Source organism: Podarcis melisellensis (genome assembly GCF_964234715.1).
Source record: "Podarcis melisellensis genome assembly, chromosome: 7".
Lineage (NCBI taxonomy): Eukaryota > Metazoa > Chordata > Lepidosauria > Squamata > Lacertidae > Podarcis > Podarcis melisellensis.
The window spans coordinates 35775354-36019275 of record NC_138539.1 but is presented as its reverse complement, the minus strand read 5'-3'; the positions used below and the strand labels follow the sequence as shown (position 1 = coordinate 36019275).

The window sequence follows — 243922 nt, the reverse complement described above, 5'->3', positions numbered from 1 at the left end:
CTAATGACCACTGAAATCAATAGGCTTAGGTGTGCTTAACTCTGTGTTGATATGTAGCTTATCCTGAAAAAATACTTTTTGTGTATACTTCGTTAAAAGGAGTAATTCAAACATTGTTTTGACACTGCTTGCTGCAAATGCAGTCCTATACACTTTTACCTGGGAGTGAGTCACATTGTGCGGCTTCTGAGTAGGCATGTATAGGATTGCATTCTAAGACTATACAGTGGTACCTCGGGTTAAGTACTTAATTCGTTCCAGAGGTCCGTACTTAACCTGAAACTGTTCTTAACCTGAAGCACCACTTTAGCTAATGGGGCCTCCTGCTGCTGCCGCGCTGCCGGAGCATGGTTTCTGTTCTCATCCTGAAGCAAAGTTCTTAACCTGAAGCACTATTTCTGGGTTAGCGGAGTCTGTAACCTGAAGCGTATGTAACCTGAGGTACCACAGTACAGTATATGAACACACTAATCAAGTATACCTAGAATACTTTAAGAGAAAAAACAAAACCAATTTCTCTTCTAGATTCTATTATATGAACCTGAGAACAACTGCCAAAACGGTCTGTTTCTCTAGCTGTCCGTACTGCTAATTGTTTCAGCTACTAGCATCCACCCTGGACTCAATATTAACAGGAAATAGTTGCCTAACATAATCTGCAGATTACCCATAGAAAGTTACATGCATCTGCTTTGCATCCCCTCCTACTGCTCTGTCATCCTTTGCTCACTTCCTCCTTTGCACACTGTGGGGCAAAACCAAAGTTCTGATTGCTACAGTCAATACTAGAAGAGAGTAGGCGAAGTGATGAATGGAGGAATGGATTGAGGGGTTGGGGATTGTAGCATCCTGTCTCTGCCTGGGATCTTTTGTAAGCTCAGCAATAATTTATGGGCTAATATTTGGCAATCCTAGAACAGAATCTTCTGCCCACTACAGTTCCAAATTCTTCTCCATTTTGATGTGATGGATTTTAATACTAGAGGCTTCCAGAGTACCCAAGGCATGAATTGATGGGGGCTTGTTATACACCTCCCCTCTCTCCTTCAATGAGCATTGAGCACATTCTTAACTGCTTAATCAAGAGTTTGTTTCTACATATATGCTGATTTCCAGTTTAGAAAAAGTAATGCCTCTGTGTGAAGATAACATGGCAGAATCTAAAACTAAGCAGCGTAAAAATGTAAAGTGCTACACTGTACTTTTCCCACCTCTTGGCTTCTTCAATTTCAGCCAACAATGTTTCAAGATACAAAATTTGTGGTCTGGATTTTGAAATTCAAAGAAAATTAACTGATTTAACAGATTATAAACTCATACTGAAAGTAGCAGCTAGTATAATGGTGAGCTTTCTTGATGCAGACTAGAGATGTTTCAAGATGTATATTCAGAATTGCTTAACACATAAATGAGTTGTTTAAAACTCTTTACTCACAACAGGTGTTGAACTCACAATATATGTAATTAATGGGTGGACTCACCCAACCCCCTTCCAGAGCAGGATTATGAAAGAATTCTAAATAGTGTACATATGGAACAAGGGAATAGTACTGTAATGTACACTTATGATCTTGTTCGTATATGAAGTCCATGGAAACCTAAAATGGTGAACTTTAACCTCCAAAGACTTGCAATGAAATCTAGTCTAACCATGCATCAAATTATAGCAGTGCTTGAGCCACTAAACTAAGTTGGGTATCTACTTATCCAGTGAGTGCTCTGGTGCCTTTAATACAGTAATTGTGTGGCATGCAGATGTTACAGACTTGCACCTGCTAGATATGCCTACCATATGTGTATATATAAAGTACAAGAACACAGTCTTGAGTCAGAAATTAAAACTGCATTGGAGAGCTGCTGGGAGATGCAATGGCATTCATGTGTGATGGGACTTCAGAAACATGAAACCTGAGGATAAGCAAATGGCCAGCACGCTTATGGCCTATTCACATGAACACTTTACATTAGCAGATAGTTTTGTCAAATATTAACCTGGATGTGTCATCCCTACACTTAAAAGCCCTGTTTTAGACCTTTCAAAGGTACAGGCCTGATCTAATTAGACTCTTAAATAGCATTAATTATTTCACTGTTCCCTGGAACAGACTTGGATTCAGAGAAGCAAGCAGAGTTCATCCCCACCTTCACAAGTTTATCGAAAAGCAGTGGTATTTTCTGTGGAGACTGGCTCTATTTTTAAAAATTTGGTCGTTCATGGGCTCCTTGAATTTAGAAATTATTCCACGCTTTATCATTTTACAGTAAGGACGAATAATCGCCGCCCACCCCCACTACACACGGGGGAAGATCCTGTCTTTATATATCGCCATCAATTGCTAAATTTGGGGGGGGGGGGAGAGACACGGGACATCCCATGATGCAGGCAGGAGGCGGGCCGTGGTTCTCGGACAATTCCAGCACAGGACACATGGCGGTTGTTTCATCGCGTGCACAACGAACACTGTGCCCTTCAGGCGGACGCGGTTTTAGATGATCACACGGATCACACGTTTAAAGCGAGATTGGCAGCGGCATGTTGGAAGCACGACTGAACACACCGGGGCGGGCAGGATTCTCCCCTAGAAACGAGGCGGCGGCGAAGTCTTTTGGAGAGTCTTTCGGTCGCAGGTGCTTCTCCCACCCCCCGCGCCCCCTTCTTCTCCCATAATAACTCTGCGGAAGGAGGGTCCCTTCTTTTCCTCCCGGGCGCCGCCGAACTTTTCCACAACACCGGCGGGAGTTGCTCCGCTCGCCTGAAGCGGCGGAGGCGGCGGCGTGTTCTGTGCGGCCAGGTTAAGCTGCGTGAGGCCCCGAGCGAGCGGCGGCTCCGTCCTGGGAACGCCGCCCCTCTCTAGCCGGCCATTCGCCCGCGGGCGAGGCAGGGCGCCACCTCGCTATCTCCATGTCGATATCTGGGTCTTGGACGCCGTCCTCCTCTCCTCTCCGCCCCGCCTCCCTTCCCCTCCCGTCGCTTGAGGGCGGCGGGCGAAGAAGTGGGTGTCGACTTGTCTGAGCCCTTGTGTACCCGGCGCCCTGTCAGCGCTTGACGCCCCCCTCCCCCAACCGTCCATCTCCCTTTCCTTCCTTCTTTCCTGAGGGCGGGGGGGGGGAGGAGGAGGAGGAGAGTGTCCTCGTGGAGAGCGGAGGCGGCGGGGGGGGGGAGGAGAGGAGGAAGGAAGGAAAGAAAGCGGAGGAGGGAGTTAGTGACCTGACCCCCTCCCCCCGCTGCCCTTTTAGGAAGGCTGGATTCTTGCATAAATTATGCCGGTGGCTGATGACGTGTAACCTTGTGGGGCGGGGTTTGCGGGCGCGCGCACTCTCCCTCCTTCCCTCTCTCCCCCCCGCCCCGCTCGCTCGTCCGCGGGAGGCAGGCAAGGAGGGAGGGCAAGTGGCGTCGGGGACGCGCCTCGTGGCGGGCGGAGGGAGCGAGCGAGCGACGGGGGCGGGCGAGCGGACAGGCAGGGGGCGGTAGCAGCAACGGCAGCCGCTCGGCTGGCTGGTGTGTCGCTCGGCTTTTGCGGACGCGCTCGGGAACTATCGGATTAAACTTGAATCGAGTGAAATTACACAAAGGAGCGAAGCGGACCCGGGACCCGGTGGAGACCCGGAGACCCTCGCTGACCCCCCTGCCCGCCCGCCCGCCCTTCTCGCCGGCCCTGGTCAGGGATCTCCGCCCGCCTCGCTTTGACCGCCCGGCCGAAACCAACTCCCGGTGCGTGTGCGCGTGTGTGGGTCTCTCTCTCTCTCTCTCTCCGTGTTTGTTTGTTTGTGAGGGAGAGGCGCTCGCTCGCTCGCTCTCCGGCTCTCTCGCCCCCCCCCCGGTCCGCTCCCGAGGACGCCGCGCCAGCCCTGACCCCGGTGAGTGACCCGCGCCTCAGAGCCGCCTCGGAGGCAGCCTAGAGGGCAGCGCCGGCGCGCCGGGCGAGAGAGCGCGGCTGTCCGGCTGGCCGCGGCCCACAGCCGGTCCGGCGGAGGGCGGGGGGAGCGGAGCGGAGGGGCGCGCGGTGTGCCGGCGAGCCTCGCCTGGTTCTCTGGTCCATGTGCATCCCTCGGCCGAGGAGCTTCCCAGGATGTAAAGCGGGGGGTGGGGGTGGGAGAGAGGCAGGAAGGAAAGAAAGAGGAGGAAGAAGAAGGAGAAGAAGAAGCGACGAAGCCACACGCCGGTGAGAGCGGGAGCCCGAGCGAGCCGGGCGGCTCTTCTCCGCCTGACCTCTCTCCTCTCCCTCCCCTCCCCCACCTCCCTTTCCTCGAGCGCAAGTTTTGGAGGGCGATTAAAAGGAGAGGAAAAGTTGGGCGAAAGTCTCCGCGGGAGGAGGAGGAGGAGGGGCGGCGGGGGCCGGATCGCGGCGAGCGGGATGAGGCGACGGGCTGAGCGCGGCGGCTCCCCGGGAAGGCTCCCCCCCCTCCGCCCGCCCGCCCGCCCGCCCTGCTGGCCACGCTGAGCGCTCCCGGCCCTGGCAGCACAACAAGCGCTAACAAAGTGCGGGGGCCGCCCGCCTCGCCCCCCTCCACCCTCCCCGCCTCCTGCTAGCTTGACCCGGGGGCTCCTCGCGGACACATGGAGCCATGGGAGGAGGAGGAGAGAGAAAGAGAAGAGAGCCCAAGGAAATGGAGGTGATGATAGAGGAGGAGGAGTGGTGGTGGCGGGGGGGGGGGCGAGAGAAGAGAAGAGGCACGAGGTTGTGCCGGGGTTATTTGTCTTCGCTGGAGAGGAGCGGGGAGGCTGGCGGTGGGAGTGAAACGGGAATCACACGGGGGGGGGGGGGGAGATCACGACTGTTTTCCAACAACCCAAGAAGAAAGCGTGTGTGTGTGTGTGTGGTTTTTTGTGTGTGTGGGGGGGGGGGAGAGACGTTCCCCAGGCAGCCTGGATTGGGGCTGGTGGCGGAGGCGATAGCAGTAGCAGCAACAACAACATAATAGGAGACTTAACCCCGCGGACCAAGTCTGCTTCCCTTTCTGTGTGTGTCTCTCTCTCCCTCTCTTCTCCCCCCCCCCCGCCGGGCGATCTCTTCCTTTCGCCTGCGCGCTTCCCCCTCTCTGTCTTTTCCCCTGATCGAGAGCGGGTCGCTGAGAAGGTCTCCCTGGTGGCCGTAGTTTTCCCCCCTCCCTTCCCGAAACCAAGGCCATTTTGAGGGTGAGCGGAAAAGGTGGTTTGAGGCCAGGCGGTCAGGGAGTGTGTGTGTTTAGGTTTGATTCATAAAGGGAAATGGGGTTGGCCGGGAATTTTGTTTCTCCTTTGGCTCTGGTGGGTGGGTGCTGAATGTGGGGCTGGTGGAAGTGGGAAGCGGACGCTGGGGATGTGCCGGGGGGGGGGGGACACTGAAGGTGGGTAGGGAAGGTTGTTAGTGGGTCACAGGGAGAAGGAGCAGCCATCATTATATTGCATTCATTTTTCCTGATAGCATTATATAAGGGGACACCCTTCTGTATTAGGAGGCACCCCCTTAATCTAGCGGTGGGGTAGGCGGGGGGGGGACATTAAGCTCGTGGGATTTACCACATAGGCAATAAATCAGATGAGTTTCTCCAGATCACTTTGGGATAGTGCTCACGCCTTCCTTTTAAAGTACTTTTAAAACGGACAATGGACAAAAGAAAAGTAGCAACGCGCTGGGAGTTTCCTTTGAATTACTAGAGATTTTTTAGATACAACAGCCAACTCATTCTACTTTGCCTTTGCTTTTGTTTGGTGTAGTACTGAATGTGCTTTCCAAGCAGATCTTGGTGAGGTTTTTTTATTTGCAGTGAGCTTTTTGACCACTTGCTACTCATAGATTTCGGTTTGCAAACTTAAAATTTCAAACCGATATGGCCCTTCTCTCCCCCTCCCACTTAGGAGATGTGTTCCTTAGAATATATATATATTTAATAGAAGCTCATCAGCTTTTATCCTGGTGGAAATACACTTTTATATCTCATATTACAATAACTACAAATCTGAAGACAAAAGTTGAACAATTTTTTGTTTTCTTGCAGATCATCCATTCTAACGGAGGCAAAAAATCTTAGTGACTGTGACCCTAGCAGCATGGGTAGCCGATTTATCCCAATTACAAATTCAGTTAGTTTGCAGTAATGTGTGAGTATTATTTTGTTGTTGTTGTTGTTGTTAAAAAGCACAGTTGCTAACTATTTTTTGTAGGAATTGATGTTGATATTTTTTCCAATTAGAGTGCTGTGTCTGTTGCTTAGAGTATTTTTGTATTGCTGTTGCACAACAGAGGCTCTTGTCTTTAACCTAAAATGGCAGCTTAATTTGACTAGGGCCCCATTCATTGACAGTGATAATAAAAAGGCTGAAAGCTAAATGTAGCTGGATGCTTGGAGTACATTTGAGAATTCTACCTTGCAATATAGGATGGCACAGAAAGAGCAGTTTCCATCCAGAGTACAAACATTTACAACAAAACATCTTATTTTGAAGTATTTGTTAATAAACAGTGGACAGAAAGTTGAATAATCATGAAGGAGCTTGGAAGGTTTAGCATTTCCCTCCCTCCAGACCCTGTCCAAAATAGAATTGAACTGCTCTACAATATTCACTATTGTTTGAAGTAGTGGGCTCCATTTCTGAAGTATGAAACAGGTGACTGTCATTCGTGTCCATATTTTTAAATGGGGCATTTACTTTTTCTCATCACAGTAGTTTAATACTAATTTGGGGTATAATTTATTTCCTGACAAATTGTTACTTAAGCATATGAAACATCTTGTACATTGCCAAGTTTTTATAGGACATGTCCTATTTCAAATCATGTATTGTAAATTGTGCTAGTTATCAAAAGATTCTACAAAATACCAACTATTTCTGGAAGATACAGATATCTACCTTATTTTTGAACCATTTAATTTGCAAAGGGTATTCTATTGCTTATTTTAATCCTTGAAATTTGAGATAACAACAAAAAAGAATTTGGGATTCTTGCTAGCTTCTTAAAAATCCTGCAAGATTTCTTTAAATAGTAAGTCTAGGAAGGGTTTTTATTACCTTTAAAAACTAATACGTACTAAATTACTTCGGTGTAAGGATTTTTTTTCAGCTTCACCATGGTCTTGAAGAATATCAGATATGATAAAATGTAATGGTAATGCATTGTACTTGTATAACACAAGGCTAGAATACCTGTGGTTTTTAAGTCAATTCCAATAGCTTATTTTAAGGTCCACTACTATAGCTTATTTTAGATATACGTTAGAAATATTTTTCAGATTCAGTTGGATTCAAAGGTTCTTTTCTATAAAGAAGGGTTCATTTGAGCCAATCCACCAAATCTAGTCAGTTACAAGAATATTTTCAATTTCATAATACATATTATTTTGTAAGCATCCAGGGAGCTTATATTGGTTGCTGATTACTTTTTTATTGAAGCATGTTGACAGAATTTTTTTTGCAGCTTCTAAGTATGGTGCTGGGGCATGGAAAATTTAATATATTACACTTTTCTAAATACAGAAGCAAGGTAATAAAGGAAAGTCCCAATCTATTCTTACTATTTGAAGGGGATAATCTGCTGATTTATTTGTTTTATTTTGCCTTAAAATGTTTGCTAAGTTACAAGATTTGGAACTTCTGGAACATCGCCCTTTTCATACGCTTGTATAAGAAAGAGCATGAAAATCAAGTGTGGTGTATTTTTTTAATGGCATGTATGATTACTGGGAAGGAACATCCAATCAACGATCAACAGTTTAAAAGTTGAATGTGGCGTGGTCTGAACTCGGCTCTGGAAATACTTGGTCCTTCCTCTTATGATAAGCTGAGCCTTAAAAAAACTTGAAAACCACTGAGAGTTTGCTGCTTTTTGAATGCTCTGAAAGTCAGGACAATCATCACCCTTCTCTTTGGCTTGGCACTGGAGAGAAATGGGTGACTTGCCTCCATCCTTATGCTGAGCTTTAGATGTTCTGCAACCACCTGCCTCTTATTCTTCGGGGAAATGTGGCAAGCATAGATTTTGGTCAGCTACTAAGGCTATCCATAATTTGTGGGCCTCTGGAAGTAGCTGTATATGGATATATTTTTGCAATAAGCCAGTGCAGAGTTTGAAGTTTTTGAAGGAAAAATAGAGGTTGTAAAAGTGTGGCTTCTAAGTAGTTTTTGTCTTTTATGAAGTTTGCACTTTCAGCTCCACTTGGCGATATGCTGTAGTAGGATCAGGTCTATTTGAATGTGGAAACCCAGGATCAGGTCTTCCGCTTGGTCAATCTATACTTTATGTGGAAACCACATTTGTTACTGACACACAAAGGTTGTCCATAGCAAGCAAGTAAATCATGCACATGCATGTGCGTGTGACCTAGCTGTCTGATCTCACAAACTGCTTTCAGCGACATGTTGTTTATTTGAGAGGTATTGTACTTCTGAATCCTTGGAAGATATTCTAATTTTCAGACAAAGATGCATGAGCCAGAACAATATTTTATTGCACAGGCTGACCTCTTAGATAGTAATACTGTGCTATAGAAGTAAGGGCTTCACATAGGCCCTGCCTAATAGTAATGGCTTCAGTTGTAGATCACCTGTGCTCAGGCACAGATGAGGTACCACTTTTTATAGTTTGGTGATTGCCCCATCTCCTTTTTCCGGAGTCCGGAAAAGGCCAGGAGCTCTCTCTGATCTCATGCTCAGCCTCCAAGACTTGGAAAGCAGTGGGACATCTTGCACTCCTTAATCTGTCCGAGATACAGTATGACAGGGACACGCCCCTTCCCTTCTATCCAGCTTGGATATGGGAGTTGGATTTGGGATCGCCTTTGAAATCTTATGAATCTCAGGTTAGGTCACAGTCAAGACTTCTCCCATCAACTCATTGTTGATGAGTGAAAATGTTTGTTAGCTATTTTGTTAGCTTGGTCCAGTTTGTGGGCTGCTGTTCCAATAAATCACAGAGTGGCTAGAAAACGTATGAATTGCACTAGTCTTTATTTCAGAACTCAGGTTTATGCATGTTCCTATATGTAACAGTGCTGCACAGAATTAGTAGGCTATTGTTGGATCTGTATGAATGAGCCCAGCTTTCTTTCCATATGTAGAGAAGGCCAAAGTCATAAGCAGATAAGACACCATTTACTATGTTGATTTCAAAATAGTTAGTTGTACCATACTGCTCTGATATTTCATAACAGTTTTTGTTTCAAAAATAAATACCGTCGTACCTTGGTTGATGAATACTTTATCAGTTGAACGTTTGGGCTCCCGAAGGCCGTAAACCCGGAAGTGAGTGCTCCAGTTTGCGAACGTTCTTTTGGAAGTCAAACGTCCAGCGGGACTTCCGCGGCTTCTGATTGGCTGTAGGAGCTTCCTGCAGCCAAACGGAAGCCATACCTTGGAAGTTGAACGGACTTCCCGAACAGATTCCATTTGGCTTCCAAGGTACGACTGTATCTACTAGTGAAATGCACTAGTGAAACTTCAGTAACTGCCTAGGTTACATAGGCCTGCATCCTGATACTATCCAAGTCTACTCACAAATCATTACCACTAGCACATCAGTGAAGATTTCTAACAGGTACATTAGGATTGCAGCCTTGTGGTATCCAGTATTGTCCATCTGGTGACAAAGGGCATCCCAATGGAATGGGGTCAGGTGGCAGATTTCAGGTATTCCTGTCCTGCATCCCTCATGTCACATTAAATTTGCTAGAGAGTTTCCCCCAGCCTGCAGAAAGATTACTTTCTTCTTCCCCTGAAAGATGGCTTTGGACACCACCCATACAGTAGCTTTTTATGTAGAGATCATATTTGGTCCAGTTTGTTGTGGCCATTTACCCTAATTCCATATTTTGCTGATTATTATTATTATTATTATTATTATTATTATTATTATTATTTGCTTGCCTGCAGACCAAGACACATCTGTTTCATGATATACTGCAGCGCAGAACCAAAATACAACACATGTTTTTTCTGAGAATTAGTGGTTGGTGTAGGGGAGTGGTACTTATGCTTTAATCAATTACTGATTTCTACACATCAATTTTCTAAATTAAGTATTCTGTAACTTAGAATACATTCCAAAGCCTTAAATATAATAAACCTCTTAAAGATGTTCCTAAGTATACACAAGCTGATTAGCTCCTAGCTTCTAGCACTTTTTGATTCAGTAAACATAAAACTAGGGAAATATGTAGTGGTTAAATGTTTTAAATCTTCTGACACTCTATAAAAGTCTAGATTACATTATAGACATCAGAACGTATTCTGCATACAACATAATTTTGTTGGAGCTCCTTGGTTCTAAGCTTACATGGAACGGAGCATAAGGAGCACAACTGAAGGGTGGAAGTGCCTTGGCTATTTGCTGAGAGATGCAATTATCTGTTATAAGAATCTTTGAGCAGTTCTTCAAGAACTTCTTTGTATTAAGGTGCTTTACGCCAGGTCAGACTGTTTGTTCTTATAGCTCAGCGTTTCCTCTGATTGGCAGTGGCTCTCCAGCTTCTCAGACCGACATTCTTCTCACTACCTGCTACCTCACTCTGTAGCTGGAGATGCTTGGGACTGAAACATAGGAACTTCTGCATAAAAAGCATGTTCTTCCATCGAACTGTGGTTCCGTTGCAGTAGGAAGTGCACTGATTACAAACATCTTTTTTTAGCAGCATAATCCCCTGAATTCAGTTTCGGTGTCTAAAATTTTAATAACAGATTCTTTTTCATATACTTGGTGTGGGTGGGTTTCCTGTGGTTAGAAGCTACTTTCCTGGAATTTGGCTTGCTGCTGGTAGAGAATCCAGCAATGAATGCCCTCCAAATTTACAGGCTAAGTCTCTTTCTTGGCTGTTTATATAAATTCAGAATTTTGTGACAGTTCAGGTCTTGAGAAATTAAGTTTTTAATAGATACCCAAATTATTATAGATTATGTGATATTCAACACTGTCTGTTTAAAATAGTTTCTGCAGTGCAATGAATGATGCTATTGAAGGTATAATTCAGAGCTAATCGTAGTGTGGGGGGTTGTTTTTAAGAAGATACTCGGTACTTACAACATTTCTGCTTTTTGGTTAGTATGCTTTATTAGATTTTTACTTTTAAACCTTTGCTTACAGTTTATGATGTTTGCATGACACAGTTTGCAGGTGCTGAATATTTTTTAACAAGCAGATTTGAAAGACTTTTCTGTTTTAAAAAAGCAAATTCTTGTTGAAGTAAGAAATGAATGTTTTTACCCAAAAAACCCATTTATTTTTTGCAAAACCATTTTGTGTGAAAGTGTACAGAGATTATTATGTTGTTTTGATTTCTAAAAGTTTCAGCTGCATCAGCTGCAATCTGCATGCATCAGGTTGCTGTGTGTAAGGAAAGATAGTAGCACTTCACATGGGATTTAGATGCAAATATCATTTTAAAAAAACCTATCAGAACAGGTGTTGAGCTTCAGAATCTAAAGACTTAATACATGTATACATACAGACAGGAACCATTTTACGCATGTCTGATTGACGCACAATCACACACATCCTTGTTGCTGCTGACCTGGAAGTGGCCCCAAAATGGGTTTGTCTGGTCTTATGTGCACTCTTCCAATGTGTGTGGGGAGCAGGAATGGAACCCCTGCGCAAAATGGTCACCTACCTGTACAACTTGACAGTGACTACAGAATAAAAGCCAATTGTAGATGTTTGTCTGACATCAGCCCTTGTTTTATGACATTAGATTGTGCAAAGAGGTTGCCCAACTTTATATTTCTTGACGTAGGCAGAAATGCTTTGGCACTAGTGGAAAAAACATGCTGAATTTTTGTGCCAGGATTTTCTTTTACTTAAATTTTACGTGCAAGATATGATATATTATATGGAAACTAGACTTGGTTAGTTGCTTCATAGAGCTAACTGTAAGAATATAAATAGTATTGCATTGGATCAACCAGATTTGCCTGGATAGGTATTTGAGGTTACCAGTATTTGTCCCTAAATTGAAGAAGACAGCTGCTAGTATTTCAAGCTTGTCTGGCTTGGCCATCATTGTGTATGCCTAACTGTTGACAAAATTGGAAATTATGTCAGCTGCCCCTTCTACCACTGACCTGATTCTCATTTCAGTTCCCAGTACTTTGCTTCTTCCTCTTGCCTACTCTTCCCCCTTTTGCTTGATCACATCTCTTAACTTTTCAGGCTCAGACATGTGCCAGCCAATTATATCACTGGATATATTTGCAAGGTACAGTCGTACCTCAGTTTACGTATTCCTCCAGTTACGTAAACTTTGGGATAGGTAATCGGCAAGCCCGGAAGTATATTTGGGATCCGGTCCGCAACCAGACGTACCACTGTATACAGCCTTGCCCACACCTCTCCCCAAAATGAGGGAAACGGAGGATAAGAAAAGGCTGTATATTATTTGGTTCAGTCAATAACAACAGGTGAAAGTACTTTTGACAAAGAGGCTGTGGTGGGCTGTGTGTGGTAGCAGGTGTAGGGAACCTTTGGCCTGCCAGATGTTGCTGAACTACAACTCCCATCAGCCCAAGCAAGCATGACCAGTGGCCAGGGATGATGGGAGTTGTAGTTCAGCAACACTGGATGCCCACATCTGGATGCCCACGTCTTCAACCTAAAGCTAGAATTAAAGGAAGAAGCAACAGCTGCAGCAGAAAATTCATTAGAATATCATTCTAGATAGAGAAGTAACTTGGGGAAAATATTTTGTGTCTTACCTGAGAACAAAAGCAAAAGAAACTTGCCTGAATGAATATTATTGAGTCATATGTTCCACAAACTTCTGTCCTAAAAAGAGAAATGGATATTACATGAAGAGTAAACAGTAGATTCGTTGGTACTTTTTTGTTGTGCCTTTCCAGGGCAATTGGAGAATTCTCATGGCAGCAGGGAGCTTTTACTCCCTAATCATGCTGTTAAAACTTTTATAAGGGCTGGAAAACGTTTAGGTGGGAAAATGACATAAAATGGACTGTCAGACTATAGTTCCAGTTTTGGCGGATATCTTTTCCAGCTCTGCCACTGGAGTTGTTTAAACGAGTATATTTGGATGTTTTGTTAATGGAGCATGGAAAGATATCATTGCTATCATAATTTAACCTGGTGGTTTATTTCCAGTTGTTTCCTGAAGGACTGTTTGTTTATGTTGTGTTTGCATGATCTTCTGGTCTTTCTGGTAGCAAAGAGATGACGGACCTCTGGGCCAGGGCTGAGTTGATGAGCAGTAGCTTCCTTATGTGCCTGTTTATGTTGCTGTATTGCTCCATTGTTGGGTTAACGAAAACATGTGCCTTGGTACAGAAGAATGCCTCTTTTAAGATGGTACCTACTATGACACCCACTACTTTGTATATATTCTAAAAGCAATGTGTGCTTTTCTTTAGAATAGCTTTTGTTTATATGTTAAATTCTTCTGGTTTTATTAATTGAACAAAACTTGTGTGATCAGCCAGTCAGCTGATATGTCTTTTATTGGATAACAGCCTTCATTTGTGCATATCGTAAATAAACTCACAAAAGTTGCTAGCTGCAAGTTTTGTTTGGGCTTTTTTCTTCTTTTTTTCCCTTACTAATTTGCTCATACGCTAATAGTCCAAATATCCATGCTAGAGTTGGAAAAAGAAAACCCCCTCGCCCACAGCCAACATGGAAACATAGGACACTTGTAATGTTAGGAGGTTCGTTTTAAAGGTTTTAAACTGAAAACGCTCATTGGAAATGAGATCTTGTTTTACAAGAAGAAGGTGGTTGGAATGGCAGAACTTGTTTCATCTGAATATAGAGGGGGGTAACGAAAGAGGACCGTTTTGACCCTCCCCCCAAATTTGAAGAACGTTCTTCCTAAGGAGGCTCATGTAGCACCTATTTTAATGTTGATTTGGCACTAGGAGAAGACTTTCCCTTATCCCAGACATTTTAATCATTTTTTAAACAGTTCAATATTTTATCAGAATTTACTTTTGCCTTGCTTAATCTGATGATTACTGTTACTTCCGGGTTGCCGCGGAGCACAACTCAAACGCGCTCAACCCGAAGCACCTTAAACCCGAGGTATGACTGTAGAGTCGTACCTTGGTTGTTGAATGCCTTGGTACTCGTCCGTTTTGGCTCCCAAACACCTCAAACCCAGAAGTGAGTGTTCCGATTTGCGGACGTTCTTTGGAAGCCGAATATCCGATGGGGCTTCTCCTGCTTCCAATTGGCTACAGGAGCTTCTTGCAGCCAATCGGAAGTCGTGCCTTGGTTTCCAAACGTTTTGGAAGTCGAACAGACTTCCGGAATGGATTCCGTTCGACTTCCGAGGTACCACTGTACTAATATGCTGTTTTGGCTTGCCATATACGCTAGATGTCACATAGTGCATGAAGAAGAGGTAAAATGTGATTGTATGAATTGGAAAATCTTCTGCTGAAAAATCCTCGAGGCCACTCTTGGATTTTCCTGAACGTGGTTGGTGCAACTGTAACATATTTCAGTATAGACTGAGCACTTGCAGTGTTATGTAGTCATAGTTCTCTAGAGTAATAGAAATTGACAGTAGGTACTTAAATAACATTAATATATCAGTCAAGTTAGAGATGAACATCTTACATAAATTTATTCTAAGCATTTTAATGCTGTATTAAGACCTGACTGCTAAAGGCTTCACAGTCTTGAAAATAGGCATTCAATGTAGCAAGTAGTTGTATAAATGGCTAAACTGCTAGTGCTAAAAGGTGATACTTCTTAGTGGGGCAAAACTTGGGACAGACGTACAGATTCAACATTTAAGCAGGATGCAGTCAGCCTGATAAATTTTGAAAATTGAAATCGTCTTCTGACTAGTCTAGGAAATGGTTAGAAATGTGGATATCTTGCTTTGTGGCCTAGAAGTGATAAAGGTTGCCTTAGAGTGAGCACCGGTCATACTGGAATGACTATGTGACTACAGTGAGACTAAGCTGAAAGCTAAAAGGGGATTGTTTACACATGCATATTTTTACTTGATGACTGAAACATCATGATCCACTTCCCTTTGTGAATGATCCATCAAAGATCAAGTACCTTAAATACAACTTAGAGTTAGTTCATCTTTTTAGTCTGAATTATATAGACATGCGTGAACGATCATTAGACAAAAAAAGAGTGCAGTTCTGAATTGTGTCCCCAAGGAATCAAGGTGGCTTGATATGTGGAAAGTGCAGTATACTCTAATATTCCTATTTTTGTATAAATGTATTTGAATTAAGAAGTAGCCTGAAATAGTTATTTGAATGTGTGAACTACTCTGTGACTATCACTCATTAGCTATAAAGTCTACCTTATTTGAACTGTTTCAGTAGGTTTCACAAAGCTGATAATATTGAAAGTGCTACATATGTGAACTAGGGGTTGGTAGAAATGAAACATATGTTGGTAACAATAAACATAACTCTTCATTTTATTGCGTAATAGATAATGATCCTGAATTGCCTGCTTTTGATTAGCTGACCAATAATGCAATTCTCAGTTCAAAGCCAAAATAATAATAATAAATCAACTGGTAGACCTTTTTTGTATTGTATAAAGAAGTTGCTATAGAGGACTGCAATTTGTAGCTTTAAAGGTTGTAGGGAACTGTGACTAAGTTGCTTCCATCCAAGTATGGTGTGGAGTATCCCCTGCATGGAAGGCAAAGTACAGTACTGTATCAGTGCCCGACAGGATTAGTATATGTAGGAATTTGTCTGACATAGTTAGCAACTTCTGCATGTTTTATGAGCATGTCCTTGAATCACTAATACATGCAAAAGTTACATTTCCATAATTAGTAAAGTGATGCAACAAGTCGGGCACCACTGCTTTTGCTTTATACAAAGTTTGTGCTGAGTTATGGAATCTTTGAGGGATAAGAGTTGATATTTCCATTCTGGGTTACCTTAAGAGGAAAAAAAGAGATGAGCAAATCTTCTGTGAGAGTGGTACAGCTCTCACAGCCCTTCCTTCCTGACGAAACACCATGCACAGGCATATTGTTGCAGCTCTTTTTACCTGAGCTAGGAGGAGCATCATATGAATTTCCTTGTTTTAATTACTAACAGATGGAGCTGGGATACAATCTCAGTGCTACTTCTGTCTGCACCAAGAGGATAGTACCAATGGAGGCAGGAATGGGCAAGTGGCGGAGGGAGAGGTGAATGAGTGGATGAGCAATAGGGACTGCAGGCAATAGCCAAGGCTTGAAAGATAGGAGCCTTTTCTCAGCAATGCTCGTGGCCAAAATAGCCACACATGAGTTTGATCCACTGCATGTACAGAGCACACACACAGACACAAATGCAGGAACTTACCACATTCATTCCAATTGCTGCATTGGGCTGACATGGGACTTGTCTTCCCAGCCAGGAAACTGCCACTATTTTCCTGTAAATGGTGTGATGGAGAGAGGAGAGGAGGCTTCCATCCCACAAGTTGCAAAAAGCCACAGGAATATTCAGCTGGTGCTTCCTCCAAAAGCCTGCTAGGGAGGGAAACTTCTCTCAGTGGAGAAAAGAAGGGTGCTTCTTTTTTTTTAAATTATTATTATTATTATTATTATTATTATTTTGTTTCCTTTAGCACAACTTGCAGAAAGGAAGCCATATAGTCTTTCTTTCCTATTCTCCATTGAAGAAAGATGGTATTTTCCCCCTCTCACCATGAGTTGAGGTTTTGCAAAAGAGACAGCTGAAGGGGGGGGGGACTAATGGGAGGGAGACAAACCACCACTTTTCCTCATGGGTGCATCAAATAAAGAAGGTGGCTTTTATTTCCTTTCCTCAGTCGTCCCCACCAGAGGTAACGGAGCAGTGAGGTTCAGATTTTGTTTTTTGTGAAAGCCTCAACTCAGAGCAAAGCCACGTTTTCTTTTCCTAAGAGTTGGGCTTTTCACCCTGCTGCACTAGCCGCAGTATCTCCTTGCTGTTTCCTGTAAAAATTGAAGAAGGGACACTGTCCCTTGTTTTCTTCACAGAGAAAAAAGGGAGTGTGGTCTCTCTCCATTCCTGTCAGACTTCGCAGAAAGCAACTGTGAGGTGCTGCTGTGCTTTAGGAAAAGCAAAGACATAGAAGTCCAAGTTTCAGGAGGAAAAGTACCTTTTACTTTCTTCCCGGGAGAACCAAAGAGAAAAGGAGAGGTATTCCCCTGCCCGTCCGCCAAGCAGGGCTTTGGGTGGAAGCACAGGTGTTTGCCAGATGAGGGAAAGGTATTTGCAAGTGGATTTATCGAACTTTGCCATCCTTGCAGCTGCGCTCTCTCTCTCCCCCCTCCACATCCTTCCAAGAGGTAGCTGTGTAAATCTAGTCTATTGCAGAAAAAAACAGCAAAGACCAAGAGATGTATCAAGTAGTGTTGTGTATAATATACGTATAGCACTTTTTAAGTGTTCAGCATTGTTTACGTGATTATCTGGTTGTAGTCCTTACAGCCTGCTACCCTTGTTTCACCTTCAAATTATTTTGTGCTTTTGCTATAGCATTCCCTATATCATTTCGCCCAATTTCCTGTTCCTGAATCCAGTCCCTATTGGTTTCCCTGTTGTTTCACCCAACTCTGCAAAGGAAGTAGTTTGGACCCAGAGCACTTCCTCCGGCCCTCTTGGCTGCTCTAGGGAGTTCCCGATGACGAATTCTATAGTGCAGCCAATCCCAGTGGGGCTCTCTGTCAGCAAGTATTAGCTGATTAGGGCTGACAGGGAGCCTTGCTTGCAAAGGAATAATCTGGATCTCGTTTTAAACTCCCGTTGTTTCTTTGTAGCCACGTCTGTACCTCTTCATATGTGATGTCACCTGTGAGGTCAGATGTGAGCCAAGTGGCCGAGTTTTGTGGGAAAGGCCTTGCTGGCCAACCTGCATCCCATGCCTGGCCTAATTAGGCCCACAGGCCAGAGGTTCCCCACTGCTGCTCTAGCTACTACCCTATGCCAGTCATTGCAAAGTGTATGAGATGGGCACACTTCATCAGACACACAGTCCTCATTTCTAGCTGTCACACCAAGTCTTTTAGTTAAATATAACATCAGACATATCTGTTTTTCCTTTGATGATTTCAAATGTTGGCTGACCTGCAGTTCCAGAGACAAAAATTAAAGGAAGCTTCTTCAGTGAATTGTTTGTTTACCTTGCTTGCTTGTTAAGTTACAATTCATTACAATTTTTAAAATGTTTTTAAAATTGTTTTACAGTAATGAGCTAACTTGGTTTTTTTTGTAATTAACATAAATACCCTTCTGAGCTTTGTTTTAGGGAAGTTAATGCTATAATTTTGTTGTTGTTGGCATCCATCTGCCTGGAGAGACAATGGAAGAGTGCAACACGGGGGGAGGGGGCGCATTTAAAGTCAAACCATTTGAGAGTTAGTGTTTGCTGTGACTGTAGAGACCAATAAGGGAGAGATAAACATTGGCACCCGCCTGTGCTAAGGTGGCAGCAGCCTCAGGTGGTGGTGCCGCCTTGGCATGGGTGGGTGATTTCTTTATACTTCTCTGCTGAGGGGCATACGGCTGCCTGCACCCTCCAGCAGAGCAGTTTAACAAAGCCCCCACCTGGCTTGGGGGGGCGGCTTGATCAGCTGAAAAGCCCCCTTGGCAGAAGTACTTGAGTGGCTGCTGTTTCACCTGAATGTACAGCCAGATGAAACAGCCTCGCGGTCTGGCCCTCATATCAGTCCTGGGTGATGTTTTGATACATATTGAGACCCTTCATTTTGTTGACTGTCATGTGCATTTTTAAATTTGGTTCCTGGACACTTTGGGACTAAAGGCATTGCGTTAGCTGTCAGGATGGCAACTCAGTTTGCCATTAGGCACACAACATCCCATTTAGCTTTTCTTCAGTCTAAGCTAAAGTTAACAGTGGCAAGAGCTGTGGCAAAGCCCAAAGAGCAACATACTCTTTGAGCTCAAATCAATAAGCTAGCTGTGGTCAAGCATCTCTCTTGACATACAGGTAGCAGGTTTTCTTGATTTAGCTAAGAGTCAATACAGATCTATATTCACCAGTATATGCTGTGGGGGTGGGGCATGTGTGCTTTGCAGGTCCCTTCTCACTGTTAAATATGTTGCTTAGGTGGCCATGCTTTTAATGCTCACCAAACTGTTGCAAACTCAGTCAGCTTGTCTGTACTATGTGACCTAGCTTCCTTTTTATGCTGCTGTTGTAAATCTCTACTCTACCTACTAGTCCAGCAATAATAACCACTCTTGTTTCATCTTCAACCCAATATAGATTCAGCCCATCATTGAACTAATCCTTTGCAGTGTCATAAAACAAGCTCAGTATAGGAACATCTGTGAATCACTTTACCACAAATAGGATAATTAAAAAGGAAAACTATCTGGATAGGTGTCAGTGGGATTTGGGAGCTATCTGCCAAACATATACACACACATACAAATATATATACAAATATACATGTCTTACCATGTAGTCATAATGGACTGAATTTAGTGACCTTGATACAAAATTGTTTTTTCAATGTCTTGTGACTTGAAGAGCATATAATGGTTTATGAAACAGAAATAAACCCTGATTAAAATACTATAAAAATAGTACATAACTTGCTTTTCAAAGAAGGTCAAACAGCATTATTTATAATGACACCCTATAACAAGCATTCTGTGGGTTGCTTGCAATGTAAGTATAGCATGGATGCATAAAGTAAAGGGAACTGTGTTGGCCTATAAGAAAACTTTTTAAAATCTACCTTAGAACAACACCTTCATTAGGCCAACAGAAAATGTATGCAAGTGTGTTCTTGTGAGAGTTCTCTAGAACTCTTCATCAGGCTAGAATAGATGGTAAACCAAGTTGGGGTGGCGATAGAAGAAAAATCTGAAGCCACTCTGAAGATTAAATCTGGGAGGAGGCAGTGGACATTCCAATGGCTAGCTGCACATTTCGGGTTCTACCAAGGTCCTCTAGGGCAGAGAAACATATAACTGTCAACAGATGTATCTCTATTCTTAGGGGAAACACACAAGTTTTTTGGTAGTTGGAAAATAGGAATAAAGAGAAATTACATAGTTTTTATATTAGGTAGTGTGCAAGGTTAAAAATCAGTAGAAATCGTAACTTTACCAGCAGTTGGAGAGGGTATGGCAAGAGCGGTTTTTATACTCTGACCAGATGCAGGCTTGATGGCTTCACCCTAGCCAACATTTTTCTTCCCCCGGCCTCTGTTCTGTTCACGGTCTAGCCTGGTCAAGAGTTTTGGACAACTATAAAGCTCTATATTTTCCCCAGGACAGGACAAAGAGAGCCTTGAACCTGGAAGCATCTACATACATATAAAGCATGTGTTACATCTGCTATGGTTCTTTCCCACCAAGGTCTCCCTACACTGGGGTGGCAGCAGCTAGAAAAATCACAACTTGTGAATGGAGTAAAAAGAAGAGATGATCTCTCGAACTTTATTCCACCTGTGGAATGAGAAAATGGTTGAGCTTTATTCCATCTGTAGAGGAAGAATATGGCTCTCTTTGCATTAAAGAAGAACAAGTTGATTTGCTTCCAACCTTATCTGCATGTGAACAAGGAATGGGAAGATTAAGATGCTTGTTTAGAGGGGTAATATAATCAAGATAGGAATGTTTAAGGTTCAACTGAGATAGATTTGATTAGGGTTACAGGCATATAACCATTTCTGAAGAGTTCTGGGGGCAGACGTGAGGTGCCTGGACAAATATATATAGATTGTTAGAAGCATCAGTATTTCCTCCTTATGAGGTTGCGTATAAAACATTTGAAATTTCTATTAGCTGGTTAATAACATCACCATTTTATCTGTCACAACTTTGTAAATAGCCCCATAGAGACGCTTTTAACTAGCTGGGAGTGGAGGGATAACACCCTGGTGCTCTAGCAGGAGCCCACTACATTTCGATAAAGGGCATGAAGAAGAGGGGTTCCATTTGGTGGCAGCCAGCCTGCTTGGTTTGTTTGTTGGGCACAGAAAAGGAATGCCAGCTGCTCACACACCATGCAGTTTGTTGTTGCCTGTGATTACCAGGCAAGTGCTTAAATACAAGACTGAACTATTTTGGTGAGAGATTCCTAATACAAAATATGACATCTTAATACCCTGTTAACCAAATGTACCATGACCCCTTGTAGTTATATTCCATTTCTGATTTTGTAGAATTTTGAAGATTTTTTTTGCAGAGTTGGGAGTTATACACACAGGGAGAAAGTTTGTCTTAAATTTATATCATAACAACATTCACACCCCCTTGCCACACTTGGTTGAGCACACTTTTCCTTTAGGTTTGCTTTACTCTTTTAAGTCTTGGTGCAAATTTCATCATTCCTGTGGATTTTTGTGTATGGTTATAACTTGGACGTTTGGGCTGCTTTTTGAAGGATTGGTTCAAGCACTGGCTAGCAAATGTGGTAAGTGATTTCACAGCACTTGATCTCAGATCTTTTCTCTGTTACCTTTCCCTGCATAGCAACTACTTTCAAGTCTTGGCTTGGGCTTTTCTATTTTCATTTTCCAGATTGTTGTTGCTTGCTTTTTGCATTTGAGTCTGTTGTAAATTTTATACATTGCTGTGCATTTTTTTCAATGATCGGCTGGCTTCAGCACTGGTTTCCAGCCATGATAATGTGTATCAATCTTTTGAGTAAGCAGTTAGGGCAATTATGGAGTGAATGGGCATTATTTACCCAGGAATTGATTATATAGAATCATAATAATCTGACTCTTATCATGTTGAGGAAGGTGGTGCATATTAATGATACAAAATAAATGCTACCTTTCTGGATGAATGCTGAGTGTTAAGAGCCTAATTGCTATAGATGCCATGAACAGGGAACTGAATCTTATATTTCTTGTTAATGCTCTATAAAACAAACTTCTCCCTGCATTTGTTTGTTCCTGGATGTTGGGATACCTTTCATGTGAGGAAAGGCTAAAGAACTTGGATCTCTGATTTTTTGGAAATAGATAATTAAGAAAGGATGTGATTAGATAAGGGAGAAAAAAAATTCTTTCCCTCTCAGCTTGGAATCTTACTATGAAGTTTATTGGCAGTTAGTTCAGGACAGTCAAAATGAAGACTTTCACACAAGTCTTGTGAAGAGAAGCTTATTGTAGTACTATGGTGTGGCGAACAAATGTAAAGATTTTCTAGTCCTAGATTCTAAAATTTCCATTGGACTGCCAATGGGAGTGTTCACCTGTAATAAGCTTGCTGATTTAGAGAGATCTTTCAATTTAGGTTCTTGTTTGTTTGAGTTGAGTGGTAGCTGCATGGTGATATTTGATTGTGATTCAGTTCTATGGTTTTGTCCGCATTTCCCAGCATAATAAGCTCTAGACAACATAGTTATCATTCATACCACAGCTTCCTGTTCACTAGCAGCTGTTTGGTCTCCAGCATAGCTCAGCTGGTTCCTTTTTGAAAGGTTTTGGACCTATCAAACCAGTATCTGAACTGGTCATTAATAAGAGTAAGTAAAGGTGTTCCAGGTACAGTATTGTTGTTTATTAAACTTACTAGTCACTTTGCACAGGCATCACAAAGTGACTTAAAATACACAATGCAACATATGAAAAACAAGAAAAGTAAAAGTGAAGCACCATATGTGGTAACCAAACCATAGGAACAATTCCACCATCCCCTACCCTAGATCTGACTACAATGGTTAGCCTCCAAAGGAAATTTATACACCACCAGCTGTTGCAAGGGGGGGGGAATTAACACTCAGGGGTGTGGGATAAAAGAAATGTATTTACCTGGTGCCAAAAAGATGCTGGTGTTGAGCCTGCAGCCAGAATATAGGCAGAACCAGCAACTAACTGCTTTTGCATTTCATATTACAGACTGTATCAAGTGTTGTAATATTAATGTGTGGGTGAAAGTTGTGAACTTAGCTAGAATTGTAGTCAGTGACACAAACAAGCTTGTACATTGTCCAGATCCATTTCTTTCATCAGGCAGCAGTGTTGAGGCTGCACTGCTACTTAAACTGGGTTTCAGTGTATGTGCTTCATCATAGATTGCTCCACTTTTTTATATGTAAAGACAATCCCCCCCAACTTCTCTAATAACTTGGTGCTGTATTTAGCATAGTGATTCTTCTGTATGGAAACTGCTTTGGTTGCCCTGTATGATTACATCTTTCAGGAGAGAGACAGGGGAAATGTTTCTTGACCACCTGTGGCTTTTTAAGTTGCTGCAGTTTCATCATTTGGAAAAGTTTTTTAAAAGCCTGAGCATAAGCATTTTGTTTAAAATCAGAAATGTAGCTGTTCCAAAATGAGACCAGGGAGTGATTAAAATGATCTATTTCATTGGGTCTACTCTTAAGCATTTGGATCCAATCCATAAGACTGTGCTTGCACATGGTGATTTCCCAAGGCTTCGGCTTACGTCACAGTTTTCTTTACTTTTTAATAGCGGAGGTAAAGTATAAGTTTTTGTTTCTTAGCAGCAATTTAGTTGGCAGCAGATATTTCAGATGTGGTTAGCATGAATGTCAAAAGATAATTGATACTTTCTATAGCCATATTTCATACAGAAATATTATTTAGTACTTGGTGTGTACAAAAGAATATTTGTTGTATAATCCATATTGGAAAAAAGTGCTCCTGGGCAACTTAGCTGAGCTGTTAATGTTTTGATGTTTAGGGTTTCATCATATGTAGTGTTTCTTTCATAATGAGTAATATGAAATGCGAAATTATGCTTAATGCTTCTGTTTTGCATGTCAGAAAACGAATGAAGCAGCCATGCATTAACAACCACAGCCCAGTGCAAAGCCTCCAGCTTACTGTTGTGACCTCTGCCCCTTTGTATCCTGTGACACTCAGCTTGTCTTTGTGCTCAAGTTTATTCCTGATGGATATGTTTCCCTCCCAATCACATATGTGGTGCTCTTGTAGAGAGAACAGATAAATTATTTTCAGCTGCAGCCCTGCCAAGCTTGAAAAATGAATGTTCGTCGTGTGCACAAGAGGAGCTTGTTTGAGCAGGGCCCTCTATAGCACGGCAAGGACAGAGAGAAATCTCAGTAGTCTTCTACAATGTGAAAAACATAGGCTTTCAGATCCTTTTTAAATGCAGGAGAGGTAGGAAATTGCCAGATGATTTAGTTAATGAGTGACAAATGCAGGAAATGTACAAAAACTTTGTCCAATAATGAAAGTAATAAGTTGTGCTTGATGCTTTTTCAGGGCCTTGGGATGGAGCTATTAGCCTTGCCTCTTGAATTGTCCCCTAGCTTAGTGTCAACTTTATTACGACATTGTAATTGCTGTGAGATTTTGATGTTGGTTGGCAACAATATAGCTTTTCCTGTCCCCACACTCCATTTTGTTCTGGTCATTTTGACATAACTGTTGCATATTCATTGGCTCAGTAGCTTGAAATAGATAGAAATAAGGTTTATTTCACTGCTCACTTTCTTCTTGAGAAATGCTGCAAATGTAAAATACTTAGGAGTTTAAACATATGTATTCTGAATGTTTAACATTCCTGTGAAGGTTTTGAAAACAATCCCTGACACAGTTTTAATGTCTCCCTTGACCTCCTGGTAGCTTGTGTTACCAAAGCATTTTAATATTATAATCAATTTAGCATTGTTCTTTACTGATGAGCTTTCTGGCTCTATAGCCTAGTTTTAAAAGCTCACCTCACTTTTCTATATTTCTCAGTGCACTGAAGTGTAAGGGCTTCTAACTTACTTAAAATGTTGATACTGTATTTCTAATTCAGCATTATTTTAAATTATTTTTAAAATTTAATTTAACTGTTTTGATTTTGGGGGATTGTTAAACTTTGGGTGGTATTCAGCTACCACATCCCAGCAGCACAAGTATTACCACTTGCACAACATGAATCTCCTTTGTTCTTGCTCCATGCCGTCCCTCAGATCTGCTCTGAAGGGTTGGGGAAAACCCTAGAAAAAAAATTAAGTGTGTACAGAGGGAGAAGAGGGAGCAAAGTTCCATAGTGCAAGCAGAAATACTTGTGTTGAGAGAATTGCTTACTTAGCACTACATTTAATAGGATCCCTAGTTTTTTCCTGGAGTCAAAAGATAATGATTAATAGTATTTCCTGTTTAGAGCTGTGGGTTAAGGTTAATTGCCATTGGGGTACCAGGTTTTTGGGGCCTGTGGATACATCTGTACACACAATATTCCATTGGCTGCAGTGGAATACTTCTTTCAAACATAATTTCAGTGAGTGGAGGGGCTGCTATGAGTACCAGGGGCGGCTTCTTTGGGCACATGAGCAGCTGTAGGTGCGACATTGGCAACCCCTTACAACAAGCATAGGCAAACTCTAGCCCTCCAGATGTCTGGGACTACAATTCCCATCATCCCTGACCACTGGTCCTGTTGGCTAGGGATGATGGGAATTGTAGTCCCAAACATCTGGACGGCCGGAGTTTGCCTTTTTTCTGCTTTACAAGAATATGGTGTATGTGTAATACAGTCTCATAAATAGCCACTTGTCTGGCAAACTTTGTCTAGTAAGAGTTGCCTTCAGGTGACTTAACAAGTTCCCATTCTCCTGCATATCAGGCTTTCTGTCGTCCTGCAAAGGGACACATTCTGGAGTTTTCACACTGGGATTTACTTGTCTTAGTAGCCCATCAAACATCCTATTGTGTTGTCAAGCAATCTGTGCATTTGGCAATGCTCTATCCCATTGAGAGAAATAGAATATAGTGCCTACAAGCTGCCAGAATGCCATTCTAAGGGGGAAGCAGAAAGGGGAAGATACTTGGGAAATCTAGGGCACATGTATATACTTATTTTCTTATATTATTATTCTACCTATATGCCATCGTGGAACCCAAGGTGGTGTAAATGTGGTTCTCAGACTGACTCCCACCCAGGTCACCTGACCAGACATAGACCTCCTTAGCTCCAGCAAAACAGTGCCTCATGGTACCTTAAATTGAGCCCAGAAACAAAGTGGGGAACCAGTGCAAAAAGAAAACAATGGGAGTAATGTGTGACTAATGCCTAACCTTATGTGACCTGGAAGGGTGTGTTTGTGTTTGTGTGTGTTACTTCAAGAGGCAAGGCCTACTCAGTGGTGATAACCCAGCCAGGGAATTCCCTCCCTGTTGAGATTTGACTGTCACTCCCATTATCTTTATTCAGGCAGCTGCTTGAGACCTATTTGTTCTGGCAGGCCTTTGGAGCATAATGGGAGTGGCATCATTTGTTTAAATTAATGCTGATTGTTACATGATTTTGTACATTTATTTTGTTTGGTACCCAGTGCTCTTGTGAGAGGTATTGTTGACACCTGTCTTGAGAGACAATAGTGTACCTCTGGGGGTGAAGTCACAACACTGCTTTAGCAGCACTGAAGTGACCTACTTCTAGTGCAAGCCTGAACAGTGTGCATGGGGATCCTGGACTGCCCAGACAACAACAAAACCCCCTCTCAGCTTTTCCAAAGGAAAGCGGAGCAATACATTTGGCACCGGCTTGGCTGCAGAAGTTGCCAGGAGGAGGTGTACAAGGCACCATGCAAGCATCATAGGGACGCCACTCCAAATTTGTATCGGGTTTTCTCCTTAGCCTTTTATTCTTCCGAAGATATCCCGCAGTGTAGTGGAGGTTTTCTCCTCCTAGATGGGTTACCTTCCCAGGTTGATGAGCCCCATCTGCCCCTAACTTCCCTCTACAGCATGTGCACAAACTGCCTTTTTGACAGTTGGAACAGCTATTGGCCTTGTATGCTCAATCTGCTGGAGCCTGTCTTCTCATGCAGGGGAAGTCCCTAACTCACCAAGGGTTTAAGACCCATCGACTACCCTCACTTGTTTTAGCTGGCCAGTCAAAGCTCTTTCCTGGGGTGTGGCTGCTGTTGCATACTGACAGCCACAGGTGAGGGCTGGGTGGGGGACCAAAGGTGGACATACTACCCCAGAAGGAGCATGATGTGCCCCCACCAGAGGTACTACCGCTCCTCTTAACACCAAAATAACATAAGTAACTACAGCAACCCCAGCCAACAACTCTGTGGCAGAATATCATATTTTAGGGTCACACTCCCCATCTTTTCGGGATGAAGCCAGTGATTTAGAGGCCCAGAAGCATTTGCACCAGAAGATCCTGCTGTGCTGATGCTTCTCCAGCCTGAGAAGATTGTTTTGTCTTGTGAGTTCAGCTCGGTAACCCTAGTGTAGTCTTCCCCAACCTAGTGACCTCCAGCTGCTTTGAGCTACAGCTTCCATCCTGCTGCTTGGGGGCAGCGTTAGAAACTCAGATATATAAGCAAGGCACCAAATGGAACCTTAAAGCCAAGTTAGAGTTGCCAAAACAGAATTACTAATTGCCATTTTTTGGCAAGACAGCTCTAAAGTTTTAGTTTTCAAATGATGATTGATTATCAGTTAAACACCAGACTACTTCAGATGACAACCTTAAGCTGGGTTAAGAACTTTGAGAACTTAAAGAAGAAAAGTCATTTGACCCAGGGACAGTCCACATACGGGTATATATTGGCCTATTCTTACCTCTTTTTCTTAATGGTAACACAGATCATTCAGAATATTTTTCACAACCGTGAACAAGGCAGTGGCATGGGGTATGTGAAGACAAGCTACAACAGTTAACTATAACATCATTCACCACTCCTGCTCAGGTTGCACAGAAAACACATTTTAGTTCCTGAAATTCATTCCGATTGTGCAGATAAAATATATCTGACAGAATTCTACAGGATGTGGCATTAGTGTGTGAAAAGAGTCAAGATCCAACGATCCCCAGGCATGCACCTTCAGATGGTTAAGATATCAGGTGCTATACAGGCATCTTCACTTGGTCGCAAGTGGCTGATAGCCAGGCGCCAAATGCATTTGGCGCCTGGCTATTTTCAAACACTTCCTGGAGACCTTGGCTCAACCTACTCTACCTTGTCTTTCCTCACTTCACTCTGCCCAAAGCTGAATTGTTACCTTGGGTCACAGGCCACATACTGTTGAGGCCATCACTCAAAGCAGAACACAAAGATATCCAGACCATGCTGATGTGAATTCTGTAGCAACTGTCTACAGTTTGAAACATGTATGGAGGGCATGTGAAAGAGGCAGGGGAAGCTAAGGTGGAAAGTGGAATGGAGATCCCTTACAATCTTATTTACAAGGCTGATGCAATGCTTGCTCACAAAGGGATATTATCAAAAAGTTAGGTACCTTGTTTTAGATCTTGAAAACTGTAGGCACCTTGTGGAATGGGGATCAGTGCTGAGGGCAAGAATATTTTCCACCATGTTCTCTTCTGTGTGGGGGAAATAATCCATTTCCATGCATGCTTTTTCATAAATTAATAACATTATACATATGTTACAAGTTAAACTGTGCAGTTCCAAAGTTGTGCTCAACCTTTTCCCAGCGACAGTTCTTAAGTTAGGGAGGTGGGTGAGAGAGAAGAATTTCACACTGAAGAGTGAGTGACAATTTCTAAAATAAATAAAATTGTTATTTCACTTGCTCACATCTTTTGGCACACCAAGATTAAGGTTACAGTTTTCAGTGCCTTCATTTCTTGCCATTAAAATTTAAGCTATTTAAGGAAAGTGTGCTATTGAGTTGTCATTGTTTACAAGCATTGAAAAGGATTTCTAATACTGTAAATGCTTTGCATTTGTTGGAATAGAACATTCAAACTAAATTAAAAGTTGTTTTATTCCCCCCCGCCCCCCGGCAATTGGAAAAAGTTTTGTGATACTTGTATACCACTTATACTTCAAGTGGGCTAGGCTACTGTAATGTGCTGTATGTGGAGCTACCTTTTTGCCTGGTTTGTGCAAAATGCCGGATCTCCCACGAGCAAGCACGCTCACGGGAGTGTGCACCCCCGTGCACATGCGCCCCCGTCCACCACACTTTCCCCACTGGCTTTTGGAGCCATGGTGGTGGGGGGGTGGGGTGTCTGCGGCTTCCTATTGGCTGCAGGAGCTTCCTGCAGCCAATAGAAAGCCATTGCTGCCTGCTTGGTCAGTCCCCGCGCGGAGCTAAACTGGCACACCATGCTGGTTGCTCTGCACGGGGACCGACTTCCGGGACGCAGCCACAACTTCCTGTTGGCTGCAGGAGCTAAACCGGTGCTCCGCGACTGACCGAGTGGGCGGCAAGGACCAGGGGTCAGTTTAACGACCCCCCTAGGCCGTATCCGGCCCGCGGACCGTAGTTTGCCAACCCCTGATGTAGTTGCTAGGGTGCTTATTACACTAGTATTAAAAGATCTGCACCGGCTGCCTGTTAACCACTGAGACAGGTTCAAGAAATCAATAATTAGTGAGATTTAGCTCTGAAACTACAGTAAAGATACAAAATAAATAGTTTCTGCAATTTTATGTATTCAGGTATTTGAGAGAAGGTATTTGCTAACATGCTAGGTATGTTAAGTGCACGTTTTTACAGACATATATCATTTTAACTGATTTTCATAGTTATAAGGAAATGATGAATTTTGAAAATGTCAGTACGGAAATTTCACCAGCTGTTATATAGACAAGATGGACTAGTGGCTTTTTAAAAAACAACAACAACCTCTTTTCTGTCTTTTTCAGAAAAATAAATAGCCTCTCTTTTAGTTAGCTAAAGGATAAGTTTATTTGTAGCACATTTTTTTTAGAAAGTTAAAAAGGGTTAGAAGTTTGATGCTTAAGATGCGTTGCTGTTAATAGTCTACACATTGTACAAGTAATAACAATATTTTTAAAAAAGTATGTATCTCTTCAGCGCACTAAGGTTAAAAAACAAACAAACAAACAAACAAACAAACAAACAAACAAACAGGCTATTGCAGACAATTCCATGGAGCTCAAGCTGAATGCTGTTTAAGAATGTGTCAGGTTCTCTTGTATAAGGCCCACAATTCTGTATCTACTTAAATCAACTTTAGCTAAATGAAAACACTTGTGTTTTATCCCCCCTCCTTCAGCAAATAGTGTAGAAGATAGGCCTTTAAATATTATGTATCCGAGAGTCTTGGACCAGTCAGTGCTCCCAGATGTTTAAGCATCTGTGTAAACCCATTATCTCGTTCAATTTTGTGTTCACTGTTTAAAACTGGAGTAACACAAGACTGGAGGTTACTTTTGCCTTTAAAAATATGCAGTTGTCTTTAAATGGGAAGACAATGATATAAATCTTTTTCACTTTTATTTCAGGCAGCCTGAACATACATACTTACACAGTATTACTTTTTTGCAGCCAGATTTTAAGGGGGAAAAATAGTTGTAAATAGAATACACACTTCCATCATGCTTGAATGGTAAGCATGAGCTCTCAGATACTTCAAAGTGCAAAAATTACATTTTCTTATCTAAACTTTATGCCTCCTCTGGGATGTTTGAATTTGGTATAGATAATCCATGCGATTTCATACTCACTATTTTTCCTCTGTGTGTAGTGTTTACTTCAGGTGGCCACTTAAATATTTTATTTGTTTAGAACATTTACACTTCACATACTAATTGAAGTTATTGCAGTGGCTTACAAGATATCTGAATACAGTAAAACAAGTGAGTTATTAGGGATGGGCAAAGATGTACACACGTTTCTCCCAGTCCTCATGGCCAAACTACATATGTCATTGATCATGGTGGTTTCCCTCAAGTGTAGGGTTTTTCTTGCAGAAGTGGCCAGCTCAGAGACTCCTGTCTGGATTTGAACCCGGGTGTGTGAGTTGGGTGGCTTTAGGCCTTTGTACCTTGTTGTGAACCCTATCTAGATCATCTCACCTCCACTCTTGGCTCTTGGTATTTCTGCAGTAAAAATTCTATTTAGAAGTGCAAGCAACATAATTAGCACCATGTGTAGGTTGGCTCTCAGATGTTCCAGCTGATACTCTGCTTCCCATGAGTTTATTACAATTTTTTTATATCCGTCCTTTCAGGGTACAAATCCTTCCAATCCCCTTTACATGTAACATTAAATTACATTGAAAAAATCCACAATAAACAATACTGTAATAGCACATAATCAGCTTCTTTCCCACAGGACAGTTGGTGGTAGAAAGATGTGTGAATGTCTGCTCAAGTGTCCCACTGGGTCCAGTAGGGCTTTCTCCCAAGAAGCTAAGTAAAGAATTGCAGCCACAATGTCAGGGGTAGGTCGGGGAGAAAATGATCTGGTGGATCAGCAAGATACTAGTCTGTAACAGAGTGGGACATCTTCACCCAGGCTACTACTTCTGCTATGTCTTGCGGTTTCTGGCTCCAGATGGAAGAGACACTGAAAGCAAAGGTGTTGACAAGTTCCCCCCAGATGTTACAAACACTTATTACCACACATGCTTCAGCATTGTACATAGACCTGTATAGACAGCCCCCATTATGCTTTTTTCTTGCCTTAAAGGTATTGGGGGGCAGTGGCATATATACATGTGAAAATGCAAATGTGCAAATATATACATGTGCAAATGCACACTGTTGGGGCCAGTAACAATTTCCAGAAGAATTTTACTGAAATTTTACTGAAGTTACTTCTTAAATTTATTAAATAATTAGATTATCACATACATAAATTCTGGTCTCTTCACATTTTCGAACTTCCACTTCTCCTGTTACTGATCGTTTTTCTTATTTATGTATGTACTATGACCTGATTCTGTTTCTGAGCCCAATTTAAAGTGCAAGTTAAAGCCCTAAACAGCTTGGGACCCAGCGAATCTTTGGGATTACTCTCCCAAAGATTACCCAAACCTCTTTGGAGGCCTGCTGTGGGTGCTGCTGCTGAATAAAATGAGACAGGTAACTAACTACCAGGGAGAACCTTCCCAGAGAGGCTTGTGTCATACCAGCTTTGTGATCTTTCTGTTTACCCAGGCCTGTTAAATAGTTTAGGTCAGGGTAGCCAGCATGGTGCCCTGCAGATGTTGTTCGACTACAACCCTAATTAGACCCAGCCAGTGTAGGCAATGGTCAGGGATGGTAGGAATTGCAGTCAACGCATCTGGAGAGCACCACATTGCTTACCCCAGTTTAGGTAATCTTGGACCCCATATTTTAAATTTGATTTTAATTTTGGGGGTTCGGCAAGATATGGGTTCTTGTATTTAAACAGTCTTCTACCACTTTTAATATTTTTGAAAACATGTATTTTGTAAGCTGTCTAGAGAATGCTATGCTAGGGGGTGTAGTAAATAAATCCTTTAGTTTGTGGTACTGATCCATGTTCTCATACTTATCACTTGAGCTCCGCATTTGTTTAGACTCTGTTCAGTATGCAGTTCCAGAGGTTAGCTTTCAGAGAGAGATGAAAGTCAGGAGGCAATACTTGGCTCTGATTTGCAAGACTTTAAAGAAAATCTACAAGCCATGATGTATAAACTTAAAGAGGACAAAGATAAAGGAAAAAATATTCACTATTGGATTCAAACACTGCATGTTGATTCCTTGTGATTCTATATATTGAGCTGGCTGGCTGGACTGAGAACTGGGGATGAAGCATAAGGTTGGGTCTTACCAGTGTGGTGTAGTGGTTAAGGGCGGTTGTCTCGTAATCTGGTGAACTGGATTCTCTTCCCCACTCCTCCACATGCAGCTGCTGGGTGACCTTGCGCTAGTCACACTTCTTTGAAGTCTCTTAGCCCCACTCACCTCACAGAGTGCTTGTTGTGGGGGAGGAAGGGAAAGGAGAGTGTTAGCCGTCTTGAGGCTCCTTAGGGTAGTGATAAAGCGGGATATCAAATCCAAACTCTTCTTCTCCTCCTCCTCCTCTTCCTGAATAGTTGCTGAACGGCTTTGCTCAGTATCACCACACAGCCTATAGAGAATGTTATTCATAGGTTTGAAGAGTATTGTATGTAAATATACAAGCAATGCCCAACTCGATAATGCTGATTACACTGGAAATCCCACCCCAGGAGCACCACTAGATCCTGCATTTGCTTTTCTTATAGAAAACTATGTATGCTTACCTCATTCCAAAATCATTTGTTGTCATCTGTTAGCTTTTAAACTGGTGATGGTTTTGTAATATTTTATTATAGATTGTGCTGGATTGTATTTGTTTGGTTTTCATAATTTGTTACCTATTTTTGACCTGTGTTTTAAAGAGATGTAGGTAAGAAATATCAATTTTAGGTTAATATTTCCAGCAGATACAAGTCAACAACCTCGGAAAGCTCTCAAGTGGGTTTTGAAGACAACAGTCATCTCCTGTTCTTAATCGCTCTCCTCTAGAGGTTCCTCTTTGCTCGCATGGCTTATAGGTCTATCACTTTCTGTTATCCACAAATCTGTCTTTCTAAAGCCATCTAAGCTGTGCTTCTGAATTCCATAAAACTCAGCATTTATATAGCACTTTGAATGTTATAAAGTGCTTCATAAACATTATTCAGTAATCCTTGCAATATCTCTGTAAGAGAGGTCACTATAACTATACAAGTGAGACATGTAATAAAATGTTGCTTTGCATTCCCACCCTAGGAAAATTCTTGTTCTAGTCAGGCTGGAGCCCTTTGGTGCTGTTCAGGGCTTTTGGGGTGCGGAGGTGGGGAAAGGGAAAAGGACCCCCACTTCTAGGCCTTCCCCAGCTGTCCTTTGTAATGCTTGATAGCTCAGGTTTGGGGCTAACTGTCAGTCCCAAACCTGAGCATTCACCCTCTCCCTCCCTCCTCCATTTCCCTAGAAGCTAGAGGTCCACTTCCCTCCTTTATCTAAGATCCCAGGAGAACCGCCAAGCAGTCTGCCCAGTCTTCCTCCTTCACATCAGTGTCCAAATGAGCATCTGGAATGACATTTATTTCCAGTTGGGCTGGGCAATGTTTGCTTTCCAACATCGTAATATATTGCCAGCTAAACCTCGCTGATATAGTATGATGTCAGAAAGAAGGAAAGAAGGTGGGGAGGAAGAAAGCAGTTGCTGGCCATACAGATAATCAGCGTCACCGTGCACAGCTTCTGCTGCTTCCTGGTGAGGCCAGGTGGGCGGCGCTACCCTAGGCAGAGTGCATCAGCTGGGGCATGGCATGGCACCTCATGCAAACGTGGAGCCCAGAGCTGCCAGTCACAGCTCACCCTGTGAGCCACCTGTGAGCTCACTGGGAACCACCATTCCGCTCAGCAATGGGGGCACTAACAAAACATGTTCTGCTCAGTGATTAGTGCAAGAAAGAAGGGAGGAGGTAGCCCATCAGCTCTCATGCAGCCAAAGAAATAAGTGAAGGCACTGGCTGTAAGGCAGGCAAGCCCCATTCACATCTCAGCCTACCGAGGTTGGTGGCTGGGCTGTGGAGGAAGAGGGTGAGCAACAGGTGGCCTGACTGAAGTGTCAGGAGCGAGCAGGAATTCATGATTGCCTTCTCCAGAATTCTGAAATCTCTCACAATTTCAACAGTTTAGTTTCAGGCAATATTTATATCCCCCGGCTTTAATTTCCAGTTCATCGGTTCTTTTTAGTGGGTATTTCTTCAAATGGAGGGTTTTCCTTACCTGTGGGTTTATCTGTTTTATGCCATGTTGTTAATGGCTTCCTTAGGCCTAGGTGGTGTTGAGGTGATAAAACCAGCAACTAAATTGTACCTCTTCAGGTTGTGGGCGGGAATTTATTTAGTTAGGAAAGTTATTTTCTCGTTCTAGTTATTCTATCATTCAACATTGGACTCCAAGTCAGGTTGCAAGTGCATAACTATAATATATCATAACACACAAGAGGCACACATAAAGCCAGTACTCAAATCAGTTAAAAATCATAAAACTAGCAAATGCCATGGATCAGCCTTCAACTGAAGCCCTAAGGATAACACAGTTTCCAGCAACCATGTTTGTGAGAGAAGAACAATCCCCTTTAGAGGCACCACCTCTGAGAGAGACTGTTCTCATATCACCACATAATACACCAGCTCTGATGTAAGAGGTTGCATTTAGTAAATAAAGTTAAAGCTTTGAAGCTGCAAAGCTTGCCCAATATTGCACTTGCAGTTGTTATCCATTCATTGTTATTAATGAGCTTATGATACAGAAAAGTTCCTCAAGGTAAAGTCCACAGCACTGAATTTTTCACCTCAGTCAGTATTGTACCATTTATATCATGTCAGACTAAGTCAGAAGGTTTTTTTTAAAAAAAAACAACGCAATTTGCTTTTTATTTGCTTGCTTGTGTTATTTTTTTTAAAAAAACACTTGTAAGATGTAGTACAAATCAAGTTGGAAATCTTGATGACATCTAGGCCTTCAGTGAAACTTGATTACTTGTTTTAAACATTTCTACATTGGTTACTCGTAATTACCTGCATTTTTGCCAGGGAGTTCAGAAATTACGTTCTTCATTTAAAAAATTGTTTGCAGAATAAACTAGTCTGATTCCTGGGTGCTGTCTTCCCTGTCCCCATAAGGATATTGGCTGTATATGTCTTCTATGACCTTAACAATTCTTTATTAAATAATCAAATAATCTGGTACTAATCAGGAAGTTTCCAGTTCGAATTTCACTACTGCCATGAACATGCTAGGCAGCTGTGGGCAAGCCATATGTTCTCAGCCTTGGTTACCTTGTCTGCAATATGGCAGATAATACTGACTTAGCTTTACAGGGTTGTTGTAAGGATTATGTCTATGGCAATACTTGAAAGCAGTAGCTGGTATCCAGTGTTCTCTGTCTGCTAGCACAAGACCTGTTGCATTAGTGGGTTGTTGAGCTTTAACAGAGGAATCCAGTGCAGCACTTGCACTAGTGGAAACTCGTTGTGCAACAGATTGCGCAGTCCATTGTGCCACAGAGTTACCAACAACTTCTTTATGCATTCTGGTGTGCATCAGTGTTCTGCTGGTGCAGACCCTTTCACCAGCAGAGCCCATGTATTCATAGAACCTTTGAGTTGGAAGGGACCCAAGGGTCATCTAGTCCAAACCCCTGCAATGCAGGAATCTCAGCTAAAGCATCCATGACAGATGGCCACCCAACCTCTGATTAAAATCCACCGAGGAGGAAGGAGAGTCCACCACCTCTTGTAGGAGTCTGTTCCACTGTCAAACAGCTCTTACTTTCAGAAAGTTTTTCCATACGTTTAGTCATAATCTCCTTTCTTGTAACTTGAATATTGTTTAGTGACTTAACTTAGTGCTGCATTGGATACAAATGTTAAGAATTAATCCTGAATGTTGCATTAATACAGAACTCAGTATCCTGTTTGCAACTTCATTGCGTATCAAGTGTGCCTTATAATTTATTTAAATGTGTAGTTAGTTAACTGAGCAACAGGATTTTGTGACTACTAGAAGAAATTAACCTTAAGAGCTAGGCATATAACTGACTTAGCTTATTGTAGTTCTTGCTGCTGCTGCTTGCTCACTCATCTGATTACTCTGCTTGGGGGAATAAGGTTAAGGACATGCTGTTGGTAAGTAGAGCATTTTCAGGGTTTTAGTTCAGCAGATGGGCTGTTTGGCTATATTCATACATTTGACTGCCTGCTGTGGCAGCTGCCTCAGCTGCCTGTTGTGTTCTTTTGTTCTGTTCTATCCAGGAATGGAACACAAGGAAGTGTAGTGAATGGATTAATTTAAGGTTACTGTTTCCTGGCTTTCTAGTTTCTTATCATAATCAAGCTTCATATGAGTTTTTTTTAATGAAATATTAAAAGCTCAGGATTTGTAAAGGCTTCATTTAGAATTGCAGAAAGCTGTAGTGTGTTTAAATACAACATGTGTTTTTACTTTCAACCTGATTTTTAAAAATTCTTTCTCTTCTTTTTTTTAGGACTCGTAACACGAATTTGCCTGACACTCTGTGGTCCAAAAGAATTAAGGAAATATGGAATGACATGAAGGCGATTAGTTGAGGATTAAAGGCTTTGAAGACAAACACCTCAGTGAGGTGAAGCACGAACTAGTATTCTAGTTGTGGCTCTGAGACGCTGCGTGCTGGAACAAAGATGGCAGATCCAGGAATGATGAGCCTGTTTGGAGAAGATGGGAATATTTTCAGTGAAGGACTGGAGGGCTTGGGTGAATGTGGATACCCCGAAAATGCAGTAAACGCTATGGGGCAACAAATGCCTATTGATCAAGGATTTGCCTCATTGCAATCACCCCTTCACCATCCTCCTAACAGTCAAAATCAAGCAAAGTTGACCCACTTTGATCATTATAATCAGTATGAACAACAGAAAATGCATCTGATGGATCAGCCCAACAGAATGATGAGTAATGCCCCAGGGAATGGTATAGCATCTCCTCACTCACAGTATCATAATCCTCCAGTTCCTCACGGTGGGAGTACCGGTAGCCAAATGGGTGTCTATCCTGGTATGCAGAATGAAAGGCATGCACAACCCTTTGTAGATGGTAGTTCTATGTGGGGGCCAAGGGCAGTTCAAGTGCCAGACCAGATAAGAGCACCATACCAGCAGCAGCAACCACCACCCACTCAGCCGCCACCACCAGCACCATCAGGACCACCTGGACAGGGACATCCTCAGCACATGCAGCCAATGGGAAATTATATGGCTCGTGGTGACTTTTCAATGCAACAGCATGGTCAGCCACAACAGCAGAGGATAAACCAGTTTTCTCAAAGCCAGGAAGGTCTTAATCAGGGAAATCCTTTCATTGCCACCTCAGGACCTGGCCACATGTCTCATGTGCCCCAACAGAATCCAAGCATGGGCCCTTCTTTACGACATTCAGTGCAGCAATTTCATCACCACCCTCCCACTGCTCTGCATGGAGAATCAGTAGCCCATGGTCCCAGATTCTCCCCTAACCCTCCTCAGCAGGGTGCTGTTAGGCCACAAACACTTAATTTTAGTTCTCGGGGCCAGACAGTACCTTCACCTACTATAAACAACTCAGGGCAGTATTCTCGTTATCCTTACAGTAACCTTAATCAGGGATTAGTAAACAATACAGGGATGAATCAGAATTTAGGCCTTACAAATAACACTCCAATGAATCAGTCTGTACCTAGGTACCCAAATGCCGTAGGGTTTCCATCTAACAGTGGTCAAGGACTAATGCACCAGCAGCCCCTTCACCCTAGTGGCTCACTTAACCAAATGAACACACAAACTATGCACCCTTCACAGCCTCAGGGAACCTATGCTTCTCCACCTCCCATGTCACCCATGAAAGCAATGAGTAATCCAGCAGGTACACCTCCTCCACAGGTTAGGCCTGGTAGTGCAGGAATACCAATGGAAGTTGGCAGTTATCCAAATATGCCCCATCCTCAGCCATCTCACCAGCCGCCTGGTGCCATGGGAATTGGACAGAGGAGTATGGGCCCTCGGAATATACAACAGAATCGGCCGTTCATGGGCATGTCTTCAGCCCCACGGGAAATGGGGGGCCACATGAGACCAAATGGCTGTCCAGGTGTTGGCCTTGCTGATCCACAAGCAATACAAGAACGATTAATATCTGGCCAGCAGCATCCCAGTCAGTCATCTTTTCAGCAGCAGATGCCAACCTGTCCTCCCATGCCACCTCACCCAGGCATTCACCACCAGTCTTCACCACCACCACATCCTCACCATCAGCCTTGGGCGCAGCTTCACCAGTCACCGCAGAACACACCACAAAAAGTGCCTGTCCTTCAGGTAGGTAACATGCTATTGAAAGTAATTATCTTCAGGTATTTTTATTTTAAGCAGTTTTATATTGATCCTTTTCTATATTTATGGATATATGGCTATCCTGTTTTGCTTGTGGTAACTAAATTAGATAGCTATCATCTGCAGATGACTTCACTCGCTCTGTTAGTTGATTTGTTTGTCAGTGTTTTTAAGAATCAGTTGTTTTTTTTTAATTTTCCTTAAAGATTATTTTATGCTGCACTCTATCCTGGTATCAGTAATGATGGAGGATGGGATATAATTTTAAATAAATAAAATTAATGTATTCACTGAAATGCTTTGGTTCTATAGAATCTTTGGAACCATCTTTGGGGCTAATTGCTTAATATTTCAAAATGTATCTTAAATTGGGGTCCTGTAATTAAATATAATTATATTTTTCTGGAAACCAAGGAAAAGTCAAGGTGAAGGAATAATTAGATGTTCCCCTGGAAATAAGTTTACAATACAATTGGAGAACAATAGATCTGGTATTTCCTGTTGACTGCATGTTAATTTTAGTGTAAGAGAGATGGCAAGACCAGGTCTCAGGTTTGGGAAAAAGGTTTGTCTTGGGTTAGAGAAATGGTTTATTTGTTTGCTCCCTCTTTCTTCCAGTAATAGCAAAGGTTTAACACTCTGACCATATTTTTCTCACTGTTAATAATGAAGTAGAAGCAAAACTGAGCAAAATGTCATTTTACCCTTCTGTCTGCAATGCATATGAAAGGACATTAGTGCTTGCTTAAAATAAAATTGCTGTGGTCAGAATCTGGGCTGTCAGTGGAGTTTTTGTTTAATCTTATATATAGAAAGCACACAAAAGGAAGGGGCAATATGATAAACCAATTTTACCCCCTTCATATTCTAAAAGCTGCACTGTAGTCATTATTACTTGTCTGACTTTTGCTTTGTTTGTGATACAATAAGGAATGAAAAAGTTTCTCTTACAGACATGCATGCCATCTTTTGGGATTTTCAAGAGCAGCAAACCTTTCCTGCTTTTGAAACTAATAATTGAAAAAGTTCCGAACAGTTTGTTCTGTCACCACCCAGGCTGTAAAATGTCCTCCTAGGTGCTTTGAACTTTTTCTTGGTAGAATAGTTTTTTTGTTTTTGTTTTTTTACTGTATTGCTGAGGACTGATGTGCTGAAAAGTTCAGTTTATTGCAGTTTTAATCAACAAAGACAGCTATATTCAGAACCGATTTTCACAAAAATGGCCAAAGATGTATTAAATGCAAAGTCTCATGAGAATAACACTTTCTACTAGAGATGGAAACTTTTATGTAGCTGCAGAAACTTGTCTTTTGAAATCAAGATAGGTCATTGACCTTTGTATGAATTGAAATGGATGACCTGTGGACATGAAAGATACGGTGTGTGTTTTGTATAAATGGAATGAAAATATTTTTAGTAAGCTTCTACTGAAGGACCACCAATTTATTTTATTTCAATTATAGTTTTCAGACTTAGAGACCAAATTGTCGATTAATTCTATACTTTGGGTTTACAAACCACTCATTTTACAAGTTAAATATAGCAATTTCATCCATCAGTTGACTGCCTAGTATACTTTGCTCAAATATGCCACCAGGCATTGTGAAATGTGTAGTGGTTGGTGGATTTGAAACATGCCCCCCCATTTGATGGCCTTGGCAGATAAATTCTGTATCAGCGTGGGCTAGGGACTACATAAAACTGCTCACACCACACCCTTTAATTCAATGTGGTCTTTTGGTGGTAGTGGTCAGCATGCCAGACATCTTGCTATCATTTTATCCCGTTTCCAACTGAGGTCAGCAATGCATTCATCAGTGAAAGGCCTATAACGGTGATAAATCACATATCGTCATACAAAACTGCCAGGCACATTTCCATTGCTTTGAGTTCTTTTGCTGTGAAAGAGAAATAAAAGCCAGGTTTCATTCCACCATGTTGCAAAATTTCTAAGCAGGCACATAGGATTGTGTGGATTCATTGATAAAATAAATATAATGTTAACTGTTGTAAATTGAAATTATAGAATTTAATTTCTGTAATGAAGACATTCATAAAAATGTGAATTGAAAAATTTCCCTTTGCACAGATTATTCAAATTTTCATTGGAAAAAATTCAGTTTGCACAAGATGGGGAACCTCTGGCTCTTTGGATGCTATGGGACTCTTAACTTCTACCAGTTTCAACCAGCATGGCCGGGGTCAGGGATGGTGGGAGTTTTAGTTAGATGACTTTTAGGTAAAGGTAAAGGTACCCCTGCCCGTACGGACCAGTCTTGACAGACTCTGGGGTTGTGCGCCCATCTCACTCAAGAGGCCAGGGGCCAGCGCTGTCCGAAGACACTTCCGGGTCACGTGGCCAGCGTGACATCGCTGCTCTGGCGAGCCAGAGCCGCACACGGAAACGCCGTTTACCTTCCCGCTAGAAAGCGGTCCCTATTTATCTACTTGCAGCCAAGGGTGCTTTCGAACTGCTAGGTTGGCAGGCGCTGGGACCGAGCAGCGGGAGCGCACCCCGCAGCAGGGATTCGAACCGCTGACCTTTCGATCAGCAAGTCCTAGGCGCTGAGGCTTTAACCCACAGCGCCACCTGTGTCCCTAGATGACTTTTAGAGCAGTGTTTCCCAACCTTTTTTGGGCAAAGGCACACTTGTTTCATGAAAAAAATCCCGAGGCACACCACCATTAGAAAATGTTTAAAAAATTAACTGTGTGCCTATATTGACTATATATAAAGTAACTCTCTTTAATAGGCATCAAATAAACACAAAGAAAGTATTTTATAATTACTTTATTATGAAATAGGACGCACCTACTTTTTGGGGGGGGGGAAATAAAGGAAAATTTTTTTCCCTTTATTTCCCCCCCTCCAAAACCAGGTCGGGGAACAGTGGGATGGCGGTGCTGCGCCTCCCCGCTCTCCCCCGAGCTTGTGGGGCTGGCCCATGTCTGCCTGGCGCGAGGGGCGCTCTGCTTCAGGGCGCGTCGGGCGGCAGGCTACAGTCCGCAGCATGGGGAACCCTCTGTTTCAGGGCGCCCCACGCGCCCCCGGGTGCACAAGGCTTGCCAACACGAGCGCGGAGCACGGGGCGTCCTCCGAAGGGCGCCCCGTGCTCCGCGCTGCCAGCTGCCGCCCGCAAGCCTTGCGCTCCTGGGGGGAGATCCCCCGGGTGTGCAAGGCTGGCCAACACCAGCGCGGAGCACGGGGCGTCCTCCAAAGAGCGCCCCGTGCTCCGTGCTGCCGGCTTCCGCCCGCAAGCCTTGCGCTCTCAGGGGGGGAGATCCCCCGGGTGCGCAAGGCTTGCCGACACCAGCGCGGAGCACGGGGCGTCCTCCGAAGGGCGCCCCGTGCTCCGCGCTGCCAGCTGCCGCCCGCAAGCCTTGCGCTCTCGGGGGGGGGAGATCCCCCGGGTGCGCAAGGCTGGCCAACACCAGCGCGGAGCAAGGGCGTCCTCCAAAGGGCGCCCCGTGCTCCGCGCTGCCAGCTGCCGCCCGCAAGCCTTGCGCTCTCGGGGGGGGGGGAGATCCCCTGGGTGCGCAAGGCTTGCCGACACCAGCGCGGAGCACGGGGCGTCCTCTGAAGGGTGCCCCGTGCTCCGCGCTGCCAGCTGCTGCCCGCAAGCCTTGCGTTCCTGGGGGGAGATCCCCCGGGTGCGCAAGGCTGGCCAACACCAGCGCGGAGCACGGGGCGTCCTCCAAAGGGTGCCCCGTGCTCCGTGCTGCCTGCTTCCGCCCGCAAGCCTTGCGCTCTTGGGGGGGGAGATCCCCTGGGTGCGCAAGGCTTGCCGACACCAGCGCGGAGCACGGGGCGTCCTCTGAAGGGTGCCTCGTGCTCCGCGCTGCCAGCTGCTGCCCGCAAGCCTTGCGTTCCTGGGGGGAGATCCCCCGGGTGCGCAAGGCTGGCCAACACCAGCGCGGAGCACGGGGCGGCCTCCGAAGGGCGCCCCGTGCTCCGTGCTGCCGGCTGCCGCTCGCAAGCCTTGCGCTCCCGCCGCCCAACTCGCCCGCCTCCCTCCCACGGCACACCAGGCAACGTCTCGCGGCACACTAGTGTGCTGGGAAACACTGTTTTAGAGGACCACTATAGAGAAAAATAGATCGTGGGAAGGTAAACGGCATTTCCGTGCGCTGCTCTGGTTCGCCAGAAGCGGCTTAGTCCTGCTGGCCACATGACCCGGAAGCTGTACGCCGGCTTCCTCGGCCAATAAAGCGAGATGAGTGCCGCAACCCCAGAGTCAGTCACGACTGGACCTAATGGTCAGGGGTCCCTTTACCTTTACTATAGAGTGATCTAATTTTGCATGCTTATTTTTACTTGTATTTAGTAAACAAAATTAAAAACTTTGAAGCTGCCAAGCTTGCCCAGTATTGTATTTGAAATTGGTATATGTTCATTAGTGATAGGTGACTTTAGTTACCCTCACATGGACTGGCTACACATGTGTTCCAATCACAACAAAAATGTAAACATTTCTGGATTCTCGTAAGGGATTGTGCTCTGAAACAGCCCTGGAACTAGTCAGAGGGCTGGTGACCCTGAATTTAATCTTAAGTGGTGCCCAGGATGTAGTGTGAGGTGTAGTTTTAAAAAGGAAGGTGAAAGGCAAAGTCAAAATGGTCAAATTTCCCAAATACTTAGGAGTTGTTTAAAACCACAATATCAGAAGTTCCGCTAGAATCTATACTGTAGATAAAGAAAGATAATCACCAGGGCCAAGAGGATGCCAGCATGGTCAACTGTGTGTCTGCTTCAAGTAACACTTAGCTGAATAGTAGGGCTAGGCAATAACTGGTTTTCAGTATCGCAATATATCACCAGCTAAACATAGGAATACTGTATATCACAATGTCTGAAATAAGGATGGAGCTATGTAAAGGCATTGCCTGGCTTCACAGTTTTTCCAGCATCATTATTTTTGTGTAGTGCATATGTGCTTGTGCGCCTGTGCGCGCACGCGCGCGCACGCACACACACACACCATGTCTTGCAGGTTTACCTTGTGGGATTCAGTACACCATAATCGCATTGGCCACAACGGCTTCCTCAACATCCAGCAAGGTTTAAGTGTCCTCTACCTCAACTTTTGATGCCTGAAGGGGCCCTCCAACAGTAACCTCACCTTGCTATGGTAGTACAGTCGTGCCTTGGTTGTTAAACGCCTTGGTACTCAGGCTTTTTGGCTCCCAAACGCTGCAAACCCGGAAGTGCGTGTTTCGGTTTGCGAACTTTTTCCGGAAGCTGAACATCTGACACAGCTTCCATGGCTTCCAATTGAGTGCAGGAAGCTCCTGCAGCCAATCGGAAGCCGGACCTTGGTTTTCGAACCATTTTGGGAGTCAAACAGATTCCTGGAACTGATTAAGTTTGACAACTAAGGCACGACTGTAGTTAATGTTATTAGTGATGCCTGTCCTTGGGACGTGTAGGCAGTAATCAGCCAGTTTACAGTGGGAATGTCTTTGCTGTAAGGATGAGGGCATACACTGGAAACATGTTTATCATCAGTACACAGGCAGTTTTGTGGAAGATCTTATAAACTGTGGATTTACCCACTTTGAAGATGGTGTTGAGAGCCAGTTAACCTACTGTCAGGTTGGGGGGTGGTTGCTAGTGAGTAACCAGGCAGGACTATGACGTGTCTTTTACAGGTTTTATTGGTGCAAACTATTTACAGTACAGAACCCTACAATTCATGTACGTCTTAGTCACTTGCAGATTCCGGGCGTGGCCCCTTCAGGTTTCTCCCCCAACATAAGAACTTAGACACCCCAAATCTCTGCCTCCCCTCCTTACGTTTCACCGCTCTGCGCAAGCTGGGCAATGGAAACGGCACATCTGTTTCCTGGCCAGCCGGGCTAGGTGAGGCGCTTGGGCTCTCAGTAGCATCTTCGAGCCCTCACCTTGCTTGGCTACCCCCTTCCCCCTCTGCTCCACTGGAGGTGTGGCTTTCCCCACCGCTGGATGAGGCGCTGCTCCTCAGCAGCTTTGGAGGCTCTCTGTATTCACCTGCCCCCTCCCCTGTTCCGATGGCAGTCCCCTGACACCTACCTCAAAGTCCTCCTTGTGCAGGTTCAACATGAGTCTTCTTCCAGGACACCGCATTATCTTAGGTTGTGCTTGACATTCGGAAACTCCTTCTGAATGTGCATCGTTCTCAGGAGGATCCATTTCCGCATGGACTTGCCAACTTCAGCATTCAGCTGAGACGGTAGCGGTCGCAACAATCACCCTTCCAATCTCCAGTGCACGTTGTAATCAAAAACCCCAAAGAAATGGGTTGTAGCTAGCAAGAAGTTCTCTTTCTGAGCAGAGGGTGGTGTCAGCTTCTCTAAAACAACCTCTGAACATTGGACTGCATGAAGGTACATATGGACTGCATGTGGATCTCCATCTTTTCTTCCCTTTCATTTGCTAGGGCTTGAGCATCTGCCATCCTTTTGTCACAGTTTGGTGTAGGTTCTTTTTAGATGTGTAAGTCTATGTTATTTCTAAGATAGTGTTTCATTATGTGAACAGGTTATGGGGATTGTGCCAAAAGCTTCATGGAAAAGGTAGATTTTTGAGGAGGGACCTGAAGCAAGCAAGGTCTTGTTAAATCATGGGCAACTAATCTTTTACCATCCATGTATTATTGGACTCCCAGCAGCATTGCTAATGGTCAGGAAAGTGAGTGTCTTAGTCTAACAATGCCTGGTGGGTCATAGGTTAGCCAGATGTCAAAACATATGCAAATTAAAATTAACCTCTTCATCCAAGAATTGGAAAATAGGCAATGAGCAGTATTTTTTTAAAAAAGGATATGACTAATTTCTTTCCCAGATTAACCGGAAGAGCACACTATTAAAGTGATAATTGTTAAGTAAATAGAAGAACAAGCTTTTCTGAAGTTGAAGGTAGGAGTAAACAGACATCTTTTACTTTGAGGGAAGTCTTAGTAAAGAGCCCTTCCTCCAAATATCTGCATTGGATTTGTGATATTTAATATTCACAAATAACCTGAAATCAGGAGTGAGCTGTGAGTTAGCCAATTTGAGTGTGACATCAAGTTATTCAGGGTAGTGACAGGTTTGGAAGGACTTGAACTCTAATAGGCAGATTAAAAATATGTTAAATAAAATAAAGGAATTTTCCAAACCGAGTGAATTGCACCTACATAACAGTAAAGTTTAATGTAAATAAATAAAGTGTAAATAAGTGAGACATGTTATTTAGGCAATACTGATATGGTCTCATATCCTGTGATAAGTTCCATCTTCAACATTTGGAGCTAGATGGCTGTTGGTGGTGGTTTGGTGAATTTAATTCCTAATTTATCCACTGGAATATACACATGGAATCTATAAACCTGTCATTTCACTTTATAAGCATCCAACTGGGTTGTGTTCAGACTGTATTTTGGGAAACATTGGGCTCTACATTCTTCAGTGAGAAGATAAGTAATGGAGGATACACTTATTTGAAATTTAGCTTTCCATTCATTACCTAACTTTCTGTGCAATATGCAGGCAAAGGGAAGTATGAAGTATGTTTTAGGAAATGTTCTCAGTTCATGTGGGGTGATGGCAAGCTACAACAGGTTAGGTCAGAACTCTGCATGAAATGAGTGCAGCCACACCCCAAAATCATCTGCATCACTGTTGTGCAGGGTTCTTTGACAGGCAAGTTGATGTGAAAAGGCAGAAAGCTTGAACACTGCTGCCTTAAAACTAGTGCATAATTGGCATCTTGTCTTTCCCGTGATTTCTCTTTGACACCTTTCAAAACTATACTGCAGCAGTATTTAGCTAATTTAGAAGTTTCAGTCTTTCTGCTCGCAATTGGTACTTTTAATTTTGAGATGTATTTTAAGATGTGTCACCTATTCACAAATGTTTGAGAAAAGATGAGAGTAAAATAAGCTTGTTTGCTTTGATATTGATGTACTCCAGATTTTCTGTGCAACCATTAAAGTCTTAAGTGCTACTTTAAAAAGGTCAAAGGACTACCGTAGGTTAGAACTGAGTTGCAATAAAGTATAGAGAGCTGTTAGCTCACCCCTTCAACATATCTTCTTTCCAGATAAATCATCCCATTCAACAATCTCAGTACAGTGGTACCTTGGGTTAAGAACTTAATTCGTTTTGGAGGTCCGTTCTTAACGTGAAACTGTTCTTAACCTGAGGTACCACTTTAGCTAATGGGGCCTCCCACTGCTGCCACCACTTCGCTGCTGCGCGATTTCTGTTCTAATCCTGAAGCAAAGTTCTTAACCCGAGGTACTATTTCTGGGTTAGCAGAGTCTGTAACCTGAAGTACCACTGTAGTTACACAGCATTTTATAGTGTTAAAGATGCTTGATCTGAATATCTAACTGATAATCTAGTGTCTTCCTGGCATTTCACCAGTAGGATATAATTATTTTTAGGTTTTCATTGTAAATTTTTTATAATAGCCATCATTATATGATTTCTATGTTTCAAATTATTCAAATGTAAAATATGTACCGGTAGTTTGTTAGTTATATTAAAAACTAGGCAGACATTGGTGTGTCCCCCCCCCCACTTGCATTATCCTGTGTTTTATGTTTGCATTCCTCTCCCCTTTCCCTATTTTAGAGAGGAATCACCAGTGTCACTCATTCACTGTCTGGTTATGGTCTGATGGTTTAATGTTGCAGCAATACAGAAGGAAGTGGCTCAGAACTCCTGCATGGTTGAATGTTAGGGCAGTGAAAGCTCTCACCTGCTTCACAGCAATTCATTTAGAGGTCAGCATGGTAGCAAGAAAAAAATGGTAATTAGACCTTTTCAGTTAATAGAGGCTGTACTATAAACTGGCTTTCTGTGGAATGTGACTTCTAAAATCTGCTTCTGCTGAACAGCTGGTATTGGAAGGGACCAGAGATGTGGAAGGCTGTCAATCCATCCACCAACTGGAGGTTTCCAACCCATGTTGGAACATGGACAGTATGTGAATGCCCCTCCCATCCCCGTTTGCTATTTTACTGGTTCAGCAGCTTATACTTCATAGTTTCTAATATGCACACAGTGCCAATGTTTGTTTGCTAACATCAGGCCATCTTGTATGTTTTGAAGTGCAAGTTTCAGTGTGTTCATTCTATGTTGCTTGACACCTTATCAACAGAAAGGGAAATCTGTTCCTTCTCACCACCTAGATTCAAATTCTGTCATTCACATGTTTTTGGCACTTACCCTTGCTGAAAGAGAGGCTTACAAACCAATCTTAACAATAGATTTGGCATGATGGTAGCCTTCCTTCTTTACTTTTGCCTGTCTTGTACCCTGCCCAGAGGGAAATGCTTCTGTATTTTCCCTGCAGCTTCAGTGGTTGCATCTATCTTTACAAAGAAGATATAAGGGCAGCTGCTGCTGGAGTGAATGACAAACTGGTTCCTTGGGGAAAATAGTCACCATCATAGAGAACTGGGCAGATTTATTGTGGGAGGGAGCACAGAAGTGGCTGGATAAGCTGGGAGAAGGTTACAGTTAACTCCGTGCACGATTTGACTTAGTGACCCTTCCATTGCAATCCTAAGTGGGAGTTGGAGGTGTGTGAAGTGGCAAATCTACTGACACTTCCAAAATCCTGGTGACTTGGGTCTGGCCAGAAGGCTTTGGGAGTGGCAAACTTGTTTTCCTCACCTGCATGTTTTTTGTTGGTTTGTTTTTTGTTTTTGTGGGGAAAGCTCCATTCTGTTGTGGTGGAGGCTCTGATCCTTGGGACTCTTTAGAGAATATTGGGGCTTTTGATCAGCTGATCCAGGGCTGCATCTGTCTCACCTCCTTCATGCTCATGGAATGCCCTGTTTGGGGGCCTAATTTCCATTGAAAACCCTTCTGGCAGCAGAGTCAAGCCCCCAGTGTTCTGTGGGTGCAGCGGGTTCACAGTGGTGGAGGTGGCCCCTCAGGAATGCATTTTTCCACTGGTGGGGTGCACTTCTGAACAAGCATAACCCCCTTTTGATTCCTCTGTTCTTTTGAGTTCAAATGGTGTATTAAATATGTAACCAAGCTTATTTCTACCTGTCTCTTGCTTCCTTGTTCAGGAACAATAGATTATTTGAGGTTGCACCATTGCAACTGCAATCAAATATAAGATGTATAAGTAGTGAATATATATTCCAGACTACTGTTAATAAAAAACAGAATGGAAACAGTTGTGGACTTGCTCAATATTCTTTTTAGCTCCTCCCTTCTACAAATATAATACTTTGTTTTTATTTTACAAAAATTTATATAAAATGCAACCTGATTTTTTTATATTAATGTGCTTAAAACTTTAATCTGGAGATATTTTAGCTAGTTTAACATGAATATAAACAGTTCCTTTTCCTTGCCCTCAATTTAATTTACAAAGAACTAAATAAATTGCTCTTTATAAGGGGCTGGAGTTTCCAAATTGGGTATCAAAATTGTTAAAAAGAAGATGGTTGTGTTGAGTAAGTAACTTTTGTTAAACTAGTTAGAAGCATTCTATCACATCTTGTGTCTCAGCTTGAAAAAAAGTATCCTGTGCTTTTGAATTATCTATTCAAAAGGCTGGCTGAAACTAGTTTGCCCAATTAGCATAAAAATAAGTCTGCAACAGCAAGCTGATCTGGTAGGCGGCAGCATCATCACCTAGGAGGTTTTTGGGTTTGAATGTGCTTGAAAACCTGACCTGGATTTCTTGCACTGGAATAGTTACAGTTCTCAGTTAGATTCCAAAATCCTGGCTCCAGATAAATGTGCCTCCTTGTAATTATGAATATTACAAATTTATGTAGGTATTTAAAAGTTATAGGGTGTTTATGGCCATAATGAATTGCATGCCAGCTTCGGTTACTTACTTTTAACATGTGCTTACTTGGCACAGGATGTGCATCTCCTATACTGTTGATCCACAAAGATATATCACATATGAGCTTCCGTCCTTAACAAATGACCTGTAGGCCCCCAATAGCCCTTTTCACAAAGCAAGAGACTTTATAGAGTGATGTGGGCTGAAGGGGAGGTTGTGTTCTGGGGAGGGATTTTCTGGTGGTTAGAGAATGAGCTATTAAATCATCAGTGAACTTACCATTTTGCCCTTAGAGAAGTCATTCTTTCAGCCTCTCCCCTCCCCCTTCTGCAATACAGAGACAGTACTGACCTTGGGGGGAACTGTTAATAAAATTGCATTTTAAACACTTTACCACCACTTGGGAAACATTGGTAGTATTGTATCATTTCTTCTCTCTCCTCCCACCTGAGAGGGAGGTGCGTATTCGTAGAGATCTGCTGACTTCTGCATAATGAGAACATCACAGTGGATGTAATGTATATGGGACCTTGGATGACTGTAGGATTGCTTATACTTGCAGATTAACTGCAACATTACTTTTTCTGGGCCAAGATTTTGGTTCTCATTAGCCCAAGCTCTCAAAATATTGGTGGCGACATGCAGATCTGTATAAAGTGGAAATGCTACCTCTTCATTGTTTTGTAGGTTGTAATAGCATAGGAAAATAAATATAAGCACATACAGCTGCATCATGTACTATGGTAACTACTGTAGATCTTTGATAAATGGGGAGTTTGAATTGCTGCTAACCTGTCAGAAGAGCACTTAAATTGTAGGTTTTGGAAGGCCTGTAGTTTCTTGTCTGAACAATGCTGGTAACAATCCTAACTTGTAGGTTAGTTTTATCCATTGTCAGGCACCATGTGATTGCTTCCTGTAGATCAGGGATGGGAAATGTGTGGCTCTCCAGGTGTTGCTGGACTCCCATCAGCCCCAGCTAGCATGGCATGTGGTCAGGAATGATGGGAGTTGGAATCCAGCACCATTTGGAGGGCCATAGGTTGCCCATCCCTGATTTAAATGGTTTTAATTTCTATTTTTATCAATTATGCATTCCTAGAGAATAAACGTACAGGAAATGGAATCCTACATTCAAACTTCTGCAGTTGCATACAGAAAGAGTTTTTGAAACAATAGTAACGTATACCAGCAAATCTCTGCCTTAATTTATATTTCAGTAGCAAACTTTTATGTAATGTTTACATATTTTTTTATCTTTCTTCACATTTGGTCTCTGCACATTTGATACAAGCAGTTGATACATTTAGTTTAATGACCACACTTCTTCAAAAGGATCCCAGAGTCGCATACGGCAACTAAAACAATACATACAGTACAATAAAACCATATCAGTATTAATAAAAACATTAATTAATTACATTAATTAAAAACAACAAACTATAGGAATGTATCTAACTTTGAACCATACATAAGACTCCCAAAACTTGAGTGAATATATTCAGAATTCATTTTCATCATTTGTTCTCATGGACAGCAGATAAATTAGTTGTTTTACATTCCTGCTGAATATGCATTTGTATTGATAACTCTCATATAGATTAATATGTCAGGTAAAAAGGTGTGGTTTAAATATTTGGTATAAAATATGGTGTTGCTGTTGTGCAGCAGTTAAAACTGCTCATTGAAGTATTTGTGCAAGGTCGTCTTTCTGGCACAGCCATGTAGAAGTTTTTGGCTTATAAATGTTGTTGACCTACAATTCCTGTCAGTCCTGACCATTGGTCATACTGGTTGGGGTAATGGAAGATGTAGTTCAGCAACATCCAGAGAGCCAAAAGTCCCCCGCTCCTGCTATAGCACATTTGGCACATCTAAAATCATGGTGCGGTATCTATGACATTAAGTTGCTTTTTCAAACATGCATGTGAACTCTCAAGATGAAATAATAGTGTCCTCTCTATTCAGTTTTATAAATTGGATTGTATGGCGGGGATATCATGAAACAATTTTTTCTAAAATACAGTAGTAAGGAGCACCCCTAGATTGTGATAAAGACTTTGAAAGAACTTAGTTCCTTTCTACAGACGTAGTAGAGACTTCCCTGCATTAGCTGTTCTTAACATATTCAGAGAAAAACAGGTGGTGTGTATGTACACATTATTTGCCTGAACTTCCTGTGACAAAAATTTTGCTTGATGGCATATTTATTTATCTGAATGTTCTTTTTGTTCCCTTTTGCCATCCACACAACACAATTGACTTAACTTCATAATTTTGGAGAAACATGTGCAGATAAACAAGAATTTAATTGACATACTTTCCGGTGTAGTGAACAGCCCTCAGACACAAATAAAGGAGCGTTTATGGATCAGATCCTTTGACCATTCTGACCATGCTCATTCAAAAATATTACTTCCGACCCTATTTGGAGAAGCTTCACTCCAGGGAGAGGTTTAAGGGGACGGCACACATGTGAACTCCTTGATTGTCCCCAATACCTTAACTATATTGTTGAGAAGGCATTTGTTCCAACTTGATATACAGCATATACAGTCACTCGGGTAATAATCCTTCCCAAATCACTTCTCATTGAGAAATGAATTATGACTTTAATGATAGTAAGTGTTCTGGGAAAAATTGCATAATGTAAAAGAGACACTAGAGCTGATATGCTAAAGTAAGGCTTAGAGGGAAAGGATGGTATTGTTACTCGGGAGCAAATCTAGAAAGTGACATAGTAAGTAATTTTCTTTGTGTTTGCTTGTGTGTTGCTGATGGGTACATAAAATAAAATTAAAAAGAACGTTGAGATAAAACGCCAAAAATGTTTTTCAGTGCATTTAGTGCTTCCTTCTGGCTTGTATTTTAGATCTGTGTATCACTTGAACTTTAGCTGTTTAAATTACCCGTGAACAGTTTCCAACATTCTGTTTATCCCTCCTAGTCCCATTTTCTCTCTCTTCCAGATGGCCTTGCATCCGCTTGCAGTTCTGGTACCCCATATTTTTTGGCCCTGTTAGATAGTGATAATGCTGTAGTTCTCCTTGCATGGGAGATCAGATCTGATCTGAAGTGGTTTGTTTAATTTTGAAAGAAATATTCGTGTGTACCAGCCAATTGTTGCTAAACACTCTGGGCTGTTTATAAATAGACCTTATGCTTCTGGATATAAAAATATTTACCATTAAAGCTGGCATCGTTTTCATTTGTGCAAACTGTCATCTGTGTATTCCCAGTAGCTATTGTTCATAACTTAGGGTCATGAGATAATGCAAAATCTAGTTGCTAGAAATAGAAAAAAAATAAAGGTTCATCTTTCTTTCAAGTTATTTCTCTTTGCAGGAAATGAAATGCCTCTTACTTTGAGCTCTCAGTTGTGTAGGAGTGTAAAATACTTTCTTTGATGAAAATTTTCAAACAAAATTCTTTAAACATTATTTGGCAAATAATAGATGCATTTTACAGAGGAATCATAGAGTGCATAAGCTGAGGTGTGATCTTGGAGCTGGGATTGTAATACATAGAATTCGTAAAGCATTTGGGATATCTAGAGTGCCTTCATATAGGATTTCTTAAAACAACTTCATATGGCTGGTCAGGAGTATTATATCTGCATTGCAGATAGGGATCTGAGAGAAGACCAACTTTCCTAAGACCATCTATGCAAGGGTAGCCAACAGGGCACCCTCTAGAAATTGCAGAATCACAGGCCCCATCATCCCTTACCATTGACCATGTTGGCTGGGACTGATGGGAGTTGTAGTCTAGCAAACATTTGGAGGGCACCATGCTTCTGCTATGTTTGTAGAATGTATGTGGAGTGATTGAGCTAGACACTTCCTGTTCACTGCTTGTACTATTGACACATTCTACACTAGCCAATGTCTTGCTGTGAGACATCATCTTAACTTCTTTGTGCCAGCAAAAGGGAAGAACATCATGGGGGATGTTTATGGTTTTACAAAAATGAAACAGGCAGGTCTGGTTAATTTGTGGTTGATTTAAATTTATTTTGAAACCTCTGTACAGCTGTAATTCTAGCTCAAATGGGAGAGTCTGTGGTAAAGCAGTTGAAAGTCTGTGGTTTTAAATTAATTTTCAGATGTTTAGAAATCCAGATTTCAGTGGCATGGGCATCTGCCTTCCTTTAAGTTTAAAGCTAAATGAGGGTTCTAAGCATGTGGGGAGCAGCAGGAAAATTGGAATGCTGGCTGGGGAGGGGACAGAGGAACCGACTCAGTCTCATCTATGCATGGACAGATCAGCCTGTTGCTGCATATCCCTGCATCTGAAATCATTTCTGGGTGGATTTTAAAAAGTTTTTTTTTAAGTCATAAAAACTATACTCCCCCCCCCCCCCGCATTCTCAAGCACAGTATCAAGGAAAATATTTGTTTAACGTCAGCTGAGTCTATCTGAAAAATGGTTTGGATACTCAGAAAATCATAGAATCGTGGAGTTGGAAGGGATGCAACGATTATCTAGCCCAACTCCCTGCAATGAACTCATCCCACCGCCTTTATTTCATATTTTTTTTACTTGTAATTTTGAAGGGAGTTCTTATTTCCACTCTTTCAACTCCACGTGCTCCCCAAAACCACACCAGTTTGCATACATTTTTTTTCTTAATAAACAAAAGCTTACAGAGGAAAACTTGACCTTGCATTCTACAAACATAGCAGAAGCAAAAGACCCAAAGAGGTTTTCCCATTAATTTTATGGTTCTGAATTCAGTCATGCTTTGGCAGTATTTTAATAGCCACCTTTTTCTTTGCTTTGTGTGTAACAGTGCTTATTGTTACAAGTTATATTTTCAAAGTTTGTTCTGAGTCCTACGGGGTAACTAATCCTATTGTCTTGATTACTTTTTAAAATTTTGTGCTGTCGACACTTCAGATTTCTCGTCAGCCGATGCTTGTAGTCATTATCTTCACAGAACTCTAGCCCAATGGTTAGCCATCAATTTGATTTGAACTGATTTTATAATGAATTGATTTTAGAATGCTGTATTATTTTACTGTTAGCCGCTCTGAGCCTGGCTTTGGCTGGGGAGGGCGGGATATAAATAAAATTTTATTATTATTTATTATTATATTTCAGTGATCATTTATATTTATGCTTATAACACAAACACACTCTCTCTCTCTCTCTCTATATATATATAAATTACTCAGTCAATATATTTAGCCTTCCCAAACAAGACAGGTTTTTTATTATTGCAATACAGTGATTTGACTCTGGCTTTGATCTTCATTCTTATCATCTACTCCAGATTTTCAAAGATGCCTTCCATATTAGATTTCAGAATAAGTCTGTATTACATGGTCCTAGCAGTTTACATGTATAAGTATAATTAATATTAGAAGTACTACTAGGCTCCTTGTGCTAGAGGAATTTTGTTTCCTGGCTTTTAAAATACGAGGTTCCAGTTGAAGCTGTTGAAAGCCATTAGGAATCTTGTTGGGTGTTTAAAATGCTGTTGCTTTAAAACTGTTCTCTAATAATAATCCTAGGGCTCATCTATAGAACTAGTCTATTTAGAATCTCAAGTTGCCTTGAAACCATACCTATATAGTGTAATAAAAAGCAGAAATATGGACTTGAGAGAGCCAGCACTTTTTGCTAAAAATCCATATCCTATTATGAATTTTTAATCTATTAAATAATGTATTGCTTTATGATAAATTGACTAAAATATTTTCAAGATGTTATAATTATTAATTAGATTTCTTACCCTGCACCATGAGGTTCCAGGGTGGGTTACAACAATTTAGAAATACAGTATTAAAATCAGTCAAAACAAATCAGTAAAGAGAAGAGGGCAGGTCCTATAAAAGCCTCTCATGTGCCAAAGGCCATGATAGAGAAGTGTGTCTTCAGCATACCATGAAAACGACATTCAAAAAGTGCCAGAGGGAGGGAATTCCATGTCTTAGGGGTTGCTGCACAGAATGCCACCTCCAGGACCACCTTTCTTTGAATTGAGAGCATTGAAACTACCTCAGACCCCTTTGCCCAATCTTAACACTCAAGAGGGTCTGTAGCAGTGTTAGAAACTGGGATAGAAAAGCTAGGAGCCAAATGGCTCCTGGGACGTACTGTATTTTTCGCTCAATAGGGCGCACCGGACCATAGGGCGCACCTAGTTTTTAGGGGGGGGAACCAAGAAAAAAAATCTTCCACCCCCCACCAGCCCCAAAGAGCAATGTACAGGCTGCACAACCTCTCCCTTCCGGAGGGGTTGCGCAGGGCTATGGCACAAGCCAAGGCAGTGAGCGGGATGGAAGCCATAGCCACATGCAGCCTCTCCCTGCCGGAGGGGCTGTGCGCGTCTATCCCTGAAGCCTGGAGAGCAAGAGTGGTCGGTGCGCACCAATGCCTCTCGCTCTCCAGGCTTCAGCGAAAGCAACGCGAAGCCTCCAGAGCGCAGAGGGAGCGCTCGCTCTGCGCTTCGGAGGCTTAGCGTTGCTATCGCTGAAGCCAAGGAGCCTGCATTCGCTCCATAGGATGCACACAACATTTCCCCTCAATTTTGGGAGGGGAAAAGCTGCGTCCTATAGAGCAAAAAATACGGTAGGTTGTGGGCACCAAAACAGAATGTCTAGTCTCCATTTGGGGGGATCAGCAGCACTTTTTATTTATTATTTTGATAAGCATGAAGTAATACACAATTCACATAAGTGACACATTGTTAACAATATTTTTAGCAGAAATTGGTAATACATATTTAATTTGGTGTTTACAATAAAAATCGGTATTATACTTGAGTTTTCAAAACACTTTTAGATTGGTACCTTGGGTTAAAAACTTAATTCGTTCTGGAGGTCCGTTCTTAACCTGAAACTGTTCTTAACCTGAGCTACCACTTTAGCTAATGGGGCCTCCCGTTGCCGCCGCGTTGCTGCCACATGATTTCTGTTCTCATCCTGAAGCAAAGTTCTTAACTTGAGGTACTATTTCTGGGTTAGTGGAAGCGTCTGTAACCCGAGGTATCACTGTACTATTTATTTTTAAACTTCTTAAAATATTGTCTATCCTTAGCATATACTTCGAGGCTTCAAAGCCCATACATTTCAGAAATCCATGAGTGTCCGCCAACCAAAAAATGGCACCCAGATTTTTTGAGGTGCTGGCAAATGGAAAATCTTCAGGTGCAAAATGTGCCTGGCACCTTGCTAATTTTGAACCCTAGGGAAAGAGGTAGCCTCTCACATCTTTGAAACTACTTTAACTTGATAAAGCAGGGATATTTCTAGTAGCTGAACAAATAAACTGGGCAAATAAATAAAGCATTAAAAATCACTAAAATTAACAGTAATAGAGATTAAAACACCTGTGTCTTGATATATAGATTACACTGGGCAACAATTTTTTACTTTTTGAATGTTATCTAGATTTCTACAATTGATTTAGTGGATTTTTGCACTGCTAAATCAGGAAATGGCATTCTCTCCATCAGGTCAGGTTTTTGTGCTATGTTGATTTGAAAAAAATCAGATCTTGTGACAAAATTGATTACATTTTTGTGGCATTATCAGCTGATTTTTGTCAACACATATCATTCTAAATATGTTTTTAAGAGAAAAAAATGTTTTTCCAACAACATATATTGATTACCTGATAGAAACATCGATTACTGTAAACTGAATGGTGGGCATTGATAAAGGTAAGTACATGTAAATTGCATGTTGCTTCACCATTTTTCAAACTTCAGGGCTTGAACTTCCGTTTCTTGGAACTCCTGGAATGCTCAGCGGCAGGGAGGTCTCTCTTCAGAGTCCAACAGTAGTCAGCCATCATGACTGCGTCCCAGCGACCCTGTTACCTGGTGTCCATCTCTTTCATGTCCTGATGGAATCTCTCCCCCTGCTCGTCACTCATTGAACCCAGGTTCTCAGGAAACTGGTCCATATGTGAAAATAGGTAGTGCATCTTGACACTCATCTTGCAGCCCAGGTTTCTGAAAGCAGTCAGCATGTTGTTGACAAGTTCTGTGTAGTTTCTGGCCTTATTGTTGCCAAGAAAGTTCTTCACTACCAGAACAAATGCCTTCCACGCTTTCAGTTCCACTTCGTTCATTGACTTTCCGAACTCTGGATCTCTGATGAGCTGACAGATCTGAGGACCGTCAAAGATGCCAGCTTTCAACTTCTCCATGGTCAATCCTGGAAAAGCCTGGCACAAGTAAGTGAAGCAGTCACCATCCTTGTCCAGAGCCTTGGTGAACTGCTTGATTAAGCCGAGCTTGATGTGCAGCGGTGGGAAGAGTATTCTGTCTCTGTCCACCAGAGGGTCGTTGATGACATTCCTTTTTCTGCAAGGCACCAATTCCTCCCGCACAGGCGAGTCCTTCTTCTTGTAATGATGAGCACGGTCCCTACTATCCCACATGCACAGAAAACATAGGTACAATCTGGATGCCAAGAGTTTGGCAGAGTCCTTTGATAAGCTGAGGTCGTGAACTAGATCATTCAACTCCTTTTGGGAAAATGGATGTGGAGCATCATCTTCAAGAACCACTTCTTCTTCATGCCCTTCAACACTGGAGGCATCTTCGTCACTAATGTCAGGAAGATCTCCGAAGATAGGCACTGGAATTTCATCACAATGAGCTATAGGACGACGTGCTGATTGAAGATCACGATACTTGAGGCTGCTCCGATTCTTTCTGTTGATCCAAGTCACACCAGCAGTGCAGAAGTAGCAATCAGTGACATGATTTGTCAGCTCCCTCCAAACTATGGGAATTCCAAAGTTCAGACTCCTCTTGCCATTGGTCCACCCACGTAGAATCTCGGTGCATGCCTTGCACACCATGTGTGGCGCCCAAGCTTTATCCGGGTCACCGAGTTTAATACCAAAATAACTTTATGCTTTGCCACACCAATTTATGGAAGATTTTGAGGTTTTATGACTTCAAACTGATCCCTTTTCGACATAATCACCCAGAACTATCGGACCTGAATACTTCTTGTCATTAAAATAATCATTTCCAATCAAAACAATTATTCAACATGGCATTTTACCCCCACCAACTTCTTCTAAAATGCTCCACACAAGCGTACATGTGAACAAAAATGTAAAAAAAGCCATGTGGCCATAGCTCAAAAACTTGACCTGATTGAGCAAAACCAATGTGATTTTTTGATTCAGCGCATCAGATCCGTCCTAAATCAACTGAAAAAACGCAGACAACAAATTTGTTGTTGACCAGAGTTATAGTAATTATTTAGCCTGAAACTTCTTTGCATGCATCTTAAAAACAAAAACTTATCTAGAAGTTGTTTCCAGTTTTTACTGTGTTCTAAATAGATAAACCTTGCCTTTCAAGTAAAGTACTTGGGCTGCAGTCTTGCTTGTAATTACATATGCAACTGATTTAAGCCGAGGTAACAGGGAATGCTGTGAAAGTACACGATGCAGTTCTAATGCTGAAGGTAAGCAAGTATGGTTCTGAAGCTGCCCAGACTAGCAACTACAGTGTGATTTCAGCTTTACATGGTTGAAGGCCAGCCAGTTGAAATCGAACAAATTAAATGCACAGAAGGTGGAGAAGTAAAATGCTCTTATTGTGCAGGGTTTCCCCAGCGCAGAATAAGCTCTTAAGCTCTCCATCTTGTTTACCGGGCTCTCAGAGACTCTTGCACGGACCCTTGGAGGTTCTTGCAGGAACTTGGATGTGGCCTCATGATATCGTGCAAGAGCCTTCCAGGGCCTTGTAAGCAAGACAGAGCTTAAACCACTCTGCCTAGTGGGGAGGAGGGGAGAGAGCAAGACCTGTTTGGTGTGCTAGCTCTGGAAGGTAATATTGCTTGCCCAGGGGTGGTTCAAGGAAATGGTTGGACTATACGTGTTCCTGCATATACACATAGTCCCCAGAAAATAACCCCCACTCAAGAAGCCACTGAGCAGCAAGGTATAAGCGTTAATAATACACGTGTGACTTAGCACAGGACTTCAGCTTATATTAGTCCGGGTGAACACTCAAATTTGAGCATGGTGATATCGGTTATATATGAACAATGCTTAACCTAAGAAGTGCCTAAGCTTTATCAAAATGTTCAATCAATTTATGCTTATCTGCCTTACTCCTTCCTTTGAAAATAATGGTTCCACTTGCAAAGCGTCCTTTAAAAAATAAATATAAAATAGCACCCATCTTTTAATAAGCTTCAGAATAGATACTTCTTTAGTTGCACTTGTTACGTCACTTAATGACATTACCTTGGTCATATAAAGAGAGAGACTATTTTCCAGCCGTGTTTGAAATACTACTAATTTCCCCCCCGTCTACCTTAACCTCCATTTGCGTTTAGGGCTATAATGGAACCCATTATAGGTAAAAGGTCTATGACTTAGTCATTGAGCCTCTCAAATCTTGCTGCTTTAAAAATTGCTGCTATTAAAACTTTACTAGTATTGATGTTAAATTCATTCATGTTAACATACTGTATTACCTTTGCTATCACCCGTTCAATTTCTGTGTTTTTCTTCTGGAAATTGGTATCCTTGATTTAATATCAAATCTACTTATACGCAACAAAATCTTAACACTGAAACCGCTTCTTGAATTAGATTTTCATTCTTAACCTGGTGGAAGAATTATATTGAACATAGTATTTGGCCACACTCTTAAGAGATCTTACTTGGATTTCAGAGTCTGACCATCTCAATATATAACTATCAATGTTATTGAAGTGCTAGGAACCTCAGCTTATTTCTCCTATTGTAATACTTACCTTTTAAAAAACCCCACTAATCTTATTCTGTATTTATTGTTGAGATACCAGAAATGGACATTGCAAGCATAGCTTGAAGCGGAAAAAATGGAAGTGAGGAAATTCAAAGTGAAGGTTAAATTTCAAATGTTGAAATCTGCTTTGTTCTTCTGCCTCTTTCCAGTAGACTACAGCTTCACATTAATTAATCATGTTGCAGTGAATAAACAAGGTATAGTGTCTGCAGAATAGTCGTGGAATTGAGAACATCTAAAGAACTCCTAGCTGCCCTTCACATATGTTGTGCATTTTATTTCTAAAGAATAGAACTATAATCCTATTTGCACTTACCTGGGAGTAAGGCAAATTAATACTTCTTACGCCAATGCCTAAACACAGCAAGACTTGCTTCTAAGTAAACATGCAAAGACCTCACCTTTCAAAATTAAGGATTTACAATTTTAGAATTCTGTTGCAACTTATATCATTTTCTTAATAGATAAAACAGCTGTTCTTTACATGCTTTGTTATTTAACAATTTCTCCCTCCTCTTCCTCCCTCCTACTTAATGATACACATAGCCAGTATCTTCAGTCTTCCCTCCATTGACTTACATTTAGCAAGGACATTATTGCTAGCCCAACAGTGTACAGCATAAATCTGGCGAGATACCAGCCTACTATTTCCCACTGACTGTAGAATAAGCTTTTGGTAGTAAAAGTGACCCTCAGGAATTTTTTAAGTTGTAAATTCCTCCATATGAGTAGCATGGATTTAATATCATCCAACTTTCTGCAGGTGAAAATATGGACATTCATCACACACCCCCAAAACTGACCCTCCTCAACCCCCCATTTTTTGGGGGGGGGCAGCAGAACATTCCTATCAGATGAAAGGCAAGAGCCACCTCCACTACACCAGTGGGACACAGTGTAATTCCTCTCTGCTATCTGGAGAAAACTCCTTAATCCCCATTTTTCTTTTCTTTTATTCTTTCGTAGATTTACAGAAAGAAATAAACACATTGATAAATAAATTTTAGAAAGGAGCAAGATTAGACGAGGATGCACAAAGCTGCATAATAATAATAATAAGAAGAAGAAGAAGAAGAAGAAGAAGAAGACTTACTGTTCACTGCTCCGCTCCCTCTTTCTTCCCATGCAGGGCGATCCTGTACCTGCCCCTAGAGGCAGCCTCTCTTCCTCCTCGCCCACTCTGAGTATGCAGGATTACAACTTCAACTGAAGTTCCTCATACTTTTATTATTGGAACTCTGTCCATATATTAAACTGGAAGTCTTCCTTATTCCTGTAATTCCACATCAATTTCCCTTTCACAAGCTTCTTTCCTGAATGTTTTTAGTGAATGATACTGTTTTCCCAAAGATTCTCAACTCCTTTATCCTAAGCTTCAGTTTTATAGGCCAATCATAATCCTATGTCAAAGAAAGAATAGATTATTTTTTTCTTGATGCTTATCTTTTAAAACCAGGGCTCCACAACTCAAATCACTAGGGTCATATTACAGTTTTTATGGCGAAAAAGCATTTTTGTTGCTATTTAATTGGTTTTTAACCCATTCTCTTAACCCCCATTTTCCCTTTCTGAACTCCATAGGATGTGAACCTCATTTTCCTTGTACCATAATGGGTCTCCTTTCTGATGCATTTGTTGCCTGAATTTTTTGTTTCCCTGTCCCAAACATTTCTACAACACCATCTCCACTTTTTCTTGTTCTCTTTGCAGCCTATAACTCTTGATTTAAAAAGCAAGAAAAGGGGTGATTTACATGGTAGTTTTAAATCAAGTTTCCCATTAACACTACTTATATGTTTCCTAACTAATGGTGCAAATCAGACTACTAAACAGTGTTAACAACTAAATACAATATTATTTTCACTGTTGTTTCATTCTTGCAGTTAAAGCTTGTGTTTCTTTGTTGCATTTGAATCTTGTATACATTTTGAATCATTTCCGCCTATAGAGCAAGGGTCGGGAACCTCCAGCCTATGGGCCAGATGTGGTCCACCGAGGGTCTCTGTTTGGTCTCTGAGGCTGCTTTGACCAACCACTCCAAACCTGACAACATATGTAATGTCAGGTCTGTAGGATAGGTATTGAGAGGACTTCAGAGGAACAATCGGAAGTGAAAAATGAGCTCTTGATTGTTCCTTTGCTGCTGGAGCAAGGTGAACTGCCAGTGCCCATCAACTTGATGGGCTGCGAGGGTGCATCTGGGTTCACAAAGCGATTTCCATTAAAATCACTGTTGGGGGTTTCAAGAGTAGCATGGGCTGTTTGCAAAACTGGGATATCTTTGAAATATTGCCATATTGAGGCTTCCATAAAAATTTCTGAGGTTAGCAGTACAATCTTAAATGGCAACTTAGAACAGTGTTTCCCAACCTTTTTTGGGCAAAGGCACACTTGTTTCATGAAAAAAATATCGAGGCACACCACCATTACAGCCCCGTGACGTCAGCGCGCAGCGTCACGCCGGGAGGGACGCACGAAAGTGTAAGTTTCAATTTTTTCCCCTCCCCCTTGCCTTCCTTCTGTGCCAACCGCCAAAAAGCCAAGAAAAAAGCCAAGACTTTAGGGCAGCAGGTCAACACGGAAGAAGCTCCTACCTAAGGACAGGTGCAACGGCCGTGTCCTCTTCTGCCACACTTGGCAGCCCTGCCTCACGGTCGTGACTCCCACCCTGATTTCTCCCCGCAGTCTGTCCCCCAACCTCTTCTGAAGGCTGGGGGGGGGGACAAGGGCTTTTCTTCCGACCCCCAGCATTTTAAAAAACCCCGGGACAGCGGAGGACGTCTCCGCTGTCCGGGGCAATCTTAAAATGCTGGCGGGCGGCATTTTAAAATCGCCCGGGACAGCGGAGGACTTCTCCGCTGTCCGGGGCGATTTAAAAGCCCCTGGGAAGGCAGGCAGGGGGGACAAAGATTTTCGCCCCCCGCCCGCCTTCAGAAGAGGTCCTGGACCTCTTCTGAAGGCGGGCGGGGGCGAAAGCCTTTGCTCCCCCCTGCCTGCCTTCCCGGGAGAGCGGAGAAAGGCAGCGCGTTTCTCCGCTGTCCCGGACGGCTTTTGAAGGCAGGCTTTTGAAAGCCGTCCGGGACAGCGGAGAAACGCAGCGCGTCCTTGCCGCTGCCCCCCGACTTGGCTGGAAGGCTGGCGGGGGGAGAAGCCTGCTCCTTCCCGTCGCCAGCCCCGCAAACTCGGGGGACAGCGGGAGAGGCGCAGCGCGCCATCCCGCTGTCCCCCGACTTGGCTGGAAGGCTGGCGGGGGGAGAAGCCTGCTCCTTCCCATCGCCAGCCCCGCAAACTCGGGGGACAGCGGGAGAGGCGCAGCGCGCCATCCCGCTGTCCCCCGACTTGGCTGGAAGGCTGGCGGGGGGAGAAGCCTGCTCCTCCCCATCGCCAGCCCCGCAAACTCGGGGGACAGCGGGAGAGGCGCAGCGCGCCATCCCGCTGTCCCCCGACTTGGCTGGAAGGCTGGCGGGGGGAGAAGCCTGCTCCTCCCCATCGCCAGCCCTGCAAACTCGGGGGACAGCGGGAGAGGCGCAGCGCGCCATCCCGCTGTCTCCCGACATGGTTTGGAGGCTGGCGGAGGGCTTCCTCCTCCCCCAGCCCCGCAAGCTCCCAGAGCGATGCCAAAGCTGCGCGCAGCTTCGGCGTGGCTCTGGGTCCCGTTCTGGGGGAGGGGGAAGCTCGGGCTTCCCCGCCCCAGCCCCACGCCTGGCGGTGGGGGAATAAATTTTTTCCCCTTTATTCCCCCCCCCCCCGCCAATTTTTCCCGCGGCACACCAGGCAAAGTCTCGCGGCACAGTAGTGTGCCGCGGAACACCGGTTGGGAAACACTGACTTAGAAGAAAGTCAGTTGAGCTCATTGGGTTTTATTCCTAGACAAGTGGGTATAGGATTGCAGCTATGGGAATATAGGAACTCAAACAATGAATTTTTTTTGCCTTTTTTCACTTTCTGGTATTGTTCCCTTTCAGCCTCATTCTGCCTTGACCTAGTGTAATCTTCTCAAGCCAGTAGCAAATGAAAACAAACTGCCCGTGACTAATAAGTTGAAGCAAGATTTGATAGTTAATGAGTAGACTAGAGCGGTTTATTTTTGCCAGGTGAAGATGAAATGCCTATGTTTGGTAAGATCTATGGTAAATATCCATGTTTGAAAAATGATTGGATTTGTACTTAAATTGAGTTAAAGACATCATTTCTATGTATCTGGTAGAGATGTTGATTATGTTTAGAGCTCAACTCCGAAATAAAGCTCCAAAAGTAACCAACCTTCCCCCACAAAGAAACAGCTTATTGGGGGCTGGCTGGAAAGAAGTCTGCATTTCTGTGTTGGGTGCAGAGGCGGTACAAAACCATCCAGCCTCTTCCACTAGCCCATTCACTTTCAATGAGTTGGCCAATATGCTTGTATCCTCATTATGAAACTTAAGAAAATATCAGTTTTGTTTGTGAATGCCCTTCCCCTGGAAGCATGCTTAGCACTGACACTTACTTTCATTCTGGGGCCAAGCAGAAGTGCTGCAGTTTCCCCATGCAAGCCAGGAAGACAGGCATAGCTTTGTAGTCTAAATGAGTGGATAAGATAATGGTTTCAGGATGAGGGGTTGTATTTGTTAGGCACTGGGGAACTGAGGGGGTAAAGCTGAGAGGAGCGCAGGAGGCAAATCTCCCCCTTGCTGTCAGCTCCAAAGTTTAAAGTCGGGGTCAATCCAAGCAATCAGAGTCCAAAGGTCAGGAGACACAGTCCAGAGTCAAACCTAAAGCACAGCCCCATAGAGGTCTAGGTGCACCCAAGCCAAGGTCCATCAACATGGGCAGCACCTTGGTTCCGCTTCCCTTTTGTCCTTTGCATGCTGATTGCAGCACCTGGGCTTGATGAGGCATGTGACCCTCACCTGCTCCAAGCTGAGGAATCACACACCTCCCAGAGCTAGCAAGCCACAGACAGACAGCTAGGAAGCTGGGCTGTGGGCCCTTGCCTGACTCAGCCTCCTAGAGTGCCACTCCTGCTGCTATCTATGCCTCAGAGCCCACTGTGTTTGTGGGGACAGGGGCGCCTCTGTCTCTGCCCCTGTGTGTCATCACCAGGATCCTTTTCCTCCTCCCTGTTGTCCTACCAGTTCATAACACTTGGGATGAAGACTATAAAACTAATGAAAATTTAAATGGAGGTGGTGAAGAACTAGGCATTGTATGTTTCTGGCTACTCTGGGGGATTTTCCAGTGGATAGAGCAGGGGACCCTGCTGAGGATCTGACTTCACTATGGAGTGGTGAGACTCATACGGCTCATGCAATCTCTCCTTGGTGCATGCTCTAGTGCTGTGGCATCTGTTTTGCTCTTTGGTATACTGAGGAGCTGCAGTTGAAGAATTTAAGGGTTGGAGTGTCAGTGGCATAAATCTCACTCAGAAGCCAACCAAATATGTGTTCTGGTTCATAATCAGGCCTGCCACTTTGCAGTGAGGGCAGCAAAGAGATCCTACTTGACTGCCTCCATTGCATTCACAGGGAACCTTCTGATGTAGTTCTTCTATGTGGTCCGATGGCTGGTTACTCCTATCATAGAGGCAGACCGCTGGGGTTTGTTGTTAACATCTGTCTGTTTTGAGAGACAATAGAGTGCGCCTCAGGGGGTGAAGGCAAAGTGCTGGAGAATCGCAGTGTCTGTTGTGGATGCAGAGACTAGTAACTGCTGCCTCCTATGTTGTTTTTGTGGCCTCTCTGAGACTCAAGGATGTGTGTGTGAGAAGGTCTTGGGCTGCCTCACTGGTGTGGTCCAAAGGAAAACAGCAAGATATTTGGCACCTGCTTGGCTGCAGGAGTTGCAGGAAGGAGGCAAGCAATATGCCATTCAGCCATCTTAGGTCCTCCTCTCTGGATTTATGTAGGGTTTACTCCTTATTTAGCCTTTTCTTCTCCGCAAGGCAGTGAGTACTGATTTTTTCTTGGGGTTTATTCCCAAAGCCTTTCTCATGAATGAGGATAGTCGCAAGGCAGCAGAGGTTTAGACCAGAGTTTTCATCCTCTGAGATGGGCTACCTTCCCACATCGATTTGCCCTTCATTTCCAATAACACCTCTCAATAACTTCTGAAACAGGAGATGCTATAAAAGCCTCTGGATTAGTGTCTGAATGCAGTGATGGACTGGAAAAGGGTCAATAACTGTGCTTGTGTGCTGGACCCAGTGCTAACCTGAGTAACGCGGTCCAGGTCCGGTCCTGAATCCCAGGGTTCCACAATGAGTCAGTCCAACAGGGCCGAGGCAGGAAACCAGGCAAGGTCAGGCACAGGATCACAGGCAGGTTCTGACAAACAGCAATGTTACTCCCGCAACCTGGGGCGGGGTCCAGCAGCCTTTTATCTCTGTCGGGGTAACGGCTGGTCCTGATCCCCCGGTGACTCATGTCCCTGTCTCGCCCGAAGGCGAGCACTCCTCCTGCGAGTACTCAGGTCTCTCCTTCTCTCAGTCCTCAGTCTCTGCAGCTCGGGATATGTCGGTGGGTTACTAGACCCAGAGGCTGCCTCAGCCTTTCCTGACCCAACTGGTAGTAGAGCAGCTGTAAGTGATTGCACAGCTGAAGGCAATGAGGTAATCCCCACATCTGGAGCCAGGGCAGGCTCAGGCCCCTGACTCGGCCCAGCTGGTGCTAATTGCAGGGGAACCTGTGCAGACTGGGGCTCTTCAGAATCAGGCCCCAGACTAGGTTCAGCTGCTGCCTGAGGCAAAGGATTTGGTGTGGACTGAGACTCCTCTGGCTCCGAGTCTGACCCCGAGTCCCAGGCCATCACACCTTGAATCTTGGGAAGACAGAGGTTCTTTGGGTGGCTGGTTCCCATGTTCGGGAAGTTGGCAATCTACCTATTCTGGATGGAGTTGCACTCTCTCTCTGAAGGAACAACTCCCTAGCTTTGGGGCTACTCCTGGATGCATCTTTGTCACTATAGGCCCAAGGGTGCTGTGTGGGTAGGAGTGCCTTTTATCAGCTTTGTCTCGTTCGCCAGGAATAGCCATTTGTGGACAGGAATAACCTGACCACGGTACTTGGTACCCTTGAGACAGGACTACTGTGATGTGCTCTATGTGGGACTGCTCTTGGGTCTGGTGAGAAACTCCAGCTGGTACAGAATGCAGTAGCCAGATGCTGAAGTGGGCGTCTGACTGAAAATGTGGGGTGCTTCACTAGCTGCCTATCTAGTCCTGGGCCAGGTCAAGGTTCTTGTATTTTTTCTGGATCCTTACACCTAGAGCAGGTATCTTCAATCTTTCCAGACTCAGACTCCCTTTTAACCCAAACATGTATTGGGGACCCATTTCTTAATATTTTACCATATATTTTCATGGTGGTAATGTTCCTGCTCAAACTCAGCTTGGATCGGGCTGTGACTAACTAGTGAAGACCAGTGACCTAGAACAAATGATATATTGTTTTGAAGTAGCTTAGAATACATTGACTAAGGAGAGAAGGAGGAACACTTGCACACTCATGTGAAAATGACCTTTGCAACCTGACTTGGAACATGATTTCAGTGGGACCTGTATTTTAGATTGTCCCACAGTAAGGTGTAAGCAAACAACCATTGAATGGATGGAAGCTTAGTTTGTTTGCCTTGCTTGAAATACCATGTGGTCCTTCTGCAAGAGACAAATAAAATGCTGCTTTTGCTCCCCTTACCCAGTGTGTCTTGACATAGAGTCGGCTCCCTACCTAAATTTATTTCCTTCTGCTGCTTTGCTATTGGAATCCTAAGGTAGGGAAGGTGTTCATTCACTTTGTCAATAGATGCAAATTCCATCAGAGGAAGTGCTTCAAGCCTGGGGAACAACCCCTGACCAATCAGAGTCAATGGGCTGGGGCTTGAGCTGTAGACAAGGAGCAGGTAGTTGGAGGGAGTTAGGAGCTGCTGTTGGCTGGCTGCTCTGGAGCATCCCTTGGAGAGGGTAGGCACAGTAATACCACAGATCCTCTCAAAAAGGAGCCAAGTTTCAATTTGCATTGCCCTTCCTCTTCTGTTTATTTTTCCTACTGACCAACACCACCTCCTCTAGCTGAGCTCAAGAGCTGGCTTTAAAAGAAGATTATACAAATTCATGACGGAGAGGGCTATCAATGGCTACTAGGCATGATGGCTATGATCTGTTGGAGGCAGCGATGCTTCTGAATACCAGTTGCTGAAAACCATTAGAGGGGAGAGGACTCTTGTGTTCAAAATCTGCTTATGGCTTCCCCACCGGCATCTGGACTAAATGGGCTATTGGCCTGATCCAGCAGGCTCTTATGGTTTTCTTACTTTCCAGTTTTGGCTGGGGACCAAAGGGCATTGCAATCTGGACACTGATAACTTGACCTCAGTAGTTTGTGTTCTATTAACTTCACAGTTAGATTACGTCAGTGCCTTATGCAACAAAAGATAGGAAAATTATAAGCATGTTTGTGAGAAGAATATTATGGAAGATTTTGCATCATAACCCAAGGATCATAAAATGAGAATTAAGCGAGGTCATGTTCTGCTCAAAATTCTAACCTGATGGCAAAGAAAAGACATTTTGTATACATTTTTAATGTTTTCTACCAATTTTGCAAGTAATGCCGAAACTTGATAGTTTTTCCTAAAGTTTCAGTATCAGTTAACCATTGTTTCCTTCTGAGCCATGTTGCTGGGATGGCACTTGGAGGCATGGTGTTAGCGGAAGTTCCTGTCCATTTGGGAGGGAGTGACCTAGAAGGTGGTGCTGGGGAATTTCTGTTCCACCACGTGGTGGGTTTCCTCGGGGTTCTGTGCTGTCAACATCTACATGAAATAGCTTGGAGAACTCATCCAAAGGTTTTGACTGATATGTTTTTTTCAGTATGCGAATAATTCACAACTCTATCTCCTCTTTTGCATCTAAAAGTCCCAGGGAGGTTGTGAAAAGGCTAAACAATTGCTTGGTTGTTTTGAGGTGGATAAAGGCAAACAATATGATGCTTAATCCAGGTATGACAGAGGTACTGGAATTAGGAAGTCTACTGACCTGTTTTATATTGGTTTGTACTTCTCCAAAGACCCAGTTTGCAGCTTTGGGGGTTCTTTTGGACTTGACAGTAAAGTTGTGCCTTGGATCCCGAACATCTTGCAAGTCGAATGTTTTGAGTCCCAAATGCTGCAAACCCAGAAGTGAGTGTTCCAGTTTGCGAACGTTCTTTGGAACCCGAACATCCAGTGGGGGTTACGCGGCTTCCAATTGGCTGCAGGAGGTTCCTGCAGCCAATCAGAAGCTGCGCTTTGGTTTCCAAACGTTTTGGAAGTCGAACGGACTTCCAGAATGGATTCCATTCGACTCTCAAGGTACAACTGTATTTGTGAATCCATTATGTAGCACTGTTGGCTTGGAGTGCCTTATACCAACTTAGGCTGGTTCACTAGATAGAAACTTTTTCCAGAGAAAGTGGACCTTGCCTCAATCACACACTTCCTCGGTTACACATTCAGATTGCATTGTAATTTATGAAACTTAAATTAGCACAAGATGTAGCTGCTTGGATGCTTATTGGGCCAATTGTTCAGAGCATATATCACATATACCATGCCATTTGCATTGATTGCTTATGGGTTTCTAGACCTTATTTAAATAGTCAATGTTGACCTTTAAAAGCCAAGATCTTTTGGTACCACATTATTTCAAACCCTGCTGCCCCTATATGAGGCTGTTTGGCCTTGTACAATATAGAAAGTTGCTCTAACTTAACACACACAACCTACATTCTGGGATTCCTTACACTATGCAAACAAATCTGGAAAGTAACTTTACAGTCATACCTCGTGTTTCGTTAGGTTCATGCTGTGTCTTTTTGGCTCGCGAACGCGGCAAACCTTTAACTGTATACTTCCTGGTTTTGCTGTGTGTGCATGCGCAGAAGCGTTCTGCATGCTTTGCACATGCGCAGAAGTGGCACTCTTGTTATGGACTTTTTGGGATGCGGAAGGCCCTCCCGGAACGGATCGAGTCTGTAACTAGAGGTACCACTGTATTTCACTACCTTCATTGCATTGCAACCTTACTTCAAATGGGTGGAGAATTACGAGGCAGAATTAATATGATTATAAAATAAAAATAACAAAAGTTTTATAATAAGCTTCATTTGACAGAATAAAACTTGTAAGGAGTTACAAATTAATACCGGAAGTAGATATTTGTGTGCTAAAATGGCCTTCATGATATGGGAATTTCCACCCTTCTTTTAAATGAGATTTTGGGAGAGCCCTTAATTGTATTGAATAAGTGTCATCCTGGAAATGGATGACAAAACAACAACTGTAAAATTAATAGCATTACTGAGGAAGGTATCATGCGGCTGGTTAGGGAGGTGATGCAGTCCAGTAGTCTGTTATATGAGTATTAATGTGAGCCCCAGGTTTTTTTCACATGATTAAAAGAGGCCATCTGTTCTTTGTTAAATGTTTACAAAAACAGCTTTTCTCTAAAAGACTTAGGGTTATGGAAGTCTAATAAATACTGAAATATTTTTGAACACCTTTCCCATTTCAAGTAGTACAAAAATTTTTTTTTACTGCTAATCAGACAGGATTATTGACTACTTGTGTTTAATCTTTACTGATTTCTTTCCTGTAAAAGATTAAATTTTGAGCCAAGGTGTTGAACTGATTGCTTAGAGTACAAATCGCAAAGTGAGTTGAAATAAGAAGATACCATGATAATTTGTAGAATATCGCTATGGTAAGGTGGCTTTAAGAGTTTTTAAAAAAACAAGTAGGAAAGGTAGGTGAAGTGGCTGGTTGCTCACAAGTTACTGGAAAGATAATATGCAGAAAAATCTGTGTCCCTCCCCTTTAACCACCACCACCACCACCACCTGCCTGGAAAAATGACAGATGTGGAGAGCAGCACATGGTTTAACTTTAGCAGGAGAGCGCTGGGTACAGGTATGTGCCCTCCATTATCTGGGAAGAGAAATTGGGATGAAGCAGTCCTTTAAGCTGTCTCACAGAGGAGACTTCCAGTACCCTGAAACTATATACAGTGGTACCTCGGGTTACATACACTTCAGGTTACAGACTCCGCTAACCCAGAAATATTACCTTGGGTTAAGAACTTTGCTTCAGGATGAGAACAGAAATTGTGCTCCAGCGGCGCGGTGGCAGCGGGAGGCCCCATTAGCTAAAGTGGTGCTTCAGGTTAAGAACAGTTTCAGGTTAAGAACGGACCTCCGGAATGAATTAAGTACTTAACCTGAGGTACCACTGTATCTTTTTACCTTTTGCAACTTTTTTGGGAGGGGGCGGGGTTATTATTATTTTAAATTATAAGGTGCCCTGAATGCCTTAGCAGAAAGTTGGTGCATGAGTGCAATCAATAAACAATCCATACATTTGTCCAAACTGGGCGGTTGGAGTTCACCAACAGTTCTATGACGAACATATTTTCAAGAACAAGAAAAGCCCTGGTGTAAGTATTAACAAAAACCAAACCTAGGTATGAGAATCAGACAAAAAAAATAGAAGAAATTGAAATAAGATTGGAATTAGACAGCGGTGACTAGGAATAAGAAGTGTTGTATGATAACAACAAACAAATAAGAAAATGGGAGTGTTGTATGATAACAACAAACAAATGAGAAAATGGCTGTCTAATCCTAGTACAAGTAGAGGAAGCAGAAAATGATAGCGGTTGCTTCATTAATTGTATTTATAAGGATAGATGGGACCCAGAAAGCTGCTGAATGCTTTTGGTACTCCTATGAGCAGTCACTTTGAGAAGCACCTTATTTGGAGAACTTTAGTGAACTTTACAGCTATACATGTATTTTTATTCAGAATCACATACATTTTAAAAATAAATGGACTTTTTGGTGGATGAAATACTTATTTTTTCTCAGCTTAATTTTTTTTAATCATTTCTGCCCATGCCTTAGTTCATAGCATCTTGTCTGTGTATTGTTCCATCAGTCACTAAATATAATTGGAACAAATGGGTCAAGGCAATTCTTATCAGCTATTCATTTACTTTGAATAAAGCAGTAAATAGGTCATTTTACACCAATGTTGGCAGAAAAGTGCATGCATCCTCTTGCTATCATACAGATCACCTGTCATCTCTGATCACTTTCTGTTTTCTTCCAATCATACCAGGGTATTAGTGGCCCCATGTGCTCTGCTGTACTCTGTTGTAATAGAAGTAAAGCCGTTTCTAATGTGACTTTTATCATTAAGTAATTATGATATAATAATTCTCTTTATAGGTGTAGACCTTACATATTAATAATTTAACATGACTGTTCTAAATGTTGGATTAATTTTGTTTTCCGAATGACTGCCTGGTCTCCTGGAAAAAAAAGTGCAACATTTTCTTTAATCAGTAAGATTTCCAAGGCTGAATTTTCAAGTTGTATTAATTTAATGCCTCATTTGTTTCTCCTAGCATTCTCCGTCAGAACCCTTCCTTGAGAAACCAGTGCCAGACATGACTCAGGTTAGTGGACCGAATGCCCAGCTACTGAAAAGTGATGATTACCTTCCATCAATTGAGCAGCAACCACAGCAGAAGAAAAAGAAAAAGAAAAACAATCACATTGTTGCAGAAGGTCCCAGCAAAGGATTTGGCAAGGATGGCTTTCCTAGTGGGCTTGATAGCCAGGATCCTACCAGGAAATCTCTAGACTGTTCCCAGGAAGAGAAAAAGAAAAAGAAAAAACCCAAGGTGAAAAAAGAGCCGAAGGATCCGAAAGAACCTAAGGAGAAGAAGGAGCCTAAGGAACCCAAGACTCCCAAAACCCCTAAGATCCCTAAAGAGCCAAAGGAGAAAAAAGCAAAAAACACCACACCAAAACCCAAGGCCAACAAAAAGGCAAGGTATGTACTAGTATTCCAATTTATTTTTAAAAAAATCTTTTATATGTTCTATTTTTAAAATAGATTTATGTGCTTTGAAAACATATAGTACGTATAACAAATGGAAGATCTTTTTTTTCTTTTTAGATTTCCAGAATACTTATTAGGATTAACTGACATGAACTAAAGTGACATTTACCCTTTGTTGTTAGTAGTGGCACTCATTTTTGGTTTCCTTGTTTTATGTATGAAATGGCAGATACTTTAGGGATATGTATTAGAGGCACAGTTCTAGGCAAAGAATCATAGGCTTTGATTTTAATCAATAATGCAAATTTTTGAATGAATTAAAAAGGAGGAATGCTGTTGTCACAAAGCCCCTCCCCATCCCTAATTAGAACAAGAATTGCTTGTCACACATAGCACTATAACACTTTAAAGGACGGTTTCAGATTCTGCTCAGTTATGTGAACAAAGATGTACTAGCTCTATTCTGTGGTGTGCATAGTTAATACAAAAGACAACTAACGAAACTAGCATAATCTACCCAACTCCTTACCTTAGAAACATAATTATAAGTCTTAGGTGATGTCAACTCTTGGAGAATTGGAATGCAGTAGATGAAATTGTATCTTCCATGTCACAAAACATTAATATCAATCATTTTTATTGTATATAGCCAAAGGCCTTTACAATGGACGACAGAGAATAAAATGAAATTTTCATCTAAAATATTACACGTAATCACAGTTTACAATATAAAAATAAATATACAACATTAAGACTTAAGATTGGAGTGCATTCACATAGCTGGAATGGAGCTTCTTGACTGCCACTGCAAATTTGGCTATCTGGTGTGTAATATATAGATGTTTATCTGCTAGGAGTTCAACTGTCACTTCCTTTGCAGATTGACCTGGAAGCCGATTAAGAATTGGCAATATAAATGGCCATTGTATACAAGGGGCAAGTCAGCGGGTGGTGTGTGATGTCCTCTGCCTGATTACATCCATGAATACATTTGTGATCCCCTCTAAATATGCCAAGGGCATCTGTTGAAATCTTCGTTTTACTAAGGCTCTGTGTGATTGTGGGAAAGTCAGAGTCTCAAGGTAACAGGGCCTGGAATGATTGGTCTTGAATGTGGGGGTACCAAGTAGAGTAGTGGACAGCAATGATGGATGCTCAGTCTTGGTTGGCATCCTGATCAAAAATCCAATTTCTAAGGTCATGTGGGCTAAGGGTTAAGTAGTTCTCTATTTGGAGATTATAAGCCCTAATCTTATCTTGGAACTTTTGTGCCCAGCCCCCTGTCCTTAGTTGCTCTAACCAACAGAGCTTAGTCCGAGTATGATCCTCGAAGGCATTTAGCCTGTGCCAGTATCTCAGATGGGCTAGATCAATTCTGGCTGCTAGCGAGGGAAGGCCTAAGTCGGCTCTGAGGTGGGCTTCCGGTGTACTGCAGGGAAACCCCCAAATCTAAAGTTATTTTGCAGAACCTCTATTTTAGATTTGACAGCAATTCCCCATATCTCAGCTGGGCGATGATTTTAGAGACAAAGATCTTAATAGCTGGGTTGATTAACTGTCCGCCTTTTGAATGGAAGAACCTATATAGCTGCACAGTAGAACGGGAAAACATCAATAAGACTTTATAGTTGCCTTGGAAAAGAAACAAGTTTAATAAAAATTAAGTGGATTACAGTTTTCTCATATATGTAATACACTTGGAGGAAGTAATTTGGGCTTTGAAAACATGACTGACTTTGCATGAGCACAAATTGAAGAGAACCTACGTTATTTGGGGACAAGAACTATTACAGGTTTTGTTCTATGGAAATGTTAGTTCTTTTGTACCTTCATTGACACCATGAGAAAAACTGTCAGTGTAGGGGCCTAATCTTCTATTGTGGGGAAGGGATATGATATTTCATCCCAATGAATGATGCCCTTGAATTTATTTATTTATTGTTTTATTTAAAATATTTATATACTTTATATTTCAAAAATACAAACAGAAATAATAACATGCAAACTTGACTGTTTATTTGTCTTTATGAATACAAAAGATATCCTAAAATGAGGTTGATTTATGTCACTCTGTCAAAGTTTGTGTGGAATTTCAGAACTTTCTATTGGCTGCATCTATGGAAGAAGCTTTATATCTGTTACTTCCAGGGCCTACCTCTTAGCTGCATGAGTGTGTTGCTGTACTTACTCTGTAATTAAGTGTTCTATTGTTAACACTGTGTATTGTCTGATAGAGAAGGGAAATGGCTAATGAAAGCTTAGGCCTATTGGAAAACACCCTTAACCATTATACAGGTAGCATGAACAAATTAAAAGTGTAGTGTTAATCATGGGTTTTAAACCTATTTATAAGTGCACATTTTAAAGCCTGTGCTAATGCTAGCTTACTGAATTAATGGAAACTGTGTTGAAAGCGGTGCAACATCTGTGAGGAAAACTTGTTTTTATATGCCAGGTAGTGCCAAAGGCTAAGAAACTCATAATTGAATCAAGGTTTTAGGCTAATCAATAGGCTAAATCATTAATCTGCCAAGAACCAGTTACGTACTGAACTGATCAGACCAATCATTTATTTTCTTGATAAGCTGCAATGCTACAGAGAAAGAAAATAATAAGAATACTAAAATCTATTCAACTAAGGATAAATTCTGAGCACTATAGCATAACTAAGGGTGTGAGGCAGTTCTTTGCATGGGTAGCGAAGTGCAGGTGTACAGCTGTATCTGAAGCCTGTCACCAGCTTGTAAGGATGTGTCCTTGAAAGTGGCAGTTGACTTACTTTGCTTCTGCTCAGCCCCTAGGATGCATCCTGTTGAATTATTGATCCTCCCACCCAAGTAAGGGTTGTATCGTACACCTTGTCAGTGACTACCCTGAATTGAAAATGGCCCTTCTCCCCCTATGGGAGCAACCTGTATGTAAGGGTTGGTCAGGGGGTCTGCCTAGCATGGCTGTGGAAGGGGCAGGAAGAAGTTTGATATATATGGCAGCAGGATCTTTTGGACAGTTCTGAATGCTACTTTGTGCATATGAAGCCACCTCATTGTGTCTTCTGTATGACCGGAGGGAATCGTTTATAATATATTGATATTTGAATGAGAAATACTTTGGTTATAATTATTATTGGTATATAAAAACATGTAAGCCCTGCTTTATGCTTATTATCTTATTCCAATATTCTGTGGAAGAATTAAGTGAGCATGCATGCTATTAATGTCCATTCGTAATGAATTACAGCAGTTTCCAACCGAAAGAGGCTTTAGGGGAAAATAACATAACTCAGTGGTAGAGCATATCTTCTAGATTCTGGCTCTGGCATCTCCAAGGTGGTCTGGAAAAGACCAGTGCATGGAGAGTATGCACTGAAAGTCCATGCAGACTAGGGGCAGGGAACATAACCGTCCTGAACACAGAGAGGCACACTTTGCCATTTTGACAGGTGGGTGAGGTCCCCATCTGTTAGTCACAATGTCATCAGATGACTTAAAAGTGAAAAGTTACTTTGTGGCTGCAGCTTGAGCTCCTCCTACAGAGGAAGAGCCTTTGCATCATCATCTGCAATTTAAGCCAGCAATGCAAAAGGATACTTGTGCTTACAGCAAGCCCCAGTAAGTGCAAATCCGTCTATGGTACTCAATCCCATGGGAAGAAATAATGCCCACCAACTTGGATGGCTTTAAATGAGGATTAGACAAATACATGGAGGTTACGACTGTATGTGACTACTAGACATGATGATTATACTCTACCTCCACAGTTCAGGGCAATATCATTCTGAATACCAGTGCTTGAAACCACAGGAGGGGAGAATGCTCTTTGGCTCAGGTCCTGATTGCACCTGTTTGGCCATTGTGAGAACAGGATGTTGGACTAGATGTGCCGTTGGTCTGATCCAGCAGTCTTTTCTTAATGTTCTTGCTGCAAGTGCCAATCAGCTGCTCATGGCTCCCAAGAAGCCTACTGGAATTACCCTTGCTATGGAGTTCCCAATAATATTACAGTTGATCATTGCTAGTTTTCTTTCACTGCCGACCAGTACTTTAAGGCTTCTGATCATTCCTTGGCAACCCTATTTCACATATGAGGTCAGTTGGACATGGTTTGAGGAAAACAGCCACACAGACAAAATTGGGACCCATGCTGGAACCCAACAAAAAATCATGTTAAGAACAAATTTCTGTTTTCTAAAGTCTACGGGCTAAAGAACTACTTCTAAGAAGGATGGGTCAACATTGCTGGAACAGTTTCTTCTTCTTCTTCTTCTTCTTCTTCTTCTTCTTCTTCTTCTTCTTCTTCTTCTTCTTCTCAAAACTAGTATAGATATTTCAGTATTTTCCAGTGTTTTGACAATCTTATTTGGCTGTTTTTAAAATGTTTTCTGCATTTAAATTTGTAAGCTAAGAAAACCTGCAGTGTTCTGAGAGAGTACAGATGACTATGAATTGACTCTTGTTGATAGCACTGAATTTGAATAGACTTAACCTTGAGAAATTGTGATGAAACCTATCAAGTAAAGGCAGAGCATGCTGGGAAAGTAAACTCTTGTGGTTTTCCTTGGTGTTTGTCACGCCACATTTTTCTTATAGTATTTAATTGCAGAGGTAATATAGGAAATAATTACTGTGAAACTCAAAACTAAGAGAAAGTTTGTTCACAATTTTAGGACAATTTGTGATCAGACTGAAGCATCCTTTCTCAATGGTGTTTTACAACTCAATGAGACATGTGAAACTAAATATCCAACATTTATTTATGTAAACAGGGATTGCAAATTGTATAATTCTTCTGCCTGTTGTGTATCCCAAATGTTCAGTTCAGTAAGTCTTCCAACTGTGCATTCCATTGCAGCCAAGAACTGAGTTGGTTGAGTGATCTTCTGGGTTGAGAAGTGTGTGGTTTTGTATGTGCCAATAAGCTTATAGTTACTGCCCCAGAAGGGCTGCAGAAGTTTCAATAGAAAGCTTATATAGCTGGTCCAGTGGTCCATGAAGGTTAAGGACATGCAACCCTAGGCAACTTTAGAGGAAGTGAGAAAGAAGAGCATTTTCCTTTTTGCTTGGGGATAGCTAGTAGGCTTGCTTCTGTTTTTGCACTTGAAGGGTCTCTTTCCCTTCTGACCTGTAGGATGGAAGGATGGAAAGTGAAGTAATGTGTATCTATAGATTTGTGTAGTGTAAGGTGGACCAGGTAATCGTGTTGAATTCATTTTCTGGGATAACTCAGTGTGGGAGAGCTCAGTTGGTAGAGCAAGAGACTCTTAATGCCAGGGTCATGGGTTCAAGCTCCACATTGGGTGAAAGAGTCCTGCACTGCAGGGGGTTGGACTAGATCATCCTCAGGGTCCCTTCCAACTCTACAATTCTATGATTCTGTTCCAGTGTCTCCTTTTCTTCTATCTTTCTCCCTAGATTATTCATTGATTATTCATGGGAAAGAATGCATCTGAACAGCATAGTGGTCTAGCCTCTGAATAGTCTGAAATTTGCACACCCAAACTCTGTAGCCTTTTACCTGTGGAAAGTTGGGGAGTATAAGTGACCTAGGATAGATTTTGCAAGATGAGAGATGCACCCTTATAGGTAGAAATATAATTTAATGTATGCATGTGACTGTGAATATAAAACTGCTGTGAAAATTAAGTTAACTTACATAATTCTGAGCTCTGAATGGGTGCCATAAAACTTTTTAAAACACAGAATTCTCTTTGCATTGGTGCAAACAGGGCCCTTCACACATTCATGGAAGATGCTTGGTCAGTAGTGACCCCTTAAAATGGGATTTGACAAATTCATTGAAAATGAGGCTGCCAAGGGTCACTAATCACAGTAGCTGTCTTCGCATGCTAGGGAAGTCCCTAACTCATCAAGGGTTTGAAACTCATTGGCTACCCTCACCTGCTTTAGCCAGCCAGTCAAAGCCATTTCCTGAGGTGTGGCCACAGTCACATGCCGACAGCTTCTAGGAGCCACAGGTGAGGCCTGAGTGCAGGGTGGAGACCTAAGACCAACAAACTACCCCACAAGGAGCACAACATGTCCCCCAACATATATTCTATCCCTCCTCTAACACCCCACGGTAGGTTATACATACTAAAAAAAGTCCTCCTTGTGGTCTTCTCATAGGTATCTAATTAAACACTCTGGGTAACAGGACACTGGAAAAGACAGGCCTTTGGTCCAATCCAGCAGGATCCTGCTTACAGTCTTATGCTTCTCTACAAGTTTAACATAGCTGGGGTGTGGGTGTGAATAAGTGAGTGTGTGAAAATATCTCAAGTACATCTCTCTACCTGCTATGCAATCTACTGAAAAGATGTCTGAAAGATCTATGCACTTAGTATACCTATATCATTGCAGTGTCCTTTAATATATGTTATTCTATGGGATAGAATACATCTTGGTGAAGTGCAAAGGGAACCAAAGAGTGCCAGCACTCTGGTTGTTGTCTTTTGTAAAATCTATCCTGCATGTAAAATCCTTATTTTTAGTATCATCATGTTTAAGTGTGAAATGATGCTTAAGAGACATGAAGTTTAGTACCATCATAGTGTTCGAAATTCCTGTTGTTCTAGGCACATTTTGCGACAGGGAATTTCATTAGTGTGAGCTATTTCTGAGCTCTGAGTATTAGTGGGGGTGGGCTGGGGAAGGACTAGACCATGTGAAAAATCAACATAATATTTTAGCTGCTGTTCATTCATTTTCTGTTTTGTATTCCTATTATTCAAAAAACGCCTAGACATTCCGTTGTGCTCATAACCTAAGTTTAAGGGGCCATTTAGCTCCTAGCTTTCATATCTCAGTTTCTAAGACTGGTTGTTAGAAGCCATAGTTCCATTTTTCATTTGATCCAGCTTCTGATTCATCGGTGCTTATTCAGTGTATCTGACTGGGGTCTGGATGCAAATAAACCGATTTCTAATTCTAGATAATCTCATTCTAAAGTAATCATAGTTGTCAGGCTTTTTAATATGTTGGGAAGGGGAAATTGGGAATACCTGACACTGATGAAATTTATTTTCTCTGTAACTTGACCTTATATCTTGTGGGTTCATTCTGGATCTGCTCTTGACATTGCCACTTTGTGAATAGGAAAACTTCTCATCAATTCCATTTTATGAGAATTCTTTAACCCTCTGTCATAGATAGCCCCTGTGAGTTTGGTCCTTGTAATATGCTTTACGTGTTTCTTTCCTTGATTTTCCAGAGGTTCATAGAGTTGGAATGGGACCCAAGGGTCATCTAGTCCAACCCATTGCAATGCAGGAATTTCAGCTAAAGCATCCATGACAGATGGCCATCCAACCTTTGTTTAAAAACTTCCAAGGAAGGAGAGTCCACCACCTCTTGTGGGAGACTGTTCCACTACTGAACAGCTCTAACTGATGCAGATCATTCTGTCCTCATTCATACACTATACTAAACCAAACCATGGCTTAGCTGCTTAGCACAAACAAGAAAATGTACAGAATTCCAGAGAGATTGTCACTGCTTTGTTCCTTTCTAGTCATTCTGCTGTTGTGCTGAGTTATACCATTGCATTGCTTAGTGTGTCATCCTAATCCAGTCTCATGGTTTAGATCTCGCAGACAAACCATGAGCTTCAAACCATAGGACAAACCTTGGTTACAACTTGTTATTTCTCTGGAAAGAACTAAACTATGAGCCTGGGTCTGGGTGACACGCTAAGTCAAACCATGGTACAGCAACAGAAAAACTGGGGAGAACTGGCTGTAGTCTCCTCACCAGGAGCCCACATACTTTCTCACTCCTGCTAAGTCAGGGGTTGGCAACGTAAGGCCCATGGGCCGAAAGTGGCCCACGGAGGCTGTTTAACCGGCCCATGAGCCGCCCCCGAACCAAGCTGCCCACTCGGCGAGTCCCCGCACACTGCCCTATACTGGCACAGCATAGTCCAGGGACTCTCTTCCGTGGCTCCGGAAATCTCTTCTGTGCATGCCCAGACGCTGGTAATCACTTCTGCTCAGGCGTGATTTCTGGTGCCATGGATATGTGGAGACACAACTTTCTGCATCGTGCTGCGCCAGCCCGGCCCACGAAGGATCTCTGTGGGAGTGATCCGCCCCCTGCCTGGTAAGCCTTGCCGACCCCTGTGCTAAGTCATGGTTTGGCTTAGGTGAAAGCCTGATCACACACAATCTCCTAGCACAGAATGTTTGCTGATATTTTTGTACATTTTTTTTTGTCTCCTCTGACTACTAACAGTGTTCTCAGCAAAATTTAATGTGCTGGTCTTAATGTACAGTCATACCTCGGCTCCCAAATGCCTAGTGAGTCGAACGTTCCGGCTCCCCAACGCCGCAAACCCAGAAGCGAGTGTTCCAAACATCCTAGGAGGCTTCTGTGGCTTCCGATTGGCTGCAGGAGCTTCCTGCAGCCAATTAGAAGCCGCGCTTTGGAAGTTGAATGTTTCAGAAGTCAAACGGACTTCTGGGACGGATTCTGTTCGACTTCCAAGGTACGACTGTATATATTGAGCCCATTTTACCTGAGATTATGCCTAGTTTCCCAAAGTATTTTTTAAAAAATGGTTTATGGAAGTATAGTTATCATTACTGACGATCTCACCATCACTGACCATTACAGTAGCAGGGTATTACAGCATGCCGCATGCAGCATACAATATACCCCCAAGCGGTAACACACCTATATAAATCAAGGCATCCATATTTCCCAAGCATAGGAGCTAACTCCTAGGGGTAGATGTCCCCTCACTCCCCCATAAACTACAGTGGTGCCCCGCAAGACGAAATTAATTCGTTCCGCAATTTTTGTCGTCTAGCGAATTTTTCGTCTTGCGAAGCACGAAATCCCATAGGAATGCATTGAAAATCAATTAATGCGTTCCTATGGTCAAAAAAGGTCTAAACAAAGCCAAATTTGGTACAACAACAGTTTATTAACTGCTCTTTAAAGTCACACATACTGTAAAGAGCAGTTCAAAAACTGAAGGGAAAATAAATTAACTTTATAAACAAAACATGTCTTTGTTTTTAGACGTCGCGAGACGTTTTCGTCTTGCGAAGCAAGCCCATAGGGGAAATTCGTCTTGCGAGGCAAATCGAAAACGGAAAAACCTTTCGTGTAGCGAGTTTTTTGTCTTGCGAGGCATTCGTCTTGCGAGGTACCACTGTAGTTGAGGGGGCCAGGCCCCCACAAAGTTGGTTTGCATTGCCATTCAAATGGTGTGAAAACACCACATCTTGTGATCAATTAAGTGGGGTGGGGCTTATCTCTCCCTCCCCCCCCAATGTTTTATCCAAGTTGGCACCCCTCAAGCTGGCATGGATGGTGAATGTTGACCATATAAGCATAAGAAATAATACCCCACTAGATGATGCAGAAGACCCACAATTAGAGGCCCACAATTGATTTGTCCCTGTCCCCGCCGCAGCAATGGCCAAAGTACAAGGTTTATTGACCTATTAGTGTTTCCTGTATATAGGTATAAAGACATTTTGTATTAAGCAACTAATAAGATGAAATGATGATGATGTTCTCAAGGTTTCATAGAGTGCGGCTCTTGGTAAGTGCCTGAAGATTGTAGAATTCACACACACGCACACAAACCCACACACAGAGAGAGAGAGAGAGAGAGAGAGAGAGAGACTCTCAAACTAGACTCTCATACTTGTTTGGCTAGCCTTTTGAATGCAGGGCTTGAGTAGTAAAGAGTGTTGTGTTTTAGCACCTGTTTATTTAATTTAGTAATTACAAACTTGTTTAATATGTGAATTCTTTGTTTTTATGTATAAATGATGATGGCAGCATAGCCTGTCCTCGAGCTTCGGGAAATTTGTAGGATAAGCATGTAAACAAATATATTTCCAATTACATCAAATGCTAAATTTACTGCTTCAGGATTGGTTGATTTGGCCCTGTTGGTTGCTTCTGTCTCAGCTGCATGTTTGGCAGTAGTTGCTTTTGTAGTCCCTGCCATTGACGCCTTTTCTGCTGCTGTGTTGCTAACTATTCTTTTTAGTGTTCCCTGTATTTCTTTATCTCTAACCTTATTTTACTAGTGTGCTATTTTGTCCATTCCGCATCATTATACCATACTTGACATAGCTTATCCATGTTGTATAGGATGTCTTAACTTAGGCTTGATTCTGTGCATGTGTGAAACGTCAACATATCTTGCTACAAAATACTTGTAATTTCCCCTCTACAATTTTTTTACAATAAATAATACTTGTAAGAGCAGTGCAGTCTCCAGTTGTCCCAAATGTACTAATTATGAATACAGTGATTAGGTGTATGAATGTTATTGTGTGCATGCAGATAATGGCTATGTTTTTTTTTGGGGGGGGGGGAGGGTGTATATGCAGTAAAGGTAAAGGTAAAGGTACCCCTGCCCGTACGGGCCAGTCTTGACAGACTCTGGGGTTGTGCGCCCATCTCACTCAAGAGGCCAGGGGCCAGCGCTGTCCGGAGACACTTCCGGGTCACGTGGCCAGTGTGACAAAGCTGCATCTGGCGAGCCAGAGCCGCACACGGAAACGCCGTTTACCTTCCCGCTGGTAAGCGGTCCCTATTTATCTACTTGCACCCGGAGGTGCTTTCGAACTGCTAGGTTGGCAGGCGCTGGGACCGAGCAGCGGGAGTGCACCCCGCCGCAGGGATTCGAACCGCCGACCTTTCGATCGGCAAGTCCTAGGCGCTGAGGCTTTAACTCACAGCGCCACCTGCGTCAAATGTGGCTATGAATACCTTTAGGATGCCTTTGAAATTGGACTATAAGTAATTGTTGCCCATTGTAGACAGTTAATGTTCCAAATCAGCAGGTGAAATCTCTATTGTTTATCACCAAGCTGAAGACCAGGGATGTAAATGCTCTGAAGCTGAGACAGAGCATATCTTCAACTTTTCTTTCTAAACTGCCTGCTACAGAATGCAGACAATCCTTATCAAACTGTTTCCTTTAATTTGTCAAATATTTTATTAAACAGATAGGTTTCCTGGGCTTGGCTATTTGTCTGAAATTTGGAGTTGAAATAAATTGGATTCTAGGTGTGTTGTCATCCCTCTTGTATGAATAGTGTGCGTGCTTCTGTTTAGAAGGAATATAGCAACTATTGGAAGTCCCATGTCAGAATACTGCATAGGGAGGGAAGTTGAGTTATATAGGTCATGGACGAGCAGAAGGTAAATCAGCATCTACTGGATGACTTGCAGTAGATTTATAAAGATTCCCAACTTTCCATCAGTCAACAATAGCAACAATAAAGCAGAAACAAAAAAAATAGGCTGCTGAAATAAAGCTTGGGCAGAAATTAGGATTGAATTTTTGTGTGAAAGGATAGAGCTCAGTCCTGTGAACGAAAACAAATTCCTGGGCTGAGCATGTGTTTGAAGGCACCCTGCTTTTTAACTGTATGCCTGTCTCCCTGAGCCAATATTGTGCACTTTGCTATGGATGGTGGACACTGAGGTTCTAGTAAAAAAACAAAAGTAGATTCTGCAGAACTGAAGTCTATCTACACTTGAGGTAGGTCGCCAGTGATGAAAATGTTTTAGTTCATACTCTTAGCTATTACTAGCTAGCTAGAAGGGAGGAAGCTTTCTGAATATACAGATTTTCTGCTTAAATTTCACTATGTGGCTTGCATGAAACCTCCTATGTTGCAAGCACTTGGAGATTCTTTATGTCCTGAACAATAGAAAAGACGGAATCATTAGCACTTTCTAGCCTTTCAGCAAATTGACATTTTATCAAACCTGCCCTGTGCTGTTCTTCAATATGTTACGCCAGTTACTCAAATGCAGTAGTGCACCCAGGGTACACTAACTGTTATTAAATTAAATGGTATGCTTAGCTCTGATTTATAGAGGTCACCAGCAAAAAGCACTAGCCTGTCAACTTGCTTTACCTGGCAGCAGCTCAACTACGACAGGCTTACCTTTGATTTAAACAAATTTGAGAAATATGTAAAGTTTGGGAAGCAGTTTTGCACTGATTTGATAAAAGAAACCACAAAATGCTGCAGCGCAGGTGTTGAGAATGTTTGAAAGCTGATTGAGGGAAGCAGATGGCTTTAGTCAGTGGCATCCAGCCAAAAGAGCAGGTGCTGGTCATGTGACCACTGGTTACCAGGGTAATCTGATTGCTCTTGGCGTGCAGATGAAAGGAAAGGGGCCCAGTGTTCAGCTGTAGTATTGTATAATTTGTGGCAGTTAGAGCGGAAATAAATGCTGGAAATGGAGCCTCATAGTAGGGGAGACTTCTGTCCATGTGTAGTATACACACTAGGGCAGTTGCAAAAGGAACTGTTGTACAGATTGATTAAAAAAATGGTCTTGTATCCCTTCTAAAGATATCAAACATTCTTAGTAATGTCAGGTTCTCATAGACATTGTGTGTGTGCGTATATTGTTCTTCATAATCTGAGTTTAAATAACAAATATTTAAAATTTGTATTCTTCAACTGCTATATTAAAAAAGAAATGGAGCACTTAATTAAGGTACCTTATGTTATAGACTATTTTATGAAACACAGTGTTTTCAGTTTATAAATGTTCAGATATCTCCTGTCTTTTTTTTCTTCTGACGTTAATTTTGAGTATTTAGGTTAAAAGCCACAAATATGTTTCGCAGAAGCAATGAATATAGGTGTTTTAGGAACTTAAAATTGGGAAGGGGGACAGAAGTGAATATTGGATATATATGTTATTTCATCTTCCTGATACAGTTGCACTTTTACACACAAGAACCTGTATTTGTGTGAGAGAGAGGGAAAGAAAGGGAGGGATGGAAAGAGAAAGAATGAGAATTGCAAAATGTATCAGAGGAATGACACCTGAGTATTCATAAGAATTTAGATAGGAAAGCTGCTTCCGTAGAAAATACTCCTAACATTCACATTGAGCTGACTCAGAATTTTATTTCTTTATTGCTTTCTACATTGTGCATATGGTGTTCAAAAACCTCAAGTTGAAGATAATGGTAGCTTTGAATTCTAGCATGGCTTTGATATGTTGAAGGGGAAGCACCTAACCCTGTTCTGGCAAGTAAAAACTTCTACCTGCTTGCTGTCGGCATTCTGAGGTCAGAGTGAATGTATAGCCTTCAAACCTTACTGGTTTTAGGAGAATCAGGACTTTCTTTACTAGGGCAGGATTTTCTTGCATGTCATCCAACTCTGTCCTTTCCCCCATTTTAATGGCAAGGCACATCCTGTGGTATGATTTCCACTTTTAGAAATCTGAAGACTTATAAAAGAGAAAAAAAACAAGAACACAAGCCCTTAACATACACTGGGTTTTTTTTTTAATACAGTGGTACCTCGGGTTAAGAACTTTGCTTCAGGATGAGAACAGAAATCACGAGGCAGAGGTGCGGTGGCAGTGGGAGGCCCCATTAGCTAAAGTAGTACCTCATGTTAAGAACAGTTTCAGGTTGAGAACAGACTTCCAGAACAAATTAAGTTCTTAACCCGAGGTACCACTGTACTGTTATAAATCATCCCAGTCTAAGCTCCTGTGTGTCTAATAGGCACTGGCTGTTGAGCTAGCATGCTTTTTTTCTTTTAGGTTTTGTGCTCTACTGGATGAATCTAGTAGAAAAGTGTATTGCAGAGATTTAACAGGTAGTAGTAATTGGATGCATTTAATACATTTTTAAAATGTTGAATTAGGTTGGAGTTATTGAAGTAGCTATGATGAAATGGTTTCAAGTATGTTCCATTCCATGTGGTGTAAAAAGCTTTGTTTATTCAACCACTCACGTTTTAGTAACAAGAAACCAGAATTGGAATCCAGTGCTGTGAAGAAAAAGGTCAACAAGGGAAAAGAAGGTTCTGAAAACTCAGATTTAGAAAAAACGCCACCAGGATCACCACATCCTGAAGAAGAAGATGATGCAGGAGTTCAGGTAATACCACTGGTTATATTTTCATGCATAATTATAGAATACAACAGCCTCATTCAGAAATAACACTGAACTATGGTTTAGTGTTAGGAGAAAAAGCAACAGTGAGCCTTGAGCTTGTGTGCTCCCCTTCCTTCTCTAGCACTGCTAGGATTCTAGAAGGGAGCCGCTGTGCTTTCTCCTCTCCTATTATTCCTACCGTCTGCACCACATTTTTAAAGAATTTCTATAAGAATTTCTCAATAAGAGGACTTGTTCTCTTTTTATTTAACTAAATTATCTTACTGGCCTTTGATGAGTGGCTCTGCCAAAAGCTTTTTCAAAATCCAAGTATATAATGCCTACTGAGTCACTTCATATATATTTTGATTGACACACTCAAATATTCCTAAAAATTTAGTGAGTCAGAAACCAATTCTCTCTTTCCAAGTCTTGTTTAAGAACGGTCCTCAACTTCAGAGTCTTTTCAGTTGCTCGGCATCATCTATAAAGATGCAAGTTAGACATGAGACCTCAAGCTTTTTAATAGATCCAAATATTGTACAGTGGTATCTTGGTTTTTGAGCGTCTTGGAAGCCGAATGCTGAAAACCCAGAAGTAATTGCTTCCATTTTCAAACACGCCTCGGAAGTCGAACAGCGTTCCCCCCCCCTTTTTTTCTCCATTGACTTTGCTGGCTGCCCTTTGCGCCTCAGTTGTCAAAACATTTCAGAAGTCAAGCGGTCTTCTAGAACAGATTATGTTCAACAACTGAGGTACCACTGTATATCTCTTGTTTTCTCTTCTCTGCCCTAAGTACAAGCAGCAGCAGTTTTGAAGTGAAACACTTACAACAGAAGGGCTCTCCATCTCCAGTCACCAGGTTTCAGGGGACAATAGGCTTCTAAGTTAGATGGCTTCAAAATTGGCTATTGGAGCTGTTCAGAAAGTTGTGTTGAATGCAGAATCCAACATTCTCCATTTTTATTCTAAAAATGCAGCAGTATATACAAATTTATATTTGAAACAGGGCAACGCTTGGAAAAATGGGAACACAGTAGTGATCAGTGACCAGGCGGTTTATAAAAAGATTTCTAAACTAACTTTCAGGATATAAATGCTCTCACAAGACAGTTTACAGTTCTAAAAACAAATGTGATAATATATAAAAATAGCAATTTTAAAATGCATGCATCCTGTAAAATGACCAGTAAATCTGAAGCACAGCAGTTAATGAAGTGCAGAATGGTCCTGTCTCCTCCTGCCACTGGTGCCTCCATGGAAGGTAGCTAATCCAGGAGCGGCCCCAAGTTGCACACCTGCCTCTTCATAGGGAGTTGCTGTATTACAACAATATCTGCAGGGCTGCAGGTTTCCCAACTCTGGTGTAGATGTTGACAAACCATGGGGAACAAGGTAGAACCTCGAGGCACCCTGAAAGCCTCTGGCATAGGAACGGAACAGAAATCTCCCAGCACCGCCATCTAGATCCATTCCCCAGAAGCGACCATAACACCATTTATCATCCCAGACAGGATACCATGGTCAGTTCTATACAAAACTGCTGTGAGGTGCGGCAAAACCAACAGGGTCACACTTTTCACATTGATTCCCTGGTGTAAATCATCCACCACGGTGGGTTCTGTCCCAAAACCAAAAATAAGATAAGTCTGTAGCTGGGAACATTCCTCTTGTTCTTGGAAGGTCATTAAAAATGGTAAATTTGAGATTGGGTGATTAATTTTCCAGAGCCAATGGATCTAAATTTGTCTTCTTTATAATGATTTTACCACTTCCACCTTCAAGGTAGCTGGAATTAGACCTGGTTGCATTTCTCCTGAAGGAACATGTATGTAATCTGTTCCTTGATTCACCTTTCAGGCATATCATAGGACCACCGGCCCTAAAGAAGCTGCATTGGCTGCCAATATGCTTCCAGTTTGCATTCAAGGCAATAATGAAAATGCTGAGACTAAATAGCTTGGGACCTCAGTACCTGGGGGAACACCTCTCCACATATATTCCTGCCCAAGAATTATGGCCTGCTGGTGGGTGGCGGCCCTACTGACATCCCACCTCTGGGAGCTGTACAGAGCGTTCTTTTTGCTGTAGTGACCCTGTTATGGAATGTTCTTGCCTTGGAGGCCCAGCTGTGCCTGTTGTTGGCTGTATTTCACCACTAAGTTAAAACCTGGCTTTTTACTCAGGCATTTGGGTCATGTGGGGGGTGGTTCAGTGTTTGACCTGCTAAAGTTATTCATTGGTGTTGAATATTTTTATGCTGAATATGGCTATTATGAATTAGGCTATTACAAATGATTATATTTGTTTTTTTGGTGTGCAAGAATTGTTGCTGTGTGCCATCCTGAGATGAACTAATGGGCTAGATTAGAAATATTTAATAAATATCTAAACATTTAAATAAATAAGTAAACAAACTAAATAAGTTACTTAACAGGGTATGTATAGATACTCAGTCGTGGCAGATTTTATTAGCAAAGATGAGCAAGAATCCAGTGTGCCAGGTCATTGATTTCAATGCTCCAAGTAGCTTGTCAACATCCTCAGGCTGCACAAGCTGAAAATAATGATAATGATAATAGCAGGACCATGTAGTGGTCTGGCTGCATCCCTATGGGGTTCAGACCATACTAATAGTTTTCTTCTGCAAAATGCAGCAAGTAGGTACATTGATTATTTAAGGATCTTAGATATTAATTTTGTTGCTCTTGTGTTAAGCAGGCATCTGGTCACTTAAAACAGCTACAACACTGTGAGGATGCAGTGGTGGCAGAAAAGCAGGCTTTCATTGCTACCATCAGTGCCACATGGTTGTATGTATGATCGAATCCAGTCTGTGTTTGGCCACATTCATCACGATTTTTTTCTGCCACCTGTGCTCCATTTGTTGACTTTGTCACTTAACAACCCTCAGATCCTAATACAAAGGAGCTGAATTAACACTATGACTTTGCTGAAGACATTCAGGAGCGATCGTACTGATAGCTCTACTCATATCCTGATTCAAGAGCCAGCTAGGATTTCAATAAGATCCCTGGCCTAAACTTCTGGGAAATTCCCCAGCGTAGGAGCCAACTTCTAGGGGCTGTGGGGGCTTTGGCCCCCACAATAAAATAATTTAAGGAGGTGGGCATGAACTGCATCATGTGATTATGGCCCCCCATAATATTGTATTCAAGTTGGCACCCCTGTTCCCCAGGGATAACAGTAAACATTCTGGGTCCCTAAATCTTCTTGTGCAGACCATCAAAATCATTTCCAGAGACTGGATGCAGCATTCCACTCTAATGTCCTACCATTGAGCAAATAATACTTTAACTTAGTTGGTATATTTCTTGATAAATGGTAGCATGGAAATCTCTATATGGAATCTTCTAAAGCGAAATTTCTCCAGTAGGCACACTCTGGCCTCTTTCCTGTTGTGCTCTTTCACCTGTGGCATCTAGTATATATTTCTTCTATTTTTATTTGATTTACTGCAAAAATTTAATTGTGCTTCATAATGAAAAGGAGAATCATTTCCCATTCTGTAGAATGGGAAGGGCACCTGCTTTTGTGATAAGGCCCTTGAATTCCTTCTTTCCCTCTGCTTTCAAAGGGGAATAGATTTCTCTCTCGAGGACTATAGTCCTGCTAATCAATAGGATGAAATTTTACAATGCAGGGTGGTTTTTTTCTTTTTCAGAAGAGGCGCTCTAGCAGGCAGGTTAAGAGAAAGCGTTACACAGAAGACCTTGAGTTCAAGATTTCTGATGAAGAAGTTGATGATGCAGATGGTGCTGGAAGAAACTCCCCTTCAAATACTTCTCAGTCTGAGCAACAGGTCTGTTCATATTTATGCTCTTCAAATGGGTTAGACTGAAAATTCTCTATAACCATTTAGGCTGTAAAACATTTAAGTGTTGACTTTGCTTCCAAGGGACTTCCATCTCAGCTTGGCTCAACATGCCAAAGGAAATTAGTTGTTTAGGTTCTTAAAGGCTGTGCTCATTCAAGTTTTCTTTACAAGCCTACAATATGTAATTCAACACAATTTAGTGAAATTAATGGTCTCTGTTGTAAAGCCTAAAACTAGGCTCCAAGGAGACTGAATTTACCTCTGTGAATTCAGTGGTCTGGCTTCTATGACTTAATAAACCACTTAAGCTTGTCTCCTGCTGTCAGGCACTATAAGAACCCCTTTATGAAATTACTGTCTTGTAGTAACCAGCAGGATATGCTTTATTTTCTATGCAATGTAAATGATGGATAAAATAGGTTGAATAAAATGAAGGGCGATAATGTGAAATGACTCCTTTAACAATTTTTTTTTTGTAGTAGTAGTTTTTTAATGTCGCTGCTTCACTTAACTAACTTGGGAAACCATTGCTGAAAGTGCGCACACACTTAAATATTAAATTGGTAATTAATATGTTAAGTTTTCTTAAATTTTATTTCTGATATCTTGAGCTGAATATCTCCAAGAGGAGGTGTGTGGATAAGGGACATCAATATTGTTTTGAAATTTGATGTTTTTGATCAACTACAGAAGAATTTATTCCTATTCTCTGCAAAACTGAGGGTGTCATTATTACTGCAAAGCTATGTAACAACAAAATGACGGCAACAACAAAATTCCTTAAGATGCTTTCTGGGTCAGATCTTTGGTCCAGCTACTCCAGAACTTTCTTTCCAACAGCAGTCAGCAAGATGCTTCCAAGCAGGAAAGCTGGATATGAAACTGGAAGCAAAATGCTTCTGAACATGAAGATACCATACAGCCATGTGACTAGTAGCCATTCATATCCTCATGGATCTATCTGACCTCCATTTAAAAGATACCTGAGTGACTGTTACAACATCTTGTTTTAGTGAGTTCTATAAATTGTGTGAAGAAGTACTTCCTTGTTTCTATCCCAAAACAATTACTAATCAAATTTGTAGAAAGCAGTGTGGGTTAATTGTGTTGTGCTTATTTTCTTGCCTATTAATGCTCCTCTTTGTAAAGTGGTGACTGTGAATTCTAGTATTTGGAGTGAAGAAGAAAAACTTCTCACTCATCCTTAAACGGTCTTCACACCATAAATAATTTTATGAACCTGCATTATGTGCCTTTAGACATTTTTCTCCTGGTAGAGAAAGGCTAAACCTATTGGCTGTGAATTGGTGGCTAACTTGGAGCCACCCAGTGAGCCTCATGGCCAAGTGGGGATTTGAACCTGATCTTAGTCATAGTCTGGCTCTAACTGCTCTACCACAGTGGCTCTTACAACTCATAATGGCTATATATTACCTCCTGTATCAGGCATTTTACATATGAATGCTGGTTGCTGGGGATCACGAATAGGAGAGTGCTATTAACTCATGCACGTCTTGTAAGCTTCTCATAGACATTTGGTTGCCTACTATGAGAACATAGTACTGGACTCAGTAGGCCTTTGGGCTTCTCCAGTATAGTTCTTCTTAATGTTTGTAGCTCCAGAAGCATAAGCTCTTCCTCCTTTTTTTCTTTTCTTCCAGTTCTTTATCCTTCTCTTTCAGTTTCTCTTGCTCCTTTTTCGCATGTGAAACACTGCTAAATATATATACATAGGGAATCCTTGGAAATGTGGAAAACAAGAGAGAGTCTAGGATTTATATATTTATTTATTATTTTGCTTCTTGGTGGTTTTTCATACATAGGGGAGGAGTCAGAGAAAATGGGAGGGGGGATAATACCATGAATATCAATTCTGCCCCAGCTACCATTAATTCAGCAACACCAGAAAAGGAGTGATAGGCTATTTTCTTAAAATTTGTGCCAATGAACTAAACTCCATAATGTTCACCCTCATATTGAAAGAAAGCATTATAAGTTCATCAGGATCTCTATAATCAGATTAGTTGCTCCTTTGCACTTTTTGTCACCTATGTAACTACTGTGAAATGTTTAATTGTAGGAATCTGCTGATGCTGAAGGTCCTGTCGTAGAGAAAATCATGAGTAGCCGTACAGTCAAGAAGCAGGTAATTTAAACAAAACAAAACTTGATATCTCAGTGCTTGTTTATTTCATATTTGCTAAACAAAAAAATGGATTTCACAAGTGGTTTTCAAAACCTGTATATGCAACTGAAAATGCATGTTTAATCTGCCTATCCCACTAGATTAAATTAAGGTGATTTTTAAATCAGTGATTTAAATCACTACTTAATAATGAGCAAGATACTGTGCAAGGAAACTGGAAAATGGGAAGCTCACTGTGGAAGATCATGAAACACCACAAAACAGCTTCCTTAGACAAATAGCAACAAAATACTGGGGGAAAATACTGATTGGGACACTCCATTATTGTAATAGTGGGCTCTTTATAGGGAGGTATTATTAGATTTGTATTTTTGCAAGTGTTATCATCGTGTCATGTGAATATTTGAGACTCAACAAGTTCTGCATGCTGCTTGTTCACTGCCTTTTGTTCCTGTGATATAACTCACTATTCCAAGAACATTTAGCCTGGATTAATGTTTAACTCACAACATCAAATACTTTTTCTGCATTGGTGCAAGGAGGCAAAAGATAGAGGCATTCAGAAACTTTCATTTTTGCTTTGAAGCATTAAACTGTGGTTAACACTAAGTAGTGTAAGTTTTGCTCCAGTTTTTAGAATATTTTTAGTATAATTACTAGTTTCTGATTGCAAACATTGTTTCTTAATTATGAGTTCTTTTCATTTTTTGAAAAATATTATACATATTACTGTCATTATTTTGGTGAATAATCTCCTTCGTCCAATAAGCTCCTCTGTTGACAGTCTGGAATTGTTTAACCTCTGAGGTATCTTATATTGTGGCCTTTTTCTATTGCTTCTGCTAGATTTTGACTATCTGATGCTCAACTTTTTCTAATATTATTAAAAATTGTAGTCCCTTGATTCCTCTAGGACCATATACTCTACTTTTAAAAAATGGGAACCTGAAGGCTTGTCATACTTTATTGTAAAGTTGTTGCTAATTCTTCTCCCAGCTATGACTACTGAATTTGTCATTTGCCATAAATCAGAATGGGCCTTTTCAGTGGTGACCACCTGTATGTGGAATGCTCTCCCCAGTGAATGCCTAGTGCCATCATTGTCATTGGGCCTATTGTCTCAGTAACTCCACGTGGTACATGTCTGGGATTACCTCAGGTATTAATGCAAAGAACACGCACAAGACTGCACATGTCTCCCTGGGGAGAGCATTCCATTGCATGAAAACATTATGTCAAGCACCACCCACTGCTGTGTGTTGGAAACAACCAAATGCCTTTGAAAATGTGTGCGCTCACATGCCAATCACGCACATAGACCCATATCTAAACAACCCATTTCTGGTAATAAGCTGAGATCTGGAAGCATCCTGGTTGCAACCCAGTTTTAGGCCTGATTTTGACACCAAAATTGCCTTGGTCACCCTGTTTGGTTACCTGTGCAGGGAGAGAGAAAAGGGGAGTGCAACCTTCTTGGTTCTTCAGACTCTTGGCAGCTTTTGATACCATTGGCTCTGGTGTCCTACTTGCATGGCACTATGAAGTGGGAGTTGAGGGCATGGTGTTATGGTGGTTGCCCACCTCCTGCAGGACAGCTTCCAGAAAGCAGCATTGGAGGGCTTCTGCTTGGCCCCATTGTAATGCTGCAAGGTATGAAAGGGTTCCTTTCTCTCCACTAGGCTCTTTAATATTAATATGAAGCCACTTGGTTGAGGTCATCTGGGGATTTAGGGGCATGGTGTCATCAGAATGCTGATGATACCCAGCTCTGTGTCAACCATATTGGACGAGGCAGTGCAGGTGCTAGACTGCTGCCTGGAGGCAGTATCGGACGAAGGCCAATAAACAGCCTGAATTCTGACAGGTTGGGGGCACTGTTGGGTATGCCACTGAACACCAGATGTGATGGTTAACAATGGGGGAGAATGCTGTGTTCTGATAGATACACAGGGTTGTTCTTAAGGTTGCATAATTTGCAGAAAAACAGATGTTAAGATTCTTGAAGCTGAGGAAATGCCCAAGTGAACAGAATAAAGTATACCTTTTTATCCCTCTGATTATGTAAGTTAACCCTTTTTCTTTCTTTTTTTTACAATATATGGCCTGAATTACCAAAAACCAGTGTTTCCCAAACTGATCCATGGAACCCTGGGGTTCTGCGAAGCAGTCCCAAGGGATTCCATGAAGAAAAATGTGTGATTTCCATTGAGCCTCGGCCATGGGGATTAAATGCAGTGCTTGGGCAACTGTATAGGGAATCCCTTCCCCTTCTTTCCTTCCCTCTCTGTGCTGTTGGGGAACCAGGAAGGCAATGCTGGTTCTCCCCCACAGCCTTGCTACTGAGTTAAATGTACTGTTCAAGGACTTGTCCTTAGAATCCCTCATTCAGCTGCAGCCTGACGCAAGGGTAAATTTTACTATGGGGATTAATTCTACTCTTTAGTAAAGTGTTGGCTTTAACACTCTCATAGAACCAACTTTAAATATTGTATTCATATTTTTAATACACTTTGGGGTGGAAATCCTGTTAAGACTATTGAGGGATAATAGGTCCCTTTAATTATTTACTATGAATCCAGTATTTTTTAGTGCGTTTTAGGTTTCTGTTTTGCTTTCTCTTCTATTTTCTCTTCCAGAGCTTCCTGATAGCCCAATAAGGAGTTTTAAGTTGTCACTGAGGAATACCGTATTCCCCAGTTGTTTATAATTTGTGTTACACTATTTTTATGAATATTGAATATGACACCAATAAAATATAATTAGTTTGTCAAACTAGAGTCATATTGAAATCAATTATTAACTTTATTTCCAGCTAAGAGTTGGGTGTGAGACCAATAGTGTCACAAATTCTGTAAAGGCATTAGAAGGAGGAAACTAGCTAGGGAGAAGGTTGGATCTTTGGACATCAAGGGAATTAAGTGTATGCTAAAGGTGGAAATAGAGATTGCCACCTATTGTGGGTATCTTGAGTCGTGTCTAAGTCGGTGATGGATCTGGCAATGATCTTGGGCTACTGTACATGTTGATGCATACATGCAGTCACTCCAGCCTATTTCTGATGACTTTACACTGTTGTAGATTGGCCAGGATATTTAATGTACTCAAAAGTGAGGGTGCTGGCATTCCACTACCAATCTGAGTATGTGTAAAATGTTCCTGAAGATGTTGTGGCGCCTTGAGAGGGGGAATCATTGGAGAGGGCAGTGGGTGCAGCACTAGAAAGGCATGTACTTGAAAGTAGTAGCAGTGCTGGCCCCAACCCTGTCCTGAAGTTGAAGGAATCATGGAACCCAAGGGTCATCTAATCCAACCCCCTGCAATGCAGGAATCTCAGTTGAAAGTATTCATGACAGATGGCCATCCAACTTCTGCTTCAAAACCTCTAAGGAAGGAGAGTCCCCACAATCTGCCATTCTATTGTAGAAAGGAGTCTTTCTGGGATGGCCAGGTGGCTTGTAGTTGTGGTTTCTTGGGAACAAGCAAGTCTTGGTTAAGCTAGTCGACTTTGTTCAAACTGTCAAACTATGGTTAAACTATTCAAACTATGCCTTAGTGTTTCGTGCACACCAGGTCAGAAACTTAAAACTAATGTTGTGCCTAGTGCAAGTGACTTGGTTTCCTGGATGATGTTGATAATGATAATTTATTTATAACCTACCCATCTGGCTGGGACATTTGGCTGGTCTGGGTCTTTCCCCTGAAGAGGGTGGCATTGCAGTGGCACATTTCCTCAAAGAGCCAGGGGAAATGGCATCATTCAGAAACTGATCTGCAAGGCCTTCCTGTACATGTGTAATTGTGACCTCCTCATCCCATGCCCTCTGAGAGTCAAGGGATGCTATAAATTGGCTATCCTATCTGTCCTCTTCAGCCAGCAAAGGCAATAGTTTTTAAAGGTTTGGGGAAGCCGTTCTGGAGGGTTGCTACAGCTGACCAACACATCATTTTGCTAGTTCATTGCACTAGAAAATGGAGCAGATGGAGGCAAATTTCAGAATTCATACTGTGGGTCTGGGAAGCCCACCTCTTAAAGAAGGTGCAGAATACACACAGAAACACCAAGGTCAGGGATTATTGTTTCTAGGTTTGTGAAAACAGAATGGAGACTTCAGGGCACCATGTGGGTTGTAAATCAGATGTTTGCACAGAAAGTGCTAATTACCCTGAAGCCATGAGTTGCCAGTTGCAAGCAATAGTCCTTTCTTATGGGCAGTATTGGGTGTTGATTGCCAGCTCACATGAAAGTTTTTTTTGGTCCAGTAATAGTATTTCCCCCAACAATTACTGGGTATCCCTGTTTTTAAACAAATCATATATAAATGGTGCTACAATTTAAGAAAGTAAATTGGTGTGCGGTGTATGGTTGGTTTAACTTGGTTGCTTCCTTATTCATCCTATTTTAGATGTTAGTAGGGTGAACTGGCCTGTGGTCACTTTAAATTTCCTCCTCTTTGGCAGCAGCTGCAAAGCTACCTGCCTTGTGAGGGAGGACGTAGAGAGAGGCAGGGAAAGAAGTCTGTTGGTAGGCAGAGTTAGGAGTGAGTTTATGAGACAAAGCACCAATGAGAGCCACTGAGCCATGGGAACTGATTTGTTTTTCTACCTCTCTTGCCACATGGTTTCAGTGAGCATCTGGGGCGGGGCAATAAATTATATCAGGTATGCACATAATAAGCCAAGCTTCCTAAGTCACCACAAACCATGGCTTATGATTGTGGTTTGTGGGGAAGAAACAAGCTATGGATAAACTACAGTCATACCTCAGAAGTTGAACAGAATCTGTTCTGGAAGTCTGTTCAACTTCCAAAACATTTGGAAACCAAAGTGTGGCTTCTGATTGGCTGCAGGAAGCTCCTGCAGCCAATCGGAAGCCCCATTGGATGTTTGGCTGCCAAAAGAACGTTCGTAAACCGGAACACTCACTTCTGGGTTTTGATCGTTTGGGAGCTAATTTGCTCAGGAACCAAGGTGTTTGAGATCCAAGGTATGACTGTACTGGGTTGGGTTCACACAATGGAACAAATAATGGTTGATCTAAACAAACCATACCTTAGCATTATGTGGAAAACAGGCCAGACTTCAGGATGAAATTATACCTTAAACTGTATCAAAATCTGAGGTTTTCTTTCTGGTTTTTTTTAAAAAATGTTGAAGTTGCAGAACATGCCATACAGCCTGCATAAATTTATTTTATTGACACTTAGTATTGGTTTAAGATTTTTTGTCACAGTTTTAGCCTTATTAAATGTTATATTTTGGGCATTAATTTAATTTGGCTGCTCTGCATGCAAGGTCACTTGTCAGGATGAATTTAATTGCACCGTTGAGTAAAACTAACATCATGAACAATAACATGTTAAAACTACTATTTGAAGTGAAAGGTTCAGTTTCATACAGTTTCTTATTATCAGTGCTAACAATATGGAAGTATAAACACTGTTAAAACACTACTTGAACATGTTACAAAAACCACAATATAAAGTTGCCAGGCACCAGCCAAAAATAATACATATGGCATTCACGAGTGCAGTTGCTAATTGGCTGCTGCCTGAGAAAATGGTACACTTGGCTTCTCCTTAACACTGTTGGTTTGGCTGGAAGCCAGAGTTGGGGTCAGCTTGTTGTGAATGAAGCTGCATGCGGTTAGGGAGGAGTTAAAATGATTCATGTCTTGGGTGTTGTAATAAGTAGTGCAGAATGTTCATGGGCAGACAGATGTAGAAAACCCTTTACCTATACCATTCTTCCCCTTTTCTTTAAAAAAAATGCCATACAATAAACCTTCCTATTGTTAAATTCCAATCTGTGTTGCATTATATATAAGTTGGAGGTGATATCTTATAGCAGAGTTCATAATTAACATCGTGAGTATCTTTTTACAGATGGAGAATGGAGAGGAAGTAGAAACTGAAGAATTCTATGTAAAATACAAAAACTTGTAAGTAAGCAATAACTTCAAAATTACTTGAAGTACAGTCAACTCCCACCTTACACACATTTAACTTGTGCAAATTCAGCTTTATGTGCTTGGCCAGAAAAACCCCAAAAATAAATAAAAAGGGACAGGCATCCAGGAACAGAATGCCAGCAAGCTAATTGCCATTGCACTCACCTTGGAGAGCATTCATAGGTTCAGGGAGAATGTTCAATAGCCTTGGAAGAGTACATGCAGCCTTGGGAGAGTATTAAGAGTCACAAGTAGAGTGTGTTTTTTCTGTATGTGAGTTTGGCTTTACGCACTATTCCTGGAACGTAACCCCAACGTAAGTTGAGAGTCGACCTTGTATTTTAATTTAATCTATCATTGCCATCTAACATAACTGTTGCTACTGTGCAAACCTTAATCACGAAAAAGTAAACACATTTTTTCACCCATTCAGTTTAGAATTACTGATCTTTATTTTCTCTGTAGCATTTTTAGGTAAGAAATTAATTTTTTATTTCCATTTTTTAAAGTGTTTTTGTTCAAGGCTAGTGCTTCTGCTATGACTTGCAGAGACAAAATTGGGGTAGGGCTCCAAAGGTTACAACCTTACAAAGGTTCACAAGGAAGTGGGTGTAAGCATCAAGAGATGCACATTCTAATGGCAGAGGAGACCAGACCAATAGTACATTTGCTAAGCTAGTTGTGTAGTTAACTAGTTGTGGCAGAATAAGGTGGGGATACACCTCCATCCACATTCTGTTTCAGCTAGTCATGTAACTGAATGCAGCTGGAGCAGGATTGACTTAGAGATCATGCTCTGCAGCACTAGTGCAATGGACAATGATCTCACCAGTTTAATGATGCAATACAAGGATCACTGTCTGGTTGCCTGGGATGTAGTCCACCTCTATTTCCCCCTCCTATTAAGGGTGTGGGTCATCAGAAGGCTTTACATTTAGTGGTTATGACTCATAGCCAAATGTGACTGACTGTTCAGTGCCTTGATGTTGCAATGTTCATTACATTATCCTCATTAGCTAGGTTGACTACTAAAGTTTCACTTTTCGAAAGCCTACTTTTCACCTAAAGAAAAAAAAATCACAAAAAGGCAACATGGCATTGGTTTTCTTTGTTTTTGAGAGTTATACTCCACTGTTAAGGCAGGATAGTTTACAAACAGATGTAATTAAAATACAATAAAAATAAAATATCAATACAAGTCATTAAAGTAAGAATGAAACGTGGCAGCTCATAATAAGATTAAAAGGCTGTTAAATGACATTAAAACATGGGTTTTTATGACTCCATACTCATCTTTTATTATTTGAATTTATTTAAAGCAACTTGCAAATTAAAATTATAATTATAATAGAGCAGCATGTTCCAAAATTGGGCTTACAGTCAGTCACAACTCAGGCAGTTCACACAACACATACTAGATATACTACAGCAAAAGTTGTAAAATCAGATTAAAATCAATTTGTTTACAAATATTGAAAAGAACTTTAATTCTGTTGAAATACTTAGTCTCTTTGATTTCAGTGGGACAAGGCAAATTAACTATTGTTGGATTGTACTTTTTGCCACAACAGTCACAGGAATTGTCTCTTGTTGCGCAGGCTTTACAGTACTTTTCTCTGCACAGACTTATGCCTGTGGAAGATCAGTGCTGTTTCATGAACAAAAATGTATATTGTGAGCTAATTCAATCATGATGATGATGATGATTTATTTGTACCCCGCCAGAGCTGGGCTCAGGGCAGCTAACATCACAAAACTAACACAGTATACAAAGAACATAAGAACATAAAAACAGGCAATCAAATAATTAAAATACATCTTTAAATATGTTCGGAGCAAATTAAAATCTGGACAGATGGCAGTCCACGGGTAAAATTGAGAGTGGTTAATATTCTCCAGGGCCAACTGTTACCACTGGTCTTTAAAGGACCTGTGAGTAGGCTAGGAGGCCTCTTTAATGCTTGTTCTTATACAGAAAGAAAAGAATCAGGCTGAACCCTGACCAAAGGCCTGGCGGAACAGCTCCGTCTTGCAGGCCCTGCAGAAAGATGACAAATCCCGCAGGGCCCTGGTCTCTTGCGTTCCACCAGGCTGGGGCCATGGCTGAAAAGGCCCTGGCTCTGGTTGAGGCCAGTCTAATCTCCCTGGGGCCTGGGATCTTCAGGGTGTTATTATTTGCAGACCTTAAGGTCCTCCATGGGGCATAACAGGAGAGGCAGTCCCGTATGTATGAGGGTCCTAAGCCATATAGCACCTTATACCTGATCCTGTACTCCACCGGGAGCCAATGCAGCTGGTATAGCACCAGATTAATGTGCTCCCGTGGCGAGGACCCCGTGAGGAGTCTCGCCATGGCATTCTGCACCTGCTGGAGTTTCTGGGTCAGTTTCAAGGGCAGCCCCACGTAGAGTGAGTTACAATAATCAAGCCTGGAGGTGACTGTCGCTTAGATCACAGTGGTGAGGTCAGGGTGAGAGAGATAAGGGACCAACTGCTTAGCTTGGCAGAGATGAAAAAATGCCGCCTTTGTTGTAGCTGTAACCTGCGCCTCCATGGAAAGGGAGGTGTCTCTTGGCGGAAGGCGCTGGCACTAATTGCACCCCCGCAAGGGATGGGAGTTGCCCCCCCCCCAACCCCATATAGTCCTGACCCAGCCAAAGGACCTTGTCTTTGAAGGATTTAACTTCAACCCGCTCCCATGTAGCCAGCCAGCCACAGCTTCCAAACATCAGATCAGTGAGTCTAGGGCCGATGATCATCATCATCATTCAGAATGAGTAAAAGAGGAAGACTCCTTGACCCAGTTCATCTATATTCCAATGTGTGTGTTGTGTTTTTCCTCAGAAATTAAATAAGGATGCTTTAAAATGGAGTTATTGTGTCCTAATTTGTACACAATTATTTTTCATAAATATCAAGCTGTGACTAAGTGCTTAATAGCTGGAAAACTAGGATATTGCATGTTTGAATTTGTGTTTTCTTCCATTTATCTTTTAGCTCTTACCTTCACTGTCAATGGGCATCTGTGGAAGTATTGGACAAAGACAGGAGAATTCAGCAAAAGATTAAGAGATTTAAGGCAAAGCAGGGGCAGAATAAGTTCCTTTCAGAGGTATGTTGGTTTTATTGTTTTAAATTCAGTCTTGCAACTAAGCCCCAAAGGTTACTAGCATTTTTTTTAAAAAAAAGAAAAACCCAGCCTGGTAGGATTTGGCAGTGTAAGGACAGGGAGCTGCAACATGCAAAGGAGAGAGCTTCCCTCCTTGGGTAGTATGCCGGGTGAAGAGGAGGGATAGAGTACTTTGTTCCTTCATGTACCTGCATTCAGTTCCTTGGCATCGATGGTTACTAGCTGAGCGCTTAAATACAAGGCTGTTTTAGTGATGTACTTTACATTTGCATAATTCTTCAAACCTGGTGACAGTTATTTGCATCTCTGTCGTCTCAGTGCTATGTATTGAATGCTCAGTTGCTCTTGAAGACTGTTTGAAAGTTTCAGCTGGTTCAGAATGTGAAGGCCCACTAGATATTAGGGGAAGCTTTTAGGAACATATTACGCTTCAGGTTACATTCTCCGCTAGCCCAGAAATAGTGCTTCAGGTTAAGAACTTACTGTATACTAGTTGTCAGATGTCTTCTTGCCTCCTTGTTCATTTTTTTTGCTGCAAAAATACAAAGAATTGGTTTTAACCTAGAACCTTCAACAGTTTAGGCCCAATGTACCACAGAGATGGTAAGCTCCCATCATTACTTTAATGATGCCACATATACACTGATTTTAGAGCACTGACATTCTTGATGGGTGACTTTCAGTAATGGAACTGTCCCCATTACATGTTCACTAACCCATGCCTGTACGCTTTTTGGATACTTTGGGGCCTAGTCAGGCTGGCAATCAAGGTTTGCAGTTAAGTCTGTATGCAAAGTGGGGAAGTTCTCTGATACTTCGCTACCAGTGAAATTTTACTGGTTTGCAAGTGGGGTTGGAGTTGCTTTGGATACTGGTCTGGACCTTCAGAATTGGGCAACTGTAACACTGAATTAATTCTATGCAATCCATATGTTCCTTTCTCCTTTTATGAAATATTCTGATTGCAGAGACTTAGGCACTGTATGTTTCCCTTTTTGTTTTGTTTCCCCCTCTAATAAATTACACACGGCATACTTCAGTAAACAGGATGCTGCTTGTTCATTTCCAGAAATGTTTGTGCTATTGTGGTTATAATGTTTTAATGGTTACAGCGGTGTTTTGACCTAGGGTTTATATTTGCTTTTAGTTATTAATCTCTGTACAAATTAAGAGAACAGCATCAACTTAGAGATGGAAATGTTGGAATGTTAAGGTTCTCATACAGATAATTACAAACTTGCGGTATTATAGCTATGGCTTTTGCCAGATTCACATTTTGCGTTGTGTAAATTAGTTTCATCTGGGTTATCTTCTGGCCTTTCTCTCTTGTGTATTAATTTTGCCTACCCTTCTGATAGCTTAAAGTTACATCTGCACTAAGTATGAGGGTTTGCAACCCACGCTTCAGATCCTCATTAAATGAGACACTGGTTGCTATTAACCATAGTTAGAGGAAGAGGGGCTAAGGGTATATATAACCCCACTCTGCTCTGAGCTTCTTAACCATTGTTTCATCTGCACCATGGAATCATTTACCCCATGCATTGCCAACTTTCTGGACCCATGCAAATTTGTTGTAGGCATCACTCATCCCACACTGCAACCAAGCACACACACTTATCCGCCCCACCCCGCATTAGGTTTGAAGAAAGTCTTTTGGCCTGTAATGAGAGTAGAGTGGTATGAAAGCAACTGATGAGGAGTTAATGCTTTCTTCGCAGCTGCACTCTCCATGAAGATCTCCGCTGCCACCCATTAGGCTTGAAAACAGTTCTTCCCTTATTGCAATTAGGCTTGGAAGAAGCCTTCTACTGTAACCAATAGGACACTTCTTAGAGGCTTAATTGCAGTGCAGGGAATTTTTGGTTGGGAGATGGTACAGTCACAGCTGGGGAGGGTTAACGCTTCTCTTTCCTTCTGACATACCTTGAAATTAACCCTCCCTGTTGAAATTAAACCTAATATGGTAGCCAGTACAAGGCTTCTTTCAAGCCTAATTGCAATGCAGTGGATCAAGGCTGAGGAGCAGAGTAAGCCCTTCTCCAGCTGTGGCCACTCCTGAAATTGGTCTCTGTACCACAGTTAGTCTTGAAAAAAAGGCTTTTCTTAGATAACATTTTTCAAGCCAAATTGCACTCAAAAGGGGGGCAAGGTGTAACAGGTTGTCTCAGTGACACCAGGTGGGCTTTGGTAGGCCCCAAATTGGCAATCCCCTTAATTTTACCTATTTAAACAAAGAGGTTTTATTTTTTATTCTTTTCTTTCTCATATTATGTATTGTAAATTGTGGGTAATTATTCAGATATGACATGCGAGTGTGGTGTTTGGAAATGTGTCATCTACATTTCATGCTTTTAAACTGTGTGAGAAACGTTAATAAACAAGCAGAGTGGATACATTTTAGAATCAAAACAGTTAAAAACCATCATATAAACAAATTACTATAACTAATAATAATGCATAGTATTTTTTATATAGAGTTGGATCCAAAGTTCCATGTCAGATGCTCCTACTGGTGAATATTTCCCCCCGTATCATTTCTGCACTCAGGGCTTTAAAGGTCACCACCTTTCATTCATTTTCTAAAAGGGGGGAGCGTCATTGTCACTTTAAATTGGGACTTGATATGCAGTGGCAACCAGTGCAACCAGTACAATACAAGTTTAATATGACATCTTTCCCTGCCTGAAAGAGGTGCATATTCTCCTAACTAGCTTTGACACATCAAAACAGACTTACGTCCTACTTATTGATAGCCCAGAAAAGTGCACCCTTTTCACGACTGGGCAAGAAAGATGAAATTGATTGAAATAAACAGGTTCAGATAGTGCCTGATTTTGTTAGTTGTGACCCTTGAGCCATGCTGAAATCATGCAATTTTCTCCACAAGTAGCTAGCAAATTCACCACAGTGGACTGATTAAATTTTTGGTGGAGACAGTCCAGATTTAAAAGGCCATTCACCATCCAAAATAGCTCAGCTGGATAGAACTTTGCAGAGGCACTGGCAGCTGAGAAAAAGGGGATTTCTTCTCAACTGTAGTGATATAATCCTTTAAAAGGGATCTAGGCCATAATTTTTCATATTTGGCATGAATCAAGAGCATCTGTACTCTAGGCCTCTCTGTTTCATGCACCTTGGGTCCCCTGTAAAGCAGCATAGTGAAGAAGTGGAGGGAGGAGAGGATGTGTTGAGAGACAAAACCACAGATGAGACAGGCTAGCTGTCAGGGTAGCTGCCCAAAGCTAGTGGGCAAATTCCCCAAAGACCTCAAAGACACCTGGTTCTTTTCATCTGAAGACAGAGCCTCCAACTAGTTCTGATGGGCAAGGAATAGGTAGAATCTCTTTTTGGGGGAGACAGCAATTCTCACAATGATGCTTGTGTCATATAAATACTACCAACAACTACAACTACTGGTTCCAGGCCAGTTATTTGTGCAATACCAGTGTTACTATGGAGCCATGACATGCTTATCCAGAAGAACCATGCATGTATTTCAGTAATCCTTAGCCATGTATCTTAGGTCAATATTATATTCCCATGTTGCAGATGAGAATTGCTTAGGTTAAATAGTGTATTTTGAGGTGAAGTGAGAATTGGACCAGGGGCTTCGTGGCCCACACTCTTAGACACCACAGTACACCAGCTCTCAGGGAATACTTGAGCACACATCATAAATAGGAAGCTTACTGATAAGATAGAGAAGGAGAAAAGAGTGAGAATTCTGCAGTGGTCTTTTTATTTACTTGTTCAGGAATAATAATCTATTTTATACAGCAATTATGCAACTTCTGTACTTGCGTTTTTATGTCACTTAGCATACATGGCTCTAGTTTTTTTGGTTTTTTTACTGCAAGCTGCAATCTTCAAGAATTCCAAATGCATTGCATGCTATAAGCCTTTTCGATTGCTCATTAGTGAATTGTAATTTCACACTTCATTTAAAATATTCTTAAACATTCTCTCACAGTAAAAGGTTTCACACAGTAATTAAGAGGCCCAGTTAACAAAGTCTGAGAAGTCTGATTCCCTCATGGGGAGCAATCTTACTGAATTGTTGCATTTCAATTAACATGTTGACATTTGTCAAATATACATTACGTATTACTGTGGCCCCCATTTTTTTTTTTTTTTGTTTTCTGAGAATATTTGCTAATAGAAATTTCTGATATTCTATTTATGCTTTTCCCTCTTAAACAGATAGACGATGAACTTTTTAATCCCGATTATGTTGAAGTTGATCGAATACTGGATATTTCACATAGCAAGGATGATAATGGAGAGGTAAGGGAACCTGACAGAAGTGTGTATTTATGAAGTAGCTCTGTAGAACTAATATTAGCAAGATGACATGCTTTAGTTTAGCTTGTAGTTGATAGATGTTGCCATGTTGGTCACAGAGATTGATATACTTAATGGGTTTTGTTAGTGTATAGGTATAGAAGTCTAAATTATAGAGAAGCATTCAGCTTGAAAACATCCGTTTCTTTGCTAGTCAAAACATTGCCTTACCTACTTATTTATATTACATTTAATAGTGGTGATAAGAATATGCCTAGAGAGAAAGCAGAATATATGTTTTATGGGGACAAGAAACAGAGGAAGACTGTTTCAATCTGAGCACTGTTTTTTCCGTCTCATGGCACTGATCTTTCTAGTTATAGGATTTCATAATTACCTTTTTTTGCAATAATAGTATTGCATGTCTTACTTGAATATTTTTGCTCTTTAGCTTATAAAAATTAAGTTTGACAAGGTGAATCTCATTTTGCTAGTGAACTACATGTGGCAATATATTAAAGTACCAAATATTCTCAAATTTAGAAATAGCCCTAATTTTCCTTTTTAGTGTTGTTCTCGTTTGTTAATCAATGCAAGCATTTCTTCAAGTCCTGCATTATATGGTAGCCAAGTAATTGTTAAAATAAATGTCAGTTTCATCATCATGGTATGTAGATGCCAGTTAAGGAGGCTTTGGGCAATGAACTAAATATTTTGTTATTCCTTTATAACCACTTTCCTTGAGCTGCATCTCTTCAAAGAAACTCTAGTGGGTTATTTTAAATAGAAGAGCAAGTAGTTTTATAAAGGAACTGTTAACCTTTCTTTATCACTGTTTATTTAAAAGTGACATAAATCAACAGCTGTCATTTTAATTATTGTAAGTTGCCTCCTGGGAAATTTTTGCTTATAAATTTATGGGGAAATCTTGTAACTATTTGTATGGATTTTCTTCAAAAATATAAGTCTTATTGTAAATCTTATTCGGTCTGCAAAGTTCCAGTATAGTTATGCTTTGTTTCTCACTTAATCTCATTTTTGTTTCCTAATTAAAAACAAAGCCTGTGACTCATTATTTGGTGAAATGGTGTTCACTTCCATATGAAGACAGCACATGGGAATTAAAGCAAGACATAGACCAAGCTAAAATAGAAGAATTCGAGAAGCTTATGTCCAGGCAACCAGAAACAGAACGTGTGGTAAGATTTGGCTCTGAATAGATGATGTTACTTAAAAATAACATAATAATGTGGTTTTTGTAAATCACTAATGTATTTTGCTGTAATTGAAACAGGAGCGACCTCCTGCTGATGACTGGAAGAAGTCAGAAAGTTCCAGGGAATATAAAAACAACAACAAACTCAGGGAATACCAGTTGGAAGGAGTAAACTGGCTTCTTTTCAATTGGTACAACACGTACGTGTTACAACTTCATTGTAAAAGAAGAGAATGAATAGCTTAATTGTTGAAGTTTAACATACACCGCTATTTTAAAATGTGTTTATTTTAAATGTCCCAGCTATATAAAATAGCAAATTTTGAGATGGAATATATTTGTGTGTCTTTTGCATGCTCGTATAAAATCTAGAGATTATTTTAAAAACATACTTTATAGTAACAACTTCCTTATTTTGAAAGAATAGTATTCTTTCCACATTCAAATAAGCAAAGCAGTTGCATTATGGGAGTTCCATTTTTTTGAGAACAGAACATTATTTATTTTATAATGGAATATATGTGTGTGTTTTTAACACTTGATTGGAAGCCGCCCAGAGTGGCTGGGGAAACTCAGCCAGATGGGTGTGGTATAAATAATAAATTATTATTATTATTATTATTATTATTATTATTATTATTATTATTATTATTATTATTATTTATTCCAGGCGAAACTGCATTTTAGCAGATGAAATGGGATTGGGAAAGACGATCCAATCTATTACATTTCTCTATGAGATATATTTAAAAGGAATCCATGGTCCTTTTTTGGTTATTGCCCCATTGTCCACAATCCCCAACTGGGAAAGGGAATTCCGTACCTGGACAGAGTTGAATGTTGTTGTATATCATGGGAGTCAAGCCAGTCGAAAGACCATTCAGTTGTATGAAATGTATTTCAAAGACCCACAGGTAAATGTTTCTACTCTAATAATAACATATGACTTCTTTCTTATATACTTTATTCTGGATCATTATCCTCTATTATTTAAGGTAGACATGGGCAGCCCTCTACCTTATTGTATAAGGCCTTGGTTGTGCCCCCTATTTCATCCTTTCTATTATCCATTCTCTCTGCCCCACTTTGTGATGGGGGGGCGGGGCGGACAGAGAGTTGCATGTATGAGCTCAGCCATGGAGCATGGCAGCAAGAACAGCGTAGCATTCTTCAGAAAGGTGCTCTAACCATACATCTCATATTCAAGCCTCCAGGCTCATGTGTGTGCCTACCTCTCCGCTTTCCATAGCCTCTCTGAACCACACCTCTGGGTGCTGCACATAACAGCTCAAATTGCCACTTGGCAAAGAAGGCAGACATGGCGCAGTGAGCCAGGAGGACAGAGAGCCCAGAAGAAGGCAGGCATGAGCAGGGGAGTGGTTAGAACAAGCTCATACCTCTTCTGCTTCTGCTTCTGCAGATTTTAGCTCATGTCTCTTGTCTCTTCTCTAGTTCCAAACCTATTCTATCTATGCCATGTTCTTACGGATTCTTTGAAAGTGTCCACCCTTCCCATTGAGGTCCAGCATTCAGCATATTCTGTTCATTCTAAATAACATACTCTTGCATCTACACTTGAGCTTAGTCAAAAGACCAAAAAGCATCCATCAGTAACACATGAATATATTTTGGTAGATGATAATAGGTAATTTTGGTAGATGATAATAGATAATAGGTTGATTCATTTTCAGTGTTGTGTAACCTGATAAAATACTTTCTGTACTTTTAGGGTCGTGCAGTTAAGGGGTCATACAAATTTCATGCCATCATCACTACATTTGAAATGATTTTGACTGATTGTCCTGAGCTCCGTAACATTCCATGGCGCTGTGTAGTAATCGATGAAGCTCACAGGCTGAAAAACAGAAACTGCAAACTGTTGGAAGGGCTCAAGATGATGGACCTGGTGAGTACTAATACTCTCAAAGCTCCAAGAGATGTCTGTACAGACCATCCCATTAATCCGATGGGAAAGTGGGTTTATGTTTCAGATGGCTTTACTTCAATTCTCTTTTTCAGTATAAAATTATGAAAATGCAGAGATCAATTAACAAAAATCCTTTTTCATTTAACATGTTGTGTTAAGAGCTTTCCGTGCTCACTCAAGCTCCAAAATGCTGTGAAATTGCAGCTTGTAAGGGTCAAAAATGCATTATTTAGGCAATATGGATATGCTATGGTATCCTATATTGTGATTAGTTCAAGCTTCACCACTACCTTAGAGGTGGATGACTGTCAGTGACAGATGAGTAGACCTGTCACAGATTTGTGTGTTCACTGGAATAGAAATATTTTTTCTATTTTTTCCATTTTATTAAGTCTACACAACTGAAGCTACCATTCCATGCTACAAGCACCCAGCTGACAACCTAAACCATTCACACAGAATGATAAAATCTAGAAGAGACCTTGAAGGTCATCTGGTCCAACAGCCTACCACAAATAAAGCATTTTATTAAAGCTTCTGGAATTGGAAAATATGAAATATATGACTAGATCATAAATACAGCCTAATAATTTTAGGATAGAAACTAGAAAACTTATCTTGGAAGAATATGCAGCTTCAGAGTTCAGGATTGTAGACTATTTCAGAGTCTTTGTTTCTTGCAGGAACACAAAGTGCTTCTTACAGGTACTCCATTACAAAACACTGTTGAGGAGCTCTTCAGCTTGCTTCATTTCTTGGAACCAACTCGTTTTCCTTCAGAAACCACTTTCATGCAAGAGTTTGGTGATCTGAAAACTGAAGAACAGGTAAATCGCCCAGTATTAATTTACTTTACTATATGGAACAATTGCTGATTACTGCAAAACTTGTGTGGCTTTAAGCTTCTTCAGCACCATTTTCTCTGCTCCCACATGATCACTTACACAGTGGGGGACAAAGCCTTCCTGGCAACCCCTGAAACAGTCACTGGTCCAGAGTGGTGGTGGACTGAGTGAAGCATGCCAGAGGGTAAATATCCTCTGAAGGCTGACTAAATTTCTGATGTTCAGTTTGTAGGCTGAGGATGCCTCAGCATGCTTAGCTAATCTCAAGTACTTGAGCCTGAGACTCATTCCAGAGGAAAAGAAGTAGTAGTTGAACATGACTTATCTAAGCAGAGTATGATACTGAGACGAAAAACAAATCAATTAACTTGTGAAAAAAGAAATACAACTTTTAAAAATGTCAAGGAAATTCTCGATAAAAGTGAACAATCTGCATAACATTTCTCTTTGGCTTTTTTTTTGGAATACTAAGATCCACCAGTGGTTGTTGTTCTTGTTGTAAAAACTGAAATCTAAATAGAAACAAAGCAAATTAAAAATCAAGAACCAGTTTTTATTAAGAACTAAGAACAGGAGACCAAGTAGTCAAGTTGCAGCTTCAACTGGAGGGTATACTCTGTGGGTCGTGTATCAAATAAGATTGAATTCAGGTGACCTTTGCCATTGATTAGTGCTTTTCCAGTTGCTTTCTGGAGGTGCCAGCAGTTATAGCAGGTGGCCAGTAAAAGCTTTGCTGTGCTCTATATTTGCCCTTGACCTCTGCAAGACTAGGGGGAAGCACACTTCACTGCTGACCTTGCTAACAAATTAAACCATAATGAAAAGAGAAAAAAAGAACTTCCACCTGCAATGAGGCATTCTTAGCTGTGTGAAATATTTGACAGTCCATTGACTGGAATGCCAAACCTAATTCCCCAACCCTTTGTTTTAATGTATCTATATGGTTTGTTTGTTTGTTTGTTTGTTTGTTTGTTTGTTTGTTTGTTTGTTAGTAAGTCACTTTGGGTTGCCTTGGGCAAGATAAATTGACTAATAAATTGTAATAAATACTAACAATTTCAGTATCTTACATTCCAATATAGTAAACAATTATGCAGACCTATGCAGAATAATATTACATATTTACTTGTTTATTTGCACATAATAACTAACATTGTGACCTGTTTATAATCCATAGAACTTGCTTCCACATACTGTAACATGCTTACATAAGAGAGAGAATAAAATTAAGCTCTAGAAGTTAGAAAATCTTTCCTGTGCAATCATGTTTAACAGCACAGCATTATATCTGCACAATGGTTACCTTTAAAAGCAAGGCTAGAAACTGTTATGCAAACCCTCCTTTAAGCTAGTCAGAGTTAGCACCCATGTAAATGTGACACTGCGCCAATTAGTGCGTACCAGGGGCTAAAATTCCTGCCAGGAATCTTTCTTGTGGCTGTATACAGGGGACTAAACAATACATAAAGTGTACCTTCCATAGATTCACAATCATTTATACAGGAATGTCATTTGACTAGAATGTTTTTATGTGTTCCTTTCAGAATTTCAACTGTTCCTGCTGCAAATACTTGTAGAGCCATAAATTCCTTTCTTAATTACCTAAATGTTAAATCATACAAATAGGTTTCTGATTGATTATAGAATGTAAAGAAAGGGTACCACAGAAAAAAGTGTTATTAATTATATGTAACAAGTGTGACTGAATTTGCATAGACAAGGAAAGAAAGGAAGGAAGATGATAATTTGAGGCAACTGTACACTCCCAGTCTTCTAATCTTAGTTAGGAGATGAATCATTAATCAAACTAATAACAAGTAGTGCAAAGTTTAAGTATCATATGAAAAGTTGAGGGAGGCATTAACAAGTGAAGTTTACCAAAATTATGAATAGTGCAAGGTATTGGAGTTGCTAATAACGTTTTAATTTATTGGTGTATTATCCAAGGTCACATCAGTACAGTTCCTAGAGTTCCATCATGGAAGACAGGCAGGAAATCTATAAACAAGTGGTGGGCCATGAGCATACTTGAAAGTTGTTGCTTATATTCTGACCCTGCCCTCTGCCTATAGTGAAGCCATTGGTGTCAGCACAGGACACTGTCTTTAGCAGTACATCTCCCTTGCCATATGACAAAAAGTTATAAATGTTGTGGTCCATCTGGCTCCCACTGTCTCAACTTTCTGATATCACAAAGAATATTTACACTGTGGGGATAGAACCAAAATATAAAAGAGCACGCAAGATTATTATTTTAAACTTCATTCATTTATTTAACTAGGTGCAAAAACTCCAAGCTATCTTGAAACCAATGATGTTGAGACGACTCAAAGAAGATGTTGAAAAGAACCTTGCACCCAAGGAGGAAACCATAATTGAAGTTGAACTGACAAATATTCAGAAGAAATACTACAGAGCCATTCTTGAAAAGAATTTCACTTTTTTGTCAAAAGGTGGTGGTCAAGCGAATGTACCTAATCTCTTAAACACTATGATGGAATTAAGAAAATGCTGCAATCATCCATACCTTATCAATGGTAGGACTGACTTTTTTTAAAATAAGAAAACAATGAGGGGAGTTTGGCATGTGTGAATAAAAGCTAGAAAGCGTTTTTCAGTTGAGCTGAATATATTTTGCTAAATTTTCCTTTTGCATTTTAGACCAAAGTATCAGGACCTAGGCTGCTCTAACTCTCAAAACACTAAAAGGGTAATAGGACAGGAATGAATTCTCAGAGCTCTAGGCAGCAGCAATAATTTCTAGCTATGTGAGATTGATTAGATCTACTGCAATTTACATGCGCGTCCTCATGCATTGGAAACTATGACCGCACTGAGGCAGGACTGTGGTGTCCTAGGAAATGCTGTGTGGCTTCTTTGTGACATGATGTTCAGTGATGGAGAAAAGGACAACCCCATCTGTTCAGTCATGACAGAAACAGCGTAGCAGTTGAGAGACTCACCTTTCCCCTTCCAGTACTGGGAAAAATTCAGCCTTCACCACCATAGCTAACAATCTACCACAGCTAGCCATCGGTGGCTATCATCCCGATCCTATTGGTATTGTGGTTGCAGGTGTCAGGATCCCATTTCACTTTGATGTCCAGCTAGGTTCCCACAGCAAGTGCAACACTTAACTCAATATTTGCTTTGCTGCGCTCCCTCTTAGAGGCTGCAGTCATTGAGGATGCTAAGTGGAATTTCTCTGTTTCTACTGCAGAAGTGAGCTGCATTCTGCACTGGGAACAGAGTTAGGGTGACAGCAGACTGGGATTGTGCCCAGGATAGATAGGAAAAAAACAGACATACTTTAGCAGAGAGCATGGAAAATACTGACATTACTATTGAGGCGGGGAGGCTGCAAAGACCAAGCCTAGTCAGTACACATTCTGTGTATGGACTGGAAATGCAGTTCCTCTTTACTGCAGTTTTGCAGTGTAAAATACCTTGTGGGGTTGCAAAGAATTGTAGGGTTATGGTGATGGAATAAACAGTGGGGAAATCCCCATAGACCATTCAGGTTTAGGATGTGGCAGCCATCCTTAAATCTTCCCATGAATAGAGGATTTGAAGGTGTTTAACTTACGAACCATTCATCAGGCACACAACCCCCAAATGGGACTACTCTCTTAGCAGCTTAAATAGCCCTTGCTGGGGGTGGAAAGTGCTTTTATTGTCTAGTCCCAATTAACTACCTACCATGATTCAGGGGTGGGGTGTCGCATCCCTGATTCCAATTTCCTTTTCTCCATTCAGACCTAGAATGAAGGGAGGCAAATGGTAGGCTAGCCAGCATACTGAAGTTTTGTGCTTATGCTCAGCCTTCATGCTGTTCGTACTCTTGGATTTGGTTTTACCCCTTATTTAATTTTTTTAGCCAATATTTTACTATTTGCCTGCCTAGTGCTACCCAGTAAATTATATGTTTGAGCAAAGATTTAAATCCTTGTTCCTGCCTTGCTCACTGGCCATTTAAAGAGTTTGATATGGTACAATAATAGAAACAATATTTCAAAAACCTGTATACCATTTAATCACATTCCTCCCTAAGTGAGCTGTATATGCAAGCTACCCTTGCTGCTCAGCTGTTACTAATTCCATCAGAGTTGTAGGGGAGGGAAGGAAACACTTTCTCTGAGCTATGAAATGTTTTTTATCCCTCTGTAGGCTGAGGGTTCCTGAGGTATGAGTTTTATAGCCTGTCGCAAGTGGCATAAGTCTCGCTCTGAAGCTTGACTGAACCCAGTTAGAGCACATAATCGTACCTACTATGTGGCAGTGCAGGCTACGAAGAAATCTCATTTTTCAGCATGCATTGCAGCCTCTAGTAGCTGGCCAGTGGAGTTTTTTGGGACAGTCTGGAGCTTACTGACTCCCACTGTGGGAAAGAAACCTCTGGAGCATTCGAGGACCCACTGTGACCAACCGGCAACACACTTTGAGGTAGCTCCACTTCAGAGTGATCTTGACTCTGCACTTCCTGCAGCCCCAGTTGAAGTACTCCGTGCCAGAATTGATAATGTGTTGTGGGATTGGTTTCAGTTTATACAGTCAGCTGATGTGGACAAGGTGCTGGCAGCAATATGTTTTCAACCATGTGCCCTCTTGACCCCTGTCCCTCCTGTCTTATGAAATCTGGTCTGACTGGTTGGGTACAGAGAGTGGCTTATATTTCACTGTGTGAGTGAATAATCCCTTCTGCCTTGAAAGAGGTGGTGGCATGGCCGCTTCTAAAGAAACCAGCTCTGGACCCCTTGGACCCTGAATAGAGTTGCACCTTCACAGCCTGGAGGTACTTCTGGAGGGAACATGTCACTGGAGGCCCAGGTAGCCTCAGTGGCTAGAAGCACCTTTACCAGCTGTCACTGGTATGACAGCTAGGGCCGTTTATGGGGTGCAGGATTTTGGCTACAGTACTTCCGACATTGCTTACTTCAAGTTTGGATTACTGCAGTGTGCTCTGTGTGGGGCTTCCCTTGTGCTTGTTCGGAAAGCTATAGTTAGTGCAGAACGATGCAACATGATTGCTGACAAGAGTGAGACCCTGTCAGCATATAACACCTCTGCTCAGAGACCTGTACTAGTTGCTGATCTTCAACCAGGCCAAGTTCAAGATGTTACTATAAATATATAAAGCCCTTAACAACTTGGGAGCAGGTCCCTTGTGAGATCATTTTACCCTACAAATGCCCACCCGACCGCTTCTATCTGCAGAACTGGCACTGTTGCTGGTGCCACATAATACTTGTTCTGCACTTACAAGAAATTGATCTTTAGTGTGGCAGCACCTATGCTTTGAAACTCCCTGTCTATTGGTGTCAGGCAGACACCTTTACTGTACTCTTTTTGGTGCCTGCTAAAAAGTTTTTTTTTTAAAAAAAAATGCAGCCCTATCCAGACATGTAGAAGCTGTTGTGTGTTTTAATCTGTTTTTGGCTTATTGTTCATTTCAGTTATTTTTGAAAGTTGTAAATACTTGCTTTTACTGTTTTTAACTGGTCATTTTATTGTTTTTATTCTTTTCATAAACTGCTTTGAAGTTTTATTACCATTAAACAGTATATGAATGTTCTGCAATTAAATAAATAAATAAAATTGCCTTGCTGCTCAGCTGGCTAGTAACACCTTGTCTGAGTTATAAAATATTTTTATCCCTCCATAGGCTGCGGATACCTGAGGTATAATAGTTTTATAGTTATTGTACATTTAAAATGCTCTAAAACTCAATATTAAGGAGTTTGGTTTGTTGCTTATTTAAATGGATTATCCCTGCTTTAAAAACCTTGTTGTTGAGGGACAATTTTTTGGATGTGTTTTCTGTATCTAAACCTTCCCCCCAGTTACATTAAAACCTCAAAAATTGGTTGTAATAGCGCAAGTGGTACTAGGACTGTATGTGAGAGATCCAAATAGAAAATAGGAACAACATGTTGGCAGCTGATCTTCTAAAACTTATTTTGACAAAGTTAATTTAACTAAGCTGATAAAAAGGCCTGTCAGTGTTCCATGTCAGAAGATGCGCACATACACTTAAATGTGGCAAAATAAAAGATCATAGCACAAATGTCCTTTATATTTATGTTTCCACCACATAACTTGCTATGTTTGCAAATGAAATGCATGTTTGTACATGCTTTGTGCTAATGTTTTAGTCTTAATTACTACTTATCAGATGTAAATAAGATGCGAGTCCTCCAGTTCCACTAGAGAAGAGGGAGTTTCATACTTGTAACACATTCTTGCTTTCCATAAGTTTGTGTGTTCATGTTTATCTTGTTGATTGATAATTAACATATTTATATGCAGTTGCTTTGTTTCTTAAAGAAGCATGTTACTATCATAGCAAAGCTTTTCTGATCAACTGTGTTAGCCACCCCTGCTATAAAAGTTAATGGCTGGAAAATTGTCAGAATTAAATATTGAGTCAGTAGTGTGAGATGCTCAATGTGAAGCTGATTTTTTACAAGGCAGTACTTTCTAGACATATGAGGACACCGGAACAATCAGAGGAAGATTTTGCTGTGTCTTTTTTACATGATATAGACAATTATAGCTGAAGATACTTGGTTGGTTCGCCTTATTTCGTTTTAGACTCTTAGCAAGTTACTATAATTTGTGTGTGATTTGAACCAGTCAGACAGGCTAGAGCACAGGATAGTCATAGCAACCCTCCGGTGTGTATATGCTTCTGCAGAGCCAGAGTGGTGAGTGGCTAGTATGTTGGAAACCCAGATTCAAATCCTTGTTCAGCGCAAGACATTATCTCTCACTCAGTTGTCATTCTAAATGCCTCTGAGGAAAGGAAACATGTAAATACTAAAACCGGCAGTACAGTTAGGGACAGAAATAATTTCCTGCATTTTTACTGCAAGAGTCTCTGGCATGTCTTAAGTAGGAGTACCTGAAAGTAATCACTTATTTAACTTATCTCCTCTCTACTGAAGTTGGCAAGACTGGTTGGCAAAGCATCCTCCATAACAATATTTTAGGAATTCTGGAGACTAGTTCTTTCCCCTTAGAGGCACAATATGGCCTAGCTGCCACCGTGCGTCATAAACTTCAGTGTACTTTGTTGGTAGAATGTGGTGGTATTACTCTGGCTTTAAAAAGGTGTTAGATTGTAACTACTTAAGGAAAGGTAGTGATAGAGCACCTGTCATTCATGCAAAGCACCAGGTTCAGTCTTTGGCATCTCCAGGTAAGGCTGGGAAAGATTCTTCTTTAAAAACCTGAAGAGTCACTGCCAGTCAGTGTTGAGCCAGATAGTCTGACTTCATATAAGACTGATTTCAATGTTTTAAGTACTGATCAGAAACTTCGTTAACACCACATGTGTGTTTTCATTGAAATAGGATACAAACTGAGTGTGTGTTTTAATAGGAAGAAGCAACATCAGCACAACTGTCTACAGTGCTAATGAACATGAAACATGGGCAGGAAATGGGTTGTTACTTTGTTACTTCATGCTTGATCCAACTGTTAGGCACTCCCTGCTGGAAAGGTGATAGTGCCTGTTTGGACCAAAAGTGGACCCATGGCTATTGGACAGTGCTGCCACTAAAGACTTGGCATTAACATTAGAATGCATAGTATTTCTGGGGGGTCTCCCCTGAAATTTTTTAATAAATGTCCCTTTGGAAGGGGTCATAAGTGTTTTTGTTGGGACCCCCTAATACCCAAGCACACCAAATTTATGTACATGGCTTGTTCCTCACTTTGTAAGCTAACAAGTGTCCATTTTGCCTCACACCAATCTTTGCCTTGTAAAAATTTGGGACATTTAAATTAGAATGTGTTTATCATCAGAATACTGCTACTGTAATGAACTATTACTATAGCACTTTGACTGTTAATACTGATAGGTTTCTAAGACCCTTTTGGAAAAAGGATTGGCTTTGCCATTACGTCTTTCAACCTAGCTGTTAGATATTGTCTTTATATCCTCAATTTACTAATTAATTATTCAATCACTCCTTGCCCCCTAATTTGTTATGACTTCTGGCTTGGCACCTCTTTGTTGTTGTGAAACTTGTTTGCTGGAAGCTTTTGGGTTCATTGTTCATTTGTGCTTCCATATTTTCCATGTTATTTTTAGCTAAGCAAATGCAGCTATGTAAATATTTCTTCACTTATAAAATCCATAGACATTGTATAGGGAGCTGGAAACAGGCTCGTAGTTTTATTAATAAAACCTTTAGAGTATTCACATATTGCTGTCCAATCTCTGCAGGTGCTGAAGAGAAAATTTTGGAAGAGTTTAAAGAAACACACAATCCTGACTCTCCAGATTTTCAGCTCCAGGCAATGATCCAGGCTGCTGGCAAGCTAGTACTGATTGACAAGTTGCTGCCAAAACTGAAGGCTGGTGGCCACAGGGTGCTTATCTTTTCCCAGATGGTGCGCTGCTTGGACATACTGGAAGACTACCTCATTCAAAGACGGTGAGAAAAATATAATCCAATTCTAGGAAATAGCAGTTATTCAACGTGCTATCAAGTATTTAACCTGTATTGCAAAATATGGAAACAATGAAACAGGCGCTTAACATCATGAAATGGGAAAGTGGATAAGTATAGCAATAATTGTTCTGTTGGTTGTAACCTTTCACTCACAATCATAACAGACCACCATTATATTCATGGTTAGGCTTGACAACACTTTTAGAATAACTGGTTCACATTATGAATAGGATAAAAATGTGTTTTCTACTAAATACATATTCTGTAGTAAATATTACTCACAAGCTAACCAAGCTAATACAAAAATATTCTGTACCTTTATTCTTCTGCTGCCTCTTAATGCAGGCTGAAATATTAAAACAGAGCAAGAAATCAATAGCTTGATTATTTTCATAACAAAGTTATTTTGTTAACTTGCACTCCCCATGTTTTCAGGAAAATGCAAGATTATTGTCAATGTGATTTTGAAATCAAGTTTGAAAACATGGGAAACATTTGCTAAAGGCAGAAAATGGGAGTGAATTCTATCTCCTCTTTATATTTGCTTCCCTTTACACTCAACCATTTGAGTCTGGGCTGGTTGGCACTCATCTGTCTCAGAAGACAGGAAAAGAGGGTGCCTTCAGGGGTGAAGTCAAACTATTGGAGAGTTACAGACTGCTGTGACTGTAGAGACTGATACGAGAGAGACATGTTTTGTTGCAACTGGGGCAGCAAGATTTAAAAGTTATGGGGTGAGGAGCACAACTATAAATATTGTACTTGTTTAAGTACATAATGTTGATTTCCCCCCCTAAATTATTTGCATAGATACTCGCCTTGTTTTTAGGTTCTGCTTGTAATACAGTACTGCTCTTTTTCCTAGGTATCCATATGAGCGAATTGATGGAAGAGTAAGAGGCAACCTACGTCAAGCAGCTATTGACAGGTTTTCCAGACCTGATTCTGACAGATTTGTTTTTCTATTGTGTACAAGAGCTGGGGGGTTGGGCATTAATCTTACTGCCGCTGATACCTGCATCATCTTTGATTCAGACTGGAACCCTCAAAATGATCTTCAGGTATTATTGAAAGTGTCAACTGACAACCTTTTATCTTACTGCTGTCTAGAAAGGAGTAGTCTCTTGAGAAATATTATAAATTTGCAATATACAAAAATAGTTTCTTTTAAGATTTTATTTGAATTAAGAATTGTTCTAAGGCTTATACATGCTGCTTTTCTACAAACTGAAACATGGTAACCATTCCATATTTTTCCAGGCTCAAGCTCGATGTCACAGGATAGGACAGAGCAAGTCAGTGAAAATCTACAGGTTGATAACAAGAAATTCTTATGAAAGAGAAATGTTTGACAAAGCAAGTTTGAAACTTGGTCTTGATAAGGCTGTGCTTCAGTCCATGAGTGGAAGAGAGAACGCTACAAATGGGGTAAGAACAGTATTCATATATTCATTCAAAAGCCACTTAAATTTGCAGTGTACTTTCCATATATTCTAGTTTCATCGAAGAGCTTGAGTTGTGCACATAGCTTTTATTATTTTTGTAAACCGCTTTGAGGTTTTTTCTAACAATTAAGCAGAATATAAATTTTATGAAATAAAAAAACTAGACATGATGTATTTTTACATTTAATGTACTTTTTTAAAAAAATGTGAAAAGCATCCGTTGGGAGGGCTGATTATTACTGGGATCGTGGCAGGCAGAGCTTCAATATTCCTCCTAAACTGTGTTCTACTTTTGTCTCCCCATCCCAAAAGAAGACTGTTAGAAGTCTTTTCTTTGAATTTAGTAACATTTCCCCCCCTTTTTTGGTGGAGAAAGCTGATTGTAAACTGTTTAACATAATTTTAACAAGAGCTATTTCTTTTGCACACATATTACAGGTACAGCAACTATCTAAAAAAGAGATAGAAGATCTTTTGAGGAAAGGCGCGTATGGTGCTCTAATGGACGAAGAGGATGAAGGTTCCAAATTCTGCGAGGAGGATATAGATCAGATTCTTTTGAGGCGAACACACACAATCACTATTGAGTCTGAGGGCAAAGGCTCTACATTTGCAAAGGTGAGCATTAACATTTATGGGGTTGTTTTTTGTATAAATGGAAACGTACATTGAGTGATCTTTTGTCTCTTGGTGTGCCTCCTTATAGCTTAAGACCCTTATATCCCACAAGGCAAGCAGGACCTAAGGAGTCACTATGCCAAAATATATTCCAAAATTTTCCTTAGTCCTGCACAAGTGTGTGTTGACACAAATGCAGCCTCAGAATCATGCTCTTTGTATGTCTGTGAGCCCCACAGAAGACAGTTTGAAAATTTCAAAAGAACATAAAAAGGTCGTGACAGACTAATTCTTCTCTTACTTTCTTTAAAAAAAATTATATACCACTTAGATGTAAAAATAGATAAATTTCAAAGCAGTTTACAGATTTCAAAGCAGTTTAGATTTCAGATCTAAAGCTGACACAAATGGCCGTAGAGAATGTGTGTTTTGGTTATTGGAGCACTTAACCCCATTCTTCATGGCGTATCAGCAGTGTGCATTGATGGTAGTTGCAGACAGGAGTGTAGTCTGTTGCATCTTAAAACTAGATGGAAAGTGGAGATGGGCCTAGAGCTTGCAGACCCTTATTGCAAAGTTCTGTGTACAGATAAGCAGTAGCAATTCATGGAGGCTTCAAATGTGTCTCCATCAATGGTTTATAGAGAAGGCTACAACCCTTTGGAGTAAAATGCACATGTGTGCACACAGATAAGCATGCACATGCACATATCAAAGCAGTCATCCAACCCCCTCTTCAGTTTTTGCTGCTCTGCAAAAGATCTTTGCCCTGTCACTGAGAATAGAACAGGTCTTTTTTTCCAAAGGGAATTTTACATTTTAAGAGAAAGCATATCTACCCAACATTCAGAGACTTAGTTATTTACAGTCTCAAGCACCTGCAGGTGCTGCAGGTAGCCCATCAGAGTACCTGACTTTGTTGTCAAAAAAGGGGCCCAACCATTGCTTAATTTATAACTTGATACCTGCAGCACCTAGCAGACTTTTATTCAAAATGCAGGCCTCATGGCTGCAACATCCAAACAGTTGATTTTATTCCCACCCCCCACACATATCGAGCTTCACAGAGCTGTAGAGAAGTCAAAAGGTTGCTCATTGTTTTGTGACGTTTTGGTTGGTTCTAACACAGGTATTGCTCAAGTATGGATTTTAGGGGGAGTTTTTCCTTATAAACACAACTTGACTGCCTTTATTTTTATAGGTCTTTTACAGTGGACCCTCTGGATACGAATTAAATTCGTTCCGGAGGTTCGTACTTAACCTGAAAAGTCCGTAACTGGAGGTGCCGCTTCTGCGCATGCGTGTGGCACGCAGAGCACTTCTGCACGTGCGCGGGCGGCAAAACCCAGAAATATACACTTCTGGGTTTGCCGCGTTCGCAACCGCAAGTTACATATCCAGAGCGGCACGTAACTCGAGGGTCCACTGTACTTACATTGTTATACCATAAAAAAATATCAAGGTGAATAAATGCATATTTATTTATTTATTTTTGTTAATATATATCTTTGAATATTGATTGGAGATAATTGTTGTATTTTAGGCTAGTTTTGTTGCATCTGGTAACAGAACAGACATTTCACTGGATGATCCTAACTTCTGGCAGAAGTGGGCAAAAAAAGCTGAGCTTGACATTGATGCCTTAAATGGAAGGGTGAGAGAATGAAACCATTAAATACTTTTAGATCACTATAATGTTATTTTTTAAAAAAACAAACAAAACATCTCTTTTTTAATTATAGAACAACCTAGTTATTGATACACCAAGGGTAAGAAAGCAAACTAGACTATACAGTGCAGTGAAAGAAGATGAACTGATGGAATTTTCTGATCTGGAAAGTGATTCTGAAGAAAAACCCAGTATAAAACCCCGTAGACCACAGGACAAATCTCAGGGTTATGCACGAAGTGAATGCTTTAGGGTGGAAAAGAATCTGTTGGTTTATGGGTAAGTAAAACGAGCCTCAAATGACTTACTGCCGTAAATTTAGCCAGACCGCCTTAATGAACTACCATTAAGGTGAGATTAAGAGCCTCTGTCTAAACTTTGCTCCTATAAAGTTGTATACAGTTATTACAAATAAAGGATTACAGGATCAAGCTCAAATTGATCCCCAAATCTCAAGACTGCAGAAACAGCTCTGGAATAGAATTTCCTGAATAGATTTTCCTGCTCTGAGCCTATAAGGGCTATTGGCATTAAACATGTGTATTTTATTATTTCCAGTATAGTTAAATTGTGGCTTTTATGAGCAGTGAACTTGCTGCCTGCTCAGTAAAATAAATATTCTTAAGTCCTTGGTGCTAGAAACTGGATTCCCTGATGTGACCTGCAAATTCAAAATGTATTTAATGCTAACACCAGAAGCCCCATTCTAGCTATCATTTGGGAGCTAATGTCAAAATGTGAAATCCAGTTCTAGGTATGTGCGCTTTCTATTTTTCTTGTAGTTGGGGACGATGGACTGATATCCTCTCACATGGGCGCTATAAACGCCAACTAACAGAACAAGATGTGGAAACCATCTGCCGAACAATCCTTGTGTATTGTCTCAATCATTACAAAGGGGATGAAAACATCAAAAGTTTTGTCTGGGATCTAATCACTCCCACTGCAGATGGACAAACACGAGCCTTGGTTAACCATTCTGGTATGCTTAAGCACATTTTTCTTTTGTATCAAACTCTGTAGCATGCCTAGCACAGCGTTCTAAGGCTGGGATGGGGAACTTGTGGCTCCCTAGATCTTGGATTCTAGCTCCCATCAGCCTCGGCCAGCATGGCCAGTAGTCAGGCATGCTGGAATTTGTGGTGCCATAACAACTTAATCACCATATTTGGTGCGGTGGCTTGGTGTTGACTTTGAGATGGGAAAACCAGAATAAACTCCCTGTTGTAACATTTGTTCCAGGCAACCAACAGATCCATGCAGTCCTTTCTTATAATGCTTTGGGGGGTGCATGAATGTACAAAAGTTGTTCCCCCCCCCAAAAAAAAAATTCACAGTGCTCTTGAATTGGTACAAATTAAAACCAAATTTATGATGGTGGCATTTTTTTTACCACCCCCCCCCCCATTTTGAGAAGTTGTTGTGGAAGAAGTGGACCCTAGTTAGCTGACTTAGGTGTTTAGCAGTTTCATTTCTGACTCATTTCAATAAGGGTAAATTGGACTGCTAACAACTTGGAAAGTTAAGCATATTTTTTTGAAGAGAGTGAACCCTGAAAGGGCAGGAGTGATGGCTAACATCACAAGGCAACTAAATTGGTTCCAGTCCCCCCCCCCCCTTTTTTCTTTTAAAAAGGGTTTAACAAATATTTAAAAGAGCTACTGGGGTCGCCTTTATAGCACAACAGGATTGAAAATAAAAGCTGAGACTATTAGGATATTGAATTGTGCCACAAGTACTACATTCTGTACTTTTCTTTGTTTCTGCCATATCTTCCTGCACCTGCAACCCTGATTGTAGTCTCACGGACAGTAATGCAATAGTGAATGAGAATTAGCTTTCCACATGTCACTCTGTGCACACTTTGCAGTTTGTCAGGAGTGAACGCTGAAAGAAGAGCTATATGAAAGTGATTTCACAGATGGGTGTCCCCCTTTGACATAGAATCAGTGCTAATGCTTTCTGTTGAAAAATCATGCATGTGTGTGTTTCTTAGGCTTGTCTGCTCCAGTGCCCAGGGGAAGAAAAGGTAAAAAAGTGAAAGCCCAGAGTGCACAACCTGTGCTGCAGAACGCTGACTGGCTTGCAAGTTGTAACCCAGATGCCTTATTTCAGGAGGACAGCTATAAGAAACACCTCAAACATCACTGTAATAAGTAAGTTTTTTAATTTCCTTGCTTTTACCCAATGACCTAGACTTTGATGTTTTCTCAGTATCCATATCTTAGTACCATGCAAAGACCCTATAGATTGCTGTGGCTATTGCATTTAATCTGTGGTATATCACTAATCAGCTCCAAAGTTGACTTGGCTGTTAACAAGCTTTCTCTGAGTGATTAGTTTTAATCAAGCCTTCTAAGGATGCAGTTTTTATTTTATCACAAGGAAGTGTTGGTAACTGTCATGGCAAAAATGTTCCTTGCATCTGTTATCACCATCATGATAATCATTTATTGCTTGCACTTCACCCTATTGTGAATAAGATTGGTCCTAGAAAAAAAAACACCCCAGGTGTCAAAAACCAGGGTAAAGAGCCAAAATGATTTCTCTACAAATTTATCTGTATAAATTGATACCTTTCCTCTTGCTTTCTCTGTTTATTTAAATACTTGGTAAGATGCTTTCACAAGTATACCAGATTGATTTATGGTATTCTTATGAATGATACTGATATGTAAAAACGGGGGGTTGTAAATTCATTGGAGCTTACTGCTGCTCGTGTACCATGTGTATGACATTAATCCTATCATGCTACTCAAAGAAAGTATCAAGCGATGCAAAGTGTCGTGTGGGTGTTTTGGGGAGAGAACAGATATAGGTTGTAATCTTACTTGGAAATGAGTGTTATTGAAATCAATAGAAATTTAAAGTAAATATGAGTGGGATCAAGCTGAAACTTTTATAAGGATTTGTTGTCTTGAGCAAAGAAAACATTTCACTTAACAACCTGATGATGAGTTCATAACAAACCCACTGTATACAATTTAAGCAACTTCCATAAAATCCACTTGTAGCATTCAGTGCCTGTTCAAATGTGTGTCTTGCTGTATAGACTTGGTGTCCTATCCTCTTGTTGCATTACAGTATATGAAGATCTAAACTACAGATTAAAATCATTCCAATCTCACATTTTGTAAATATTATTTCTGTAAGTGTAAAACAATATAGTTTAGAGTTATGCAGAAAACTCTGTCAGAGCATCTTCTTTGCCTACTTACTATTTGCTTCTTACACCAAGAAGGGTTAATTGCCGTACAGAAGCAAATTAAATCCTGGAAGAGTGAAATGGGGGGGAATAGCCATCTCTTTTCTAGAGTTGCTTAAATTGGTGAATAAAGCGTTTACAAACCTTAATGGAAAAAGTTTGTGCTTTTATCTGCATGCTATATTTCCACAGTATTAACCTGTAGTATCGTATATTAAGCTGCTTAAAAATGCTGCTGCTGCTCCTTAAAGTGCCTAGGTGCTATATATAGACTATTTAGGGTACTTTCCCAAGAGGTACAGCTGATAGATGCATGCCTTGGACTTGCTTGTGTTCCTTGAACATCTCCTTCCTCCCTTCTTCCCTTCTCTCCATCACTCCCCCCCCCAAAAAAAAATCTATATGGCAAAAGATTTCTGAAATTGAGCAGAGTTATAAAAGCAGTTTGTGATATGGCATGAAGGTTTGGCATTAAAGAAAAACAAGTCAAAAATTCCACTGGGTGAGCAGAAGCCCTCGGGCATGTCTAATGTTGCTCTTTGTATCCCAGTCATTGTGCTTGTATGCGTATTATTTATTGGGTGCCCTACTGAATAACAGATGTGGTGCTTTTCCTATTTCACATCCATAGACATTGGAAACTTGTCTTTGGATTGATGTACATTCAACCTGGTGACATGACCCTAGGTGAACTGCATGTTTTGAGCACAGAAGTAACTAAATAAGAAGTTTCTGTAGAGGTAAAGAAATTATAAGAAGTTGTGCCAATGCTTTGCATCCAGATAGTATAATGTATGAAGCAGAACTTACGCAGCTTGCTGTATTCAGATCCAGAAGCCCCTCAGGGTCATGGATATTTCTGCAATTTTTACAAACCCAAGAAGATAAAAGTGTGATGGTACTCATTTTTCTGTATCATGAGCACCATATTGTTATAAATTATTATATATTTTTAGAGCTTCTCAAGATTCCACTGTATCTTGAGCAGGCCCATTCTGTGAGTAGTTGTATTTTTATCTGTGCTAAATCAGGAATAGCCATCTCCTTCAGCCTGGGGTACAGGCTTTCCCTAGCCAATCTGCTGAGGGACCATCACCCACTCCTGTAATCCATCCACATTGGTACATTGGCTTGGATAATCCAAGCATCTGGTTTTGGGACTGAATTGGACTTGGTCACCCTTAATCAGGAAAAAGACAGAGGAAATGTGGTCCTGTTGCTTCTGCTAGATCTCTCAGTGGCCTTTTGATACTATTGACCTTGGTGTCATACTGGACTGGCTTGGTAGGTTGCAAGTTTAAGGCACTGTATAGACCGGTTTCTATCTATAGGGAGAGTTCCAGAGAGTGAACTTTAGGCGACTGCACCCCTGGCAGCGGTGCTGTGGGGTGCTACAGGTAATGTATTGTCCCCAGTGCTGTTTAACATCTATATGAAGCTGCTGAAGTTTCAGAATGCTGAAAACACCCAGCTCTATTTCTGTGTTATGTCTAAATAAGGTGTGTGTGGACATGCATGTCCTGGGCTAGTGTCTGGATATATTGGTGGGCTGAGTGAGGTCCAGTGAGCTGAAGTTGAATTGTGATAAGGTGGAGGTCCTTTGGGTGAGTGGTCTCCAGCTCTGGGAATTAGGTGTATTGCCTGTTCTGAACAGGGTTCCTCTCCCCTTGAAGGAATAGGTATGTAGTCTGATGGGTGCTTCTTGAGCCATCATTGTCACTGAAGGCCCAAAAGAAGCTTTTTACCACCTGCAGCTGAAACATAGGTTACAGCTGTTCCTGGCTAGGGTACCTTGGACACAGTGATCCATTCATGGCTTTTTCTCAGCTGGAATTCACAGGAACTCAGTTCCGGAACCTCTCAGTTGGGCGCCGTTGCCATTATAAAAGAACAAGGTTCACGGTGGGCTCCAGCACCTCTTTTTCTTGAAAAATAGCACTGGATCCATGCACTGGTAACCCTAGGACCTACAATGAACATGTGATACACCATTAAAAGGAATTGCTTTAACTACCAATCTGTTGCTGACCCAGGTTTAAACCTAAAGAACCTGGGAGCCATATTACATGAGATTACACCTTCTTCCATATAGACCTGCCCATTCATAAAGCTATTTAGCTGATACCCTCCTGCTACCTGCTGAACTCCATCCTGTGGCAACCCAGATGAGTGCTTTTTCTGTGGTAGCACTCAGTTTGTGGAATAGTCTCTCTTCTTAAAGAAGGCAGGCGCTAACTGTGAAATGTTTTCAGCTCTTGGTAGAAACATAGTTATTTGCCCAATCATCTTCCGGCCATTGATACCCATTTTTCAAATTGTTCTGGTTGTTGATGTATTCATGTAGTTTTAATGTTTATTTTATTGATTTGTTTTATATTATTGTTGTACACCGCCTTGCAATGTTTAATAAATGCAACACAGAAGTATTTTAGATTAATACGTAATAGTTTTTCCCATTTTCATATAGTTTTCTAGCATCATTGGGAGTGAATATAATTGTGTGTTTGGTTATATCAATTTAATCTTTGACTGGGAGCATATGATTATAGCTCCAAAACAGTTTTACAGCATGTCAGAGGTGTTACATTGTAAATTTGAACTAGGTTACGTTCCGTTGTCATCCAATCTAGGCAGGTGAAATAGTAGTAAATTTGGCAGAACTTTTTTTTTTTTTTTTTTTTTTTTGAAATCCTGTCTTTAGGAAACACTGACTTTTCCGTTCTCAGAAGCAAAAAATTGTACAATCGTAACAAGCCTGACATTCCATATTGGGGGTTTATTGTAAGGTAGTAAAACCAGATTTTATATCTCGTTTATTCCTGCAACTTCTGATGTGCTTCCAAAAATGGTATTAAGGCAGCAGCTGAGGAAATTTTATGAGATAATGAAGCAGAACAGTTACTGAAAGCCATCTGCTCAGTTGTTTACAAACTTGCTTCAATACTTCAGAGGCAGTGGTAGAGTACGTGTCTAAACTTCACAAGCTGCACTAGGTAGAACTAAATGAAATGCGCCTGGGTTGGGCTGAGCTCGATCCCTCTCTGTGCAGTCTAAGCGGTTGCCAGGCAGGCCTGTTGGAAGCCAGCAGAAAGCACCACACAGAGGTGATTATGTGCCACCATCTGTCACGCTTCAAGCCTACCATACAGCATGGCTAATCAGCCTTGGCAGGATGATGGATGAACAGCAGCAGCTGCCAAAAGCCACTGTTGGCAAACAGTCCTGAAGTTAAGAACTTTTTCCCCTCTCTGTTTTCCTCTCCAGGGTCCTGCTGCGTGTCCGCATGCTGTACTATCTGAGGCAAGAAGTTATAGGGGACCAAGCTGACAAGATCTTGGAGGGTGCTGACTCAAGGTTAGTGCAAATTTAGGTTGATATGTTGCTTTATGCGAGCTGTAACCTGTGCATATTTATTTTAGATCAGAGGAATTTAAAGATTTAGCAGTTGCATATCTGTTCAGGGCATTTTATCATTTCATGCTTTGAATGTGGCTGGTGAGGGTGAATATAAGATGGGTAATGGGGATTTTTCACTTCATAGTGAGGAAAAATTCACTAATACCTGCTTTGATAGGGTGGGTCAGATTCTAATATTTAATATAAATATTTTAGAGAGGGGAAAGTATTACTAAATAAATAATATTAACACTTCCATTGTTTATAACCACTTTGGGTTTTTTCAAGTATCTCGATGCCTTGTGTAATCAAGTTTGCTCTTCCCAACACTTAGTGTGAACACATTTAAATGAGATACCTAACCTTCAGAGGTATTTCCAAATGTGTAATTCTTTTTATAGTGAGGCTGATATTTGGATTCCTGAGCCATTTCATGCTGAAGTTCCTACAGACTGGTGGGATAAGGAGGCAGATAAATCCCTTTTAATTGGAGTGTTCAAGCATGGTAAGTGATGTCTCACTTCGAACAGAACTCCTTGGTAAAAGCATTCTGTGTATACCAATATTCAGTCACAATATTAACAAGTGTAGTTCCAAAGAATTGTTGGCTTCTCGCTCCTTTTTTCCTTCTGCATTGAAAAAAAAATCTATTTGAGTTGTAAATATCAGATGCTGTTTTTAAATGTTTGCAGAACATTTCTGGATAAAACATTACTTCCTTGGCTGTAAATAACACAAAACCATATTTGTTTAAATAATAGCCAAGTAGTATTATAGATCTCCATAAACTCTGCTTCCAGCACTGTTTCACTTGCTAACTCTGCCAGCCAGTGTCAAAGTGGACGGTGGGCTTAACCTCTGCTATTAATCTGTACAAGTGCCTCCTGGGCTTTGTTCCAAGCAATATTTCACAAATGTCAGTGCTGAGAACTCCCGGCTCCCTTGAGTGGGATGCAGCCTTGTTAACTTTGAAAGGCTGGGGATGCAGAGCTGGCATGATATATACAGTGAGCAATTCCTGATTATAATCCCAATTCTCTGGAGGTTGCAGAGGTATTCTCAGCAGCCCAGCCTGACTAAAGGGGAGAATGATGGCTTATAAAACCTTTCATGATTACAGTTTGGCTTGAGGCTCTACAGCAGTTAAGGACAGTGTGTTGTAGTACAAATCCTAATTGAATTGTGCTGTTCTGCCTATGTACAGCAGCTCTGTTTTGTGGGCTCAGCTGAGGCAAGTCTAGTCTAAAAATCATTTTCTTGCTGTGCACTGTTGGGATCTGCCATTTTCCATCTAGTCAACTTGGATGGTACAGAAAAGTAAACAGCAGTTTGAAAAGCATGGAGGGAACGGTGTCATCTTACTGACATGCATCATCCTAAACCAAATAAGACAGGTTTGCTGGCCTTACGTATTTTCCCATGTATGCATTTCCAACTGTAAGTGCCAGTTTAAATAGGGCTAGTACCATTGAAAGGAAGGTGAGTTGGGGGACGTTAAACCTAGAGGTGAAAGGGTAACTAATAAAAAGCTTTGTGCATGGCTACTGCTCCCATTTTTCTGCCTTTCTTGCCCACTCACCCAGCCAAACACTGCCTGGAAATCTTTAATGTCTCCATACTTTCCACAGGTGTATGGCACATTCTTGTTTGTAATGAAAGGAAGTAGAAATGTGGAAGTAGAACTTGTCTTCACACATTCTTGTATGTAATGGGAATGGAAAAGTAGAAATGCAGTTTTCTCGTTCTTCATCAGTATAAAAGTGTCATTCTCATGGAGCTATTTTGTTTATACTTGTGGGTGCTTGGTGTGTTTTTCTGTCTGGGTGCAGGCTATGAGAAGTACAATTCAATGAGAGCCGACTCCACTCTCTGTTTCCTGGAACGTGTTGGTATGCCTGATGCCAAGGCCATAGCTGCTGAGCAGAGAGGAACAGATATATTAACAGATGGTGGTGATGGGTAAGGACATTATAAAAATTTAATAAACTTTACAACACTATCATAAATACTGGCCTGGCTTCACCTATTGCATCACATTTGAGATTCTCTTTCTTATAACAGTGTTTCCATATATATGAAGTAGTTAAAAAGCAAGTTTGGGATTCATTTTAATGGATATATAATTAGACATTAAGAAGCTTTTTTGGTCATTTAACATTGTCCCTCATGATACTGCAATATAAGGTTTGGAAAGGATTTGTTCTTTAGCTCTGATAGTTGTGTTTCTCTCCCCCCCACCACCATCATATTTCCTGTAGGGGTGATTTTGATAGAGAAGATGAAGATCCAGAATATAAACCAACCAGGACTCCATTCAAAGATGAAATTGATGTAAGGATCTTGACATGCTAATACATGTTTTTTTATTAATGTGTAATTTTTATTAATGTGTAATATTTGAAGAAAGGTTATTTGAAATATTAATGTATTGTCTCATGTAATGTTCTTGTGTGTAACAAAAATTTATTTTCAGCTTTTTGAAAGGTCATTTCCTCTGCTTCCTCAAAGCTAAATTTTTGAAAAACAAATGCTGAAGTAACACTCTTTTTTTCTAAAGGAATTTGCAAACTCTCCTTCTGACAAGGAAGAATCCATAGAGCTCCACACAAGTAAGCCTGGGAATGGGGTGAGGGAGAAGTGTTAATAATTGACATATTATCTAATGTAGATTGTGGTACACAAGGGACCAACTTTATGTGCTTTAATTTTCAGAAAAATTAATGCCTTTATATCTTTTTTGTAATAATTTGCCACCTACATATACTGTTGCTTTGTATATGCTTTATTCGGTTTGGTTACATAATGGGATATGTGTAGTGGCAGAGCCAAAGCTATAACACTGAGATCCAGCGCCGAGGGCCTTCTGGCAGTTCCCTCATTGCGAGAAGTAAGGTTACAGGGAACCAGGCAAAGGGCCTTCTCGGTAGTGGCGCCTGCCCTGTGGAACACCCTCCCAGCAGATGTCAAAGCAATAAACAACTATTTTACTTTTAAAAGACAACTGAAGGCAGCCCTCTTTAAGGAAGTTTTTAATGTCTGATGCTGTACTGTTTTTAATATTCAGTTGGAAGCCGCCCAGAGTGGCTGGGGAAACCCAGCCATCTGGGCGGGGTATAAATAATAAATTATTATTATTATTATAACCATTTTGGAGAGGGATAACCATTTTAGCTGTGTGTTGTCACCAGAACTTCACTGAGTGTGTTGTTCACAATAGTGAAGTTCGAGACATAAATGTTTCAGAATTCATCTTAAGAGGACTTCAGTGTTAGATATTTGATTTGTGGGGTTTTAAACTCAATGTGCTTTTCATATATAGCAAATTAGCATTTGACTATAATTGCAAATGTCTAATATTAGCTTTGCTAATATTCTGTAGGCAAGCACAGTGAAAGCAATGCTGATTTTGGCCAACTCTACTGGCCTAACACTTCAACCCTGACTACCCGCTTGCGCCGCCTCATTACTGCCTATCAGCGTAGCTATAAAAGGCAACAAATGAGGCAAGAGGCGCTAATGAAGACTGACCGACGCCGTCGACGACCTCGTGAAGAAGTGAGAGCATTAGAAGCTGAAAGAGAAGCTATAATAACAGAAAAACGTCAAAAGTAAGTTTCTTTAGGCTTCGTTCTCATAGAAATGAGCATCTGCTTGCAACATCGCTCATTTTCTTTGAAATAGATCCTGGTATCTGGTATCAAATTGGGGTGTGAAAAGCTCTTAGATGTGTCCTGACATGCTAATCTCTTCCTTTTTCCAGATGGACAAGAAGAGAGGAAGCAGATTTTTATCGTGTTGTGTCTACTTTTGGGGTTATTTTTGACCCTATAAAGCAGCAGTTTGATTGGAACCAGTTCAGAGCCTTTGCCAGACTTGATAAGAAGTCTGATGAAAGTTTAGAGAAGTACTTCAATTGCTTTGTAGCTATGTGCAGGCGAGTGTGCCGAATGCCATCCAAGCCAGATGAAGGTAGGTTTGCTGATAGCTATAACTCTAATAAATGGAAAGTTATAAACTGAGACAAGTTCCAAGCAAAGATGCAAGCGGATATTTTAAATACATCTTCTATCTTTGTTTCCCCTTCACATATACTCACTCTTTTCAATTCACGCACACACGCAGGTATTCATTCAAATGTAGAAAGTATATAAAAATCCTAATGTGTGGAAGATGAAGTATTTGGACTGGTCTGTTTCTCTTGCACGAGACTCAGGCAGGAGCAAAGAATTGTGGGAAGTAGATAGCTCCTCATTTTTTCCCTCCTGCCTGGACGGAGCAGCTTGACCCTCCCAACTCTCCCTGTTTTGTTCTCTGTTAGTCAGCTGAATCCTCTTTAACTCCTGTCTTTGTTGTTCTAAGTTACTTAGTAATCTTTCTCTTGCTTACTTGTTTGTTGGATAAATTTTCCTGTCTTTGTTGCCTTTTGTGTCCTTTTTTTGTCCGCCACTGAGGTAACAAAAAAAGCGAAAGAAGTATCTTACTCACTCATAGATGACTAATGCTACAGTCCACTCTTCTCTGCTTCACCTCCCCCCCCCCCCCAGGCCATTTGGACCTAGTGTTGACACTTCTTAAAAACTATTGAGCACTTGGAATGTTCATAATTATTCCATAATTTCTTAGCAGCTGACCCAGTGATCTGGGGTATTTGAGTTCAAGTACCTTAAATTAGAGATCTTAGCAAGATATTTAAGAAAACGCAGGTCAGTTATTTTTAGGGTTCTCTCCCCCCTTTTGTTGAGTAAAATGTAGCAATTTTAAAATCTTCCTAATATTTACTTATTTATCTCTTTTCCTATAGAACCCCCTGATCTTTCTACTGTGATTGAACCAATCACTGAGGAACGTGCTTCTCGAACTTTGTATCGCATAGAGCTCTTGCGGAAAGTCCGAGAGCAGGTTCTCCATCATCCACAATTGATGGAAAAGTTAAAACTGTGTCAGCCAAGCTTGGATCTGCCAGAGTGGTGGGAATGTGGCAAACATGACAAAGATTTACTGATTGGTGCTGCTAAACATGGAGTCAGCAGGACAGATTATCATATCCTGAATGACCCTGAACTTTCTTTTCTTGATTCTCATAAAAACTTTGCTCAAAACAGGGGTGGAGGTAATCTGAGTACTTTGTTAAACCCATTGGGTGTCTGCTGTAGCCAGACAGCCTCTGTTATCCCATCCACACCAGCACAAGATGAAAAGTCTGCAGAACAAGCTGAAGTTAAACTGGAAGGACCTGAGAAAACATCAGCCAAAGAGGAGTCTGATAGTAAAGAGGAGGAAGATGCAACAGATACTGCAGGAAAAAGTGATAAGGAGGAATATGAGGCTGAGGCTGAGGCTGGTCCTGTTAAATGTGAAATAAAGGACATGGAATTGAGCACAGAGGTAGAGCCAAAATCTATTTCTGAGAAAGGTTCAGAAGATGATGAAGAAGAAAAACTCGATGATGATGACAAATCAGAAGAGTCATCCCAACCTGAAGGTAATCGTGAAGAAAATAAGGGTTGATTCAGAATAATATTGTCCATATTTGGTACACCATATATGTAGTCTCCCATCAGACATTTTTGAGCTGAAAGGAGATCTACCTTTAATTTTATGATCTTACTCATATTTTTGAGTATGCGGTTTTAGGATTGCATGAATTCAGTAGGGTTTTTTTTAAGCATTCTGACTTCAGAGAGCCTGTCCATATTGACTTATCTGCCAAGGCAATCTCTACATCTGACTACCTTGTACAATCCAGAAGATTTTGGCGTATGTTATAAGAACCCTGCCTGGATCTGTTTTGGCCTCGTTATTCCTCTGTAAGACTGTTGCATCCTTGAACAACTAGCGCTGGCCTACAGTTGGATACTGCATAGGGGAGATCTGTAGTTGTAGTGGGGAAGAGTTGCATAGGATGCAGTTTGAAAACCAGTGTTTTATTTGGTTCTAACAAAGCAGATTCCTCTACAGTGCAGTATAAATGTTTTTGTTTTTTAAAAAACAACACAGAATTGCCTCAGTTGATAGATAATCCTGAGCTGACTGCAAAACTGGAATATTATTGTAATAAATATGGAGCACAAAAGAGAAGATATATATCATACTCTGTTCCAAACACCAAAGTCATGGAGCATAAGAAGAGTAATGTACAGTGACATGGCAAAATAGCATACTAAAGTTGGCTTGCTTAAATTGCCATCCAATTGCTGCTTTTGGGATCTTCATCTCATTAACATATCAAAGAGTACATTATCAACATGAGTGAATGTTCAACATCTTTAATGTATAGAAAACTGCCCGTAAAGATTTTGTCAGATCAACGCTACAATGATACTGTAAATAATAGTGGCTTACTTCTGTGACTAATTCTTAGTGATTAATATTTCTCAGCAGGAACAATTTCTCAGGGTAAGAATTTTGATGAAGAAAGCAATGCATCCCTGAGCACCGCAAGGGATGAAACACGTGATGGATTTTATATGGAAGATGGAGACCCATCAGTAGCTCAGCTCCTTCACGAAAGAACATTTGCTTTTTCATTCTGGCCGAAGGTTGGTTCAATAGAGAACTGATCACTTCTGAGGAGTGATGTGCTTGATGCTTTACTTATTACAGTAGCTTTTCTCAAACTATGAAGCAGGGGTGCCTTTCAGGGGACATGAGAGACACTCAAGGCATGGCAAAGGTTTGCCAGCCTGGTCACCAGTGGCTCAACTGCAACTGAGTGGCCTGCTGGGGGCATACACCCTTTCTAATATAATAGCAGTAGAGGAAAGCCAAACTGCCTTTGCATTTTGCCAAGTCTTCCTTCCCTTTCCTACTGGCTCCATTGTCGCATGGATAAATTTTCCATTGCCCCTGTGGGGCAACCTGTAGGCCAGATGTAGTCCATGTATCCTTGGGACTCTGAAGTCTAATGGTAGATAGCATGGTGGGGATATTTGGGCAGGTGGTAGCTACAGGTGGAAGGATTAACTCAATATGTGCTGCCACCCCTTAAGAATCCCTCCCTGGCATAGCAAGAGGGCTTTTGGGTAAACTTTATTACCATGAAGGATGGAAAGAGAGGATGGGACGTTTAAATGACTGTATGTGAACAGGGATTGTATAGATGGCTGTGCAAGGAATCTCCTGCCCACTTTTGGTCTCACTTACCATCACTATTCAGTGCCAAACCCATTTCCCTTGTGGTGACTCATTCAGAGGCAACCCATACAGAATTGGGAACTTTCCTAAATTTCCAGAACAGGTTTTGGAGAAGGATGTTGAAGGAAGGGATATCCTTTTAAATTTCTGTGTAGAGTTCTGCATGCTGCTCCTTGGATCTTGTGTATTTTTGGAGAGGGGGCGGGAGTTGGCAAGGGGGGGAAAGAGTACATTTAGAAGAGTGGAGCCAAGTTCAAAAGTACTGGAAAACACTGACAATACAGCCTAGGGATTACATCCAATGTAGTGCTAAGTTAAAGTCATTTGCAGTGTACTTGTTTTGCCGGCAAATCTTTTTTTCTGGCAGTGGAATGTTGTGCACAAGAGAATGCATGAGTGGGTTGCTCATAACTTTCTTTGCACAACAGATTGCCCACTCTGTCGCTTGAGTTTCCACTAGCACAACTGTTGCATTGGATATTGTGCATCATCATCATCACCATTCGATTTATATTTCACTTACATGTCACATTATTAAATCTTGCCTGTTTGCGCAAATGCCCTTGCACTAGTAGACAGAGAATGTTGGATAGAGCCCTGTAGGTTTAGATAGTTGCCCCCCTAAAAGCAATTCAAATTAGCATGCAGAAAGAGATGGGATTGGAATTATGATATTATGTAAATATTCATGATCATACTTAATAGAACATATAAGAATATAAACTAAAATTTGGCAAGCTCTTCCTTTATGAATTGAAGGAAGTAAAATAAGGAATTACTGTAATCCTAAATAGCTTGTAATATAAAATAGGAGAACATTTGTCTAGTAGAGCTATATCTTTTATTTTTGCAGCAATTAAAAAAACAACACTTTACTGGACAAAATGCAGCGGTGATAATTGTACTAGTTCTATATACCACTCAGGTTCTGGTTTCAGAGGGTGCTGGAGAGAAATAAAGTAGTAATAGTCTTAAGCTTCCTAATCACCATAACAGGGCCATCTGGTTTGGGGGGGTTGAAATAACCCCTGCTGTAATAGGCTTATTCCTGGGCAAAGCAAGCAGCTGGTTGCAGCTGCTGAGATCTGCTAGTGGCTTTTACACTGTTCAGGTAACTGAAGGTTGATTCTATTTAGTAATCAATAGCCAATTTTCAAAAGTTGATTGTATATGCATGTATGTATGTGGGTACATGTTTGTGTGTGTGTATATCTAATATGTTTATATTGTGTTTCCACCAAATTTGTTCAAGGTGATTTACAATTATGTAGAACAATTTAAATAAATCAATATAATGCAGCAATATAAAACAATTAGTAAAACAACAGGCAGTCAAAGCAGCAGCAAAGATAACATGTTTATGATGCCATTAACCAACAACTCAGGAGAATAAAATAGTCTTCACATGGCACCGAATGACAAAAGAATGGATGGAAAGCAAATGTTTCCAGGGATGGTGTTTTGACTCCCCAGAAAGGGAAGTGATGCATCATTATTAACTAGTGAACTAAAAGACCATTAAACACATTTTGAAAATTATCCAACTAGGTTTCAAAGCCCTTTTCTCTATGCAGTAGCATTCATATTGTATTTGCCTATATTCTAAGAGGGCTTAGCTGTAATTAGAATTTTTTAATGTACACGCTTCAGTGGAACCTGAAGTGATAATGGGCGTGGAATGAAAATTGACATTTATTAGATGTCCCTAGGTTGGTGCCCGTTTCATAACATTGAACTTTATTAATAGTGACACTAATGAGGAACCACTTCCTGGGACAAAATTGCAGATGCAGCCTGTTGGCTCTGACATACCCAAGGCAAAGATGTTGAGTTACAAGAATTATACTACTAGTGGTTTAACTGATGTTTTGTTTTAGTATATGATAGCAGTACTGAGAACTGAGAAAATGTGTGTCTGATGGCTTGTAAAAAGCTCATGCTCCTCAACATTCCCAATAATTTAAATGACAAGTGCCTGTAATATTTCTTCTGATCTGGAATTTCAGTTGCAGTTTTGTCAAGCAATGCAGCCTGTTAAGCTGTGTGTGCATGGCCCGACTGAGCTCAAATGGCTACTTTCACATGACATTCATTATGTATTTCCCTTTCTGCAGGATCGAGTAATGATCAACCGATTAGACAACATCTGTGAAGCAGTGTTGAAAGGGAAGTGGCCAGTAAATAGACGCCAGATGTTTGATTTCCAGGGCCTTATACCTGGGTATACGCCAACAGCTGTGGACAGCCCTCTACAGAAACGGAGTTTTGCAGAGCTCTCCATGGTTGGTCAAGCCAACATCAGTGGCAATGAAGATATCACAGTCTCTCCTCAGTTGTCCAAGGCATGTTTTGTATGAGAGTCATAAAGTTGCTTTTAAAGATATAAAACCAGAAGGGGTCAAAAACAGTAGCAGAAAAACACCCATAGCTATAAACCTACTCTGAGAAAGATAGTAATAAATATATTAAGGTACAAAATAGGTCTGATGTTACATTTTTTATTAAGATTAAATCTGTAATCTCTTCTTAGAACTAGTTGATCTGACAAGATTGCTTGTGCAATCCTATCTAACTTTTTCCATCATTTTTAAATATTTAGAAAATTGAAATCACACCAAAAAGCAAGGGGTATTTCATTGCTCATAATGATAATATGTTATTTTTTCTTTAGGAAGATGCACTCAATTTGTCAGTTCCACGCCAGCGGAGGAGGAGGAGAAGAAAGATTGAAATTGAGGCTGAAAGGGCAGCCAAAAGGAGAAATCTCATGGAAATGGTTGCCCAGTTGCGAGAGTCACAGGTTGTCTCAGAAAATGGACAAGAAAAAATTGTAGACTTATCAAAGGCCTCACGAGAGGCAACAAGTTCTACCTCAACTTTTTCAGCTGTTCCTTCAAAGTTTCTATTACCTAATGTTTCCACACCAGTGTCTGATGCCTTTAAAACTCAGATGGAGTTGCTACAAGCAGGTCTTTCACGCACACCCACAAGGCATCTACTAAATGGTTCTCTAATTGATGTAGAACCACCCATGAAAAGGAGGAGAGGAAGAAGGAAAAATGTAGAAGGGCTTGATCTGTTATTTATGAGCAACAAGCGAGCATCGTTGACAGCAGTAAGAGAGACTTTTTCTTTGACATTAATTCTGCATTATGTGAGGCAGAACACCAAAATTGGCACTTTATTGGCAGATATAAATATTCTATTTTGTATTTTCAGTTCCATATTAACATTTGGGCATGCTCCTGTTCTAATATACAAAACACTGGTCAGTAATAATAAATTCACAAAATACCTCTTAAGAACTAAACTCACTGCAAAAGAAGAATTTCATTTTAATTCACCAGATTTGCTTTGAGCTGATGTAGAATAATAGCAGCACCCAAAGGAGGAGCTGAGTGGATGGCAGCCGAGTCAGGGGGTGTGAGGAAGGCACAGAGTTTACCACCAGCTCCCTAGGTCTGCCAAGATGCTGTTTCTGGGAGATGCTTTAACATCAAAACGATGCCCCACTGAGGCTGTGTTTAAGACACTCCCCAGATCAGCTCATTTTGCATTGGTGGTGCTGGGGAAAGGGAATGATATAAGCCAAGTCTTCTAGACATGGTAGGTTGAGCCATTGGCAAGGGCAACCCCAAAGAGTTTTTTGTTTAGTTCTCTGCTTTGGAGTGCAACACAGGCTTGAGCTCACACACCTTCTAATTCATCTTATTTGGCATGGTTGTGTGATTGGGGGGGGGGGGTTCCCTCTGGGGAAACAAAGCTCCTCTCTCTGGACCATTGCACAGACAAGAGGCTGGAGATGGCCTGTAGAAGTGAGAGACAAAAGTTGTTCCATGCCCCTGGAGAGCAAGTCAGTTATAACATGAACCTTGCCCATCCTGGCCTGGGTGGGAGACAGTGTGGAGTGGTTTTAGTCCCAGGTGAGAGCTGGGGGTGGTCTGCCCTGATTTTGGGGTGCTCTTGGATCCAGTTCTGTCCAGCATATATATCCTCAGTGACTAGGAGTGCCTGTTGCCCACTTTAGTTGGTAAGACAGCTATGATCATGAAGGCATCACCACAGTTGTCCAAGCACTGGTAAATTGAAGATTGGATTACTATCATGTGCTCTTTGTGGAGCTACCCTTGAGGTTGGTCTGGAGGCTGGAGGATGCATAACATAGTAGCTGGCTGGCTTGTGGGGGTGAACTTCAGCTAGCCCCTTGCAAGCAGGATTTGTACTGGTTGCTAATTTGCTACCAGACCAAGTTCATTGTGTTGATTCTGACATATAAGGCCCTAATCAGTTCAGGACCTGGTTACTTGAGAGACCACCTTAATGCTTTAATACCCAGAAGGTCTCTGGAGTATAAGGGAGAGCTTCTCCTTCAAGATCCAAAGATATTAGAAGCCTGCTCTACAGTCACTCAGAGTAGGGCTTTTAGTGTGGCTGCCCATGTTCTGTGAAGCAACATTCCTATCACTTATACAACATGTGCCACTCTTTGCGCTTTCCAGAACCAATTGAAGGTATTTCTGTTCCAACCAGCTTTCCCAGTTGGACAAATTGGGCCTCTGCTGTGAGGGTCTACTTTGTGTTGTTTTAATGTTTGTCTGATGTTATTTTCTGTGTTGTTCTAACTGTGTTTTAGCTGGTTGTATTGCATTTTATACATCGCTTTGAGACATTTGGAAGGCGATTTAATAACAGCAACTGAAGGCTGCATGTCACAAAGGGTGGGGCCAGGGCCAAAACGTGGGCAAGGCTATGGACACACAAAATGAGCCTTCTTCAATCTTACCTTTTTAAATATAATTTAATGCATTTGTTAGTATCTTTACATGGAAAAGTCTTCAAGCAACTTAATATAAAATACAAACAGATAAAACATTTGAAGAGCTAGAACATTTTAAAACAATGTACAATACAAAAAAAAACCCCAAATGCTAATGTGAATAATCAATGGCGCTATTTGCCTAGAGTGCTTCTCAGGTGGCTCTGAAGATGGTTCTGAAGGAAACAGAGATTTGAAATGCCCAAATGCAGCCAAACGCTTGTGGAAATCTCTTCTTCAGTGTTTCCAAAGATATATTTTTTCTGAGGGCTTGAGAACACTGAAGGAGTAGCAGGGCACAGGAGGACATGCACAGTAGGGCTGATTGCCCGAGACAATGTATGACCATCATAGTCATGGCTGAATGACACTAGCAGATTGGTGGAGCAAAACCAAGGAGAGGGCAAGGTTTCAGAAAAGAATCTGGAGACCTGGACAGAGAAGCTGTCTATGCTGGAGCAAGCTTGTGGGCTGGTATTGCCTCACTCCTGTTATAAGGATTATAAGATGATGCACATGAATTGTTTTGAATAGTCTGTACAGTTTCCTGAAATTTGTCCCTTTAAAAAAAGCATCTATCGACTCTGCAAACTGTATTCAAAGTAGAAAATATTGTGGGTAAACTACCGATTAGCTTGAGTAATCAGTATTCTATGTATAACTGTTGAATGCTTATTAACCTGCAGGGATTCATATTCACATATGTCCTGGCAAGTACCTCCGTAGTAGGCATTTACCTTTCATACCTACTCAGCATGACCTCAGCATGCACACATGGGGAAAAACCCTGCCCATTCGGGTTTCCATTTGCCATACTCTTGTCTGTGTACAAAGTGTATGGCCCCACTAAGTTTAATTGTTTGATGGAAGTACAGTTGTACCTTGGAAGTCAAACAGAATCCCTTACAGAAGTCTGTTCGTCTGCCAAAATGTTCAAAAACCAAATTGTGGCTTCTGATTGGCTGCAGGAAGCTCCTGCAGCCAATTCAAAGCCTCAGAAGCCCCGTCAGACGTTTGGCTTCCAAAAGAATGTTCGTCAACCGGAACAATCACTTCCAGGTTTGCAGCATTTGGGAGCCAAAACATCCGAGTTCCAGGGCATTCGGGATCCAAGGTACAACTGTATTCCCATTTTAAGTTGTATGCTTTTTGAAGCAACTCTTGTAATGTTCTCCTGAAGGTTGATATAATTGTCACCTTTCTCCAGGAGGATGCAGAAGTGACCAAAGCATTTGATGAAGAAATGGAAACCCCCCCATTGAGAAACATTCCATCTCCTGGGCAACTGGATCCTGATACTCGCATCCCTGTCATTAATATGGAGGATGGGACCAGGCTGGTGGGAGAGGATGCTCCTAAAAACAAGGATTTAGTTGAATGGCTTAAATTGCATCCATCATACACTGTGGATATGCCAAGTTATGTACCAGTAAGTGGATGTTAATCAAGGGTGGGGGGGATTAGTCCAAAGCTTTAACTGTCTTTCAATCACTTGGGAAGATTTCCAAAAGCAATAATTCTTAATCCTTTGTCATAATTCGATTTGGATTTATTACATTTCTAGTTGCTTTTCATTCAAATGAATCCCAAAGTGGCTTATAACAATAAATAACAATTAACATGATAGAACATAATTAATTGTTCATTCGTTACTTTTTTTGTTTTGTAATGACTAAAAATGAAAGATGTACAAATTCTAATAATGTTTTGTTCCAGTGCTGAACCCGGAAAACACTATATACATACATGCCTAGTGGGTTGAAAAGTTACTTCTATAGATGAGATAATAAAACTCCCCAAGTAATGCACTGTACTTTTCCTCCTCTCTTAGAAGAGTGCAGATGTGCTGTTTTCCCCATTTCAGAAACCGAAGCAGAAACGGCACAGATGTCGAAATCCTAATAAACTGGATATAAACACCTTAACTGGAGAAGAGAGGGTCCCTGTTGTAAATAAGAGAAATGGCAAGAAGGTAGTGCTTTTCCTAGTTTGCTCTAACTCCAAATTCTGTTTTAGACTAGCACTTGCATTTTTAGTAGGATGCTTAGATTAAAGATTATAACCTTTAATTATATGATAAAAATTAAATAATAATAATAATAACAATAACAATAATAATAATACCTTTAATTAGTTGACTTAATAGGTTGATGCAAGTTCTATAGATTTCATCACTTTGTTCAAAGTAGTATTCTGAATTTTGAGTTGCAGAAATCTTAGGATATTTGGCAAAGACTTTTTCCACACTTAATGCATGGTTGAGTTGAACTTTTGTCATGTTTTGATTACCAGTTCTGTAATTGTTCTCTAACAAAAAAATATACTTTTGATAAGTGGCATGTAAAGTATGTACTAGTAAGTTTTTGTTAATAAAACAAAAATGTTTCATTAGATGGGTGGAGCTATGGCCCCTCCAATGAAGGACCTGCCAAGATGGCTAGAAGAAAACCCTGAATTTGCTGTTGCTCCAGATTGGACTGACATCGTTAAACAATCTGTAAGGAAAACTATATTTCTGGATAGATTTTGCTTTTCATTTTTAACTGTTTTTAGAGTCTTATGATCTATATACTTTAAGAACATGTTATGTGGCTTGATCCTGTCTTCCTCTCTCGAGAAGGGTGGAGAAATGTTTCCAGCCAGCGGGCCAGATGCTTAGGTTCCCCAACAGTCATTTTGACTGTCACCTACCTGTCAATCACCTAACATCACAGTGATGGCACGTAAAGTGTTTTCTTTGCCTGTACAAATTGTCTGCACTTGCAGAGCTCTTTGCCTTTGCCAGCATTAGTGAACCTGGTGGCACTTGGAAAGGCACAGGGCTTTTTAAGCATGAACAACCATCTGATCGGCAGTGCCTGCAAACACAGCTTTTGACAGGGAGCCACTTCTTTACCTGCCCAACATCTTACATCAGATACAGCATCATATGTAGGGTGAGTGGGCAGGTGTGGCTTGTCTGAAACAGCCTTGCAGGTCAAATGGGGAGGCCTGCTGGGTCCATTTAGGCTGACAGGCCAGAAGTTCCCAACCACTGCTGTGAAACGGTAGCTACCCGCTTTGGTGGACATTTGTAACAGCTTCATTATTAGTGCACGACTGTCTTAGGAATACATATTAAATACAAGATTAATACACAATTGATTATGGAATAAAACCTTCCATGCTTGTAATAAAACTCGTTCTTTGATTAAGTATGTAGACTGCCTTGTTTGAGTTCTGTGAGGAATTTCCCTGTTCTCAACCTCAGGCATTGGACATGGTGTGTACAGAGGCATTCTGTTTCTTAAAACCTAGAAGCCTAGTACTTGTCAGACAAAGGACCACATCATGTTTAATTTGCTTCGGATTTTGCAAGGCTGGATAAATCTGGTGTGTTTATTGTATCAGATTTCTTTGGAAGTCTCGTCTTCTGAGCATTACCTACTGTTTCTGGTTTCTTTGTTTTTACCATTGTTTTGTTTGCTATATCATATTGATGATGTTGAAGGGAGAGCTTATTTACTGGACAATGTTCAAATGTATGATCTGGCCTTTAATGGGAGGAGGAAAAGGGCTGCTTTGTGAACAAGATCTAATTGGCAGCATACCTGTTCTTTTCCTTGCCCTTGGGATTGTACGCTCTGCTTTGTCATGTGAGCCGCCCTACATGAAATTCTAAATCGGTAGGCATCCCTGTAGGTGGAAGCGTAACAGCATGGAATATTCTTTCTTCCCCATATGCAGGGTTTTGTTCCAGAGTCCATGTTTGACCGTCTTCTCACAGGACCTGTTGTGCGAGAAGAGGGAGCAAGCAGAAGAGGGAGAAGGCCAAAAAGCGAAATTGCCAAAGCAGCTGCAGCAGCTGCTGCTGTAGCTTCAACTTCGGGAATTAACCCACTGCTGATGAACAGTCTGTTCGCTGGAATGGATCTCACGAGCCTTCAGAATTTGCAGAACCTACAGTCTCTCCAGCTTGCGGGTCTCATGGGCTTCCCTCCAGGACTAGCGACAGCTGCTGCCGCCGCTGCTGCTGCTGGGGGTGATTCTAAAAATCCAGCTACCATGCTGCCTCTGATGTTGCCAGGTATGGCAGGGTTGCCCAACATGTTTGGACTCAGTGGATTGTTGAATAACCCAATTACAGCTGCTTCTGGAAACACCACTATGGCTTCCAGTCAAGGAGAAACTTCTGAAGATGGCACTTCAAAAGTAGAAGAAAAGAAGACTGAGAATGAAGAGGAGAACAAAGACTCTGAGAAAAGCACAGACACTGTTTCTGCTACTGACTCCGCAAATGGATCTGTCAGTGTAACTGCTGCTGCCGCTGCTGCAGCAGCAGCAACCACCACCACCGCCGCCACCACTGGATTGCCTGCCAACCCTCTGACCTTCAATCCTTTCCTTCTGTCCACCATGGCTCCTGGCCTGTTCTATCCTTCTATGTTTCTACCTCCAGGACTGGGAGGATTGACACTACCTGGTTTCCCAGCATTAGCAGGACTTCAGAATGCAGTGGGCTCCAGTGAAGTGAAGGTTACTGATAAAACTGAAGGAGCTGCCTTTAAAGATGAAGAAAATCTAGAGGGCAGTGATGCAGAGGAGAGCCTTGATAAAACTGCAGATTCCTCTGCTTTAGAAGATGAAATAGCACAGGGTGAAGAATTAGACTCGCTTGATGGGGGGGATGAATTAGAAAACAATGAAAATGATGAGTAAGCAGTACCAGTTACTGTTAAAGTGTTTTAAACTTTTGACAAGTGGTAGTCCTACTGTTTACACTCACAGTTAATGTCCATAATTAGTTTTTATAAGCTGTTCTGTAACATAGTGTAGCAAACAAAAAAGTTCAAGTCATGTTATACAGATGTGTCAAAAGGTATCTTGGTCATTAAGTATTGTGCAGTGCATTATTTATTATCCCTAGGAGAGATGAAATTGAGAGGTGATCATGTCTTTTTAAGGAAATTGACATAATGCTCTGCTTTTTGTTTTCCCTTTTGGTACCATTGGTATTATAAAAGCAGCAATTTGTAATAGAGTGGCACTAAATAGAAGGAAGTGCTGCTTAAAAGGAAGTATGAAGTTATATATTTAATTTTTTATTTTTATTCTTTGCTGTGAAAGTCAAGATGAAATTTACCACACATATCATACTCGGGCATCATTTTGACTGTATGGGGGGTTGCTTGTGCATGTACACATACACACATTCTCTGACAATCTCCATGATAGTGTGAATGTCTCTCTGTCTTGAGACACAGCAATAATAAGGCAGCTGTTGAATGTGAAGAGTACCTTTTGGAAATTACCCACTGAAAAGGTTCTTGCAGGATAAAACTACAGTTAAATCGTCTCGTGATCTTGTAATGCACTGGTAAAACAAAAAAAAATTAAAATCAGGTACCTTTTTGAATTAAAGGACTTTGTTACTTTAGCCACAAAGCTAAACAGATTACCTCAACTCTAAACTAGCCTTGAAGTTTACAGACATGACTTTGTAAATGTATTTGTTTTTCTTCGTTGTGATGTCTTTTTTTTCCCTTGGAAACTGCTATCATGTAAGATAAGATGTAAATTGCTGCCAACTGTAGTAATGATGCTTTTAATAAAAGTGACTCATGATATGCAGAGATGTAATTTATAGAATGTAGTGATTAGGGAAATCACAACTGGTGTTTACTATTTTTTGTATTCTCAATAGAAGCAAATATATAATTGTGTTTCTTTTTTGGTACCTTTTTAAAAAAACTCTGTCTTCCTTTGCCAGCTTTTTCTGTCCCTAAATATACTGAATTGGTAGGTTGTGAGAAATAGACAAGAAGAAAAATCCTGAATTATGTTCATATTATTCCACTCTAGCTAAAGCTTCAGAAAGACACACAAAACCCTGCATTACTCTCTCAAAAGGGCTTGTGAGACTAGGAATACTTTCAAATGTGTTCAGCGTGTGATAATGTGGTACATTAAAGAACAAAAGGGTAAAAGAGAAATGAGGCTTTGATAGGCACAATATCTAGGTCATTTATCCTTGGTTAATGGGTAGAAAAACACAATGCTGTAGTTTGAGCAGAGGACATAAAGGCTCTGTGGTTTCCTGTAGACCAGAGCCTGTGATGCCAGAAACCACTGTCAAACAACCTACAGGAAACTACAACTGACCCACTTTAAAGAAAACTTAAGCTGCTTCTGGCAAGCTTCTGATTTGTAACTTCATATGACCTTTGATAATGTATCAATTGAGAGTTATTGTTTTCATTGTACTGTGTCGCCAGGATGAGCACACAGCAACCCTGACATAAAGTTAAAGGGTGAGGCACTTCACTGTGGAGGGTGAAAAGCTGGATCTGCTGGGTGCAGAGCTCTCTTTAGAGAAATACTTCAAGCACAATGCTGATGGTGTACTCCAGAATCCAATAACAGTTGATAGAGGAGAAATCTCAAATAATTTATGAAGCTCGTTTGCACATTTGTCTAGCTGCTGTGCAGCGCCCAATAATGCAAACTTAAAGTGACCTTTATTCTAAGGACCAGTTCAGTTAAAAGCACATGCGTATGATGACAGGAGAGGGCAGAATGTGGGAAAGAGGAGTCTCTGCGAACAATGAAAACAAAGTTAGTAATGAACAGCTGCAAAGTGAATATTGTGTGAATGAAAGATGGGCACCGTTTGAATTAGTGAAGATCAAAATGTCTTGTTACCTCCACTTTAATAGATCATAGAGAGCTAATAGAGGTCAGGAAAGATTTTTTTTTCCTGTACACATTATTGCACAGTTGACTGAATGCATTATTCTTTCCTGTCAAGCCTCACATATGGAGCCGATCATAAAAATCTAGAAACCAACTTGGAGGGGCCATCAATCTGATCAAGAGTGGCATATCCTGTGTGTGCATTCATATTATCAGCTTGTTAAATTTTTCACTTTTTTTAATGACTCATTTTCAACAAACTCTGGAATTTATTGTAAAAGTACCACCGTGAAAGATTCTTTGTCTCTATTCCTAGTAATGCATTAATTTTTATACTCCCAGCAAGGAACTTAATGAAGGTTAATGATATCCCAGGGGAAGGAGTTTTAATTGTCAAGAGCAAAGGCAATTAAAAAACAAATAACACACACAAACCACCAACCTATAGCATCCTTTATTTCTGGCGGCTGTGTGTCCATTTTACGATGGTGTGAGCCCTCACATATTTAATGTCCTTGGAGAAGATGTCTGGTGTGAAACAACTCATTCCCTTGCGCAGCCAATAGAAACAGTGCAGAATCTATGAGAAGGTTCAGCACAAGCCCCGCTTCTCTATCTGAAAAGGAGGAGGTCCTGATAAATTGTGACCATAAAGTCTATATGAATTAAAGAAAGCAATACTGAAGCCTTATCCTTCTTGATGCAGACACATTTAATATGATTGTGCTTTTTTCTTTTGGTAATGGCATGAGTGGAGGGACGCGGGTGGCGCTGTGGGTAAAACGTCAGAGCCCAGGACTTGCTGATCGCATGGTCGGCGGTTCGAATCCCCGCGGCGGGGTGAGCTCCCGTCGTTCGGTCCCAGCTCCTGCCCACCTAGCAGTTCGAAATCACCTTTAAGTGCAAGTAGATAAATAGGTACCGCCTTATAGCGGGAAGGTAAACGGCGTTTCCGTGTGCTGCTCTGGTGCCGGTTCGCTAGAGCAGCTTCGTCACGCTGGCCACGTGACCCGGAAGTGTCTGCAGACAGCGCTGGCTCCCGGCCTCTAGAGTGAGATGAGCGCACAACCCTAGAGTCTGTCAAGACTGACCTGTATGGGCAGGGGTACCTTTACCTTTAATGGCATGAGTGACTGAATGTTCCATGGAGAAGGGTGCAGTATCTACAGGTAAAACTAAATTCCCCACTAAGCTGTCATATGTGTGCACAAGCTACATACCTGGGCAGTATAGGGAGACAATGTATATTCCTCTTATTCATACCATATAGCAGGGATCAGCAAGGTTTACCTTGCCTGGGCTGGTTCACTCCAGCAGAGATCCCTCTGTGGGCCTGATTGCACCCGCAATTTCCGGCATCTGCGTCTGCACAGATGCGATTTCTGGCCCCACAGAAGTGAGTCCCTGGGCCGGTTTAGCGCAGCGCGTAGGGTCTTGCCAAGCAGGTGGCTCAGTTCGGGGGCCAGTTAAATGACCCCCGTGGGACGCTTGTGGCCCATGGGCCTTAGATTGCCTACCCCTGCTGTATAGTCTTTGTGTGCTGGATCTTGAGTGGCTTGCATAGCACAGGGCTGGATGTAACTAAAGAAGGCACACAACCACCTCTCATTACCCCCATGCTATGCCCGGTGTGTTGCCATCTATGTAGGCTGTGGGGGGATGAAATGGGGAAATGTGCCCCTCTTCTCATGTAAACGTAGCCACACTAAGAAATTGAAGCAGCAGAAATAAACAGGCCTGTTTAGGGAAGTTTTTAATGTTTGAAGTTTTATTCTGTTTTTAGTGTTCTGTTGGAAGCCACAGTGTTCTGTTCAGTGTTCTGTGTTTTAGTGTTCTGTTGTTTTTAGTTTTCTGTTGGAAAACACAGCCAGATGGGCAGGGTACAAATAATAAAATTATATTAAAATTGGGGGAGGTAAACAGAAAGAGAGAGTGGAATTGAGGCAGAGTTGTGGGACATGTTACGGTGAAGTGGGGGGGGGGGCACAGCTTTCCTTGTGGACATACTGCCATCACCCATGGAATGATAGGTTAAGGATTCTAACCTGGAGGTATTTGGTGATTCCTTTTCTCCTAGCAGCTGGTTTCTAATTAAAACCAGGCACATGTGCTTTCATTTTAAAAGAATGGGATTCCTAATGGGAGCATAGCTACTTTGAGGGGTGGGGCGGTTGGCTTAGGATGAAGTTTAAACCAACCCAGGGGACTGAGGGACTGAATCTTGATATGAAAGTGTTGGTGACTGGGATTGAACCTAGTGATCGGGGCTGAATCTTGGCATTAAAGTATTTCCAGTGTGAAAATGCTACTTGTTCCTCTTTAGAAAAGCAAATCTAGTGAATGTGTGTCTTGAAAAATGGCTGATTCTGAAAATATTTGGTATATTGACATGGGTTGTTAGAACAGGAAATAATGATCTGCACTGACAGTAGGTTTTCATTAGTTACTTCAAGAAATTGCAGTATTTATATAATACTTCAATGTACTCAATTATTTGCAAATTTGTGGACTCCAAAAACCCATTTAGCAATTTCCACTCTAATTTCTGCCATAAAGAAAAATCCAAAATCTATATGAAGGCCCTATTTGTAAAAGAGATGGATTAGAGAAAGTACAGTGGTGCAAATGTGCATAATTTGCACAACTCCTGCTTTATTTCATTTTTTTAATGTTTTAAAAATAAATACAGTTATACTGATTTCTAATATATAACAACAACTACAAAAAAGGAAAAGATACAAAAACAAAATCCCAACTTACTCCCAACTCCAGGACAGATTGATCTAGTTAAGTTTGCCAAAGTCCAATATGTGATTTTGGTGGTCGTGTAAGGTAACTCATTCTTGTAGAATTTTGGGGACAGATTTGGTTTCAAGGGTAATCGCATACCACTTGAATGCCGCGAGTCTGGGTAAGTGTACAAAATTGAGAACGTGGTTACATAATGATGTTAACATTCCCAATATCTATTATAATTCATTTACTATACTATACAAACTTTTACTGTAAGTGTTTTGGGCCCCAAACTGGAACTTTTGTGGCTTTCAAATTCATAATTCTATTTTCTCCTTGCTTTTATGCAAACAGACGTGATGCGAGAGACCTCTGACAAGTATCCAGATGTTCTCTCCACCAGCACCATTTTAAATAGCCATGGAGATGAAGGGTTGAAATTTTGACAAGGGTAGTAGTTCCACAGGATTCTTAACCCTTTCCCCCTTGGAACATTTTCCTAATGAAATCACACCACCTAAAACTGCTATTGTTGTTGTCGTTTAGTCGTGTCCGACTCTTTGTGACCCCATGGACCAGAGCACGCCAGGCACTTCTGTTTTCCACTGCCTCCCACAGTTTAGTCAAACTCATGCTGGTAGCTTCGAGAACGCTATCCAACCACCTCGTCCTCTGTCGTCCCCTTCTCCTTGTGCCTTCTATCTTTCCCAACATCAGGGCCTTTTCCAGGGAGTCTTCTCTTCTCATGAGGTGGCCAAAGTATTGGAGTCTCAGCTTCAGGATCTGTCCTTCCAGTGAGCACTCAGGGCTGATTTCCTTAAGAATGGATAGGTTTGATCTTCTTGCAGTCCATGGGACTCTCAAGAGTCTCCTCCAGCACCATAATTCAAAAGCATCAATTCTTCGGCGATCAGCCTTCTTTATGGTCCAGCTCTCACTTCCATACATCACTACTGGGAAAACCATAGCTTTAACTATACAGACCTTTGTTGGCAAGATAATGTCTCTGCTTTTTAAGATGCTGTCTAGGTTTGTCATTGCTTTTCTCCCAAACTGCTATTAGCTCTGTTTAAAAATCAAAACACAAGAGATGCATTGTACAGGTCCCTATCTTCTATGCTGTCAGCAAAACAAGTCTAAAAGCAACTTCAGTGTTACGTTGTTGTAACTGGGAAAATAACAAGAAGGGCAAGACTAAGTTCCCGCTCTCCATAACAACACTGTTGCTGCCCATGGCAGATTTTAAAATACAAATGGCACATCCCTCCCACCCATTTGTAAGGGATGGGAAACTTGCGTTCCCTAGATGTTATCAGACTGCAAGCCTCTAATCCCTGATCACTGACCATGTTGATAAAACTAGAGTGATACTGCATTTGGGAAGCAGGTCCTTCATTCTGTACTTTCTCCCCTTTCAGTTTGGTGGTAGTTCTTCTGAATGTTTGAGACATGGCCCATTAGAAAGTATAAAAGCACTTCCGTAGGCTGTGTAACTTCTTTGTGTCATTTGCCTTACATCTTCTGTATTTTGACTGAACGAGGAAGCAGATTGCTGTCCCATTGCACCCAGTTTGTTTTCAGTCATAAGTTACAACGCTACCATATTTAGGAGGACGTTCTACTGAGTACTGTGAAACTGTTCCCTCCTACCTCTGGTTTATTTTGCTGAGATGATTGTTTGCATCCTGGTTTTGCTGTAGAGCATGGGTAGGCAAACTAAGGCCCAGGGGCCGGATCCGGCCCAATTGCCTTCTAAATCTGGCCCGTGGACGCTCCGGGAATCCGTGTTTTTTACATGAGTAGAATGTGTCCTTTTATTTAAAATGCATCTCTGGGCTATTTGTGGGGCTTGCCTGGTGTTTTTACATGAGTAGAATGTGTGCTTTTATTTAAAATGCATATCTGGGTTATTTGTGGGGCATAGGAATTCGTTCTCCCCCCCCCCCCAAAAAAAGAAAATATAGTCCAGCCCTCCACAAGGTCTGAGGGACAGTGGACCCGCCCCTGCTGAAAAAGTTTGCTGACCCCTGCTGTAGAGTTTTTCTTCCATCCTTTCCCTGATTCCTCCATTTTTATTTTGTTTTGATTTGGCCTAGGAAGAGAAGTTCCAGGGATCTGGCTAAAGAGTGGCCATCACCAACTGACTGAATACTTAATCTCCAGAGAGAACAGCACTGAGTAAAATAATAATAATAATTAAGGATCCCTGCTCTCGATTGAATCTTGTCTGGTTTTAAGCACAAACAGCACACTCAGCTTTGTTGACTCAGTGATGCATTTGTGTTAGTGGCTGCTTGAGCTGTACACCAATTTACAGTGTGACCTTCAACAAAATGGCATTATTCTTAAATGCTGCCTGGAGAGCCATGACAGATTACATCAGCCTAATTCATTTCCAGTTACATTCACCCCCCTCTCCGACAAGGAGGAAACCATGCTGCCACCTTCAAAGTGTTCAATGGCAGAATCCCACAACTGGAGCCTTGGTTGTGAAAATCATTATTGATTTCTTGATCATCCCTGCAACAACTCCCACATTCTCTTTTTTTAAACCGGGGGGGTTATGTGCCAGTTACCATGTATACAATATTAGCTTCACTGGGGAATTAAAACTTCATTACAACAGAATGGAGACTTGAAATGCCATTAAATATAAGTGCTGCACCAGATTTTGCATGCTGCTGAGACCATATATTTGTTTTTTTCTCTTTTTAGGCAGCACTGATTACCAGGACGATCTATTGAAGACTAGTCAATACACCTTATTGTTATTTTTGTGGGGGCTGAGGGTGGAATACTATTCATCTCTATTTGAAGAGTACATTTCACAGATTGCATTTTTTACCCTTCTCCTATTGAGCTTTTTTTCAATTCCATTAGTTGACACCTATCTCTTCTCCTGCAACTGTGTGGATTACAGGGTTTATTTTCCTCAAGCAATTGTCAATCAAATGGTTCCTTAGTTTCTTTTTGATCTGCCTTCATTGCTTCATCTTGATGCCAATGTTGTTACAGCTTTTCATGTCGTTTTGACAACCCTGGGCACCATTTTTCTTTCGCTGTGACTACTGGGATCAGAATGGAGGCCAGCTGCATCTCTTGGTAGGGATGGTTGCGAATTGGTGTTTGGCTAGAATAGGATTTTGCAAATTGTGTTGGCATGAACCTCCACAAGTATGTGCGGCTGGGGTTTTTTTAAGCGTAAGCCAGCTCAGCTTCTTCTGCAGAGCCTAGAGACAACAGATCAAAGAAAGAGAAGGAGATCGGTACCATTTGGTCCATAGTGTGTTTTGAGATTCTGGCAGAGACTTGAGGGAAACATAACAGCCATAAAAAGGGCATTGCGCTAAGGACCACTTTACTGCATCAGGCCCAAGATCCATCGAATCCATGAGTCTATTTCCATCACATCCCAGTAGATGCCTGCAACGCACACATGATGTCTGTTTCCAGCATCAGGTATTCAAAGAACTGCTGTCTCTGAACATAGATGTTCCATTAATGGCTAACAGAGCCACCCTCTATGAAACTTACAAACAAAAAACTTATAAATGAATGAGCACCTCCAACTTTTGTGGCTGAAAACCCTGCAAATCAATGTGTTGTGTGAATAACAGCTTCTCTGTATCAGTGCTGAACCTACTGCAAATCTTCAATGGAGCTCCATTTGCGTGTTCAGTACTTGATGTGTGCAGAAGATATGAAAATGCTCTCTAGACCATACCAGCTAAGCACACCCTCGGTGTTCAAAACTCCCATTGTCTTAAGCGCATTTTGCGACAAGGAATTTCATTAGGGCGAGTAGTTTCTGAGCTCTGGGCACAGTACTGCACCTGAAATTTCAGATCAAAAGAGCAGAGTGGAAAGAAAGGAGAACCTTTTCTGCCTCCCCACTTCCAGCTACTCTCTGAAGACTGGAGAAGAGACCCTCTTAAGAATATTAGAGGGATGAGCAAGGGAAGGACTAGACTATGTGAAAAGTGAACATAATATTTTAGCTGCAGTTCATTCATTTTCAGCTTTGTATTGTTATACATAAAGCATGCCTAGACATTCCGTTGTTGCTCCCATAACCTAGGTTTAAGGTGCCATTTAGCTCCTAGCTTTCATACCGCAGCTTCTAAGACTGCACACATCACAGCAGATACACTCTCTGCATCATTCTGAAGGTGGTTTCATGCTTGTAGCTCTTTCTGTGGGGATGAGAACACTGGTTGAACCAAGTTTGTGTCCCCACAGTGCAGCTGATCCCAACCATGTATACCTGTCCCACATATGACAGGGGTGGGCATGGTTCGGGGGAAACCACCTCAGATACTAATTGGATTACCTGACAGGACTAATTAAGCCTGTGGGCTGAAGGTTCCCCACTGCTGCCCTACAGCACTTCCTCCAACCGAGTGCCCTCCATATGCTGTTAGACTATGGCTCCTGTCATCCATGCTGACTGGGGCAGATGGAAGTTATGTTACCGAAATATCTATTTGGAAGGATGCTGTTAAAGAAGCTTTGTACACATGCATCCAGGGTGTGGAGCTCATTTCAGACTGGTGCTAATGGTGGACTGGCCATAGCAAACATGACATGTCAGTCTCTAGTCTCTAGGGTACAAATGGGAAGTTTCTAGCAAGTCTTTCAGGTGTTCATTCTGAATGCCTGAAGGGGGCTTTTGTGACTCCCTATGTCCAGAAAGATGGAGGGCACAAGAAAAAGGGGATGTCAGAGGACGAGATGGTTGGACAGTGTTCTCGAAGCTACAAACATGAGTCTGACCAAACTGCGGGAGGCAGTGGAAGACAGGAGTGCCTGGCGTGCTCTGGTCCATTGGGTCACAAAGAGTCGGACACGACTAAACGACTAAACAACAACAACATGTCCAGTAGGAGAAAAGGCATAATTTCTCTTTGTTGTGTACGATTTCATAAACCCTTGCATTAGGAGAGGAGTTGATTTAGCAATTAAAGGTAAAGGACCCCTGACAGTTAAGTCCAGTCGTGAATGACTCTGGGGTTGCGGTGCTCATCTCGCTTTACAGGCCGAGGAAGCTGGCATTTGTCCGCAGACAGCTTCCAGGTCATATGGCCAGCATGACTAAGCCACTTCTAGCGAAACCAGAGCAGCGCAGGGAAACGCTGTTTACCTTCCCGCCGGAGTGGTACCTATTTATCTACTTGCACTGCGTGCTTTCAAACTGCTAGGTTAGCAGGAGCTGGGACCGAACAATGGGAGCTCACCCTGTCACGGGGATTCGAACCACAGACCTTTAAATCGGCAAGCCAAAGGCTCAGTGGTTTACACCACAGCGCCACCCGCGTCCCTGATTTAGCAATTAAAAATCCTCAAATGCTTTTCCTCAGAGGGAAGGTGTCTCAATTTATTTTAGTTGCCTTTTATGTTTCTTTCAACTCTTAAATTTTGCTATGAGGTGACCAGAATTGCATTTGTACTAGATTACATATGGTTCCCTGCACACCAGGAGTGGTGGTGGTGGGTTTACAGGGGGTTGCAGAGAGAGAGGGTCCGGAAATGCCTTTGTGCATATGTCCATTTTTTGCCACAACTTCTGTTTCTATGGAATGCCAACACATATGACATTAGCCATTGTTGAAATGGTATGGGCAAATTCAGTAGTTTAGAGCAGGGAGGCGGAATGTGTGACCATCATGAATATCCTCCAAAGGGAATGTTCAAGGATCCCATTCCCTTTGCTTTTAGAACTTTTCAACTTTATATTACTCAACTTCACGGCACTAAGATCTGTAAAATGACTAAATTCAAATTCCCATCCTTGAAGTACATGCAAACTGACCAGTGTAAATCTATTCAGGAATCATCGTATTTGACTTTTAACACAACAGCTGAACCATGGACTCGGCAATTCAGGGAGATATAAATGGCTGCATTATAATAAGCAGACACCTATTTCCAGCATGATCTATGTTTTTGTGAAAATTCATTATAATAAGTCTTACAATACCAAGCTCTTCAATGAATTTTTCATGTCTGCATACCTAGATATATATATATATAAAACGATGGTAATCATACACCTTTAGGGCAATGCTGAGCACCAGCTGTTTCATAGATGATTTATAGGTTGCCATGCTCAAGGTTAATAATCAGGAGAAACAGGTTAGAGTATGCAATGTATTTATGTCAGGTTAGAAGTTCAGGAGTGGGAGGGGACAATATTAAAAAGATGTGTGCTGATTTAGTTAATCAGACCTGTACTTTGTGGCCAATAAAATCTGTTAACATATTTCACAAAGGTAACACGAAGATAGAAGTAAAACACCCAACTTGCTTTTAAAGTGCAACAGAGAAACACTAGTTGAACACTCTATACTTACACTTCCATGACATTATATAAGCTGGCCAGATTTTCATGTTCTGAAGTAGTCATTTAAGGAAAGAACTTCCCTTTAGGGGAACCAAAAAAAGAGAGTACAAAATCAACACCTTCCCACCTTTTAGTGTAGTCATCTCCTTGGTTACAGGAAGGAAATTACCATAAATTGTTGATGAAAATAATTATATAATATGGTACACCTTTATATTAATTTTGCACAGCATGAAGAATGGTCAGTATAAGCAGCAATCTTATTCCTTACTAATTACTGAAGAGTGATACCTCCAGGATTGGGGTAGGTGTGTGTGTAAGATAAGTGGAGATTCAGAGACTTGGGGTGGGTGGGTGTAGAATGACCTACATTGACTTAGTTTTAAATCAAGTGTGGGGAAGAGGACTGGGCCAATGGGCTGGGCCATAGCCAAACTAACTTGCAATCCAGTTCAGGAAGTGATCCAATGGAAACGGCAGGAAGGGCTGCTTCCTAGCCTTGGTTGTCTGAACTATGACTGGCCAAGGACTGAGAAACACACATACATTGTATGACTACAAACCAGGAAGATGCGCTGAACAACAATTCATAAGGTAAGACCTAAAGAGTGGCACATAGCAGCATAAATTTAGATTTCTAAGCTGAAAGCAGTCATTAGCCAGTGTGCGCCGATGATGATGGCATTGCTGTATTTCTTGAAAGTTTGATATATACTGTACCATGTATTGGCATTTAAAGCAGCAAAAAGTTCAATTTAATTTTGGGATTGTCCACAGCAGGGGCGAGGAGCCTGTGTCCCTCCAGAGGTTGTGGACCACAACTCCTCCCATATAATGCCTGTCTATTGTTCACCCTGGTCTGGGGCTGATGGGAGCTATAATATGACAGCATCAGGTTTCCTACCCCAGGCCTATAAGGACACCACCTCTAGCTCGCTAGCAGTTCCTGCTAGGTGAATTAGAGAAGTTCCTGCAAGTTTCCATTTTGCTTACCACAGTTTGAGTGTATTTTTTACCCTCTACTGGTAAACTAATACATATAAAGAATATAAACACATATAAAAAAGTGTAGTTCTTTTTTAAAAATCTAGTTCTGCTATTGAAGAGCAAGTAAATAGTCCTTTCACTAATATGCCTCATTAATAGCTCCAAAAAAGATGGCAACAGTGGCTGAAGGAGCCAGGATAGCTGCTCCTCAATTTTTAATGCCTGCTGTGTGGCTCTGTTCCATCTTTGGAGTGATTTAGGTGGGTGGGGATGGTAATGATTGATTTAGTAAAATAGGGAGGGTAACTAGTACAAACCATGTGTTCCAGTAACCAGGGCTAAGGTACGGTAATTTTTTTTAAAAAATGTGTACATAGGAGGGGGATTGTCCTACATATTCCTGTGTTGCAGGGTGTTGAACTAGGTTTCCCTTTGGTTCCCTTCCAACTCTACAGTGTTATGATTCCATGATTCAGTTCTTCATCTGTTTGTACAATTCCATTCCTAGAATTGACCTGTTGGTTATTTGGCTTTCAGTCTTTGCAGGGATCTCACATCTTTGCTGATTTGAACTGAACATAGAAAAATGAAAACTTTACTATTATAGAAGGGAAGAGAAATACTTTGTTATAATACAAGCATCCTGATTTCTAGCATCTATTGGTGGAAATGGAATCTCCTATTTTTATTGAACTAAGTATTTTGAAGTAGGTATTTTTTAAAAAAAATGCTTGCAGATTTCATGAAAATCACACATTCACTTGGCTTGCCTCCTATGAGCCCCTTGTTTGTATTACATAGTAGAGTGTACCTATTTCCTGTTGTCAAACCATGCTACAGAGTAGAAATACAGTATTTCTCTTTTAAAAGGAGAGTTCTTTATTTCTGCATTAAAAGATGCAAGCGATACGATGTGCAAGTACCTTAAGAGGTAAAATGTTATGCAAAGTGATGGTGCAAAATGAATACTCCACATGCTTTCATGAGATGCTGGCACAGCTTTGTGAAAATCCTTCTGTATGAAAAAATATAACATGGAGTGACTTCAACCAGAGACACTGGGATTTGCCTATCGCAGTAGAAAGCTGTAACCATTTTGGAATTATTGTTTCATGACACATTTGATTACAAATAATATACACCCTTGTGCAAATTAATTGAAACAAAACATGTTTTCTATCTTACTCGCAATCCTGTACTCAAAACAAACACGAAAAGACAGTTGATCATTATGGTATCAGAAGCCTGCAGCCAATGGAAGGAATGATGCGCTCGCCACAATATATTGAAGTTCTACGAAAGAGAGTTATACCAGAGCTGGAAAATAGGTATTATTACAGTACTGGGATATTGCAGCAGGATCTAGCCCCCTTCCACACTTCGAAAGTGGTGAATAAATTCGTGACAGAGCAGCAAATACAGGTACTTGATTGGCCAGGGAATTCCCCGGACGTACATCCCATTGAGAATTTGTGGGCTACATGCAAAAGTGGCCTCTGTGCTGTAGACTGTGGAGAAGCTCATTCAGGCGCTGATTCAAGTGTGGTACAGGGATGTGAAAATCAACAGTGACTATTCACAACTAGTAGACTCCATGCTAAACCATGCTCAAATGCTGCTTAAAAATAGTGGAGATCATATCCGTTACTAATGTACGTATATGTGAGTTTTGTATATGTATATGTGAGTTTTGTACAATAAATTACATTGTTTGTTTCAATTAATTTGCACAAGGGTATATAATGTCCAGAACTCCATCCACCTCTTAGTGTTATGGGCTTAATGGGGAAGTACCTGTGTATTTAGCGATGCACATACAGTATGACACATGGTTGCTTATTCTGCCCTGATAGAATAGCTGCAGTGTGGAGTGGACATCCATTTGCAGAACCAACATTGGATCATGCAATGGAACTTTCTCCCCTCCCCTCCTCTTCAGCACCTTCAAAATCTGCTCCAGGGGATTGAGGGAATAATAGATTCCATTTGCTTTATCATGTCTTGGAAATTAATTAGCTCAGTGTGGGCAATATAAATGAGTCAGGCAAACCTGAGTACAATTCCCACCTGTCCCCTCCTCCAGCAGAGCACTCCTTTCAACAGCTCTGTAGAAAGCTATGCAAAATTTAAAAATCTGACCCTTGGATCTTCATACTGTTTTTATTTACATCTGTATTAATTTAAGTCTATAGGTATTATAATTTGAAACCGTAGGGTGGCATCTCTAGCTAAGTCATACTCAGAGCGGACACACTGAAATTCATTGCATAGTTGGAAACTATTCTAACCATGTCTACTCAGAAGTAAGTCCTATTGAATTAACTGGGGCCTACTGCTATGTAAATTGGGTTAGAATTTCAGCCTTAGTAATTATTGGGGGGGGGGAGAATCCTCATCACAGACAAAACTTTATATCCAAGCCCTGCCCTCTAATAGCCCCACATGCGTTTCCAAGTCTATATAAATGCCTGCTGAGCAACCTGTTGAGCTTTCCCCAAGTAATGAATGGTATCTGTCCTCTAAACAAATGGGAAGAGGAGACCCGACATAATAAAGCCAGAGCCTAGGACACCGAAGAGATTTCATTCCCATAAATTGCCTCTCTATTACACTTTGAGTATATTCACATTGAGAATGTCCAAATAAGATGAGGAGAGGACCTAATTCATTTTATAAGCAGGGCTTTAAATCTCAACATGAACCTGTGCTGCAAAATTAATTATGGTTGAGAAGGATGGAAGGGGAAATTCACACCAATAATGAAAAGTCCCATATCCTGCTTTGGCAATCCCTGTAATAGTTTTTGACAAGACAGGGGAAAGCATTCATAAACATTAAAACATTAAAAGGGAAAAAGAAAAAGCTTACATTCAAAGGGAGGAGTGGTCACTTACCAAGGTTAAGCCAGGTTCAAGGTGAGGCCAAAGAAACCCCATCTCCAACCCCACTCAAATAATAAAGGACTAACAGAACCTGGGGAGAAGACACAACTGGCTCCCTCCTCGTCTCCTCAAAGGACAATTCTAAGTAGCATATTCATGATGCCAGTCAAGGTAGCTAGCTTCATGTATAAGCTTAGACATGCATGTAAGCATTTTAAGTGCATACAAAGAACACGTAAAGTATAAATGCAATAGGTAAATACTGAAACTTCAGTATGAAGAATACTCATGGGAGACTGTGGATTGGTTGCACCTCCCTGTCAAGTATGCTGTTGGACCACAGCAACTCTCACTCCACCCGCCCCCATCCTGTCATCTGTGTGAATGCTGCATTCCATAACTCAGTGGACAAAGCTGAGCCAGGCCAATCCTGCCCAGTTGGTGCACCCAGGTCTCAGTGACACAGAAGAAATTAAGTATCTTGTCCATTATTATAGATAAATGCTTTGTTCTAGACTGACCTGGCATTAACTAGTACCACCAGGCACTGGGTGACAGGACAACATAAATTTTGGCAGAAGGAGAGCGTATTGGTCAAGGAGACAGCTTCCAAGCCAGAGGTTTTCAACCTTTTTAAGTCCATGGCTCCCTAGACCAACTACATTCTTTCTACGGCACCCCTGTGGGACTCAGGAGCCCTGTTATGCTACCCCTTGCCTCCAGAGCTGGCAGCCTCTCACCCTTTTCCAAACATCCTCTCTTGTGGAGTGTTCCCACAGCCTCCTCTCCTCTCTTCTTTCTTTGGGAGTCCTCTGGGCAACTACTGCCCAGATTGATTGGTTTTACCTTGTGGGCTTATAGCCGAATAAAGTATTATCTATCTATCTGTCGCCACCCCTGGTCACTGACCTGCCCCCCACCCCAAAGAGAGGTGCCTCCACATGCCACACCCTAGGGGTCTGGGAAGAGGATGCCCCAGCCTCAGTGGCCCGATGGAGACTGGCCAAAGGTGAATGTGAGGTTAGCACCTTATTCACCTTGGGAGGCAGCAGTGGTGGCAGCAGGTGCTGCTGGGCCTGCATGGCGGAAAAGCTCCCCTTCAGTACCAGGCCCTCAGCTCCTAGGAAGACCTTGCACACAGCAAGTACAAGAAAGGCCAGCACAGAACCCGCCTGCCTGCTTGGTCTCCCACTTGTCTGTCCATTCCCAACAGCAAGGGCTGGTGGACTGGCTAACAGGGATACCCCACCCATTTGCATGCTTACTCCAAGGCCACCTCAGCTCCTAGCAACCAGCTCCCCCAGAGGCACCATTCGCCTGGGGAGCTTGTAGCCAGAGCTTCTGCAACAAACAGCTGTGCAAGCCTTTGGGAGGCAGAGATGCAAGAGGGCATCTCTGCAAGAGGACAGAGAGAAGGAAAGAGGGACAGAGGCCGGTGTTGCCACTGACCATTGCATCCCAGGGTGCCACGGCACACTGGTTGAAAACCACTGTTGTAGGCAATTCCTGCCCACTCTCCTTACCCGAACAAGCCCACCACCAGGACCATATCTCCCCTTGCCTGTAGCTGTTGGAATTATGCTGTCCAGACATGTGTGCGTGAACCACAAAATTAACACCCCACAATACACTAGTGCTAATTTACTACTTCTGAAATTGCTACTTTTATGCCCCATAATTTTAGGAAAAGAGCAACAATTTACCAGGGCCACTATGAGATTCAGTGGGAAGGACAAAAAGCAATGAGTCCATATTGTATTAAGACAGATTTAAGGTGGGATGTCAGGGGAAATTTACACTTTAAGTTGTAAAGATTGTTAGGGAATAAGACAAATTATGCAGGGGAATTGGACAATCCTTTTCAATGAAATGTGCCATTGCAGAAGATCACACCAAAATATCTTCTGAACCTGTATAGAAAAGAGGTTCTAAAGAGCTACTTACAGCTTAATCCTAAACAGATTTACTCAGAAGTAAGGTTCTCCAAACTCAAAGGGACACATTCCCTAGTACATGTGCAAAGGACTTCAGCCTTAAGCTCATACATGGAGCTTGTAGTAGCTTAGAACAATTGCTAACTATTTTCTTTAAAGCGCTGACCTCACTGCCATAACACTAACACATTTTGAGCTATTTAGCACTGCACTTCTGAAATTTTCCAGCGTTGGAATTAAAACAGAGATTCCACACAGAGGTTAGTAAAGTGCTGTATTATCCAGCAATGCCCTTCTGCATGGCCAAGATCCTTCTGTAATGTTTACTCACAAGTAACTCCCAGCCAGCAAAGGCCTTGTCTTCCAGTTTCTTGAAGGGTTTCTTGCCTCTGTGAAAAAAGGATTCAAATTTTCTGTCTCATTCTCGGGACACTTGAGAAGTGCTTGAGAATTTCTGTGGGTGTGGGGTTTTGATCTTACCTTATTGCTGTGAGATAGTGTGTGTGTTCAGTAAACATTTCTCCAAAATTTTGCAGTCTCTCTGGCTGCCCATGCTTCTTAAATCTAAAGAAGTATAATGGGGGAAGTTAGCTCACAATGTCTTCCCCTGGGCCTTACTTGGAGTGAGGGCATCTTAGAAGGATGTAGTGTGAAGACCACAGGTGAGATGATTTGTAGAATAAAAGAAAAAACTCTCACAAACAGCCTTTAGCTACTTCAAAACCATAACACAAGTGCACACCATCCTAGCAAAAGAAAAACATCCCCTTTGATAATTTTCTGATGCCATTTATTTTTTCTTTAATTGATAGTGAATGGTAGAAAAATGCAGGAGAATTTTTCAGCACATTACTAGTCCTCTAAAATATTAATTAAGAGTTTCCTGCTTGCAGGCCCTGCTATTTGCTTTGTTTTCTGTTGTTTACTTCTGAGAGATTAGTGATAAATAGTCTCTTAATTGCCCAAATGTCAGTTTCTGTTTCCATGTGTGTTACTGGGGTGGGTGGAGTTAATTGCTGGCTTCCTTGCACATTATTTTTAATACCAAAAAGTACTATTTTGATACAAATTTTAAGAAATCAGAAATTAAAGCTTTCAGCTGTCTTGTGTAACAGGAACTGAAATTGTGGCAATAAAGGGAGGTTATTTAAGGGACAATTGAGGCCGTTCCTTACTAAATCCCAAGCCAGGAAAACAGGAAGCAGTAAAATGGGGGAAACTTGCAAACAGGAAACAGGAAACAAAATTGTAACATGGCACCCTTCCCCAACCTGCTGCCCTCCAGATGTTTTGAGACTCCCATACCTCCCATCCCATCAGCCTCAGTCAGCATGGCCAATGGTCAGGGATGGTGGAAGCTTAATCCAGCAGCATATGAAGGACACTATGTTGGTGAAGGCTGTAATATGGGAAAGACGCCTACTTGTGTCAGTCATGAAACTAAGAAGTATGGTATATTGCAATGTTTGTCAGGTGAGAACTCTCACAACTGCAATTGTTAAGATTTGAAGTGCTCCTTATGAAGGAGAAACACCACTCAGTAGTAATCTCTTTTTGGCTGAAAGGGTTGTTGAAGATGATAATATTAATGTCTTAAGCATATCTAAGTAATCGTCAGTCACCTCAAATGTCAAAAGCAAATCTTACCTTTATAAGAGACCTTTGGTTTCTGGTTTTATTTCTTCTTTCAAGGAACCTACCACAGGATAGGTTATTAGCTCTAACCTTGAAATAAAACACACAGCCTTGAAATAAACCAGAATTGACCCAATGTTGTGCTTAGGAGGCAAGAACAGAGGAGAGGTGTCTCCCTTCTTAAGGGGAAGGAGCTGCCTAAGTCCTCAGACGGTGAGGCATGAGGCATGACTCGTAAATACAGCAGACCTAAAGGAATCTGCACTAATGGAAATATCATTATTTTCAGGGGGCGTTTAAGTCGGGGGTATATTTATATTCTTTTTTTAAGCAAAAGAATAAAAAAGTCACATGGTAGTTTGAGGTTCAGTGTGGAGGGTAGACCTAAACAGCTGGAGGAAGAGTTGATCAGAAATTAACTCTTGAATTAGTCTTGGCTTATTTATTTATTTATATAAATATTTATATATTGCTATAGCATAAAGATATTTCACAGTGGTTTGCAACAATATAAAACATAAAATCAGACAAAATCATAAGCTGAAAACAACTTGGTTGGTACTGTCTCAGTATCCTCCAATTGTTTAGCCATCCAGTGGCAGCTAGTTGCCATCTGCTCCAGAGGTCCACCCCCTTGGTCAGGAGCAACCAAACTCTGGACCACATGGAGCAGCTCTGCCAGAGGGCTCTCCAAGGATGCAATGGAGGCAGCAAAGGAGGATCTCTTTGCTGCCCTTGCCACCAGATGGTAGGCCTGACTATGAGCCTGAACACGACTTTTTAGGGATGTTGCCATGAATAAAGCAGAACATCAAGAGTGGCTAAGAAATGCATTGAAACAGAGGAAGAGCTTTGCTGGGAGCATTGGGCTGCCACGGATTTTTGCCGCAATGTGCAGAGCGTTAAGAGTTCACACAGGTCTGCCTAACTTACATTCTTATCTCATTTTATCCTTTGAGCAGATGTAGGACTGAGAATGCCCTGTAGTGCCTGAAGCTTCTCTGGCTAGATTTCTCTGCCAGTGTGCTGATAGAATGTAAGAGCTTAGAAGGCATTCCTTAGTGCTTTACAGGAGAGGGACGGAGATAAATTACAGCTCTTCAGAAACCCTCAATTTGACTTACAGTGAAGGTTTTTTTTTTTACAATAAAAAAATATATCAGGAATCATAGAATTGTAGAGTTGGAAGGCACCCCGAGGGTCATCTAGTCCAAAGCCCCTGCAATGCAGGAATCTAAGCTAAATCATACATGACAGATGGCCATCCAGCCTCTGCTTAAAAACCTGTAAGGAAGGAAAATTCACCACCTCTTGTGGGAGTCTGTTCCACACTGAAGCAAAATAGATAATAAACAACAAGATACAACCACTCATACAAATAGGAATTCCAAAGATACAGTGCCACCATACAGAAGGCTGGCCCCCTTTCCAGTATACCCTTGTGCAAATTAATTGAAACAAAGCATGTTTTCTATCTTACTCGTAATCCTGTACCCAAACACAAAAAGTCAGTTGATCGTTATGGTGTTGGAAGCCTGCAGCCAATAGAAGGAATGATGCGCTCACTACAATATATTGAGGTTCTATGAAAGAGAGTTATTCCAGAGCTGGAAAAGAGGTATCCTGACGGTACTGGTATATTGTAGCAGAACCTAGTCCCCTGTCACACATTGAAAGTTGTGAAGAAATTAATGACAGAGCAGCAAATACAGGTATTTGATTGGCCAGGGAATTCCCCGGACGTAAATCCCATTGAGAATTTGTGGGCTATATGCAAAAGTCGCCTCCGTGCTGTAGACTGTACGACTATGGAGAAGCTCATTCAGGCGCTGATTCAAGTGTTGGTACAGGGATCTGAAAATCAACAGTGACTGTTCAAACCTAGTAGACTCCATGCCAAACTGTGTTCAAATGCTGCTTAAAAATAGCGGAGGTCATATCCGTTACTAATGTATGTATATGTGAGTTTTGTACATGTATATGTGAGTTTTGTACAATAAATTACATTGTTTGTTTCAATTAATTTGCACAAGGGTGTAGGTACCTGCCTCACTTCTGAAGGCAGGAGAATCTGGATAAGAGACTCGGAAGCTTAGCTTAATTGACAGGCAGGTTTGTATGGGACAAGATAGCACTGCAAAAAAATGGTGAAAACCACCATACCCCTATAAGAAGAACTGACTTGGGTGGTTTTCCAGAGGATCAACCACTAGAGCAGTCCTTACCAACCTGATGCTCTACAGATGTTTGGGCAACAGTTGTAGTCCAAACATCTGGAGACCAGGTTGGCAAGAGATCCACTGGAGTTTGAAATTTTCACCCTTCCCACGTAGGCCTTCTCAGTTAACATGTAATCTCTATGGCTCCATTTTGTAATAATCATTTATTTTTAAAGCCTTGGCGAAAATCTGCATGAGATGTGGCTGACAGCTGTGTGTAATGTCACTTCACCTCTGGCCTTTAGTTTCATGACTGTTTGCCCCTCGGTATATCTCTAAGTCCCACCATACCTTCCTTGTGAGTCTCCCATTATCCTGAACTGACCACATTCCACTTGCATATAGACAAGTCATCTCCTAACTCCTAGAAATTATTCTGTCATTGTGGGATATGACAAAGCCAGAAAAACAGTGCATTATTTTTGCTTTAGAAGTTGCTGTTTGTGTTTGGAGAATGGTGTTTTATTAGTGTGACTCCAGATAATTTTTATCTTATGCTTAGAATGCTCTGAAGTGCTTCAGTTTAACAATAACATTTTGAAGGCTTTGAGAGTTCAGTAGCTGCAGGCAAACACTTTAGGAAGCCCTAAAGACAGCAGGATCTCTGGGGAAGAGCAAGAGGCAGGGGCTTCTGAGAATATAAACTGGGAAAGGAGCACAAAGCTTGCAGCACTAGGCTCCTGAACTCTTATTCCCAACAATGCTGTTATTTGGTTTTATGGTAACCAGCGACAATGACACTGTCACGGCTAGTGACAGAGGAGTGCTCACATCTTCCCTGGAGGAAACTGAAGTGCCAAAGCTGGGGAGTCCCAAAGCTTGAGTGGTGCTGTATTGCACTCTAAATGAGATCCTTGCTTCCCAGGGGATGAATCAAAGAATAAAAGCTGTGGCTTTCTGTATGGATTTGCACGAATTGAGGAGACCTGAACAGCCAGAATGTCTCCAGGACACCCACGCAGCAGAGCATTTTGTGAGGGTGGGACCCGACTTTTCGACGTGCTCGTGGAACACGCAAATCTGCAAACATATAAAAAGCAACATAGACCACTGTTTCCCCACCCCCACCCATTTCTTTCTTGTCCGAATGGTTTTCTCTAACACTAGTTCTTCCAGCTCTGATGTTCCTAAAAAGAATAGCTCAAATTTCAAGTTGGTGTGGCTTGCTCTTCAACAAGATGATAATGGATAGTTACTCTGGTTTTCATTTGTGCCTCTGTGCGAGGTTATTAAGTATCACTTAAAGGGCTGGTCGATGACATGAAGGCACATGAAAGCAGCCCTACGCAGATAATGCACGCTGTGACTGCGTAGCTCCAGAAACCATCTTGTGAGAGGGTGGACAACTGGGCCACACGATATTCTTCTCTACGGGAACTTTGTACTGTTTCTGAAGCCATCACAGGGAGTTGAACAGAAGCTGTTTGGAGCTCTAAGGCAGGTTCTGCCCTGTATCACCCCATCTTTGCCTGCAAAGAATACCTCCCTTTATAGATGAATCCATATTATCTGGACTTGGGTGTTTGGTTTCTTAAATTCTCAGTAGGGTGGTGGTGATTTGAGTTCCGAGGAGGACAATATGTAGTTCCTTTGTCATGAACTGGAGCAGTTTTTCAATAACTCCTAGTTTTTGCAGGGATGGGGAACCTATTTATTTACTAGATAGTTAAATATTCTCTAGAAGGCTCAAAACATACAACTTTATTTGCTTGTTTTCTTTTAGGAATTGCTTCCTATGAAACATCAAGAGCAACCCACATGGGAATCAGGGCTGGTCGGTTCACACATGCAGACTTAAAAGTCTCCTCCTGTATGGATCCACTCAGGCAGGGGTGGGGAACTTGTTACTCTCCTGTTTACCTTACAAGCATTTTTGCATCTCTACTGAGATAATGTATGTAGAACTCTTTAAAAATTTAAGGCAAAATGCTATAGTAATGCCAAGTGTTTGTTACTACTCTCACAATCCTAATAATCACAATCTAAATAAAAATAAAAATATGATATTACTGTGGGAGGATTTATCATGAGGGAGAAGTCTGGGGAACTTTTAAAAGCAGATTTTGTGGTACACCATTCTTGGCTGCTGGGCGTGCTGGTTGGGGCTGCTGGGAGTTGGGACTAAAAAAACCCAAAAAACAAAAACTTGAGTGACCACAGGCTCCTTGTCTCTTCTTTAAAGAGTGGCCTGATCACACCCTGAGATGTGACAAAAGAATGCTAATACTTCCTAATGGTCCAGGATGGCCAGTAGATGCCCCTTTGTGGGAGCTAATTGTTAGAAGATGGTTTCTTGGGACAGAGACCTCTCTGGAATGTTTGGAATGGGAAAGCTTCAGACTTTGAAGAGGGGTGTCTGGGTAGTGTGAGGAAAGGGCAATTTGGGAGGATAGTCAGCAGGGAGCTGAAGGCACCTAGTGGATTATGTGTATCCCCTGGGGATCAGTTGCAACAGATCACATCTGCACCTGATAGGACTGCACATACTGTTTGCTTCCATTTATACCGTATATTACAGAAGCCTAGTAAGTCTCCCCTTTGGGGAAGGACCATGGTTCAGTCACAGAGCATCTGATTTGCACACAGAAAGTTGCAGATTCAATCCCTGGCAGGTCTAGGTAGGAGTGGGAGAGAATTGTGTCCGAAATCCTGGAGAACTGCTGCCAGTCAGTGGTGCCAATACTGAGCTAGAGGAGCCCAATGGTCTGACTGAGTCACTTCCCTATGTTCCTGGCTTCTGGTGCTCTCTACTTCAAAGGAAGCTAATTCCAGGTAGCACTTGTCCCTGGAACACCTCACTGGTCAAGGATGTAAAGTGGGAAGCACTTTAACAGTGTGCAGCTATGAGAAACTTTTACTTATAGGGTGGTATCCAACTAAGTTTTACTCAGAGTAGATCCACTGAAATTAATTGATCTAACTTGGTCATGTTCATTAATTTCAGTGGGTCTACTCAGAGTAAGACATAGCTGAACACCAGCCATAGCATACTTCTCTATTTCCAGAAGCAGTTGAGAAGAGTTGCGTGGAAGCCATTTATCTCCTTCTGCATCCAGATATGGTGTGTGTGAACTTGACTGTGGCTCAGGGTGCACATAATGTATAGATTTCCAGAGAGAAGTTTGTGGCTGTTGCACACCTCCCTGGGTCTTGCTGCACTACCTGGGGCTAAAGCATGATTTGGCTTAGCATTACATCTGAGCCCAAGCTCATGGTTTGCCTCAGACAAACCAGGTGTTGCAACCACGGTTTGTTCTTGCATTTTGTATTGGCAAGACAAACAAGGAGACGGAGTTCAGATGTAGCACTAATGTTTGGAGCACTGAGTTCAGATGTAGCTTAACTCTGGCAGCAGCAGAACCAGGACATGATATTCACTTGTGGGATCTCTACACACTTGCTAATTTTTGCGAAGCCATCGTTTGACTTAGCACTACATGTGAACTCTGCCATTTACTCACATATATTTTGGGCCAGCAGTACTGGCTCCCACTATCTCTGGGATTAATATCCCTGATTATTATGGTGCTTTGTCCTTCCAGAAACTATTCCTCTCTTCATGCCTAGGCACAAGGAAGCCATTATACTTGAGAAAACACAAGTCCTAGGGAAGAACAAACCCATGTCACTTTACTCTGCTCTAGAGAAGGGTTTGGGCCAAGCAATGCACTTCAGAACGCTGCATGTTCTGCTCTAACAAGTCTCACAACATCCAGAAAACTGGCTCATAGATAACAGTGGCCATCAATAATAAGAAGCAGGAGTTGCAATATGTCCTCATGCCCCCCCCCCCCAGCCCCAACAAACCCTGGGCCCTGATAAAATGTAGCTGTCTCCCTCCTTCCATTCTTGGGCCTGAGGTAGTGATGGTGCACTGCAGCTGACAGCAATTTTACCTTTGGTCTCCCGGGCGAGAGGCCGGTATACAGAAAGCACGGCTGTGAGATGGCGATGACGACTAAGGAGTGCTAAGTAAACATCCAGAACAGCAGGTCCCGGGTCCATTGGGAGACAATAGATTATTCTCACCAAACAAACAGAAGAGGAGGCAGGCTTATAATGGAGAGTCAAATGGGTCCACCTGCCCCACAGGAGACTCTCTAGGGTCGCTGGTGCATTGGCTCTGCTCCTGAAAGAGGCCACCATTTAAAATGTCCCCATTTACTAATGTCACTGCGACTTTGTGAAAAGGAGGGAAATAGCAGCAGCAGCAAACAAAAAGCCCAAAGTCCAGTCCCTTGCTGCGCTCTCCCCTCTGTGTCCTCCTTGCGCCTGGCAGATTCGGAAGGCTCTGGAGAAGAGAAGGGGACCTTGTTGAGGAAAGCAGCTGCCCTTCCCTCTTGCGGGGCGAGAAGGGGGGACGAGGGAGAGAGGAGGAGGGGAAGGAATCAATATGCAGGGAGAGCCCTCTCTGGGAATGAAGGGAGCCTCTATTCTCATCCTCTTCATGCTGCTGGCACGCAACAACAAAACGACCGTGGGTGTGGGGAGGCGATGCATTTGGAGGGGGGGGAGAAGGGGGAGGCGAGCCCAGTCTCTGCAACAGGGTCGTGGCTGAGCAAGGCCCAGAGCCCCCCCTCTCTCCCTGAAGCAGGAGGTGTATTGGGGGGGCACATATCTCCCTCCCCGCCCCGCGGCTGCCTCACCAAGGCGCTTGATGGCGTAACTTAGCAAAGTTTGTTGTGGCCCCAACGCTGCGCTTAGCATGACGCAGCTCAGGCAGGCTGTATTATTTTGGTCTACAGGTACCAGCTGTTAAGCGTTGAACAGCTGACAGGACCTCTCTCCGTCTCTCTCCCTCCCCCCTCTTTTTCTCTCTTCCTCTACCTCCCTCCTCTTCTCTCTCCCCCCCCCCTTCCCCCTTCTCTAAGCACACACACAAAACAAAGAAATCTCCCAGACCTCTCTGAGGGTTCCCTCTCTCCTCCCACCCCCCACAATTGGGATTTCAGGACTGGTTTTCCGGGGGTGGGGAGGCGGGAAGCAAAACAAAATAGCACTATCTCTTACTTTGAAACTCTCCATTTTGCCTGGAAAGCTCTGGTCATTCTCTGATTTAAAACAATCCGGGCCTCTGTTTCTCTGTTTGCAGGTCAACATTCTGCTCTTTCATTCCTTATAATGGCCGCCTTAAAAAAAATTTAAAAATCAAGATAAGGTTTCTGTTATTCTCTCTCTGTGGGTTTTTTTCTTTTTCTTGGGGAGGTTTTTTTAAATAGCAAGCTGATAATTAACCCTTCACACAACAAGGTTTTATTGCACAAATCACCACCCAGCAAATGTGGGGGGTGCTGAGGGGCAGCAACATGGCACAACAAACATGAGACAAAGCAGCTTGTTCCAGACACAACATCTGCAGAATGAGTCCATTTTTCTGTAACTCTAATCTCATAATTCATTGTTTGTGTGGTGTTGGTTACAGTAGCTGAAAGGGAGAGAACAGCAGGTCAATTTGGCAGCGATTCACATTTGAATCTGAAATGAGGGCCTTGCTCACCTTATGACAAGCAGTTGAAATGTTGCCAAACAGGGAAGGGAAATGTGTGCCTTTAGAAAGTAGCATAGCCAAGATGGGACTGTATTCTGAATAGGAAATGCATGGTTTATTCATGTCAATAACAGACCTTAGCTTACTTAAAAGGGACATGTGTCCTTCTGGGGGAGGAAAAAGAAAAAGCACAATCTGTTTTAAAATGCCTGACTTCGGAGCCTCGCAATTCACTTACGGTCTTTGAAATATGTGAGCTGTGATTTTATAGTTGATCACAATATTACTTTCCTTTAATTGGAAACCTCCCCCCCCCCCCCCGATTCACACATTTGCCTAGTTTTTAATGCTGCATTTTGGCAAAGGGATTGCTGTCCTCTCCACTGTTGGAGGCTGTGCTTTGGAAGCAGAGGCAGGATGCATGAAGTCCTTCCCTCCTTGCTTCTATGGGTGTGTTTGCTCATATCCTGAAGGAAGGCCCCCAGGAGAGTATTGTGCCTGTGAGTGAAACAGAGTGTGTCATTCCTTGGCTTCTTCCTCCACCCCCCACAAACACTTCAGTGCACCACTTCTGCATCATTGTTTGACCTTGAGTTTGTTTTTGTTCCCTCTTTGAAGACTCCCCCCCCATTCCTGCATCTGGAATCAAAAAAGTACAGTGCAGCTGGGCAGCCCCCCCATCTTTTCCTTACAAACATTCTCAGTTTCTCACTTTGATGTCTTTAACTCTTTTAAAGAGCTGCTGGGTGCAGGAACAATGCAATGCTTTAGTCTTAAAACACACCCCTGAGCCTGCCTGAAGGTCATGCCCTTTCCCCTTCGCCCTCTGGAGCTGCGTAGGAGGAGTGTGATAATGGAGAAATCACTCTGCACATGCTCAAGTGTCCCCTCTTCTTTATTATTGACTTCAGGTTTAATCCACGGCTGAGCCCTGGCTCTGAAAAGAAGTTCCGTGAGCAGAACTCTTGAGGAAGCCTTGCTCAAATTCAGCATTTGAAAGCAGTCTTTGCCCCTGCTGAGCAGGAGGAAAGGAACAGCACATCTCTCCGCGTTCCTTGCTTCGCTCAGCTCCAGGCGTGGCAGAACCATGGCTGTGCCTGCGCCGGGAGCGCCTCTTTCGCATAGCGCACAGAGCCGCCAGTGCCACTAAAACAACCCAAATCTGTTCGCCTTTGAAACTAGTCCGGAACAATAGCCAGCCTTGTGCTTTCTTGGAGACTCTGTGTCCCTGTCCTTGCAGCTGGTGCTTCTACCAGTACTAAGCTCCAGCGAACAAGGTCAGCTGAAAGCCTCTCTCCCCTTCATCCTCCCCCCTTCAAGGGCTTCCCTATCCACTGGGGCCACTATCAGTTACATGAAACATTTGGTTTCCAATGGACTGTTTGTGCTGGAAGGCACAGGTCCATTTGAACAGCAGGCAGTGATCCTAGGCAGCAAAGGCTTGCCCTGTGCTAGCTGACAACAATTTCGCCTGCACAGAAAAGTACAATGGAGACAGATCATGCACAATGACAGGCTGCCGGCGGCTCCAGGGGATCCATAATTCATGATGTTTTTCTTACCAATCCGGTTTTGGATTTCACAAGCTGGCCAGTTTCCTTCCCATTTGTTGCTTCCTTTCGCCCCTCTTTCAAGAGATTTAACTCTGTAACCCAAACTCAGCCCTAGGAATAGGCAGGGACAAAAAATGATGGCGAAGGGTGCAGCTTTGTAAGACACGGGAGAGATTCCAAAAAGCCGATCTTCTCAGTGTGCTTATTACATGGAATAATCCGAGCCCTGCTCATTAGTTTGTTAGCTTCTTTATAGATGGGTAGCAGCAGCAGCGGCAACAGTAACTGGCTATGTACCGTTGCCTTGAACTGCAGCTGAGTTCATCAGGTCATCTGGTAAAAGCAGGGATACTGGGCCTTTCAGCAATTGGCTGATTAAAGAGGTTAATCGGAGCTTTTATGGATTGTTCCTGCACAGATAAGAACCAAAACCTAATCTTCCCCATCATTTGCAATTGAAGGGTCATATCCTTGCCAGACAGAAAGTTGCCACAGATCAGATGCAACAATCTTATTGTTTTTACTGTCATAAATTATCCCTTTACATAGCAAGTGCCTTCCAATTTGTGAAATATCTGTTTGCTCCTCCAAGGGCATCCCTAGCTAGCTATATGACTATGGAGGGCAGATTTGTATTTAAGGACTTGCTGGCTAGCTCTAGACTGCATTGCAAGCAGGTGAATCCACAGGCTAGCAGAGAGGGACTGAGGACTCCATTCCAAGTCCATGCTTAGCACAGAAGACAAAATAGCCGTGGAAGGGGGGAAGAAGACCCCCTTCTCTGCACCCAGCCCAGAATGCCGTGTGTTGCTGTGGGGTGGGGTGGGGTGAGGATTAACCTCTTCAGTTCCCAGTAGGCTAGCACATTTTGTTGTTGTTGCAAAGTCTGCTGGTGATTTTATTTCATGTAACAATTGTTTCCTATGAAACATCTCAAAGTGATTTTGAAGTACAGTGGTACCTCAGGTTACAGACGCTTCAGGTTACAGAATCCGCTAACCCAGAAATAGTGCTTTAGCTTAAGAACTTTGCTTCAGGATGAGAACAGAAATCGTGCTTTGGCGGTGCGGCGGCAGCAGGAGGCCCCATTAGCTAAAGTGGTGCTTAAGGTTAAGAACAGTTTCAGGTTAAGAATGGACCTCCGGAACGAATTAAGTACTTAACCCGAGGTACCACTGTACAATAAAAACATAAAATTGCATATATAAAAACATATATATCTATGTAAACAATTTCATCCAAAACAGATACCGTTCAGGATATAAATTTTCCACTTAGAAGGCTTATTGAAATAGGAAAGTCCAAAAAGACAGTATAGATTGGTGCCTGTCTTGATATGTGTCAGGAGGGTGGTGTTGCCACAGGGGCTGTATTCAACTAATCCATTGCACTAGCAGGGTTTCCCAAACTTGGCTCTCCAGCTGTGTTTGGCTTACAATTCCCATCATCCCTGACCAGTGGTCCTGCTAGATATGGATTATGGGAGTTGTAGTCCAAAAACAGCTTAGCTGTTTGGGAATCCCTGTAAAGGAAGCCAGTGCAAGGATCCCCACTGGTGCAATGGAAATTCCCCTTCCTTGCACACCTTCCCCTTCTCCAAATCTGCTCTGGAAGACTTGTTAAAGTGCTATAATGTACTTTAAATGTATATGATAAATCTTTGACACCCCCCATTTATTCTGCTTTTGGCTGTTTTGTGTGATTTTATATGATGATTTAAATCTACATTGTACCTGTTTTAACTGTGATGTTTGTGTAACCTGTCCTGGGACCACTTGATGGTCACTTCTCAGAGCTTGGTAGTCCTTTCAGCCAGCAAACCTCTCTCCTCAAAGTATCTGCATGTCAGCAGGCAAAAGGTCTGCATGGAGAAGGTTTGCAAAGTGCCATCAGTTCCTATCATATCACTGTCCCCTGCTGGCGGCTGCTCTGTGAATGAGACACTTTCAGTTCCATTTCATGGTTAACGGAAAGAACAGAACACGAAAGCTGGGCTCCCTTGGACACAGTGGGGATGGGCCTGTGTCGCTGCAGATGGCTGGGTCATCTCTGTGGTTTAGAAATGCCCAAGTAAGGTTAAAACCACAGTCACTGTGGTTACAGATGACTGTGATTATTCACACAGTAAGTGATCCAATTATAGAAGTTCCCTCCCCCACCTCCATTTCATCTGTTTAAGAAGTGCATCACAGGCCTTTCTTAATTTGATTTTCAAGAAGACAGAAATGTGAAAGGAGGAAGGGCAGGGAGAAAGGTGGGGAGGCAGAGGGGACATCAAAGTCTCCATGAGGTTTTCTTTCTGAGACCTGCGTGTCTTTAAGGTTTTATTTCCTGACTTCAGAAACGGAGCATGTCTCTGAGGGTTCACACTTGGTAACTGTCAGGCCACTCAACCGGTGTGAATGCAAAGGCACTGTGCTTGCTGCCAGGATCCCTGAGAAGCGAAGGGCTGTGTGCTGTGATTTTCTTCACTAGGAACAAATCCACAGAAGTGGAAGGAGTCTGGTAGGAGCTGGGAAAGGCCTGTCTCCACACACAGAAAGGCCTTTTGGGATGGAAAATGTGAACCCTTATCATGCAATAAAGTCCAGATAATGTACAGGTGCCTAAACGAAACAGCAGACTTTCTGTTGACACAAAACAACACTTGCTTTCAGGATAAGCAGGTGTGTGTGTGAATCTCTATTTGGCCATAACAAAATAGTTGCTTTCTCCTTTCCAAGAAGTCGGTTATCTTTTTGGCTTCAGTTTACCTCCTCATAAGGCAGCCCTGTTTAGGGAAGCTTTTAATGTTTGATGGACAACTGTATTTAAATATTTTGTTGGAAGCCGCCCAGAGTGGCTGGGAAAACCCAGCCAGATGGGCGGGGTATAAATAAATTATTATTATTATTACCTATCCTGCAATTTTAAAATATTCAAAGAGATGGCACTTTCAGCTGGAAAAAATGGCTGGTTATTAGAGTTTTTAAAAGCCATTGTTCTTTTATCTTCAACCCTGATGAATGAGGCACCTTCAGATGCCCCCACTCACCATTACTTCTTGATGTAAATAAGTAGAAGAGGGAGGGGATGTTATTCCCTGGCCTCTTCCACAATTGCCATTCCCACAACCCTACAAGTATTAGGGACTGAACTTCTGCAGTAGGGAGCCTCTTTGACATGTGTAGACTCCCCACCACAATCAGAACCTCTGGGAGACATTTCTCAATCAAGCTCCCTGCTACAGGTGTCCAACCCCCCCTCCCAAATACCTGGAGGGTTGTGGGAATGGCAACAGTGATGTCATGGAGTGGGAGGGCCTGGGAGGGCTTCTTGCTCTTTCCATTGGGCAACACAAGGCAAGGTGTGGGGGAGAGAATGCTTGAAAAGGGTTTCAGTCTCTTGTTTTGATCCCTTTAACTTGGTCCAATCTCATATTATCTTTTACATTACCATGTGGAAAATCCAAGGCTGGAAGAAATCAGAAGCAAGAGTAAAGATGCCCAGGATAATCGGGGCGGTTTCCTTGCATTTTAAACTTCATAATAATTGACTTTGTAAATTTTATTACAGTCGTTATTCTGGGTAGGCTGAGTTGATGGAGTTCATAATTCATAGCAAGTACACAAGAGGATCTAAGAACTATGCCATAAAGAGTGAATATGTGTGGCTAAAACATCCTGAAATTCTTCCCCAACTTCCAGAGGTTATGATATTGTTGCAGGAAAAATCCATATAAAACTGAGAGCTTACCAAACTTAGATGGAAAGGTCTGATAACTAAAAAGAGAATTTGAGGAGAACTGGGTTGATATTTGGGGGACAAGGGTTCTTGTGTATTTTATAGTTTTTATGTTTTGTCAGTTCACCCATGATGTTATGTAGCATAATAATAGAAAATTATATTTGCTTTATGTGTAAATGGTAGGGGGAGGGAATTGCCCTCACAGCAACAGATGTGAATGCAAGGTCTCACTTTTAATGAAACCATGACAACCCTAGACTACTTGCTGCTGTTGTGCTCTGCAGTGTGGCAAGGGCCAACCAGGGTAAAGGATAGGCAAGGCAAGCAGGCTCCCTTGCTGGGTTCAGTGCAAGGCTCAGTCTGCTTTCTGGAGAACAGAAAGCTCTGAAGTTGCTCCAGGAAGCAATAAGCTGAAACTGAGCCCTTATATAATAAAAGCTGAAACTGAGCACTTATATAATAATAGCAGCAGAAGCAGAAGCAGGTGGTGTGGTGTAATTGTTAGCACCACTTGTGCTGAAAGTTGCTGCTCTATGTCAAGGGCCCAGCCTTCTCCAGTAGCCTTCTCCTGCAACAGAGTGTCTTCTTGTGTCTTCTTCAGCAGAGCCCTCCAAGTCAGAGGACTGCAGTGGCACATAGGGTCACTGGCCCAGTAGGTGCATCTGGGAACACTTCCAGGACTGGCCTTCAGAGTTCTCACCCTCAGCCTCTGAAAATGAGGAATTGGACTCCAGGGTTATACAGTGGTACCTCGGGTTACATACGCTTCAGGTTACATACGCTTCAGGTTATAGATTCCGCTAACCCAGAAATAGTACCACCATTTTTATTTACCCTTACTGTGTCCAGGCCGTGAGCTTGCTCACTTCTCAAAGGGTTTAAAATAGCTTGTGAGGTCATAGTCTTTAGTTCTGCTTTTTCCTGGTATCATGCCCCATTGTGGGCTTTGCTATTTGTGACGATTGCATTTGTTTGTTTTATGTCCTGGAACAATTTTAATGAAAGGGGGCTGGGATGTTCCCACTTAATACCACTATTTTTCAGGCATCCGGCATCTGCTTCCCTTGTGACATTTTAGTATATTTTAATATTTATATTTCCCCCATGTTGTGTTTTATTGTTGCTTTGGAACTTTGTGACAAGTGACATATACATGAATAATAATACTAATAAAATATAATAAAAATAATACTTATGATAATGATTGACACGTGAGGCATTCTGGGAAATATAATGGCTGCTGATTCCATCCAATGAAAACAGCAGTTTTTCTGTCTAACATGAGGCACAGAGGAACAGGAAGCCAACACTTGTTCTTTGGGAGAACCTTTCAGACATAACTATATATCCTGTCCACCGGCTGTCATTAACTAGGGTTGCCCAACCACAAAAATTGTTGGGCTTTTAAAAAAAAGAAACCCACCTTGTTGAGCTATTTTCGGGAACAAACTCAAATTGTTGAGCCTCCCCCATTGCATTGCCATATATCTGGATTGTCCCTGACATTTTGCCAATTCATCAAAATTCCCCCCTGATGCCATTTTTACACCCCAAAACCAGGACCTGTCAGTAATTTCCCTGACATATGGCAAGCCTACATTCACTCTCAATATTTTTAATGTCACGTGTATGTAAAGTTTGTCACAGGAGTTTGATTTTAAAGCCCCAATAAATGTATGTGCTTGAGGGCAAGGTGCAATAGTATCAAAGCAATTTGGGCCTTTCTTCTGTTTCCTTTGAGGAGTTTTGCCATTCACTAGCAAGCTTAATTACTTCGGCACATAATGCCATGGGCAAAGACACTCTTCTTGACGGTTCGAAGGGTTAAAATAGCTAAATTAAATTTGAGGCCAAACAATAAAGTCACAACTTTGTCCCTATGCCGCAATAGGTCGAGTTCCACACCAGTGATCAGGTTTATGGTTGAGCTGTAAATCCTTGGGAAACTTTCCACTGGAAACCCTGACAAATGCATCCCTCTGCATTGTACAGTGAGCAGTTCTATCTCCAGTCTTTTGTTTCCTAGCAGACACATACGCTTTGGCTCCAACCCTTCCCTCCCCCACCTTCTTTTTCATGTGCAGTTGGATTTTTATTCACTCAGGCTTGATAAAACTCCTATAAAAGCAGTTGGTTCTGCCTTGCAGGGAATCAGCTGAGGACAGCAAGAGAGCAGCTCTGAACGGGAGCCTGCGCTGGGAGCTGAGAGAGGAACTGAACCACGTGTTAAAGTTCCATTGCCAGGCTGAGGACAGAGCCAGGGTGATTTCCTTGGTAGCAAGGGGTTGTCTGCTCTGCAGATATTGCTAAATCATCCCTCCTGGAGAGGATAATGCCCTGAAGCCCTGGGAAATAATTATGGAGTGCAATTTTGGTGCTATCAAGAAAAGATCAGGTGTTGATATTTTCAGTGATCGTCCTGGGGGGAAAGCACCCCTGTACACATCAGTAAAGTTGATCTTGCTGTCTATCAGCAGCTATTATTTTCACAGGAACAAGGGTGTATATGGGGGGGGGGGGAAGCATCCTATCCCAAGCTCTCACAGCTTTTCAAAGTTTCCCCTTGCTCCCCTCTCCAAGACTCAATGACACATTTCTTGCTGCTGATTTGAAAGGAGGGAGGAGATGGGCCAAGAACAATGGATAGGATTGCACCAGTCTTTTTGATGCCTTCTGTGGATGTTCATACCTGTAGCACCACCACAGATTTCTAGTTTAGCTCCCTGGCCTATAAGGGCGTTTTTAATATAGAAGAGCCCTGTATTCCAAGCATTACTGCTGGTGACGGGGAGTGCTGTGCATTGTTCCCAATCTAATCAGGTGACGTGAGAGCAGGGGAGAGTGCGATGCAGGGGAGTGGACAAGCTGACCAGAACACCGTACTTTGCATGTGTCACGTGTCACTGAGCAGCTGGCTGAGACAGCTACAGTTTCTTGGGGATCTTTGGAAGCCTAGCCACTGAAAAAGTCTCCCCCACTCTCACTTTCCCCTCCAATGATGTTTTCCACACTTCCTGGCAAAACAGGGCATATGGCAGGAAAGAGGAACTGGGGACAGTGACATTGTTTTCTACTTGTATCATTAGTAGCATATCTGCTAATGCATGAGTCCCTGGCCTCCCGCCTGCTCTCCTCTAGCCTTGAGCCTCTATTCCATTGCAGTTTGGTTGTTAATTTATTGTCATACTCTCTACACTTTGAATCATACGATTATAGCATTGGAAGGGACCAGCGAGGCGGGTTCCCTTGGAAAGGGGTCCTTGGGCACTTGGAGGAGAATGCTTTTTCATATTTGCACTTATTTACAAATATACAGGCAGCACCCAAAGATGCCTGCAAGCCTCAAGAGTAAGTGCTCAGTGTATTTCTTTGGCAAACATTTATTACATTATGCTAGTCTGGCAGCTCAGGACTTAGCAGGGGGAGAATCCCATTGGCACCAATAGATCTCCCCACCTAAAACAACTACGGTAACTATACTGGACAGTAGGCACGATTTCCATTCTGACCTGGGCTGGAAAGGAAAGAGATACAGTATTCCTTCCTGCACTGCTTGCTACGTTTACAGTAGGAATTGCACCCAGAGCCGACCCAACCATGAGGTGATGTGAAGCAGCTGACTCAGAAAGCACAGGAGGTGGCTCCCCACCCACCACACTGCTGCTGCTGCTGCTGGAACAACTCCCTCTTGCCAATTTTTGGCAAGAGGGAGGTGTTCCAGAGTGTGGGGGAAGGGAGTTGGTTGCAGCAGAGGTTTGATCTCTGCCTCTTGGCTCCCCCACCTTCCTCTCCACCCTCTGCTTCTGCCTCTGATTCTGGACTGCTCTCTGTCACAGCCTTTCCTGCTCACTAAATCCTGTTACCTCTTCAGCTCCTGCTCCCAGTCTTCTCCCTCTGACCACTCAGCATTGTCCCACCACCACTCCCTAGGCTCTGAGCCTTCTTCCCCCGGGAGTTCCTTTGGGGGTTCCCCAGCTGGTGCCTCTCATCACTTCCTTGCATGCATCCATCCATCCATCCATCCAGACATGGTGTGACATTTTAGCTACACAGCCAAAAGGACCTTACCGAGTTCTCATCCTGCTAACCTGGGACAGCTTCAACCTTTGTATCAGCTTTTCCCAACCCTTGGGCCTTCAAATGTTGTTGGACTACAACCCACAGCATCCTCACCATTGACTATGCTGGTTAGGTTTAATGGGGCAGTTACAGGTAGGTAGCTGTGTTGGTCTGCCATAGTCAAAACAAAAAAAATTCCTTCCAGTAGCACCTTAAAGACCAACTAAGTTAGTTCTTGGTATGAGCTTTCGTGTGCATGCACACTTCTTCAGATACTTCCTGGGTTTAATGGGGGTTGTAGTCAACAACATCTGGGGGCTGAAAGTCGAGGAAGACTACTCTTAATGCACGTGGAATGTTGTGCTGGGGAATGATTGATACATGAATCCTTCTACCCATACAAATTGGCCTGCTTCCCAGGTTGAGTTGCCATAGCTCTGCATTTTACAAAAAGATCATGAAATCATCTTTTGTAAATGGGGAATCTTTTAGTTTGAATATGATTTATGTTTATATTTTAACAAACCACTTTAAAATCATAATGGTGCCTTGGGATTTCCTGCCCTGTCTATTCATCCATCCATTCTTTAGCAAATTTAAAGGGGATACAGACAGCCATATTCTGCAGATCAGGAATAATTCTTTTAATATTCGCAATTCTCTGTATTTAGCACCACACAGTGGAAGTTTTAATATATCAAATCCCTTTGACTCTCAAGAACAAACATGAATCACAGATAATCAGATGGAACTTATCTGCACAAATGAATGTATACAAAGTGCCCATGATACAGATGGCCCTTTATACACTCTTTCCTGGTATCTTCAGCAATCTTTAATATTGTGTTTCAAGTGTATAGGCAAAAGGGGGGGGGAGCCTGTCTGTATTTTTAAGGGAGGTCAATATTATAGGATGTGTCACCTCAAATATCTCTGCCCTTTGGAGCAAACTTCCTGAGCTGGCAAAGAATTTCAACATGAAGCTTTAAATATTTTCTATGTCAGCTCTGTTCCTGCTACCTTTTGTTTTCACTCCTCTTGTCTGATTTCTGCCGAACAGCTGGACTCATCACTGTTCCATTTTTCTATTGGTTGTGACTGAAGTAGCTTGAGGTCAATTATTTCCCCAGCAATTGACAAAGAGTCTTGACTAAGAGGAAAGTGACATTGTCCCTTAAATGCACACGGTGTCCTCCCCCCACTCTCTGTCCCAGGGCCAAAGAAGGCCAATCCATTCTTTTCCCTTTGCCTGCGGCCTAGCGTATCTGTGTCAGTGGATTTGGCGGAGTACACGTGTAGCCCAGTATATGCTGGGTGAGGAAAGCGTTCATATTGCTGGAGAGAGAGAGAGAGAGAGAGAGAGAGAGCACAAAATGAACTTGACCTAAGCAGCTCACAGTGACAAGGAGGCTGGTCTCATGTGCGGAGAGAGAATGTTGCGCCTTAGAACACCATCAGTGGGGAAACAGCCCTCAAAATTCCCTGCCCTGCTGCTTTCTCACACCTTTCTTTATTTTAGCAGGATGGAGCCCCATTTCTTTGAGGAGCAGCACAGCAGAATTTTGTACAGAAGAGGAGGCAGGGGCCCCTCCCCCTCCAGCATCCTTTTCTTTGAGCAACCACATCAAAAAGGAGTGCGCAGACTACAGCGCTCCGGGCTTCCCCTGAGACCAATGCAAACTCTGATGGCTCAAAATCGTTTCTCCGCCCCTCCCTTCCCTTTCCCTTCAGGCCCACAAGTCAAAGCTGTAGTAGGAGGTGATCCCTTGCGCCTTGACAAGGAGGAATGACAATGCAGTGAGTGCAGGCACTCAGCGCATTTTGGGGCTACTTGTTAAGGCTCCAGGGGGAAAAAACCATCCTCGCTCCGATTATTCGCATGGTTTGTCCCAAAATTTGCTTCCCTGAGAGTTTTCGAATGAATTTAACAAAAGTCTTTTGTTGTCCCATTAGGGTGAGAGAGCAGCAACAATCTAGCACAGAGAAGTGCGCTGAATATAGTTGATTGAGAAACTCAGCGTTAACTCGATGTGACTCTGGGGGATCCATGACCAGATCCTTCCCCCTTTCCACTGCCAAAGATAAATGCCACTGTGGGGGATGGGGTGGGGAATTGTTTTGTCTATAAAAAAAAATGGTTGGATTATAATTAGTGGGTGGCACAGAGCCTAGGGCTTGCCGATCAGAAGGTCGGTGGTTTGAATCCCCGCAATGGGGTGAACTCCGGTTGTTCGGACCCAGCTCCTGCCAACCTAGCAGTTCGAAAGCACATCAAAGTGCAAATAGATAAATAGGCACTGCTCTGGCGGAAAGGTAAACAGCGTTTCCGTGAACTGCTCTGGTTTCACCAGAAGCGGCTTAGTCATGCTGGCCACATGACCCAAAAAACTGTCTGTGGACAAATGTCGGCTCCCTCAGCCAGTAAAGTGAGATGAGCACCACAACCCCAGAGTCTTTCGCCACTGGACTTAACTGTCAGGGGTCCTTTACCTTTTTTTATGTATATCACTATATCTAATAGTATAGGCAACTCCCCACTTATGTGTGTTTGAGGCACGTGCGGCCGCACCTAAGCTCTAAGAGAGTGCAAAAATGACAAAAATTGTGCAACAATAGTGTCTAGCAATCCTACGAGCCTTTGCAAGTGCAGTCCCAGGAGCCTTTGCACCAAACTTTGAGGCGAGTTGGAGTTTGAGCAAGGAGGTTTGGAGAGAGCGATTGTGGTGGAGTTTGGTGGTCTTCCCAAAAAACACAATTTCACTTAAACGTGTGGTGCCTCAGAATGTCAATGGGGAGTTGCTTGTATGCTTAGGTGCTGCTGAGTGCCAACCACTATGCAGCCAAAACAGGACCACTGAGAAAGGAAAAGAAGGTGTGAACAAGCTTGAAGGAAACCCAAGGTTTACAGAAATACAAAAATATTTCGGCAGTGGCGATGGGGGAACAATGCTGAGAAACCACCAGCCTTATGAGTATGCTTAGTGGCTGAGGAATGCTGTTGGTGGGAAAAGAAGAAAGCTAATGGGCATGGGGCAGGGCGGCGGCGGCGGGGGGGGGGGGCAGAGAGTGTTGGAAAAGGCATGGCTGATTGGCAGGAACACTCCACGCTGCAAATTGTTTGTTGCAGGTTCCACTTGTTCTAGAAAATTTGCATGATGAGCAACTTTATATATTGATATTTAAATTGTGGTTTCAGAAGCCTCCTCTTCCTCTCTCTTGTACAGTGGTGCCTTTGTTTAAGAACATCTTAGTTTTTGAACAACTTGGATTAAGAACACTGCAAACCCGGAAGTAGGTGTTTTGTGAACTTTGCCTTGGAAGCAGAACATATTCCGCTTACTGTTGAGTGTGTTCCATTTATAAATCGAGACCCCCGCTGCTATGGGAAAGCAGACCTTGGTTTAAGAACGCTTTGGTTTAAGAACGGACTTCCAGAACGGATTAAGTTCGTAAACCAAGGTACCACTGTATCTGTTGCTGTCCCTTCCCAATATATTTCCAGGAGAAGGGTTAGGCAGTGTTGTGATATGTCTCCGTTTCTCATGACGCCCTTCCATCTGACTGCTCTACCATCCTTGGGCAATCATCCACTCTTTGGAAACCCCTCGTTTTTGGCACAAGCTGGCCCTGCTGCAACCCAGAGGGTCTTAATAAGAAGAGTGTTGCACGCCACTCCAACCTCTGATCAGTGTGAGAGTCCAGGGGTTCCAGAAGCTTAGCCAGGGTCCATGTTTCCTTTTGTAAATGAGGCACAATGGAGACTGTGGAGTCTTTATGATAGTTAAATCAGCATGCCCCAGTTCAGGTCAGGAATCAGCTAAATTGCCTTTGACTCTCCAGAGGAAATATAGATAGATGTTGTAGTAGTAGTGTAGTAATGTTTTGAAACTGAAAACACTGCATAAAAACCATTTGGAAAAGCCCTCCACTTTTAAATTCATGCTTCTAGATCAGTGGCCCCTAACCTTTTTCGGCCCAGAGGCACATTTGGAAATTTGAGAAATGGTTGTGGGCACCATGCAATACCCATTTCACAGAAGAAAAACTGCTCAGGGCAAACAAAACACCTATACCTTGCTACAAATACAAATAAAACATAGACCAAAAAGCAGATACCCCACCCCAAACAAACAATCCCACCAAAAGCAAAACCATTTTTATTAGAAGAAAATAATAATTAGAATTGACAGGAAGCCTTGGTAGGCGCACCGAGAGTGCCATGGATGAAGTGGAGATTCTAATCAATTTGGAGAGCCTTGATGGGTGTGATCTTTTGTAGGTAGCAGAAACTTCCCCATTCCAAAACATACACACACCATACACAGCTCATGCAGGCCAAGCAGTCAACGTGGATTTGGTTCCTACTTACTCTGCATCCAGTGCAATCCCACAACTGGTTTGGGAGGGGGTGTATACATGCCATTAGCCACAATCCCTGCCTATCCAGTGCCAGATTTACATATAAGTAAAACAAGCCTAGGGCCCCACTCTCTTGGGGGCCCCAAACAAATTTAAAGGAAAAAACCCCTGGAGTACATTTCCAAAATATAAGATAAAAAATAAATAAAATAAAACCTACATACAGCAACAGTGTTTTGTGTTGTGTTGTGTAGGCTCCTATGATGTAAATAATGGGCCCCGCCTGCTAGCCTGCTCCCTAAAATATCACTGGTTTGCTCATTTCTATATATAGGGTGCCTACATTCTGCATGTGCAAATGGCTTTAGATACCTATTAGGTCCATAAATTATCATATAGTATATATTCAACACAAAAACAGCGACAATTTATTGTTTACAAGGGACCGCTGGACATACAAAGGGCCCCATTACCTTCAGTAGCTTAGGGCCTCATCAAACCTAATTCCGGCCCTGTGCCTATCCTATTGTTTTTAATCAAATGCTGCATTTTGATGCATTCCCCCCCCCCCCGAAAACCCAGCTTCGAGGAAAAGATCAACCTCAATCAGAACTGAGGAAAAAGAACGTACACACAACCTTCTTTTAAGTTCAAGCTCCTTGCCTTCACAGTTCTCGAAAAAACCTTTTAGGTGTGAAATTTAATTCATCAAAAACAACTAGCAAGTTTTTTTGGGGGGGGGTTGGAAGGGCAGAAAAGGCCATAAAGGTGCGTTACCGTAAAACATGCTTACCACACTATTTCTAAGCCCTCGAGCCCTCCTTGCGGGCGTCCCATAGGGGCATCCGGTTGGCAGCTGTGAGAGCAGGATGCTGAGCTAGATCGCCCATTGGCCGGATCCAGCAACTGGGCTCTTCTTGGGTCTCCCCTGTTGAGTTCAGCAGGGCTTACTCCAATGCAAGTGAGTGTAGGATGGTAGCCCCAGTTTTTTTGGTGGTGGTTTGGTTTTTTTAAAAAAAGGAAGATTGCCCCTTGATGTGTTGTTGTTTTTTTACAGCTGGAGGCTGGCCTTCTTCTGTGCGCTCTCAGCTGGTGGTGGGCTTGTTGGGGAGGGGCTGGCTGGGGGCGGAGGGGCTGCTTGAAGCATCAGAGTAAAGCAAATAACTGAGGAACAGGAGGGCTGGGGAGTGGGGGTGGGGGTGTAGGCTGATCTCTGGGCAGCCAGAAACTCTTAAATGGATTCTTTCAGATAAAAGAGCCCCGGATACCTTTCTTTTCCTATAATGGCCCCTGAGGCTAATGTCTTAAAGAGGAAACAAAAGAATTGTTTTACATCACACAAGTGGGGCAAGGGACACAGTGGGTGAAAGAGGCACTTGAGTAATGCAGGCCTGTGCAGAGAGGGGTTAGGGAAGACAGGGAGGGGGGTGGGGAGGGGTGCAGCTGGGTCTAACTTCTGCTTTGCTGTGTGGCCTCTGCTGTTAAACCTTTTAACACCTTCTTTGCCGTTTTTTTGGGGGGGCGGGGAGAGGCTGGGCCATTGGCTGTGCCTCTGGGGCTTTTCCTACCACTTCCCCCCAACAGATGGGCCCTGTTGGCATAGCCACTCCTGCCTCTTCAAGGTCTTTCAGGCTTGTAATCCTTTGCTTGCTTGCTTTTTTCTGGTTTAAAATGCACCCTATAAAATAATTCAGTTCTCTGAGTTGTTGTTTTCTTTTTAAAGGTGCCAATCTGAATATATTAGACACCGGCATCTTCAAGGAATGGTGGTTGTGTTTTATTTTAAAAGGCCCTTCTCTTTAAAGCAGGCCTTTTTGGCCAGGACATGAGAGACTGCGTGTGAAATTACTATCCCGTGTTGCTGCGAGAGCTGGGCTCCTCCGAATGGCTTCATCTGTGCAGCGCATCCTTTGTCTCAGCTGTCAGCTTTCCAGAGGTGGGAAGGGCAGGTGTGACAAGAGAGCAGAGGAAGACAGAGCCGAGAGAGGCAAAGGCAGCTCTGCAACTGCAGGGCAAGGGGGAAAGTATCTTGCGGCTGCTTTTCAACTGCCTCCCTCTTGGCTTCCCCACCTCCCTTTAAAATGAGGGGCTGGATTTCGGCCTCCTTGGGCTGTGCTTTCCATCTGTTTTTGATTAATGCAAGATTGAAATGTCAGTGACAGCTGTTCACACTGAATTGCAAATTTTTGAAAAAGGAAGTTCTAGCCCTTTAGAAAGCATAAACATCAATGACCGTATTAGATCAGCTCCAGTAACCTACCCAGTGCACTATTTCATTTAGGGCTGACAGAACCAGACCCTGAGAGGGCTTCTGTTTCTTTAAAAGTTTCGTGGAAGGGTGACAGCCACCAGATGAAACTTGTCTGTCATAGTGCTGTAGTGAGAGAGGCAATACCTGGAGGGATGTCCCCTTTTGTGCAACTTTGCAAAGTATCAGTATCTACTGGGTGCTGCCCTCAACCTTAATTTCCCTAATTGGGGGCAAGTGGTATAAATACTTCTTGATCATGTTGGACTAGGATCTGGGAGATCAAGGTTCAAATTCCCACTCACCTATGAAGCTCACAGGGTGACCTTGGGCCAGTGAGTCACAGTCTCTCAATCTAGCCTACCTCCCAGGGTTGTTGTGAGAACACAACCGGGAAGGGAAGAACCATGTATTCCACCTATTTCTCCTTTGAGGAAAAGCGGGATACTGTATGAATGTAGAAACAAAACAATATGATCCCGGTTCTTTTTCCTTTCCAAATAGAGGACCATCCCAAAGGACTGGTTATCTCGGTTCTGGGTGTAACTGTGCTGATTCTAATTGCTTGATGGGCTGCATGAAACCTAGCAAAAGCAATGATAATTGGACAAATTAGCTAAACATACTACATAGATCAGATTTTGATGTTCTTTTGGGGAACCTGAAAAAACAGAAGTAAAAGCAAGCAAGTTTTAAAATGCTAGATACTGCATGTCCACGCTGGATGAATCTGCAGGCTCTGGGAACAATGAAAACAGAAGGTTTAACAGACTATGCTAATTAGATTACAAAGAGGCCTGCCTCAGAAGTTTCCAGTTATATAGGCCTTGCAGAGACAAAGTGGTGAATTTGGAGTGAGGTGGGGGGGGGGGGAATGCAGCAAATGAAAATTAGGAGTTGCTTCTTCATTTCTAGTTTCACAATGCCTATATGGTGCTTCCCCCACCCCATTCCCATAACTGGGTGCATGCTTGTTATCGGCATGTTCTTTCTCTCTCTATTTCACACATGCACTAATCTCTCTTCAGGAGGCCTGCTTTCTTTCCCTGTGCTAGGCAAAAGTAGGGCAGAAGTCTCCAAACACCTTCACCTTCTCTGGGACCAAAGGCATCTGTCCTTATGGCACAGTCAGTGCTAACTGCTGCTATGTGCTGCCCAGTGGGGACCGACATGTGAGAAGGTCTTTATGGTGGCTGTTCCCCATTTGTGGAATGCTGCTCTCCCTCCCCACCCCCACCCCCTGTGAGGTGTGTGTCTGTCTCCCTCCTTATTTACTTGCAGGAAGACTGTAGAAACATTTCTGTTTTCCCAGGCATTTGAAGGATGCAACATTCCGTTCCTAAACGCCTTCCCATAATTAGCTGTGCAGGTACGTGACTGTTTTAAATGTTTCCAAGTGTTTCAAAATATGTTTTTGTTTTATTTTTAATTGATTTGTTTTATCACTTCCATGTTTGTCGCCCAAGGCTCCTATGGGAGGAAGGGCAAGGTATAAATTGAAATAAATTCATGCCCTAATGCATTTGTGAATGAGTCAACACCAAAAGAGAAAGAGGCATCAGCAGAAGACCATGGCATTGCTGTTCCTTCGCGTGTTGCTGCAGAAAGGACATATTTTTGCCTCCCGATGGCATCGTATTGAGCAGGGATGGTGAACCTCGGGAGACCAAATGAGGCCCTGCAGATGTTGTTGACTCTCCCCAGGCTACATATCCACCTGAGCCACACCCCTCAGCAGCCCTGCTTTACACCCTCCTGGAGTGTCTTTGCAGGACTGGAATGTGCTTTTGAATTCTGGCAGTGCTTCTTGTTTGCCTGGATGCAGGTCAGAGAGGAATCTGAATGAGAAGGAATTAGCCCCTTTTCCAAAGGTAAAATTCACATTGATTGTGCTACCCAATGGGCTGAAACAGGCAGCAGGTGACTGAAAACACGGAAAACATGGGGACATTTGTTAGTCCCCCCCCATCATTAGAGTCGCCGTCCTCCACTTTCTTCTCTCCCTATCCTATCTTCCTCTCCCCCCCCCTTTGTCTTCTATCTTTAAAAAAAACACACAAAGGAAAACATTTCCCCATCTCTTCTAATGTAAGGCAACACACACTGCTGTCATGTTTAAGCACCATCGCCTCCAGGAAAGTGCCTTCATCCAAGTGATAGGAGCAGTTGCAGCTGTGGGAATGCACTTCAGTGGAGTGTGAACTTTATTCCTCCCCTTTGCAACTATTTAAATACTAATATCGAGGTTTAAAATGTTTTTCTTTTTTAAAGAGGAGGGAAGGAAAGAAACTCACAGAGGCCTGCCTGAGGGTAAGACCCACTGAACAGAGTAGGACGTAGGATTTGGCTTCCATGTATACGAGGCATAGGACCAGGCTGTCAAATGCCTAATAACTGTTGATAAACAGTTAATATCATGGAAGGTCAGGAAATTCATATGTTCCTGTCCAACAGCCTCACTAACCCAGTTAAAGCTGCACGTGTGCTGCAGTTTCAGTCTGAGCTGTTGAGATTAATATGCAATATGTAAGTTATGTTGTAAAATGTGCCATGATATTAGGAATATCTGTTGAGCTAACACTGCCAAAGGACACTGGCGGTCTGTATTTCTTGGCTCTGAATTTTTCAAAGTGCAACTTTAATGTTGTGCCGAGATGTGTGTGTGTGTGTGTGTGTGTGTGTGTGTGTATGTGCAGTGTGAATAGCCATAATGGAGCTGAGATGCAGCTCTGCTAAACAGAGTACAAAGAAAGCTTCTCAGTTAGGCCACTGGACACAGACCAAAGAGGTAGTTTTTCCTAGCTGTCTTGTTTCCACACTGATTCTCACAGTGTGGTGCCCAAAGTCACAGCAAGAGAGATGTTAAAAACCTGGTCTGGATTCTAAGGATGAGATGGATGGCAAAGGAATCGAACGTTAACTGCATTATCCATGTCTTGCTTATTTCAAGCCAATTTGACCAAAAAGCACTCAATAACCCATAAAATATTTAAGATCATTATGTCTGCAAGCTGCCCAAACTGGGAAGTGGGCTGTCTGTGTGAAAGTGGGCTGTGTTTTTGACAGCTGTTTTGTTTATATTTTATGTGCAAAAGCCTGCTTGAGCAAGATGTTACGTGTGCAAACGTGCACACAAAATCCAGAACGCAGTTAAAAATACTTATCGGTGTGCTTGGTCGTGCCCATGGTTTCATACTATGAAGAAGTCATTCAGATCCCCATCGAGCAGAGATTATGCATGTGTTTTCCTGTTAGCTGTTCATCAACTGAATATGCATAATACGATCTGAAATAATCTGCATGACCAGGCATCATGTAAGTGATAGATAACAGTCCTTGTATGGAGAATGGGCCCACACCTACTAGTCACACCTCTTCTGTCAGCTATGCTCCTCCCACCTTGTATGAATTGGGCAAAAGGTTTAAACCAGGCATAGGCAAACTCGGCCCTCCAGATGTTTTGGGACTACAACTCCCATCACCCTAGCTAACAGGACCAGTGGTCAAGGATGATGGGAATTATAGTCCCAAAACATCTGGAGGGCCAAGTTTGCCTATGCCTGGTTTAAAGAGGAGAGTTTGCTTTTCCTGCATAAGCTCCGCCCCCTGCTGCCCACGACTGAGACTCCTGCATGATCAGGATTCTAAATACCAAGGCAGGTGGGGAGCAGTTTCCCCTCATCAGACTGCATGGAGTGGGGGTAGGAGCTGGTGGGGCTGAGACCAACAAGCCCAAGCCCAGTCTTCCCCTCCAAGCGCTTGGAAGAAAACACTGCCAATAGGACCGGCAGATCCCAAATGGGACAGTGTGCTGACAGTGTCTCCATCAGTTGTTCCAGAGGGAGGATCTTCCAAAACAGCCATTTCCCTTATTTGCAGCAACTATTAAAACCACAGCAGCTCATATTCTATCTGGTAATATGGGTCTGAAGATCGACTCTGCCACCAGTAGGAGCTGCCATATATCAAGCCTGCTTCCTCTTCCGCAGCCTCCAGTGAAACATGACGTGGCCTTGCCACTCTCCCATCTGTTTCCCCTGAAAAAGATCCACTTTCCCACCCCATTATTTGTTGCCAGGGCTTCTGCCTCGAAACCTTCATCTGGCCACCATATCTTCTGTCGACATCTGCCCACCCCCCCCCCCAGCCCCGGTGCAGAGTTCTGGGTCGCTGTCTCCCTGGCATTTTGACTTTGTTCTCTCCCCTGCTTCCCTACGCCTGTGATCACCTCATTATTATGTCATCCCTTTCCTTTCCTGACTCGGCAGGAATCGGCAGCAACTTCCCTCTCCATCTGCTGCTGCAGAAGGTGCCTGTGTGGTGCAGAGAGCCGCCCTTCCCCCCAGCGCTCTTTTCCCCTTCCTCTTGCTACCCTCCACAACCTTTTAAAGTGTCAGCTGTCCCTTATACCCCCCCCCACCACCCAATTTCTTGCTCCTCTAACACAGTCACACGAGATGGGCTGATGGCATTCCTCTGCGGCTCAAAGGAAACGTGTCCAAGGTTTAAGCTGATATATCTCTGCACACCATCCTGTATGTCTTTTGCCTCTCACCAGGGACCCCCCAAAGGCTGTTATTCCACGGCCTCTTCATCTGTCCTTGACTCAGCTGCAGCTGGCAGCAATAAGTCTTGCAAATCTCGCCCTGCTATTAAACCACCCCTTTGCTTGCAAAAAAAAAAAAGCAAGCGAAATCTGTTCCGTTGGGCCTCGCTTGTTAGACACAGGAGCCGTCCTCTGGCTTTCCTTTCCTTGCCCTTCCTCTGCAATCTTGAACCCGCCCTGAGTGCACTTATTGCACAGAGGGAGGTAGCATAATTGGACAAAATGCATCCTAAAACAATGTGTGTGCTTGAGAGGAGCGGAGTGTTTGGGATAGGAGACGGAGGTTTCCTGTTTCAACAGGAGGGGCAGAGTGCCTGCCATTTGTCACAGATGGGGAAGCATCCGGTTCCCCTCCTGAATTCCACACAAACACACACACCAGCGCAACAGCTCCAGCTCTCTGTATGGGGCTGGCGGCGAGGCACAAGCAATCAGCTCCACACTTGCAATCTGGTCGCCTTATCTCATCAAGTGGGAGCCCTCCTGACCTCAGATTCCGGAAAGGGCTGTAACTCTGCTGGCCAGGCTCCCCTGGTGGACGGGGACTGGATCTCCTCCTTGGATCTCCTCGGGTTTGTCAGTCCCCTAGGAAAGCATTTAAGGGGCATCACTCAAGGGATGGCAATTTAATGAATTGGCCCTTTCCTGCTTCCACATTTTTATTTTATTGCCCTGGAGCCTGACTAATTCTCCTCCTGCTTTGAATAAACAGGGTTTCATTCTGGAGGCCTTCCAAGCTTCCTAGGCAGCCCTTCCTGTCTCTTTAACCCTTTCCGTGCACTCACTGTGGTAGGAAAACCACAGGACAGGCTGCTGTTATCACTCTCCCATCAGCTAAAAATCTGTTTTGTGCTTGCAGCCTTCTAAGAGCAATAGAGCAAGCCCTGTTGCTTGTCTGACTGCACACTTCTCCATCTGTGCTTGGCTTGGATGGTTGTTTCCAGAGAGTGATGCTTGAGGAGAGCTGTTCGGCCCTGTGGAGCCTTCAATGGGGGGTTCCACAGGATTCGATTTTATGCCACATGCTGTTTAACATCTGCATGAAACCACTGAAAGGGGTTATCTGGAGTTTTGGAGCACATTGTCAGCAACATGGTGATGACAAACAGCTCTACTTCTCCTTCACATCTGCAGGTGAGGCAGTGGAAGTGCTGGACTGTTGTTTTGCCTTGGTAATGGACTGGATGAGAACCAATAAACTGAAGGTCAATCCAGATAAGACTGTTACTGGGTGGTTCCCTAGACGGGAAAGATGGGAGGCTGCCTGCTCTTGATGGGGTTACACTCCCTCTGAAGGAGCAGGTATGCAGCTTGGGGGTACTTCTGAATCCATTTCCATCACTTGAGACTCAGGTGGCCTCAGTGGCACGGAGTGCCTTCCATCAGTTTTGTCTGGTGGCCCACTTGTGCCCCTCTTGGGACAGGGAAAGCCTAACTTTTGTCATCTGTGCTCTGGTAACCTCTAGGCTAGATGGCTACAATGCATTAAGCGCGGGGCTGCTTCTGTGCCCCCCCCATTTTTTTATTGATTTACCAAATTTATAAACACACACACACACATAAATCCTAACTGTAATTATTCCACTATTATTAACATTGTTAAGTGACTTCCTCAAACCCCCCTGGTTGAGTTTCAATGTATATCATTGTAACGGATTTCCAAAACTAATTTCTCATAAAACTTACTTAGTCGAATAACATCTTTCTTTCTTTTCATATTAACTTTAAACGTATTATTCTATAAAATCACATATTTAAATCCTAAGCCAATCTGGTACTTGCAAGTATTTCTGTTTAAGTTATCTTAGCATATTTAGCTAAATAGTCTTTGAATTTCATCCATTCCTCCTGGTACTCCTCCTCCTTCTCGTCGCGGACTCTTCCGGTCAGGTTGGCTAGCTCCCAAAAGTCCATCATCTTCATCTGCCATTCCTCCACTGTTGGCACTTCTTGTGTTTTCCATTTCTTAGCTAACAAAATCCTAGCAGCTGTTGTGGCATGCAAAAACAATCTAGCATCTTTCTTGGGCAATTCCAGACCATTATTCCAAGAAGGAGGGCCTCTGGTTTCTTAATAAATGTATATTTCAACATTTTTTTCAATTCATTATAAATCTTCTCCCAGAAGTCTTTCACCTTGGGGCAGGTCCACCACATATGATAAAAGGTACCTCCTTTTTCTTTACATCTCCAACATAGATTATCACTGTTGTGATAAATCTTTGCTAATTTTACAGGAGTTAAGTACCATCTATACATCATTTTCACAATATTTTCCTTTAACAGCGAACATGCAGTGAACTTAACCCCTTTCCTCCACAACCTTTCGCAGTCTTCAAACATTACGTTATGCCCAACATTTCTTGCCCAATCTATCATCACAGATTTAACTTGTTCATGTCACTCCAACAATAAATTATACATTTTAGGCATGGGGCTGCTTCTGAAGATGGTTTGGAAACTTCAGCTGGTGCAGAATTCGGCGGTCAGGTTGCATATGGGGCAAGATAGTGTAAGCATGTAATGCCAGTCCTGGTCTGACTGCACTGGCTGCCACTTTGTTTCTGGGCCCAGTTCAAAGTGTTGGTTTTGATCTATAAAACCTTATAAAACCTTTAAACCTATAAACCACAATATCTCAAGGACTGCCTCTTTGCATACAAACAACCCCAAACCCTGTGATCACCATCTGAGGTGATCATCATTGTGTGCTTCCTCCGTGGGGCCAGTGAGTGGCAACACAAAAATGGGCCTTTTCTGCTGTGGCTCCCCAATTGTTGGAATGCTCTCCCCAGGGTGCCTTCGTTACATATCTTTTTTTTGCTAGGCAAAAATATTCCTCTTCTCCCAGTCCTTTGGCTAATTAAACAATCTATGGCCTTTTAAACTCTCTCTCTGTGTGGGAGGGGGTTGTTGTTGCTGCTGCTGCTGCTTTTGCCTGGCTGAAATCCGTCCTTGAATCCTGATTATGGTTCTTCCTTGCCTGGATGGAGGATAAGGAAGAGCTGTGCTGAAAGCAGCCTACAGTACAAAGGCAACATTCGTTGTTCTGCCCACTTCTGCCTCTGGCCCCATCTTCCGCTGGCATGTGGGCCCCAGAAGGCTGCTCATAAAAGATCTAAGGCTGCAGAAGGTTGCCCAGTGCTGTAACGCATGACCCAAGAGAGAAGCACGTTCACCCTCAGGCACACGTTTGTCAAGGGGAAGGACCATGCAATTTGTGCGCATACACTGAGGCCCGCATTGCGTTTCGCACGCACAGTGGCAGGTGTGGAGCTTGAACTCAGTGCCCCGAAGCACAGACAAAAATTCTGGTTGGCTTTGGTGGCAAAGAAGACAGGAGTGCCTGGCGTGCTTTGGTCCATGGGGTCACGAAGAGTCGGACACGTCTAAACAACAACAACATGGTGGCAAAATGGCTGTCATGTTTCTTCAGGGTTGGAGGTGCTGCTGGCTCCCCACTCCTTTTTGCTGTTTTTTAGACGTTTGCTGCTAAAAATAATAAGCATCCTTCCCCCTCCCCCACTATCTCTCATGCTCTTTCCCCCCCTCTTTCTTTCTTTGAAACAGGTCAATGGGCCCTTTGTGGTTAGAAGCTGAGAATCGTACAGCTGCTCTCCTTTGCAGAAAGAGGAAACATGCTTCCAACTCAAACAACACTGATTCTGGGAGACAAAAATCACTCGCAGCCACCCCTCCCCAGTTTACTTCAGGTGACTCATTCTGCACTTGCTGGATGGCTTGTGACTCACTACATTGTTAGACATGTCAGTGTGATGGAAAATGATCTGCTTGAGCTCTGATCCCGGGAGACCGTTTCCTGCTTGCAGCCTCCCCACTGGGGAAGTCTGAGGACCTACGGGGGTTTTATTTCTCTCCCTTTCCCTCCCCCCCTCCCACCCCTTAGACAAAGTGGGTGGATGCAGATAGAGAAGATCTTATTGGAAGAAAGAGAAGAGGGTTGAGGTCAATGGAATCTGTTCCCTCTAGCTGACTGTGTCCTGTGCTGGCTCTGTGTGTGACTTTATCTGAATAGTAATTAGTTGGCAGGAAAAGACGAGCAGCTGAAGAGACAGGATGTGGTTGCTGTGCAAGATCTGAGGTCTGTTTCGGATGGGAAGGAGAAGGGACAGAGCGAAATGCAAGTCACACCTGCCTGATAGACGCTGCTGAGATCTTCAGCGGGGAAGCATACTAGTCGCTTGTAGGGAGGATTCAAGCAACTGCTTTTTTGCTTTACCTTGAGGCAATCCCCACCCCTACAAAACACACACACACACACCACATCATGGTGTGATCTGTGTGAAACTAGGTCAAGTGTAGGGTTAGTAGTGCATTCACTTATGCAGCCACTCAGCATTCGGCTAACCTGAGAGCTGATGGTGGTTGAATTCCCCAAGAGGACCACTTGTCTTTTGGATGAGCAGTACCTCAACACACAGGAAATTATCTTTCCTTCCCTGCACCAAAGCGTCTATATGGCACAGTTACTAACTGATATAGCAATTTATCTGTCTGTCAGAAGTAAGTGTTCTGGTTTGCGAACGTTTTTCGTAAGCCGAACATCCGATGCGGCTGTTGGCTATTGTATCTGGGGCGCCCGCACCAATTGGAAACCGTGCCTTGGTTTTCGAACGTTTCGGAAGTCAAACGGACTTCCAGAATGGATTAAGTTCGAGAACCAAGGTTCCATTGTATGTCAATACAGTAAAGGTATGGAGGATACGGCAGCTCCTTAAAGGCAGCCAAAATGCAGAGCAGAGTATTGCGGAGGCTTTTCCAATACAGTGGTACCTCGGGTTAAGAACTTAATTCATTCTGGAGGTCTGTTCTTAACCTGAACTGTTCTTAACCTGAAGCACCACTTTAGCTAATGGGGCTTCCCGCCACCGTGTGATTTCTGTTCTCATCCTGAAGCAGAGTTCTTAACCCAAGGTACTATTTCTGGGTTAGCGGAGTCTGTAACCTGAAGTGTCTGTAACCTGAAGCGTCTTAACCTGAGGTACCACTGTATGCTGTTTAGAAGGGGAAGTTCTCAGGCACTGCTGGGGCTTAATCTTGGAAGTTCCCTCTCACTCAGTGGTGGGCTTTCTATTTTGGCCTCCCAGGCCTCCCTGTTTGACCCATGAGGCCATTTTGGCCAAGCCATGTCCACATGGCATCACATGACATTGGCATGGCTTGAATTCACTGCTTATCCTGACACACTTTCGGCAGGGACCAGGTGCACTCTGGAGCACCTTGTCATTCCCAAGTGCATCTTATTCCTTCCAAAAGCAGCACAGTAGGGAAAGGCACCCAATTCAACCAGTGCTAAAGCAACAATCAGAGCACACCTGCAATTGTTGCTTTATAGCCATGGCTTTGCCTTTCCCGTGCCTGATGTCACAGGACATCAAATGACTGGCAGCTGGACAGCCCCATCCACCTGCCAATGTGGCTCGCAGAGACTACTTTCAGATCCAGTCCTCTGGCCAAAAGTGGTTACTAACCCCTGCTCTAACTAGATTCTGCTGCTGCTTACAATTTATTTTGTACCATTGGTTATTCTGCCCCTAAAATAAACAGGGGTTATGTAATCTACATGAGCTTCTTTGTGAATGTTCTTCTTTACATAAAAGGAGCCATATTGGATTATACTGGATCACACCAAAGGTCCGGCTAGGCCTTCATTCTGCTGTCAGTGTGATATGGTCTTACTCCTTTCCAGTGCTTTTTAGGTGTTTTGTTTTGATTTGTTTTGTTTTGCTTTAGGAAAGAAGGGTGCTGGTACTCACCCTGAAGTTGTTACAGTAAGTGCCGTACTTTTTTTTTAGTATATAAAGCTACCTTTATTTAGACTTTTACAGAACAAGCCAATGAATACACTTGTAGGAAGTTTAAAAACAGTATGTCACCTTTTTACACCAACTATATTGCCATCGACTTGCTTTAGAAGTTACAGAAATTCCAAGTTTTGAATCCACTTTCCTCAATCAACAGGTATTCATAAATACAACATCTTAACCCCCGATTAATTTAATGGTATACAAGTGCCATACTTTTAACATTTGAAGAAAAAAAAAGGTGCTGGTATTGCATACTCTTGAGTACCCCCAGAAAAAAAAGAACTGCCTTGGGCATTTTGCATCTTCTAGATCAAGTGCAATGGAAGCTCCACACAGGGTGCATTGCATTTCTCCAGCCCTGAAGTCACCAGCGCTTGAACGATGGCAGTCAAGCTCTCCCAGTCCAGTAACGACCATAGTTGTCACACCAGAGGCAGCTGGTAAAAGGTGCTTCTAGCTCCTGAAGCTACCTGGGCCTCCAGGGACAGAGCTGGATCCAATAGCAGCCCTAAACTGTGTACCTGTTTCTTCAGGTGAGTGTGACCCTGTCCAGGACAGGCAAGTGGACCAATTTCTTTGTTATGGGAACCCCTCCCCCACAGTGCCTCTGTCTTGCCAGGACTTGCTTGGGTAATGTGTCTCTGTGTATCCAGGCCCGGATTTATTCCTTCTACAAACAGATTGCTAATATGGCGACCCAGCCACGGGAGGCACTGTGCACAAATGGAGCCATGGGAGACCACTTTTATCTTAGCTTCGGGCTGCACCTGCTGGATTTTCAGCTAGCATCCAGTTCTTGGCAACCTGGTGCTACCTCTCTGAGATCTAATGGTTTCTGACTTAGAAGCTTCCCTTTGAAATTAATTGATTTCCTTCCCCTCACAAAGGGCAGCATTCACCATGATTGAGATATTACAGATATAAAGCATTACTATACCTGCAGCCCAGTTGGGGGAAAACCTTTTAGGGTGGCTGAATGTTGGGGCTGATATACATATACATATACATATACATATACATATACATATACATATACAAACCATTTTTTATTTTACTGGAATACTTCCTTCTGCATGATGCTCACATTTGTTTTATTGTTAAAATCTTCCACGAGCTCACATATGCATACCTTTAGGACACTTTTCCACGAGCTTTTAAGTGTGCCAAATTTGGGGTTGTCATCCGCAAATCAATGCCTTGCCTTTGACCTGGTGAGATAGACAGGTAATCTTGGGATCTTACCTACAGGCTTGTCATTGCTTTTCACTTGCTTCAGTTGCATTTTACTTGCGCATGGATGTTTACATAAACAACTAAATTCTAAGCCTAGACAGCATTGGAAAGGGGAGCAGGCACCCCCACAACAAGCAGTTCGCCCCTTCAGTGGCTGAACCTTTGCGGTTATTAGAAAGAAATGTATTTTATCCACATGCAAATTATAACTAAATTAAAAGCTAAAAATCAACAGAAGGCTACAATCCTGAGCACACTCCGTCAAGACTTACTTAAAATAAGATATGATTAGGATAGGGACATTAGTGAGAAATATTATTTCCCCATGAGGAGTCTAATGTAGCTTGACTCGCTGGAATTTACTTTGCCCCTTCTCTGCTGGCCAATATTTTCCCCTGGGGTCTCTACTGGTTCTGTGAACCAGACAAGAAACTCCATGTGTGCCTAGTAGTATGTTTAGCAATTGCAAAAACTTTTGAAAACAATGTGATAATCATTTATTTATTTTTTAAAAAAATGGCAAGGTTGAATCCATGGCAAGAATCACCAGCTCTAATGCAGGGGTAACTTGCCTTATGGATGTTCTTGGAGTACAACTCCCATCAATCCTAGTCAGCAGGTCCAATGACCAGGGATTGGAGGAGCCTGGAGGCTACCATGTTGGCTACACCTGTTCTGATGTTTGCTTTATTTTCCAGCTGCTTTTGCCCCTTACGCCTTTGTAGTTTGGGGAAAAGGAGAAAGAAATGTGTGAAGCTGTCCGCACTGAGCACAGACACTTGCAAGCTGGGTTTTTGTTTTAGATAAGAGCCATTTAGTTTTTACTTGTGTGCCACAGATTCAAAGGGGCTGTGGGGCTACATCACCACATGGCTCATTTTAGCTCCCCATTCTTTTAGGGCAAACATCTATAGTGTGGTGGTGCTTCTTTGCATCTAGATGAATAAGCACTTTGACACACCTTCACAGAGGTTAGGCAAAAGCACCCCATTATTCTCACTTCCATTTCATAGCACACAGTGCTATGGATCTGGTGCTTTTACAATCCTTGGGGTTTTTTTAGTCAAAGGTACACAGGGTGTCTACTGTTGTTGCCATACGTTCAGAATTTCCTGGACATAGCTGGGATTTGACCATTGGAAACAGCGTCTGGGCAGAAATTGCTTAAATGTCCAGGGAAATCCGGAAGTGTATTTTTTTGTGAATTTTTGAAATATGGCAATCCTAGTGTCTACATTGAACTCAGTGAGACTCACTTCTGAGTTGACACACATAAGGCTGTGCAGTGAGGGGATCTGTTCATGCCTGCTTTGGTGGGGTTTCAAGTGGAAGTCATTCAGCTCTGGTGGTCTATTAAATGTGGAAAAAGCTGCCCATAGCACCCAACCTTCACCTCTGATGTTGCCCTTCCCCCCTTCTGCTTACAGCTTGCTTTGCTTTTTTAGATGGGGAGATGTGTTCATTCTGATGGGCCTTCCAAGCTATTTCTATGTGATGTGGAAGTAGCATTTCAAACAGAGTGTGGCGTAACCTCTTTCTAACATATGATACAAACCACAACTGTCTGGCATGGGCATGCAAGCCAGAACCCGAAGGGAAACGGCGCACAGAGCCAGACGTGATCTTTGATCGTACGTTGTGTAAAATTAACAGCGCCAGTCATGACAAGCCTTAAATGCCACATCTGTCAGGGGGTTTGGTAGCTGCATAACAATATGTTTTTAACCCCATTATTGCTTAATTATGCCTTCAATTATTTCCCCAACAATAACAACAACAACAAAACCCATTGCAAATAACAGGTGGTTTTCTGACAATTCTGTGCGCTGAAAACAGCCCAGAATGGAGTTTGTGGCATTTTATCCTCCAAAGGGAGAAGGCACCTGAGCACCTGAGCTTAATGAGTACCCAACTCTGATTAACTCCTTAGCTGCCAGTTTTCATCGCTCTTCTTGCTACAGGTTTATATACACAGGAAAGCACTTCAGCAGATAATACAGGACAGTGACACATTCAAGAAGTTTAAGTGGAATAGGAGAGCCTTGCTGGATCAGACAAAATACCCATCTAGTTCAGCATCCTGTTTTCCATGATGGCCAACCAGAAGTGCATAAAGAGAATGTGAGTGCAATAGCCTTCACCTGCTTGCGTTGCACCAAAAGCATTTCACCTATTCAGTAGCAAGTGAGCAGGACTTAGTGAGGCAGCAGCTGCTTTTGCTATTTCCGTGCAGACAAAGGCTTGTAGTTCAGCAACCAAGCCAGGGATAGCTTCAAACAGCGAAGTTCTTTAGGGTGAAATCCAAGGAGCTGAACACCATTTAAATTAGTGGAACTTGCTTCAGAGCAAATAGGCACAGGCTACTAAGGAATGGTCCACCATGTTGGATTCATCAGTTCTAAACTTGCAAAGAAACAAATGTATATACATTGATGCTTTAGAATGATCTCCAGAATAAGAATTCCTACCAACTGGACACTCTTTCCTCATCCTCTGCTGTCGAATTTTTGCTTGGTGCAGGGAATCATAGGGCTCATTCAAGTGGGCTTCCTCTCCATTTTCACAGGGAGCAGGTCAGGCCAATTGAGCCTGGAGACTGAGTTGTCATCACCTGCAGTGAACCCAAAATGTCTGCTAAAATGCATCCAGCCAAGACTTCCATGAAGTACAGTAGGAGATCAGTACAGTGGTACCTCGGGTTACAGACGCTTCAGGTTACACGATTTTGGGATGGTTACTTCCAGGTTTCGGCGCTCGCGCATGCGCAAAAAACCAAATTGCAACCCATGTGTGTGCAGATGCGGCACTGCGAGTTCTGAACGCTGCAGGTTGCGAATGTGCCTCCTGCATGGATCACGTTCGCATCCCAAGGTTCCACTGTACAGTGGTACCTCAGGTTAAGAACTTAATTCATTCTGGAGGTCTATTCTTAACCTGAAACTGTTCTTAACCTGAGGTACCACTTTAGCTAATGGGGCCTCCCGCTGCCGCCACCGTGCGATTTCTGTTCTCATCCTGAAGCAAAGTTCTTAACTCGAGGTACTATTTCTGCGTTAGCGGAGTCTGTAACATGAAGTGTCTGTAACCCGAGGTACCACTGTAATGTGGTGTGAGCAGCCTTTCATATGATTCCTCAGCCATTATCAGTCTACTCCTTCGTGGCATCCCTGATAAGCTTCTCAGGAGACAATTGGGGAAGGGAACACTTTAAAGAGACAGAAAGGAAAGGAAAAGAAATTTAAAAGTTTAAAGAAATATGGTAGACGGACAGGACACCATGCTAATACATTAAGCATGGTAGAATATATATTTCATTTGCTTATTACCTTTGTATCTTGACTTTTGTCCAAGTTTAGAGCATTGTACATGGTTTCTCCAAAATAAAGTGGTGAGAGAGGGGGCCTGGAAAAGCTAGCTCCCTAGGAAGGCAATTCCGCAACTGTGGAGCCACCACTGAAAAGGTCTTGTTCATGATAAGTTATCTACTAATCTCCTCTTTGCTACTGGCAGGCCAGAGACCAAGCCTTCAGAAGCCAAACAGAGCAAAGGTTGATTCATGTGGATGCAATTACTAGATGCAAGGCTATTTAGGGCTTTAAATATGTAAACAATTATTTTTAGTTGAACCCATGAAGGACTGGTAAGCATTGATCTAAAATAGGTGCGATCTGTGCTTCCTGTCTTGCTTCTACTAGCAATCTGGCAGCTGCATTTTGAACCATTTCCAGTTTCAGAACTGTCTTTAGAGGCAGCCCCAAGTAAAATACATACATACATACATACATACTTATTATTAGTATTGTTATTAACTGAATTTTTATACCACCCTATACCTGGAGGTCTCAGTGCAGTTCACAGAATAAAATCAAACTATAAAGCCACAAAATACACAATCAAAATAAAAACAACAACCCAATAATCTCCCCACCCCACATTTTAAAAGGGCATAGGATGTCAATAAAATAAGCCAAAGGCCTGGTTATAATGGAACTTTTTGCCTGGCGCCAAAAGGTGTATAATGAAGGCGCCAGGTGAACTTCACAGGCGAACACTGAGAGTGTTCCACAGATGAGGGGCCACTGCAGGGAAGCCCGTTCTCATGTTGCCACCCTCCAAACATCTTGAGAAGGCACACAAAGAAGGGCCTCAGAAGATGATCTCAGGGTCCGAGTAGATACTCGTTTAATTCTGGATATAATCAGTACAGGGGTAAACGTTCTCCAGGTAAGATCACAGCAAATGAACCTTCTGTGAATTGTCTTCCAAAAAGGACCAGAGCCACCATACCTTTAAGCAGTGCTCCAGCAGGGCAACCTAGTTTGTCAATGATACCATCAACAAGGCAAGTCAGCAGGATCACTTTGTATACCTTCCAGGATAATCATCCACCAAGATAACCAATACAATTTCAGTCCTGAGACCAGGCCAGAAACCAAACAGGAATGGCACCGTCCAGATCTACGTAGAGTCAAGATGCTACCTCCCTCACCAATGCCTTACCTCAAAATACAAATTTGGGTAGCTGTTCAAATTTGCCAGATTCAATGTAGATTCCTTTAAAAGGGGTCACACAACTGCCTCCTTTAAGACAGAAGGGCCGCATGTAACTGGCCTGTCAGGTCTCTGTTTTTCTCACTTAGCCTTCTGTAACACATGCCCTTTGACTTGCCCTTTCCCAGGCCACCTTGCAACAAGATGGGGACACTTCTGAGACTGTCTTGAATGGGAAAATGATGGAGGAGTCTTGAGGCAGGCAGAAACTAAAGGCATCGGTGAAAAGGGGAAGGTGAGTAGAGAGTTACTCATGAGACACTGGGTGGAGCGGGCAAAAGAAAGAACGACAGAAACGAACCCTTCACAGATGACCATATTGTCACACTTAGTACGGTAAGTATTGAGAGTCCCTTTGATTTGCTGAGAAACTCCAGTGCATATTGGCCCTTTGAAACAGAGGACAATGCCCCACTTGGAAATAATTTTAAACCATGCTAGACACGATGGCAGCAAACGCAGGTGAAAATCAACTTGCGTTTGCACAGAAGTGCTTCCTGATTCACCTTGCATGCCGAGCCAAGGCAGGCCAGCTCTTCGTAATGCTGTCCCACAGAGCATCTCCGATTGCTCACCGCCTGGACCACGTGGTGCTGTCCCCAACGCAGCAGGCGCAGAGGCCTCTCTGGCTAGTGTGCCGTTATTGGATTTGAGACTGCAGGCAAGCCTGGTGCCTGCCGGACTTGACAACCACTCAGTCAGTGATCTGTCTCCTTTAAGAGAGCAGACAGGCTCCAAGGCTGCCGTGTTACTCCCACCGGTTCCCCTCCTCTCCCTGCCTCTCTGAGTGCAGCACAACATTAGAACGCAGCTGTCAGTCAGGCTCCTCGGGGAGCAGTCTGTATGTTTACATGAATGATCATATGGTAACCTCTTCCAGCTCATGGGCAAGTCGCACGGTTACCTCATCTGCAGTCAAATTACCTCATCCATGTGAAATGTAGCAAGTGCAAGACAGGGAGCAAAGCACGGCGCTCTCCAGGGTATGGCTCCCTCATTAGGAGACGGCAGAGGAGCTGTCCTCCGTTGGACCACTCAGGAAATAAACTTGAGATCTGTTAGTCTTATAATTATCCCTACTCATGGGCCCCTTCATAAATCAACGGGGCTTATTTCATGACAGGGAGAGGGGTGTGTCCCTGTGTGCCTGGGAGCCTCTTGTCTCGGCGGATTTACATTTACCCTCTGGAAGGCTGCTGAGAGTCCTAGGATGATGAGCACTCGGATGGGAGGTTAATTTACCCCTCTTTAAGGAAATAAAGAGCAGCAGATAAGGTTCAAGCGGGATGGGATGCTGTGCAGCACAGGCCAGGCTCTGAAATCTCATGTGCCCTGGCTTACCATTTCTCCCTTTAAAAAATATGGCATGTGATGTCTAGGAATATAAAGTCAATTATCTTGGCCATAGGTGGCTGGGTTTATTAGACGCTGTCAAGTTATTCACAATGTAAAGGACATGTTGACCTACAGTGGTCTCTCCCTTCCAATCAGCGCTTACAACTTACAGAATCTCCTGTATTCTGTGCATCCTTCATATTAACCCTTGGGTTTGCTGGGCAGATATTTGCTGTAGCGTTTCCTTTGCAAGCCTTGCCTTGGAAGAACTCTTGTTTATTTTGGGACAAGCCTTTTAAAAGCACACGGTTGGCTGGAAAGCGGTGTGTGTGTGTGTGCGTGTGTGTGTGTGTGTGTGTGTGTGTGTGTGGAGCGGCCACAGTCTCCTTTCTTTGCCAACGAACACCCTGGAAAAAAAAAAGCAATTTATGTATCATATATTTGTTTCAGGCTATTTATCATTTCTGGTTTGCACACATCGTGCGTGAACAGCTGTCCTTATCTGGCATGGGGCAGCATAATAAAAGGGAGATTATGAGCACTCTTTCCCTCTCCCCCTCCGCTTGCTTTCTCAGGCCTATGAATGTGGAGCTGCTTCTGAATGGCAAGGAGGACAGGGTCTCATGGCAGTAACTAATGCACATCTGGAGTTTTGCAGCATTCTAGAGATAGTTATTAGGGTCCCAGGAGCACCAGCCAGACTGGGAATGGGAACCTGGTATCCATGGTGAGGCTCCCTATCTCACAGCACCAGGTGTGCTTTTTCTTGGAAAGGCTGTCCTCGGAGGGGGAGAAAAAAGAATCCAGGAGAGAGGTAATTAGGAGCTACCTTGCACAACCAAGCCAGCTCCCGGGAAGGACAGTGCAGGGAGCGGATGATGTGTGCAGAGATTTCCGCCTTATGGAAGGCAGCAGGGTTTTTGTCTCTTTCTCCAGGGGAGTTGAGAGGAAGAAATACAAGGGTAGATAGCTACACGTTTTAAAGAAACCTGGAAATGCTAGCATGTCTGTGTTGGAGCGCATCAGTGCAGGTTGTTCGCTGTCTTGAAATAAGATCCATATTCAGATCGATAGAGATTTGTGCCGAGGGGAAGTGTTTCTGATTATTTCTTTGCCGTCGCAATGTGGCATAGAGTGACTGAAAGAGATACCTTCCCTGGGCTGCTAACTGGAGACTAATTAATAAAACAAACCCTTTCCTGGCAGCTTCTGCGCACACATTCTCTCCCCCCCTCCACCCCCAATTTCTATAATACTGTATGTGATATGACCATAAAATGGGTAGGGCTAATGCCCTGTTGAAGCCTGGTATTTCATTTGTGAGGAAGTTTGGTTGGATGCCTCTTTGATATTGCTAGAACTGTTTCCAACAATGTGTAATGGCAGTCAGAAAACAGTAGATAATTAAGCTCACAACAAAAATTGGTGGTTGTTGCTGGTGATAAACACATAAATAGATTCTCAGATGCATCAACAGAAGTATAGTGTCCAGATCAAGAGAAGTAATAGAACTGCTCTATTCTGCCTTGGTCAGACCATACCTGGAGTACTGTGTCCACTTCTGGATGCCACAATTTAAGAAGGATATTGACAAGCTGGAACGTGTGCAGAAGGGGGTGACCAAGATGATAAAAGGTCTGGAAACCAAGCCTTATGAGTAATGGTTGAAGGAGCCAGGTATGTTTAGCATGGGGAAGAAGAAACTGAGAGGAGATATGATAGCCATCTTCAAATAGCTAAAGGGCTGTCACATGGAAGAGGGAGCATCCTTATTTTCTCCTGCTCTGGAGGATAGGTCCCAAACCAATGGCTTCAAGTCACAAGAAAGGAAATTCCGACTAAATACCAGGAATAACTTTCTGATAGTAAGAGCTGTTCTACAATGGAATGGTCTCCCTCGAGGGGTTGTGGCCTCTCGTCCCTTGGAGATTTTAAAGCAGAGGTTGGATGGCCATCTGTCATGGATGCTTTAGTTGAGATTACTTCATTGCAGAGGGTTGGACTAAATTACCCTCAGGGTCCCTTCCAACTCTATAATTTTACGATTCTATGACTCAGTAGTGGTGGGTGGTAATCTTTTTCCTGTTCAGGACTTTCATATGCTGGATGGAATGAAGATGGAGGTATGGTTTATATGGTTACATGCCACCCCAATCTCTGCTGAGCAGCTGCATGAGATTCCAAAGGTTACGGGCACTCACCCAGGGTTGTGTTTCTGCTGAGACAAATGTCTTCTAAATATATGGCTTGCCGTACACGTATTTACACCTGGGCCTATACCTGGGGGAGAGTTCAGAGCACTGCATCTCAAGAGGGGCTTGTTCCCCACAGCAGTGCAGCACTGGAGTTCAAGGCATCCTGCACCACTTCTCAGGACCTCTGTCCCAGCCTGCCAAGATCATTCTGTCCCGCATGACCTCCACCTGGAGCTCTGGCTCCACCATTTTCCTTCTGAAAGACCCTTGCCAGAAAAAAACCAAGCCTCATGTAAAACAACACTTCCCCCCTGTAGTCATAGCCTGCCCAGCCTCCCCAGTCACCTTGGTAACCTCCTCCCCTCATGGCAGAGCCTCCTGCCTGGTTTATGGTTTCCATTGATGGGTTAATGATGTGCTTCCAGCAGCTTTTGTCATTCTGAGTGGCGTCTATCTCAGGCGAGGCCCTAGCATTTTCCTTTCAAGTCTCCAAATATTATCTAAATTCTACCATTTATTAATTTCTAGCATTCACAAACTCTAGCAGTTATTAGTGAGTGCCCAAGGTCTCCTCAAATGTCCATACAGCTGGCTTGGTGCTGCAACAAAGCAAGCAGTGGCTCATGCTAGCTCTGAGTAGCAGACCCCAATTGCAATTACATACTCTGCATACTGAAGATAAAGGTCCAGAATTTGCCAGTGTGAAGGGAAACAGGATTGCTTTAAAGGAATGTCACATGGCTTCTGTTGTAAAAGAAGTAGAATCTTATCTATGACTTTGGTGGGAATAAGGAAGCAGGGAAGACTTCAGCACTGCAGAAGGTATACAGTCATACCTTAGTTCTCAAATGGAATCCATTCCAGAAGTCCATTCGACTTCTGAAAATGTTTGAAAACCAAGGCGTGGCTTCCAATCGGCTGCAGGAGCTTCCTGCACTCAAGCAGAAGCCGCAGAAGCCACGTCGGATGTTTGGCGTCCAAAAAACATTCACAAACTGGAACACTAACCTCTGGGTTTGTGACGTTCAGGAGCCGAAATGTTTGAGTCATAAGGCGTTCCAGAACCAAGGTACAACTGTATTTTCAAACAACAATAATGAATTGCTCTTGCACCAAGAGTGATTCTGACATTCCACGGATTACACATCAAAAAGTAAAGCATCCCTCTCAGGATTGTTGTTCTGTAACTTCAGAGACTTCCATAGGTCGTTGTCATCATGATGTGCCTCCCACACAGGTGCATACAGAGAGCCATGGGGTGACTCAGGAATGTATACAGATTTTTTAACAGTAGCTCTAGCCAAATTAACACAATCCCACAATTGCTAAGCCTATATCCCTATCGGCCAGTGAATGCCGTCCCTTGAAAACCAAGCTCCCAACTGGGATACCTTGTGATCTTGGTCTTGCAGAAAGAAAGCCACCCCTTTGTCTGCACTAAGTGGGAAGAGATCACTATGTGGAACAGATGTTCTGGAGTCTTCAGCAGTGTGGAGAAAATAATCTGATCCACATACTGAATGGGTGCACATGAATGGCTTGCCAGGTGGAAACAGCTGCCGCAGAGCAGAATGCACATTTTCTTGAGAGCATCCTGTAGAACTTAAGAGATTTTCCATGATTTAGCAGCCAGTTTTGTTTGGTAGATAGCCTTCCTGTGCCTCTGCCCCGTGGTCCTAATCTCTGAAGGTCTGCAGCATGGTAGGACTCTGTGAGGACTCTACTGCCAAAGTTTCTTGTCCTTTTCCAAAGTCAGTAAAGGAAACCTGCCTTAAAACTGAAGTCCTTTATATGCTTACCTGGGAGAAATCTCCATTGAACTCAGTGGAACTTCTGATATGACATGCAGTGTAGATTTGCCAGTGCTGGTCCTTGCTGGTAGAAATCTACTCAGAAATATCCCCTTTGCCCATCTTGTTTGAAGTAACTCAGAGATTTTTTTCTGATTTTTTGCTTCATGGTCAGGAGTGAATATAAAACAACAGATTTCATGGCAGCATTACAAATCAATAGTATAATAGTTTCATTGCTTATGGACATTTTTATTAATTAAACAATTAAGACCACGTGGACATCGACTTGTGAAATGTTTCCCCTATTTTGCAGAAAAAGGTAGCTTGCAAAGGCTGGTATATTTTTAGAGAAGGGAGAGAGCTCACAAGCATATCAGCTATGAAATATGGCAAATTAGCAGTCAGGTTCACTAGCACCATACATCCAGACACTTAATTTGCTGTATATATTTAGTTTATGATTGAACTAATTTATGATAAACTGTAAGAATTAGATAAACCTCCCAACTATTCAAATTCCCAACTATGACTGGGAGCCTAGAAAGGGTTGAAATACTAATCAGAAAGCATGGAGTCAACTTCATCCCACAAACCACAGTGAAGATGTCACAATAACAATAAAATGCTCCATTACCGAGGAAAGCAATTAAATCAAACTAATTGAATTACAATTAACAATTATTTAATTTTTGAAGTACTAGTGGAGCATTATATTATCAGCAAGCTGTCTGTATAGTATTTTGGCTGGATTATAAATGGTTATAATGACAGGGGGTTTCCTCTGGCAGCCAGATCCTAAACACATTTGCTTGGAAGTAAATCCTGCTGAATTCAATGGAATTTGTTTGCACATATGCATAGGATTCTAGCCTTAATCAGCCATAATGTTATAGTGGGCCATAACTGCTGTGTAGGCTACCTTGATTCTGTTTGATGACCAATGTGCTGTAGTGGTTAGACTGTTCTCCTTAGACCAGGGAGACCACGGTTTAAAGCTGCCCAGATGTCCTTTTCATGATGCTGTTGGAGCAGTTGCTGTATATGTAACCCTGTTTCCAATACAATTTGCACCTGCAAAACATTGTTTCTTCATTTCCAGCTGGTGCATACCCCATGGCTTCCTACTGAATTCCTGCAAATTTAATACACAAATATATATTTTTAGGGCGGATTGCTGTCTCATTTTGGTTGTGTCGTAGTGCAAGAGTGCCTCTCTAGTCAGCAATAATGCAGTAACATTGGGGAAGCATAATAGAAAAGCTAAGAAAGCAGAATGATGTATGGACGGTTTAGTATAAATCCACCAGCAGTGCACTATTATTGTGTCAATGACATGTTGTGGAATACACAGCTGCCCCTGCACAACTCCCATCAGCCGTGAGGAGACCTTAATCGCTACTCAGCCCGGATGCTCTTACTCTAATTTACTTGGAGGGTTGTTGATAATATAAAAATTGGGAGGGGAGTCTATTTTGCCCTGAGCTGCATGACATAATAGCAAGATAAATAATTTGATGTGACCCTTTCAGTACTTTTTAATGTGGTTGTACAACCTTCACACCCTATATTTCTGTAACAGCACAAAGGTTCACAGTCTGGATGGTTATATTGGTGCTGGGTGCAAGGAATTTCCCTTCAGATCCAGCTGGCTAATAGCTCTGGGAGTTTTCTGCCTTCCAACCTTCCAGCAATGCAATGGCACTTTGCAGTGAAAGGGAGAACTAAAGCCCTTGCATGCATCCCAGCATTAGATTATTCTGATCCACCCTTGCCTGCATCCCAAGGCGCAGCAGCCAGCTGCTGAGAGCTTGCTACTTTCTGCTCTGTGGTCCCCAAAGAATTGCTGTCTCCAGGAAATAATGCCAGCTCTCCCTCCCCTAAGAAGTGGAAGATGCAGCATAACAGATTGCACGAGGCAAGAAGCACCAGTTACAGCAAATGTTTCTGCAAAATTTGAGATGCTCACTTACAAATAGAGGAGCCTTTTCCAGCTACTCTATTGATTTCATGGTAGTTGTGAAGTTCCCAGAGGTAGAGAGAAACAGGGTGTGGGCTGATATGCTTGTTTTGTACACTTAGCAAGCAAGGACTGCTAGCAGGACCATAAGATGCTGCTTTATAGCAAGTCAGATCATTGGACCATTTCGTTCTGTATTGTCTCGTACACTGACTGGCAGGGTGTTCTGGGCAGGATTCTGTCTCCATCCTTCTGAGATATGCCAGGCCAGGGACTCAACCTGGGACCTTATACATGCAAAGGTCAAGCCAGTGGCGGACCTGCATTTTGGGAGCACTGAAGCTTGAACCGTCATGGGGGGCCCTTTGCAACCAGCAACAAGGTCTGGCACTGTTATCTTCTTCAATGGGGTTGTTCCAAGACAGATCACATTTTTTTTTAAAAAAAGCTCAGGTTTGGGTTAAAATTGCTGTACTCTATTATCTCATATGTCAATGTCACTGATGTGAATAAAATGCTCCGTGCCTTATAGTTTTCGAGTCACGAGACTCGAAATGGGTCTACTAGACCCTTAAAAAACACACACACACCAATAAGTCACTTCTGGAGCCGCTCCGAAATTAGGGGCCCTGAAGCTCAAGCTTTGTTAGTTTCATAGCAGATCCACCCCTGGGCCAAGCTCTACATCCCTTTCCTAGAAAAGCACAATCCTATTGGGTTCAGTGGACTTGACTCCCACTAGGTTGTTCTCTATGGGTCTTCATGCATTTTAGGGCTCTCACTCAATTAAAGAAAACCTAATTGATTCATTAATTGGCTGATTAATTCTTATTAATTAAATGTGCATAAAAACGCATGGCAGAAAAAGCGGGGGGGCCGTTCTCTTTAGAGACAATGTACACATGTGGGTGCAACAGCCACCATCTGAGAAGAGGGATTCTACAAGAAAGAATGCTTCTTTTATAATGGCAATTGGCAACTGCACTTTGTTTATTCAAAGGAACTAACCTTTCTTTTAATTGCCTGATTCATAAGGGATATCTTCTTGGCAAACCAAAATGCCTTATCAATCTAATTGATGAAATATTACAATCCTAATACACTTCCTGAGATGAAGGGCTTCCTCCCCGGCCGTGAGTACAGGGTTGGCCCGATCATTAGGCAGACCGAGGTTGTCAGTGTGGCAGAAACAAATGCGAAGTGACTGAATTTATCTTATTCGGTTACAGTATTTATTCCCTTCCTTTCATTGTCAAACAATCTCAGGATGAGTTCTAACAGTAAAAATATAGCAAAAAATCCCTCAGTAAATGAATGAGAGCCATTAAAAGAAAACACCACGAGTTCCATAATATTGTCAGCAATAGTATTTTTTAGAAATACTGCAATGTATTTTATAATGGGCCTCGTGACGTGTGTGTGTGTTTAAAAAATATAGTAGCTGTAAGGCAAGGGTATCTATCAAAATTTGATAAGGGTACTGGCATTATTAGTCGATTGATTAATTACATTTCTATACTACTCCTCATCTGAGAATCACAGGACAGCTTACAATATAAAAACACAAAAATATGTACCAAGGGTGGTATTTGACTAAGTCATATTCAGAGTAGATCCAGTGAAATTAACAGTAAGCCTGACCTGAGAGCTCCTCCACACTTCTAGGTCTCTGACCTAGAAAGCATGGGACTGAGAGGTTTTCTGCTTATCCCGAGCAGTTTTTTATTTGTCCTCCTGCCTCTTTCCCTGGGAAAACCCACTGTTTACCACTGAATCAGAACAAATGTCAATCTGCAGAAAAACTGATTGACATTTGCTCTGATTCATTGACAAACAGCTGCTTTCCCCAGGAGAAAGCGGTGGGACAAGCAGATGTTTGGACGAGTCCCAATTCGCACTTCCCAGAATGGTATTGTACGCAAACCAAAACATAGCCACGCCTTCAAAATCCACACACATCTGAATTTTGCAATGCATCTGTAGCTAAGTAATGTGTACAAAAGCCTATATGCTAGGGTAAAGTATGCATTAACTGAACTTAATGCTGGAAAACTGAAATTGACAGATTGACCCATCCCTATTCATGAGCTAGGGCCAACTGATTTCAATGTGTCTGCTCTGAATATAACGTCAATGGATTTCCCCTGAAGCGTCTCTTTGTGAGCAGAGACAAGAGAAACTACACTTTGAACCGGGAGCAACACATACAGAAGAGAGACAGAGAAAGCTGACTTTTGGGAGCTCTGTAAGTCAACAGCATCTAGGGGACCTCTGTCTGAAGATCTGATGCAGCTCAGTGGATTTGGCTGTCTGCTGAAGGGTTAATGCTGTGCACCGACCTATGCTCAAACTGTATGTTTGCAAGTAAGCAGGCAAATGACATGTCAGAAGGGCAGCTTCATGTATGACATCTGCAGTATATGGAAATAACATGGACGGGGAAATCACGTATGAAGTGCCTGTCACTTCGGTATGCCACAGAACTGTTAAGCACTTCCTTATCTGATTTCTCTGCTGCATGTTTTGTAATTTTTGGGGTGCGGAAGAAACACGTTTGTGCCAACCAAGCAATGAATCCTATAACAAGTGAAAGGAAAAGGGGAAACTATATTTCTAAAGCTTAACGTGTAAACAAAGCAACACATTGGATGCCCCACACGTTTCTTGCATACCACACCAGGAAAGGGGAGCATTTTGCAGTGCCGGTTTTGTGACAGAAGAATGTCTCCAGCAGAGACACACTGTAGCTTTATGGAAATTAATATTATTCAGGTTCCTTTGTGTGGATGACTTTACAAACCATAATGCTGCACATTGAATATATCCATGGCTGTTTGCTGAAGTGAATCGTACACACAGTTGGAGACTCCAACTCTGCCAGTGCCCAGGAACGCAAGTTGCATAAAAAGAGGCCAAATCATATGTGACAAGAAGAATCAGCCCTTCTTCATTTATCAGAGGTTCCCCCCCTTTCCCGGACAACCAATCTTCTAAAATTCCCTTGGCCATAAAAGGGCAGAGCCCACACAGTTGACAGGGTCATCTGCTCTGCAAGAAATGACAAGGAGAATTTTAAAGAAATTACGGCAGCTATAAGAGAACATATAGCACATATGCTAAACTCCATTCTTTCTTTTTTTTAAAAAAAAATTTTTTATTAAATATTTTCTTGGTTTACAAAAGTGCATGCCTTGTCTCTTTTTTCAGGTTGTACAGTCTTTCTTACAAATCAGTTACATTTGTTGTGAGACATTAGTGTTGAGTCCAGTATAAGGTTGGGGAAGAAGAGGGGGAAGAGGATGGTTGGGGTGGTGAGGCTCATAGTCTTTTTATAGTGTATGTGTGGGGTTTTGTGTCAGCATCAACTGGGTAGGTTCTCTTTCTCTTTATTTATTACATTTCCTTGGTAGTGAGAGGTACTGGGAGCAGGGTGTGATTGGTTGTCTGTGGTTGGCTGCAGTGGGGTTTGTTTGCATTTGTGAAGGGGGAGGACTTGTTGGGTCAGGTAAGCCAGATTGATTCGTATGCTGTCAGTGGATTCTGGTTGTTGTCTTGTTGGGCTGTGTATGTGATAAAGGGGAGCCATACTGGGGTGAAGGATTCTTCTATTTGTCCCCGTGTCAGTTTCAGTTTATTAGTTCACTTTTCTATTAAGGCTCTTTCCCATACAATTTGATGCCATTGGTCCATGCTTACCCCTGACAGGTCTCTCCAGTGTCTGGCTATGAGGCTTCTGGCTGCTGAGAGTAGGTGGGTTATAAGCTCTATATAATGTGAGTGGTCATTATGATGTTGGAACATGTTCAGTAGGGCCAGTTCTGGGGTGAGTTCTAATACCTATTTAGTTATTTTGCATATCTCTTGGGTTGTGGGGATTTTCTTTAGTTTGTTTTGGAGAAATGGGTATGCTGTTGTGGGGATGTTTTCAATGGTGTCTCTCTCCAAGTGGACCCATTGTTTCATCTTGTTTGTAGGTTTTACCTAGTTTGTAGGTTTTACCTTTTATTTCCACACCCTTGATATTTGGGGCTGCTTGGAGTTGGATTGCTAGGGTTCAAGGGCCAAGATGAATAGAAAGGGAGACAGTGGGCAACCTTGTTTTGTACCTCTTTGGATTCCATATTTTTAATTCTGCTCGGGTGTAAATTTGTTTGAGGGTTTGTACGAAGTTGGGGAATTTCATGTTAGTTCATACTGCCAATAGATATTTCCATTCTAAGCAATCAAAGGCTTTAAGGATGTCTAGGGACATGATCGCTTGTGGGAGATTGGTCGTTGTGCTGTGTTCTATCAGATTCGGTAGTTTCCTACTGGGGTCTGTTACGTTGTAACCAGGGACAAAGCCTGCCTGGTCTGGGGCAATTAGTTTGTGTAGGAATATTTTTAGGTGGTTAGCCAGGATTGATGTGAATATCTTGTAGTCTTGGTTTATCAATGAAATTGAGTGGTATGATTCTATTTTGAGGCTATCTTTGAGTGGTTTTGGGATAGAGACTATTTTGGAAGAGGTCCAGGTTTGGGGGATGGGACCCCTTTTATGAAGTTGTTAAATAGATGGGTCATGTCCTTACATCAGGGGTTCTTCGAATTTTTTGCAGAATTCTGCTGTATAGCCATCTGGGGCTGGGGCTTTGTGTGGTTTCAGGTTTTTGAGTACCGTTTCTGTTTCCTCTGGTGTGATAGGGCTGTCCAGGAAAATAACTGGTGTCAAAGATTTACCTAACATATCTTGCGCTCTGATTGAAATGTGCTGTCCCCCCCCCATGTGCTGTCTGCAGAAAGAAGCATCTTGCGGTGGTACATCGCAGTAGGTCCCAAGATGCTGGTAATTACTGGGGAAGGGCCTTGACTCATTGATTGGCTACAGAGGTGCTGTCTTGCGCCCAAGATTGGGGGGGGGTCTGACTCACAGCCAACATGTCATGTGCCCTGTACATGTCACACTCATATGACATCATGCGGTGGTGCGTGTTGCACATGTGACGTTGCATCGTTGGGAGGAGGCCAAGCACAGAGCCTGGCGAAGCACGGCTTCCTCTCTCGTGCTCATGAGGAACCAGCCACTGAAGCACATCACACTCAGCTCGGCCATTGGTCTTCTCCGCCCTCTCAAAATTGAGGGGCCCCACATCCATGTCAGCAGATTTTGAATTAGCACACTAGGCCTCTTGGCTCATGAGGACATTTTTGTCAAGCCACACCCAACTACCCTATAGCTGGTAATGAAAGGCTGGTTGTCATATCTTCAGACACTGTAAGCAGCACTGAACTAGATGAACCAATGGTTTGACTCACTATAATCTGACACACGGGTGCCCCAATTACTTAGGGAATTTTCACACCAGCACCGCATATTACCATTGGCCTCTGGCACTGGAATGACTATCCTGACCCCACACAGAGTGCCACTATCAGTGCTGTAACATTACTGTCACTTATTAAAATGCATTGGATTTGATTCACCTATATTATTGCTCTGTTTTGATGCTTTGCTGTTTTGACATTGATTTTAATAGCTTTATATCAACATAGAAGCATGGTAATGATCATTACCTCTTTTAAGGTGTTTCTTTCTGGGGGGGTTTAAAAGCATTTTTCAATATATATTTAAAAAATAATAATAGGAAGAAATACTGAAGATTTCAGAAATCCCAAAGTTAATCTGTAGGCCATTTCCAACGTTCCCTATTAACGTTAAAATATGTGCCTCTGAATGCTCATTCATCATGGATGTTTCAAAATCCTGATTTTGAGGGTGTCACTTTAAATAAATATGAGGGCCCATCATCAATGAGATCCCCCGTCATGTGATTATTTGCCTGTCAGAATGGAATCCTTGTGTTCTGGACCATGCAAGCCAATTGACACATTTGCAGATTATAAGCCTGGGGCAGAGTAAGGCACACCCAGGCCGTTAGGATGAGGACAGCACAGGTGGAATATACGTTCCCATGGAAATTATTCATGTTTTTCTTTCTTTGTCCTACTGCTGCTTTCCTCATGGATGAAGCTGCAAAGAGTGCTGTTAGACTCGGGTCTTTGGATACCTTTGGGTTGGCGTTCACACATGAGCTAAGATAATGTCTTCTCCCACCACTGCCAAAGGAATTAAGAGCATTGGATCTATGATAGAGCGAGAGGCCCTGCTCATGTGGAAACAAATGACTTCCGGGCCGGGTGTGTGTGTGGCTATTTTCTGCATTCAGTTTGTATTTAAGAAACATGAATGAAAATTAATCCTGTTGAACTGATTCTGAATTTTAAAAGAAGTATTTCAGATTTGTCTTTTGGGTTTACAGTAGAACCTCGGCTTACGTAGCCCTCTGGTTCACGTTACAAAAGCGGCAAATCCGGAAGTATCGGATTTTGCCGTGCGTGCATGTGCAGAAACAGTCCACAGCCCCCCCCCCACACATGCAGAAATGGTCTACTGCTGCGTGCATGCGCAGAACAGTGCTCCTCGGGTTGCAGAAACCTCGGGATCCGGTCGGACCTCTGGAACGGATCCCGTTCACAACCAGAGGTACCACTATATTTTCCTTCAGATTTATTTTCCTTGAAGCTTAATGGTTTGCATTGCATTCTGTATTCACTGTCAGCACAGATGTACATGGAAAAAGCCCTCCCCAGCAAGAGAACTTTTGCTGCAGGGGCCCTTGCTGAGATGTGGGCTCTTTTACACTGCCAGCAGGGTTCAGCCTATCCTTTGGGGGTGGGGTGAGAGGGGCTTTCCCCCAGCTTTTTCCTAACTGACTTAAAACACACACACACACACACATTGGACTAAATCTGAATTAATGAAACACGAATGAAAGTCTTCTGAAAGAAGTACGGTAAGTTATGGAAATATTTTTCAATCTGAAAAGTGAAAGAAAAACACACCCTCTCCCCCCTGCCACCATGCCCGTCCCTGACTTCTTCATGTGCAAAGGGGAACCAAGCAGAGGGCCTTCTCAGTGGTGGCGCCCACCCTGTGGAACGCCCTCCCATCAGATGTCAAGAAATAAACAACTATATGACTTTCAAAAGACATCTGAAGGCAGCCCTGTTTAGGGAGGTTTTTAATGTTTGATGTTTTATTGCTTTTTTATTTTTATCATTAATATTCTGTTGGGAGCCATCCAGAGTGGCTGGGGAAACCCAGCCAGATGGGTGGGGTGTAAATAATAAATTATTATTATTGTTATTGTTATTATTATAGTCTCCAGATTCCCCTTTGTCTGTGCCTTGAATTAATATGTGCTAGAAGAGCCTCCTGAATTCTGAGATGCAGATGTAGAAGAGTTCTGTTTGCAGATTCTATTTTACAAGTAACTAGGATATTTTTTTAATTGCCTATGTGTCAAGTGTCAGCTTTCTGTATGTTGTGGAAGTACATTAACAATTTTATAATGCCACCAATTACCGGTAGTGAGTGAGACCCAATTACTATGACGATTACTACTACAGTGGTACCTCAGGTTACATACGCTTCAGGTTACAGACGCTTCAGGGTACAGACTCCGCTAACCCAGAAATAGTACCTCGGGTTAAGAACTTTACCTCAGGATGAGAACAGAAATTGTGTGGCAGCAGCTGGAGGCCCCATTAGCTAAAGTGGTGGTTCAGGTTAAGAACAGTTTCAGGTTAAGAATGGACCTCCGGAATGAATTAAGTTCTTAACCCGAGGTACCACTGTACTACTGGGGATGGCCCCTCCTGTTATTCCACCTGAGGTGAAGCATGAAGGTGAATAATTTATTTTTCATGTTGATTTCAGTGGGACTCCTAAGCATGACTAACTTGCTTTGGATCAAGCCCAACTCATGGCTTTAAACAGCACTTGTGGCTTTATATACCATGAATCATGCTCTCCTTCTGGGTCACACGCTATCCCCTTAGGTCTGGGGGATTTGATTTTATGGTGGCTCTGTTCCTCTCTGGAAGGATGAACCTAATCCGTGGTGCTGGGGGACTTGTTTATTGGCTGTGTATACACTGTAATTTTAAAGCATATTGCTTCCTCCAAAGAACCCTGGGATTTGGAGCTCACGCCACCACAGAGCTACAGCACCCAGCACCCGTAACTATCTACAGTTCCCAGGATTCTTTGGGGAAACCATGTGCTTTAAATGTGTGGTGTGCATGCACCCTATGCCTTACCTGGAAGTAAGCCCAACTGAACTCCATGGGGCTTACTTCTGAGCAAGACATGTATAGGCTGCACAATTAATCTGTATCAGGTTAGCAGCATCTGAAGAAGCATGTTAGGGTTAAGTGTAGCCACGATTAGCTGTTTTCTATGAAGTAAATTAGCTACACGCTGTGCATTAGTATCAGGAAAAGAGCTCTCATCGCTGAAAGAAATATTTTTAGAGGTTCAATGCAGCGACCAGAACAAATACCCAGGACTGGAATAAAGTGTTTGTAATTCCTGATCTCCCATGCTTGACTGAGTGCCACGAGTATTATTATTTTTTTGTATCTATAGCTTTGCAAGAGAACTTGAGTGTGGAGATAGCACTTCAGTTTTAAAACAACCATCCTGCATAGAATCACTTTGACTGCTATCTCTCATCTCCTCCATATTCTTTTATTGTAGGGAATGTCAACAGATGTACTTGAATGAAACCTTTGCCATACAGGATCTTTCCCATTGTTGGAAAAGAAGAATTCACACACATACATAATGTTTCTGTGCGTTAAAATGTACTTACACACGTGTTTGTGTAAGTACATATATACTGCTGCAATGGCCTTATGTTTTTGAACTGGATACACTGCAGACTGCAAATACACCTTTTTGTGTGAGGCAGCTGACAGGTTTTTGCTATTTCATTGATTTTGGCATCATTGGACAACTGCCATGAGAAAAAGTTACGGCCACAGTCCTCTAGTGGTAGCAGAGCATTGTCAGATGTAGCAGGTAACTGCTGCTGCGTTTGTCTTTAACAGCTGTGCAAAAAGGGCACTGTCTGGACTTGGTGGGGAAAAAAACTACCAGGGGACCCTCTGGGATTTTACCATCATGACAGAGTGTAATAAAAGCCCCAAACTATTTGGTATATGATAATGGTCAAAGATATGCAGATAGCAAGGAGGGCACGATGTATTCAAAATCTCTATTTTTCAGAATCTTCGTGAGACAAAAGACACTCTCAGCATCCCCTAAAGGGCAGCAAAAGCAGCTGATATATGAGAGCAGTTGGTGTAACAGGCTGCAAATACTTGAACTTACCGTTGCTTTAAAGTAAAATAACCACAGCTAGCGTGCCTATTTTGTTCTACATCAAGCACTGTTTGCTGCCTGATAAGAAGCTTCCTCAGCATCATTTACTAAAAAGAGGAGCTTATTTGTGTCCCAGCCAGTGAATGACTTCCGGTCTGTGGAACAGCAGGATGGTGATGCCACAGAGACAGATTTGGCTACGTGATGATGTCATAAACTCAATTCAGTGGGAGGGTACAGATGTGGAACAACAAGAAAAGCTCTTGGACCCGGGAGAATTGATCTGTATGCACCACGATCAAAAATATGGGTCAGGCAAAAGTGTGGATGAGCCTAAAGAAACAAAAATAGAGACAAAAGCAGCTGCGTTGTGAGGATCATCAATCAAAAGCTCAGTGGAAAACTAAAGGAAGGGGGATCTGCTGTCTCTGTCCCCTCTCTCCCATCCATTTGCCCTCCTACTTCCATTAAGCCACCCTCCCTCTGAATACCATCATCTGCTGCTATTGGAAAACCACTCGGCCCTCCCTCTTCTCCTGCTCCTGGTAACCTTTTGATGCCTCTATCAGTTTGTGCTGTGTGGGAGGAGAAGGCGGGTGTCAGTCAAAGTATCCCATCAGCCAGCATAAAAGGGAGCAGCCTCTGAAAGACTGACACGAAAATATGTGAATGGCTTCTTCCCACAAGCAGTTCTAAGCATGCAGAGGTTTCCCCCCCAGTTGCTTCCTTAAAGGTTATTATTGGGAATGGAGTCCCTCCTCCTTGTTCTTCCTCATTCCCCCCACTTCCATGCCAGACTTAAGGGGGCCTAAAACAAGCAGCTCCCTCACTGCCTTCATTCTTCCTCCATCAGCAGCAGAGGCGCTTGGAAAAGCCCAGCTCATTATTGAAGGTTACGATGCATCATAGATAGAGCTACGGTTGTTTCAGGTGTGTGTGTCAAAAGATCAGGTGTGACTGGTGGGAAGAGGACTGGCTCCAGCTGCAGTTCAGAGAGACCAGATGGCTTGCAAGGAGTGGAGTAAGAGACCGAGGGAATTCTAATGATTAGAAGCTCTGAAAGAGTCTTGGGATACAGGCGAGCTAGGCATCCTGGGAAGTTTAGTAATTAGCATCTATGAGGCAATTGTAGGACATTCTTGCATGCAATGCTCAATTCTGCAGAATGCTACCCGAACAGGTGAACAGACCGGAGCAGCGCGAGCTCGAAACCGAATTAAAACAACCGTTTCTGTTCCCAAAGTGCGCTTGTTAAATCTGTGCTGATTAAAGTCAAATCAAAGGAGGATGCAGGCCACGGCGTTTCATGTGCTCCATCTGTTCGGAGCAGACCTGTATTCCAAACAACAAAATAGTGCTTGCTGACTAGAGGATGGCATTCAAAGAATGAAAATAAGATGGATCACTCCCTTGTAAAATGGTACCCTGCTGGATTGGTGCGTGTGCCAAAAATGGCGGACTCAACTTTGACTTGATTGACCAGAACATTAGGAGCCAGTTTTGCAGACTTGTTCTGAATTTTTGCATATTTACAAAATAGTACGAAACATAAGATCTGACTGGATTATTGCTGTGTGCAGTATCGCTGAAAATCCCAGCCAGACCAAGCTATCTGCTATTGGAAAAGTATTTGAGCAAAGGACATTGTGAACCACCTGCTCTTTCTGTGAATTAGGATTTCCAACTTTTTCTTTTATCGCAGGGCTTTGAAGAACGAAGCAGAACTTCAGCACTTGAAGCCGTTACTCATACCTATATGAATTTCAGCTGCTGAATTTCTACCCTTTTTGAAGTTGGTACAGGCCCAGAAGCCTTGTGAGGAAAAAGTCAATAGTGCTGTTATCCTTTCACAAGTACAGAAGATCTCATGTTTCTGGCCACATGTTATATATATCAACTAATGTGAGGGACATTCTGTTTTTCAGAATCATTTGGCTTCATATAAATCTCACTTGCGCCTACCTCCATTAAACCTGTGTTCTAAACATGGGAAAGGAAGAGCAACAACCATGTTCTGTATCCATTCCCATTTAGAGTTGCCATATCTTGAAGAAAAGAGTTAATAAATTGCTCAGTATATGGTGACTTCTATCCACATCACTCTGTTATAATGGGGTTGTGTGTGAATCTCCCTGGGTTATGCTCGACCCTGTGTGGATTGACTGAATGGCACTGCAGTTTAATATAACTGTACCTCTGGAATGGATTGCTGAAAACCGGTTCACACTCAGAGCTTAACACATGCTGGTGCTACAGCAGTCACATGACACTCTGGTCTGCAACTCATTGCACACTGGCTTTCTGCTAGCAGGCCACCATTGAGCAGGTCATTTGTAGGGTTGCCATATGTCCGGAAATCCCAGGACATGTTCTCTTTTTGGGGGCCGAACTTGCCCATCTGGGGGGATTTTTACATTTCAAAGGAAATGTCCAGGGTTTTTTCGGGAGGGCGGTATTTATTTTTGGTATGCACTTGAATCCCTCTGCAAAATACTGACAGTCTGGAGGCACCCAGAGTTTTTGGTGTGGCCTTTAGATCTATTTATAGAACACATGCCTGCTTCCAGATAGGCTGGAGCAATAAATATCCTCCCCCCATACACAGATGGCTGGCTCGATTTCCTGAAGAGCAAGAACTTGCCAGAACTAGGCTCTGCAGAGGTTAATTGGGTATCTTTACCCAGAAGAAATGCAGAAAGCAAGCACAGTTTGGTTCTTTTGTTTGGTGTAGGGAATGGGAAAGTTTTCTGTTTATGCTACGCCAAGGTCAATGTGATTTAGCATTCAGGGACATAATAATCTTGCAATGGAATCCTCAAAATTACACAGGAGGAACTAGGTAAGAAAGAAGAAACCAAAAGTGGCACTTTTTTTAAAAAAAAGAAGGAAACACTTTGATGTTGAAAACAATCAGGTTTACAGCAGAAGAAAATTGATTCCTTTAATCCTCTGTAAATAGGGGTGGGAGAAGGGTTGCCTACAGATTACCCCTTTTTTCCAGGGATATCTTTTAATTTAAATGCTTGCTCCTTGGCTATTCATAGAAAATAATGGCTGTTCATTCTCTCTGAGACAATTGGTGTTCCTTATTTTCAAATGCCCTACCTAACAGAACTGCAGCACCCTTTACTTTTGAACTTTGACTTGGCAACATCTCAGAGGAAAGAGAAGGAATCAAGTCCATCAAAGTCGCCAGCTGGGCCTTTCAAGGGCCAGAAGTGTTTGGACACCATGCTTGTTATTCCTTTGGTAGGGCATCTTTCCTTCACTGCAAAATACCCAGGGAGCAAGAAGTCTATGTGGGAAGAGTGTGTGAAAGGAAGAATGCAGCATATGACACACCTCCTTCCTTTCCGCTCCCCAACATCTCTTTGTCCTGAGTTGCAGCAAATGCACAGTGAATGATTCCCATTCTAAATTTAGTCCTGATGCCAACTTACCTGGCTACCTGCTTAATAGCACTTGGGATGGAGGTGAGATGTGCAACCTGACCCTTTGCATGCCAACTAGGAAGTGAGTCCCTTTGAGCTCAGCAGAGCTACAATAAATGTGGATAAGATTGTAGCTTTAATAGTTCCATATTTTATTCTTTTTCACACTGGCAGCTTAGTGCATGCCAATCTGTATCAGTGTATCTTATACCCTGCTCACCTGCTCTGACGTAACAGGGAACCAGTCACACCTTTCTGCTCTGTTATGAAGCTACAAATAGAATTTTATTTAGTTATTTATCAATACTTACATACCGATAATGTAAAATATAAGAGAGAGAAAATGATAAAATCAACAGATTCTCAAAACAAGTAGACAATAAAATCATCAAAACAAAGATAAATAGTTTTAAGAACAGTGCTTTTCCCCCTGGGAGGGACACAGGGGTACGCATACCCCTAAACATTTTGTGAATTTGGCCTCATTGAGGGGCAGTATTTCAATATGAGTAGGAAAATGAGAGTACCCCTAAAGATTTTTTTTAAGAAAAAAAGCACTGTTTAAGAACAAATATGCACCATATGGTAGACTTGCCTAAACAAAGAAGTTTTTAGCAGGCCTCAAAAACAAGTCAGTGAAGGGGCCTGCCTGATATTAATGCTGGCATGGCTTCACACAGCATTTAATTCTCATTGATAGTTGAGGTGGATCAACAATCTAATGCTCCATATGCTATATTCATATACACCCGCCCCTCCCCTAAAATTTGTCTAGGAAGCTAGTAACTGCCCAGGTATCCTCACGGATATCCCCTGCATTAGGGTGGGAATCCCTAGTGCAATGTATTAGCAATATATATGCCATTTTAGCTGCTCCAGTGCTATTTCTCTGGCGCAACATGAGGTTTCATAACCCAGTTTCTGCAGCGCCGTGTAGAGAAATGACCTTTTCAGCTGCCTTGATTTGGTTTATGTTTATGGTTCTATGGCAGATTAAGCTACACTGTATGGATTAGTGTTTTGGGAGAAACAGCAGCAAATAATAATCCAATCTCTGTCTGATCCTCTAGAAAAGACAGGGTACACTGTTAGTTTAATTTCTGAATGATCCTGCAATACCTGTTCTTATTTATCAGATGCAAGGTTATTTGTGATTATGAATAAAGGAGAATTGCATAAAGGGCTCTGTTTTTAGGCAGAGAATTGTATTCATTGCATTATCATGAATATGAGCTTCATTTCATCTAGTACTTCCCATCCCTGCTTCCATTCCCAGGATTCTTTGGGGGAAGCCATGACAGTTAAAATGGTACTTTAAATGTACAGTGAGGATGTGGCCTTGAAAGAACAAATCCGTTGGCCAGAGCCTTTATGGTAAAATTCTGCTGTTTGATTATGGGTCAGATTAAAAGACAGGGGTCAGTAGCTGTGTAGAAGAGGGAATGTTGACCTGCCATTCAGGGCCATAATTCTCCCTTCCACACAGCTATTAAAGGTACAGCAGCCCTGCTTCCATTTCCATGTGCCTCCCCCCCCCACAGCCAAAAAAAGATGGTGGACCGGAAAAAGAGAAGGCAAAAGTGGCCTCGCTGAACATTTGCAGTATGCCGATTCCAAAACAACCAAGGGAGTTTGTGAATTCAGCACAGCACAGAAAACGTCCTCTACCAGCAACTGTGTTTGCTCTCCCGTGCTCTGCTGCTGCAGAGCCTATAAAGAAAGCTGCTAACAAAAAGGTTATTCAGAAGGTTGCTTGAATAAACCCAAAGGTAACAAGTATCCACTGAGCAGATGTCGTGAGACCGAGCCGCTCTTTGGAAAAGTGCCGAGATATTTTAAAGTAGCGCTTTCTCATTAACCTAAGCACAATGCTAAAAGTCCTTTAAAATAAAACTTTCCAGATGCCACCTGCATCTGAGATGCTAATAGGATGAATGCCAGTAAGCCCACTAATACTGGAAATGCTCTTAAGGAAACAGCTACAGCTGATGGTATAGTGACACAAACAAATAAAAAAAACTAATTTATGTATTCCTGCAGCTGCATCTCCAGGCAAAGTCGAAGCAGGAGTCAGGACCAATTCACAGTTGACTAATGTTTCCTCCGTCTTTGCAGATTTGGACATTTAACCGTAATTAAGATTTATTGTCTGCAAACTTGCAGGTCAGAGCAGGCATCACAGTATGGATAACTTTTTGTTTACTTGTAAAAAGGCCTATTAGGAGAAATCTTCAAACCCTCCAAGCATAACGTGTCATTTCAGATCTTGACTGTACATTTCCAGCAGGAGTGCAAAAGACCCATCAAGCATTGCAGTGGGTTAGGAAAGGCGGGCTGTGCGTGTGGCTTGCCTGAAGCAAAATATTCTATTTTCCTCAAATACCTCGAATGTCTGGAATAGTAGTGCTGGAATTCAGGAAGGTAGGGGGAAGGCTGGATCACATTCAGCGAGACTCTGCAAGACCCTTGATTCAGTACAGCAAAACAGAGCTTGGATCAGTGTGCTTTCACTCACACCAAAAGGGAAAGGTCTGAACCAGAGAGGGCCTGTAAGCTCAATGGCTGAATACAGCTTCAATCCCTGGCAACTCCATCCAGTTACAACAGCCAGGTTGCAGATGCTAGAGGAGACCTCTCCCTGAGATGTTGAAGAACTCCAGCCAGTCAGAGCAGACAGTGCTTGACTCGATGAACAAATACTGTAGTATGAGCTGTTATAGGGTAGCTGCTGATGCAACTATGGGTCCTTGGGTCTCACTTCTCTCCTGACCATGATTTGTAGCAGAGATGTTTGTCCATCTCACACTTAGTTCTTCACACATATTCATGGCTCGATGAGTGCAACACCAAATAATGAGTTACAACAAGGATGTGAAACCTCTGGCCAATGGGTCAAATGTGGTCTGGCAGAAGCCCCAGCCCTGCCCCACACCTGACATATCACTGCAAGATCGATACATTCAGAATCAGTTGTGAAAGAGACTAAGTCATAAAAACGTTATGCACATGTATAGACTTAGTACATGCAGTAGGAAACCCTGCCTTTTTTAGACTTTGGTGAATGCTTTAGCATAGTTATGCTTTAGCATAACTGGTGAATGCTAAATTTGTATAGGGGGAATGAGTGAGGGCAAGGATCATTATCTATATGCACACCCTTCTTACAGGTGAAGAGGGCTAGAGTGCTGAGCCATGAGACAAGTGGTCCATATGCACATGGGAATCAGCCCTTAAGTGCCCACTGAAATGACCTGATCCTGGTTCACAAAAGGTAATTAGGGCTTAGGCTATGGAGTGACATTTCAAAAGGATTCATTTTAGAGGAAACTGTTTCTAAGGAATTCTAATGAATTTATACCAACTTGGTATAGGAAATTGGAGGTTGTGCTGCTAGTGCAGCCTGATTCTTGGCTAAGGTGGCACCATATTTATACCTTAAAGTATCCAGGGAGCAAGTTGTTCAGGGCTTTGTATATTAACACAAAGACCTTGAACCTGGCTCTGTAGCATATGGACAGCCAGTGCAGATGTTTTAGCAGACGTGTCACATGCAGCTGGCCATCTGCCCCCATCAGCAGTCTAGCCACTGTACTATGCATGAGCCAGCACTTCTGGATCAGACCCAAGGGCAGTCCTACATACAGCATGTTGCAGTAGTCCAGTCTCGATCTCACCAGCGTATGAACCTCAGGGGCCAGGTTGTCCCGATCTAAGATTATAGTGGCATGAACACCAAATGCACAGAATGTGTGGCAGTGAGCAAGGAGATACTGTGGGTGGAGTTGTAGGCACACCCCTCCCCACTTTATGCCCACATGCCTTCTTTTGAAGAAAATGCTGCTCCTGGCCACCACTCTAATAAATGTGCCCTCATCCTAGGTCTGCCAGAATTATAGTACCTACCCTAAACAAGAGTGCTTCACACGACATAATTGTGTTGCAGTTCACCCTTCTTCATTCTACTGCCAAAGCTATCAGAAGGTAGCTAATTTCACCAAGTAAAAGAAGGCATATATATATATATATATATATATATATATATATATATATATCAGGAATGTGATTGTGAGTGCGCACGCACCCACCCACCCACCCACCCTTTTGCTCTATGCAGTGATTCTAAAACTGTTGCAAGGTTCAGAGGTGTCTTCGAGTGTCTTTTTACGCAGAGGAAACATTCTTTCTAGGATTTTCTCCACCAATCTTACTTTAGCTTCAGGCATAAGACGTTTGACTATACATGCTCATTATGAGTGGCTTGTTTTTAAAACTAATTGCACATTCCTTGTAATGTTGAGAGGCAGTGACAACTATGTTTTTGATCCAGAAATTTCATTTCATTTCACCACGTGAGATCACATCACGTAAAGCTCACCTGTTTCCTTGTCTCTTTACTCATTTACTTTTCTTTCTCTCATTGTCTGAAATACAGATTGTAACATTAATGAGAGAGGACCCCTGCTTTTCGGGAGGGGGAAGGGGACTTATCTAGTCTGTAAAGCATAATGGTTGTATTCAACTAACTTTTATTTAGAAGAAACCCAATGAAATTAATGGACTTAAGTTAGACATGATCATTAATTTAGATGGGAGTAAATGTTAGTTGACTACAACCCAATCCCATTGATGGTATATACATAATAATGTCCCACAAAATGTTCCTACCCTTCCCACCTGATGAAATGAACACCAATCCACAAAGGTTTGTGCCCTAATTTGTTAGTCTCTGAGGTGCTGTGTGTCTTCTCTTCTCTTCTCTTCTCTTCTCTTCTCTTCTCTCAAGAGACTAATACAGTAACCCCATTAGAAGATCCTGAAGTATCTTTCGGGTTTAGCTATAAGCCTCTGTTGATACTGCAGAAATTATTGGGTTTTTTTCCAGATAAATATAACCTTGCTTCAACTGAATATCATGTTTCTTTCTATCCCTTCAGTTGTTAAATAATCCACTTCATGTCATACCATAACAAATAACTTCCAGTCCTTTTCTTGATATTTGTGAACCACAAGAATGGTTTCTGGACTGAGCAGCAACTTGCAGTTGTGTGTGTGTGAAGGGAATGTCCTGTAAAGAAAAGTCACCTTTGTGAAAGGGAGGAAAATGAGTCTGGGTCTGTGCTTGGCCACATAGTCACATTAAACAGCTGTTCCATGTGTGGGATTCCTGTGCACTGGCCCCCTCGGTGGGTCTACCAATACACACAACCCTATCCACATACCTCTCTCTCCCAGGCCGTCCACTGAGAGCTTGGGAAAGGGAAATGTTCCTAAATATTTAATTAACTGAAAAGGGAACCTCTAAATTTACACTTGTCAGATTACCTCTGGATCACAGTCACTGTTTATGCTCTTGTGGCCAAATCAAAGTCCATGTTTAATCCATTTCCCCTACGCCATGAAAGTAATAAGAATTGGCAGGTTGACTTGAAGCATTCATGTGACTCAGGTGACCCAGTCAGGGTCAATCTAACATGGTGTGCTTATCTACAGGAGAATATCAAGTTCAAGGCTTGGCTCTTAGCCCTGAACTCATTGGACAAGACAGTCTACAGACCTCGCGGGACGGTGAAAAGTTGCTACTCCACAACGCCTGGCTCCTTTTCCTTTTTCTCTGAATCTTTTTCCTCTCTGGAAGCCGACTTTTCTTTCAGCAGGCTATGCATGTGCCAAAACCCTTTCCATTCTTAAGTTTGTCAGAGAGAAGAACATCAGATGTTGATACAGGAAGGGCTTTCCCAGTTCACAATTCCTGTTTCCTTTGGCTTGCAGTCTGCTGTGTGTTCTCTCTCTCTCTCTCTCTCTGTGTGTAGGGGGTCCTCTTCCAACCGTCTGTGGCATCATCTTCTTATGGGTTTGTTTCATACCAAACTCTGTGAATTCCAGAGTGAAGAATTCCAGTCTGCAAAACACGAGACAGGCGGGCCATAAGGGGGTGAATGAGGGGAGAGAGGCAGACAAGTCAGAACAGAAGGTGAATAAATGACTGGGGGGAAAAAACCAGAGATGCATCTCCATCTGGAAAGAAGAGTGCTGTTTAGTGCGTCTGGAAGGCATTATTTCTGCAAATAGCTGGACCCTCTTTCATGCTTAGAGGCAGGGATCCCAGCCTGCTGCCAAGCATAAGCCTTCCTGATGGCTCAGTGGTGGGGGAAGTCAGTGAACAAGTGTACTAATGGCATAACGCAGGGAAAACAGCAACCACTCCTTTTGTGTTAAGGCCCATCAGGCATCTGTCCTTCTCCCAGGAGGCAGCCCACAACTTCAGATTGCATTAGGGAAGACTCCTGTTTCATATCACTGGATGTACCAATTTGATGAAAATTTAATTGGTTGGATGTGAAGGGGGATCTAGGAGTATATATATATTGGCTGATTGTTCTTAGCAATTCAGCATTACAGACGGGAGCTGTCCTAGCCAATGCAGTCACCTTTGATTTTTAACTTGGAAAATCCAGATATATAAATGTAACGTATACCAACTCAACAATAACTTCCTGATTTTGTGGTTTAATGGAAAAGAGAAACCCTATGGGGTGTTAATTTAACACACAGAGAGGCGAGAGTGTGTGTGAATGTGCTAAAGTCTTCACACCTGCCCACACCCATCGCTTTCAACATATTGAAGGGTGGCAGCCTGCTTCAGGGAAGCCTATTGTGCTTTTGGAGGCTCCCATGTGTTTTGGATCCCTGGGAAATCTGGGGTCCAAATTAGAGTAGAGTAGAGTAGAGAAGACCTTTCCCACTGCAGACTTGTCACCCTTCAAACTACAGAGGGTGTGATGAGGCAGAGAGCTAGCCTGCTTGTGCACACTCTCATTTCCATGTCTTAACCCCTCCAAGGAGTTAGACTTAATTCAGATTTGCCTGTCATGTCATCCTAACCATCGCATTGGACTCTTATGTAGAATTGAGCTGGAAACAATGGTGGATACAGGCTGTTTATTGGTTCCCTGTTTCCACTGATCATGGTTTGCAATTATAGTCCTTCTGAGTTGTATTAACATTTTAGTGCAATTCTATGCAGAACTACTTAGAAGTAAGTCTGCTGAGTTCAATGGGACTTATCCCCAGGTACGTGGAAATTGGCTTGCAGTCATAATCAACGTGGCACGTCTGTGATTTTGGGACAAGTACATCTCTTAAGAAGAAATAACAGTGGTGTTATTCTAATTGTCTGTTTCAAAATACTTAAGTTAACTGAATGTACAGAACTGTATTGCAGTGGGTGTTTGAGAGTTTGTTGCACATTTCATTGTTGGGCAGCCAGCTAGGGTGCTTCCAGATGTCACTCTAATTAGCATATGGTAATGGTAGCAGACAGGTACTTCCTCTTCAGCGGGTTTGTAGCTACCATCACTGACTTGGTGGAACAATAGCTTTCCCTCATGCATCAGTTTTGCTAGCTGCTTGTTTAATGGTGACTACAATGATGATTCATGAGTTTGTCTCATATCGCTGTGACTACCCACACAAACATTTAATAGGGCACACACCTAAAGGCTATGCAATTGTTCAAGGAAATGTGGGCCTCACAAACGCAACAAACAAAATGAGCAGGAAAAATAAAAGGAAAACAAAGAAAGAAACCCATGCCAACTAAAACAATACCCCAAACCTCAATAAAACAATCAACAACAATACCCCAAACAATACCCCAAACCTCAATAAAACAATCAACAAACAGGCTAAAATCAGACACACATCCAACACAATGGTGGTGCCAGAGCATGCCAATACTCGTATCCCCACCCCAGCAAACCAATAATGCTATTAATAACACTGACAACATTGCTTATAAACCTTTTACCCAACACAGGCATCATAAAGGCTCTTAACACTACCTCACTGACCATTCCATATCACAAACGACAGGAGGACAGCCTGTTCTTAAACAAGGCCCTCCATGCCAGCTGAGATGCAGGACCAACCGGCTGGAAGCCAGATGGTCCAAATTACCCCAAATAAACACCTATATAACTACATATATGCTACTTTCTGTAATCTACCCCCCACTCTTTAACCAAAATTTAATTCTAACCCCCCTCTTCCCCCACCCATCACACTTTATGTCAGTGCAACTTAATAGGTTTGATAGACAATATAAGGTGAGAGACACAGGACAAACCAGATGGGTTGGCAGGGAACCATCCTATAAAGTAGATAAGCAGAATGGCTAGCTTAAAAACAATTAGAGTAAACGCGTGGGGGTTGGGAAACCCTATCAAAAGAAAACGCATAAGAGAACCTCTGATGCCCTACATGACCCGCCTATTCAACAACAGCATAAAATGGGGCCCCATTCCTAAAACCTGGACCTTCTCCAAGATAAGTCTCTATCCCCAAACCATTCAAAGACAGCCTCAAAGTAGAATCATACCACCCGATCTCATTAATAAACCAAGACTACAAGATATTCACATAAATCTTGGCTAACTACCTAAAAAAAATTCCTACACAAATTAATAGCCCCAGACCAGACTAGCTTCATCCCTGGTCACAATATAAGAGACCCCATCAGGAAACTACTGAATCTAATTGAACTCAGCAAGGCAACTAAATTCCCACTGATGATTATGTCCCTAGACATTCTCAAAGCTTTTGATTGCTTAGAATGGATATACCTATTAGTAGTAATAACTAACATGAAAATTGGTCCCAACTTCTTACAAATCTTCAAACAAATCTACTCCCAAGCCTCAGCAAAATGCAGGACTCTAATACCATAGCAATCCAAAGAGGCACAAAACAAGGATGCTCACTGTCTCCCTTCCTATTCATCCTGGCTCTGGAACGTCTAGCAATTCGAATCTGAGCAGCCACAAACATCAGGAGAGTGGAAATAAAAGGCAGAACCTATAAATCAGGGGTCTTTGCAGATGACCTGATAGTCACAACACCAGACCCCATAAACACAGCAACCACCCTAACTAAAGAACTCAACACATTTGCAATGGTTTAAATTTTGCAAAATCTGAGGCTATGTGTTTCAACACCCCATATCTAAAAAGATTTCACCAACATCACCAAGATAAAACTTTGCTGCACCAAGTTCAGATACCTAGGGTACAAATAACCGGAAACCTCAACAAACTATACCTCCACAATTACAACCCTTTGTAGTGACAAATCAAAAAAGACTTGGGGAGATGGAACAATACCAACTTCACACTCTCAGACAAAATAGCCATGATCAGAATGATCACCCTCCCAAAACTAACCTGCATATTTCAATCTCTCCCAATCTGGATTCCCCCAACCCAACTCCAGAAGTGGCAGAAAGAATTACACTCGCTTATCTTTTCACACAAAACCCAATAATAAATCCCAAATACCTACACCTCCTCAGTAGGTGTGTGGGGAATTCCCAACATAGAACTACATTGCCAACCAAGTGCGCCACATAATCCCATACATTCTAAAAGACGCGACAAAAAGGGGAACACCAGGAGAGAGACATATTCAAAAATACCTCCACCACAGCATACCCATTCCTCCCAGACAAATGACGGAAAATCCCCATAACACTAAACAGGTTCACATAAAGGTAAAGGGACCCCTGACCATTAGGTCCAGTCGTGGCACACTCTGGAATTGCGGCACTCATCTCACTTTATTGGCTGAGGGAGCCGGCGTACATGTGGCCAGCATGACTAAGCCGCTTCTGGCGAACCAGAGCAGGGCACGAAAATGCCATTTACCTTCCCACCGGAGCAGTACCTATTTATCTACTTGCACTTTGACGTGCTTTCGAACTGCTAGGTGGGCAGGAGCAGGGACCGAGCAATGGGAGCTTACCCTGTTGCGGCAATTCGAACCACAACCTTCTGATCGGCAAGTCCTAGGCTCTGTGGTTTAACCCACAGTGCCACCTGCGTCCCAAACAGGTTCACATAGACCATGCTTAAAGCATGGAAGGAAGCAGTTCAACTGTCCCCAACCCCATCCCCACTAATCCCCTTGGCTCACTACCCACTATTCCACCACGCAGCACGAAACCTCCAGGTAAAAACCTGGCAAGCCAAAGGCCTACACTGTCTAAAAGACTTCTACAAAAATAACAAATCCACATTGACACGAGAAATACAAGACAATGTTTTCTCTGGACCTTACAGCAATCTATATCTATATATAAAACAAACACATGTTCAAGTGCACGAATAGTTGAATACACACCCACACACACAGGTATAGGAACCTGTGGTGGAAGCTATTTCAATCACCCCAGTTTTTACTTTTAAAGCAGCTCTTCCACATCTGGATGCAAAGAATTAGAAAGCCTCTAGAACTAGGATGGCGAGAATCTTGTCACACTACCATGCAAAAATCTAAAATATAAGCACAGCTGCTTACGTTGCAAATGTGATGTCCCCACAATCTCACCTTTAGCACCTTGTTCCATGGCATGATGCAAGCATGTTTCCTTTGCAATGAGTGATGCAATGAATTCTGGGATTGGGCTCATTAGGAGCACAATGACTCCACCTCCCCCCTTCCCTGTATGTTGGATGTGTCAGTGTGGTAGCCTGACCCTTATTATTTTCATTTTTCTCTCTTTATAAGGCGACCCAATTTCTTTTAAAGGGAAACACTGCATTTCATATCATCTGTCCAGTTTGGTGACTGTTCACCCATCACCCCAGCTAATCTCTACAGAATAAAAATACAAGCTACCTTTCTTAAAAAGGCACACACACACACACACACTGCCAATTTGACATCTTTCTGGCCCCTCCCCCACCACTCCTCGAGCTCATTCCCCATCTCAGCAGAGTTAGTTATGTCTGACTTCCTCTATTCACATTTTGGCTATCCTTGTTGCTTTTTGGGGTTTGCATTTTGCTTCCTTTAGTGTTGTTGTTTTTCAGCCAAAGCTGTCATTTATCATGAGAACAAGAGCAGCCATGTGTTGATTTTTTTTCTCTGGATTCCTTTTGGACAGTGTCCCAGTGCTAATGAAGGCCCTTCCAAAGTGCTAAAGAGCTGTTGCCAAAATCGGTTATAGTGAAAACAATAGGGGAGTGGTGCACAGACAGCAGATGCAGTGTGTGTGTGCGTGCAAGCGTGTGTGAGAGAGAGCTAGCAAGTGTGTGCCCCTGTGTGCAGGGAAAGAGCCCTTGCAAATGGGATTGTTGTCCCTTTGCCTTGAGGTGCAGGAGGAAACGGAACAAAAAAAGGCTCAACTCCATGTTTCTCTGCACTTAAATATATGGAAAATGAAGCTCATGGAAGCATCTGCACCCCAGCTTTTATACAGGATAAAGAAGGCTCAGGTAGCCATCCATCCTTACCTTGGGAGTTGGGAGTAAGCCCTGCAGAGCACAGCCACACTTACTTCTGAGGAAACAGGTGTTGGATCTGGCCACACATCCAATAATGTTATTACAAAAAGAACTGTGTTGAATTTATTTCTATCCCTCTTTTGGACACGGTCTTTTACTGATATGTGTTGGTTTGATGCTACACTCTTGCTGTGCAACATACACAATTTTTAACCAATAAAATGATTTGGATGAAGTTCACCTTTTTAAAAAAATAAATAAAAGCTAAGATAATTTTACAGATTTGAAAATGTGATGCTCCATCTTCAATATGATTTTGATCATAAGTGCTCATGTTTTCTCTCATCTACCTTTTAAAGTTTCTTTTTTAATGAATATTTGCTTCCTGAATAAGCAGCCCATCTCAGTTCTCTATACTTTTCTCTCCTTTGTATACGACACGTAGGATAACGTTTCCTGTGGTACATCTTTTCTACAGTTTGCCTTTCGTTTTTAACATCTATCTATATATGCTGGCTAAGTGATCATTTTTTTGAACAGAAGTCACAATATACAGAAGCCCGTTGGAAGCTATAAATTCTAAATAAGCAGCCTTCATGAAAATAATAGGGGGAGTGGAACTGTGTGCATTTCAGTTAAGTAAATGAGACGACTTGCTGCAACATCTCCTCCCTCCTTTGCAGAATTCATTCTTCTGAGTGTTTGTGTGTGTGTGTGTGTATACGTGTGTGGGAAAGGGAGCATTCACTTCATTTTCCTGTTATTATTCATCCTGTAGGCTTTTTGTTTTTTATGAATCAAAATACCATGTTATTGTGCTGCCTAATACTAGCTGAGCAAGCTAGTTGAATTATAGCCTTCAGCACCATCTACCGGTGACATTTAACACAGTGGAGGATTCATGGACAGAATGAATGAGTATGCTTCTGGGGCAGTGAGTGGTGTGACTGGTGGCTTTTGGAGCTGGTGGAGCTGCAATGTTAAACCCTCTCTTTTCCCCACACCAGACACCTACATCTGTCATAAATGAAAGAATGCCCTTAAATGTGCAGAATGCCAGCATCTTCCTGCTGAGAAACAGCAGCTGTATGCCGCACACCCATGCGAAAGGGCATTAGTACAATTTTCAGATGAAGATGAACCTCAGCCCATCTCATTTAGGGATTGATCCACAACACATAGCATAAGTTCTTGAATTCGTACAAAACCCCAAATAGTAATTACAAAGCTTTTGAGGTCCTACCTGTTCCTGTTTGTGTGATTGCTTTTGAAAGCATCTCAGAAATCAAATCCAGGCTTGGCCTTAACAATAGGCGGAGTGAGGCAGCTGCCTCAGACAGCAGATGCTGGAGGGCAGGGAGTGGCACTGTGGTGATATCCTACCCTGCTTCCTTCAGGTGTTGTGGAGGAGGCTGCCCCATTTCCACATTTGAAGCAAGAGTTGATTGCGAGTTTGGTTGGCTTCCATACATGGAATGGGTTTTTGGCCATCTACTTTGCAACAAAATTTGTGGAGCTTGCCCTGATCAACCCCACTTCTTTTGTGAAATTAAAAGAGCTAAAACAATGCATGGTGGTGCAGTACTGTGATTCATCTTCCTGGTGTTTTTAAAAAAATGAAACACAGATGTAAGATCAAGAGCAGAAAGGCAGCAACAGGGGAGAGGCCTCTTAACCCTTTCCCTTCCTGTCGCTTGACTACTCAAAATCACCTCCCTCCTTAGCTGATTTCATACCCACAGGGGGAAGGAACTGATAATTTACTCTCCATTTCAGTTCGTGTGACCGCTTTTAATCTTAAAAAACCAGTCAGAAGGGGGAAAAGTTCATGTGGACAATGATAAGGGTTTGATTTAATTCCATCTAGAGTGGATCACAGCTCTGCCTGAGGCCCGTTTTCACTTCATTCACACCTCCTGAAACATTAAGCAAACTGAAGCACAATAATCCTTCAAAGTTCGCTCTACTTTGACTTTTTCAACATAATTCTCCAGCCAATAAATAAGCATAAAAATGCATTATATTAAGGAAAATATGCTTTGCGCATAAAAATAAAAAAAAGTAAGGAACACACACTCTAGATCCCCCCACAAAAGGACAGAGAACCTGGGGAGAGTCTAAGGGATGAGAACCTGGAATCTTATGGATGATGGAAATATTACTCAGTGCTGACCTGGCATTCCGGAACAGCAACCACAGACCTGAGAGACAACCGTAATTTCCCAGGTTGGAGGAGGGGCTGGCACATGGCACAGTCACTAACTGCTTGTGCCCTGTGCCCCTTACCTGGCCTGCCGAAACCCCTACATCATACCTCCCCTTGCCCAGAACCACTGTGACTGGGATCTCAAAGCTCCTTTCTTCCCAGGCATCCTGTGTGAATTTAAAAACGCACAAGTTAAAAGCAGTTAAAAATGATTCAAAACAGTTAAAACAGGGCAATTAAAACAGCACTAGAGCTCCTCAACAAAACCCCCTAAACAATATGTCAACCCAAGAATCTGTTCAGCCACTTCAGCTTTTGTAGCTGGAGTCAAGTCAGGGCCCAGCCATTCCAGGCCAAGTGGAAGAGGCAAGGCAGGGAGCAGGTCATAGGAACCAACTCCTAGGGGCTGAGGTCCCTTCAGACCCCCATAAAATATTTGAGGGGGCTGGGCCCCTCCAAAGCTGATGGGTATTACCATTCAAATGGTGATTGTGCACTGCATATTGTGATCAATTATGCAGGGTGGGGCTTACCTCCCCCCCAATATTTTATTCAAGTTGAAACCCCTGGAACAGGTCCTCTAGGACTTACAGCAACTATATAGCACTGCATGTGAACTCACTTTCTTCCATCCGATGGATGAGTCACATGGCACAGAAAGTGGCTTGTACAATCCTGGACAACAATTTTTATAAGGAAGTGATTGGTAGGTTAAAGCTCTTTTTGATCAAGTTTATAGTAAGAGCTTTCTTGAGGTAGATTTTAAAAATTATCCTAGAACTCGGAAAACATTGAGATGGTGTTGGGGAAAATTCACAAACGGAAGATCTACCCTGCTGCTGACATGGAGCCAGCCAATTTTGTTGTGTAGCGGCAGCCTCAATTCTTCTTTATTAAACCCCAAATGATTTAATCAAAATGATGTTTACCCAACATATCCAGGAAGCAATACTTTCATTACCAGGTGCCAATCTTTCCCGTGAGTTGGTGAAAGGCCATTTATTTCAGAGGCAGAGGCTGCAAGTTTGAAAAGGTCTCTCCATGACAATGCCATTTATGTTACCATTCATGTGTTTCTAGGGTGAAGGTGGGGGGGGGGGGGAATTAAATCTCAGAAGTAATTGTCTGTCTTTTGATAGCTAAAACAAATGCAGCATTTAAAACAATCGACCTTTGTGGCTCAGAACAATGGGATTGTTGTCGAATTGCCCGTGTAATCCATATCCATTTATTTATGCTGAGTAAATAAATGCTTCTCTGCCCTGCTCTGTGCTCTGCTGCACAGTGGCAAATGGACAGCTCATTCTCTTGGTCCAGCTCTCAGACCCAGCTCCATTGCTGAGACAGCAGCAGCTGCCATCCACTCTGCTACAGCAGCCCTCTGGGGAAGCACCAATGCACCGGAGTAGAACAGCTCAGGGTGCTTCTGCAGAAAGGGGAGGCAAGAATGCAGCCAGCAGATTGTGCCACATCCTCAAGCTGTTTCTTCCTGCCTTCTGCTGATGCAGCTTGCTTTGTGCTGGCAGATCACCGCCAGGGAGGGGAGTGTATGCAGAGAGGCAAGTGGAGTGAGCAAACTTATGGAATTCATTATTAACTTAAGGAATTCATTACCGGAAGATGTGACTACTACTTTAGATGGCATTTTAAAAGGACCGTTAGGAAGGCAAATTCGTGCAGGATAGGCCTGTCTTTCAACAGCTATGAGCTGTAGCAGCTAAACAAAGTGGTGTGCACTGGCTCTGTGTGAGGGCTAAATAATGAGGTGAACTGGGGTGATTTGAGGGTCTTTCTCCTCTTGAGTTAAAGTGTGATGTCAATGACACACAAACCAAGTAAGATCGGGGCCCCTGCAAAACTTCATGTCGCTCTTTTGCTCTGTTTCTGTACTTTTCTATGCTGTATCACACACACAAACTGTTTCATGGGCTTTTCAAGAAGAGCTCTGGATCATGTTTTCTTAAATTAGAACAGTGGAGGATAAAAATCTCCTACTTTCAGCTGATTTAACAACTATTTTAAAAATGGAAGTTTTCAAAAACAGTAGTGGTCAGTGGGGTGATATAAGCAGGGTGGCGTTGCTCATCTACCTTCCAAACCACAAGTTTCTCTGCCAATTCCTTTTTTTTAAAATAAATTTTTTTATTCAGATTTTCACAAATTCATATAAAACACATACAATGAAAAAACAAAACAGTAAGACAATATAGAAAAGAGAACACAAACATAAAACATATATAAATTCTAATTTTTTCTTTCTTATAACTTACTTTCCCGACTTCCTCATACCTCCCCTTTCTGTATTCTAATTTCTGAGAAAATTTTCAGCAAATTCTTCCCATACTTTTGGCTTAATTTTAATATTATTTTATTTCTTTAAATTTACCCTTACCGCTATTAACCCCTTATTTTATAATCCAGCGTCTTTCTAACATTCATTAATTTTGTAGTATTTCTTTAAATATTCTTTAAATTTTCTTCAGTCCTCTTCCGCCGTATCTCCTCTCTGGTCCCGGATTCTGCTCGTCATTTCCGCCAGTCCCATGTAGTCAATCACCTTCATCTGCCATTCTTCCACGGTGGGTAGATCTTGCGTCTTCCAGTACTTTGCGATGAGTATTCTTGCAGCTGTTGTAGCGTACATAAAAAAGGTTCTATCCTTCTTTAACACCAATTGGCCCACGATGCTCATCTACCTTCCGAACCACAAGTTTCTCTGCCAATTCCTGAGAGCGGGAGCAGCAAGGCGCAGCACGGGTGTAGCAGTGGAGCCAATCTGATATTCTTGCAATGTCCCTGCTCCATGCCTTGCTCCTCATGCCTCTGCTCTCCTCTCAGGAACCAGCAGTGACGCTCATGGTCTGAAAGGCAGGTGAGCAACACTGACCCATCAACTGCTGCTGCTTCAGAACTTTTAAGGCAGGGTTCTAGACAGCCACCTCTTAATTATTTCAAGATAAGAAAGAGAGAAACCCCTGCTTCTCCCTAAGAGGTTATGAAGGAAAGTGAATCCCTTTAAATCTCCCCCACAAAAAGTCCCTAAACTTAATTCTTTGCAATTTGGCAGACTTAACCCATTCTGAGCAGATATCTCACCTGCAAATTTCATTCACTTTGACCAAAAGGTAGGGCAAGTTATAGCCATCTCTAGATTCCCCATTACACTGAATGGCAGCTTTGTTTTATGTGGCTCAGAAACTGAATTACAGATCAAGCCAGAGAGAGTGCAGTGACTCAGAAACAAATCAGGATTTTTTTTTAAAAAAAATACACAGATGTAGATGCAAGGTGAATCTTGGTGCCTGTCCACTCTCTTAGATAAATATGTTTAGAGGCAATACATTGCGCTTTAACATTTTCCTCACTTTAATCCTCACGCTAGTCATGCGAGGTACATTTAGATTAGAGACAGTGATCTGGCCAGTGCTGTCCAATGACATTCATGCCCTACAAGTTGTTAAGCTTTTTTTTAGGGGTTTTTAAAAAAGCGTGTGTTTTTTTTTGGGGGGGGAAGGCTTGGGACAGACAAAGGGGTAAAGTCTATGGATCAAAACAACAGTACAGAGAAAGCTCTGTCTTCCAGAGATCATTCAACTATGGAGGGGGGGCGAGGGGTGTGTGTGGCAGGAGTCAGTTTTAGGGGTGCTAAGGAAAGGGAGCCAGAGATCAACCACAATCTACTAAAACCTTGCAGGGATCTACCAGTAGATCACGATCGACCTGTTGGACATCCCTAAACTACATGAACCAACAGTCTGTCTCTGCATAAGGCAGCTTCCTCTGTAACAGCACCAAACTCCTTTTTGCAGACAGGACACTTGTGAATGTTTCTTTCAGAAAGGTATCAATACATGACAGGCCTAGGATCCCCCATTGTTCTGGAGATAGGGGGCATTCTATTGGCTGTTTCCTGCCACCCACTGTATAAAAAGAACCCCTTGTTCTCTTCAGTCGCATGGAGCCATTTCAGATGTAATATTTATGCATATAAATGTTTCAGGAGAGCTCTGATTTATCAGCCATCTCCTCCTCTTTCTCCCTCTCATTCAAAGATTTCAACAGAGCAACAGATGGCTCTTGCAGGCCATTTGCTGTGACTCAAATGGTGGCACCACTGAGGAGAGCTAAGGATAGCTAAAAACGAGTGTTGCTTCCCTTTGCAAGTATCACACTGCCTCGAAAGAAGAAGAGAGAAAAAGAAAGGAAGGAAGGAAGGAAAGGAGAATAAGCTGCTGGGTTGAAAACTCAACCTGCTTGCTTTTAGTGCCATTTTTGGCTGCTCCGTGTACAAGCATATCCTGTTCAGCTTGAGTGAATGAAAACAGAGCCAAAAGAAAAAGAATAAAGAGAGAGATAGCTATACCTGTTCTGTTTTGAGGACAGCCTTCTCTTGAGTTTGGAATTTAAGAAAGACCATCCATGCTCAGTGGGACCCATTCAGCTAGAAATCTGTCGCACAGTATCTATTTATTTCAGTGGGACTTGCATGGGGCAAGTGTTTGGAGGCTGCACAGCAGCAGTGCTTTGTGAATTGCATCCACTGGCATATTTTCTGCTTTTATTCTTCTGGTGGAAGGTATCTAACCAAGATGGTTCTACAAGTTGTGGGTGGACTTCAGCTTTGCAGTACTGTATCTACTTTTCTTTTCTTTTGCTAGAACCTTGAGAGCAGAGGTAGACAACCTAAGGCCTGTGGCCAGATGCAGCCCAATTGCCTTCTCAATCCAGCCCGCGGATGGTCCAGGAATCAGCGTGTTTTTACATGAGCAGAATGTGTGCTTTTATTTAAAATGCATTTCTGGGTTATTTGTGGGGCATTTCTCCCCTGCCCGTCCAAATATAGTCTGGCCCACAACATGGTCTGAGGGATGGTGGACTGGCCCACGGCTGAAAAAGGTTGCTGACCCCAGCTTGAGAGCCACTAGATGGGGCAGATGGCAAATGGTGTCTCAGGGCATGCATCTAGTTACCTACCTCATAATTTGAGAAATACACTGGGATGACCCATAAGTGCAAATCAGTATTTGAGTTACTACAGATCAGAGATTCCAAAAGTCATATCTTGAAGGAAAGCATTTTTCTCCCTCTTGAACAACAGGGAGTCAGAAACTGATCTACTGCAAATCATCTACAAGTAGATTCCAACCCACCTTTTGCCTGTCCCTGCTCTACAGTGCAGGCAGCACAAGGAGCTAACTAGTTTGCCAGTATCTAAGGGACACTGTAGGCAGGGTGAAAACTCAATATACCTTGATGTCTCCTGAGAAGGGAGAAAGAGGTGAAGGAGCCTGGCTGTAGTACCTGAAGGAGATACCTTCAATGATGGTCAGGCACAACACATAGGATTATTTTCTTTGATATAGGTAGCCCCTCCACTCTCCCTATCCTCCAAGTTGAGCAAAGATGGCAGCCTTGGGAGGATGCAAAAAACAGGATAGGTGGGAAAAGCTGGAAAATTCTAAAAGCTGGAAGTGGAAGAGAGATGGATACTCTCCAGTTCTCTTTGTTGGGGACTGGAGGAAAGAAAAGAGTGTGTGTTTTGTGTGCGATGTGTTGTGCACCCCTTCTGTGTTATTGTGTGTGGCTGCAAGAAGATCTAGCCCAATACCTTTTATCTACCTAAGCCAGAACAGGAAATGGCACTCCCTGTCCACTCTCCACCAAGTCCATTAGTCATGTAAGTTAGTCATGTCTACTAATTTCAGTGGATCTACTCTGAGTAGAACTTACATTGGTTACCTCCCCTGAGCTATACAAATGCATGCTTTGTTGACTAGCACGTGAAAACACGTCAAAGAGGGAAGAAAATTTCTGTGCCCTTATCTAGGCTGACAAAGTACCTTCAGCCAACTTTGATGACAATACAAAATGAGCTGCCATTATGTGCCCCACATAATGTTGGGAGCATAGGTGGCGTGTGAGGGTCTCCTTTAGAAAGAAGGACATGCTCATCAGTGGGTCTCCTGAAAAGCAACAGTAACTATAGGAAGCTGGTATAAGTAAGCCGTATTCAAAATTCTGTTCAGAAGGAATTTGAAGGAGTTTGATTCACACCACCCTTTTTTTGTGGCTAAAGTCGACTTGGTTGTGAGGTTATGTGACTTAGAAGGAAGGGGTTTGCAATAGGTGTAAATCTCTTCTTACTCTGACCTGCTCCTGCCACGCCACATCCCAGAATACCCCTTTTGGGGGCTTAAGTTACACTGGCTGAAGCACAGAGTCCCAGCTGAGTTGGGCTGAGGGACCTACATTGGTCTTAGCCAGGAAAGCCCAAGATCTGCCGAATCCTGTTATCCTGGCAGATCTTGGGTTTTGGTTGCCAGGCTGCATAATTGCTAGACCGGCACACACCATTAAGTGAAACCTTTTTGAATTGGCTTTACCAAATTATTGAAACATTAGACTTAGATTGCCCCTCATGTGGGCAATGTGAAACTGGGAAGAGGAGGAAGAAGGAAAGTGTAAATGAAATGTACTTAGCTATAGGCAGTTCCCTTAATTTTGATGCACTCACATAGATGGGGACTGAATAGCACGCCAAAGCTTTTGAACTGTTCCCGGCAAAGATTTCTCATCTAGAAACGAATGCTGATGGTGAGAATGTACTTCATAGATAAAATTTATAAGAGGCTCTTAG

General features: G+C 42.3%; 1 protein-coding gene and 2 long non-coding RNA genes across 11 annotated transcripts; 2 read left to right on the top strand and 1 right to left on the bottom strand.

Moving 5' to 3' along the window:
- Positions 1-3415: 3415 nt before the first annotated feature.
- On the top strand, positions 3416-146435 carry CHD7 (chromodomain helicase DNA binding protein 7). Of its 8 annotated transcripts, none has more exons than XM_081917500.1 (39): positions 3416-3712; positions 5980-6082; positions 36622-38461; positions 72428-72858; positions 86619-86757; positions 90440-90577; positions 92673-92738; positions 98621-98676; positions 101683-101797; positions 106019-106102; positions 107161-107298; positions 107394-107515; positions 107986-108229; positions 109045-109221; positions 109926-110069; positions 112369-112624; positions 118318-118528; positions 119412-119607; positions 119807-119974; positions 120430-120609; positions 122153-122263; positions 122352-122557; positions 123061-123260; positions 124275-124434; positions 128748-128837; positions 129281-129384; positions 130709-130838; positions 131138-131210; positions 131437-131488; positions 132259-132487; positions 132640-132848; positions 133681-134361; positions 135261-135418; positions 138128-138355; positions 138685-139128; positions 142037-142258; positions 142661-142801; positions 143222-143326; positions 144556-146435. In XM_081917500.1, the coding sequence occupies exons 3-39, from the start codon at positions 36797-36799 to the stop codon at positions 145525-145527; spliced, it is 9045 nt and encodes a 3014-aa protein (XP_081773626.1). In that variant the 5' UTR covers positions 3416-3712; positions 5980-6082; positions 36622-36796; the 3' UTR covers positions 145528-146435. The 8 variants fall into 8 exon arrangements, with proteins under 8 accessions (XP_081773626.1, XP_081773619.1, XP_081773625.1 ...); XM_081917493.1 differs by having other exon boundaries at positions 135258-135418; XM_081917499.1 differs by having other exon boundaries at positions 135258-135418; positions 138128-138359; positions 138689-139128.
- On the bottom strand, positions 145794-162730 carry LOC309373471. The gene is made up of 3 exons (XR_014170065.1): positions 162709-162730; positions 156585-156654; positions 145794-148117 (listed from the first exon to the last, which is right to left on the bottom strand). It is a non-coding gene; the product is annotated as an uncharacterized lncRNA (long non-coding RNA).
- Positions 162731-193346: 30616 nt separating this feature from the next.
- Positions 193347-222319, top strand: LOC309373469. Of its 2 annotated transcripts, none has more exons than XR_014170062.1 (3): positions 193347-193404; positions 195840-195982; positions 222072-222319. It is a non-coding gene; the product is annotated as an uncharacterized lncRNA (long non-coding RNA). The 2 variants fall into 2 exon arrangements; XR_014170063.1 differs by lacking the exons at positions 193347-193404; positions 195840-195982 and adding exons at positions 196346-196371; positions 198024-198061.
- The last annotated feature ends 21603 nt before the right edge of the window (positions 222320-243922 follow it).

Coding starts and splice junctions, on each gene's coding strand:
- CHD7 (XM_081917498.1), top strand. CDS start 36,797: ATGGCAGATCCAGGAATGATGAGCCTGTTTGGAGAAGATGGGAATATT. Junction 130,839..131,137: donor TTAACAGATGGTGGTGATGG/GTAAGGACATTA, acceptor TATTTCCTGTAG/GGGTGATTTTGATAGAGAAG. Junction 132,488..132,639: donor ATAACAGAAAAACGTCAAAA/GTAAGTTTCTTT, acceptor TCCTTTTTCCAG/ATGGACAAGAAGAGAGGAAG.